We start from the raw sequence: 284,716 nt of genomic DNA on the forward strand, positions 1-284,716 counted from the left end.
GCGAAGTACAGTAATTTGACTCATCTCGTGCATTCGTTTTACATTAAAATTTGGTGCAATAACTAATCAGCTGTTTTTTTGCAATACTTTGTGCGCAGCTCATTAATTACTCTCGCAAATTCAGTCACAAATGAAAATGAAAATTCACTCATACGTTTCAGTCTGATGCTGGATGGAGGTTGAAAAGAGAAAAATGCTGAAAAATGACCATGACTGTTAAATAAATGATGATGAAAAGACACGGACCCACAAAAAATAGCCAATCTTATCAATTAATTCCACCGCCGAGGTAAGCGCCTTCATATTTACCGTATCCGAGGAATTCCGAGGGTAAAGTTATGTTTTGGCCTCACTGCTTCATGATGAAATGAAGTTACCTTTAAAGCAGAAACCTGGTTTATATTCTGTGCAATAATAAAACAGCTGACAACTGAAATAGTTTTTCTATTGTTCTTATGACGCAACCCTTTCCTGGACAACAGGGCGACGAGCGGGAAATGTCGCAATGTGAGTACAGTCGTCGGTAAAGACAGTGCTGGAAACTCTCTTCAGTTGCGGTGTCAACAAATCCTTAACCGCACACTAAACCCCAACAGCATTCTGGACTTCATGCATGGAACCAAATGCATTTTGCATTACCGAACCCTTATTGTTTCAGGTAATGAGTTTTGATTATGGATTCACACATTCGCTGCTTGTTCTGTTGCCCGGTCTCCGTACGCTCCTGCGGCACCTGACAGAGGTCATTAATGTCTTTCGCACGTGTGCTGCTTTCCCATTTGTTTTGCAGGATGGATCCCCTGGTAAACAGGAGCTGACAGTCTCCAACATCCTCCAGGCTCGGTGGTGTGAATGATGAGAAGCGCAAAGAAGGGCCAGATAGCAGACGCATCTCTAATGCGGCGCCGCAGCCCCCCGCTCGAGCCCTGCTGAGTTTCATTAATGATTAACCGAACCCCGCTTCGTCCGGAACGCGTGAGTCCGAATGACGGCAACCCCAGCGAAGCGGAGCCCGTGTGAAAATGCAGCAGTGCTGAGTCGCGGCGGTCATGCACGCTCGCAACTTTTGTGTCAAGGACACCCCGAAGAGGGCGCTGTCCTCGTCTCTCCCCAGGTAAGTTTCGCGATCAGCCTCGTGCAATGTCCAAACAGGCCTCCCAGGTGAGGAGTCAAGGTAGAATCAACGTCGGCGAACAAAATGTTACTTGTCTGTTACCTACTCGCCGAATGGGCACCGGGTAGGAGGTGGACGCATTTGTCTGTTGGGTGCGGTTCAGAAAATTTCGCAAAATTCCTCTTCAGGACTTGATCGTCAATGAGATCGCAAATGTCTGGCTGGATAGGAGGCACTAGTCGATCGGGGTAAGCCGAACAGAATAAGAAGCCTACCAAAGGAAACCGCCCTTCAGATCGCGTTTTAGCATCATTACGGGGCTGGAAAGCGTGTCATTATCCAAAATACGTTCATTTCCCATATTCTGTTTGGAATCCTCTCCTGCGGTCATTTCCTGTCATATCGACCGAGGCCTGTATTCAAACTAATGGCTGTTAGCATGGAACAAGATGCTGCCTCGGTAATGGGCTCATTCCTGTAAACTGTCCCTTGGGACCATGAAGCATGTCAAGCGTTGGCACAGGATGCAGCGGTGCTCATCGTGCAGATTAACAGGAGAGCGAGTCGCGTGATGCAGCGGTTCGGACGCATCGGTGTCGCCAACAGACGCGTAACGCGAAAGACATCGGCGGAGGGGTGCTCGACATCTCTCGTCTTCATCGGCGTCTCATCCCGCAGATAACGTCAAATTAAATCGAGAACTCTCGGCGATAGTCTCGCTTGCCATTGTTGAGCTGTCACGACTTGCCGCGGGATTATCGGTTAAATGAGACCGTTCAAATTGATTAAATTTCGAAAGATCAAAATCCGCACTCGTTCTGATTAAGCTGTACAGGGATTTGCGTTGACTCACCGACGGCTGCGGCTGGAATTAGGCCAGTCCTACAGTAAGCATTCTTTGCGCTCCTATGTGGGGTAAGCGCGACGGAGGCGGCGACTACCTCATTTCCACATGGCCTCCTTGTTCACTCGCCTCGCCGCTGCTCCTCCTTCCTACGCGTGCTGCTCGACCGGGGTTTAACACGCTAATGCGTTCCCCTTGTGCTCGTTGCGATGAGTCGGGCGTCCTCAATGTGTCGCCAAGACGGACCGTGCGGCGAGGGGTGAGCTTGCGAGGGATAACGTGCCGTCGGACTCCGCATCCCGGAGGGACGCTCTACCCTGGCCTGCTTCTGAACACCGTTGGCTGAGGGTGGGGGGGGGGGGGGAGCGAAACCTTGCCCGTTAACCAGGATTCACTCGTGTTCACTGAGCCTCGAGAGCACGACTAGCCGTAGGGCTTCGCTCCAATGCAAAACGTCGCTCTCCGACACGCTGTACCGCCGAGTTCTTCACCTTCTGCTGTCCGCATGTGTGCTTATTCGAATTCATTGTCTTAATGGGCTTCTCTTTTATATTTGATGATGGTCTTCCATCCAAAAGAAGGAATATTTAAAGCGTGGCACATAAGCAAACAAATGCTTATGCATTCCCCCAGTTGCTAATTAAGATTAAGCAGTGGAAAACACAGTTGGCCAATGGCTGATGGATAATTGTCGGTGGACTGTGCTGCTCTGCTGTGCATCCTAATGAAGTGGCTGCCGAACACGTTGAGTCGCAGCGCTTCCTTTCCGTTTCACGCACAACGATATTTAATTTGGGCGTCGCTAAGGCTTCGGAAGGTTACCATTAGCGGCCACGTACGGGAGACGTTGCCCGTGCGTTCCTTGCTCACCGCGCCGGTGTTGTCGCATCTCTGTCTGAGCTCACTTCCTTTGTATTCCTTTATCTTGGTTCCTTCGGCTTTATTTTGATCGTACGCAGTTTCAATTAAGGGCAGCCCCCCCCCCCCCCCCTTTACGTGCGCTGATTACTTTTGCGAGCGAGATCAGATGCCGTCGACTATGTGCTGTTTTTCAAGGCACCACAAAGTGACACTGGGAAGAGAGGGGAGATGACATCAGTTAATCCCGCATTTCAATTAAAGGCCTTCTTCCGCCGCGTACCTCGGAGACAGGCATGCCGGGGAACGCTGGTGCGATGAAACTGCTCGTGACAGCGTGTCAGCTCTGATGCGCGTTCTGCCTCGGAATATCGTAGGTGGGGGGAAAAAAAGAAAATAAAGGCTTTCCTGTGTCTGCATGCGAAATACATCCTTCTTGGAATAATTCTCCTTGCCATGCCTTTGTGCCGCTGCTGTGTGCGGTTTACACGGTGCACGGGCGTGTGTGTGCAAGAGGGGTGTGACAGACAGCAGAAGCGGGATGATCGCAGCATTGGCCCGTCACGTGTTAATGATGCTCTTACATCGCAATGTTCCGCACTGTGTGCTGCCACATAAGTGACACCCAGAGCTCTTTGTGCTCGTGGTACATCCCCATCCACCGATGCCCAGCTAGTTAGCTGCGGATTAGGCCTCCCCGGGGTCTCCAGTCACACAAGAACCCCTGAGGATTTCACGGAACTTTCAGCCTCCCGTCGAAGGGTGTGAGCTGAGGCTCATCCAAGCGAAACACAGAAGATGAGTGAGCAGCTGATCTATGGTGGGGCGGCAGGCTAAGGACCCTCCCCCCCACCGGTCCACGGTCCCGCTCATCATGCCGTAAGGTTCCCATTATCCACTGGAAGCTCTTTAACACACCCGAGTTCACTTCTTTTTCAACTCAAGACTCCAGATTTCAGAATCCGTGGTAGTGCTGGATGAACTGGACATGTCTCTTCTCTATGTGAGAGAAAATGTGTGTTTAAAAAAAGAAGAAACAGCAATTGCGCTGGAGGTCTGCTGTTCTCCCGAAATACTCTTTGGTGAGCCTCCAAATGATTACACCCTTTTTATCCACCTTGGTTGGGCTCCACATACAGCCGCTTCCACCAGAATTCAATCAGTTCAACGCTGTGCCAGTGACATGATGGATGATGACCATTAATTACTACATCTTGTCAACTGCTGCATTATGTTGACAGACACAGCTGGCATTCCTGGCAGGGCTGCCCCCCCTTCCCCTCCCCAAACCCCACCCGCAAACACAGGAATCCCGCAGATTCAGCCAATCCTGTGGACACTCCGATCATCGCCATCTCTAGTCCGAGAGATTAACCCAAGAGAAACGTTTGTGGAATGTTAGCCAGGGGATTACATTTACTTCACTTGCCGCTAACAGGAAGCGCTGGGGATGATCATGGCTATAAGATGAGCAATAGACAGAGAGAAGGAGATGTATATCTCGAGATAAACTGTCTGCTTCTTTCGGTCGGAATCGGTATCTTTTATTTCTTGACTCTTGAGAAGCCCGTGACAAGGAGAAGCTGAATGATCAATGGAGAAGAAAAACATATGTCCTTGTGGTCCAGACTGTGCACCGACAAACCCGAAAAATGGGAATTATTGATTCTGGCCTTGTTATGTGGAGGCTTCACTCGATTAGAGAGACGAAAACGTTTGCAGTCATTGAAGAAGAAACCGCACCTACTGTCAAGGTACAGCGCGCCTTGCTGAGAATGAAGGAATTGAGCACAGATCCCACAGAGACGGAAGATTAGATCTCACCATTTAACCTGAAAAGCAGTCAGTTTACTTTCAGTGAACCAATCCGAGGCCAGTGTTGCCAGAACGTTTTCCAACTGATTTTCATTGTGCGGAAAACGTCCTAGTTCGGTACCATATAAAGCGGTCAAGAAATGACAGCAATAATTAGAATCAAGGGAAATTTGTTTTTTTTTAAACGGAGCAAAGTATATCTGGTTCAACAATAAATAATTAAACGCCGCTTTTAGATCCTGTGAAGTGCAAACATGTCGTATGCATAGTAGATTAATGATACCTGTCGAGTAATTAATTATTCTAGCCAGACATCTTCTGAAGGAAGAATGAACTCCCAGTCTGAGTAATATGTCTCCTGTAGTTACTTGCTTTATGCCTGAATACATTTGTAGGTGGAAATACATAAACTGACTTCATTGTCATTGAAGAAGTATGTATGAGGTGGAAACTTCTTCGGAACATCTACGGTCAACAGCACGGTCCCTCAGCTGTCAGAGCCCAGAATCATGGCACAAATTGTTCCGTGCATCAAAATATATGGTAAAAACACGTAGCTCAGCTCATCATTTGAAATGCAACCAAAAATTTTATTTGCTCAAATGCGGAAATCGAAAATACAAAAACGGATTCTTAAAAAATGTATTTCTTTATTTAGCTGATGCTTTTATCCAAGGTGCACTATATATATATATATATATATATAATATATATATGGTACTTTTCAATGATCTCTTCATATGTGCAGTTGGGTCATTCTGTCAGTTCAGGGTTAAGTGGTTTCAAGGACACTGCATCGGGAAAAGGGTTCAAAGCAACAACCTTCAGGCTGTACGGCTACAGCCGTGAAAACTGCATCGCCTTCTGTGGATGTCGTCGTTTTGTGCACATCTTTTCCCGTTTCACTCCTTGGAAAAAAAAGGTACTGGATTAATTTTTTCCTTTACTGCTTCTTATCTTTATAGCGTCTTCTTTTTGCACCAGTCCCTCAGTACACCAACAAGCAGCTTTGTTAACGTCAGTATTCGGCAGGGATGTAAAGCGCATTCAAGAGGTGCCCAGGTGTATTCCGGGAGCTTGCTTTCATACCTGTGCTCAATTCCATTCCTTTCAGGCATCACACACACACATACGCACACGCACACACACACACACACACACACACACACACACACACACACACACACACTTGTCCTTTAATGCTTACTTGCAGCATGGCCATGTCATTACCTGTCCATACACTGTGTACAGCAGGTGTTACAATTTCATAACCTGACAGTGTGTTATGTTGACGCAGCCTCGAGCCTCCATAGCCCATCATCATCATCATCGCACCCCCCCCCCACTCTCTCTCTCTCTCTCTCTCCTGAGCAGTGTCTCAGTAAGGAGAAATCTCACAATCAGGTCACATTTCAGCGAAGCTCCGCCGTTCCACCGCAGCACGGAGAGGAGAGGAGAGCAGCGCAGCGGAGGGGAGCGGAAAGGAAAGGAAGGGAAGGGAAGGGAAAGGAAGAAGGGACGTGGCTCCAGGTGCCGCGCACGATTTTCGCGATTTTGCTCGACTCCTCCAGCAGAAGCTCAAGTCAAGGCCAGCAGCAGCAGCAGCAGCAGCAACGCAGCAGCCATGGTGACGATGAGAGATGTGGGCTACCTGCTCGTCCCCGTGCTCATCCTCGCGCGCTCCTCCCTGCAAGGGGACCTCAAAAGTGGCAAGGAGGCGGACGGCGCGGGCAATTTCATGGAGGACGAGCAGTGGCTCTCCACCATCTCTCAGTACAGCCGCAAGATCAAGCATTGGAACCGCTTCCGAGACGTGAGTGCGCGCGCCGCGGGAAGCTGTCGGACGCGCGGCAAACCGTTAGTCGCGCATTTTCACTGAGGAGGAGATCCGAGGAGATCCGAGCAGCCTGCCGTGCTAAAGCCGTGTTACCGTGGCACGTCGGTGCGCGCGCGATGCTGTGACAAGCGGCGCTTCGGGTGGCGCGTCGCGAGCGCACGGCGCGCCGACGGGGTAGCGCCGCAATCCGCGCAGCGCGAGCGCACCGAGCGCCTCGAGCGCCGCGACAATTAGCGGACACGTTTGCGCTGCGCTGCGCTTCGCTGTGTTGCGACTCCACGGCTTTGAAAAGTTTGGCAACGTGCGCTGCTCCCGAACTATGAATGGAAATTGAAAATGTTATTAATGGGTCGCCGCGTGCTAGTGTGTGTGTGTGCGTTTGCGGTTTGTCATAATAATAAGACAGCAGGGTGAGGGTGGAAATGGGATCAGAATTAATATGACCGACGGCTGCTAAATGGTAAAGAGACCTTGGTCGTGCTCAGGTTCGAGGCTGTGGGTCCACGGGCTACTCGAGATGTCGTTGCTGAGCCCAGCACATTGAAGGGATGGTTTACCTGCTGCAGAAATGTATTTCAAGGCAGTAGGATCATGTGGTTAAGGGCATGGGCTTGTTAACCTGAAGGTTGTTGGTTCAAGGCTCAGTCCGCATTACGGCTCTAGTGTCCTTGATCAAGGTACCTTTCTGAATTGTTCCGGTTACAGTACCCTGCTGTATCAGTGGGTAAAATACTTTGTGTAAAGGTGTCACCTATGCGATCGATAACTTACAAGTTCACAACAGAGACTTGCTTCCGTTAGCCTGGAAACGTTATGAAAGTGTTCTTCCCGGTGGGGTTCGTCTCCCACGAAGAGGAGCCTATAGAAACAGTATGCCAAGACAAGCCCTGCAGCCCAGGGCGTTCGAGCGTGCATTAATTGGCCAAACCTAATAATTATCATAGACTGTCATACAGGTAACAAGTCACATTTCAGTCCAAATAAATGTTTTTTTTTCTCCATGGATTCTAGTTAAACTAGAGTTAATCCAGAGGGCCCTCGGATGAATTTTTATCTTATAAAATCCCTCGAAGCTGAAAATGGTTGTTTGGGTGAGAACAGCAAATGAATTATGTAACAAAAGTGCTGAGATTAAATGGAATATGATTTCCTGGTTTCGGGGGACAGGTGGCTCCCCTTAACCACTAACCAGTGCCGGGGTGCAGCCGTTTCTCTTGAACAAACAATCCTATTTGTCCAGTCCAGTCAGCATAAATTGTGTGCTGCCATCTATTTGCGTAAAAGTCAAGCTGTTGCCTCTTCAGAAATGTTTAAAATGTGACATTAATGTCTTACTGTCACTCAAAAAACACACTATATAACATTATACAGTCAAGCTTTGCTGGAAACCTTAAATTCAAATGTTTCCATTTCATTGATACATTTCACTCTGCCTTAATATTTGATACTCTGATTTATTTGAAGATCTAAGCATGAAGGTAATATTTTGTTCTCTGCAAAGTAACTTTCTTGTAAATTTCATTGTAGACTTAAAATATTTTATACATATTTATTAATAAAGTTATCGTTTCAGCTATTAGTTTAGCATTTAATTTAGTAAAGCGTGTAAATATGTATATATACATGCATGTCAGCCATTGCTGGCCTGTTACAGATCTGGAAGTAAACATTTTGAATGGCAGGTTCCTTGCAAAAATGTGAACATCCTTTGCTAGTTAATTTATGTTTGACTCTAAATAATAAGACTCCTGTGCTCCTTACAGTCCACGGCTGAATCAATTCGCTCATTGACTGCGACTACAGTAGCCTATAGGCCTGGATCTGGGGAATGAGCTCATGTGTTTTTGGGCAGCACAAAATTACATTATGAACGCTGCAGTATTAATATTAGTTTGGACTGATGAAAATGAATAGCAAAATAAATATCTGCTGGATGGGAATAACAGCTATGTAAACACTCCTCTCTTGTATTCTGTCCGTCAGGATAAGTCATAGACCAGGACGGGAAATCAGATTGTGGTTCCATCACCTGCTGATACATTTAAGTTTATTCATTAAGCTTACAGTTATTTACCCATTTATACAGCTGGGCAATTTTTACCCTGCTCGAGGGTGCTACAGCTGGAGACTGAACCCCCAACCTTCGGATCCAAAGGCAGTAACTCCACCCACTGCGCTACCAGCTGTCCCGTGGTGGTGGGTACAGTTTTTTCTGTGGGCCACAGTATTTTTTTTGAAAAATTAAGGCCAAGAAATGAGCAAGAATGCTTTGGAACGTGCCAGAATCACACCAGAGTTAGTGTGAGCATAATTCGTTGTGCAACAAAGGCAGTTTGAGTTGTGTATCTTCTGCCGGTGGCTCAAATATCAGCCAATGCAGTGTCTTTCCCTTCTGGTTGAATAGCCATTTCTTTTTGATTGCACTCCCTCCATCTTTCCTTTTTCACTCATTTTTTTTTTTTGACGGCCCCTTAAAGCCCACAATGCGACACCACGTTTTGTTTGGCTCGGAAGATTGCCTGTCTCTCTCCAGTGTGTCACTGCTATGTGCGCCTGCTGGTTGTTTATCCTGCTGTTACTAGGTAACGACATTTCAGACGAGTACCATGAATGGCATGTCGTATCGGCGAGAAAATGCTGAAAGCGCGCTTGTTTCGTGGGAGCTCGTCTGTTGGAAGTCGGATTTTAGGGATTTGGAAGAAGCCGGACTCTGCACTTGAGGTTTGTTAATGTTCGCCACTGTGGTTTGGAACCTCCTCCGATTTACCCCCCACAAATTTCCCCAATAATTCCAAAATGTATTTGGTGCGTGGCTGATGGGTGGCCGGTGCTCATTTCGCAGGCTAGTCTCTGCGTTGCCGTGAGACGCTTTCCGAAGGAGAAAACGTGTGGAAATATTGTTTGAGCGCTGACATAAGGGACGTTTCCTCCGCTGATGTTCGGGGCTGACGGGTTGGACCTCTCGGAGCAGGATTACAGCAAATACCTCCCAAGATGTTGATTGAAGATGTATGTTCCGTGGAAGTGTTCGGGGAATTAGTCAAATTGCAGCATAGAAGGATTAAGTGTAAATTAGAACAGGATTATAAATGAGCAAGCGTTGGAGGCCTACATGAGGAACTTTGATATTCAAACTGGGGCCTTCAGCAGTCGCCGTATTTGCAGATCAATACTTATTGATTGTCTCACGCCATCTTCTGCATATAAATGCGTTTTACAGCACGGGATTGCTGCGGGATACGCAAGGAACTTGCCAGCGGAGCGTCTCTCTCCCCCATTTCTCCCTCCAAATAAAAATTTTTAACAGGGAAGAATCTCTGCTCTTTGCTCCCGGTGGAGGAGCGGTCCAGTCCCATTAAAAGTTGTCAGATGTGTTTGGTTTTGATTCTTTTGCCCGTTTCAGGGCTGAAATGTGAGTCACAGGCGGGCTGATCCGCTGCGTGTGCGAAGACTCGGTGTGCCGTGCCGCAGGTGAAGGAGGCCGTGGTGGCGCGGGATCCTCCAGGGGTGGGCGGAGCTCAGCCCTTTGTGTCGGCGCTCACCGTGGCGACGTCGGGCCCACGGTGTTATGGGATTGCTGTGGATCACTTTATCCCCACGGGTTTAGGTGCCGTCCTCTTTCTCCACGGGCTTCAGACAGCAAACGTTGGACTGCGGAATTATTGGTATTATTGACATCACATTTCTGCAGGAAGCCAAGTGTTCTGGGCTCTGTTAAAAACTGCATTGTTCTCAAAAAATTGTAGGTGATGTGGAGTGAATTGTATCCACTTTATTTCTCATTCCATACCCTGAAGAAGAAGAAAAAAAAGAAAAAAAGCTTTAAACATTTTGAAATTTAAGATATACATTGCTGCATTTAGGGTCCTCATCTGGTCGGGCTGCTCTCGGCATTTGTTCAGTTCTGTGGATTTCACTGTAAAAAATAAAAATTAGTCTTTTTATAGACAAATACTTTGCGGAATAATTTCCTGCCGCGCAAATCGAGAAACCTCTTTTAACTGCAGTACCTCTGCCTGTTAGGAGTTTTATCATGGCATCTGGTGGCAGATTTTCAGCAGGGTTAGCACATTTTTTTTTTTCCCCAGAATAAAAAGCTTTAAAGCTCACCTTTAAAAAAAAAAGAAAAAAGTCATGTGCACTGATGTGACCGGTTTTAAAAAATTTAAAAGATTAATGATTGCATATTAATGATTCCTTTAGAGAACCTAAAAGCTGCCTTTGCACTCATTTTTCTCTTTTTTTTTCATGCTTCTGTATTCCGGAGGCAAATTGAAGGAGATTCAGTATTTCCGTAGAATCTTGACAGAGCCGGAGGAGCTGTCCTTTGGACGCACACTTGACGCCCTGGAGACCAAACACTCCAGAGGCCTTTGGAGCCCGGTACGCCTGGGACGGGGTCAGGATGGGGTCAGGGATGGGGACACGGACCACGCGGACGGTGATCCCCTTTTTAGCGCGTGTGGCCAGGCAGCGTCTCACACACACGCACACAGAAGCAAGGCCAGTGCGTTTATGCCCTGGGCCTCCTTTCGTCAGGGCTGACTGACGGGCAGCAGTTCCGCCGCAGAGCTGCTTCTCTGTCGCGTATTTATTGCACTGTCATCCGCCGCCCAGTGCCAGAACCAAGCGATGAGTCACGCGCGGTCCTCATCTGAGCCCACTGTTGGCACGAGACTGAAAGTGAGACCGAGCCACTTCAGCAAACTTGTGTCCTTGGCGACGTGGGACTGGATTCGATCCTGCCGCGAAGCAAGAGAAATGCACATCTTTGAGCTGCATTTATTGATTGATTGATTGATTGATTGATCGATCGATCGGAGCAGCACTGGCTCCGCTGACCCCCGTGCTCTCTAACGTAGGCTCGTACCCCATTGGCCTGAAAGCCCACCTGAAGTTATTTGTGAAGGAAGGTGCACGACGTTCAGCTTTCGGGGATTTTCTGAGGCCCTTTGCGAACCGACCTGCGATGTGAGTGTTTCATTATATACAGTAGTGTGCAAAAGTCTTAGGCACTTTGATGTTTCACAGAAATATTTGTTTTAGATGGTTTTTTGTCTTCTTCATTAGCGTCAATGGGAAAAAGCATATTTTAGATTTCCATGCATTCCTTTTGCAAAAAGTTACAGTATTAAAGTAAGGGTTTTGTATGTCGTTGAAGAAAGAAAGTGCACACGCGCACACACACACACACACACACACACACACAGAAACCGCTTGCCCCAAACGGGGTCGCGGCGAGCCGGCTCCTAACCTGGCAATCCAGGGCGCAAGGCTAGAGGGGGAGGGGATACACCCAGGACGGAACGCCAGTCCATCGCAGGGCACCCCAAGCGAGACTCGAACCCCAGACCCGCCAGAGAGCGGGACCCGGTCGAGCCCACCGCACCAGACAATTGTTGACGATGGATGGTTACTAAGCTTTGTAGGAAGTTTATTAATTAAGAGCATTATTTTTGGAAGCATTCTCACTTTACAGCTTTTTTCCCCAACCAAGTGCCTAAAAGTTTTGCACAGTACTATGTGTGTGTGTGTGTGTGTGTATATATATGTATATATATATTTTTAAAAAAATAATAATTCCCCATCAGTGCAAAACATGAAAAATTAACACGCTTTTGTTCTGCCAAAGGTGGAAAAGACATAACTATAAAAACTAGAATTACTAATTAGAATACTACGTCCTTCGTAAAGGTGAAGTCTATTTATAGCTGCCGTAATATTTCTGTTCCAACTCAGGTGAGCTTAAATATGTTTCTCCTTCAGAAACTATTCTTTTAACTCGGGTATAGTTATTATTGGTGCAGATTGTTTTTTAATAGTGCGAATGTGTCTGTTCTTTATGAAAGTCAGTTTCCTACCCAACAGGCTGTATTATATCAACAGCAAAAATGCCTGTAATTTTTCTTGAAAGCACCAGACACCGAATGTCATGTAAATACCCAACACACACACCGCTGGGATGAGGACTCGTTATTTTTCATGAGTTTTTTCTGCGAGGTTTGGCAGAACTCAACAACTCCTTTGCTTCAGTTGGAAGGTATGATCACGATCATGATCCCGCTGCCAAATTCTTATTAAAATCACAGCAGATTTATTGCAGGAAAGTTCTGAGCTGGAGAAGTGACCCAGCTTCGCTCTTTTAGGCAGGTGTTTTCTTTCCTACATCAAGTTCCTAACAGCTGGCAGCGTTTTTGTGATCTACGTGGATCCTTTTCAAGAGGCGGCCGGTTGTTGCGTCCATGTAAACGATGGGCTGTCCTTCCATCTACATCCTGTGAGAAAAGGTGCGCTTGCTCTTCCGTTCCTTTGTTTCACTTGTATTTTCTGAGCAGATGAAATTTTCACATATAAAATGCACTCGGTCAAAAAACGGGAGGCCGGATGAATAATTTATTTCGTCTTTAAAAAATTAGCGTGCGGCGCGCAACTTAAATGTTGCAAAATTTATGTTAAATTTAGATGAGGTTCTTGGCCGCTAGATGCCAAATAATCATATTTCGCTGAATCATGAACTGAATTGTAATACAGGACTGACGTACCCTGGCAGCTGGGTGCAGAAGAACATTTCATTCCCAATAATGAAATTTCACCTTGTCAGGTTATTGCTCGTACTCCGCTGTTTCTGCGGATAAAATGTTTGAACGCGAATGAATAAACGTACAGCTGTTTTCTGTGCATTTCGGGATGACTTCACCAAAATCCCCTTACTTGAAACACTCACAAGCCCTCAAACATGAGGCTGCATTGTTCACATTCATAACCACGGGCCATGCAAATAGGTCGAAGGCGTTGAGCGACGAGCAGAATTACTGACGAATTTGTGGATCTTAAGCCAAACCGTCATGCCCTCGCGTCTCCCCTGGGGTTCCCGAAGCCAAAAGGCAAACTGCCAGCGCGCTTTTGCAGAGAAAATGCGAAACGAAAATCAATGGGCGTAAATAACAGCTCGACGCAAAATGTATTTATTGGAAAACAATGAAACGACCGTGTCTTTACTGGCAGAAATGACGTCGTCGGTGCTGCAGCTCAGCGCGAATGCCGGGCGGGTCCTGTAGATCAATGTACGATCGGGAAGTACTGACTCATGGTAAATGTCTTTAGTATTTTTCCGTACGAGAAGCAAAGTGCGGAGCTCCAGGTACGCAGAGAACTGAGATGTTCTATTATACCCCAGGTATGCAGAGTTGTGACTCAGACCTGTCTGTGTCATTTTCTTTATTCTCTTACCAAGCGCAGGTGAGATGTAGCAGGTCCGGGAGTCAAGTTCATGCGAACGTTCGTGTTTTCCGATAAGTATCACGGCATTCGTGCACCGGCCCAAAGAGTCAAAGCAGGACGGCGCTCTTCCTTGGCTCTCGGCCACCTTCCGTCCAAAGGGTGTGTTGAGCAGCGACTCCGCCGCCGCAATGAAAGATCTCCACCTGTTTCCAACGGAGCTCCTTAGAAAGCGTGGAAGGTGTCAGAAGTGCCCGAATAGGCCTGTCATGCGGCGAAACGCTGCGAAAGCACAAGTTTCGATCGGACTTACGGCGACCTGCGTGTTTGTGCATCGCTTCACTGAAATGACTTTAAATACCTAAATCATGTACCGAAATCTTTTTCATGTGTCCTAAGAATAGGTTTGCTTTTAAAGAAGCCCGAGAGACAGAATGACATATCATAGAAAAAATGATATAATAGAAAAAGCCAAGCGAGACATGATGGTGCCGCTCTTTTAAACCGCGGCCCATTTGTACCGGAAGAGCGCCGGCACATCGCGGCACTTGGAATTAAAGGGTTGTGGCCCGAATGCTTTATGAATGCTTTATGTCAACGTATGGATTGGCAGTGTACGGAGGCTAAAATTACTTGCGGCACATATAATTTTCGCGTCTTGGCAGCGATGCCTGACAGTTTCACACCTCCTCGTGTAGTCCGTTTCATGAGACGCGCTTTCAAAAACTGCTACCGAAATGTTTAGTAAATATTAACGGTCGTGCACGCACTTTCAGCTTAACCAAAAGGCGAACCAGATCAAACCAAAACGCCGCCTAGTGTGGCGTTCGGAAACTGGCGTACAGGAGACGCGCGGGTTTCGGGTCCTCCGTCGCCGAGGCAAAACCGAGAGCTAAATTAGCCTTCGCCTTCATTCCTCTTTGATTATATGCTGTATATCCTGCTGTATATCGGGTACCGATCGGCGTTACTGTTCACGTCTAAGCGTCGTCATTCATCGTTTATGGGCTGTCGTGCTAATGGCGCACGTCGTGCCCGGGTAAAGGTTTAACCGGGGCCCGGTCTTTGCCGTCGCCATAGTAACGGGGAGCGCAGAGCTGCCGAAAGCTTCCCCTACGGTCTGCTTGTTGACTGACGGCAAATTGTTCCTCGTCGGTCCCGCCGTGCTTCCGTTCCCGGAGCTGTTGTCACGGGGACGGGGCGCAAACAAAATGAAGCTGCTCGCTGGAAGTAAAATTCGGATCGTTTCCCACCGTGGATCCAGGTGAGATCTGACTGTGGGGCCCATCGCCGGCCTCCCCGGCATCCCATCGCAGCTCCGAAAGAAAAGAAACGAAAGGAAAATACTAGCGAGGTGCCGGCAAGTGCTGCTTTCTTATGTTTACGGGGATACGCACCACACGCGGAATCAGGCTGTGATTGTTATAAGTAGCCGTCTGCGAAATGACGCTTCCGGAAGGGCGTGAATGCCTGTTCCTACATACCTTACATAAAAAAAGTCCTTTAATAATCATGTTCATTTACCAGATTCTTTTTGTCCAAACTGACTTTCAGCATTAAGTTACATGCAATTATTTACCCATTTATACAGCTGGGTAACTTTACGGGAGCAATTTAGGGTAAGTACCTTGCTCGAGGGTACTGCAGCCGGAGGTGGGATTCAAACCTGCGACCTTTGGGTCCAAAGGCAGCAGTTCTAACTACTGATTAATAGCGATACTTATGATTAATATGATACTGCTAATACAGGTGGAAATACAAATACGGTGTAATGAAACACAAGCATGGAATATGCAAATACGCAGATGCTATGTTTAATACAACATCATACTATCGTAACAGATAATGTTTCAATGCGACATGATCTGAAAACATATGATAATACGTTTCCTTCATTATTTACGGTGGTGTCTGAGTGGGATGCACTTCCGCAGTGTAATATTCTCTACGCCTGCAGTATTATTCACCTAAAGTGATGTTTTAGTTACGTTTCAGACAGCTTTTGTTCGACTGTTGAGTGAGAGCAGCGCCCAAAACGGGCTTTTTCAGTCCGTAATTAATTGACGGAGGCGGTAACACCTCGTTAGTTCAAAACCTATCACGATGGCTCCCGGAAAAGGGGGTCCTCTCCGCGCCCTCGCTCTGCGCTGCATTCTGGGACCTCCGTTGCATCATTGGCCTTGTTAGAAATAAACACGGCCCTGTTGGGCGGAGGGGGGGGGGGGGAGGGAGCGCTCATTAGCGGAGTGGCGGACAGCCCTGAGACGACGGAACGAGACAAAGAGTAGAGACAGATTATTATTATTTATTCATTTATTCATTTATTTATTTATTTACTTACTCACTCCTTTAACTGACACTTTTCCGCATTGGAAATTGCAACATTTGCATACAGATGTAATTTGTATAATAAGGTATTTTCGGTTATTTACAGCAGGGTGAATTGTACTGGAGCAATTCAAGGCAAGTACCTCGATCGCGGGAACGGAGGGAGGGGCAGGGAGTCGAACCCAGGTCGCCAGGTTGGAAGGAGACGTTTTGGGAACAGCTGGTAGCGCAGTGGTTGGAACCGCTGCCTTCGGACCCCAAAGGTCATGGGTTCGATCCCTCCATCTCTGGCTGTAGTACCTTGAGCAAGGTACTTACCCTCAATTGCTCCAGTAAAATTACCCCGCTGTCTAAATGGGTAAATAATTATAGGTGTCTTAACAGTGTTGCTTTGGAGAAAAGCATCAGCTAAATGAACAAATGTAAGGTTGCAGCGCTGAACGAGGGAGGGGTCCGGGTACCTTTTAGTCTTGAGCCGCTCTGCTCATGAGTAAAAACGGCCGTGTTCTCCTCCGGCGCGACGGGCGAAATGGCTTCTCATTTCCTTCGCCTTCATTATCGTGCGAGAGCAGCGCGTTGGGGGTGGGGGGATTTTGGCTCACGGAAAAGCCGATCATTTCCCGCGTGCGCTCGCCCACCCCCCCGCACCAGAGACGGTTCTGAGGTCACGGCGGACCGTGGCCCCTTTGTTGGGGGTCTCGGCGCCTCTCGATCGCGTTCGCTCGCCCCTGGTCCGGAGGTAAAACGTGAGACGACGCTCACCTTTTCACGGACTTCCCGCAGGCATAAGGAGGTGGCGATAAAAGTGACGGAGTGTGATGAGTGTGGTGCTGCAGTGTGTATTTAATTTCCTTTTTTAACGCAGGAGAAATATTATTGCACTTATAGTAAAGTGGTAACGCTACTGTTTCTACTGTCCGTTTTAAGACATTTTGGAATTGCCTGGATGCAGTTCTTGTGAAAAGGGTGGAATCGCTGCGGTACAGTTACATTCGTTCCTTTACTCTTTTACCTGATTGTTTTCTCCAAAGCAACTGCTTATAATGATTTACTCATTTACACAGCAGGAGATGGCATTCGAACCCAGGTCCTTGGAGTTGAAGACAACAGCTGTATAACACTATGGCACCTGTCACTGCTGGCGTTTACAGGCACAGGGGGCAGCTGGTGGAAGAGGGGTTAAAGACACAAAGGTCGCAGGTTTGAATCCCACCTTCTGCTGTAGTATCTTCAAGCAAGGTTCTTACCCTAAAATTGTCCCAGTAAAACTACCCAGGTGTACAATGAGGTGACATGGTGGCGCAGCGAGTAGCGCTGCTGTCTCACAGTGCCTGGGTGGTGTGAGAGGACATGGGTTCGGACCCCTCAGTCTGTGTGGAGTTTGCATGTTCTCCCTGTGTCTGCGTGGGTTTCCTCCAGGTGCTCTGGTTTCCTCCCACACTCCAAAGACAAGCTGTTCAGGTTCACCCATAATGTGTGAGTGACAGAGAGAAAGAGTGTGTGTGTTCCACTGATGTATGAATGAGTGACAAATTGTAAGTAGTGTATCTAGCAGTGTAAGTCACCACGGTGAATAAGGTGTGTGGGCTGACAACACTATATAGAGTTCGTTGGAAGTCGCTTTGGAGAACCGCATCTGCTCAGTAAATAAATGGATAAATAACTGTAAGTACCTTAACACTGTAATTTGTTTTGGAGAAAAGTGTTCGGAAAATGAATAAAAGTAATATGACGCACATATAGGTGTATGATATAGTATAACTGTGCTTTTAGCACTTTAAATATGAGCTGGAGACATGGAGTCAAAAGTGCAGTCGGTTTTTTATAGACTGGGTGTTGCTGGGCTTTGGGAATAAATTATTTACCGCCGAAGTGCCGGCGCAGGTGAGTTTCATGCCAGCAGTAAAAGTCGCGCTCGATTATGCATTCTGTGGGGGACACGCCCGATCCCCCGACGTCTTGTTTATCGACACGTATTTTTCTTCTCTTAATATTTAATAGGGGATAATATTTAATATTTGCCACAAGCGCACATCCTTTGCTGGAACAGAAGTCATCTCAGCATTGCTGCACTCCCTCACATGTACCTCATACGTACCCTGGTGAGCGCACTGTACCACACCGGCGTCCGGTCCTCCGGTCGGATTGGATCCGTCGGCTTCGGCTCGAGTCCCAGTGTCAGTTATTGCACGGAATTTTCATTTGCTGCCAAGGTAGAGCGCGTGAAAATGGAACGAGTCTCCAAAACGGGGCCTCGGCGAACGAATGCACCGCAGAACCAGGTCCCAATTAAAAGGCACACCCGCCGAAACGCCAAGAAACGGAAGAATAGCCGAACGAGTCCCGCGCGCTTTCGTCCGCCGCGCGCTGGGCGACATCCAGGGTCGCCGAATCAAAGCGTCCATCTGTGTTTCTGTGGTCCAGATAACTAATGAGATCCAAACGGCAAGTGTCGCTGGAGGTGTTTCTTTGTTCCGGGCGCCGGGGAGAAGGCAGAGCCTCGTTGAAGAGCTCCGGAGAACCCGCAGGCCCTTTTTCTGGAGGGGGGTGGGGGGGGGGGTCATGGCTGCGGATATTGACTCGGATAAGATTGGGTGGAGGGACGAGAAAAGGAAACACCGCAGGCCCCTTCGCCTACCCGTGACACGTATAGGTTGGGCTCTATCGAGCCGAGAATCGGCTTCTTTCTTCCCAGCCGCCACAGCGGGGTTCTGCCTCGTCCCACCAAAAACCAATTTCTCGCTCTTACTGGTGGCCAGGGTAAAATGTGCACCCTGACCTCTCGCTTCACCCACACTATGGGTCACGAGGTCTCCGAAGCGCCTTTTCGGCATCATCATCATGAATCTCCCGTGACCATCGACGCGAGCTCAGGACTTCCGAGACTTCACTCTGCCAATAAGACGCGTAATAACGATGAGATGAGGAATTTCGTAATAAACAATCCTAAATACTGTACGACGCTGTAAAATGCAATAATTCAGCAAAGGTGAGGGGGAAAAAAATTGTGCATCTCAACAACGCAGCAAAGATGAACGATTGTGCAGCAGAGGGTGCGGTGTGTAATATCACGAATTCGCACAACAAAAGGTAACCAGTTTTACCGTAGAGGGAACAACATGCAGTACAACAATAAAGATGAGTTGTGGTAGGGAGACCAAGATGTAATAAAACGCGGTAAAAACACTGGGAAATACAGAGGGATACTAGTGTAGTTGTGCTAAAGGACAGTAGGACAGAGGGGCTTTATGACGTGTCCTGGGTAAAAGTGCAATAAAAACCCTTCTCAAAGTGTAGCGCTCAGTGGTGCATCTCAGATGTTTGAAGTAACGATGCTCTGGGTCCCGTTTTAATGTGGTACAATATCGATATTTCGACAGAAATGCAGCAGAGTGAGATGGTCGAGGCAGCGCCTTTGATTTTTCTCATTATAACAAGCAAAACAGTTTTACCGCATTAAAGTCAACAGGGGGCATGTCCAGCGCGGTAAATCTCTGTCAGTCCCACTTGGTGGCCCCTGTGAAAATGAAAAAGACAGATTAAGCAGATTGGGGCAAAGTCACCATCGTGTCGGTCGCTCAGGCCCAGACCGCCAGATGGAAGAGGGCACCACGGCCACGTACCGCGCTCACGTACCGCGCTCACGCACCGCGTGCGCCGCGATGTACCTTCCTAATTACCCGCCCGTCATTTTCCCAAGATTCTCATATCAAATGCTCCGCTCCATTTCCATGCCGTCACATGATTTCTGCGTCCGCTGGAAAAAAATGTCTGGGAATAATTAACGATGCGTAAAAAGTGTGTTGATGTGGAATGTACGTGGTCCTTGAGATGCGCTCGTGGGCCTCCGTGCCGCTCCAGGGCCCTTGCAAGGGACCCACACTGAGAGCGGGGGAGCGCTGGGGATGGACACTAGATTTATCTGCGCACGCAAAGGGATCGTGGAGGGGCCTGGGTTCGAGCGCGGAGGAAACGAAAGCGCTTTCGCAGCCGTGTTCTCTTTCTTCTGTTGCGTGCGGCCGTCTCGCCAAGTGCGCGGAGACGACCGTCCGCTTGTGTCGCGGTGTGTTGTGTGGTGGTGTGTAGGGACAGCTGGTAGTGTAGTGATTAGAGCTGCTGCTTTTGGACCCAAAGGTTGCAGGTTTGATGCCCACCTCTAGCTGTACTACCCTTGAGTAAGGTACTTACCCTAAATTGCTCCAGTGAAAAAAAAAAAAGTACCCAGCTGTATAAAGGGTTAAAAGAACAGACACATTCAATTAAGGTAAAATTTACCATACTTCAAGTGGGAGCCTTTGTGCGGCGAAGGATTAAAGCCTCCCTTCCTTGGGGGTCTTTACCTCCTGCGTTTGGGTGTGCAAGGATGGAGATGCTGGATACTCCGAGGTGGGAACGGTGGAGGCATCAAGGGTGTGGAACCCGAGGCCAGATCCTGACATCCATTAACACTCAACACCAGCAAGGTAATGGTGCACTGTGTAACTTCGAAGTGTGTGCACGTGCACGTGCGCGCTGCCTTTGGATCCAAAGGTCACAGGTTCAGTCCCCACCTCCAGCTGTAGTACCCTTGAGCAAGGTACTTACCCTCAATTACTCTAGTAAAAAAAAAAGTACCCAGCTGAATAAATGGGTGAATAACTGTAATCTTAACACTATAAGTCGCTTTGGATAAAAGCGTCAGCTGAGTGAATAAATGTGAACGTTGTGCCCCCAGCATGCGAGCCAAGAGGAGCTGCGTAATACAGCGTTAATTTGTTGCGACTGTTCATTTATTTGCTACGCTGATATTTTCAGTGGACCTTTTAAGTGCTGTACGTTCACTACGCTTTTTTACAAGCCGTATTGAGGTTCTCTTCCCCCCGTTTCCCTCTTCTACTGCCTATTTCATTAAGAGCGACTCTGGATGGTGTTCTTAACGAATGGTTTTAATACTGTGCATTCCAACCCATCCGTAATATTACATTCACATCCTTGATTATAGTTGGGTGATAAATGAAGCTCATGTGAGGAAATGACAAAATATCTTTCATCGTAGCTTCTAATTCTCTTAGGAGGAAGGGAGTGGAAATGGAAGAATAGACCTGAAGGTGAAATATGTTCACCACTATATGCATTTTTGGCGGCGATCGATAAATGTTTGTCTTTAAAGAACTGATAGGAGGCGTATAAATGGCGGTCGGTGACGTGTTTCGGAGGCACGGTGCAGAAATGCAAGTGCGTTACGGTTTCGTTTATTAACGTCTTCGGGACTAACTGCAAACGACCCAGTAAATGGAAGGAAAATGAGCAGATTGACAAGTAGGGACTCTGGTGTTGCAGAACACAGGAAATAATGGAGCAACACTGAATGTAATGAAAGCAGCACTTGGAAAACTTGGACGTCGACCATTTGCATCATCTAGGTGGGCTTTTCCCCTGCAAATGCGCTGTGCAGGCAAAGATGCAAATTCCCCTCCAGGAGCAAGCCTGTTGCTAGAATAAAAATGCAACTCTCTTATGATTAACCTGCATTTGTTTAGAAGTGTAACACTATGAATATGATGTTGTTCTAACAAAAATGATGAAAGATGAAAGGTATTCCTGAAGAAGACAGTCTCGAAAGTAATCTTACACATCAAGAGCGTAGTGTTATTAGTCTTTAATAATCATTTAACCCCAATCACTAAACTCCTTTTCGGGTCATATGTTATATGAGTTCTCGTCAGAAATGCATGAGCGTTCCAACCTTTTGGAAGATTCCAAACTGGTTTCAGCTGGTTCCTGCCTCGAATGGCATTGAATGGTCACGGTGAATAATTAGTTAATCCAAGATTCCCGTTTTGGCATCCGCTCTCACCTCCTCGATGCATTATTTATTGTTGCATCCGCCTGAAAATTGCTGCGGCTCCGAGTTGTCTCAGTGCTTCAGTGAGATGAAGAAGAAGCCATGCGCCTCTCTCATCATTATTATTATTATTATAATTATTATTATGATGCTTTTTAGCATTTTCTTTCAAAATTATATTGTTATATACATCTGAGTGAGCCACTGTGGCCATTCATGGTAAGAAACCTTATTAAGGGTTCAACAGCAGGGACACCCTCAATAGCTCTAGGTTATGAATCTCCAGATTTGACCACTACGGTACCTACGGTACCCACTGTGTGCTTGCGTTTAGGGTGATTGCTTTGCAGCCTGAGCTCAGGGACATCCTACATTATCATGGGTGCATTGAGGGAGGGGCTGGGCTAAGGTTGGAAAATATGACCCATTTAAAAAAGCCTTTTCCATGCATCAGCAGGAGCAGCAGTGCATTCTATCAACGCAAAGCGTGGCAGAAAAATTCCCTCTCGGTAATGCGGTCACCTTCCCTTCCCTGTGGGGATAATCTGGGAGACTGGAGACAGCTCCGTCTTTGTGGGCTTCTTCTGCTTCCCACCCCCTGTGATGACAGCAGTTACCAGCCCCCAGTATCCGACGGCATGGGGACCGCTTCCTGGATGGAGCGGAAACACGTTGCCACTGGAAACGCACCTAGGAGCGTGGCTCAGCTCGCCGATAAGGACGCCACGAGGCAATCGAGAGCGGCCGCACCCTCGACGCCCGACCGAACCGTCTCGAAGCCACGCACAAATATCTATTTGAGATTAAAGAAGGGAGTTTAAGAGAGTGCTGAGCACAGTCTGGTTTAATATACGGCAGAGTCACTGAGATGCTGCAGGAAAGAAGCTTTTCTTTCTTGGTCGCCTGCCAGTTGTCCCCAGGAGAGCCTCTGTGGGGCTGTTGGTGATTTAATACGCTCACAACACCTGGCCTTTGTGCCACTCCTCCTCCACCTGGCTCAACACACACCGCGCCGGATATCATCTGTGATTCAGACACATGTCCAAGGGTCCTAAATGGAACCCAGAGAGGAGTTCCGTGTGAAGATGCAGAAAATCCTTCTCGGCAGATCTACATTTCAGAAGAGCGGGACAGGACCCATTAGATGTTTGACTGGTGCCACCAAAACATGACTGCCCTGAGTTTAAAGACCTATTTACGGGTGATTTGCATTTTTAGGAAGGATGTGGAGCTGTTGAAGCGGCGCACCGGAGCTCCATAGATGATCCGATTTAAAGTGAAGGGCGTCCCCTACGGCAGCGGAACGCGTCAAAGGCTCTTCCTCGTATCTATGACGGTGCGTGTTGTATGTGTTCGTAGTCTGGCGTGTTCACGGCATCGAAAACCATCAGGCCGACATGGTAATACTTCGAAACGAATGGTTCCGAATTCCCCTTTATGGTTCATAAACTTATTTTTCAGTAGACACAGGGAGCATCAGAGGACAGTCCACGGTTTCAATTTTGGAATTAGATTAATGCTGCAAGAAGGTACATTGAAGCAATTTGTGTCCGTTCCCTGAGCAGATGCGCGCTAAATTAAATTCAGTAGCCAGCATGTTCAGCAGCATCCCTGTGATTTACCTTCCCAATTTTATTTCTAATGCTCTCAACTGCTCAACGCAAAATCTAATTTATTTACCTTACCACAGTTTGTACAGTTGAAATACAATATATTAGTGAAAAAAGAGGTTTCAAAAGATTAACAAGTGACACCACTGTTTCCTAGTTCCTGATAGAATGTGCATATTAACATTTTGTCTCAGAAATTTGTCTACAAAATACAAGAAACAAACTATAATATTAAAGTGAACCTTATTAATGATCTTATTCAAAATAATTCAGTAGAATCATCAGGAGTTTAAATTCAATTACCGAGAAGGACTTTCTGCGAAGGCCTCTGAATACAAGTGTGAATCGAATTCTGCAGGTTTGTGCTCATTTAGCCTGTTTGGGATTGAGAATTAATTGGACTGAAAGGTATTGATTTCAAGGGTGGCCGCATGAAAATCAGAGAATATTTGGAGTTAAATACGTTAAAAACCCAAGCACCTCCCATCGCACAGTGGCAAAGGTTCCTGAGGTTTTTGACTGGATACCCTTCTGGTGTGCCTTTCAGGTGCTTTACCCAAAACGTTTGAGCAAAATATCAAGCTCTCTTGTTGGGTTAAAAAAAAATGTTACTTTGGATGAAAGTTTAGGTTAAGCAACAAAATAATAAATAAAATGTAGCAGTGCCCGGATGACGATTTCAAGGTTCGGTCCTGCTCTTTCACCAAATACGTCTCCTAACTCGGCTGAGCCAGTCCTTCTTTTTTTGCATTTTTTTGACGTTGCAAGGTCAGTCTCCCTCTCCTCCTGCAGTAACGTCTTCCTCTGAATGTCACCACTGCACACCATTTAAAAAAGCAGGGAAACACAGACAGCTAGTGGTGTAACTTTGGACCTTCTTGATCGGTCACTGAGGGAACCTCCCTAACCTTCAGATCCACCTGCAGAAGCTGGTAGCGACAGGACGACAACTCCTAATTAGTGTCTATATTTTCCCTGCATCTTTTAAAATAAAATCCCCTTCAGCAGAATCCCATTAGTTCAGCATAATTGGATTCTTTTGGGTGCTTTATTTTCTTGCAAGAAGAAGGATTTTTTTTTTTGTGCGGGTTTCTATGGGATCTCTTCCTAGGGCGTCGCACTAAACGAGATTATTGTTTCGCAGGTCGAGGTAAACAGACGTTTTGTAGACGTTAGAGAAACGCAGGCGGGGAGAGCACTTTGAAACAGTTGTGCGAGAGGACCGCCTCGCCGTGCTGCACTCTGCACAGCTACGGGGTCGATCTTGGCCACCGCCCGAGTCACCTCCCGGATCCCCGTCCTTCCCTTTGGCTTGAATGGCGCAGCCGGGCTTTCTTGCCCGTGAAAAAGTCCCTCGTGATGAAAGGAGACCTTTGAAGGCCGGATGCTTGGATTTCAAGACGAGGTTTTGTGGGTTCAGCTTTTGATGTGCCGTTTGTGCCGGTGATTAAAATCGTCTTAGCTAGAGGACTCCCACCGTAAAGAACGCGGGACGCACACCTCAGTGATGCAACGCCTTGCAATGTAAGCACGTCAACTCTGTCAGACCCGCGTTGGTGGAAACACGGCTTTGGAACATTCTGGATGTTTGCTGTTCTGCTAGCGAATGAAACGGGAAGCTGCGAATCAAAGGAGGCTTCTGAGCCAGAGCCGAGCGCAACCCTCATTACGTCTCAGCGTGTGGCACGCTTCCTCTCCAGAGAAGAAAGGCAGGCGCGCTCGGGGTGCCTTTTGTAGGCCAGTCTCTGTCTGTTAGAAGCCCGAAGGATGTGTCAGCAAATGAAGTCCATCAGTCTCTTAGCAGGGAGAGGACAGGATGGGCGGAAAAACAAAGCACGGTGGGCCCTGGTTTGACGGTGGATGAAAGGTGATTGGCTGCTGCTGGGGAAAACGGAGACTCATCAGTGTGAACAATTGAAATTACTCCGCTTTCCCGGAGCTGCATGCGCGCGGCGTATTTATCAGCCCGCCGTTTGATTCCCCGAAGGTGACAGAAATGGCCGGCCCTTCCTTCCAACGCACGCGCCGATGACGGAGATGGAGACTCGAGCGTGATGGGAAAGCAGCGCTGCGTTGGAACAATATTTGACAGAATCCAGTTGTCCTCCACAGCGTTGAGTGCTAGTCTTGCGTGGCGATGTAGAAAGGAAAATTCTATCGTAAGCAGCAGGACCAGCGACATCTGGTTCATCTGAGGGGCTTGAACGAGCGCTCTGTTGGCAAGGAACTCGCTGAGGTATTGCTGAAGTAGCCTACTGCTCGCTGGCTGCCTCCTCATCCCCCACACCCTACTGTCTTGCATCCTTTTACAACTTCTGGAAGGAGTCTTTTTCATTTTTCCATTATGTGCGATACAAGATGAATCCCTTTCATTAGCATTCGCAACGTTAGCCCCACTCGATTTCTTCAAGCTGCTCTCGAGCTCAGATGCTGCATGAGGCCAACCCTCCTGTACTTATGCGCAACAGAAGCTAGGAGCACATGAAAGAAATGCCCCACTGCTGTATAACTGCTAAAGACGGTCCACCCAAAGCTGTTTGGCTGAGGGACGAGAGAGCGCTGCTAAATGACACTTCATTAGGCCTAGCTGCATGAAAGCTTGCTTTTATCTCAGTGTGAAATGCAGCGTGCTATTACACCGAACACTCGGTAGCGTCTCGAACGATGTGCTCTAAAATTCTGGAAACGTTGGTCAAAACGCAAAGTGGTCCCTAAGGGCATTTCCTGTGGCATCAGACGCTGACGTGCGCTAAGAGCGCAACAAGGCCGGAGGCTGTGCGCGTGGTGTGTATGGAGGGGAGCGGGTGGTGAGATGGTACGTAACTGGAAGTGTTGCACTACTCGCACTGCTGTGTAAATGTGTTGCGTTGTGAGCTTTGGGACAAGGTGTCTGGTAAACAATTAGTTTGTGTGATTTAGAGATGCACATTAAGGATGAAATTGACAAATGTTTTACTCTTTTAGGTGACTGAGGGTGGTTTGTCCTGACACTGCACCGGCACTTGTGAGGACATATGCTCTTTTCCCAAATTTCTCTCACGGATAGAACTCAAATTACATTTGTGGTCAACACATGACTGCGAAGCAATTTAGAATGCATGGCAGATTCCTAAAACAGAAACCAACAACATCCAAGCGGCAAAAGAGCGGGTGTAAATGACAGCACCGGAATACCAAACGCTGGAGAAACCAAATATGTGGCTATTATAAAAAAAATACTTTAGGCTATAGCAAGACTGTCAGAACGTTGTTAAGCAACTGAACTCATGCGCTGGTATTAAATGAATTAACAGGAGAAGTCTGAGTAGAGGGAATTAATACTGAAATAAAAACACGTTTGCTTTATTTATTATGTTCAGCTAGGCTTTCGTTTTATTTGCGGGTTGTTTTTTCCATTTTACTTTTCTTCTCACGTGTCAAGTTAGCATTGATTTTTTTTGCTTTGGGATCCTACAGTGAAACATTTATGAAGCACCTTTCAGCTGTGCCAGTAAGTGGATGAAAGGGATGTACTGCAGACCTCCTCGATTTATTTTTCTTGAAAATAGAGGAAAAAAGTAAGAGAAAAATGGCACTCGGAGACCCCCGGGTGCTGCAGCTCACAGCAGTAATAACAGTCCATAGGAAAGTGCCCGGCGATTAGCAAACGTACAGCTGTGAAATTTTCTTTATGAGAGGGTATGGGCAGGTCTGCCTTTTCCCGCTGCTTCATCAGCTCCTCGGCAACAGCCGAAGGATGTCACAGGAAATGACCGCTTATGCTTTTTTTATCCAACAAGGTCCCCCGTTGTGCACAAGCAGGCAACAGAGTGGACCTCCACCTCCCTGGGACCTGTTGGGCGAAATGGCCGAATCCCACAACGCTGATGGATCGTGTTTGCTAAATTCCTTCAGGAGAAAAACATCCTGAAAAGGTCACGCTCTCTGCTGGGTACCTCGTGACTTGAAGGGCAGTATGTTCCCGCTAGCCGACATTTGGACTGTCGTGTTGGGTCAACATCACGCTGTCTTGGAGATGAACCCAAGTCTTCACTAGAGCTTAGATATTTGTCAGCATGAAGCCTGCATTTCATTGGTTTTCTGTATAACAAATTTCCCCTGAATGATTCATTTTTGCACTGTTGCCGAAGACAATGTATTGATTTTTTTTTTTCGCATCACGACTTCGCCTGAGCTTTCTATGAAGTTTTAAAAGCGTTCTAAATTAGGAAATTGCTCTGGGTTGGAATCTTTTTCAGCGGTTTTGAGATCCTCGTCGATGAGAAGTAGATTGCGCCTGAATTGTACCGCGCGTATAAATGTTTAATTTCACATTTACGATTGACTTCACTCGGAGAGTCTTCCCGAGCTGATTTTTTCGCTCTCCCTGTTTTTTTTTGGGTTGGTTCTTGAGGTAGCCCACAGAGCCTGATGGAGCATGGTGGCACCCTATTGCCCCCATGGCTGCCATGCCGTAGCAGCTGGACCATTTGTGATGCTTCGCTATTGGAGAGAAAAGCAGATTTAACCCTTCTCGGGTTTCACCTTCCACCTGCCCCCATTCACATTCGAGCCTCTGCCTCTGAGGTCTCCCAGGCACGGCGCCGCAGCACAGGCTGAAACCCATGACGGTTCACAGATGGAGGGTTTTAAAGCCAAGAGTGCATGTGACGTGCCAGCAAGATGGCATCAGAAGCCTTCGAAGGCAGCCTGGGGTAGTTCCAGGGGTAATTCACATCTTACTGAATGGAAGAGACTGCAAACTGACATCAGGCAAAAAAACCATTTGCATGTGTCCTGCTTAGAAAATCTCTTTGCACATGAATGTGAAGCCTCGTATTTCCAACAGCCCGAGTTTCACCATCGATATTTTGAGAGAAGCGTCTCGGCTTGACGAGGCGTCACCGTGGTCGTACGCGGGAGCAAATGCTGCAAGGAAACGGCGAGGCGCTTGATATTTAAGCCGATAACGCAGAGGGGTGGTGTTTGGGCCCGTGGCAGGATCGCCCAGGCCTGCTGCCAAGCGCCGTCGGGCTAATGCAGGAACGGCCCTGGAGGACCGCACTGCGTCTGGGGCCTGCGGATAGTCAAGCTCCATTAGACACCGATCTCCTTTTTACACCGGCTACATTACAGCTCTGTTGACAAATGGCATGGAAGGTGCTTCTCTGATATGAGCTGCGATACCCGAGGGAGCCTCGGGAACATTGTACCCTGCTCACCGACTGGATTATTCTCACTTTTTTACCTCGCTTTGCTTGCTTTTTTCCTGGATTGCCTCCAGGCCCTATGTCGGTTGCAGTCGTAATTTGGAGTCATCCCCATAGCCCGATTGAGGGGGTCTGGCCCGGTGCCCTTGGTAATGAATTTGTGACGTAAGCCCTTGGGAGTAGAGCTCGCTTGATGTATTGGTGACGATAAAACTTTGTCCCTCACGCACTGTAAAATCAACGAGCATCTGTTCCTGTCACATTTTAATGCAGCCATATGCTGTATAGGAATTCGATGAGATGCTTTTCTTGCTCTGTGTCTGAACGGCAGCGAAGATGGGTCACATGACAGTCGGCTGATCACAGAGGTGGGATTGCGCTCCCGATTTTGCAACGGGGAACATTTTTAATGAGATGTAGCCACTGGTTGTTGATGATCCATCTTTTTTAATATTAGCCTAAATCCTGCAAGGGATAGTTGTCGCTCTGTTAAATTGAGGTAAATGATGTTTTGTACACAATTTGGAAGTCGTATGAATACAAAGACCTCTTTGCTTTCATCAGTTTGTGTGTTTTTGAATGTAGCTTTTATGAAAGGATCAATTTAAAATGTCAGTATTATGTTTTTTGCTAAATGAGTTTCTCTGCTGTCTGGCATTAATATAAATTACATGTTAAATTATGCAGAAGCGGCAGCATCAATACTGCACACATCAAAGATTGTGGATGTAGCCTCTGTAAAGTTTTGAAATCCTGGCCTGCTAATGGGGCACTTTAGAGGATTGGACAAGGTTATTCTTTACTAAGAGCTATAATTCCCCCCACCAACATGAGTGGAGAGATGTTTCCTTTTGACCGATGAACAAAACCATGTCTGTGCTTATCGGTTCAAGGGGAACCAGAGAGGCTTTTTCCTCCCTCTCTCTCTCTCTCTCTGTGTGTGTGTGTGTGTGTGTGTGTGTGTGTATACACATATACACAAAGGAATCAGTCAAGTTCTCCATGGTTTCTGCTGAATTGATAATCACGGACACAGCAGTATCCTCCTTACTGTGATCATATTTGTCCCAGTCCTTGTACAATAATTTCTCTCTATGATTGTCTCTATAATTTCTTATGTAACCTCATTTGGAATCCTAAATGTGAAACAGCGAAATGCAACCGGTTCATTTACATTTCACTTACATACCTACGTTCTACCTGCTTTACTTTGCTGTCACAGAAATACAACGAAGGTCTTTGAATTATTACAATATAAATTACCCCGAAAAAATGCATGAAAACTTTCTGATAAATTGCCATCACTTGAATAGCGTGCGGTGTTAAAATGCTTGATAAATCCAGTGTCTGTAGAATTTCCCACCATTCAACTGGCTGAACGTTTTGTGTGTGATTTCTATAATTGTGTTGTTTATTGCTGTTAGTGCCCTTTATTGCTGTGTACGGTGCACAGGCGTACAGGATGTAGTACAGGTGCGCTGGGAAAACATGCACCCAGTTTCCTATCATTTAATGTGGTTATGCTGTGTTGTTCATCGACTGAGATTGGCTTAAGGAGCCGTGTCAATGGATCCATTTTTTGGGCGCGCTTGTGCTTCTCGGTCTTGCAGATGATGAGGTGGGGGGTGGTGCTGGGAGGCAATCTATAAGCAGCATTCCTGGCAGCAAGGAAATCTGCCCGCGATTAGGAGCCGCGCCAGCTCACGAGACGTGGCGGCTCATCATCTTTTGTTAATAGGCCCCGTAATCCGCTCCGAAATGTCTGAGCCCGTTTCCCTGGCGAACAAAGTGCCCCGAGAGCTGACCGTCTGAACTCCTGTCGATTTTGTCAATTTAACGGCAGCGATCGGTTGCGGAAACAACGACCCGCCTTTGGCTACGCACTCTACGAAAATGGAGGCTTTCTGTGAAGTGACTCATGTTGTTTCCTCTAACGGTTTCTCTCTCTCTCCTTCTCTCCTTTTGCTGTCTCGTCCTCCTCTCGTTGCCACAGGAAGTGGAGGTTAGTAACACTTTCTACACCTATTCTGCACTCGTGTACCATCTTTTCAAGCCAGATGGACGGGAGGACTTCCAAAGCTCCCTGGGCTGCAGATGTTCGCTGCCCACTTCAATCAGGGCAACGAACGTCTCCATTAAGCCAAGGCTCTGTAGCTCTGTAGATTCCAGCCACAGAAGCGTCCTATGGTTGTCAAAATGTGAAGGACGGCGCATTTACCTCTGACTTATTGTGAAGTGTTGATGGGGCCAGTATCGTGCGCAAACGCCGAAGTGCTCAGATTGAGTCTTTAGAATGATTTGTCCAAAATACGAAAATAACCCGGAATCTACGCTGCAAAGTGTCCATCTGCAGTCCAGAGAAGACTTTGTGGTCGTGGTGGTTTGAGTTTCACTCATGTTCACATTTTTGCCACTGGAGGAGGTTTATCAGTCTGTATGTATTTATTAATTTGCTTGTTCTTTTTTCGTTTGTTCATTCGTTCATCTGTCTGTCTGTTGGTTGGTTGATGTATTTATTTATTCATCCGTTGATGCATGTATCTATGTATTTGTTGGTTGGTTGGTTGGTTGGTTTATGTATGTATGTATGTATGTGCTGCTTTATTTGTCTATTTGTTGGTGTGCTTATGTGTTTATGTATGTATTTTTTTTTTTTTAAATTTCCAAACAAAAAACAGTCACACAGAACACAGCACAAACAAGAGTACATGTAGACTTCCAGAACCACATGAAAAAGTGGAAAGAACCCCGGCTGGGGTACATATTACGACGAGAATTGAGAATTGCAGTTTGTACCACAGTTTCACTCCGTTATCACTGAGGACACACTTCTGAAAACTCCAGTTGGGGTTGTGTCAAAGCACTCCTAATTCCCCAACAGCAGGCGAGGAAGCCGTATGAGGGACGTTTCTGCTCCACATACCGCACACGCCGTCCCGCTGCATGGCAGGAGCCTCCGGTCCTCGACTGGATTTCGCAGTCCGTGCTGATTGCTGACACAACATCTGTCGAGAGATTACTGGTGTGAGACCGTCAAGCTGTGCGAGTGATGTTTCGTTTCATTTCCAGCAAATGTGTCACACCGTAAATCTTCACTGGCCGTCGGAATATGCTCCGGTAATGTTTCCCAACAGAACTCGTGCCAGTAGCGAAAGGATTGCTTTGGCAGTGTTTACGAAAGTATACACTCCGCTGTTACGTAAGCGGTGGCGCTCGCGCCTTCTGGAGCACGTTCAAGTCTTCCTGCCGGCTGTCAGTCTGTATGGAAAGATCTAATTAATGAGCTGCAGTTTATTCCACATACATTAGTTTTGCTTACTTGGCCAACAGATTTTAGTTGGTTAGCTAGTTCCTCCCACATCGGTTGACGTATTGGGCAATGAGCCTTCTCCAATGGGCTCTGCTGGCAGCAATGATCTCAGCATCTGTCCATTCGACGTTCATAGTCTTGAGGTCTTCTCGAAAGGTGGTCGACCCTGTTTGAGCTTTCCCTTCGGCGGCACCCATCCCATCGCCACCTTTGGAAATCTCTGGTCAGGAAGTCGCAGAATGTGGCCCACTAGTCGCATTTGTTGTTCAGCAACAGTGTCTTCCAGCCACAGTAGAGCACTACCTTGTAACACATCTTCATCTGTGACCCGATCGCGGTAGGAGATACCCAGAATTTGACATAAACTGCGGGCCAACAGATACCGTCATTAAAATCGCACAAACAAAATGGTATTTGCACAGCATTCTGCAACGGGGCCAAAGACTGCAGGACGTGAATGGTATCTGTACAGAGCTGCAACTCGTCGCTGAACAGCGACCAGCCCAATGTGCTGCCTTTCATTTAATTCCGCTCAAAAACTGTATTCCCCACTTTAGAGGTAATGTGCCACTATGATTCATGCACTACGCTGATATCATTATTAAAAACCTTTGTCTCCGTTCCCCCCTAGGATGATTACATTCGAACTCTTGATGAAAACCAAGGCTCAGAGGAAAGTAAGTGAAAATCCTACGATATTAACTGGCATACCATACCTTACTTTGGAACTGATATTCTGCGATGTTATGAATACTGAACGGTAAAACAATGTCCAGGAAACTGTACTGCATTTCTGGAAAAGTACTTATTAACGTTTATTTTGCTGCTAGCTGACAGTGTTTTGTTCCGCATAATGAGGAATAAACACCGGTGTTTCTCAAAGCGTCTCAAAGGGAAGGCTGGTAGCCGAGTGGTTAGAGCTGCTGTTTTGAATCCGAAGGTCACAGGTTTGAAGCTCACGTCCAGGTGTAGTACCCTTGAGCAAGGTACCTGCCTACCTAAACTGCTCCATAAAAAAAAAAATACCCAGCTCTACAAAGGGGTAAATAATTGTAAGTACCTTCACACTGTAAGTTGCTTTGTAGAAAAGTGTCAGATAAGTGAATCCATGTAAATGAGTGTCATCTGTGTCACTGCTGTTGATCAAACAGGTGCCCCCCCCCCCCCCAAATATGTGTTATGAGCACAATAGCTTCTTGCATTTCGTGTCTCGGCATTCGCTTCATTTAGTGTCTCGTGCCTGGGTTGGTGAGGTCACCTGCTCTCTTGGACCACAAGTGACAAAGCCATGGAGAATGTGAAGGTAGTCTTTTAATTCTGGGACAAAATGAAGTCTTCCGAACGGAAGAGCATATTACCGAGAATATTAGCATGTCGCCGAAGTATAATTGCTGTGGCAGAGGCCCCGTGAAAAACCCAAGGGCCTGATTTAGCACACGTCTCCACTGGCTTTGTTCCCGAAGAACGGGAGTCTTCTCCCGTGGAACAGACGAGAAGCGCCGCACACGCCTCATTTTTTTAGCCGCTCGTTTTAGTCGATTTTAGTCGTCGTGCGTTTCTTGATTTAGCACCGATTTCGTATTTACGTCGACGTATCGGTTTCGCGGCTCTCTGTAGGAAAAGTGACATCTGACCTTTTTCAAAGCCTTCTCCGTGTATTGGAAAATCATTTAATGCACAATCCATCCAGTGTTGCTCTCTAATTTTAAGCTTTGGTGCAGTAATGAACACAACTTTGCGGAATTGCATGGTGTGCAGTTTTTTAGAGCATTCGGCCATGAGTTAGGAAGCATATCGAGCATCAGTGCCATATCGTATGACCTACACATAGATATGAGCCTGCCGTGGACACACACTGCAGAGACAGTATGCCCTTTGTAGAACATTCTCCTCCTTATTGCTTGGTGGCATCACTTCTCACGATGTGGTTATTAATGTAGAAAAGGGAGCGGTAAAGGATGGATTCCTGCGTCTCTGTGCTCTCTGGAAAATTTCCTCAGATGGATTCATGTGAAAGCAGGTAATACCGCGGGAACCTCTAAATGGGCACAGAGTCTGTGTGTGACTTGCTCAGAAAGGCCATGAAAAACTCAGGAAGATTTACTGGTCCACATCAGTGAGGCGGATATGATTGGATCGTGAAGTCCTGCACAACTGCCCAGCCTGTGGTCTGAGGCCTCTGTGGACGAGCTTCGTCTTCCACCCAGCCGTCAGTGGAGCGATGAGGGGTGCACGCAGCAGGCCGTGCCAGAAGGGAGCGCCCCCCTCAAACGGAGGTGGATACAACGAGCACGCATCTAAAACATCTCCGCTCACGCCCGCAACACTCATTTTCATCACATTGATCCTCCTCCCAGGAGAGGGGCGGCAATTTAACCGGCCTCATTTATCTGCCTTCTTTTCATCCCTGAGTTGAGATGGATCCCGAAAAGGGGACATGTGAAAGATTTCCTAGACGCCAGCCCAGCCAGTTCAGGCCTCCCTGGGAACGCGTCTACGTCAACACGACTTGACGCGTCATCGAAGTGCTTCCAAGGGTTCGTGCGAAACTCCGGAAGGGTCGAACCCTAGCTGGGTTCGCAGGGTGGAGGCCACGGCCTGGATGCCATCGATGATCCCATACGCATGTCCAGCAAAGGACGGAAGAAAATCAAACCCTGGGTGTTGAGGAAACACTTGCGATCTCCTGCTGGAATCAAGGAGCAAATGGAGCTCCAAGAGTGTGACCTTCACCTGCTTCTCGCCGGTTTCGCTTTGTTAGCCAACACTTTGTCAAACGCAGGTGTGTCTTTTCTTCTTTGACTGTCCAACCCCTGTCTAACTGCATCACTTAGGTCAGCAAACACACTCCAGCATCTCCCTCTGTGCTGCTTGTATCTGTGATCATAAAATTACACATAACTGGCATTAAAACAGACAGTATTAAAAGAGACAGTATGATCAAACAGCACTGTACCCTGGCTTTTCAGGTTTTCATTATTTCATGTTTACACAAAACAGAGTGTGGTACTTTAAAGAACAAAGTACGGTTCAGCAGTGCCAGTTCCTCAACATTTTTTTCTATTATCAGCTTTAATTCTTCTTTTATATTGTTGTTACGAACAGCGCAAAGCATACAGGTAGAGGCGGGACACCGAGACATTGTAAATATGTCCACCTTCATGGAGCGAGGGCTCGGGGTCAAAATGTTACAGTGTGTCACAGGTGTGACCATGCAGCACTTTCTAGTAACTTCTGAAAAGGTGTCCAGATGTTCCAGGATATCAGCCATCCACTTGTTTACGGAGGGAACTTCTGGTGTCGACCGCAACATTGAAAGAGCAGTTAGTCTACATACCGTAAATCATCAAGACTGGAGACGATATGTCGAGAGAGTTGAATTGTGTTTGTAGACAAAGGTATAATACTTTCACGTATTTTAACGGTTTTCCCGCTTTTTTTTTGTACTTTACTGTTTTCCAGCTTCGGACATTTTGGCGTAAAGCGAGTATAAGTAAATAAGGCGCGACTGTGCCGTTCTGGTCCTTTCAGCTCCTCGAGAAACTCGTAGCGTTAGGGTTCACGCAGGTTTAGCTAAGAGCCCCTAATTATTTGCTACAATATGAAATATCCCTCTAAAATGACACTAATTGCGGCAGCGGCAGAAACTGATTCATCTGTCATTCGAAATGAAAATGAGTCTTTGTCCAGATCTTTGTGAGAAGGCTGTCAGATTAATGTAAAATCATTTTAATTTAGTCCCCAAGTTCTGTTTCTCTGCTCTGCAACGGCTCAGCAGTGCGTTTTCCCCGAAGAGGTCAGCTTCTCCGCAGTGTATTTTTGTACGGCGTATCGAATAAATGTTCAGCATCGCTGCAACAGCACAAATAGGCTTTTAGGCTTTTTGAATATTGTCATACTTTTTGAATTCATTCCGGGGGGGGCGATCAGAGCAAGCTGGAGGCTTACGGTTGTATTGATGAATTGTGCTCCGCTGTTGTAAACCTGCGTATAATGTGTTTATTGTGTTTGTGGGTTTCTCTGATTCCACAATAATGAACGGGCCCGCTGAGATTTAGCGTGGGCTCAATGAGGTCTTCCTGCCTTTTGAAGAATCACTCGAGGCTTTAAAATTATGGTGGAATGCAGGGGTCCAGACGTGGATCGCTGTGGAGTGTGGGCAACGGATGAAAGCAGCGACAGGGTGAGATTGTTCTCGCTCTTAACGTTGCTTAAATCTGTCCTCGTTTGCCGTCATCTTCCTCTAAGCTGGATTTGGGTGCGTAATGAATTTTCATGGGAGTAATTTTGTTCTTTTCCCCCCTATCGCGAGCTGCGTGGACAGCATGCCTGGTGACAGACGGGGGAAGGGTTTCTGCTCCTGCATTTCCTCGGAGAAGGGAAAGTGGGCACGGGCTGCGGATCCCAGCCCAGGATTTCTACTATCAACAACGTGCACCCGTTTCTATGGAAACACCATCCTGTTCGAATAAGCTTTAAGCTACAGAAACCTGTCTGGGAAACCGAAACGTCTTAAGCCACCTTCTGCTCATTTGAGTGCAACGTTGTGGGTTTGGAAGAGAACTTGCACCAATTCAGCATCTGAAAAGCTCGAGAACAAGGACCTGTCCGCCTCTCGATACTGGTTTTGAGGGTGTCCAACTCTAAGAAAACCACAGCCCAGCGCTGCCGTCCAACCTGCTCATTTCCATTAGCAGGTGGAGATCTCACGTTGTGTTTCCTCCACCCATAATGACACATGACCGCCAACAGCTTCTCTATAAGGGTTCCTTCTGCAGATCCTCCCTTTCTGGACAACGTCACACCTCCTTTGTATTTGTTCCTGTACTGGTGTGGAGAGAAGAATCAGAAATGGAAAAAAATAACACACACGCACGCGCGCGCGTGCACACACAGACGGGAGTGTCTCGCCATGCTGTCTCCATGGCATCACACACTTTCCCATGAGATGTGCGAGAATGGTCTGCCTTGACACTGTTGACTAAAACAGGACCTGTTTAACAGCGGGCCACGTACAACAGTAACTCCCGTTCCCAACCTCCGACGGCAGCATCGGGTGTCAAAAGCACAAACACCCCGGTCGCCTTCCAAATACCCGCCATGCCGATGTGTGTCCGCAAGGCACAGTTACGGCCCCCGTTATGCCGATCCATCGGTGCAAATTGGTTGAGGGCCGAGCCGCCGACCCTGCTGGGCAGTCAAAGGAAGAGTGAGATGCGAGGGACAGAGAGAGGCGAGCGATCGATGCCGTCAGCATCGCGACCGTGGGGAAGAGGGCCGTCGACGGCTCCGTGAGACGGACGACAGAGCGCGCCAGCCCACGCTGCTCCACTCTGACATTTACATTTCTCTCGCACATCTTATTGAACTAGGTAAGCCCACTTAAGACCCTGCTCTTATTGGGCACTTCTTTGCTGTAAGATTCGGTGCTAATGAGTGAGGGAGTCAACGGCGTCATTAAAAAAGGCTGATCGTCTGTTGAGGGAGGCAGCAACGTGTGTAAAAAGGATTCTCCGCGCGCCGTGATATTTGCACTTTTCTTCCCTCCAGCACAGGTACGTGTTTTAGGGGTGCAGATGCACCGACTGCTGTTGCTTTCTTTTAGTGTTCAGTTGTGTGTTGTGCTACCTGCCGATCAAATTGAAAAATTTCTGTCTTCCCACCTAAACAGCAACTTGGACCTCTGTAAAGGGTTTTTTTTTTGGTTATAAATTAACTTCCAAGTGTGTTCATCAGTGTCGTCTTCTGCGAAGCACACCTATTCGTTTTTAATGCATAGCAAATGGGGCGAACAACTCATAAATCAGCGTGGTACCTGATATATATTCTGCTTCACAGATTAAAGTCCTTTTTGCATTTAAAATTTTCGAAACAAAGTCCATTTTCCCCGTGTTCTTTGTCCCACTTTCTGACACAGTTCTTCTGCGAACCCATTCTGCTTTGTCTGAAGCTCCAGAAAAGGACGCACAGTATTTCTAATATTCATTCGTGTGCCGTAGATTAGTTATGCAGTAAAGTCGTGTAAAATAATAGCTCATTTGTTGTGTTAGTTATCAATTATAACAATTGTGCCGAATAACCGAATAATGGCCTGTTTTTTTACATTGTCCAAGACTTGATAGTATCTTGCACAGTATTGATTCGATTTGCTGTGTAGACTCTCTGATCACGTTGTATGAACGTTGCGCGGTTTTCGTTCGTGTGTCACTAATAACGTTTTTTTAAAATTGCTTGGTTTTGATTCTTCCGGAATTTTCCGTACCCACCCAGCCGCCCCTGCCAGCGGCACACCGCTGATCCGCGTCCTCGTGTTCTCCCTACAGGTGTAGACACGACCAAGGACCCGTGCCAGAAGGTCAAGTGCAGCCGTCACAAGGTGTGCGTAGCCCAGGGGTACCAGCGGGCCATGTGCATCAACCGCAAGAAGCTGGAGCACAGGTGAGGGGCGACCCTGCCGACGACGATGCGCCGCTAATGTGCTCTGCCATTAGCCCTTAATGCGCTGCATTCTGCCAGAATGGCCACCGCTGTCCTTCTGGAGGACGACGTCAGGTAAATGAGTAAAGCAGAAGAAGAGAAAGGTGTAGTGCGGACAGGTCGGCGCGCGTCACCTCGCCGCGGTAAAATCCCTGCAGACAGGCACACAGCCTCAGCAGTGAGTGGTTGCAAAGGCTCTTAGAGACACCGGAATGCTGGGAACTCCAGGACCCCCCGACCCACCCCGAGATGTATACCGTTCTCATTCGGAACACCCAACACACTTCACACACACGTCACAAGCGCACCTCTCGCCTACAACGCCTCCAAAGCGTTGCTCTTTAATTACTTCTCCAGCGGAAAAGAGAGAGAAACCTCCTTGGCTGTTGGATTGAAGTTGGGTCTTATCGTGTCGCACTCATCTGCACAAAGTGTATCCCTTTGTGTGTTCAACACTCTTATCGGTCTTCCATAAAAAGCAGTGTGTAGGCAGCGGTAATCAGGAAAAGTAATGGAGCGAAACGTTATTACCTTGAGCGCACATCTGCGGCGACAGAAATTTATCTTCTTCAATAAAGGAGCTTTATCTGGGACGTTACCCTTTGGATCTGAGCGTCGCACTTTCGATACGCACGCATGGTAAAGTGAGGCGAACGAGCGGCGACGGATCGCGTGAGGGCTCTGGCACCATAAAGAACACGTCTCGGTAACGGAAGGGGTACGGGGACGTTCCTTGGGAAGCAGGGCGGTTTGACAGCGATGAAGCGATGCTATTACATTTATTTTTCTAAATATTATATTTGGCAGATGCTTTTCTCCAATATGATGTATAAATGAGGGTTAACTGAAGCGCGTTGGTAACAGACAAAGAGCTTTAGACAGAAACACGTGATTATGGAAGCACGGACTGTTTGTCCTGTACCTCCATTTGTGCCTTTGGAACCCAGGACTGGATCACTCAGAAGCCCTGACTCTGGGAAGTGTCATTTTTCCCACCCGTTTGCATGGACACCCGCCTCCCTCTTAGGGATGTGGAGCTGCCAATGTTAAGGCTCTCTCACCCCCATCCTCCCATGCCCCCCCCCCCTCCCGGCAGGGTTCGCCAGCCCCTACTGAAGCCACATGAGAGCACCTGCAAGCCATGCCCTGCTTCGGCCTCGGGTCCCGTGTGCGGCTCCGACGGACACAACTACGCCTCTCAGGTAGGGACGAATCCCTCAGGGGGACCAAACGTGGACTCGTTTCCCTCTCCGGACCAACTGTCAGTGAAAAATGACCGTCCTCCCGCTACTCCGCCTTCCCATCTCCCCTCGCCTTTTGTTTTTTCCTTCCATCTTTTTCTCTTTTTTTTTGCAAACGAGGCTGCACATTAATGTGTAAATTATCCGGCGGGGCTCTCGAATCGTCACCGAGAGCAAGGGGACAAGCGCACGGGATTTATGCGGCCCGGTGATTAATGGCGGTGACGGGCATGGACCGCAGCGGAGGAGGGTGACTAGGATCTGGCAGCTTTATTGATTTATGTATTGTTTTTAATTCTGACCTTGTTGAAAAGGCGAAGGAAATGACTGTTCTCTTTGGTCTTACGGCCCCCAACCGTAGTGTCTCATTTGAATGAGCACATTTTTTTTCCCACCACGGTCACCTCTATAAATATTTTATCTGGATCCAGGCTACGCCTCAGTACTCTGCCCCAGGCGGAAAAGCAGGTGGATGTGGTGGCCTGGTGTCACTGCAGTGAGGCGGAGCTGTGTGTCCATCATTGTGTATCTGAGAGTGTGTGTGTGTGTGTGTGTGTGTGTGCTGCAGTGAAATGCAGTGAAAGCAGTCTGTGTGTGTGCAGGTCTGTGTCCTGCAGTGTGATCGCTCCTTTTGAGTGTGTTTGTGCTCTACATTTTACGCGGTGTGTATTCAGCAGTGTGTGTGTCTGCTATAGTGTGAGCTATGTATTGGTGTGTGTTGTAGTGCAAGCAGTGTCTGTGTGTATGGAGCAGTGCAAGCTGTGTGTGTTCTGCAGTGTAATCACTGCGTGTGTGTCTCTGTGTGCTGTATTGTGTGTGCGCTGCAGTTTGAGCTCAGTGTGTGCTTGCAGTGCAGGCTGCACGTGTGTGTGTGTGTGTGTGTGTGTGTGTGCGCTGCAGTAGAAGCCGTGCGTGTATGCTGCAGTTCAAGCGGTCGCAGCGTGTGCTGCAGTGTAAGTGGTCTGTGTGTGTGTGTGTGTGTGTGTGTGTGTGTGTGTGTGCGTGCACGCGCTGCGGTATGAGCTGTGAGTGTGTTCGCAGCATAAGCTGCAAGTGTGTGTGCTGCAGTAGAAGGTGTTTGTGTGAGCTGCAGTTTAGCCAGCTTCTGTGTGCTTATTGCGGAAGGGCCCCTGTGTGTGTGTGCGTGTGTGTGTGTCTGTCTCGGTATGTGTGTGTCTCTGCTGCAGTATAAGCTGTGTCACTGCGCGCGCGTGTATGTGTGTGTTGCAGTGTAAGCTGGAGCAGCAGGCATGCCTGACGGGAAAGGAGCTGGCCGTGAAGTGCTCAGGCCAGTGCCCCTGCGCCACCGAGACTGACCCCACCTCCGATTCCGAGGGCAAGCACGGCAAGTACCGCCCCCCCGCCACCCGCTCCTCTAACCTTGACACCTCCACAGAGCCCTGGTCACACTCTCACGGGCAGAGCCATGTCACGGTGGCCTTGGAGAACATGTGTGTTTTCGCTGTGGAGAGTGGCTCTTGCGAAAGGAGACACACACACACACACACACAGATGGAAAAGTACACAAGTGGCACACAGCGTTGCTACGTGAGCAATTCCCCGTTTATCTCGAATACCAGGAACAGGATGATTCGTGTTGCTTTCCGGCACTTTCTGTGATCCTTTCAATTAATTCAGGTCGATTTATGTAAATCAAGAGATTACAGTACACATTTGTTTGCTGATATTTTAATTGAAAAATGGCATATGCTAAAGAGCCAATAATGCCAATAATGCCAATAATTTATGATGTAGTGTTCGCATTCTCTGTCGCTAACCCTAACCCAATTGATTAGCTCTCAATAACTGCTTTTACATATGTTAGATAATCTAGTCTGTGAAAGGATGTTCTTGCTATTTTTGGAGTATTAATGTTAAGGCTGCATTGCAGCGAATACATGTGAGTGCTAAAAAGTCATAGTCACTTCTTAATTTCCAAGCCCTCACATTGAAATATTCATTCTTGCTCCGTATTATTGGAGCATTAGAACATTCTGGTTGTTGTCATGATCATGCGTGCTTTAGATGCATATTGGCGAAGTACTGATGATGTGAAAAAATTCAGAGACCCATCCCTTTTATTGGCCACACCCCTCTGCTGGCCCTGCCCCTTCTTTGGCCACACCCCTCCAGAGAGCTGCACAGGGCAGGACCTAGCAGATCTGGGCGACCGTCTACGCGACTGGTTCCAGCTGCTGCACGGGAACGCTAAGCAGAACAGCTCTGGCAGGACTGGGGTCGGAGCAACATCAGGTGAGGGCGACACTGGGGGGCGCTAAGCAGATCCATTCGAGACCACCGAGGTGAACGTCTCATTGCCCTGTCCTGAGCAGGTGGGAGGTGGGGGAAAGACTCGCGGTGCTTCTGCGAGATCGGTGCGTCGCCTGCGAGGTTCGTTTTTATCGGGCCGGAACCCGCGTGTAGCAGAGGGCGCCATTGATTTATGGACATTCATGGCTCCTCTGCAGTGCTGGACAAGAGTCTGGTGGCCAGCTGCAAGGACTCCATTGGCTGGATGTTCTCCAAGCTGGATACCAACGGTGACCTCTATCTAGACCAGCCGGAGCTGGCCGCCATCAACCTGGACAAGTACGAGGTCTGCATCCGGCCCTTCTTCAACTCCTGCGACACCTACAAGGACGGGAAGGTGTCCACCGCCGAGTGGTGCCTCTGCTTTTGGAGGGAAAGTGAGTGGGCCCCGCCGCGGGCAGGGAACGTACCGGAGCACAGGACAGGGTGGGCAAAAGGTGCACGCTGGGTAGCGCTGCGGTCTCACAGCACCCGGGCTGCTCAGTTGGATGCGGGATCGACCCCCATCCATTCTATGTGACTGTTGCGTGGGCTGGTTATTAGCGTGTCTCCAGAACAGCCCCAAAGAGCGCAGCAGAACACAGGACTACTGATGGTAGTCGATGCTGAGCAGATGTCCGAGTTGTCTCTGGGCGGTCACCCTGCCCGCAGGTCATTCATTATTCACCTCCTGCAGCCATCCTGGTAATAGTGCTTGTGGTGGACACAGCGCCGGTTGCTATGGGGAGGACGCTTGCTACATGTACTCTGTGTTGCCAGAGCAGGGGACGCGAACCCACAGCCACACAACGGTTTGAGTGAGTCACGGCTTTGGGTAGCATGCACTGCGTTTAGTTCCATGCCGGGATGTCCTCGGACCTTTCGGGCTTTGCTTGGCCAGTACGACGGGGAGAAAGGCCCTCTTGTCCTTGTCAGCAGCCGCCCAGCACTGTAGCCTTCAGCCATATGACAAGGGCGCGGTCGGGTAGGAGTGTGGCACGAAGCCCTTCCACACTGGGGGCCACAAGGGAAGCTTATTAAAGGCGCTGAGGTGCAGAATGGAAAATTCTGGAAGGAAGCCAGATTTGCTGCCTCATTTCCCTGAACTCCAGTGCCTTTTTCGCAGAGCCCCCTTGCCTGGCGGAGCTCGAGAAGATCCAAGTTCAGGAGGTGGCCAAGAAGAAGCCTGGTGAGTTGTGAACCACTCCTGCTCCCTGTGTTTGGGGTGAGATGCTGTGTGCGTGCGCATGTGTCTATATTTTGGGTTTCGAGGGTGTTTGCTTTTTGGGTGCAGATGGCTCTGGGCGTTCGTGTACATGAGTCCGGGGTCTCGTGTTCTGTCCCGACGGTTGGCATTGAGTCTGGTAACAGCCGGCCGCCGTTGAGGAGGCCCATTACGGAGATCACAAGCACGCGGCCAGGATTACCGGCTAATCAGCCAGGGGGATTAGAGAACGACACTGCCAGATCGTGCCCGCTCAGGACATCCCGAGACGTGGCACAGGTGCATTGTGGGTACCTGCTAGCTGGAGACTCCTGCGTTTCGCCACATCCTTGTCACGCTGCATTCTGTCACGGGCTCTTTGCCGGAACAAAACAAGGGCTTCTGCGTGTGCAGGGAGTTCAGCGCGTCATGTCGTGTCTGAGGATGTCCACCTGTTTACTGGGAAGGGCAGCGTGCTCCACGTTGGAGTCGGAAATGGGGGCGTAACACGGCGCACGAGGAGGAAATCGCCAGGCGGCGGAATGAGTCCGCGGGGAGGGGTTCTGTCATAAGGCTGCGTGCGTCGTCGTGTAACGGCCTAAGAGCGGGAAAAGCAAACGCCGCTCCTCGGCCGTTTCTGAGCCCCGAACAGCTGCTTCAACCAGCGCGGCGCATTCGGAAACGAGCATCCGGTTTCACCTACGTGCATGACATCATCGCGAGCGCTCGGAAAGCCATCTGCTTGCTGCTCCTGGTCTGCACTCCAAGAGAGGTTCGTGTAAAAGGGAACGTGTAAATACTTAAAGAGCTTCGTGTGTGTGCGTGTGTGTGTTTGCCAGGGATGTTTATTCCCAGCTGCGACGAGGACGGCTACTACAGGAAGCTGCAGTGCGATCACAGCCGGGCCGAGTGCTGGTGCGTGGACCAGCACGGAGCGGAGCTGTCCGGATCCAGAATCCATGGCAACCCCGAGTGCGGTGAGACGAACGCGGACCTGGCCGCCGCACCCGCAGCCACACAGGGCCCCCATTGTGCGAACGTCCCCCGGCCGGACAAACGTGTGCCTTTGCCTTTCAGCTTTTTTTGTCGTTTGGCTCAGTTAAACCCCCGGCGGCGAGTTGTCCGCTGGAATAAAGGGCCGATTCTGAAATAAAAACGAAACGGTGGACGTAGCGCTGCGAGGATTCGGGTGCTTCGTCGACGTAACTTGTTTCGAGTTTGTCGAAGGGTTGCGATGACTAAGGACGGAAAATGACAAAGACGACGAAGCGTTGAAGAACCTCTCTCTCTACCTCTCGCTTTTTGCCGCAGACGACCTCGTGGGATATTCGGGGGATTTCGGCAGCGGCGTCGGCTGGGAGGACGAAGACGAGCGAGAGGCGGAGGAGACGGCTGAGGAAGAAGAGGGGGAGGAAGAGGGGGAGGCCGGGGAGGCCGACGATGGCGGGTACATCTGGTAGGACGGAACTAGCGGGGAGCCGCGGGGGGGCAGGCTCCCTCTAGGACGGAAGAGGATCATGGGAATCGAGGGGGGGGGCAAACGCTAAACCGCGCTGTGTACAGCATTGACTCTCGGGTGGAGGGACGGAAAGCAGGGGTGGGGGGGGTGGGTCAACCAGATTTTGTCTTAAATATCTGTGACGCTTTGTGTTCTGTTGTGTGCGCAAGAGAGATTTTCGTTGAGCAGCCTTTAGCATCGAGAAGCACCACGACCCGCCGGGCCGGTTAGCAAGCTGCGGGAAACGGCACTCGGCTTTGGAGCGGGATACACTGAGGCGCCGCCGTATGCTTCGGCCCATCAGAGACGCAACGCCTGGTGTGTGAGTGTGTGCGTGTGTGTGTGTGCGTGCGTGCGCGTGTCCCCAACGAGAAGGTGCCCTTTGGCACAACACTCTCAACACTCTCAAAGTCACTCGATTTAGACGTAATGACGATGCAGTACTTTTTGAAGTCACGCGCGGCCCAACCACGTGGTGAGGGGACTGAGCAGAAGGACGGTTTACAGCGTTTTGGGCGTAGGCGAGGAGCCGTGCCTCGCTTCCTATTTCTGCCGCCGCCGTTTCTCGGCTGACATTTAGCCTCGGCTCCGGAGGAGGCGGGGGAGGGTCCGGGGGCCGAGTCCCGCGAGCCGCGTGTCACCGCAGATGGCTTCGCGAACGCCGGCCGTGGCGTTGAGTGCGCGTCACGACGGGCCGGCCCCCGTCTGCGACGGCGCCTCCCCCCCAACCTGCTTTCGCCAGGCCTCTTTGTTTGCTCGCTCGTCACGGACCGACAGATCCGGTGGCGATCAGCGGGCCGTCGAGGTCGGCGTGGCTGCGCCTCGGGGGGCGCGCCCGAGTTGTCAGCTCTGCAGGAGGCGCCGATGGCAGCACGGAAGGAGCGTCGCATGTGACCACCTGGATGTTTCCCAGACTTCTAGAAACTTCCCATTTGCCCCGAAAACAAAAACGAGTCAATAAACCGAATGTGTCGCTCTCTGCGCTCCGAGTCCCTCGAACCGACTGGGGAGGGAAGCGCGGCGTATGTGTGCGGTTCCGTCCGCGTCGAAGGTACCATCTGTTTTCAGAGCGCACGGTGATCACGCTGATCGTCGTGTTTTTTTTTTCTTTTTGCACGTGATAGACCTGCAGCGACGGCGTTTTCGAACACCCACATAATAAGGTTTCGTTGTCCGGGGTGAAATCGCTTACCCGACGGGTGCGCCGGCCCCCCTTGGTCAGTAACCTTGGCTGAAAATGTGGAGCAAAACGCCCGAACCAGGCAGAGTCGAGCGCTCGGGACACATCCGCCAACCCGGTTCTGCCGTGTGCTTTCACAAGATGTCCACTTTGTGCGCAGTTCCTCGCTTCGCTGTACTTTTACACCTTTTACTACATTTGCCCCTCAAAAGCACCGATAAAGGTGAACGGGGTCGTTTAGGGCCGTGCACTTTTATTTTTACTTTTGCATTTATTCGTTCAGCAGACTTTTTCTCCAAAGGCACGCTTTATTCAGAGTAAGCAAGAAGTGCGGTTCACGAGGTGAAAAGATGCCGCGGTGTTTGCTGGCACGCACCACACCACACACACACACACATACACACACACACACACACACACACACACATACACACACACGCGCCGCACCAGCAGCTGCCTGTCGAGCTGAGATAGGAGATACAAGGATCATCAGGCTAGATGGTGTGATGCAAATGTTTGCAGCTGTCAGATGGGGAGAAGAATGGGTCTGAAACGCTGCTTGAATGCAGGAAGGGATTCAGCAGTCCCGAGGGACGGAGGGAGCTTCAGATTCTGGACTTCTCGAGAGTTGGATCGTCAAGAGGCCAGAGGTGGAGGAGCAAAGAGCTCTTGTTGTCGTGGAGGAGGTGATAAGGCACCGCGGAGATCAGGATGCGGCTCCTTTGAGCGTCTCGTAGCCCGTTGTTCTACTCTGTGAACGAAATGGTTCGTCTTTCAGGCTGGATGCAGCACCGCTGAGCCGCTTGCCTGCAGAGGGGTGTCCGAAGCAGACATACCGTAAGGAAAACGAGGTGGGAACGCATTCTTAGGCGCGCGACTTCACGAGCGAACGGCGTTGAAATGTTTCTCTCTGAGCCTGAAGCATACGGCCTGGGTTTGGAGGAGCTCCGTCGGCGCAGGAGACTTAATTTGCAGTTTTCCATGGTAGTGCTTTACATGAATAATAGATAGTTAAGATGCCAGTGTGGTAATAAAAAGCAAAAACCAGTGTGTTTTAGTGCACACACACGTATATAGGTTCTAAGAAACAGGGTCATTTAGTGAGGTTCTGTGTATAATTCTATGCTGAAAATGTACACAAAAATAATGTACAGAACTATGAAATGTTATAAGAGCTAACGAGACAAAACCATTTGTTCACAGTTTTTTTTTTTTTTTTTTCCCTGCTCTGGCTTTTTTTTTTCCCTTTGTTTTATTGTAAAAATAAAATGATCTCAGAGGCTCGTTTGTTTGGATTGCTTTGACGAAAAAAGTCCCCGTCCCCGACGGTTCGGATCGAGGCCGCCGACTCCCAGGTACGTCTCCCTCGCCGGGCGGAGGCGCCGTCTGTCCGGAACATTCCGAGGTTCGCTCTCACAGCTCGTCCGTGCGCCAGAACACAGGAAGCCACAGGTCACTTCCTTTAAAATACCAATTCATCCTCAAATATGACACTTTTAAGAATGTGCCACTCCATGTTCTATTGTCTTTATGCTACTTGGTTTTTTTTTTTCTCCTTTCTTTCAATATGTGTTTGCTACTTGAGCTTCAACGTGTGTACTTGGAAATCACTGTTTTTCTTTTTTTTTTTTTTTTTTTTTTGTTGTTTCATTTGTGACCAGTAAATTGTAACCATTAGTTCTTGCTTGCCATCGGTAAAGTACAAACATTTGGGTGTTTCTAGTATTGCATGTTAGTGAACAAGAATGTACTTTTCTCGGCTGAGCACTTTACCATTAAAGGCGATGGGCCTCATCACATTAGCCGTAGTCCTACGTTATTTCCCACAGGCGGCCCAACGGATCCGAAGCTCTCCGAAAAATTTCAGCGACGGTTTCACGAGCATGCGGTACACGCGTGTAAATGTGCTGCTTTTGCCGGAGAACAGTTGACTTTACTACGTGTAGCACATCAGTGAATTTGGTACAGATTAGCTTTTCTTTTCTCGTTCCGACTGTGGTACAGGCTACGAAATTCTCGATTATTGGCATTTTGAACAATGTGTTGTTGGTGGCATATCATTTCGTCAGTAGAACGTGTGTGCGTTTTAACGATGACACAACATTGAACCTTATACGTTGCTTGTTTCTCCTACGTTTCTATGGATCCGTGGAAATTGTTGGAATGAACGGATTTCTGGGAATTTTACGATAAAAAAGCCACGATGATTTGTACCGCCGACAGCTCGACACTGGGTGGGGTTTCCCAAATGCCAAAGTCATCGAAATGTGTGACAGATTTCACATCTTCCTGAAAGATGAGCGTCGCTCGTGAAATATTTGTTGACGAGACGCAAGTAGCGCAGTGTTAACAGGTCATAAACTTTAAAGTCAATATTATTGGAAGAAATAGCTGTTCTGTGTGTGTGTGTGTGTGTTTAAAAAATATATCTTTAATGACTGTAGCTCTCTGCTCAGTCACAAGCTCTTGTTCCACAGCTGCATGGAATTGTATAGGTTACTTGTACCGTACATGAACACGGAAAAGAAAATTGTGGTCCGAGTTCAGCTGAGAAACATCATGAAATTGGAGTCTCTCGACACGGTGGAATAATTCATAATTCACGCACCTGCCGAAATATTTCCGGTACTGAGTCCACAATTTTTTTTCGTAACCTTTTCAAAACCGACCGTTGTCCTTTAGGCCCCGTTTCTCACAAGCGGTTATTTTTAAATGTTCAGCAGAACTATTTGTGATCATACAGGTTTACCGAGAGCACCGGCCTTCGGACCATTAGATGGGGACGTGGAGTAACGTACCTCCAAACACCCGCTGCATTTCAGGCCTGGGTGTGCTCTGTTCAGACTGTCACATATATAACAATTACCAAAGTTGGGGGGAAAAAAAAAAACTAATGGAAAAATTCATATATTGAATGACTGTATTGATTTAAAAAATAAATATTATTGATCTGAATCATAAATGATTGAACACATGAGCAAAAATATGTTACAAAAGGAATTAACGAAGCATTTGTGGAAGTGTCGGCATCATCTATTTGAGCACCTTGTCATGAACGTAATCAATAAGAAAACGACGGAATCGATGATAAGAAGGGTGAATAATGTCTATGAATGAGCTGTTTTCTACAGTGCAAACCTGCTCAAGTGTCCACCGCTTTACCCAGTCGAATGCATAGAATGTAAACGAAAATGCTGTGTACTTAATGTAACGTCAACATAATGCAGTAAACCACACTTAACATTTACACTGTATTTGATAATAAAATAGTACTGTAACCATGCTTCTTTCTCCAGCGTCTCTTCTCTGAGCTCACAGCTCGTTTCTCAGCATCTGCCCATAATGTCCCAGACTCCTGAACCGCAGCTTATAATATGTACGGTAAATGTTGTTCAAATGTCTGGAACCCAATTTCTCTTTCGGTTCGTGTTGCACCAGACAAAGCTGCACTTGAGTTGTACGAGCTTTTTAATATTATTTAATTTTTAACTATTCTAAGGTTAAAAAAAAAAAAAAAAAAAAATTAAATAACAGTACTTATAAAACAATTTAACAGCTCTAAAAACATGTCCATCCGTGATCAATCAAAGGGTAAATGAACAGATGCATTCAATTAAAGTAACATTTACCATACTTGAAGTGGGAGCCTTTGTGCGGCGAAGGATTAAAGCCTCCCTTCCTTGGGGGTCTTTACCTCCTGCGTTTGGGTGTGCAAGGATGGAGATGCTGGATACTCTGAGGTGGGAACGGTGGAGGCATCAAGGGTGTGGAACCCGAGGCCAGATCCTGACATCCATTAACACTCAACACCAGCAAGGTAATGGTGCACTGTGTAACTTCGAAGTGTGTGTGTGTGTGTGTGGACCACAGAAAGGCAAGACTCGAGCACTGCTTCCTTGCCATTTGAAACGTAAATGATCTGTGTGAAATATGAGGGAATATATGAAATATAAGCCACTCGTGAGTCCAAAGGGAGAATGTGGCCATTGGAATATTGTTTGCAAACGAGTCTTGCAGGGATCCAGCGTCTGTACCGGGGTACGGAGGTACAGGTACACCTGGGACCTCTGTCTACCACCAGACGCTCAGATGGGCGTCACATGGACCGCAGTTTAACCCGACCATGCGTGTAGTGGTGGGAGAGCGCTGGAGCCGCCACTAGCCTGGAAGCCTCCTTCTGGCGGAGGGGCCTGGAGAGAAGTGTGACGCTGAGAGTGCGGAGGGGCTCCTGAGTCATCAGCAATATGGTCTGAGGGGCTCTGAAGGCCCCCGAGTTCCCCGCTGCGCAGCGGTACAAAAATACGAAGTAGACGGTCCTTCTGAGCGCCTTGCTCTCGTTCGGATCCGGTGCCAGGTGAGTGAATGCAAAGGCGCCGAACGATGACAACGGCGGCGCCAGCCCTTCACCCGCGAGATTGGCTGAAACCGTTCGGGCAAGCAAGATTTTGCTTTTAATGTCACGGTCATGTCCATTTTTACCGCGGTTTAGTTCCTGTCCTGCACGGGGAAATAACAGCGAGCGTGGGGGTGGCACAGCGAGTAGCGCTGCTGTCTCATAGCGCCTGGGTGGTGCAAGAGGACGTGGGTTTGATCCCCACTCAGTCTGTGTGGAGTTTGCATGTTCTTGGGGTGCTCTGGTTTCCTCCCACAGTGCAGATATGCTGTTCAGGTTCCCCCATGGTGTGTGAGTGACAGAGAGAGAGTGTGTGTGTTCCACTGATGTATGGATGAGTGAGCCAGTGTAAGTACGGTATCTAGCAGTGTAAGTCACCGCGGTGAATAAGGTGTGTGGGCTGATAACACTACACAGAGTTCATTGGAAGTTTCTGTGGACAAAAGTGTCTGCTAAGTAAATATTTGGAAATCAAAACATCAAATTACATGTGTGGGGGGGGGGGGGAACACACAATAAGAGGCTGCCTTACAGGGGCCCACCGATAAAAGAGATTATTTTGCATTTTAAGAGTTCATTATGTCAATATTTGGAGACATGTCGCAAACTGGAGAACTTCAAAATCAGTTACAGATCCTGACCTGCACACTTATGAAAAGGGTCATTTTTCATGTGTATGATATGCAGACTGTTACGGATGATTGTGCCTGAAAACAGAATAAATCATACAACAATAATCTCAGCCTGGTTCTGAAGTCGAAGGGAATCCAGCTTTCTTGAACAATTAAATCCAGTTTACATTATATATGGATACATGCAGTAGTTAAAATTAGTGTGATAAACAATACCTGCTAAACTGTAAAACCTATTTCTTCCTATTAATTATCATGTTTCTAAATAATTTTCTCCGAAAATTTTGAAATATAATTTTGTCAGTAATGAGAGCATTTTAATCAGATGCCTAAATTATTTTCTCTGCTGTTACAGAAGGGACCTGTTTCCAAAAGAGTGACTGAGCCGAAATCATGACATGATTTTTGTTTATATTAGTTTTCATGAAGAAGCCCTTTAACTGCTCAGCTCAATTAATGTACAGTATAGTTCAGAGGCAATAAATGTGCTTTTTTTGATAAAGGTTAGGGGAACCCAAGATGCAGACTTTGTCGGTCGTTTCACAGCACTAACAGTGTGACTCAAATTGTAAACTTGTTCCCACGTAACACAACCGCAAATATTGGACTATTTACAAATTCTAGGAAGCCTCCATTCATTATTTAAATACATTTGTATTTCAATAATGGGGGGTGCGGTGGCGCAGTGGGTTGGACCGCAGTCCTGCTCTCTGGTGGGTCTGGGGTTCGAGTCCCGCTTGGGGTGCCTTGCGACGGACCGGTGTCCCGTTCTGGGTGCGTCCCCTCCCCCTCCGGCCTTACGCCCTGTGTTGCCGGGTTAGGCTCCGGTTCCCCGCGACCCTGCATGGGACAAGCGGTTCTGAAAATGTGTGTGTGTGTGTGTGTGTGTGTGTGTGTGTGTGTGTGTGTGTGTGTATTTCAATATTGTGATGGACTGGCGTCCCGTCCTGGGTGTGTCCCCTCCCCCTCCGGCCTTACGCCCTGTGTTGCCGGGTAGGCTCCGGTTCCCCGCGACCCCTTATGGGATGAGCGGTTCTGAAAATGTGTGTGTATTTGTTGTATTTTTAATGAACTAACCTCTAAAAGCACAGGTAGATCACAAATATTGTCCACACCAATCTAGAGGCTATAAATCCAAATTTTTTCCTCTAATTTTTCCAAATCAGGAGCTCTCACTTGACCTTCCTCCATTATGGGTTCATTGATCGCATTGGTTGGATTTTATTAGATTGTTTCGAAACGAAATTAAGACAAGTTACTGTGGTGAGTTACTCAGTTGCAAGGAATGATATGCGGGAGAGGCAGAACAGAATGAGATCAGACTCGGTGAACAAAAGAGCTGCCAAGCAGGTCGTTGCCAAGCTCTCTTTCCCCGGTGCTCCTTCGCACCCGGGTCAATGGTTCGGATGGCGGCGACCTGACGGAGAAGGTCACCCGTGACCTGGACACAGCAGCCCCGAGCGGGACAGGACCACCTTTAGACCCCTTTACATCCGATGTGGACAAGTGAATGGTGCATTTACCAAACGTCAGTGAAGACCGAAAAAGTAGGAGAACAATTTAGATCCATCTGAAGCCTTGGGATCTGACATTTGCATTTATTCATTGCAAACAAAACTGCATTTCGAAACAGACAATGAGCTTTGGACACGCAAAGCAGATGAGGATTAAATGTTCTGAGAGCCTTCCAGAACCCCACCACCACTGACCACAGCTGTCTCTGTTCAAGGCCTTCACAGACATTGGCAGCCTGCAGAAAGATATGAGACACAGCAGAGATTCTCAACCTCTTTAGCGGAGATTAAATATTTTGAATTTTATCTTTAGTTCTGCAACTCAAAGATGATTTTTGCTCAAGTAAACAAGAAAGTTTTTCCTCCTGAATATAATCCTGAAATACAGTGTATAATGTGACACTACACTGATGGAGGGAATTTAAAGCCCTTTCAGTGGCGCAGTCCCGCCCCCTAGTGGTCGCACTTGATATTGCTCTAGCAGGTCACGAGATGCCCTCATGAATATTACTTTATTATAATTCTGAAGTTCAAACCTGGTAACTACAGTATGACAACCAGAGGCCAGTAGTGATGAGTTACTTCTAGTCAGTTAATTAAATTAAATAAGTACATTTTGGGAGAAATGGTCCTGTTCAGGATATTTCTAGGGGGATCAACACTTATTGCTTTTACCTGTACTTTGTTAGATTTGGGAAACAGAAGACAGACAGACAGACAGATGTAAATTCTTTGGAAATACCTTACTTTTAATATGTTTAATAATGTAAGAATGACTTTTATTAAAGAACATATTAAAGTAGTAATAGTTTTTCTGTATTGTGACAGTTCAATTTTATAAGAGCTCATTGATTTTCAAACAGGATTGATTATTTTTATGGGGGGTGCAGTGGCGCGGTGGATTGCACCGTGTCCTGCTATCCAGTGGGTCTGGGGTTCAAGTCCCGCTTAGGGTGCCTTGCGGCAGACTGGCGTCTCGTCCGGTTCCCCGCGACCCCGTATGGGACAAGCAGCTCCCAAAGAGAGAGAGAGAGAGTGTGTGTGTGAGATTATTTTATTAAATTTTAGCACATGGACTATGCTGGCATGTTCCTAACACGTGTGTTACCCATCTCCTGCAGTAGTACACTTGATCGAGTTACATATCTTTGATTACTGCAGTAAAAATTACCCAGCTATATAAATTGGTAAATCATTGTAAGCAGCTTAGTGTACAAAGCTGACATTAAGTTGTAAGATAAAAAGTGGTTCGTACTATTTTGAAGGTTGTGGTCTTTTATTTTGTTTTTACTGGATTAGTCTCAGAGCATATGATTTTATTAACGCGCACACACTTTATAGACAGAAGCTGTTGATGTTTCTGAACATTAAATAGCCTAATCTGAAACGAAGAAATTTGACGGAGGTAGTTTTTTTTTCCACTGTTTTCAGGTAGCAAGTGGGGGCACGGTGGCACAGTGGGTTGGACCGGGTCCTGCTCTCCAGTGGGTCTGGGGTTCGAGTGCCACTTGGGGTGCCTTGCGACGGACTGGCGTCCCGTCCTGGGTGTGTTCCCTCCCCCTCCAGCCTTACGCCCGAGTTGCCGGGTTAGGCTCCGGCTCCCCGCGACCCCATATGGGACAAGCAGCTCTAAAAGTGTGTGTTTTCAGGTAAATATTTGAATAGCATCTTTTACTTCAGCATTTAAGTGATTGTAAAGTAACAGTCTTAATCCTTCTGTTGATGTAATGTCCTCTGGAGAAAATGCCTCTGCTAAATGGATCAATGTAAATGAATAAATGTAACACTACTTTCACCAGAGTATGTTTTTGACACTCAGATGACAATACTGCAGTACAGACACATGTATATGTTCAGTGTAAATTAAACTCAGTGACTTTGCTTTTCTTTCACTTTCTGCAGGATTATGACTAAAAAAAACTCAGACGCTTTATATAGCTGTGGGGAAAAAGTGCACAGAAAGGTATGAACCCCCTTCACTAAGTGAGAGTCATCCCTCCGCTGTTTTTCCTGGTCACATCACACACACTCCGTCAGCTGCTGTGGTCACAGAGCAGGCCTGACCTGACAGGAGGCATCTGCAACACATCGCTGTGTTTTACACTCCAAAGGAAAGCGCAGCTGCCTGGAGAAGCTGAGTCTCTAACATGATTAGCGTGTGAACATATTACCAAGCAGGCAGTAAGCAGCGAATGCCCCGTGGGTCCCTCATTTCTGTGGAAATGGCTCCCTATGGACCGTAGTCCTTCGGCAAGGGCACCGGCACAGTCCGCGGGGCGCGTTTGCGAAGCTGCCAACGAGGACCTCTTTCGGGAAAACACGAACCACCAACTCACTGGATACAAATGGAGGGATATGAACAAACAGCCAGTGAATTGCAGCCAGATGCTGCACAGCACAGCACTCCAGGTAAGAAAAATATTTTAAGTAAATTCGCCACCTCATGAAGTTCCATTATTTCCATAAAACAAATGAGAAAATACCAGAAAAACATACAGAACCAGTGAAAATTCTGAGCACACCTGGGCGATACTGTGTAGAATAAACTGCAGAGAAAAGCGAGAGTAAAGTAACTCAAGTTTCCGGCTTCTCTGGGAAGACGTTGGCTCATTTCCTAATGTATTCTTAATTTTTGAGAAGAACTGGGTCACATCGCAGAGACACAAATGTAAAAGCTGTTTAATTACACTTTACAATAACAATCGAAACATCATGAGTATAACTTATACAGTACTCATCCCAAATGAAGATTCTTGGATGTGACACCAATGGCAACACACAGTGTATACTGAGATTAAAATAAAAATAATTTTTTTTTAAAAAAAAAAAAAAAAAAAAAAAGGGCAGGAGCATTTTTGGATACTGACCAGCAAGTCATGTTGACATCCCAGCCATTCTGAGCTGGTATGTGTCAAACGGTCTGTATCACAGCATTTAGTGTATGAAATACCCAAACGAAAAGTGACAATTAGCAAATATTTATGGAGGTTATGAACCCTTCTAATTGTCACAATCAATTTATATTAATGCCTTCGATGAAAGACTCCCACATCATTTTCATCATTTCAAGAAGGTGAACTTACATTTATTTATTTAGGAGACTCTTTTCTCCAAAGCAACTCCCAATGAACTCTATGTAGTGTTATCAGCCCACACACCTTATTCATCAAGGTGACTTACAGGTCAAACCCCGCTCCGTTTTACCTATTTACAAATAGGACAAACGTAATAGGAACATTAATGTTTTTCAAACTGGCAAATTCAAAATGCTACAGTTCGGTGCTGCAAGTACTCTCGTATCAGCATGGCAGAAATCGTATCTGTACGTCTGAGGATGATAGTCAAAAAATACTTACAATAATGCAACAGGTATTCTTAGTCAATGACTGACCACCGACATTATCTACAATTACACGTACAGTGCGTACAATGCTGTCCTTGGGATCGCCCCCGACTACCAGTCTTCATACTTGGACAGAAAAACTTCTAGCTGTGTTCTCACAACAAAAACTTAAAACATTCATTCATTCATTTAAATAAGAGAAAAAAGTGGAAGCTTAATATAAAGTAAAAGCAATAAGACAAACCAATAATGGTCAAAATAAGCCTGTGACCAAATTCCCTTTAGTTGGTTACTGTAAATTTCATTTTTAGTTGAATTAAAACACTGCTCAAACAAAAGTGCTTAAGATTACCTAGGCGGAGGGGGAGTGAGAACAAATAATGTGGACAATACTCACAAGGACTTTTGGAAAAAGCGCTACGGTTTTGCTGAAAATTTCATGTACAAAAGTAGTATGGGTGCAGGCTTAGCAGCAGTGTGAAAACAGTGTAACACTGTGGAAGCTGTTCACTGTTCATCTGCATTGACAGATTCAGACTAAATACACAGGTCAGAAGTCTCACTCATCGGATCAGGTGTCGGTGTTGCTTCTATTTTATCGCACCCCACTAACTTCAGCTTCCTACTACAGTACATCAAAGATGGGTAGAAATGTCTCTGTGGATCCGTCATATTAACAGCAGGTACGACAGACTGTGTGAAGGGAGCTCATGTCTTTGGCTGGGTTTGTGAAAGGCAAAAGCAGCAGAGACTAAAACACCACCAAACTCACTGTCTGTCCCTCATCACAACCTCAAGTTGTTTTGGACAAACTTGGCTTTCACATTATGATTCTTCCGATAGTAAATACATTGACTATCCTAATAAGTTATTTAATTCATACTGAGAATTTTCAAGCTGAAGGTGTGCAACATTAAGTGCAGGAGAACAATTCAGATCCAGTTCAAAAGAACACAATTTGCTGTCAATTATTTTCATATATGAATGTTCCTGGAAATCTATCATACACTGGCTCCTCAACTTATGAACACAACTGGGACTAGAAGTCTGAGCATGAACTTTTTTTGTAACTACAAAGTCACTTTCATACCCAAGTCAGAAACAATATCTTTAATATTATAATAATCAGCATATTACAGAGCTCCCTCCATTTAATTTTGTAAAAACCTTGGCGTTTGCCATAAAAAATTTAACTTTAATACACACACACATTTTCAGAACCGCTTGTCCCATACGGGGTCACGGGGAACCGGAGCCTACCCGGGAACACAGGGGCGTAAGGCCAGAGGGGGAGGGAACACACCCAGGACGGGACGCCAGTCCGTCGCAAGGCACCCCAAGCGGGACTTGAACCCCAGACCCACCGGACAGCAGGACAGTGGTCCAACCCACTGTGCCACCGCACCCCCTTTTTAACTTTAATATTTAATATAAAGTTGAGCTACATTAAAACTAATTTTAAAAGAAATTTAAAACGGTCAGTCTCCAGAAGCTTGTTTTATCTCAATTTTTAACTTTTCAGAACATAGTTGTGCAATGTTTGTCATCTTGTTGCGATCACCTATGGTCAGGAATACCATACACCAACTGTAAACACTGTAAAGTAAGTTGAATTAAGGCAGTCACACACTCAAACACTTTAGTTTCGGTGTGTTTAACCGACACCAATTAACTGGGTGTATAAACGCAGATCATGTGCTGTGCAACACAAATTTTAGAAAATAAGTAACTGATAAAAAGATTAAAAACAAACTGGCAAATGTTTTGAAAATTACTAACTTGACTGTTTGTAACGCGAGGAGCCAGTGTACAAATACTTGAATTTTATAAAAGCTTACCATTAAAAATTCTAGCCTTTTTTCTACACAGCTAGACAAATTTCCTGAAAATGTTGAGAAAACAAACAGTACATCAGTCAAGTCAATTATTGCCTGAGACCATGTAAAAGTCCACAGTTAAGTGGAGAAAAAATGTCTATGACTGGGAAAGTCAAACACTCGATGCAGAGGGAATAAACTGTAGCTTCACTGTTTTCCATAACTCGGGATCCTACCACTGCACATGCTCCATTCCTTTACCCACTGGGCCCCCACCCAAACCCACAATTTCCTCTTGCAAACTCTAGAGTAAGCAAGAAGGCATATCTGCCCCCTGATGGATCAGTCAATGTACTGGGACAGCCATCGGAAGCCTTCCCCGTAACCCTGTTTCTTCAACACACTGCACATGAAAACCTCCACGGGCCTTACATTCAGCTCCTTGAGTGAAACGTTTCCCTGCAGAAACAGGCAGAGAGAAGGGATAGGAAGATTTTTAATAACTGAACTTTCATTAACAGCAATAGGTCTTAAAACTCAACAAATCCCCTTAAACAAAAACAGAGATTCTGAATGCTTTGCATGTGTGTTCCATCCTGACAGGTTACACAACTTGCCGTTTACCTTCTTTGTATTCTGCTGGTATTCCTGTGCCATCTATGTGTCCAACAGATCCATTCGTGTTGGCAAAATAATATAATACATTAAATTATATTATAATAATATTTGTCCCAGGTGTCTGTTTTACCAACTTAATTCCAGTGCTGCTTATAACTGACCAATAATTTTGGCTTAATCTTGGTCCACCTTTACTGGCTGAACCAGTGGGCAGGCAGCAAAACATTCCTTTGCTAAAACTTATTAGTCAGTAATTTCTTGCCTAAATCCAACAGCAATAAATAATGCATAAATATTACAATCATCAGAATACTGCACAGAAAGGAGATTGCTTTCTGACCTTTCCAGTAGTCTGGCCATGAAGACCGAAGATTCCTCGCAGTTGGTCCTCACTGATGGCTTCAGGTCGGTCAATCTTATTCCCCAAAATAAGAACTGGAACATTGGAAATGGTCTCATCCGTTAAGAGTGCCTAAATATGAAAACAGATGATAAAGTAAAAAATAAAGAAAGAAAAAAGCACGATACAAGACAGCATGTCAAAGTAGTACATCCCTGAAAGACATCTTACAAATCTGAATAAATTAAAATTAAAACTCTGATTTTACTATGAAAGCAGGGTTTACTGAATTCAAGGATACATCGTGTGACAGATTTCAGTAACTAGTTTTGACTTTGAATGCAAATCATACCTCAGACTAGCAAAACAGCCAATAACCAATCTATTGATTATAATTAACAAAGGCAATTATATTGAGGATGGTTATAGCCGTTCTTGAAAAATAAAACAATAGCAAAACAAATTTTTACACATATTTGGAATTACTGAGATTACTTTAAACAGATTTACACTAGACACAATGCAGAATTAAATTTAAGCTTGTTTTATGAAACAGAAAACCAAGTAATCTATCAACAGCTTAAAAGAAAAGATATAGACCTTCAAAACTTACATCAAGCTCAACTTTAGATTCATCAAGGCGCTGGTGATCCGCACAGTCCACAAGAAAGACAACACCATTTATAGCTGGCAGGTAATTCTTCCAAACTCTTCTGGCTGAGAAGAAGTAGGAAAAATGAAAAATGCCTTTCAATTCTTAAGCTTTTTGGGTTATCTTGGGAGAGTCCAGTACAGAGGGTTATGCCAGTATAAAAAAGTAAAAGTAAGGATTGCATCTGCAGTTTTTGCACCACTGAGTCAGACTGTACCTTGTGCATGGCCACCAAGATCAAAGGTTGTGAATGTCATTCCAGCAATTGTCAACTCCTCTGATGCTACAAAATGTAAATACAATGTAAGAATGGGACTAAATCTTACTGTTATACATGCTATAGCATCTTTCTGTGTATGACTGGTTATATTTTTTCAAGTTGTTCAGGGCATACCATTTATGTAGGGTATGGTTTATGGCTTCAACCTTGAAACTAGAACAACTTATTCTTCAACTTATCGAGTTATTCTACTCGTTTTAAGATGTGCTGTGTGAACTTATAAGTACAGGCATCTCACACTTTTCAGAAACTCCTTCAGTCTTGATTTGCAAAATGCTAAATTGTCTATAGTAAATATTTCTTTTGTCAATAAGGCAATAAAAGAAAATGTTGCTTACTTGGATGTAACGTGGGAACATGTTGTCCTAGTCTATCATCTTTTAGCATATGCAAGAGCGTAGTTTTTCCAGCATTATCCAACCCGAGAAATACTAGTTTCCCAGATTTTTTATATAAACCTATCGGAAGAAAGAACAGATTCACATTTTACTTGGAAATCCAATAAACAATTTATTTTAGAGCATAAGCTGTGAAAACACGGTCACACATACATTACCTAAAAACTGTAGCACGCTGCTGAACCCTCTATAGATCCAATCAAAAATAAATGACATTTCTGTTGTTCCCTATAAAGGTTAAAAACGGGTGATTAGGCATTTCAGCACGCGACATCACACATCATTGTAAAGTGACACAATTCACGTTAGCCAAAAGAACCATCTCATAGTGTGTAGTGTGTATGTAAATGAAATAACTGAAGCAACAGAGTAAATAAGATCCCAAGTCACTTGGATCTGGATCAGGGGGAAAAAAAAAGCCCAAGGTGCACTGACTGAGGGACAACAAAACAAATCCGCATGATAAGAGGCTCATAGTGAGCTCGTGAACCTCAGTTTTATTCACGTTGCCCTTATTTATTATAATGATGAAGTGGCCACTTGCGGCTAGGCGCGTGCTGCCAGCCACCAGCTGTTGACACGGGACACCGCGGGAGGAGGGGCGGTCGCGGAGGGACCGGCGCGCGGGACGAGCGCGCGATCGGCCTCCTGCTCCTCTAACGGCCATAAACCCTACAGTCAGTGAGTGACCTCCGTGGAATGCAGAAGCCCACTCTCGGGTTTAGTTGCGTGGAAACGCGTAACACTATCCTTGTATGTGGTCGCGCTTCGGCCAGGCGGCTGATGCACACATTGATGAGAGACTAATTTACTTAAGTCGAGAAAGAAAGTAGCTCGTTTGGTTTGCGTTCAGCGCCGGTGAAACAAGAGGAGCGCACTGCTGCTGCCCTGACTCCTCCTTGATTCAAGAAGACTGAGCCAGGCTGAGGAGTCCGAATTAAATGTGCTCATAAATCATCATGTTAAACAGTCCTTTTAAAATCAAAATGTGAACCGCGGGTGTTATCCGGTAACACTCTCACCGCAAATTTCTGGCGATTTCAAAAGCGTACAACACACTGACTGAACACATCCAGGACCAGGCCTGTCCCCGTGTTTTTATTATCATAATTATGAGGCAATATTATTGCCTTTTTGATAAACACGTATTTCGTAACCAGGACAGAGCGACGTCGCGATTGTGAAATAAATTTACCTCAGGTTGTCAGTTTTCCTTAGCCGCGCTCGGCCCGAAACCCTGCCGTTTGCCTTTTTCCCCTACACACGTCTAAGTGTCTCTTTCCCAGCTCACTGAACTTCAGTGACGACACACTAAAACCGGAAACACCCAAAAAAGTGATACACAACGGAACCGGAAATAGTAAAAAAAAAAAAAGTCAACTGAAACCGGAAATTCTGAAGAAAAACGTTTCACTCCCTCTTTCTTTAAAAGGTAAATTATAGGGCTCAGTTTCCGGTTTCTCGCTCATGCGCAGTAAGTAACAGCTCTGCAAGGTCCCAGTGGTGCTGGTTGTAGCTGTGGGCTTATTAGTGTTAGGTTTTTACAGCAAGCTACTTTGTTATATGGATATCTGTTTAAGAGGGCATTGCTGTTCAGAGTAAGTGTTTTGATGGAGGGAGCCGTAGCAGAAAGGAGTGAAATTCGAACCAGGGGCCAACAGCAGCTTGCAAGTGGCAGGTCTCACCACTTCATGAACAGCTCCCCCCAACTGATGCATGACTGCAGAACCAGACAAGGTTGCTGTTCCCCCCCCCACTCTGTATCTCTGTTGTTCATGTTTTAAGTTTATTTGTAATTAAGTCATATTATTCAATATATACTGGTTTCTAGATGAGCAGTCCTTTCCCAGAGCCATAAGTATATAGCAGAATACTGACAAATCATTGACTAAATTGTCTAGTTACATCTGTTTGGTAATTTTGGGTGTCCAAACACACAGCACTTCTACATGCTTCACCAATTCCCAGCTCAGTATTTGAGATTTTTTTTTAAATATTGTGGCGCGCAGCGCCGTGGGTTTGGATGGGGCGAAGGAGGACGCGGAGGCAGCGTTCATAACGAACGGTTTATTTGAACACCAACACACAGGGAATAATGCTCTCGGTCCGGGGACCCCTTTTCCTCCAAGACCAGCGCTTACAGCCAGCCTGACTTAGCGCCCCTACGCTCCCCTTAACACAGTGGCAGCCAGTCAACCCACCATTTCCCCCCGACGTAACCCCAGCGGTTACGGACATTATTTACAGATTTCCCATAATGCAACTATTTACATTAAAGCAGTAACGTGGGTCGTTACATAGCCCCCCATCAAAAAGAATAGCAGCGTCCCCGCTGCTGCCTGCCCCACAATTGTCCCAACGTCCAGCGCTGTTCTCACGTGCATCCGGTCGGGAGTACAGGTCCCAGACGCTCACCGCTGGTGGTTGGGGCGGGGAAACCTGCAAGAGACCCCCATGGCGGCGCGCTTGGGGGTCGGGGTGGCCATCCTCGTCCCCCGTCCGCCCGGCCTCGGCCCCCGCAGGACTCCCTCACTCGCACGTGGCGCGTCCCGAACATGGCGGCGCCCACGTGGCTTTCGCTAACCGGCTTCCGTGGGACCTTCGCGACGGCTCCCCGCAGCCGCTCCGCGTTGTCCCCGCTCCGTTGTCGGGGGCGGACATCTTTCTCGCGCCCCCCGTCGTCTCGCCGCGCGCCTCGCCGCTCGGCCGTCTTTCGGCGAAGGACCTGGCAAGGCCGCCCTGCTTGCCGCTCTCGCCTCCGCCGATTCGCCGCACGCTGAGCCCGCCGCGACGCTCGTAAAACTGGCCGCTTCTTGCTACGCAGCCCTCCTCTTTTTGCGGCGTTTGCTCCGCCGCGCCGCTCTTCGACAACGCTTGCCTGGGCTTCAGGCAGGCTGGGCGCTTTTTCCCCGAAAGTGCCGGACTCCCGTTCCGCGGGAGAATTCGCGTCGGCGGTTCCGCTCCTCTCCGACACGGAGCTCTGCCTGTCCACAGACGAGGCACACTGCTCCGCGTCGCCCAGCACGGCATCCGTCCTGCTTGGGAAAGCGGCGCTCTTCGCGGGGCGACTTTCCTCCGCGGTCGACGGCGGTTCGCTGCCTCTTCCTGCCGCTCTTTCTCTGGGCGCAGGGAGACCCCACTCGACCTGCTCACCCATCTCCAGCGGCACCTCGCAGCTCTCCTCCGCCGTCCTCGCCCTTGCGCACGCTTCCCCAGCGTCCCCCTGGACACCCGTGCTCCGCCACAGCTCGTCCGCCTCGACCTCCACCGTCGTAGGCGCTTCTCCCGCCGGATACTGTTCTTCCGTCTCGGTCTTCTCTCCTTCCCGCTGTTTGGTGGTCAGCTGTTCCCTGATCCAGCCTCTCATCGTCCTGCCCCATCCCACTTCTGACACCAATGTGGCACGCAGCGCCGTGGGTTTGGATGGGGCGAAGGAGGACGCGGAGGCAGCGTTCATAACGAACGGTTTATTTGAACACCAACACACAGGGAATAATGCTCTCGGTCCGGGGACCCCTTTTCCTCCAAGACCAGCGCTTACAGCCAGCCTGACTTAGCGCCCCTACGCTCCCCTTAACACAGTGGCAGCCAGTCAACCCACCATTTCCCCCCGACGTAACCCCAGCGGTTACGGACATTATTTACAGATTTCCCATAATGCAACTATTTACATTAAAGCAGTAACGTGGGTCGTTACAATATACTTCATTGGTTCAGAACAATTGCCTGAAGTTGAGTGTTGCAGGCCACATAATCCTTTAGTAGTAACAGCTACTTGTGTTGAAGTGTTCCCAGGTGAGATGATTTGGATCATATTTCTATTTTCTTACAGCTCATCCCCACCTCAATGTCATGAAGTCTTTGTGTAAAGACAGTGGTGCATGGAAACCTTTTCCATCACACTAGTAAAACTTTGTTAGAGAATTATTTTTTTGTTTTACTTGGTCATTATGGGAGACTCTTTTTTTGGAAAAATCACTGAGGCTCAGTAGTTACACCTCATGGATCTCTTTTTAAAATATCAATTCTTTTGATTATATGGCAGTTACTACTTGAGAAAATTGAGTAGCACCTGATGTTTGTTACACTTAAAGTAGGTAGGTTATATTTTTCATTTCATGTGACTGGTGGTTTTTGAGGTTTGGTTGTCATTAATGGGCTCAGACTGTGCAGTTTATACAAGCTGAATGTTTGTAATGTTGTGCAAGTTTTTGAATGTAAATTTCAATCAAAAACCAGAACTTTTCTCCAGGAAAGTTTTTATTATAGTATATTTCTAAATACCATTGGGCCCTTTGTTTACAAGCTTTAACCAATCTTAACAGAATGCATAATTTAGTCAAATGAATAACTGCAATTAAAATGACACATTTTTCCCCACCATAACTGAATATCTACCACTGTCCTTTTAAATTTCAAAACCTACATCTTCAGACTAAGGAGTGTCTGATGACATGAAACTCCTACATTCTTCATCTTCAGCTAGTTCTTCTGATAGTAGTACCATTTGTCAACTGAAATGGAAAAAAATTGAGTCAAAACTATGATTACTTATAACAGACTTGAATAAGGGGGGGTCCTTTTCCTGAAACTTTTAGCATCTACATCTGTAGTTTGACAAAGTCAGATGAAGACCATCAATGCTATTATGATTTTAGGAAACAAAGTGTTAAATTAAGATGTAACAGGACATATTGTCTAATCCAATCTTTAATTTCCATACAGTTGAGTAACTCTATAGTGGGTCCTCTTTATTCACTGAGTTACTTTCCAACTGATGGAAAAACCGTAAACGATGTCAAAAGTAATCAAAAAGATAACACCGGGCAGTATGAGCATCACATATAGCACCTCAGTTGTCTTTAAACATGGGATTTTCACCACTTTTGCATCACATTGTTTACATTAATACAGAAAGAGTAACAGTGCAGTAACCACACAGTACATGGTACTACACACACATTGACTGAAACCGCTTGTCCCAAGCGGGGTCGCAGCAAACCGGAGCCTAACCTGGCAACACAGGACGCAAGGCTGGAGGAGAAGGGATGCACCCAGGACGGGACACCAGTCCATCGCAAGGCACCCCAAGCGTGACTGGAACCCCAGACCCACCATAGAGCAGGCACAGGCCAAACCCGCTGCACCACCGCACCCCTCTACATGGTACTAATAATACTCTATAGGTAGTCAGACCCATTATAACATTATCCAATCTGGTCTGTGGAATGGTTGGTTGTCAGATAAAGATGACTACTTTCTATCACAGTAATTCTTATTATAAAGAACCTGAAAAATATAAAATTTCCTTACACACCTGCTGATGGAGTAGGCTCTTCTGTACCAAATGGACTTGTCTAAAAAAGCAGGCAGAGACAGTCAAGTTCAAGTAGTTCTCAACCATTAGTCATTCTTTTTTTTTTCTTACTTTCCTTGGCTGGTATGATTTACAAAAAGGAGTGGATCACCATTAAAATAGAAATACACACAGCCGACATCAAAACATCCTTCCAACTACAGAATAGTCCAGACTTCATCTGTTGGAAGAGCAAGAACATCTCACCTTATCAACCACATCTTTTGCATCGATGTCTGAGCAGCAGCAAGGACTGCCAGTCACACAGGTGTTCATGCTGGATTGCGGCAGGACAAAAAAGAAAACTAAGCAATAAACTTAATTACACAGGAGCAGTGGTTTATATGGCCTTTACACAGGTTTAATATCCGATGACAGTAACTTAATCAGATATTCCCACTGTTTTGAACCTGATTTAGGGAGGGGAGGGGGGGAAAAAAAAAAAAAAAAAAAAATCAATGGTGCAGAGCTGATGTGAACAAGCATCCCTTACCAGTTCAGTTCCTTGGGATTACTCTGATGCACGAGTGCCTTCCAGTACTCATGGGTGCTTTTGATTACGTCAATAGCAAAGTCCTGAAAGCAGGAGAGAAATTAAACAGGGACAAGTGTCTACAACGCCGAGCCCCTTGACACTAAATACACACACAGTCCAATAAACACTGAAGATGGGGAACAAAAACAGCCCCAAACTGTCTTCTCCCTTGATGGGTGACAAACTAAATTTTCCACAGTATCTGTTAAAATTCTGTTTTGATTATTTGCACTTTAATTAAAAATTGATTTATGGCAAATGTTAGCTTGATCTATACCAGTTTGCAAAGCCATTAGGTGAACTCACTTTTCGCTTTACCGAAATTTACTGCTGCCAACAAATCATGAATAAGATGAATAAAAAAATGCACATCTTTGCCTAGAACAATTCACACGTGTGACTCTCCTAAAGTTAAACAGATAGTTCAGCAGCCCAAAAGTTGGCCCATCAAAAGTGTACATAAGTGTAATACCTTGTCTTTGAACTCCCCGTTGAAGGCAAACTGATTTTCTTGTTTCCCGTCTGGAACTTTGTATCTTTTGAACCAGTCCACTGTGGCCTCCAGGTAGCCTGGCTTTAGTCTTCTCACATCGTCAATGTCTGCAATACACAACGCATTAAAGGAAAACGTCAAATGTGTCATATTCCTTTGATGCATCATTCAAAATACTGCTGTGGCTGAGCGCCGATCAGTGGCAAAATGTTCGTACTGTTGAAGTTGTCCGCTTCAGGGTCTTCAACATTGACTGCGATGACTTTCCAATCTGTTTCTCCCTCATCAATCAATGCCAAGGTGCCCAAGACCTTTACTTTAATCACCTCTCCACGTGAGCACACCTGAAATTACAGATACTCCGTTTAAATCCCTGCTTCAGGAATGTATGTTAGGTGAAGTGAAAAGTGACTGTAAACTGACCTTACTACCAATGTCACAGACATCAATGGGGTCATTGTCACCACAGCAACCAGTGTCCCCATCCTTGTGGTCTGGGTCTTCCCACGTCTGCAAGGAATAGGGGCAGGAATTTAACTAAACTTTTGTTCCTTTCAAATATTTCCTTATTTCCCTCCAGGATTTATTGGGAGAGCTCCTGAATTTCTTCCTCTATTTTTATTTACCTTGGTTTGATTGTAATCTGAAACAATGGTTTCACCATGGTAATAGTTTCTCTCAACAGCTTCCCTCACTTCCCCACAATTCCCCCATAGCTGCACATCCTACATCTGAGAGTGAAGTTCAAAGCTATTTCATACTATCATATTTCAATAGCAAAAAGAACATAATTCTTTGACCACTGTATGTCGAGTATAGCCTTCAAAAACGAAAGTGAAACTCACTAATGTTTAAATATAGCCCTTCTACTAGGGTAGAAAATAGAAAGTAAACCAACCGTAACCTTATGTGTACAATAGATTCCTGGCATGTTTTCGTCAGATTAAATCACAGGATGTGAAATACAAGTTTAACCAGGATTCTCGTACCTGAACATATGCATTTGCCGATAAAGATCTTCACTCTCTTCTACTATATGTGACTGAGTCACTTGTTTGGATTTTCTAGATGAGCAGATCCTGAAATAGTTTTGGACTGTGCAAACACGTCAGATTTGCAAATGCACAAGAGGAAATAGCAGAATCCCTGTATTTGTGCATCTTTGTAGTTAACAAGGACACCAGTGTGGACGTGTCTAATGTACAAAGGGAGACGTGGGGGACTTTGGACCCGTCACTGCAAGTGGCCACGTTTTCAAATGTCATCGCTGGTTTCATTGCGTTCAGTTTGTAAGGTCATAAAGCGCACCGCTGTTTCCGTACCCATCTCCGCCTGTCGGTTGCCTGGTCTGTCTTTCCAGTCAAAGTTGTAACACCTGAATTTTGCCCCAAACCCGGAAATCCATGAGGCAGATTTATACATTCCATAAATAGTACAAAACTCCAGAGTCGTCACTTTATGGGTAAAAAAAATCCTGAACCTGAGGGATTGCTCCATAGTTCCAGATGTAGCCTTTGTGTGGAAACACATTGGCAACATAGCGCAGCTTTCCTTTCTTCACATCTTGTTTCAGTGGGTTCAGTGGGTCCTTTGTTGCAATCTGGGGGGGGGGGGGGGGGGGGGGAGAATCAGTACTGTAAAGCAACAATTTGAAACTATCTGCAAAATCATCATTTTAAAAGAACTGTTTTGGTAATGTGGGTGATTTAAAACCGTATTTTTTTTTTCCCAGAAGAAAAATCTTTTGCAAACTGCTTGCTCAATGCATTAACTTGTCCACAATTCACAGCAAGTTTGCCTTCACACTCATTTCCGTGAAGCTCACGATCCATACCTCCATCTTGGCGTTTGTCCATCTGGGAACTTCAACAACAGCATGGAAGATGTTCTGAACAGGGAAAAATAATTCCATTTTAGTGATTTTCAATCAGTGATTCAAAACTGTACGAACAAAAAGCCCATAATATAAAGAGTAGACATATCTCCCAGGCCTATATATAAAAATAAATATGGCAGAAGCCTTTCTGACTCAAAGAACATGTGGCATTACTTTTGATTTTTACAGATTAACACCATCATGAGCCAAGGGAAATGAACAGAAAGTAGAAGCTGACGCTGAACTGCAAGTGTATGTGTGTAAGGGGCGGAGGGGAGAAGAAAGAAAAAAAAAAAAGTGTAAATATAAAAATAAAAATAAAAAAACCCACAGTAACAATCTGTAGTACAGATTGTTTAAGCACACATGAGTATGGCAGTGTTGACAGGCCCAGAATACTCCCATGATTCACAGAAGCGCACTACTCCACGCAGAATAATTTACTTTTGCATCAAAAACCCACATCAGTATTGAACTTGTGTTTTTGATAAAGGAGCCCCAGAGACACAAGGACGCGACCATAAAGACTCCTAGAATCCCGTATAAATAAACGTACTGCAGAAATGGACAGATTTGCAGAGCACAGCATCCACGGAAAGGCACTTTGGCTGAAAAAATATAGACGACGGCAGTCCTGATAAGCAAAGCATTCGCCGGCTTTGACCGCCTTTGCTCTGTCCTCACTTCATGTCTCGCACCCTTAATAAGAGATAGTGAAAACGAGCTCCAATTAGCCGCCATAATAAAACACAGCTGTTTGCAATCATGTACAGGTATGACACACCGAGTACCTGTCTTACAATATCTATCTGCACTTTATAATTATCAAAGCAAACAGTTATTAAAGATAATGGTGCAAATTATTAAGTGCGGTAACAGATGATAACTAACACTGAATATAGTGACAGGATGTGGCCCATTCAATACTGTCAGCGCAACCACCAGTTAGTGGAAAAAGTAAAAATGTAAAGTTTCAAACTCTTCTACAGATTGAAATACACAAAAAGGTTGTTATAAGATGTGTGTACTAAGAATTCAAAGAAAAAAAGTGGATGCCTGGATTAATTACTCTTTCTAAAATTGACCATTGTTGTTCAGAGCAGAAAATAAAAATCTAAAAACACATTCCAATCCAAACCCAGGCTTCAAAAAGCAGGTACTATGAATAACCTAAAATCCTCTTTGAAGATTACTACATCACACTTAGAAGCGCTGGACAAACTTGGATTCTCGAGGCCACACTGACAGGACCCAGTGGGACAAGGACAAACTTTAAGTGTCACCATACAATAAATCAATAATGTAATTTATAACGTGTTTCATAATGCATATCACATTTTTGTACGAAAAACTCGGAGAAAGTTAGTTATTTTAGGTGTAACATTTGTGCATCACATACTGTATACCCGGGTCAATTCCTGAATGGGACTTCCTGATACCCATTAGTAAATAACATTTTAATTAAAGTACATGTAAGGATTCCCGTTATCTGCTCTTATTTGGTCACTCTGTGTGTCTCAAGAGTTGCGGCAATCATTGTTACGACATGAGCGCAGTCGACACATTTCCTCCACTTCTGCAAGAGAAATGGTCCTGGGGATGTATGAGTGAGAAGAGAATAGGTACAACAAACTTGTATTTGTAGAAAAGGCAAGGTTAGCATTTTGATAGGAGAACAAAAAACCAGTGGCCATTTAAAATAAGGTGTTGCGACACTTGATAAAAAGCTTGTATGAAAGCCGATGCCTTGGCCAAACTGCCGTGAAGTCCTGATAAGCGAAAGAAGAAAAATCCCCCCAATGAAGGCGGCAGTTAAAGACTCAACTACCCCACCAACTTCATTGGAGGGATTTTTATTCTTCCTACAATTTAACTGTAACTTCAAAACTGTAATGCACCCGTTGTATATTACAATGACTGAAGACACACTGAAATAATGTACACTAAGTAATTATGGAAAAATTCATAGTGAGTCCTCAGCTATTGCTTTGCTTTATATTGCAAACTGTTTTTCCTTCATTCAAGCTTCATTAACACACCAGAACCAGGAACAATATTGTTATTATGGCATAAAGGAGTTTACTTGTTTACAGTTTGTTCCAAATTTGTTTGCAGTTTTATTGATTGAGGCTGAACGTTTTCTGAGAACAATCGGGGTTAAGTGCTTTGTTCAAGGCCACCCAGGAAAATCCCCAGCTTGAGCTGAACCAGCGCCAAATCTATTTCCATACCCACAGTCAGCCATCATTTGCAGGATCTACTACAATATTTATTCCATTCATTTGAATATTCAGAAATGCTTTTTCTATTTAATAATATAAAATTTTGACAGCCATAAAAAATAAATAGTGCCTTATGCAATGCAAAAATGATTCCAGAAGATGGGCATCGCTGGAGTGTGGCCCCCCAGGAAGATATGTATGGCACTGTACAAAACTCCACGTTGTGCTTTTATCGAACAGTTAACTGCGTTCAGAGACTGGAGGAGACGTTTTACCTTTTCTTCATCTGCAAACATGGGTATGTCGTGGAATGGCGAAATGTACTTTCCTTCTGCATTTTCTGCAGGAATAAGATGCATATAGTTAAAACAGCCTGTTATGTATCATAATAATACAGTACTGCTATTTATAATTACATTTAAAATATAATATTATGACACACGAGAGGGTTCTCCGCAAAAAATTCACATTTCCCTTAGCCCCACCTGGATTGTACAGGATTAAATTCACGATTATTATATATCCAAAAGCAAGAAAAAAATATTTATCTGACACTTTTCTCTAAAGCAATTTACAATGTTAATCTAATTACAATTATTTTCTCATTTATACAGCTGTAGTTCTAGTAGAGCAATTTAGTATAAGCACCTTGCTGCTCAAGGCTACCCCAACTGGAAGTGGGATTCGAACCTGGAATCTGCGGGTCCAAAGGCAGCAGCGCTTAGCTGTCCGGAAACTAAGTGCTACGTTGTAAAAGATTAAAATTCACATGTAACATTCCTTCCTTGTAGAGGGCAGAATGAACACAATTTTCAAACTAAACCTGTAGGCAAACACCTGTACTATTGCGCCACGTGCAGAAAGAGGAATCCTCATAATCAATGTGGGTTATGATGTTATGTTAATCGCAGTGTATCATCTGAAATGTGTTAACATACATTGTAACGTGTAAAATACCGTGTTAAACACTAAAGGTCTCCTGTAAGCCAGAGGTCCGACCCGGGACCAGAGCTCCCCCAGACGGGCTCCTCCAGAGGGACGCGGTGTCGCATCCCGGTATGACCGAGCAGCTTCTCCACAAGCCACGTGGTCCCGAAACCCCAGGTAACGGCCGGGTTACCCTGATTTACGCCAGTAAACCATGAAACCGCACGAGGAAGCAGCGCGACTCTTACCAAATGTATACAGTATAATAAGACTTGTATACATCATGTTACATGAGAAGTTACAGTTACAGCAGTAGAACGAGAGACTCGGTCTCTGCCAACGGATCGCTGCTGATTCATGTTTGCTACACTGTATCCGTGCGCGTTTCATCGGGCCGCTTTGCTATGGCTCCACACGACTCGCTGCAACGCGTGTGACTCACACAGGGAAACGCCGGCAGTGAAAATGCACGATCGATCGATCGATCAATGGATCAATCGAAGGAAGAGTACTCACTGAAAAACACCCTGTAGGTCTCCGCGTTCGGATTCCCCCTCTCTTCGATCGTAAAGCTCATGATGATCGGGGATGTTTATTGTACCGCTCGAGTTCCACCCGGCTCGCCGAACCGACAAACACGGATAGTAAGCGCACACGTCGCGAGCGCGCGCACGGCCACACACACATACACATATAGGCACGCACACACAGGCGCGCCCACACGATGCTGTCTGCGCATGCGCACTGCCGCGGCCAGTGGGGAGGAGTCGCGCAAGTGTTAAGTAGTTAAGTGTTTTATCTCATTTATTTTTTTTCCGTTATTTCTGCTCTCTTACTTGTAATATCGCAGCTCCTAAGTCATGTTAAAGCCATTTTTGTACCTTAAGTAAACACAAAATACTTTGTGGTTTACTCATGTTTGTTTGGTTACCATGTTTTCTCTGTCCGTATTTACCACACCTATAACTATAAGCCTATATGCTGTGAGATGTGAAAAAAGTCACAGTGAGTGTAAAATGTTAATTTCCACATTCCCAAACTACACTTCACTTGGTAATGTGGAAATTAACATTTTACATTCTGATTTGTTACCTGAAACAACCCCAGGTCAAGGTTTTAAGCAATGAACACATTTTTTGGTTCAAGAACCTCGGGTGAATAAACTCAGTCTAAAACGGTGTAGCAGAAAGAAAGTGTTAGGAAAAGAATTTCAGAAGGTACAAACAGTAATCCTGTAACATGGAAACCAGACAGATTTAAGGCTTAAAACCCATCTGGTGCCTTCCTAGATTTTTCCTGGCACCAAAGCCTGTGACATTATAAGACTTGAGAGAGACTTATTTTGAGCAAAACTGCTTCCTGGCTCCTTGTTTCATCAGAGTTTGGCGTCAGGGGAAAGCACTTAAGATCAGGATTAAGTGTCACGATGCCCATGTCGTGACCCATCACCACATAATGCTCACGTTACTGCAGCTACCTGACAAATCAGGTATTTACCCTGCGCACTGGGGGAATCACTGGGGAAAATATAGGTGCGTGGCGTTTTTAATTTTTAATCATAATATGATATAAAATATGAAGACATGTTTGTCAAAAAGCAGTGAGACTGGAAACAGGGCAGCAGCGCTCGCGCCTCTTTAAATTCACTGCTTTTCACGGGGTCCTTTCTCAGCCAGAATGCGCATGCGCGGTAGGTTGGGCTCCCTCAACCTTTGCCTGCACCGGACTAGGAGCTTCTAAGTGGCAGTAGTCGCCGTTCATGTGTCATTGGGGATTAAATACTGTAGTCCCCCTTGGGTGGGGAAGCTGGTAGCGTAGTGGTTAGAACTACTGCTTTTGGACCCAAAGGTTGCAGGTTCGATTCCCCCCCTCCGGCTGTAGTAGTACCCTTGGGCCTGGCTTGAAGTTGAGAAGGTACTTAGCGGGCTTCAGTAAAATTACTCAGCTCGGCTGTATAAATGGGTAAATGATTGATAATTCCTTGTGTGTGACTGTTACCTTAACATTGTAAGTCACTTAGTTTGGAGAAAAACATCAACTAAATAAAATTGTTGCATTTCGTTTCAAACAGTTCGCGATGTGATATGGTAAACAGTTACCAAACATGGTCGCTAGGAGCCTACGTCAGTTGTTGTTTTGGAATTGTTCAACCCATATACTTTAAAGAACCAGATAGGCAGGATTAGGATAACGTGAAATACACACACACACACACACACACACACACACACACATTTTCAGAACCGCTAGTCCCTCACGGGGTCACGGGAAACCGGAGCCTACCCGGCAACACAGGGCGTAAGGCCGGAGGGGGAAGGGGACACACCCAGGACGGGACGCCAGTCCGTCGCAAGGCACCCCAAGCGGGACTCGAACCCCAGACCCACCGAAGAGCAGGACTGCGGTCCAACCCACTGCGCCACCGCATAACGTGAAATACTCTCAGGCAAAAAGAAACACTCGTGACAGACGGGAGTGCACGACGCGCTTTTGTGCCACGCTGCCTCTTGCGGGTGCGTTTACATCGCGGTGCTACGCAGGGATATTACTGCGGGTCGAGTTCAACATTATGATTATTTAACTTAGTGCCTCGTTTCCAATAAAAACTAGCACAGTGGAATTGTGGCACTTAATGTGTGGGGCTAACAAGCAAAATGGGGATTAAAACATTTATTATGCCCAACTCGACAGAAGCATTCCATTTAATTGACAGAGGGTCATAGTAAGATTTTCAGGAGAAGAAGGTGCATTGTCATGATGCTTTTTGAGGTTCCCCACTGAATATTAAGATGAAGTGTCAGTATAAATTGATCTGCTCTCGTTCAGACTGTATGAAAATTAAAATATTCCAGGTGAATCTGCACCTCCAGTGAATGTGACAAAACTATGTTATTTCCAAAGGTTGATCTTCCTTTTTCCTGCACCTTCTGATTATGATTTTTATAAAAGCAGTATAAATATTTTAATCATATGCCTCACATTTTAATCATGTGAGAGAATATAAATAACAGCAATAACTTCTTGAGCACTATGCATATCAACCCCCATCTCTTCTGTCTACATTCATTCTGCATATGCATAAAATGCATGTAGGAAATATATTTAAATAGCGTTTCACCTTATTAGCTCACTATTGTTGTGGGAGATCAAGGCTGAAAAGTTTACGATGAAATTGAGACACAAAATTTCATTCTGGTTTGTGTACGGCGTCAGTATGCTTATGTAAATCTGGCTCTGACCAAGTTTAATCCTGGATAACTACATATACGAGTTAAATATTAGAAAATGTTAAAATACTTTATGTATTTCTGTGTGAAAAATGCTCGGACATCACAAGGATATGTTTTTTCCCCATTATGTGGGATATCCACTTCTATTGTTTGGAACATTTTTTTCAGATCTGTTTTTGTATGTGTTGGTAGGTATCAACTATGTGACACAAGAAAGCAAATTAAGAGATACAATGAGTCTGTAAAAGCATCAAGGCCACACTTTTTTTTTAACAGGAACTCAATTATGATGTCACACACCTACGCATCTATTACAGGTTACATAGCCCTTCAGAATAATCCAGAGAGTGTTCAACTGGTAGCAGATTGTCACACTATTTCCCACCATCCATCATGAAAGATAAAGTGAAAATGGAAATTAAGACGTACACACTTTATGAAATAACCGCTCGTTTTACTCCACAGCAAAATAAATACTACATTGCAAAAATTCCCCAAGGCAACCTAAAAATAAGATTCTGGTCACGTAAAAATTGCATAGCCTAAAGCAGAAGGATTTTCTAGACTTCATCAGTCATTAGCAGTTCAAATTTCAAAGAGGACTTAATGGCAGTGAAAAGATCTTTGTTCAGAGGGTTGAACTTCATGTTGACAGAGCGGAGAGCAGGCATGGCAGAGAGCTTCTCCACTGGCAATTCTGCAAAACAAAAATAGGTTAGTATTGGGTATTAAAAAAAAAAACATTTACATGTGTTCATTTATGAGATGCTTTTCTCCAAAGCAAAGTACTTCTCATACAAAATACAATGTGTTCATTGCATTAGGAGAAAGAGACACTTAGATGCAGACATGTGATTCTTAAGTGGAGATAGTTTGTTTCTTTCCACCATATGAACCAACGTTCATCACACGAGCAGATGCATAAAACTTTATCTGAATATCGACGATTCCTGACCACCTTCCTAGTAATATTTTTTGGAGATGCATATAAACATTTACATTACATTTCTAGCATTTGGAGGTATGGGTGTGATATTAAACTAATTCCGCTGTTACTAGTTTGTGTTTCCACTGATTTTCTCTTCGGTCTATTTGTTTTGCCTTGTTCTACTGCAGCTCTGCTCTACTTTATCCGACACTGATAGTTTGGTCCTTCCTTGAAACTCCTTAGACCCATTCACATCTGTCTACTCTAGAGACTATATATTTTTAAGTATCTTCCATACTGTACGCATGACAAAGCAGAGTTCTAATGCACTCTGTGCTTTTTCAAGTGATATCACACTTTGTAGGTGCTGTTTGAATACAACTTCTCATGAATTCTTTACATGCATCCAAAAGCCTTTGTCCTGGGTCTTAGGAGGTAAAGCTTGTTCGCTCCCAGCCCAACGGAAAGGTGTGAATATGTCTTAGGATCACCACGGTTGTCGGCAGGTTTTTCCTACACGTCCTTCTGCCAACCTTTGACCTTGAGTTTCCAGACAAGCTATGACTCAGATTTCTTAGTCCCTTTTAACTCTTGTTCCTGTGCAGATTAACTACCCGCCTTCATATCTTACTCATTTGGTGACAATGCTAGTGATGTCAGGATCACCTCAAAATCTGCCTCAATTCTTTGTGCTAGTGAGTTGCAAGTGAAACTAACCATTACTCTATTTTATCATGGAAATCTTGATGCCTTTGGGTAAATAGATTTGAAATGGCTTAAAATATTTTTAAACACTAACATTTCTGCACATCAGGTTGTAGAACACAAATGTAGATTTTTTTTTTGCCAACTGTTTTGGGATTGTTTGTACACTATGAAACATCTTCCTTATATACATCTGTTAAGATTCTCAATTATCCAGGTCATAGTATGTCTAAAAACAAGGGCAACTGGACGTGAGTTGACTTGGAAAATGTTTCATCACTCATCTAAGTAGCTTCTTCAGTTCTCAAGGAGCGGTGTGGAGTTTAGGTTTTTAATTTAGAACAGCTGTGGGTGGTGCCCATTTGAAACTCACATGACTAGGGTCTCTTAACAATCCAACAATCACCTGCAATTAGATGGATATTGTTCAAATTAACCTAGATGATGTCCTGTTTTTTCCACAATTAGTGGTACTCTAATGGCCCATTAATGGCCAGAAACGCCAGACTCAAGGTGTGAATGAGTATGAAACTTTTTGGGGACAGATGCTAAAACTATGTTATACGTAGCTGATTATGTTTCAGTCCATTTCCCCTGTTCAGAGAGGGGTTTTCCAATTTTACATAGATGGCTTCCTTTACTCCTCTTTCAACCATGTCTTCTCTGGCTAAAATATGTATGTTGTTGTCCTCAAAAGAGTGCTCCTTGTCCTTCAGGTATAGATGGACAGCTGAGTCCTGACCTGAACAATTGCCTCCCCAGATGGCAATTCCGCTCTTCTTACCGGTAATTTCATTGCCTTCTAAACTGATTTTTTCCAATGTCGGGATTTCGGCCAGTCTTTCAGGGAACACCAAAAACTTGTTTCTGGCTAAATTGATACTTTTCAGATTCTCCATCCCCCCCACTGCATCTGGGAGCTTGTTCAGGGCATTTCCTTCTAAGTTCAATTCTGCAATACAAAAAAAGGCAAAGATGATGATGATGACTTTAACCTCAATTATTCACTTAAAGTGAAGGAATCAGGTATACCTTATACAAGATGTAACTGCAGTAAAATTAAGTTAAAAAGCTGGAGGTAATTGTTGTGACTCCATAAGTCACTTAATGGTGATAATGTACATAAAATGGTTTATAGGTAAAGGTGTAATGCGGTCCACACTGCAATTCTTTACATGTAATAGTCATGATTTAATTCTTATGTGTACATAAAGTAAAATATTAATCTCTACTGAAATCTCAATTTTCTCAATCTTGTAACTTCTAACCTGACTTTTGCAGTGTTTCTAACATATATGTATATCTGCACATAACCCTACAACTAGCTTCTCAGTCTCCTGGTGTGTGAAATCAGGTAACGGAAGTTAAAGGCAAGGGCCAATAATGAGTTTTTTAATGGCGTATAATTTCTCATACTTTAGGAGGAAATGTACAGTAAAGCATTATTGGGGTCCCTGGGGCAGGTCATATTTCTCTCTCTGGAAATTCATATTTCCCTTTTTATTGGTGAGCCAAAGAAACGGGAATCGAACTGACAAACATATTTTTACAATATGCATACAGTGAACCATGTGTAGTCCAGTAGTGGCACAGCTCTAAGGATGTGGGTTTAAGTCTGTCCTTGCTGTCCCTTGTGTCTCTGTAGGTTTTTTTCCCCCTCAGGTATGGATGAGGGTGTGTGAACGACCCCACAGTGCACTGATGATGCATTCAAATAAGCCTTCAGATTTTAAACTAACAAAACTATTATTCCCATTAAGATGTGGATTAAATCTTAAAATGTAAGCCATTTTATTATTAATTTTATTACTGACTCATTGGGTCTGTCAGTCATCTGATATGCAATTATTAATCATTTGAGACTAAGTCTTAATATATTAACAAGCGAATGTGTGGGTATATACACTATCTTTTCTGGAGCTGTGTGAGTGACAACAACATGCACTCTGTTCCAAGACTGACACTCAGAGAGCATAACGAGAAACGAGTTCATGTACTTTTGTGTGTATGAGGCCCTTAACCGCCATCCTACAGTCAGCACAGAGAAATAAACACAGCATGCTCACACAATTACATAAAATCCACAACAATCCACCTGGATGCAGAAAACCACCTACCTCTTAATTGAGTAAAGGTGGTGAAAAATTTGCTACTTAGTGCCTTCATTTCATTGTTTGCTAGTGTGATGACATGAATCTTTTCAGTGACACTCCTTAGGACCTTGAACACACCTTCTGGGAAACTAATCAGTTTGCATTCGGAGAGATCTATATTGGAGAGGAGGAGCAGTGGAACAATGAGTGAGTGAGAGGAAGACTGACAATTCAAACAATTTGCGGGAAATACTGACATGTGCGGTTCAACGGTGGAATTGCACAATGCTGGATAATGTACTACTCTACTGACAAAACACACTGAAGGTTGTTGCTAGACTACGACTTAAAAGCGTATGAGTGCATGCGATGGGTAGGGACTTTGCTAGAAGAAATACAATATGTTCCCTTCCCTATGGAGCACTGCCAGTGGTCACTTTCTTCTCAAAGTTGCCCGAAATCCGTGCTTGTCAATTTTCCACCTTAACACCGGTTAAATCTCTCAGCTGCAGTATTTCAACGCTCCCGTGACACACAGCTGATGCCGTAATGTTGAATGCATCTACGTCAAATGTCATTCTTGCTTCTGAGCTTACCAAGCGTGTCTCTCTCCTCTTCCACCGTGGCGTTAATCCGCCGGGCGACGTTAGCCACAGCCTCCCCCATGTTGTCAGACTGTCAATACTAAAAAGTGATTTGTTTATTTTAGTATCAAACACAAACATGTGCCAGGTGAGACAAAGTTCACACACAAAATATGCTTTTCGTTTCTTCGATTGGCAGCCTACAGCATCCAGGCAGCTGTCAGGCCTGGAAAGGACGCTATATATGGTATCGGGCAGACACGCCGCCCTGGACGAGTAGCTCCTGCCTGGGCAGTAAACCAGTTCCACTACCAGCCTGCTGACAACGTGTCTGCAGATGTGCATTTAGGAAAAAGAAGTTCTCCAAGTTCTCCACGACATTACAGAACATCAAAGCCAGTTTGTGAAACCAGTTTCACTGGTGTTCTGTTATTCTTCAGTGTGCAGGAAAAGTGATCCATTCTCCAGGTTCCCTCATAACAGGTTTGTCAGTTTAATCTCTTAAGGTGTCACCAGAGTTCAAACAACCCTCTCTCACTTAAGAGCAGTTTTCATTTTTCTCTGAGATGTACGTCACTTTGGAGAAAAGTGTCTACTAAATGGATAAATGTAAACGCAAAGCATTTCCACCACCGATCTAGGAACCTATAAACAAGGAAACATACATGTTGCACAAACAATGGCATCATTAAGGAGGGAAGTGGATCAATTGAACGGGGTAAATATTTACGGAGCTCAAGTAAAGTACAGCGATACCAGGAGGAGGCACGTGATTCGTACACCGTTTCAGTACTGTGAAAATTACTAGGTCCTGCAATGCTCAGCTCATCTGAGGAAGGAAGGAATAAGACACAGGCTGAACAGAAACATTAGTGACCGAGTACATTGTTACAGCACTTATTGCTACTAACTGGACAGGGCGGAAAAATGGTACAGTATAGAATTGTAGCTGAAATCAGAAAAATTAAACAACTGAGGTATTAATAAACAAGTAAGAAAAGATGAAACAATTGGAGTGATGAAATTGAGTCGACAGAATTGAGCTGGGTAAAAAATTATGAACACATTTGGGGGGGGGAGTGTTAGATTGTGTGTTATATTTCCATACAATTTTTTTGCGAAAATCATCAAAAGCTCTGTGATAATGTTCCAGTGGTTAGCGCTTCTGCCAGATACTCAAAGGACCCGGGTTCAAACAGGTTGGAGCGAAAGGCAGCAAAAGCACGAGAGCCGTTCCCCGATACAGCACAGTACTGAGACGAGCTGCCACCATCCAGGATGTCTGAATCCACCAGGTGTCGTGTTCCAAACGGGCAGCGATCCGCACTCCACCTGCCATCTTGACATTTAACCACCATCCAGAGCTATTACTGGTAAAAGGGCGAGCAGGACAATCTATTGGACTGAAAGCACGGGGTCCGAAGCTGAACAGCCCGGATTAAGACACATGATTCGTGTACGATGAGGATACTGATACAGTTTATCATTTAAGAAACATCGAAAAAAAATAAAAATGCTAAAGGAATTTAAGGAGATCTACTAATGCAACGTTTGACTCATGAAATGACAGTGGCTGCCAGTGATGTCAGTTGTGCAAATAAATAGTCGTACATAGATGTACATGATTATGTTATTTGTGTGTGTGTATATATATAAAATTGTTGTTTTATATTTACCACTATTAGGGCTGGTATTAAATTACCTGGGAACAACTAGTATTGTTCTTCGTATTGACTCCAACCGTTACAATAACTTTGGGATGAAATTAAGTGAAAAAAGTGTTATGAACAGTTAAAAGGCTACAGATACGTGTTCAGAGGGCTGTCACACTGTCACATTATGTCACTTTCCTCAAAATGGGTAAAGATAAGATTCACAGAAAAACAGCATTTTCTCCTCATTCATTGATCGCCGCCCGCTGGATCGGGATCGTATTATAGCAAAAATAACACTAAGCGATCAGTGTGCGAGCCCAACACACACACACACACACACACACACACCGCAGCAGCAGCAGCAGCAGCACAAAACTAAAAGGCCGCCGTTGTCGTTGTTTCTCCGGCTCCTCCGCAACTCGCAGCCTCGACGCAAGAACAACAAGTGCGGGACAAATTAGGATGTCTGGTGTCTATTTTTAGCTCGGGTCCCTCAGGCCGGAGCCGGGACTCTCGGGTCGGAGGAGCCGCGTTCCGGGACCCGCGTTGGGCCGCAGCGCAGGAACCGGAGAGAGAAGGAGCGCCGCCGCCGCCGCCGCCGACCTCATTTCCCCTTAGGCGGCCGCGCGCCATGTGCTTCCGGGCGGAAGGCGGGGAGGACGAGGACGAGGACGAGGACGGGGACAGGGCCGCAGAGCAGCACGGCGCAAAGGGCTGCGAACGTTGGAAAAAATAAGGGGAATCGCGGGAATAAAGGGCTTTGAGATGGCGGCCGGTCGTCAGCACCGCGGTAGCCGAACCGTCCCGGGCAGCGGCTCCGCGCGACCACCTCTGGAGAACTACTGCAGCGCGAGCCCGGGAGGTAAAGAGCTCGTCGCGCCGACCGCCGCGCGCCGCGCGCCCCGCGCTTAACGAGCTGCGCAGCCGCTGCGCTTCCTACCCGTTTACTCTCGTGGTCCGGTCCGATCCGATCCGATTCGAAGTGACTCGCTGTTCTCACTGTAGTACCTGAGGGTAAACGAAGGCTCCGGGTCAAGCCAGGCGGTGCAGCGGCGACTGGGAGTAACTGCAGCCGAGCAGCTGGTGGGATTTAAACGTGGAGCCGCCAACGTGACTGATGATGATGGTGTTGGATCCATTTCTACAGCACGCTGTTTTACTGCAGTAAATTCTACAGCAATCGTGGGCAGTGGGGTTTGAAGTGGATCTTTCGGTTCTCCATCCGATGTGGTGGAACCTGAGCTCCCTCTCGCACTCAGAACTGCTGAATCCCTCTCTCTGTATTCAGGAAGGGTCTCAAATCTTCGCACTCACTTCCCTTGATCTTCTACATGCTCAGTAACTGTGTACTATGTTCTCTGTTTAAACATATACTGTGTGTGCGTGTGTGTGTGCGCGCGCGCGCGCATGTGTGTATGTGTCCGGCCTTCTGCCCTGTGTTACCGGGTAGGTTCCGGTTCCCCGCGACCCCGTATGGGACAAGCGGTTCTGAAAATGTGTGTGTGTGTGTGTGTGTGTGTGTATATATATATATATAATATACTGTATATTTAAATTCTACATGAAGCTACTGGTGTAATGTATACCGGTTATAGTACCGTGGTATGAATCTGCATCCATATCTCTGTCTGCTGGGGGACTTTTGTACCGTTTTTGTATTGTTTTCTGGAATGTGCGTCACTTTGCAGAAAAGCATCTGCTACAGGAATAAACGTCAACAAGCTGCAGGTTTCACTTCTGTGTTCAGAACAACATGCAAAAGCTGCTGCCTTTTGACCCAAAGGTCACAGGTTTGAATCCCACCTCCAGCTGTAGAAAGCCTGAGTAAGGTACTTACCCTAAATTGTTCCAGTAAAATTACCCAGGTGTATAAATGGGTAAATAATTGTAAGTAATTCTAGAGAAAAGTATCAGCTAAATGAGTAAATGCAGTCCCACTGTACCCTGAGAGGAAGGTGGATGTCAATGATATTCCTTATCCAGTGCTGATGGGTGGACCTGATTTAATTAACAATGTTTTCATTAGTTGACACTTTGATGTAAATCGACTTAGTTTATTTATCTTTTTATACCTCTGGGAAGTTCAAGTTGCGTAACACTGCAGCAGTAGTGAGGAGAGGGGTTTGAACCAGCAACCTGCAAGTTATGAATCCCTCTCTGTAACGCCAGTGCTACCCTCTACCTTTTCTACTTTATAAATATTTGTAGTTATTTTAGAAAAGCTACATTTCATCCTTTCTGGCAACATAAGAAATTAAAAGGGATTGTGAAAGGGCACACACACACACACACACACACACACACAGAGTCTCATTTCTAAAGTGAGCTGATATTACAGTCATTATGAACAAACGCAAAGAGCACGAATCGTTATTTTGTATCGCCGACACTTTGCACGATGAATAGCTTCCTGGTTGCTTATAACGACACAGATCTATTTACTGTGGGCTTCTGCCACTATGTGACGTGACGGTTGCGAAATGTACCCATGATGATGACTTTTGTCTCCTGTTCATCCATCAGGTTGTTTGCAGGGGAGCCCAAACCACGTGACGCAGTGTCCTCCTTGACATCTTTGTGTTTTCGATCGTTTTCTGCGCATCTCACGTAAATCAACAGAGTAAACGAAAGTGATAAAATGCTTTCTGTTTTGCTTAGGCGCTCGGATCATCTACGACCGCAAGTTCCTGTTGGATCGCCGCAATTGTCCGGTGGCCCAAACCCCCCCGGCCCGCCTGCCGCTCATCCCGGGGGTCACGAGCCCCGACCTCATCATCGAGAATGGAAAGAATGAGGCCAACTGTGTGAATAACCATAATGGGCATTTCACAGCAGGTACATTTTTCACATTTTTATCGTCGTCACAGCATTTATGATTATGTTGTCTAGTGCTGCAGGTTCTATTTTGTCAATGTATTGTTATGGTTAATTGTAATTTATTACAGTTTAATTTATAAAGGGATAACTGGTAGTGTAGTGGTTAGAGCTGCTGCCTTTGGCCCCAAAGGTTGCAGGTTCTAGCCTCACCTCCAGTTGTAGTACCCTTGAGCATGGTACTTACCCTGAATTGCTCCAGTAAAATTACCCAGCTGCATAAATGGGTAAATAATTGTAACCTTAACAATGTAAGTTGCTTTGGAGAAAAGCGTCAGCTGAATGAATAAATGTAAATAGGCGACTGTATTCGTGACACATTTTGTGTAGCGACAATAGTCTCGCTGTTCTGGAAAATCCAGCAGTTACCGCAGTAATTAGAGCTTCTCTGATTTACCCAAAGGACCCAGTTTCAAACCCTTTGTCCTGCTATTGTACCCTTGAGTGAGGTACTTACCCTGAATTGCTTTGCTAAGATCTGCCCCACAGTATAAATAGGTGAATAATAGCTGAGTGTTGGAAGTTGTTTTGGAGAAAAGCATAATATAGATGAATAAATAACTTTTATTCTGACTGACATCCACCTTCGAAAGAAGACATTTTCTTAGAAATGTATTTTTGTTCCTTTCGTTCAAGGTGCCGGTGCCCAGTTTGAAATGGACATCTGAGAAGCCGGTAGCACGTGGAATCTGTGCTCGAGCGACGGGGCCTCTAGAAAGCGGTACTTGGAGCACCGTCGCCGCCATATCTTCCGTTTACTTTAATCTTTAGTGCCGGGAAATGGGCGAAATCTGTCGGGTCGATGCGGGACCACAGGTCTGACAGAGCAGCAGAGGAGAAATCGAGCGTGAAACGATGGTTCCGTCACCGATCGCATTTCGGGGCCACGTAATGCAACTCGACTGATGTGCGTCCTCATGGTAGAGCCACGCTATGAGAGAAAAGAACCGAATCCAAAACTATTTTAAGATGTAATGCCATAAATGAAGGTATAATTAGTGTTTTTCCAGACCTCTAATTGTTGGTTACAGAGAACTGCGAAGACCTTGTCCAACAACGGTAGCCGTGCCCTTCTGGAAAAATCCCTCAAAGGATTAAAGTTCAATAGCGTTCCCCGAGAAGCGCATCGAAACGTGGATCGACGCGAGTTATCTTCTGTTTCTAGAGCTGCTGCTCTCTTTTTACTCTCTTTTTGATGAGCCCACGCGGTGCAGATGCTTAAGCGAGCGGCCATGCTGTTCCTGGAAATATCCAGGCTGCCGTTTGTTTAGTTTGAGCTTTTAGTTTGGAGCACAGAAACGCTAAACAGTGTTCAAACGTGTCTTACCTGGATCTCTCACTTAAGCCCCTTGGCACAGCAAATACTGGGACTTGGTGCAAAACCTTGCTCTCGTTTTGCTTTTGCTGTCGTCCCAGGTGTGGAAGCTGACCGTCCGTCACCCGTGAAAGCTGGTCCTGCGGTGCAGTTCCGCTTTGCGTTTGAAACGGTACAGGGTTCCTTTCACCGCGTTCCTGGTTTTGTTGTACGGCCACTAATAACAGTGGACAGCTCGCCTCAGAATAAGCCAACAGTAGGGCATGCAGAGTGGTTGAACAGAGAAGGCTCTAGAAGGTCGTTCAAGTGCTGTTCCCCTCGTGCCCATTGTGGTCATATTTCCTGCTTTTACTAGCACAGTCTCACATAGTGGGCAATAATGCTACGAAAATGTTTTTGGAAGCAGACGGGCCATGTGTTATATGTTTTAATGCGCAGTTTTTCCAAGATGTTATACTTTAGATCATTTATATATATGTGAATTGTTTTGAAATTTTTGTGGGATTGGGAGCATAACTGTATCCTCAGGAACATGGTTTGTTATAAATGATTGTGAATAATTTAGAAGTAAAAAATGAAGAAGGCAGTAGAAGAGCTGGTCTCAAGAGGCACAACCTTTAATGTCGTACATTTTTAATGTGTAGCCTGTATTGTTACAGAGTAGGGTATTTGATAAATTAATATACACGGTTCATTATGAACTATGATTCACCTGGAAATAATGTGAACAAAGGAAATATGTATGAATAATAAATTACTGTTACACTGCCCTCAGTATTGATTTTGAAGGACATTTTCATCCTTTCACATATTTTTTGAAGTGTTAAGTGATTACTCAGATTTCCTTTACAAAAAACTCAAACCAGTTGTAGCAAAGATTTTATTCTGAGATGATTAAAGTTAAGATAGTCTAGTCCGCAGTAAATTGGTGCTCTTTGTTTTGTTTATTCTTATACATGCTCAGATCCAAAATATATTGTTGTATTTTGTAATATTTACCAACTACTGGAATATTTTAAAATAATCAAAAGTAAATACAAAAGGGATACATTAATGATACTATAATTTGTAGTACCATGCAATAAAATGCCATGTATACATTTGATTTGTCTCAAATGTCAGGAAAATGATTTCAGAGGAATGCCAGTATCTACTATTAAAGGACCAATAAACGTCAAGTACACACCATCCCCTGTCCATGTGTACAGTATTTGTGAATACAGGAACACGTCACAATAGTGTCACTTAGACTGAGTAAATTTGTACAAGTACATATCAGAAGAACTGCACAAGATGAGGGGGGGGAAAAAAAAAATCGAATATTTTAAAATGCCAGACAAGTCCCAGCACACCTGCCAATTAAATTGCAGGGGCAAAATTATCTTTCCTGTACAATAAGTAGAATGAGGAAAATAGCTCTCTACATAGTAGATGGTAAAGTGCTTAAAGTATGGGATCAGTTAGCTTTTCCTAAATTGACCTTTATTCTAATTGATAAAGATAGACATCTATAAACTTCTTCAATCTCACCCCTGAAAAAACCCAAGTATTACAATCCATTAAATACTTAGTTTAACTATTTACATGAAAATATTTGTACACACTTGGTGTAACTATTTAAGAGCTTGCGTTATCAGAACTCAACTTGATGCAAATGCCTTTCACGTTCACATTGTTATTTTATATACCATTTCAAATAATCTTTCCAGGATAAAAAATACCATGCACAAAATGCAATTTGGTAATGCACCAAAGCATCACCAAATTCATTCCGTAATGTGGGATTTTTCCTCTTCTTTATAAATTGACCATTGGTCAGACATTTCAAGCAGGACATGCCCTTTAAAATATGTACATGGGGAGTCTGATTGTGCTCTTCCCCATGTCCAGGGTATGAGAACCTCGTGTACAACAAGAGTGTCTTGGTTTTACTTGCAGCCACATTCATCTACAATCATGTCCTCGTGGTGCCGGACCATCATCTCCCCTCCTTCAAAGTAGACCATGCTCATGGGGCTCATCTTGGTGGGCACACAGCAGATTGAGGGAACCCGATCAGGATGTAAGGACTTCAGAAGACTCTAAAGTGATGGAAAAATGTTTTACACATTACATTTAGATTTGTACACCAAGCTTGCATTTCCATAGTTTGAGTGCTTCAAGTCCAAATTAAATATATAGAATCCTATACTGCTGGGGTTTTTTTTTTTTTTAAGCCTAAGTACACATATAATCAAAGATTCTTGTAAAGGGTTAAAGTTTTACCAGAAGGGTCAATTTAGCATGTTGTGAGCAAATTCCAAAAACAAGGTATTTCACTAACCTGCATATAGGCGTGATTTGTTGGACGGAACTGCTTTCCAACTGGATTAGAACATGTTCCTTCACAGCGGTAGGCATTGTACCGCTTGGGAGAGATGACCCACGCACCCCAACCGATGTAGTTGAAATCAATGTACAGGTCCACTCGGTGGCATAAAGATGTACCGTCACCTTGGTTGGGCACCATGAATCGATCCAGTGGGTGGTCTGGGGGTCCTTTGTGGCGTTTGTGCCTCTTCGGGCGCCCAATGTTCGTCTTTTCACTGCTGGACAGGAACTTTGATTGTTCGGCCGTGTGGAGCAGGCTGGCTGTGTTCTGGAAGCCTTTCTCTGGATGCACATGAGAGAAGACCAGAATTACTGCCCTGTCATTCATGACTTCAGAGCCCCTTGAGTGGCCAAGATCAAGGTCAGGCAGATCTTCATTTTCCATCACTGGGTTTGTTTCATTGGACTCAAGTTTTCCTTTCAGCCAGAAGAAGAGCAGAGTCGTGATACTGAACACCTTCCACCTTCTAGAAGAGTCAATGATGGATGACCCAGTCAGCAGTCCCAGTGACTGATGATCATGACAGATTGCACTCCTTTGGCAGGGGTACTCATGATGATGAGTGATTTCCACCTTCATGTCTTTTACATCTGTGGTCTGTGGTATCCTTATTCTCAGCTTGGCCATCATAAACTGCTCATCAGACAGCAAGAAGGAGAAGTCAAAGGTAGCAATCCAGTGCTTGCCCCTTTGAAATAAACCTAAAAAAAGTAAAATAGTTGAGATTCTAATAATTGATCAATGACAACTGTAAATATTTAGTATTAAATACTGATAAAGACGGAGCTTAGTAGGCACCATTGCTTAGTGGCTTGCCGGTTATGCATCAGTCAACTTTAGAAGTGTTTTTCTCATCATACTGCAAATGACATTTATTGGACTGGAACTATTCAGCATTTTGTCAGGCTGCATCATAACCTTTGCCATTTTGTTGACGAAAATAGGTGTAATAGAAGTTGACAGTTGGTTTTTATCACATGTATAACCCAACAATAGTGTTACTTTTGTTTTTTGATATAAAGAGGTATGTTGATCCATTGCAACAGAGGCCATTTAAGAGGTGTGCTTAATCCCTTGTATAAAATGTATTTTTGTTCAAAATAGATTCATTACAGGCTGTAGAGAACACTTAATTAAATTTGGACAGGTGTGACAACTGAGATCCATCAAAAACCAACAGCAGATCGAAACCACACATTTAAACATCTTTTGCATTTGCAAACATTGCTTTCCCCCGTGGGTGTGCTTGTTAAATCACGCTTAGCCCAAGTGGGGGTATGGGAGCGAGTTGAAATCCGAGTCATGTTAAACTCCTCCTAGCAATAATGGAGAGAAAATCTAATCAAGGAACGTGTGAAAGCAACCGAGGGGTGGTGTTGGCTTGGGGATAACTGCTTTGCATAGGGATGTCTGGATGGACTTCTAATCAACATCACCTAGTCAAGTTGAAGGAGCACTCTTTGACCACTGGACTGTGAAGGATCCTTCACACACTGAGTCCAGGCTCATGCTTATTCACCCCTGTGAAGGGAATGTGTATTGTGGTCTCCCAGTGCTGTCTGCAGCTGAAACGCCACCACACTGGTCATTATTCATGACTTCTTATGAAGGCCGTTGTCCTGCGACCTGAAGGTTCTGGGTTCGAATTTTTCTCTTCCTGCTGTAGATGTCTTTATCCAAGATGACTTACAGTGTTAGATAAGCAAGTTTACAGTAAGTTACCAGCATATCCAACTGGGTATTCTAAGTTAATGGAGCACTTGTTCAGCCAAGTACTTTAATCAAGGGTACTGCAGCAGGAAGAGTCAAATTTGAACCCAGAACAGCCTCAAACACCACACCACCCTCTGTGCCAACACGATTCTGCTCTCCAGTTTCTTCAGAATACATGAGATCTATGCAGTGCAACTAAACTTAAAGCTGGAGAGCCACGTGAGTACTGCTGTACTGTACCTGTATTTACGCGCAAAATACCGTACTTACTTTTGGCAACTACACTTCTGACTGTGTCCGCGCTCTCCAAGGATCCCTGCTTCAGCAAATACTGGGACCGATCTATCCTGAAGTGTCGGTACAGGTGCATCATATAGGCGGGCAGGTGGTGTTCGGGTGTCCGGCCAGCGGAGGACTGGTTCGGAGCCCTCGTGCCGTTGCCGCCTGCGCTGACGTTGGGCCGCGCGCGCTCGGCCGCGGTCACGAGGCGGGAGCCGCAGAGCAGCAGCGCTATTAGGACCCGGACCGACAGAGCCATGACGCGGCAGCACGCGGTGACAGTTGCGCTCTCCGCGAGGCCACGTCGTGGCCTTTTATACCGCGGGCCCCCCGCGGCGTGTGTTTCACAGGTTTCTAAAGACGATGAAAGTGAGCACCTTTGAGAGCTCGCCGCATATTACATGTCAATAGGCGCCTCGTTAAAAATCTGAGGAAACAAACACCTTATTATAATTATTCAGTCAAACCTATAATCTAGTTACTTCAGTACGTTTGATTCCATTATTTTGATGACCTAAACTCAAAGGCGTTAATTATTTAAAAATAAAGTCCAGTCATGTGCTTTCTAACGTAGTTTTGCGCCCAATACTCCACATTGTGCAGCTACAATTTTAAACAGTAAAAAATATTAATGAAATATAAAAAAGTAATCTAATTGTTTCGCAGTTGTGCATATTGTTTTTAAAGAGGGGTGTAACGAGCAGTAAAACAACTTCATTATAAAAATATAACATCAATAAGGATATAAGCTCAGAGTAAAATCTTTTCGTTGTATTATTATGCATGCCTCGGCAGTGAGTGTGGACGCATCGGATGAACAATTCTCCTTGTGGATATTTTTCTGCGCTGTGGAATACAGTTAAAATTAGGGCATTCGGTTTTATAACTTCTAACAGTTTATACGTCAACAATCTGCGCGCTGGTGTGTATTTCGGAAAGAAATACGGTAAATTTGACAAAACTGAACCCTTGTCGCCGAGATGCTCCAGCCTTGTTCTTAGTGCGCATGCGCACCGCTGCTGCATTTTTTTTTTTTTTTTTTTTTTTTGTGGCGGTTTTTGGGTGAAAATCCGTGCAGATCAAACAGAGGGACGGTTTTCTGAGGAAAAACCGCGCACTTTTTGACGTAAAAGTTGGTAGTCGCGGTGCGTTTTTGGACGTTTTCGGTATGTTCGGGCTGCAGTGAGTGTAAGCGCACGGAGTGGTGTGCCCGGCGGTGAGAAATGGTAAGTTACTTTCCTTGAGTCCTTGCACATCACACATGCTTCCGAGAAATATAGTACTCACTGACATGGATAATAATAGCGCACACATCTGCATATTATTTAGAATTCACCACCGCTTTCAAAATTCCCCTCATCATGATCTTCACTGTGAGTCTTACTGAGGACTAGGCTGCACGCGACGCGTAACTTTAAGTTATTTACACTCACAGCCGCGAATTTCTTCCATGTTTTGCGGCTGCGTTCAACTTGTTTTCGCAGAAGAAGCAGCAGACAGAATTAAATTCGCCGTGAGCACCAGGGGACACGCTTTTCACTCCAACAAAAGCCAGAATGTTCCAAACAGCGATTAAAAAACCAGTAATAATAAACTAGCACAAAAGGCGCTGCGTCCAAACTTGTGTCACGCGCGCCCTGAGGCGAAGCAGTCGCGTGCCGCGCTCCGCGCGTATTAAATATTGTCATTCGCTGTGAATGGCTAAATGAAGCAACTTTGACTATTTCCAGTGAAATGTTTACTCACCACACCGTTGCTTTACAAGGTGATGGTAAGTAGATGTAATTAAGTGTTCATTAGGATATCATATGGTATCGGTAAAATAGGCTATAATAATAGCGGTATTTTTCTGTCAATCACGTGATACTGGCTTGCCTCGAAAGGCTTTCATCTCTAATTTATTAATTTGTCACGATTAGTCAAACACCTTGTTGAGATATGTTGAATGCCGCCGGGTGTCTATTTTAGACCCTGATATTACCCTGTGTAGTGTGTATTATTGAGTGGTAGAAACGCTGCGAGCGAGGAGCGTTTCGACCGCCGCTGCCCCCCTCCCCAGTGAGTGTAAATGAGGGTAAATAGAAACCCGCTTTGATTTACAGGTGCCACAAAGTACCCGTTTGAAGTGAGTGACAGTCTTAGGGCGGATTTTAACACTTTTCAACGGACAAACAAATCGGTCGATATACTTTAATTGTTTTGGGCCAGCAGAGACTGCCGGCCTCTTAAGTAATACAAATGAAGGTGAAACGAGTTGCCTTTACAGTGGAAGCGCAGTCTGACAGTTTCACGTTGGAATTTTATTTATTACCACCTCGTTTTTGTCCAAATGATGGGATGTAAATACCCGAGGTACCGTTGCTTCTATACATAACTGTACGTACATGTGTGTGTTTTATCATTTGATCACCCTTTAGTTTAGTGTAAAATTTAGTGTCATCAGGACTAGGAGTTACTTAATTTGCCTCGATTGCTCGAATATCCCCCAAAACAGAGAAATTTGATTTTTGCTTATGATTAAAGTACCTTAGACAGTTTGAGATTCCCAAAATGTTCACAAGTGTTTTTTTTTTTTTTTTTTTTTTTTAAACTGCAACAGTGCACTATGCTTCATTCCACAAATGCTTTATCTTTCTGATATTTTGGGAGTTTTTTATTTATTTTTTTTTTTTTTACTGAGAGATTAACCCTGGTCTTGGAATAAATTACACAGTCAGCAGGATGTCTTTGTTGAATTTATTTTTATTCCAGACTTGACCTGGAACATTGACCCAGTGTTATAATACAGTTACAGATGTCACAAAATATGAAAATGTGTGTTTTGTGTATGTATTATTTGTCAACAAATAGATGTGAACATCAGTTGTTCACATTAGTCCCCCGAGAAGTGTGTGAAGGCTTTACAGCAGAGAGCAAGACCCAATAACACCTATGTCTCACAGCTCCTTTTGTTGTTTCTATTCCCTGATCTACACTACTTTGTGCTCAGATACAAATGAATGGACGTGGGAAACTGAGAAACCCTGCATAAAGTCAACCATGTAGACAACAGGTAGCACTGAGGTCAAGTATATGGACTTGTCACGTGAATGTTGTTGTTTCAAGCCTCAGCTTCACTACTGCTGCAGTATGCTTTAGAGAGGTATATTACACTGGAACATTACAGGTTATGTACAACTGTATAAATGAGTCAAAACCGTTCACCATTTTGGATAAAAATATCAGCTAAGCAAATATACATATGTATAATTCTGTAACTTGGTGAAATACCCCTGCTAAATATAATGATTGTGTACTTTATGCTTTCCTCAGTTCATATGGAAAGTTCTTCATCTAGAGTCTAAATTAATAAATTGCAAATGCAGCTGGTCCCCCCCCCCCCCAGCTCTAGTAAAATGTTATGTTTTTTGACTTCTACATGTTCAGGCTGTTGTGTGTGTTTGCTGTTATCTTTGTGTGAAAAGGAGATTTGAAAGAAAAAAACACTCACTTAAGGACATTTTTTGCTTTTCGAATGTCGCTTGCTTCCGTACTTGCCTTTTTCTCACCTTGCTATGGATTAATTGTTTTGCCTCTTTGCTCAACATGCTCTTATCAGGTACAGGTGAATGACTCACCCCCCTGAAACTAGAGATTGAACAATGAAGCCTTACAGAGGAGTCATTTCTCATGTGGCTGCTGGGTTTTTTTTTTTTTTTTTTTGTTACTATCCCCTTCAAGCTGATTCCTCCGTTTTGTATGTTCATGTGTGTCGTTCCATGCTGATGTATTTATGTAAACTTGCTTAATTTTCAGTTAAGAAGGATGTCATATTATCTTCTTCCACTAGGCGTCTCTTAAAAGCCTTACTTGAGAGTTGGCATACAGTATAGCTAGGACCCCGCTGTGGAGGTACTAGTCTTATGTGAAATGTGACTCTTGAGCTTCAGTACTGGACTGGATCATTTTCCTTAGCATTGCTCTTTTAGTCTCTCACATTTAATGTTGCAGCCCTTGTTCTACTGCTGTTGGCAGGCTGTTGTTGAGGGCAGCTTGTCTGCACAGGTTCTGTTAGTTAAATGAAACACTTTAACATAACTGGTTGTTATCTGACTATATAGCCGTTGTGTTCCTGAGGGCTTTAGCTCACATTTTAGCAGATTTTTTTTTCAGTCACATGGATCACATGGGTAATTAAGTATCTGAAGTTAAAATAATTTTAAAATATTCACTGAGGGTAAAGGCAGACTGAAAAATTTTATTGTCTTAGAGTGGCATTTGCTTTCCTACTGGAATACTTGTTCTGTGTCTCTTGACACACAAGAATTCATGGTTAATACTTGAAAAAAGGAAGGCTAATAGATTTTTTGGTAGTTTATGTGTCTTCTCATTTAACATTAAATTCTTATACTGCCTCACTATATGATTAACATTCAGAAGTATGCAATTAAATTTACAACGTATAAATATTTAGACTGAGCATTAAGGCAGTTTTTTGTGTCATTTATTTTATATGCTCTATTGTTCAAGAGACTCTTGTTTTGGCTCACTCCATGTCCTCATTGAATTAAAAAGTATTGAATTAAAATGATTTAGATGTAGAGGTTGACTTGTATTAAGTGGACTTGCTTTGTGCACATTTAAGACTGCATTACATGTTCTGTGCAGCATTCTAGTAGGAATTATTTCATGTCATTCTGAGTGAGTGCAATTTTTTTTCTACATTTGCAGTAGTAAATACACAAATTGTATTTTTGCTGAGATGTACTTTGCTTTGGAGAAAAGCGTCTGCTAAATGAATAAATGTACATTTTGTCATATTTCTTAATGTAGTTAAAACTCACCTCTGCTCTGAAACACTTGGTTTAGTATTTCAGATGTCCTTGACTAATCAAAAGTCATGTTATGTGCTGAAGACAATATTGGATTGCAAGCTTTTAAAATTACACAGAGGGCATCTGCTCTGTGTTTACACATGGCCATGAAGGAATGGTCACCAGTCAGAGAACCCCCCCCCCCCCCCCCAAGTGTTGGCAAGAATTAATTGGACTTACAAACTAAAGATTGCTTCTAGCCTTTGAAAACGTGTCATTTGTCGATGTTTCTTGGAGTGTATTTACATTCCCATCTGGCCTTTGAGATACAACTCTGTTCTGCATTTGCTGTGCAGACGGAAACCTGTAAACACAAGTGTCAGTTTGCTGCGATAGGAGAGGATGGAGTGGTCGGCCCAGGAAAAAGGCAAAGGAGAATGGATGGAAAGTAAGATCTCACAGCAGGATAGAGGATGCACGAGGCTGGAATGAAAGATCAGAAGAAAGGCATAAGAGTTGATAACTCTGACTCTGCTTTATATGAAATGGAACTGATTTTGTTGGGGCTGTTCTGTCTGGAGTATGCACCCTCGAGTACCTGTCATAAAGGTCTGATGAGCATTTTTTTTTTTTTTTTACACATGCCACATATTCTCACAGTCCGTAGATAACATGACTTGCAGTGTAGTGCTCTGTGAACATGGAGGAATAACAACGTATCCTTAAAGTGTGTTCCAAGACCAGTCTGTGCAAATCTTATGTAACTGCCTTAAATTTCTTTTTTTTTCTTTCTCCTAAAACAAAGTTTCAACTCTGGCAGTAGGTAGTGCAGTGGTTAAAGTGTCGCCTTTCAGTCTGTCGGTGTCGGGTTCGAATTCCTTCTGCTGCGGTTCATTTGATCATGTCACTTCTCTTGGATTGTGCTGGAAAAAAATCACTCAGCTGTTTAAATGGGGGAAATAATTATGTTAGTATGCAAACCCAATGATTACTTAAATCTCAGACAAAGCAATCAGCCAAATAAATCACTAACTTGCAATGTGGGCCAAAAACAAGCCAATAATATGGAAAAATTTTTTCTAGTACCAAGTTTAGACTTGGACACAAAGAGAGAGGGATCCCAAGTTTTGACTGCCAATTCTTTCTGGTGACAAATGGTGAAATCTGGTGAGCTCGGGTTTTTATTTGGAGGTCTGGAGGATGCAAACACAAATGTACGAACTTGGATGGTTTCATACATGCAGCACAGGCACTTCAAAGACCTGCCTTCGACTGGAAAGGAAGGAAGGAACAGGTGGGGCACTACTAAATATCATGTAAACATCACTGAACTGATGCCAGAGGCTCTTAAGTGGGAAATCTGTGCAGAGATGATTACATCTAGAGGTGTTTTAAAATGTGCTTGGACTAAGAATATACACAAAGTGAAGAGTTTCAGCTGGCAAGTTAAAGTTGAAAATGTGATTGAAAGCTGTCTGTCTTTTTAATTTGAGCTCTGCTTGGTTTTGTGCTCTGTAGCCTAGATGTAAGGTGTAATTTAAGTGGTGCCCATGTAGACTGACCTCGAAGTGCTTGGTGCTATGGGCTGGAATTGCATTTCTCTTTGCGGTGCGTGAAATCCTAAGGACAATTGTGTGCACACACAAGAGTGCGCTTGTCTTTCAGTCAAGAGCAACGTGCTGCTCAAGGGGACGGTTGGAAATCTTGGCTCTTCCAGCTGTGTGGATGCCTGTTGGTCTTACATGGGGTGGATCTTAATGGAAGTCAAGCTCGACGTGTTGCTCTCCAGTCTGTGAGACTCTCCTGTGCTGGAGAATGGCTTTGCCAGGCCATGACAACCCTTGATGATGTGTTTCTTTGTGCTTTACAGTGAGAAATGCTGTGATTGGGCCAACACGTTCAAGACATGGTTCAGTACCAGCCATAAGTGTGAGTACACTTGCTGGGAACTAGTTTGTTTCCCACAAGATATTAGATTTACCAGTTTGGTCAGGAAATGAGCTGATGTGCCATCCCAGTTCTTCTGCAACAGTTCCTAGAGCTGGGAACTAGGGGACAGCTGGTAGTGTAATGGTTAGAGCTGCAGCCTTGGGACCCAGATGTTGCAGGTTTGAATCCTCCCTCTAGCTGTAGTACCATTGAGTGAGGTACTTACCTTAAATTGCCCCAGTAAAATCACCCAGCTATATAAACGGGAAAATAACTAAGCTATTTAACATTGTAAGTTGCTTTGGAGAAAAGTGTCAGATAAATGTAGATGAAAATAACATATTCCTAACACTTTGATTTTGTGGGTGTATTTGTCAATGTATTGTGGAATTACAATTACACTCTACTACCAGATCTGTGTGCACAGTGGCAGCTGTAAGCTTTGGGACAAGAGCTGCTTCCTCGTCTTCAGCAGCCTGTGTAATGATAAGCAGTGAAAATGTTTGCAGGACACGTGTCTCTCTGATCCGTGCCCTGTGTGAATCTGTGAAGAGTGTGACTGCAGCACGACCCTGAACACTTTTTTTTTTTTTTTTTTTTTTCTCCCTGCCTGTGCCTCCTAGTGTGGGCGGCGAGCTGTTGCCGGGAGGATGAGGCGGTGATCAAGAGGGTGGGGAATTAACGTTTCCAGGGCCCGCCCCCACATCCTTCCACACATACAAGCACGCAGTCAGTCACACACACAAACACGCACGCGCTCTTGCGCTGAGCCATCCTGAGGAGCTTGCTCAAGGCACACTGTCCTCTCCTCGGCCTCCCTGGAAGGAAGCGAGACGATGCGAGGTCACTCAAGCGCCCCGGAGCTGGCTGGAGAAGCACACGCTCGCTAGAGGCACGGCGGATATCTGAGCTCAGCTCACACCTCACATTGGACAGCTGTCACTGGCTTTCTCTGTCTGGGTTCTCTTATTTGTCTTACCCGCTCACACACGTGAAAGCAGCTGGATGGTGCTCGGAGAATCAGAAAAGCAGGTGTTTCCAGACTAGGAACCAGCTCTGTGACGGTTACACGGCTCGCGTCCCACCGTAAGTCGCTGGGTGGCATTCGCTCCACGTTTTTCTTGGTATTGATGTTGGAGGGCACACACGTGTGGAGACGGTTTGTGAAACCCCTCTTTATCTGAAAGATTGGGTGTGTGCTGGTGTGTGGTTTCAGTGCTGGGGCACGCTGCTCTTTGCGTGTTTCTTGCATGCAGAGCCTTATATAATTCCGTTATTTTAGGTTTATGCTTCAGAGTTTGGATGTGTGTTATTTTTAAGTTAGTTCTTTTTGGCGTGGTGCTACCAAGTGTTAGAACCTGTCCACTCTCTGTTTCCCAGAATGCAGGACAGCAGCCAGGGTGGAGCTCTCCATCTGCTCTGAAATTAGCCCCAGTCATGTCATTTATGAAATGATGATGATACCAGTGTTAAAAGTATCTTTCAGTCAGTGTTTAAGTGGGTGAGGATGATGTCGGGATATTTTTTTAGTGGTTCTGGGTGGGGTGAGAACTTCAGACAGACTAACCTGGGATCATATCAACATTTATGAAATCTTATTTCATTGTCATTGCATAATGATGAGATCCATTCCTTTAATTAGCACGTTTTCTTCAGAGATTAAATGGACAATCAATGGGTTTATATACGTTTTCCATGTTGCACAGGCACACTTGCTTGCTCGCTCTCTCTCTCTGTCTTCTCTCTCTCGCTCGATTGCTTGCTATTGATAACCACTTATCCTAAGACAGGTTTGCTGTGGTCTGAAGCCTACTCTGGAGGAGTAAAACGTTAGGCTAGTAAGGGTACACTCTGTACTGGATGCCTGTTCATTGTAGGGTTTATGCTATGCAGTGATTTTCTTCAGTTTCTTGTTGTAAGTGTGTCACTGAAACAAGACAAATGTACTTGACATCCTATTTCTATGGTTATGAATGACTTTTCCTGCTTTGTGCCTGTTGCATCTTTTAAGGAACAGTTTCCACCATGAAACAGGGAAATCCATAAATGACTGTTTTTGCTTTGGCTCCTGGATTTCCCCAGACAGAAAATAAAATATTGTCAAGTGGTCTGATGTCGCTGACTGGTGCATTTTGGGAGTTCACTGTGGCCAGACACAGGGCTGTTAAAAATGAAAACCACATTACACAATCCCTTAAATCATAGGGGACTCACAGGCCATCTTAAAAATAAAAAGAAATTATAGGCACAATTTTAAAATAGATTTACAGTTTGGTTTCACTGTACTTGGGACTTTAATGAAAGCGGTGTGATTCTAGACAAAAGTTTTTTTTTTTTTTTTCTCCCCCTTCCCCCTTTGTCATATTCTGTTTGATAACTGATAAATTGGTTGTGTTAGTGCTCACTTTTAGGTGCTCGTGCGAGTGATTCAAATGATGATATTTTTGTCTTATTAAAAACAATTTCTCACTTCTGGAAAGTTTTCTGATTTAAAACTAGAATACAAAAACACAAGACGGCACATGTCTTATTCAGCTGCTAGCAAATCTTATAGGAAATGAATTTGGTAACATTTCCTGTAAGGAGTGCTGAAATATTGATGTAGACCTACATAGTAATGTTGCAACGCGTTGGTTTTTGTTGTCCCACAGTTCAATACTATATTTTAATAGGATGACTGCATTTGGTGTAAGCTGCAAGAATACGTCTAGTAAAACAATTCTCGTCAACTATTAAACAAAGCATGTTTGTTGGAGGTTAGCTGGTAGTGTAGTGGTTAGAGCTGCTGCCTGTGGACCCAAAGGTTGCAGGTTTGAATCCTACCTCCAGCTGTACTACCCTTGAGGTACTTGCCCAGAATTGCTCCTGTAAAATTACCCAGCTATGTAAATGGTTACAAACTGTAAGAAGCTTAAAATGGTAAGTCCTTTTGGAGAAGAATGTCACAAATTAATAAATGTAAATGTTTGTTAATTTCAATAATTGTATGGCATGTCCTTTGTATACAAGGAAAGGACACAGCCTGGTAATTTGAAAGGGAAAAAAGTCTCTCTTTGTTGATTTCCTCTGACCATTTTCAATAGCATGTATTGAACTTATACCACTGGACTGCTGTTAGCTGTGGGATCATTTTTGCCATTTATTAATTTTGTATGAATGGAGACAAAAGTGCATATTTACTTTCGCAAACTTGATTTCACTCAACGTTAGCTTTTTCTTTGTTTTTGACCACAGGGTGGCTGAGAAAGCATCAGGGCATGTATGTGGTTGGTGCAGGAAGAGAGCTGCATGTACAAGGCTGTGCTATTTCTGAGTCCTTGCTGGTGACTACTCCTATCATACTGTAACCAGAGCAGCGATGTGCTGTGTCAGGCAATCGGCCTGCCGCAGGTTCTGCTTCCATGCAGCAGAGGGTTAAAGGTCACGTCTCAGCAGTCAGTACATTGGGGAAATTTCCGGATGCTGGGTATAAACACAAGTTGGCACATTTTTATTTATCTGGATCGCAGAAATGAAATGAAACTTATGTAGCACCTGTTACCATGGTTCTCCTTCGGTTGAACATTGAAGGCCATTGGCTTTATTTCTGCATGCGCAGTACTTCCTATTTAACAAAACCGTGGGTTAACCTGTTACCTTACATTTTGGTAGTAGTGATTTTTTTTTTTTTTTTTAATTACATATACAGTAGCTCTGATGGGTGTGTGACTTTCATTGTGTCCATCCATGTCTAGTCTCATGCTCTCACGTTCACTTTTTCCTGGCGGAAGTTTGTGTGCGCAGGCACCCCCTTCCCCACCCAACCGAGCAGAAGTCTCTGACATGGCTACCATTGCTTTAAGTCTGGAAATGGCATAACAACCTGGAGGAAGTGGCAACTTCCTGGGTTCTGCTTTGACAGCGTTGACTGCATGTCTGTCTCTGTCTATCTCTATTGCCTGTGAGACAGAACAGGACGTGCCGTGGATCTCGGTGACTCAAGGCAGCACGTACACAGAACAAAAAATTGCTCTTTATTCACTGCTGCCATACAGTCCTTCCTTTTTCTCCTTTATATGTCATTCATTTTTGGTGGGGAAAAATGTCTGTGGTGTGCCATTGCTCAGCAGTAAAACCTGGATTGTGGGGCATTATTGTGTCATAATTTTCAGAGTGTGGATTTTAAATCGGGTCTATTACGTTAGTAATCTATAAAGATTTTCAGGTAAATTCCTTTGGGGGGGGAATAAACATAACATGTATATTGTAAATAGTATCTGGATTTGACTGATCACTGTACGGTGTTTGAATGTTGATATATTACACACACACACTGTCAGAACCGCTTGTCCCATACGGGGTCACGGGGAACCGGAGCCTACCCGGCAACACAGGGCGTAAGGCCGGAAGGGGAGGGGGACACACCCAGGACGGGACGCCAGTCCGCCGCAAGGCACCCCAAGCGGGACTCGAACCCCAGACCCACCCGAGAGCAGGACTGTGGCCCAACCCACTGCGCCACCGCGCCCCCTGTGTTGATATATTATTCATTTATAATTAAAATTACTGCAGCACTACAGTGTTTTACTGTTGGGTATTACTGGCTTTTACTTGTTTTACACCTATTAGTCTTTAGTCTTGCTGCTATTTCCATCTCTAGATCCATATTACTTACTTATCGGCTTACGCATCCCTGAAAGACATTGTACAATACTCTTTGCAGAGATAGCATATTGTTCATTTAAGGGGTTACCTTTAAAAAAATCCAGGTAGTGTCACTAATGTAGTGTAGTGTAATCAAGGTAGTGTCAATCAAGGTAGTCCTTCCACTTCTGGTGTTGTGTGGGTTTCAGTGTTCTGTGTGTCGAATTTGTCAAATTCCTTAAGTATTTGGCTGTTAGAAATTCACGACACAGTAAGAACTTTAAGACACACAAGCAATGTTTTGGGAATCCTCGGTGACACTTGTGGTTGCAATTTCCCATTCATTGAATGGGACTGTGTGACGGGACTGTGTGACAAAACTGTGTGACTGGTAGCAGGAAGAGGAAGCACCGGGCCAGTCCTTGTGACAATGAAGTCATTTCCGTGTAGCGTCCCTTCAGTGGGTCTTGACCCAGGCATGATGTTCCGTTTCGTGTGGTGACAGTGTTGTGACCCCTGACCTCATCTAGGAGAGCCGGTGGCGCGTGTGCAGGCTTCTTTGCCCCTGAAACCCACATCCTGTCAAGGTGTTTGCATTCTTCCTGTGTTGAAGAAAGAACGATGAGGCAGCCTACAGGAAGGCTCTTGTCAAGATGTTTATAACAGAACCAAAAAGCTGGGGCAGTGAGATTCACCTTCACATGTTCTTTTCTGTGCTTAAAGTTAGATTTAATTTAAAATTTAAAATTGCAGGTTTTTGGTTTTGTTAAGAAGCTGGCAGAAATTACAGAGAATTCTTTCCTTAGAATAGTGAATGATGATTAACTTGTTGATTGTGCTTTGTTTTTTCAGGAGCCTTCAGTTTGCTCTTCTGAGCTTCCATTTCATTTCACCCTGTCAGTGTTTACACCAGAAATCTGAGAATGTTCGGTGCATGAGGCTGACATCTACTCTAACACTGTGGTCTCAAAAACACCCACCAGACGCTCCACTCTTGACCCTTGCTTACCAGGTGTTGACCTGTGCTCAAGCTGAAATGATTGATTTCTTTTACATTTAGCATTTCTCAAAAGTGATTTATAATGTTCAGGTATTTACAATTGTTTACCAATTTAAACTGCTTTTTTACTGGAGCAAATCAGGTTAAGTATGATGATTAAAATGTGTTTGCACCCTTTCCAATTTATTTATTCATTTATAAGACTCTTCTCTAAAACAGGGTACAGCAATTATTACGTAGCATTTAGCTGATGCCTTTCATCCAGTGTGACATATAGTGGTACATACACACCACTAAACTCCCTATAGTCATCGCCCCACTTATGCAACAGAGCAGTGTAATATATACATATGCGTGCGTGCGTACGCACCTAGACACACACATTTACAGGCATTGTAGAACCAGCAGTTCACCTGAAACACGAATCTTTTGACTGTGGGAGGAAACTGCAACACCCAGAGAAACCCCACACAAACACTGTGAATGTACAAATTCCACATACACTGACTGGGGAAGGATCTCACCTCCAATCCCACAGCCCAGGTGATGTGAGACAAGTTGTACCTGCTGCACCAACATACCCTAGAAATTTTCTGTATTTTTGCAATTTTTTGATGTTAAATTTGATATCTTTTTTCCAGTTCTATGATATGAATGGAGTCTGAAAGGAAAAACGACACCAGCACTTGCAATTTCTTTGGTGTGAAAGCTAATGATATGTGCAGTCATGGGTGGGAAAAAATTAACTGATAGCACCACCTTTAGTTGCAATGACTGCAACTAAATGCTTCCTATAGCTGTTGAGCAGGGTGTTTCATTGCTGTGGAGGAATGGCCCACTCCTCCACTCAGACCTGCTTTAGCTCAGTATTACTTGCAAGTTTTCAAATGTGAAGAGCAGTTCTCATGATCATAGCCCTCTGTGATGGAGCCACTAAGATCTCAGCTGGCTGAAATAGCCAGTATGGCAGGCGACGAGCACACAGGAGTTAAAGGAGCTAATTAGGCAGCTTTGACCTGATGAACAGAAGGCATGATTTTCGACTTCTGCTAGGGAGTTCACAGCCTTGTGATCAGAGTTGTCAACGGATTCCCATTTATGATTCATTAGTTTGTCATGAGTAAAATTAGATTATGTAATGTTGTTTGGCATTTATAACAGTGCAAGATAATACACAGTAAGAAGTTGCTCTTTTACCAGTTGGCTACAGTGGAATGCGTTTTTTATTCAGACCATGTGGTTGTACATTTGCCTTATTCTTCTTCCTGTGATGAAGTTTGTGTGATTTCACAGGGCATATGGAGAGTCTGTTAACCCCCCGCTTCCAAAGAATGAGGAGCATTTCCATCCTTCCTCTTATTAGTCCGTTCACGGACAGGCGCTTCCTGCAGCTGCGGCGCTCTTCCTGTCTGCATTCAGGTCCTTTTGTTTGATGGTCTTTCTACAGCAAAGTTGGGACGCTGGTGGAATTTAAATGGGGAGTGTGAAAGGCATAGTGAAGCGGAGGGGGGGATGCTGGCCATGTAGAGGGGCACTTTGTGTGTGCTCACTATACAAATGATTGCCCTGATGAAAGCATTGCTGTTTTAAGGCTGTTCCTGTCACTGTATAACAGTTTGATCGTTGGAAAAGCAGCAGTGCGTGTGTTCATCATAAAGACAAGTAAAAAATTTTGGAGCTGCGTGATGTCAATTTGCAGAATTAACTTTGGATCTGGACTGGTTCTGAAGTGTTTGTTGGGTTCTGGGACGGGTTGGTTGCCGCTCAGCTGATGTCACGTTTTGTGGGTTAGTCAGCGGGATCTGCACGACTTGCTGTGCTTACACACATCCTCACGTTGTGTGTGTTTATTGTTCAGATGCTCTCATGGACAAATTGTATGCATGTGAGTTACAGTGCTGGGTACTATAGTATCCTACAGTTAATCACTCATCTGTACACCAGGGCAATGTAACACACTTTCTCTCATACACACACCTGCTGTGAGCAGTCTTAGTCACTAATTCATTTGAAACACATTGGAAGAAACCAGAGCACCTGGAGGGAACACACAGCGAAGAAGGAAGAATATGCAAATTCCAAACGGACTGAGAGGGGATCGAACTCACGTCCAGGCACCGAGCGACAGCAGCACTATTGACTGTGTTACCATGCCACCCCATAAGTGGGATTCCATGGCAAACCTTAAGGAAGTGTATTATCCAACATGTCAGTAATAATGAAACAATGTGTATAAAATTCTTCTGTTTCTCAAGTTGTATTAGATGTACTGTATGATTTATCACATTTGACCATTCACAAAGAGGAAGCGAGAGAGGAAGCTAATATGATCTAAATTAGGCTGAACATGCTGTGTAGGCTTGAATCATGTCTCTTATGTCTTTGTCAAGATAATGTGAAAGATACTATTTTAGGCCTTTTTTTAAAAGCTCTTTTGCTTCTTGAATAGCTGTTTTTGTTGTTTGTATATGCAGTACAGTTGACTGAACCTTTAGTTGTAGTTGTTTGTCTCACACGTGGCAGTTTTAAACTGTTCTGGCAGTTTGTTGCCATGGAGAGTGGAATAAACAGCCCCTTCCAATGGTGTGCTTGATTGAGGATGTTTACGAGTGGGCAATTTTTACATGGGCTGACATCCAGGTCTAGACTGGATGGAAATGGGCCTGTGTCCCTTTCAGCTGTTTCCGTGAATTTGCTTAGAACATTTTAGAACGTTCTCCTCTACAGACAATACTACTCATCACAATGCATGTTTTACACCAGTACAAGTACTGTGTGGGTTACAGTAAAAAAGGAAAGAGAAAACACCTGGTAGTGTAGTAGGTTTGAGGTAGTGCCTTTGGATCCAAAGGTCGCAGGTTCAATTTCCAGCTGTAGTACCCTTGAGCAAGACAGGCAGGCACACACACACACACACACACACACACACACACACACACACACACACACACACACACACACACACACACACACAGAGTCTGAAACTGCTTGTCCCAAGCGGGGTTGTGGCGAACCAGAGCCTAACTCGGCAACACAAGGCACGGGGAGGGGGATGCCAGTCTGTCACAAGGCACCCCAAGTAGGACGTGAACCCAAGACCTGCCAGAGAGCAGGCCCCGGCCGAAACCCCTGTGCTGCCGTGCCCCCTTGAACAAGGTACTTACTCTAAATTCTCCAGTAAAATTACCCAGCTGTATAAATGGGCAAATAATTGTAAGCTTGTAATAACTGTAACCTTAACATTGTAAGTTGCTTTGGAGAAAAGTGTCAGCTAAATAAATAAATGTAAAAAGTTGTTCAGTTTTGAAAAAATTAGCATGAAACTCAAGTTGGTAATACCAGGTGAACCATCTTCCAGTCTCTTACATGTGCTCTTTAAATTTTGCTCTCTTCAGTCTCCAGTTTTGAATTAATGTCATAATAACAGGTTGAATAATGCTGGAATAATTACTTGGAGATTGCAAATGTTTTCCTGCTTTTTCTGAGTAATCCAAAGGTTTTAACAGGAGATGCTGTTTTGGGCAATGGCGTTTACCTTCGACATGCTGCTGAGCTGAGGAAAGCGCTTCTCTGACTCTTTGGATTCTGCAATTTTATTTCCCCTCCACCGGTTCAGGCTCATTCAAGTACAGATGCCAGAAATTTAGTGTGGCACAGTCATATTTTGACATCTGTACGTAGGACTTTTCGAGATATGTTTTCTAATAGGGGTAAAGTAAATACTGTTCTTCATTCACAGTAGACTCCAATCCCATGTTTCCTATATTGATAATTGTCTTGATATTTTAGGAAACAATGAGATCTTTCTCCTCTGAAGTTTGAAGTAGAATGTGGCCTTTGTTCAGACTTTGTTCTTGTGAATACATTGTTCTTTTATACTTCTACAGTTATAGTTCTATGATTCTGTTGAAGAAATAAGAAATTAACCTATGCTGGCTGCTGGGGTAAGAGTTTGCCGGGTCTTCATCTGGGATTTTTGACAAAAGTCTGGTGCCTGAAAGCCTTATCGCCTTGACGTAAAAAACAAAAAAGTTTTTCAGAGTGCTGCTGTGGTTCAGCAAAGTGCTTTTAAGCATTTTCCTTTGGTTGCAGAAATTATTTTTTTCAAGCTTCAGATCTTTGAGACATGAAACTTAAAAAGAAAGAAATATTTTGTCCAAGGGGGGCGCGGTGGCGCAGTGGGTTGGACCACAGTCCTGCTCTCCGGTGGGTCTGGGGTTCGAGTCCCGCTTGGGGTGCCTTACGGTGGACTGGCGTCCTGTCCTGGGTGTGTCCCCTCCTCCTCCGGCCTTACGCCCTGTGTTGCCGGGTTGGGCTCCGGTTCCCTGTGACCCCGTATGGGACAAGTGGTTCTGAAAGTGTGTGTGTGTGTGTGTGTGTGTGTGTGTGTGTGTGTGTGTGTGTGTGTGTGTGTGTGTGTGTGTGTGTGTGTGTGTGTGTGTGTGTGTGTATTTTGTCCAAGTTGGTAGGGGGTGTGGTGGTGCAGTGGGTTGGACCACAGTCCTGCTCTCTGGTGGGTCTGGGGTTCGAGTCCCGCTTGGGGTGCCTTACGGCGGACTGGCGTCCCGTCCTGGGTGTGTTCCCTCCCCCTCCGGCCTTACGCCCTGTGTTACCGGGTAGGCTCCGGTTCCCCGTGACCCCGTATGGGACAAGCAGTTCTGAAAGTGTGTGTGTGTGTGTGTTTTGTCCAAGTCTATATAGGTTTTAACAAGGAGGGTAAACAGAAAAAAGTGGATGTGTGAAGTGCCACAAACAGTGTAAAGTATACTTAAGAGAAATTTTAATTTATTTAGCAGACACTTTTCTCCAAAGCAACTTCTAATGGATACTATGTAATGTTATCAGCCCACACACCTTATTCACCAAGGTGACTTACACTGCTAGATACACTACTTACACTGGGTCACTCATCCATACATCAGTGGAACACACTCTCACTGTCACTCACACACTATGGGTGAACCTGAACAGCATGTCTTTGGAATGTGGGAGGAAACCACAGCACCCAGAAGAAGCCCACACAGACATGGGGAGAACAAACTCCACATAGACTGAGCAGGGATTGAACCCATGTCCTCTTGCACCACCCAGGCGTTGTGAGATAGCAGCACTACTCACTGTGCCACCCACATTTTAAAGCTTTTATTTTCTCCTCAACTTCATTTTCATTTCCATTTTAATTGTTTAATATGTGGGCTGATTAAAACTTTCACTGTCAGTTGTATACACAAAATTGGCAAATATTGTTACAAAATCTGTGGTGGGAAAATAAAAATGTGAATGTGCTGAGAATAAAGAATTTTTAATGTTTTCTTGGGAATATGGAATTGTCTGTGCTGATATTCATTCTGTTAATATTTCATACCTACAGTTGGAAAAATAAAGTTAAGGCAACATTGCTTGAGCTGGTGTAGAGCTTCTCTCTTTGGCAATTGAATTTATGAATTCATTCGAATGTCTGGGAAGACTGAAGTGTTTTTATGCATGTTATAGAAGATGCCATAATTGAGCATTAGGCTTTACAGGCTTAATTATGAAGCAAGAAGGCCATCAGAGTAATGTCAACTATTTTAAATTTTGCCAGTCTGGTCTTTAACCCTTTTTTCTCATACTTTAGCATAACTCATTCTATTAGTCAGCCTTGTATGTGTGTTATTTGTAAGTGATGTAAATATTTAAAATACTTTCTCACCCATATTGGAGACAAGGACAGTTTTTAAAGTTCTAGTATGTTCTGCAGGACAGCCTGCAAGTTGACTGGTGTCTTTCTCCAGCCTCCTTGTGAAACTCAGCCCACCAGCCAACCATCTGTGTGCCAGATGTACAGTATTTCTCTTGGCGGTGTCTTCAGCGTCGAGACTTGAGCTCCAGTCCTAATATATGGAGTGAGAGAGAGCTGGACGGAGGGTGAGCGAGAGGGGAGAGCACCGGGGTTTAGGGGAGAGCAACTCCTTACCAGTTCCTAGCCAGGGGCAACCCCGTGTGACCAGGCAGTGGCTCTTCGGACGTGGGAGGAAAGAAGAAGAGAGGGGGGAGGGGGAAATTGGGCACTTTTTCTGCAGGAAGTGATGCCAAGTTTACTCAGACTTGGAACATGGCGGAAAACAAGGAGAGCGGCAGGAGAGAAGGGGGCATGAGCTGCACAGAAACAGATGCGTAAGGAATCGGACGCTTATCCTCCCATGTGATAGTAATTCAGGGATTTGATGGTGTAACATAATGCAGAGTGCGGTGAGGTGCAGGGTACAAAGCGGCGGGACTCTAGTCCCGTGTGGGACATTGCTGCTGTCGTCTTTCACAGACATGATGCTTCTCAGTTTTTGAGAAAACATCTTGAGTTGAATAGTGAGTTTGCTGAAGAACTTCAGCCAATTTTTTTTTATGTGGTTCATCAGAAAAGGAGATGTTTCAAAGATGCTTTTTGTGCTTTAAAAAAAAAGTATGTTTCAGTAGATTTTATTTATTTATTTTTTTTGAAGTAAATATAGAATTAGTGTGTGAATGAGATTTTCGCCAGTGCTCTGAAATGACAGGCCATGTGGAGTAATGCCAGAGGAGGAAGAAGCGACCACTGGTCAAGTAATGGTGATCGCCATTTCCTTCAGAAGGAAGGGTCTCTTGTCCGCCGCTGTGGACGGACATCATCCTCAGAGCTCAGCACTGGAACCCAGTGAAATCCTCCCTGAAAAGCTGGTGGTGGGCGGCGGGGCTCATACTTTTTTGAAATGTAGTTTGTGACAAGACCTCGGTCAGTTCAGAAATGGGAGCCCCAAGGTTCAAGCCGTGGTTTCTCTCCTCCTAAATAGCAGGTTGACCAGTGCAAATGAAACCAATGGGAGAAACCAAAGGGCTCAGCTTCCACCCTATGTATGTTTGCGTTTTTTTTGCCCAAAAGACGTGTCATGACGTGGTAAGGAGTGCAGAGGTGACTTCTGGTACATCTGACAGAACGCTGAAAATTCTCTTATACAGTAGTTCGTCTTTTGAAAAGTGTTTGTTTGGTCAGAATGTGCAACTTGCAGCTTTTTCTAGCTACTGTACAGATAGCAGCAAGCTGTGAATTTCATCTAATTGAAGTATGATAAGGATGTTTGTCTACAGTCTGCCAGTCACCTAACACACCAAAAATAAACTGCTGCTCATCTAGTTGCATTATTGTAAGATTTCCTGATACCTGCTCATTATTAAATGGCACAGGTAGCCTAATACAAAACTGTAAAAATGAGAAATGGTTCTCCTGTTAGATGTGGAAAACTGGTTTTATAAAAACCTACATTTGCACAACACTGGGGTCCTCACCTGCCTGTTTCAGATGTGGACAATTTTCATCAAGTATCATCAAATTCTGTTCTATTAATTATCATTATATCTGCTATAATTAATGTATTTAAACTTACTTGACTAAAACTAAGAGCTGATGCTTTTTAACTCGTGTCTGCATTTTTGACCCCCCACGTCTTGCTCTTGCTGTTTTGTCATTCTCTTGTACCTTTCAGGCCAGTCTATGGTACTACTTTTCTAATTTTGGTAAATCCATATAGAAAAAATCCACTGCAGTCTTTCAGTCTTTGTTCTTTAAATGACCAAGAAGTCGGTTCTTTTGGTCAGTGAGGCAGTGCCCTGTACTTAGACCATTTCTTTGTCAGATCCTGTGGAAGTGATGTGCAATGTGCTTTGAAAACCAACATCTAAGCCAGTCTAATCTTTTTTGGTTTCCTGGTCTCTAATGTACTCTTAGACATTCCTGCTGGAGTCCTGCCTGTAAAATTGTTGAGAAATGACACCTTTATGACAAACAAGCTTGGCAAAGGAAACAAGTGTTTTGCTCTTATTTATCATTGGAATATGTTGAAATATATATATATATATATTGTCTGTGTGGTTTTTTCTTTTTTTTTTCAAAAAGATAAGGAATCTCTTTTGTTGTGCTGTCTGCTTTCTGTCATGCTCAACTAAAAAGTAGCTTTTAAGCCCCGAATTCAAGATCCCTCCCTCCCCCCCCCAGCCCTCTCTTACTGCAGATGAAAGACGGGAGTTGTTCAGAATAACGGGCCATCTTTTTGTCGTTCATAAACCCTGTAATGCTGGCAATGTGTATGTCATTTTCAGTAGACAGGCATAAATATGGGTGCTTCTGTCTCACGGTCACATCACTGGGTGCCCATGCAATGAGAAATGCCTGAAGGTGGTGCACTCATGTGAGGAGTTCATGAGTACTTTGGTTTGGGAAATAACAGCTAGAGTTCACATCCAATACTTTTATTCCTTTATAAGACAGCTGTAACCTTAAAATACCAATCCTTTCATATACTCATTTGACATTATGCTGTAAGAAGTAAAACCTTCGACAAATTCAAACAAGTTACTTTAAATGTTTTATCTCGATTTTGCCACTTAACTCAATTGCCTAGCAAATACAAATAATTATTTAATAAAGTTAGAGCTTCCTAACTATAATTCAATACTTTCATTAGATTTTGATTCAATCTTTAAATGTGAAGCATGTGACAGATAAATCCTTTTAATTGTCCCGCATTGATAATCGAATATAAAGGATTGAATACAGTCTTTACAAAAAACAATGTCCTTGTAATGCAGTCTATATGCATTTGCTTCTTTGCTGGGGCATCTGTTGTTTTCATGTATAGAGGTGGTTAGTTATTTTTGGACGAACACGTGAAGGTTGTGATTATGACACATAGTTTGTAAATAGACACCAAAGACACTACTCAAACAGCTACACAAATGTTAACATGCTACATGGTACTTGATGCTTTATGTTTTATCAGGACTCATATTCTTTAAGAGAGTGACCATTGGAAGAAAAATGCCACCTGAGGGGCATTTGTTTAAAAAGTGGTGAAATTAAACACTTGCTGTACACTGTAAATGCAGTAAATCAGTCTTCCACCTCACGTTTATAGCCGCTCAGTCTAGTTGACAGCTGCTGTTAAGAATAACAATGATCAACAGTGAGTGTAACTTCAATTCCTTCCCCCACATTTCATGTCTGTTTAAACAACAAGGCTGTAGAGGAACCCTCCAAAAGGTTGTGTTGGTTCCTCTCGTCCAGGAGATAACTGGTTGTCATGTGTCTGCAAAGCAATGAATCTCCCCGTGTCCCGTTTCTCCTTCCTGCCGCCAGCATGCACAAGCATATGTGTGTGTCCGCTGGAGACATGGACTCCCAAATTGGACATTGAGCAGGCTGGGATCTTGTGAGAGGAACTGTGTGTCCAACCTGTAAAAAAGATTAATTTTTTTTTTTTTTTTTTTTTGGCTGGGGACTGCAGAAAAGCCTTGTTTACTCTGGCAGATGGGGCAGCTTGGATTGTTTGAAGGTTGACACCTCACATAAAAAAGGTCATTTATGTAAATCCTTATAAGCTTTTAATATTCATTCATTCATTCATTCATTCATTCATTCATTCATGTCTTTTAATATAACACAGCCTATGTGGATTTAATTTTTTTTTTTAAATAAATCTTTCAAAGGTGCACCCTACCTCTTGTCCTTTGCTTCTGGGATAGGCTCCCAATCACTGCAACCCTACACTGGATAAGTGATCAGTAGTAGTAAATGGATGAATGGTTGGATTTTAATGTCTGAGAGCTATTTGTTTCTAATACTGTATTTGAAGTTCTCCTGCCAGTATGTAAACAGTACGTATCATGCTGGAAGTAGGCAGTAAATGAAAGTAAAGTAGTGTATGAAGCTAAAATGTTATTTTCTTGTGAACTGTACAGCAGGTTTGCACTTGTCATGGTACATCAGTACACAACTGTACGCGTCTTCATCTGCCCAACTAAAATGATTTAGAAATTTAAATGGTGTGTTAAACAGTGTACTATGTGTTGTCTAACTCTAACATCTGGTTGTGTTTCCCCTCTTCACTTCTGCCCTGAACTGAACATGCGCTGCAACGGCCTCAGCTGCTTGTGGATTATGGGTACAACTGCCAGTGCAGCACCACAGCCAGTTTCCGCAGCGCCTCCGCTTGAAGGTATCCATGGCAACGAGATGGCCGACAACAGGCGATCGCTGAGCATTAACTCCTTTCAGACAGTCAGCATTCACAACAGCAAGGCCAAGTCCATCATCACCAATAAGGTGGCACCTGTAGTCATTACGTAAGTACAGCCGCAAGACATGGGACAGTTGAGCCACATTCCCCTTAATTGACTTTTTGCTGAGAAGTGCTGCCTGGCAGTTATCCTTTAGTGCCAGTGTTAAGGTAATACACCTTCATCAGCATACTCAAAATTAATACTTTGTAATCATCAGAGTTTTCTTTTTCCTCATGAAGTCAAAACCAGTGGAGATTAATGTAGAAACACATGCTTGTTTTCCAGGTACAACTGTAGACAAGAATTTCAGATTCATGATGATCTTCTCAGAACAAATTACAAAGTTGGGCGAATTTCCAATACGATGCCTGAACATTACCTGGTACAGGTACGGAGCCGGCACTCAACTTTCTGTACTCAGTACCTCTATTCTAAGCCCCTTAAGATCATTAAAATTCTCCTAGTGTCTGTTGAAATCTTTTCCAAAGATATGTCGTGACATTAAGTCACTTTTTCCTGGGCCCCTTGACTATGAACTGATGTTCGGTTCAGCTGCAAACCAGGAAACAAGGGGATCTGCTGTCTTTTTAGGGGGCGTTCTTCATGGTGCAGGATGTGTACAGTAAAGCAGATGTCCTAAATACTACGTGTACGTATGGAGCCCCTAACTTCCGCCAGGCCAAAGGGGGGTATCCCCTGTTTGGGATGGGGCAACCCAGCCTTAATGGCTTCAAACAGGTCCTCCAGAGACTCCAAGGTCAAGGCTACGAGGTCAGTATTCTTTACAGTATTTTTTTCCCCAACTCCAGCACTATGATTGATTTATATTCCCATCTGGCTTTTACATTTGTAGTGATTGGTCACACATCTGGCAGCTCGAATACATGAAAGGTCACAGTGAATATAATACTGTACAATTCCACGAACTAGACAACAGGACATTGAAAATGATCGAACTATGTTCTGCGCAATTTAAAGTGGTCACACAGAAACCTAATTGGTTTAGTAGCCGTGCTAATCCTTCCAGTATGATCTGAATTACAAGATGTCATAAATTTCCATTTCCCTTTTGCAACAGGAGATTCTTTTTTTCTGTGTGAGAGAAGAACCCGTCATCTTCCTGCATTTGGAAAGCGACTTTCTGCCGTACACACCTAGAAGGAAGGAAAACCTCCATGAGAACTTGCATGGGCTAAAGAAGGAGGTCACAGTAGAAAGCCTGGAGCTGACTATTCGAAAGGAGGTGAAGTGTCTTTTGCTGCCTTTCTAGGGAAAAAATCAGGAGTACCAACTGTGGCAGACAAAAGTTTGAGTACACTTGCTGAAAACTTATGGTTCACACAAGACGTCGATTGAATGAGGTGGATTGGGATGTGTGCCACCGTGTCTTCCCAGCTCTTTTGCAGCTGTTCCCGAAGATGGCGGACCCTTGTTTGTTGCTTTGTTTTCTCACTTCTGTCCAGTTCATTCCATATAAAGTACTAACCAGGTTGCCCAGGTGTACTCACACTTTTACTAGTACTGCACTGTTCACTCCTATTTGGTTACTGAGTGTCTGCCTGTCGTTTCTATGCTTGCTGGAAATGTCATTTAACCTTGTGGGGATCAGTAAACTCTGACATCCTGTCTTCCAGAGTCACGAAGGGTAGAGCCTCTTGGATTTCAGTGTTTCCTGATGGATTATGCACATATGCTAACAGGAATGTTCTGAATGCTGTTTTGTTTCTTTCTTTCTTTTTCTTTCTTTCTTTCTCAGCTTCATGACTTTGCCAAGCTTAATGAGAATATTTATTACATCTACAACGACATTGAACATTTTAAGGATGAACCCCAGCACATCACCATCACTTGTGAAGAGGATATACACGTCACTGAGGAGGTTTACAAGAGGCCTGTTTTCACCATGCCTGCATACAGGTTCTTTGCGTAGCTTTTGACCTCTGTTTTTCTTTTTAAAAACTGTGGAAGAAATAATTAATTTCAACTGTCACAGAACTTCTGTCTCACGATTCACATTAGAGCATACATATTTGGCTCGTCATCCTGGACTTATATCAGAGCTGAAGTTTGCTGTGACATCCTTGTGTGTAGCCAGAACCAGAGTCGCATTGAGATTTTATAAATTACTGTGTAGAGCCACACCTCTCGTTGAACATAAACTGTCCTGCTTCTGGCGTGATCCAGCAGTTTGTCAGCAAATCCTTCCAATAAAACAGTAAAAATGAGAGCATTGTTATGCTGTTACTGCTGTGCCACTTAAAAGTTTGACTACGGGACACTAGACAATGTATGCATGAGACAAACTGGACAGAAGAGTGTAAGCGAAGCAGCTCACAAGTATCCTCCATCTCTGGTGTAGAAGAGCTGGGAAGACTTGGCAGCTGACCTTCTGACCAAACTTGTTAATCATATGCCATGGCGGGGGGTAACTAGCTTCCAGGCAGTGTACTGACACTTACTTAGCTGCTATTGTGGGGTTCAATTTTAGCTTCTGTCAAGCATTATCTGCATTTCTACTTTGCTGATCTTAAGGTATTACCGACTACCAGTACCGGTGGAAGGGGCGCCACTAGAAGAGGATTTTGATGCCTTCATCAGCATACTCAGGGTAAGACTGAGGGTCCAACATCCACGCCAGTTCATATGTGAGGCAGTTGCAGAATGAAGCAGGCGTCAAAGACTACAAACACAAACACCAGCCCGCATCTGGATCAGCGAGCAATGGGTGGTGCAGCACAGTGCAGCCTGGATTCCAGTCCCCAGATCTGTTGCCTTCATCTGTTATCTTCGCTGCCGATGCAGTGTCACGTATCTTTATGGAACGTTCTAGGACACCATCTGTAGGTTTTCAGAGAAGAAACTGATGAGCCAAATTGGCCCCACTTTGGCGATAAATCACGCTTCCTGCACTTTGTGTGTTATTAATCACCATTTACCATAATAGTTATGAAAATGGAATAAAACCTAAAATCAATACTCTAGGCTGGAATTGGCCTCTTGGCAGTGAACTACCAGGGCTGGCTGTTCAAAGCATTATCTGCTTTTCATCCCAGCTGCGCAGTGGCACACGCTGCCACATTTTTTTCTCCTTTTTTGGAGTCCTGGTGTCAAGTTGGATGGTGCAACTCTTTGTCTCCGGGACATGGGACAGTTTTTGTGCAGTGCGTGTGAGACATTCTCGAAATTTTGCCACATCCATCCTCTCGCTGAAATGTTTTCATTACAATCCAGGGCCTTGTCCCAGGACCCGCTGCTTGACATTCCGTTGAGCCTCACTCCTGCTGGACTGATAGTACATTTCCAACATGTTTTTCTTCTTACCTCCTGTTTGTGAAGTTGAGATTAGTGTTTAAAATGGAAATTTTGAGCTTCTCTGTCCAACCTGAGTTTTCTTATACGTGTGTCAGGACGATGTCATGATTACATCTTGCACAAATGCATTTACATAACTTCAAATCGGTGACATATTATGTGACTTTATGCTTCATTGTAAAAGTGTGAGTTACTTTCAACTTGTCTGTATATGTTATGATGGTTCATGTTACAAAGGTTTGGGAGAACAAACTTGGTTTTCCATAGGCTTCGGAACCATTCAAAAGTTATATCATGGCTGGGCCTCACATCAGGATAATTATGAAATATCATGAGCAGAAATTTCAGGAAAAGCCACCAAATACACAGGAAAAACGAACAGAGAAGAGACAGCCACAGACCTTAAATCTGGGCCTGGGTGACACAAGCTGGCACAAGATTACTTTATTTACTTTTAATGTGTTAATAAGAGCTGAATTTTGCAGTGATGGTTGTGTTGTAGTTGAAGATTGATTGCAGTGATGTGGATACCCTCTCCTCGCTAACATTCATCACCCCCTCTGCAGGCGAACCCCAACCTGTCACTCATGCGAGACCCGTCCAGGCCTCCACCCGCCCTGCTTTTTAGCTGTCAGGTGGGAGTGGGCCGCACCAATCTGGCCATGATCCTGGGTACCCTTATCATGTTCCACCTGAAGGGAGCTCCTGAGCAACCCAAGTAAGGATTCATTGATCAGTAACATATGAACTCAATGAAGGTATAAGAGGTATTTTCAAAGGTCTGGATTCAAACACTTTATCATGTTCCCCTTGAGAAGCCCAAAGATTTTAGAACCAACGATGATGTAACCTCCATTGGATAAAGGTGTTGGCTGAATTATGTATGTACTCATTTAGCTCACGTTTTTCTCCAAAGCGACTAACAACTGCATAAAAGTGTTTATAAAACTGGGTCATTTTTACTGCACAAATTTATGGTAAGTACTTTGAGCAAGGGCACTGCAATGGGAGTGAAGATCCAAACCTGGGTCTTTGTATTGCAAAGTAACAGCTTTAACCACTGCAGTACCTTTTGCCCCAGACATAGAATAATAATTGTATTGGACCCCCAGCAAATGGGACCCATTGGTTGGCCATATGTTAAATGAAAATTTCTCATATTTCTAATGTTAATGAATATTTAATCAAAATGCTGTTAGGGGTGTTGTAAACGGAATTGTATTTATAAAGGTACTGTTTATGTTTGGTTCCTCACTGGTTTTTGATGAACGTGTTATGGTTGGTTGCAGTTTATGGAATTGCTCTGCATCTTTGCTGAGAGAAGCACGCTTGAAATGTCGAGTTCAGGCATGAACGCCTTTGTGAGGTATGCCTTTTTCCCCGTTTTGCAGGGCAGAGGAGGCTGCGGACTTGGTGTCAGAGCCACGCTTTCAGATCATTCAGAGCCTGATCTGCAAGCTGCCTAAAGGTCAGCAGGTTATGGAGGAGGTAAGAGCTTCTTCAGGCTTCTCAGTGCATGTGTCACCTCTCTCTAGTTTTTTTACTGTGTCAGTGGTCCACATTAGTGCTCTTAAGTCCAATGTTTGCAATATTTGTCAGGAAAACGTACTGCATGTCAATCAAACATCAAGGTACCCCATCAGGGAAATGTATTGTACACCAAGGAGAGCTCACTGCTGTCGTGCACCAGTGCAAGTTCTGCTGCATTGAAGAGTAATAGGGTTAAAAAAGCAATTCCCGCTGCCTTTTAACTCGTGACATCCCCTTGGCAGGTGGACACGGCCATCGCCCTGTGCTCAGAAATGCACAATATCAAGGAAGCAATCTATGAAAACAAAAAAAAACTGGAAGCGATTGGAGAGGATTATCAGATTCAGGTGAGCCACATGTCAGCTATCAGGCTGAGGTTTCCTACATGACATCCCTGCCTTTTGATAGAAATCACCTACAAATTGGGAAACTTGGGATTTTTCTGCCCGAGTGCATCTGGGACACACTAAACTGAGCGATTTGAGAGGGGCACGTAGTTCCTCTGTGCTCCTAGTCTACTATAGCTGGTTAAAGTGGCAATAAACCCCACCAATTTCAGAAGGTCAAAAGCCCCCTTTTCAGCTCTTAAGTCCACTTAACTACCAGTTGGGCTGCACACCTTTCAAAGGAGACAGCTGAGTACGAGGTTCCCAGGCCTGCGATCTTGAATCAGGCGGCAGAAAGTCTCAGATGTAGTGCAAAAAATGTCCCTTTTCTCTTCTTAATGCAGTTGTTGCTCATTCAGTTTGTTTTTAACTAATTGAAATCATTCATAGAGGGTTGTATCCTAAACCAATCACAGATATATCCATTGATATAGCTGAGTAATTTTTACTATATCACTACAGGTTGAGTACCTTGTTCAAGGGTACTGCAGCTGGCATGGGGATTTGCAAGGCAAAAACTCTAACCACTATGCCACCTGCTGCCTCAGGTGGCTTTTGAGTGAATTGCCTGAATTTCAGTCTTTCTCTTTCACAGGGAAGTGGCACCAAAGAATACTTTCTAAGCAGGATGCTGCAGAGCCTAGAGTTGTACTTCTACCTAATAACATTCAACTCCTACCTTCATGAGCAGGTAAGTCTTGCTAGATGCTTTTTTCTTTTTTTTTTTTCTTCTTAATTAAAAAAAACCTTCCTATTATGGGCTAGGATAATTGTCCAAACATTAGTTATCCTATGGATAGCCTGATCTTTCTCTCATCATTGCAGTTCAGATGTCTACCGAACCCCAACCTCAATGAACTCTGATCCATTTTGCACATGTTCCTTGAATGACTAAGCATGGGTTTGGATGCCCATCGTGCCCTCACTAGCTTGTATTACTTACCCCTTTTCCAGTACTCTCTGGCTTTCGCCATCAACTTCAGCCAGTGGATGTGTGCTCACCCTTGGATCTACAGGCTGCTGGCCTGCATGAACCTGTCTGAGCTGTCGGCGCCTGCAGATCTCGTCACTAAGGGGGCCCGAGTGCTGGTGAGGAGAACTACACATTACACAGGAATCTGCCTGCTTCCCATAACAGGTCGTGATGCTAGTGCATTACTAGGAATAGCCTTGCGTGTCTCTTTCCGCTGCTAATAGACTAATTCCAACGTAAACCGTACACCACTGTGGGTTTGGGATGAAACCAGACCGGGTTCGGAATGGCCAACACTGCCAAGACTCTATTTCCAGCTTATGACTACTGATTTAACGTTTTCTTCCATTTTCATGATTGTGCTAGTGGGCAGTGATTAATAAGACACAAAGGGCAGGAAGCATCTCTTATCTGGGAAAGCGTGGCTAATTTGAGCGATATTTACCTATGAGCTGCATTTGTGAAAGGTGTCAGCAGACTTTCACGGGTGGCTCCTGTGTTGCCAGGTGGCAGATGAGTACTTGGCTCCTGATGTGCTTAGCACAGTCAAGGAGATGAAGGTGGCTAACTTTCGAAGGGTCCCAAAGATGCCAGTGTATGGAATGGCCCAGCCAACTTCGGAGGTACTGTTCTCTTCTCCTACTTTTCCTTGTTGTTGCTACTTACTTTCTTAATTCTCAGTTATACCTGTGGTGATCAGCATTTAAGTTTAAAGGACAGTAGGTGGTGTAGTGGTTCGACCCATTGCTCTAATTGAAAGGCTGGGGTTCGAATCCCACCTCCTGTAGTAAAGGTATTTACCCTGAAATGCTAGAGTCATCAAATAACCCAGCTCTCTACATATGTAAATACTTTACAAATATATTGATAGACTGGGGTTTAAATCCCACCTCCTGTTGCAGTACTTCGAGCAAGGTGTTTACTCTTAATTGCTTGAGTAAATATATTACCCCTCTACGTACATGAGTATGTACAATAGTTAGTTTACACACTTCATACTGGTAAGTCACCTTAGGGAAAGCAATTTAGCTATGTGAAGAAATAAATAAAAGTGTCACACGAAATTCCAGGAGAAACTTGAACTGGTGCTTGTGATGAGTTCTTGACTGCTGCTCTACCTACTGTCCTGCGTTGTCCTTGTTTTATCTGCATTTCACTTTTTACATTCACCTGATTAACAGCAGCACAGACACTTTCCGCCGCAATCCCGGGTGTGTACTTCTTGTGGACCTTAGAGGGTGCGGTGTTGTTGCAGGCCACAGGTGCGGTGCTGGCCTACCTGGCAGACGAGAAGCGGAAGCACTCCCACATGCTATGGGTGAACCTGCAGGAGGAGTTCGTGCTGGAGGGGAATGGCCAGGTGTTCTCGCCCCGTGAGCCCAGTTGTCTGGAGCAGCACATCCCTGTGCCAACCGCCGACCCCCATGAAATAGAGGTGAACAGACTCCTTAATTTTACAGCACAGTGACAGGTATATGCCCTGACGACAGATGATAGTAGAACAGCCTCAAACAGAGTAGAAGTGTGGGACAGTGTAATTCAATTCACTTCACTTCCACAGTGTTTATAGCTCATGTTTGGTGTTGGTAAGTGTTGGACTGTAACAAGATGAGCATTACACATAAATAATACATTTCAAATAAATCAGCCCACAACAAAGCTTTGAACTGGAGTATAAAGTGCTGCTTGAAAGTGTGTGAAGCCCTTAGTATCTGTTAGTTTTCCCACAAATTGGTTATTGAATGGGAATCAGTGTTTCTCATGTGACATAATAGCTGTGTAATGATCAATTCCATATGTTGCTTCAGTGGAAATCATGTGTGTAATAGAAACACAGAAGTAGTGCAGTAGCAAAAAATTTGTGTAGCCCAAGTTGCATTGATTAAACCAAGTAGGTAAGTAGAGTCAGGTGTATAAATCAGTCATTTATTCATTTTATGTTTATTTTAAGATTTAGCATTTAGATTCTAAGGGGGGCGTGGTGGGTTTGGGGTTCGAGTGCTGCTTGGGGTGCCCTGCGGCAGACTGGCATCCTGTCCGGGGTGTCTGATCTGATCAGCCTTACGCCCTGTGTTTTCGGGATAGGCTCTGGCTCACCATGACCCCGCTCGAGACAAGCGGTTGTAGATGTTGGCTGATTCTATGTTTGTTTTTAAAATTTTATACAACAAAAATGACCATCTCCATAGGGTTTACGTATTTTCCGAGGAGCGATGTATGAAGCTTTAAATTTGCAAATGAAAAATAATTTTTTCCCCTTTAGAAACTGGAGACTGCTTTGAAGGAAGAAGTCCTGAACTCTCAGAAGTGGCTGGAAGTGACGCTCGAGCAGGAGAAGCAGATGAAGATGTTCAAGACATGTGTGACGGTGCAGGAGATCTTCAACCAGCACAAGAGTTCCCATGAAGGCCTGGTGTACCAACGCATTCCACTGCCGGACTGCTGCGCCCCACGGGAGGAGGTAGCCCTCTGCTCCAGGACACAGTGCACTTTCTGCAGCGCCCGCTGAGGGTGAACCTGGGTCTTCAGACTCATTTGCTCTTCTCCCTCTCCCTAACAGTGGGGAATGTTATAGTGTGTCTTCAACCATAGATTTGTGTGTATCGGTCTTGTGTTGTACTTATTCTTTGAAATGACAAATGTATGAGCATAGACAAGCTTCCCAGGAAATAAGTCACTTGAAGGTATTGCTTTTGTACAGAGATTAAATAAATAAAGTTAAGGTCAGTTTGTACATAATTAATGGTGGTGTAGCAGGTAACATGAGTGCCTCATAGTGCCTGGGTTGTACAAACGGGCCTAGGTTTGAGTCCAGCTCAGTCTTTGAGGAGTTTCCGTGTTCTTCTCATGTTTTCCACCCAATGGTGTGTCTCCCTTGAAGTGGTGGCTCCAACATTATCCATACTGTGTGTGTGTATGTGTGTGTGTGTGTGTGTGTGTGTGTGTGTCTGGCCCTCAGGACTTCGACAGGCTCATCGAGGCTCTGAAGACTGCCCTTGCTGAGGACTCGCGCACGGCCTTTGTCTTCAACTGTCATGATGGCAAGGGCAGGACCACCACGGCTATGGTTGTCGCCACCCTCACCCTCTGGCACTTTAACGTAGGTTACGGTTCCCTTCCTGTCCCCCATTCTCTTAGACCTCTGCTTCACACTTGTGTGTCCTGTTGGGCGTGTTGGGCAGGAATCTCTGACTGTCTGGGTGACCAGCTGCTGTCCCCCCTGCAGGGATTCCCTGACTTCGGCGATGATGAGATTGTCAGTGTCCCCGACGCCAAGTACACAAAGGGGGAATTTGAGGTAATTTGAGAGGGAAACCAGCTTCCCTTTTAACGACTTTAAACACTTACCACACAGTCTTCTCAGTTAAATGTGTAAATAAGGCAAGAAGCTGTGGCCCTTTGACATAAATTCCTCTCCTCAGTTGCACACTCTTACAAAAGCATTTGAAACTCAGCGGGTGTGTACACATCTGCCCTAAAACTCTATTAAAACCTGGGAAAGATTTACCAAAATAAATCTGTACCATTAGAGATGCACCTACAGAAATGGCAGGATCTTACTTAAAGGCTGATTAAGGAAATTAAAAGGCTGCGTTTTGATTCTTGTTGCCTTGGCAGTACAGTGTGGGCACCTGTGAACGATGGGAACAATTAACGCACCATTGCTAGTGGTGCATTAATGAACACCTGCCACTGTGCAATAGCCATGATCCTTGGCTATCGGTCAATCAGCAGGCCCGTTCAGTTCGACCGGCTTTGTGTTCATCATCTTTAACACGTCCTCTCCGAAAGCGAATCGCTTCCTTGGTAGCACCGCAATAGAAGTGTCATTGAGAGTGACTCATTCAGACTTATCGTTGGCTGTGTGTGCTTCGTTGCCACGGCAATTACGGTCCAAATCAAAGAGCTCTTGAGAAGACGTGGTGTGCAGGCTCCTTGATTTCCACCTGTGGTTCAGAAGTATACAGTCCTCCTCTGGGTCTGCAGATGTTTTATGCTGTGTTCTTGTGATGTGGAGCTGCCCTGAACCACTGCTTCCATGGCACAAGATGAAAGGCATCAATCCAGTGGTCATCTCTGGGGACTAGTGTCCTGTCTTTTGGGGTGAGACCCTTTCAGCGAAAACATCATGACTGAGGCCATGTTTGTAGTTCCATCCAGCTGGTAAATGTCACTCACCACTCATTGCATACGTTACTCCTCCAGGGAGCCTGAAGCACGCGGTACTAAATACTGAATGTAGCCTTGGTCGAACCTCCCTGGAGCTCAGTACTTCCAAGCAGGTTCCAGGGGTTTCTTTTATCCCCCTCTGTTCCCTCATCTTGCTGTCTGTCCAGTGACAGTGGTGTGATACTCCTCTGGCGGGCAGCAAACACTGGTGGCACTGCTGTGCGGTATTAGCAAAATTAACCTTAAGAATAAAGTTTCAGGTTTTGTAAGTTTAGTTTATGCATCAATGATGACCATTGCTGTAGAATTAACATTCTTTCAAGCAGCACTGTATGTTTATTTTACATTTTAAATGTGGGGCAGCATGTGGTGCAGTGGTCAGAGCTGCTGCCTGTGAACTCAGAAGGGCCCAGGTTAGAATCCCACCTCCTGCTGTAGTACCCTTATGCAAGGGACCATTTTCTAATTTGCTTTGTTCAAAATAGCTCTTCTGTATAAATGATTAAATGATGGTAAATAGTTTAACATTGCTCAGCAGGAAAGCATCAGCTGAGTGAGTAAGTGTAAATGTAGGCGTTAAAGCTGGTGTAATTACACAACAGTTCACACAACTCGTCATGAAATATCTTGGTGTCTTGTCTGTTTTACCCCAATTCTCTTCGGGTTGGGGTTGTAGGTTGTGATGCAGCTGGTCAGACTCCTTCCTGACGGTCACCGCATGAAGAGGGAGGTGGACATGGCTCTGGACGCCGTCAGCGAGACCATGACCCCCATGCACTACCACCTGAGGGAGATCATCATCTGCACCTACAGACAGGTATGGCTGCTCATCTCCACAGAGAACTGCATTAGAGTTCAAGAGAGGAAGCTGATGGACTTCCTAACCCTATGTCTTCTGTCCTGTTTTTCACATATACTTTTATGGCTGTTAGAGGATTTATGCACCTCTCCAAGCTAACTTAGTAAGAAACATTTGAAAAGGACTGGTGTTACAGTATTTAGTTCCGTAGCAGCATAGTTACAGCTAATTTAAGGTCAGAACTGACATCAGTAGTTCTTCAACCATTAATTGAACTTTTTCACAACATTAATGTAAAATCACATTTACCCAGCTGTGTATCGAATAAAATATATTACATTTGTTTCAGAGCTGCAGATAGCACCTACTACCACTGTAGTACCCTTGAGCAAGGTACTTAGGTACCTGATTACTCCTTTAAAAGCTACCCAGCTCTATAAAGGAGTGAAGCATTGTAAGTACCTTAACTTACAATCTCACTGTAGTAAGTTGATTTAGTGAAGGCTCTCCTTCTCAAGGACAGTCTCCAGATCACTGAGTCCATGGTGGACAAGTTGTATTGAATGCTTGTGACTGAATGATTGAAAACCAGTGAGTGAGTCTCTGGTTCAGGCTGTCAGAATCAGGATGAATGTGTGGCAGTTCTGGGTCCGGCCTCTAGGTGGCACTAACGCACTCTTCAGTGGGCCGTGGTGCCCGTGGTGTGATAATTGAGGATTGCAGTCTAGCAGTACTAACAAACAGACGCAAAGGAGCATTCAGGCTGCATCTTAAATAACTGTTTGAAGATTTATGGAAGTCTTGTGAGTGCGTCTGCAGTGTAATTTTCACTGGGGCTGTAAATCTCTTTACGCAGTGAGAACGAACTCTGCAGCGGGACCCCAGTTGTTTTAATGGAGTGTGTCAGGAAGCTTCTGTTTTAAGAGGGTCTAGAAGAACGGCTGATGCAAACCACACTTGTGGATATTTTGGGCGGAGGGATTCAAAGGCAAAACATTTAATTTGGGATGGATTACCACGGTTTTGTGTGTGTGCTGTGGAGCCGGAAAAGGCAATGACGTTTGACGTCTTGTTTGTGCTCGGTCACACTTGTGTACATTTACTGTCTCTTCTCCTGGCATTTGCAGTGTTTCTGGTAGGCAGCCCCTTCAGGAGTACCTTGCTCCTACACACACGGCGCTCCCACGCACTCGGCACTCTCACGGACTCTGAGTTGGCCCTCGCCCACGCAGCGTATGTCCAGCACACCTCTGTCACACACCTGATGTGACACTGGTAACCCCAACCCCGGAGGGATCCCTTTGAGTGATGTCTTTTAACTATTACTCTAGCTACAGGGGCAACGGGAAGCGTAGCTGTAAGATGTCATCTTACATTTGAAGGTCCAGGGTTTGAATCCCACCTCTTGCCATAGCACCCTTGAGGAAGGTACTTCTGTTGAATGACCCAACTGTAGAATTTAGCTAAATAACGATATGGCTTTGTACACAAACCTAACATTGTAAGTTGCCTTGGAGAAGAGGGTCAAATATGGTATAATAAAGGTAATAATGGTGATTTTGAAGGCAGTGGTAAGACGGGGGGGCCTGGTTCCTCTCACGGCCCATTGCACCTCTACGTCTGGGCTCGATTGAGTGGGGTCTCTGACTTGCACCCCCCCCCCCCCCCCCAAACCCATCACCCTTTGGCCTCCCTACACCAGCGAGGGCACAGTGATAAGGAGTGCCAGATGTGCTGCAGAAGGGGGGAAGGTCTCCCTGACAAAGACAGTGTATCTGGGAATGTGGCTCTTCTATCAAAACATCTTGCGCCGGGAGCAAAAATTGATCAGCACACGTTGTGCCTTCTCATTAAAATTCAAAAAAAGGTTCTTGCCTCCTTCCATCCCCCCCTCCCCTCTGGGGGTGAAATGGTTTGAGGCACAGTGTCAGGTATTCGCCACAGTTTGGTTCTTCTCGTAATTTCCTGCCGCAAGAAAATTTATAGCTTGCCCTTAAAACGTAGTCAAAAACAGAAGTGCACAGCAGGGGGAAAAAACAATATTAATTTGCTGTAAACAACAGAAGCTCAGTTCTCTTTCACAGGCCAGGAGAGGGCAATTACTGTTCATGACATTGATGTAATTCCCCACGGGTCAGAGAAAGGTTAACAGGAAATGTGCTCCATATGCAGTTAATAATAAATAATAATGCTAGTGATGATGGTATTCTTTAGCGCTGTTACTCTTGTAGTACTGCTCGGAAGTTCAGCATTTCTCCTCGATTTCCCCATCGCCACCATATTGATCTGAGGAGGGCAGACCAGCCATCCATCCTCCTCGCAGAGTGTTCCGCAAACCGTCTGCGTCCCGAGCCGCTTGTGGATGCGACTGTTAACATTAGTGTTGTTTGTTGTGGTGCGCGAGCCAGCTGGTCTCCTGCACTGTGATGTTCAGTGGAACGCTGCTCAGTGCTGTAATTGAGCTCTCAGTGCTGACAAACAAAGACATCATCACAGCTCCTGTTGTGTGCAGTTTTGCAGAGCCTCGACATGTCGTTTTCAAAAAAGCATAATTTTATTTGAAACATATGTTTACATGTTTGAAGATGCTGAGGGAAGAACGATCGAGGTCCAAAAATGTTCATTCCAAAATAAATATATTTTAGTTTAAGACTAAAATCTCCCGATTTCATGTGGAGGATGTGCAGGCGGAATGGAAGCATACTTGTTTTTGACGAAGCCATTCGGAGGGTCCTGCTGGCTGTCGCTGCTTACAACGGCTAAGACTGGGCTGCTTTCTGTAGTCCTGTATCTGCACCTTGGATCCGGTGCAACCATCGATCATGAAAAATGCCGGAAGTCATAATGACTGGCTTGAAATAGTACCATATTAGTAATTTATGCCCCAAACATCAATCGGTATGAGCAGCGTTGCTGTCAAATCCACAGAAAACATATCGATGGCTTTGTGGCCCAATTGAGTTGTGGGTTGAGAGACCATGGACAACTGCTTTGGGACAATGTACGTCTAGCTGGGCTGGGGAAGGAAGGGCTTTGTTAAAAATAATTTTGGAAAAACTTTGTGCAGTTTCCATGTGTGTTTTGTCAGTTGCCAGGTATGTGCAGCTCTTTGAACATCCGTAGGTGACTGTGGTCTACAGGTGCTCTATGAGTTTGCCAGGAGCAGATCCTTGATCATATTAGATCATTTCTTGTCCTTCGGATAGACTCATACAGAACTGAACCGAATATGATGTTCTGTTGTTTAGAATTTTGAAATCGGTTGGTATTTTTTGAAGCAGAAAAAAACAATTAAACTCACGGGATTCTCTTGATCTTTTGTTTTCCGTGAACCTTTCACATCAGGCTTATAATAAACTGATGAGTGCTTCAAGCATCCACCTGAGAAAAGGAATTCAATGGAGATCGATGAATATAGTCAGTTGTGTCAGATGGAACGAAGAACGTCCTGGAGCAGGCTGTCCTGTAGTGAGCTCTGTGCTGCACGCTCAGCAGGCTCCACTCCTTCATCTCCAAGCACTTGTGGAAGCCCATCATACAGCTGGATGAACTTTAATATTTTACTGCAGTCCTATCTTTGTTGTCTCCACCACATCGATAGTTGTGGAACGTGAGGTAGAGAAAATGACTGTTGAGTGTAGATTGTGGACTGTGGGAGGCCACCTGTGTGGGGCCTTTTGAAAGCCTAAAGCTACAGAAGTTCAAGTAAATTATTTACATTATTTTATGTCACTGACGCTTTTCTCCAAAACGACTTAAAATATTAAACTACGTACAATTATTTACCCATTTATACAACTGGGTAATTTTACTGGAGCAACTTAGGGTTGACACCTCGGTGTGGGCAAAGCTCAGGGCATCACCTTTTCCCATCAGGACAGATGTACAGTATTCGCAGACGTGTCGGCGTCACCGTCATGAAGAGGAAGTGACTCTGTGAACCTGCATTATCTCTCCAAGTGGGTAACGATGCACTTTCACGGCTGTCCCTTTAGTAGCGGAAACTCATGGGGGGGGGGGGGGGGGCAAGAGAGAAACGGAGCGATGAGAGGGAAGTAATTGTGACCACAGCCAGTTTAAAATGTTAATTTCTTCACATTTTTTAAAGTGAAACTTCAAACGTTCCTCAGCCTCATGTCAGACGATGAAACAAAGAACAAAGTGCTAAATAAAGGTGCTAAATTAATGTGAGATTTATTAAACCCTAGATGTGAGGAAGGTTTCAGACTCTGGTTTCCTCACTGATGCCGAATTCCATGAACATCCAGGTTGATCACTTTGAATCAACATACCTGTTCCCATCTCTCTTTTTTAAACATCTCTCACTGTTGTTATTCTCCTTGTTTTTTCGGAAGCCGCCTTCCTTCCCAGAGGGCACTCTTTAGGACAGCTATCATTTTCTCCCCCACTGAACCTATCATTGACTTGGTCTGGTCACCCAAAATAACGACACGTTTAAAAGCCAGGCCGGGTGTTTTAAGCAAGTCTCTGTAGCTTGTGGTTATGGTGTCTGAGAGATCCAGCAGAACCAAGCGTTGTTTCCAAAAAAGATTTCAACCCTGTGTCCTTAGATGGACTAGTTTGAGAAAGCTGGAGTAGCCCTAGGGTCCGATGGCCCTTCCGGAATCGAGGGCCGGGTTGCGTGGAAATGAGGTTGCGTTCACACATGGCAGGCACAACGTTTCAGGCAGCTCCTTTTTTTAGGAGGACGTGTTTCCTGCTATAGAAAACGCCTCTGCTTGGGAGCACTGAGGATTTTCCATTTGGTTTTTTGTTTCCATCCTCCAGCTGATGGTACAGAACCGGACTAGCAGTTGAAGCTCTGCTTTTCTTTAGAAGGAATTGCCTTGTGAACATACTGTACCAACTACTGTGATACTTCACAGTTGTTAATTGTTGACAGCTTAGTTCTGAAAGCCTGATGCCATCTTAGAGACTCACCAGGAAATGGATTTGTTTTAATTGCTAGTGTTCTAAGCTTTTTCTACAGTACAAGTGAATTCAATTAAATTTGTGCTGTTGCTCTGTTGAGCAGTCACCCCGGAATGCCTGATGCAGAATTTAGCAGACACTGCAAAGAGTCCCAAACCACCACTGGGAGTGTGAAACAAGAGTTAGCTTGAAATATTACTGCTATTTAGAATTAGTTTAATTGCTATGATGGTGTTCTTTGTGCATTGATGGAGCTCTGGGTGCAGTATGAGGTTGCACAGTAAAGTGGGAAAGAGGTGAGGTCCTGGAGCAATGGATGTCAAAAACGTGTATGTCGTGCAAGCAGAAGAGTAGGTTAGAACCGATCAATAATGATGACAGTTGTTAATTAGAATTTTGGCCGATGTCCTTTTGGATCAGTTGTAGAGCTTCAAACTGGATGGTGAGTTATTGCTACTGACTGCTGGATTCCACTCTATTGAATTCTGATACTGTGCATTGTGCTGGTTCCTGGAGTGGGGTGGAGTGCACTACTGCACTGCAGTAAACAGCTGGTACTATAGGAGCTCCACACACTGTGAAAGAATACAACAGAAAGAGAAGTCAGGATTGTGGAAACTGCTGGAAACTAGTTGTTGTTACTTGGCTGTAATTTTCTCTCCAGTTTTTCCCATACAAGTGTTGCCCAGGTTACCCTGGTTTACTGACCAAGAAAATGCAAATACACATACGTGGGTAGTTACAACTCAAGGGCAAAGGGTTACAGTATTAAGCAGGGTTGTCATGTGTAGCACAGTCTATAGTCCTCGGGTACAGTGTGTGTTACACTGGGGGTGTGTCTGATCTGGGCAGTTAATGGACGGGCACAGGTGTTGTTTGCTGAGATGGACATACAGTGCTGCTTGAAAGTATGTGAACCTCTTATGCAACTATAGATTCTGTTTGCTCTCCATCACTATTGATAACAGCGTTTTCAGTTTCTTCAGGATCTCTCCTTTGAGCCAAAAGTACACCTAGAAAGGCCAGACTAATTGATATGAATTCAGTCTGATCAAGTGCATTATTGTTAATTTAATTCAAGCCATATACATTATTTATTACCATAAAATAATTGGAAAATGGAATGGGCATAGTAAATTATTACTGGGCAGTGTGTGTTTCACAGGGCGAAATCGCCAAGATGATACTAAGCAACAAATTTGGTGCAGTATTTGGCTCTCAGGGTTAAGCCCATGTCATTTATCTTATTTGGACCATTATTGAAATCAGTTGTGTTCTGTTCCACGCTATTTGAGTTCCCATGTTTTCTCGAATTTTTGCACGTGCCATTTGCATTTTGGAAATATTCCATCCAGGGGCACTGTGTCATAAAGCACAGTCTCCTTTGAGGTCCTGCAGTGAAATAGAAGTGGATGTGGGCCATGTTGTGTCTTTGGGCCATATACACACAGCAAAGTAATGAGAGGCTCAATGATCAGGTGCATGTTTTTCAGCCTTTACTGAACTGCAACATTTTCATATGATACACACATTCACCTCTTCTCTTGTCGACATGCACATCCGTCCACAGCAGACCACTCAATCAGACCCATCAAACCCAATCAGGCATGACTAATCTATCACAGATCAGCACTTGCTCATACACTCCAGGCTCACACAGATTACATTTAGTAAGAGACATCTTCATGTTTAAGCAGTCTGACCTTTCTGTCTCTCCACAGCTCTGCTAAGAGGCATAATTTCCTTTTATCCCCTTGTTGACACCAAAAGAAAAGCTGAAAGCAACATGAAGAGCATGTCTGTAATAACACTGAACAGTGACGCGAAATGTTAGACACACCCTCATGGCAGGGACACTGAACAGGGCCTTGACATGGAATAGGACAGTGTAATATTTAACGTTCCTCTAGTATTTTTTTTCTATATTTACACACAAAATCTGTGTGTATGTGTCTGCGTACACATTTGAATATACACATTCATGAGAATGAAGTTATTCCACAGGAACTTTCTGGAATGTTCTTTGAAGCAAAATTACATTCTCAGGGGCCTCATTACATTTCGACAGTTAATGTTAGTGCTGTGGTGCCTCGAGGGTTTTTCAGTTTTAAATCTCTGCCTGGCTCACACATGTCTTTTTCTCTCTCATTGGGCTGGAATCTATTAATGCCATTAAGGCGTTGACACTATTACCTTCTAGTATGCTGCACCCTCTCGTATATAGAACCCCCTCGTATACAGTGCCCTCCCTTATATTGTACCCTGTCTCTTGTACTAAAACATCTTTTTTGTTTCCAGACACCTGACTGACACTTGTAGAGCACCTCCTTTACGACAGTTTTGCGTTGGAGCTCACAAAAAAGGGCGCTTATATTTTTCTCCTCACTCCAAAATAGACACAGGGCAAAGGTTTGAGCCGCGTGCACCTTGAGACTCTGAGCCGTCTTAATTTCCACCTCCTGTTCGCAAGTCACGGTTCATTTAGTGCCTGGAATCTTGATTTGACGCAGGGTTTCTGGTCAGTTGCAGTTCCACAGGTCCAGGTATAACTGTTTGAAAGGCAGAATTAACTCATTGGAATATTTTGCTTTCTATTTAGTGTGTGCAAAAAAAAAAAAAAAAAAACAAATCAATATGTTCAGTATTGGTTTTTCCTGTGGTGCTGTTATTGGGCTAAACTCTGATTGTGCCCAGCTTGACCTTTAGAAGGTGTAAATATTGCAGCATGTGTGACTGTAGGGTTAGATGTTTGTACCTTTTGAGACTGTGGGACTGGCTAGCATGTTCCCTTAGAAAGGATGGAGGGATTCAGCCTGTGTATGAATTCATTGTGGAAAACCAGGAAATGGGATATTTGAGGTGGGGGGGGGGGTGTGAGTGACCTTGCCAAAAGGGAAACATTATCTCAAGCCAGTGCAATAATAAAGTGGCACAGTCGGGGTATGGGATTTCATTATTTCTAAGGAGAAACAATTGCAGGTCTTATGAGCTCTGACCACTAGACCTGACACACACACACACACACACACACACACACACACACACACACACACACACACACACACACACACACCACAGTATGGCTTAGAAAATGAGGCCTATGCACTCATCCAAACGGTGGAACCTTGCCAGTATCGATTTTTAAAAAAAATTCTAATTTAATTTAATTATTTATTTAATAAGCCTGAACTCTGGTGAAAATTTGGTAAATTGCAGCTTATGGTTATTTTTGGGCAAAGCCAACATTGCTCATGCAGGCTAATATTACACTGGAGTTATTGCTAGGTGCAGGGAAGCGCTGATGTGGTAATATTTTAAAAATGATATAAGTCTCAAAAATAGGTAGCCACAGCACACGTGCTGCCAACAGCAAGTTTTCACAGGTTAAATGAATGAGCTGCCACTCTAATACTATAGTGTTTGAATGACTTTAATTACCCAAAATGGTTTTGATGGCATAATGCCACGTAAATGGTTAGTCTCGTCAAGTTGTGCTTCTGGCATAATTTAAAACTCGAGGTACCTGTGTACTGGAGTTACTTCATATTGGTTGATAACCTTGAACAGGAAGTAAATTGGACAAGGAATCTCCTGGACTCTGGCATGTTCCCATCTTTCTGCATCATATACATTCCAGGCCAGTATAATGAAGAGACATACAGTAATTCATATTGTTTTTCAATCCTTACTTGCATAGCAGCTGGATTAAATGGCAAAGCTGAGTATAAGATAGAGAATTAGTAAGGAATTAGTTGTGCTGTGTCTACTGCGTTGTTTATTCTTTTATTCTATAAACACAGAAGAGATTGAGAATTGGGCTTTAAGAAGATGGCAGTTTGGAGGTGGTTTCACTTGGTGTTCTCCTGGCAGTGTTTCAAACTGAGCTTTCAAGCACTTTGAAGTTTGTGGCCCCTGAGTTGTTTTTTTTTTTTCTGTAAGATTTGGAATTTCACAGATGGGTATTTTACTTAAACAAATCAGTACAAAAAATAAAATTGACATAACCTTAGCGAGGCAAAATAAAACTGAACACCTGGTAGTTAATACCTGATGTCTGGTAGGCAAATGGCTCATACATTTTTATGTATTGTTAAAAAATAACCTGAGGCTCCAGTCTCCGGTCAGATTGTCTGGGTTCTAATTGGGCAAGTAAAAGGATAAACCTATGCTTTCGTCCATCAGCCAGAAGTCCTTTGTGTTTCTCTGGGTCATGAACCGATGATTTTATATTCACGGTGTGTGAAAGTGTCTGCATTTAGTCTTGCATTCGTCTACTGTCCCAGATTCCAGTTGGCCTTGTACTTTATCACAGACTGTTGTGTTTCTAGTGGAGAAAAGACCAGTTGGGGAGGAGGAATACATCTCTCTTTATATTATGGAACCTCACATGTACAATCAAACCGTGATGTCGGAAGCGGCTCTTCTCTCTCGTTATTGTAATGTTCACATGTATTGTGTGATCTCAGGTCTTTCGGGTCTTATGAGTGCTGTCATTTAGACGTACAGGTTATAGGATTTATACTTCAATTTATACTTTGTCTCCGTATTGTTGAAGTTCAATTCAGCAGAGCCATTGAAGAAAAAATCTCAGTGGACACTTGCAGTTGGTAAAATATGTACAGTTTTTCATACCCCCTAAATGTACGCTCATTCATTTCATTGATTAAAGATCAGGTGTCCTGTATGAAGATTTAGGCATGAATGTCTGTTCAAAGCAAATCTGTGTGCACACCCTGGGGTCAAAGGTCAGAGGTCAGATGCCTGCACTTCGTCCTAGCTCTGGCTTTTTCTCAGGCTTAGTATCAACTGCCTTAGTCACCTCTGTGCCATTAGTGAGATATTTAGGGTGAAGGTGTGGTAAAATGGGTCCCCTGGGAAATGGCATGCCTGCGAAGTTCATCATTCTTCCCTATCGGGGGACAGGAGCGATGCCAGGTTTATATGCTTATTAAATGACAATAATAGTTTTATTTTTACATTGATTGGGATTGTGTTTTATTCACTCTTTGTTTTACTGAGGGGTTCAAAGTGCTTGTTTACTTTTCAGTAAAAGCTGGAACCAGACATCGTCCTACACACACACACACACACACACACACACACAAAACTCCCACACACAGATTACATACACACTGAGGTTCCATGCTGAATTCTCTGAATGCTTCAGTTTCCAACTCTGGAGATGGTGTGTATCTATGTGTACAGGTATTACACATGAAAAGGCCTCCCTCCGAGTGTTTGTGGACCACTCCCTCCTCCTCGTTGAGGGTGGGCATGTAATGCCACTAACCCAGCTTAGGCATCTTCCTTACCAACGGAATGTGCGCTCGGCTGTGGACCCCGGCCCTCGTTTCACACGGCGTCCAGCTGTTAGGGATACATCCATCATCGGGGCTGAAAGGGCAGAGAGTTACAGCCTTCACCTCTGACAGTGAACAAGGCCCCCGGTCGTTGGGCCCTTTGTCCTGCAAGGCCTCAGCCGGCAAGGGGGTTGTGACATGGCAGCCCGGCAAGCCGCAGTAAGCCCCTCTGACATCCAGCGTAAATCATGCAGCCGTTCGATGCCTTTTCCAGACGTCAGGTTGATTGCTGTGGCCCCTTTCCAAGTCGCGAAAATTAAATGGGGGCCCCCTCGGTGACATCAGGCTGCTGAAAATGACGAATTCCCCATCAAGAGATCAGTGGGTGACAAGAATGTGTCCACAGAAATGTGATGTTAATTAACTGATCGGATTAAGCGATACAGCAGAGAGGGTTCGAGATGGAGCACGGAGGTGAATGCTGAGTACTCAATTTTAGGCGGAGCGCTTGGAACGAAGGCTACCGACAATTTCTTTGCGATGTGTTCGGAGGAGATGAACAGGGCGCGTTGATCAGCAGACAGCTGCTGCACTTGGCGTTCCCTTGAGCTGTCGCGTCGACCTCGGTCACATAAAGGTGTTAACCCGGATCACCTGGGGACACTCTCTCGTCGGAAGCTGGAATTCGCAGCGGTGGAGGACAGCGGCTCATAAAACGAGTGGGCTGAGCCCATTTGTCTTGTGGATGGAATGGAAGGAATGTGCTGTTTCCATTCTCTCTGCTCTCCTGTGTGCTCTGCGCTCGACGCGCTCACTCACGTGGAAGAGCCTCTTGCGTCAGGCATCTCACAAGTTCACTATTCAGGTGGAACTTGCAGTAACTTTCCATCCAGAGACAATCTGCTTTCCTTTTAAACCCTCAGCAGAAATTTTGCACTCGGCAACTTTCCCTCAATAAACATTTTTGGAAGATTTTGATCTCAGAAAAACACTACAGTAATATTCCCCGCAAGTGTTTGCATGAGATTACCTGTATTTTGTTTCTCAAAGGGAAATATAAAATTCCACATTAGTGATTCTGCACAGGCATGTTGTTTTCTAAAATAATTTCTTATTTACATTTATTCATCTAGCTGACACAAAGTGACTTGCAGTATTAAGCTATTTACAGTTATATACCCATTTATACAGCTGGGTAATTTTACTGGAGCAATTTAGTCCAAGTACCCTGCTTGAGGATACTACAGCTGGAGGTGGGATTCAAACCTGAAATATTTGGGTCTAAATGCAGCAGCTCTAACCACTGCCCTACCATCTACCCCGTTCTTGTAATAATGATAATTGTTACATTTATTACAATGATATTGTTGTAACTATTATATTTTTATTATTTCTTGTTAAACAGAGCATGTTGAGTCTAAGGGCTCCTGGAGAAGCTTAGTATGTGTGCGGAGCAGTGGGAGTTGGTGGTTGTGTGTGCGTGCGGACATGTACATGCATATTTACATTTACATTAATTTGTTTAGCACATGCTTTTGTCAAAAGCGTCTTACATCTCACAGACTGTGTCTGCAGTGTTTGCATGGCTTGGTGTAGACTCGTGTGTCGCTGTATGCATGTTAATACTGACCTCTGTGTATGGTTGTGTGTGTGTGTGGTTGTCCCTATGTTATGCTGGATGATATCTGCCATGTTGGAGATATGAGGGCAGCAGTCACGGCACCCCATGAGGCCGCTGTCTTCCTGTGGGCCACACACAGATGGCAGCCAGGCGCATGCAGGGTGGTGTGTGTCTGTTCGGAGCCTCTGGGAGCGCAGGGCACAAAGGCTGGTCGGTAAGGGGGCCTGAAGGTCCCAGTGGCAGGTGTGTGTGGGATAGGGAGAGCTTGAGAAAAGGGGAGTTGAGAGCGGAGGGATAAGAACGTCTGTCAAACGTGACCGCAGTGCATTCCAGAGACCGTAGAAGATTGACTGTCCCGCCTGCCCCCTCCTCCGGCACACGGAGAACCCAGCCAAGTCACAGCTCTGCGGCTTTGCTTGGAAGTGAAAGGGGAGCGGTTGACCCAACTTGAAGAGTTGCCTCAACCACTCTGGAATTGTCTATTAGCTGGATGCGGTCATTTCCCCCCCACAGTCCCACACTCACATTCTCACTTTGGACACTCCTGACCTAACTGTGATAAATCGGGTTCCCTGCTCAAAGACACCTTTGCAGATGTTGCTCCTGCTTTCTTGATTTGGAGCAAATGGGATTCTCCGAGGTGACTGGCACTTCCTTCCAGCACACCTTCCTCATAGTCTGCATGCACAAGGCTGCTGATGCTAAGTTGCTAGGTTTTTGCTAGTCGTGCCAATGTCCTCACTCGGCACAGCTGTAAGAGAGCGTGCCACTAAAAACACTCATGAAGCCAACGCAATGGAATCGGTGCCAGGGTCAACCTCGGGCCTGGAGCAAATCAAGACCACACAAAAGAGCTCATTCCTGGCATTGACTCATGGTCCGCTGGGAGCCTTGTCAGCAGATGCCGGAATTGCCCGTGACCAGCTGCAGAAAGGTGACACCATTAACGAGGTTCCTGGGAGCCGAGGGCCGAGACCCCCGCTCCGCTGACGTCACAGCGAATTCCGCTCTCAGCCTGCAGCTGTGCCATTACCAGGCTGCTGCAGGTTCGCTACCTGGTGCCGTTTCCAAAGCGTTACATGTCTGTTTTGTGTGGCGATTACTTCCGTTGCTTTTGAACGTTCCGGCGATTGGAACTGTGCTAGCGGCATGCCCTTAAACACTATTCCACTGTGTACACCGTAAAATTATACCTTTAAATGTCACATTTCAAACTCCTCAGGAGTTTGTTTGTTTTAAAAAGGCGCCGTCATATTATACCAATCTGCATGGACGCGTTCTGCTGGTAAAATTAATGTCTCTAACTTTTCCTCATGCGTATTTTTCCTGTTTGAAGGTTAAATGGTGTAATGCTATGGTCTGGAAATATTTTTATGCACTAAAATGGTACTGTGGTTCTACTGGAGAGAGACCCCGTTGGTGCACTTGACCGTTCACTTCCAGTTCAGAAACACGTTCTTTGTTTTCTGTCATGTATACGTTTTGCTTTCCGAGCAAGAAGAGCGCAGGGCTCAGCTGCACGATGCTTTCTCTGCCTGGGATTTATTGTTGTTTTATTATTAACTTTTTTCTTTTAATTATTGGGTTTTACTGTATATATAGTAATTTTGTGCCTTTCTTTCATTGGACCCTATTCACAGCTGAAAAATCCATTTGTTAGCCATTCCCATGTCTCCAATTCAAATAGTTTTTTCAGCGACTCCCATCGCGCAAGTTTGAGGACCTCTTGTCTTTGGATTCACAGCTGCAAGGAGTGGCATTATGGGCACCTGGAGATGCTGGAAACATCCTGCCTCCAGGGTAGGCTGAGGTACAGAGGAAAGACAGTATCTGTGTGGCTACTGCTGCTTCCTCACTGTGTTCCATCGGCTCAGTAGAGAAAACAAGTAATGTGCAGCCGTGGAGCACCTGACAGCGGTGATGGGCTCTTCAGGAGGTTCTCATACAACCTCCTGCCAGCTTTCTCTAACTGCTGTTTGGAAGTGCTGTGTCTCATAATTATGGTCTGGCTAGGTGTACATATGGTTCCTGTGCAATTATCAAAGGCTGTAAATTTAAAAACAGTATTGTCTCTGTGAGGAGCACAGTGAGGGTGCATCATGTGCTAGAAATTCCTTCGTATCTTTAGATTTAGTTTTCTTTTTATTTTTTTGTCTCTCACTCTCAGGTTAATCACATGCATGCAAGTGATCGGTGAAAACCGAATCTCTGTATGTGGGCCACATTTACTGCGGTATTGTTTTCACATGCAACATGTTAAAAATATTAAAATATAATGGAAGTGTAAATATTTTGGTGTTCACACACACACACACATTTTCAGAACCGCTTGTCCCATACAGGGTCACGGGGACCCGGAGCCTAACCCGGCAACTCAGGGCGTAAGGCTGGAGGGGGAGGGGACACACCCAGGACGGGATGCCAGTCCGTCGCAAGGCACCCCAAGCGGGACTTGAACCCCAGACCCACCGGAGAGCAGGACTGTGGTCCAACCCACTGCGCCACCGCACCCCCCTTATTTTGGTGTTCATTTCTTTTTATTTATTTATTGGGCTTCATTCTTCAAAAAGGCTTACAATATTAGCTTAGTATATCAAGCTACTTAGTTATTTACAGTGCCGGGTTATTTTTTACTGCATTGTTTGAAGATTAGTACTGTATTCAAGGTCCTGCAGCATGACTCTGGATCTTTGCAAGGTGATGGTTTGAGCCACTGTGTCACCTTGTACCCCAAGTTATCCTACTTAGGTGAAGCTGAAGAGCATCATAAGGGCGTTGACATGTCTAGGGTTAACGTTAGTCCAAAGAGGTGGGTTTTCATGTGTTGAATCCTGGACAGAACTGCACCATCGTCATACTGTATATCATGCTGTAAATTTAGCAGTCTAACTAGAGTAAACCAAAGGCCTTTGTCACCCATTGTTTTGTCTTACTGTGCTGCCCAAGATTGAGACACCATCTCAAGTCACATGTTTACGGGAAAGTGAGAAACAGGAACGCACCTTTGAAGTACCTTTTTATCCTGAGTGAATGACAGATGAGCACAAATACACCTGTTGTGTAACACTCATTATTTGGGAGTTGCTAATGGTCGCAATTTGAAGGGCTGCTTCTGTTAAGTCACAATATGCTGGGGCACAGATCTGTAGGATAAATTAAACCCCACGTTAAAAGTGAGCGACACCTACGCAACTGACCTTGAAATGCACCGTGTCATTACTGTTCCCTGACACCTCTCTTTTTGTTTAGTCCAAAGCTCATTATTTCATCTTTTTAGTGTGGGAGCTGTGACTAAAAAGTGCAAGAATTACTGAGGTCTTCATTGCTTTGGTCAGCATGCATTTTCTTAGTCATGTCGGCGCGCAGTTGTAATTTACCCCTCTACCTGTTTTGTCTTTTTTTTTTTTTTTTGAGATCATATGAAAAGTGTGAATTTCACCAGTTGTAGTGTTTGGTTTTAGCATTGATTCTTGATTTTTGTTTTGACTCTAATTGTGCAATGTGTGTCAGACTGAGTTTGGGGGACAAGCCACGATCAGCAGGACTCAGTCTGGCTGAGAGATACTACTGTATGTTCTTAGCCAGGAGGTCAGACTAAACAGCCCTAATCCAGCTGGTAGCTCAGTACATGGTAGCCATTGTCACAGTTGAGATGTTTACATTTATTCATTCATTTGACACTTTCCTCCAAAGCAACTTAGTGTTAAGCTCCTTACAATTTGTAACCTATTTATACAGCTGGGTATATTTACTGAAACAATATATGGTAAGTAGGTTGCTCAAGGGTACTGCAGGTAGAGGTGGAATTTGAACCTGCAGCTTTTGGGTCTAAAAGCAACATCTCTTACTACTATGCTACCAGCTATCCCCTTTTCTGCTGTAGTTTTCAGATTGCACTCATTCATTTCAGGATCAAATGAATAAATGACGCTTGAGATGCGTTTTGTCAGGAGTTGTTGTATGATTAGGACCTGGCTGCCTTCCGCTCCATCTCCACACAAGTGTGAGGTGGTCACCTCAAAACGGCCGGCAGGTGGTGTTTGTTTTCCATTTGCATGCCAGTAAGTAGGGGGTTTAAGAGCCCTTGAGTTCCACTCATATTTTTTCTTAATGTTGGAAATGGGAACTAGTGCCTTGTGGGAGCCTAATGGACTCCTTCTGATGAGGACGGCGGACGTGGAGTCCTCTGTAGAGGCGGCAATCTGCTCTACACAGCAGGTATGTCGGCATACAGCGACTTTTCCTGACCATCATCCTCCTGATCCAGCTGGGCTTCCAGCTGCCGATCCCCTGGGTGGGGGGAGATTGGCAGGCGGCCTGAACCTGACACATGTTGCAGATGGCTGAACACACACCTCAGGTCTTGTCTTTTCCTTTGGTCACATTTTAGTTTTTAACACGAGGTTTTCAGGGAGATATAAATGTTCACTGTTGTGTGGCTCAGCTGAAACGTGACATTTTACTGTGCTGCTGCTGAAGTTGCTGAAGGTACCTCAGTAGTACAGAATGTTAATGGAGCCGACATGGGAGAGACATGCTGGAATTGAGTGTGTCCACAGAAAACGGGCATACGAGTAGATCTTTGACGTTCTTAGATGAGCTTCGTAACACCAACTCCAGCCATTTGTAACAATATATTTTGGCAGTTTAAATGGGGGAAGAGGGATTGCATTTAATATATAATTAAACGGCAGATATTCATACACGCTTAAAGTGGCCAACTTTATAAGTCATTTACTTTTTAAAATAGTGCATGAATCATCATCCTAAGTGTATAAGGAGAAAATCTCGACATTTTTTATGGCGGTCTGCATGCAGTGTGTCATCATCGTGAGCTTTCGGTGAGCTCTTCAAAAACAAGCCCCAGTGACCTACTGTCTCCTCTGATATGGGCTTTCATGCAGTCTCAGTTTTTGCACTCAGACTAAGCCAGGACACATTTAAGCCCGCTGGGTTCGCTCTCCTGACTCTGCGCATTATCTGTGTGTCTTGGTTTCAGTTACACCGTTTTCAGAGATGCAAACCGCTGTCAAAATTCAAAAGGAATGATGGCACTGATGCATCCACACTCCTTTAGATGGGGGTGTTTGAAGACACAGTACAGTATTATGTACTTTCTGTCACCCATCCACCTTCCCTCATCTGTCCTCCCTGCAGTAGTTTAGAGTAATTCAATAAAATATGCCACCCACTCTCAACTGAGAAGATCTTGGAAAATTTTCCTATGTTTTGAGTCTCTTATTATATCATAATTTTTTTTCCCCCCCTTTCCTTCACCACACACTGTTAAGTGCTGATGGCAGCAGTCGTGGAAAGATCCGAGGGGTTTCACTTTGCTGTGCGTCACGTGTGTATTGGATACCACCCTCTGGCTTTGTGATTTACTGTCGTGGTTGCGCCACGCTTTCCAACCACACTGCTCTTCCGTACAGCAGCACCTCCCGTTTAAATATCACAGGCTTGAGGCTCCTGGAAAGGACTGGGTTTTTATTATAGTCCCTTTTCTTTTTTTAAAATGCTGACAAATACAGATTCTCAGCCTGACCCATTCCTATCATAGTGGGGCTGAGCTGTCCTTGCAATACTTTAAATCTCACGTACATGAGGGGTCAGATAAGGATGAGAACTTGGGGGGAGGACCTTAGGAAGATTATGAAATGTAAGCTGTGGAACACCTGCACTTTGTCAGTCTTTAGAAGTTAACGTCAGGATTTGTAGAGTCGAGAATGGGAGTTCTTGCAACTCCGCGCTAATTTCACGACCCCTTTAATGCTAATGATGCCCAGCGGGTCTCCTCTGGAGAGCATTTACTTCTGATGCACCCAGCTGGGCTGAAGCAAGAAGGCAGAGGGAAAGGGAGGGAGAGAGAAACAGGAAAGTCTCCTTCATCAAGGACCCTTGCGTCTGCACGAAACAGTTTTTGGTCTGAGGCAGAGTTCTCTTTTATTCTCTATACTCCTAATGAAAGTTTCTTTTTTATATGTTAAATGTTTTCAAGTTAGTCATCTGTCTGTTTGTCTATCCATCCCTTCATCCGTCCATCTACATAAAATGGAGCTGTTAGTAGGGTAGTGGTTGGAGATGTTGCTTTTGGACCCAATGGTCACAGGTTCAAATCCCACTTCTAGCTGTAGTACCCTTGAGCAAGGTACTTACCCTAAATTGCTCCAGTAAAATTACTTAGCTCCTTAAGTGGGTAGATAACTGTGAGTCCCTTAAAGAAAAGTATATGGGGTGTGGTGGTACAGTGGGTTTAACCAGGTCCTGCTCTCTGGTGGGTCTGGGGTTTGAGTCCCGCTTGGGGTGCCTTACGACGGACTGGTGTCCCATCCTGTTTGTGTCCCTCCAGGCCTATGCCCTGTGTTGTTGGGTTAGGCTCCAGCTCGCCTTGACCCTGCTTGGGATAAGTGTGTGTGTGCGTGTGTGTGTTAAAGAAAAGTGTCAGCTAAATGAATAAATGTAAAATAAAGGTATAAAAACCAAACATCAGGCCAGCTGTTATGTAACTAGTGGATGTTGTTTTATATGTTTTCCTTTTTTTCCCCCCTCATCCCCCAGATTAAGACGGCTAAAACAGAAAAGGACACGCAGTCTTTGTTGCTGAAGAGTTTGCAGTACCTGGAACGCTATATTTACCTCATCCTTTTCAACACATACCTGCATCTGGAGAAGAAGGACTCCTGGCAGCGCTCTTTCAGCATGTGGATGCACCAGGTGAGAACATTCGCCTTCAGCACCTGTGTGAGAGCACATGGTACATGCAGTACAGTTAGGTAGATAGGTCACGGTTAACACTTTGTTATGAAGTGAGAAAAATCAGTTTTCTTCTTGTCCGTTTTGTACTTTTAGTTAGTGCAGGTCTCTCTTCTCCTGGGCGGTGAGTTTGGACATGGGTTTGAATCTGGCTCTGTCTACGTGTATTTTGCGTGTTCTTCCGTTGCTTGCACGGGCATACTCCTGCAGTCCAAGTGCATGTGTGTGCGTGTTTGTGAGTGAGAGAAGTCTGACGCACTCCATCCAGAGCGGACTTGCTTGACACACTCGACTTCCTGGACATGCCCTGGACCACCGCGACCCTGCACTGGGCAAGCGCTTTGTGATACTAGACATGTAGATGAATGGAGTGGTGTCCTCCTGGCACTCTTTTAATGAGACTTGCACTTCATTTTCACCTTTGGATCGCGGTGAATCAAGTGGCTTGTTGTGCTATTCTGCAACATTTGTCAGTTATTTTGTGGTCTCAGTGTTTCCTGCCCTCAGTGCCTTTTTTCATAATTGTTCCTCACCAGTTGTCAGTGAAGTATTCAGATGTGCGTTACACACACTGCTTTATAGCAGTGTGGGCTGAACAGACGCAGTCAGCGCTTTTCTTCCGCTGTGAGGAAACGCGTGCCAGGGCTCCAGCTGAGTCCTCCGGGGATATCGCTGAAGATGTGTTAAAACCTCTTTCTGTGTTCAGGAAGAACTTATGCAGAAGTGGCCGAATTTCAGTGTTCACCTACATATTCACTTCAGGCAAAAGTACCACCTTACAAAATCTTTTAATTTAATAAGTTAGTTCTGTAGTGCGAACCGGGCTGTGAAGCGTAACCAGAGTTTCATTTGGATCACAACCCCGAAATTTACAAGCTTATTTGTGCTCTTTTGAAGCACTCCTCTACACATACTGAACTTGATAAAGTGTGGGTCCTTGGGTTCCTCTTGTTGTGTTTCTCGCTACTCTTGCTTTGGCTGTTCCTACAGTAAAGCTTGCGAGTTTACATGCATTCCAAACAAATGATCCAATCCGTTATTTATCCCTGTCTGGGATATTAACCAGCACACAATGGTCGCTTTGTGTTTCCAGTTTGTTCAATACAGTAGACTTATAGCACTCTGTAGGGTTTGATTAAATTAAATCAGATTTTTAGTGTTACAGCCAGAGATGCACATTAATATGCCGCAGATGCTGCTTACAGTAACTACTGAATACAGTAATTATAATTGAATTGAAACATGCTACATACCTCATTTTTGCTTTACCAGCCACACATTTATCTGGTTTTAGGATAATGTCTGAAAGCCCTCATCATGATATGGGGATCAGCTGGTAGTGTAGTGGTTAGAGCGGCTGCCTTTGCAGGTTCGAATCCCACCTCCAGCTGTAGTACCCTTGACCAAGGTGCTTACATTTATTTATTTATCAGATGCTTTTCTCCAAAGTGACTTCCAATGAACTCTACTTATCAGCCCACACACCTTATTCACCGCAGTGCCTTACACTGCTAGATACACTACTTACAATGGGTCATTCATCCATACATCAGTGGAACACACACTCTCTGTCACTCACACACTATGGGTGAACCTAAACAGCATGTCTTGGGACTGTGGGAGGAAGCCAGAGCACCCGAGAAAAACCACAGAGACATGGGGAGAACATACAAACTCCACACAGAATGAGCGCGTATCGAACCCACATCCTCTCACACCACCCAGGCTCTGTGTCACCATGCCACCCACAGCACCCACACCTACCTCCCCTAAATTTCTCCAGTAAAATTACCCAGCTGAGTAAATAACTGTAAGTAGCTTAACATTGTAAGTCGCTTTGGGGAAGAATTTGAGCTAAATAAATACACATACTTTGAATGTAAAACACGATGATGTAATGTGCCTCTTCCACATGCAGACAGGGGAAAAAATATTTTGTTACACTGTTGCAAGGGCGAGTTAACATTGAAATCTACATCTCTTTGGATGTGTGAGAAGCAGCAGGATGTGCCATAAAAGGCTGATTACATCTCATCCTGAGTGATGAAAAACACACCCCCACACACAGAGACCCAAACAGAATCCTCTGTTTGTAGAAGTTGACCTTAACTGTGCTTCTGGTCCATTTTTGCCATCACTTGAGCAGAGATATTGGACTGCTCTTAAAGCCTGTAAACCTCAGCTTAGACCCCCCTGCCAGCTCCTCAAGCTGAAGAAGAACTCATGTAGACCTGAGGGTTGAAGTCTTGCATGGAGTTGCTAGGTACTAAGAGGCGAAAATATTCTACAAGAGGGAAAAGTTGGTTTACATTAAGAAGTGATTTGATGTGTCTTATTCTGTGTTGCAATTCTAACTGTTGTTGTAGCTGGAGTGTTTACATTTAAAAAAAAAAAAAAAAAAAAAAAACCACTGGCCAATGAGCACACTTTTTGGTATTGTCTTATGGCAGAAGATGATTTTGTGTCTGTTCTGTGTCCTCACAGTCAAGTAAATTGAGGTGAATGGTAGTAAAACAACATCTTTTCATCTCCACACGGTGAAAATGACAGTTGTATTATTTGGCAGTGTTGTGAGTCAGCATGAAGAAAGCTTTTGATGCAGTTACACCGTTTTGGTAAAAATGGAAAAAGCCCCCCCCCCCCCCATGAGTTTTAATGAATTGCCCTGGTGGGACTGATGTTTCGTAAATTTCCGGCCTGCTATAGATGTAAGGCACCGCTTGTCAGCAATTTCTCCTCCTGCTCCCCTTTCTGCTCCTCGTCCTCATCATCATCCTGCACCTCTAAACTCTGGATCACAGTTATGGTTTAGTATTTACTTTAATGTGTCTCACTCACTTGAAATTGAAATGTTCAAAATGCTGTTGTAGGTAGTCTGCAAATTGGAGTGACCTGGTGAAAATAAAACTAAAAACAAAAATTAACAAACAACCCCAGGTGTTCAGACTCTGAGGAGAGAAAACCGTCCCAGCGGAGACTGTTACTCTGGTGTGTTACACGTACACTCATTCCATAGAGGCCTGTATGTCTGCAGGATTTTATTCTTGCCCAATACCATGGTTTAACTGGACTGATTAGTACTTGATGTTATGCACTCTTCTGTTAAAATATTTTAATAGACCTAAAACCTAACGCTGACTTCCCACTATAAATATGTGATTAACATCATTTGATCTGCATGATAAGGCAGATGTTTTCTGGAACACTGGACACTCATTTGGAACTACTTAGTGCTATATGATCACCCTTTTTAAATATTGTGAACTTTAGCTCTTGCATTGCATGATTATGTTTGTGTATGTATGTGCGATATCTCAGTATATTGTTCTTGTCTCTCTTTTACTATAACTCCATTCTGCTCTGTTCTGTTCTTTTTAAAAAGCCACCACAAATGCACACATTTAAAAATACAGTATTAAATTTTGTCTCCAACTGCAAACATTAGGTGGACTATGCATTTCAAAAGCTTATTATTGATTGTATTCGTTGACTAAAAGGAGGAGCTGGAGCAACCAAAAAAAAAAAATCTGCAACCATATGGTCTCTTTGTGGTATGAGTTTGACACCCTTGATCTACAGCATCTTTTGTCATTGAAAGCAAACACCCTGCCGTGGGGAAAATATTGCTCGTGAAAACCGATAGGCTTTCGACGCAAACCCGGACTGACTGAAACTGGAAAGCCCTCAAGGAACTTATGTCATAACTCTAAGAAAAGATGCTGGAGCTCCATCCATCAGACTCGTCTGCAGGGAAAGGAGATGTGATGAAATGCTCTCGACACATGAAATTACAGATTTAACCACATTTCTTTTTTTTAGCTGTCGTCTTAAAATAAATCATTTGTCAGGGTGACATATTGAGTTGGAAATGTTTACTTCAACTCAGCAGTGGCATTTAAGAAACTGCCAGACAACTGTGCATGTGGGAATTCATAAAACCACATAAATTTCTTCTGACACCAATGATCAACTTAGTGTTAAATATCTTTCACCATATTAATTGATTAGTAGTACTGCTGAATACAGCACAAGTGTTGCTGGGATGCTTGTGATTGAAGCACCTCAGACGCTGCAGCTTAATTGTGTGTGGGATGTATATTATACCATATTGTGCCATGTGACATCACTTTTTGGAGCTGAGACAAGAGGCTGAGCCGAGCTGGGTCTTTCGCTCAGCACACGAATGCAAGGCTCTGTGCGAGGCTGCATGCTTTGTGGTTGTTGACAATATGGGTTTAATTCCCATGCTGGCCAAGAATTATTCTATTAGCGAAGCACAGAATTATACACTTTATACGGAATTTTTTTTTGTTTTTTTTTTTTTTTTTTTTTTTTTGCCTGAGCAGTTTGGATGTGATACAACTGCAAAGGCTCAAGAGCAATACCTCTACTTAGACTTGAACATATAAGTTGTGCGAAAATCAGAATGTTATGATTGGAAAGATAATACATTGGGAAGAACTAATATTTATAAAGTTAATGGTGAAAATATTTCAAATGTGTAGCACAATGATTAACAGAAGTAAAATGAGTATAGAAAATGTACATAGTCTGATGCGCAGGAGCATAAGTTGAATCCTCCAGATGTAGTATTATGTTATATGTTATTGTTCCTTTCAGGAAATGTAATAAGCACTAACCTGTTTCTCACAAATCTGTTTGCAATCTTTCTTTTGTGACAGTGTCAGAAAGGTAACTTGGTATTTATATGTGCTCTTGAAACTTAATGACAAGTCCATAAATGGTGCCCTGTCATTGTTCGCTGCTCCATTGTTCTAAGAAAATTCCTAGCATGCCTGCGGGCAGGATCATCGTCTGAATATGACCAGAAACTTGGGTGAAATGGGAAAAATATTGTGCGGTTGAGGTCGTAACTGTAAACTGTTGCATGTGTTCACTTGGGGACTGTTGGAGCTGCATCTGCAGTGTAATATAAACGTTCACTTGCACACACTCTTGCAATCTACATGTTCATGTGTAAGAAACCTTAATGGGTCCAGTTCACTGTATGCTTTACATTTACATTACAGCAGTAAAAAAAATAGTAGAAACGTCAATCATTATACCACTATTTCATTTTATTTTTGACATAACATACTTTTAACCTTCACAAAAACAATACTGAAAATGTGTATATTTTGCAGTATGCTGAAGACCAACAATTAATTAACTTTATACAAAAAGCAATAAGTGCTTTTGATGTTTTTCAGTTTTTTTTTTTTTTTCTTGTTCAGTGAAAAAAATCCAGTCTGTCTTGGGCTTGAACAAGTGCGCTGAAGTCTGTTTGAATGTCTGAGGTGGATATGCGAAGGACAGCTGACAGGTGATCATCAGTGAGAGAGGATCTGTATCTGAATTTGTTGAACTTCATCACTGAGAATGTTTGTTCACATATGTAGGTAGATCCGAAGAGAACTAACATCTTCTGAGCACGACTCCTCACGTGTGGAAAGTTCTCCTCTTTGAGAGAAGAGTAAAAATTCAGTAGTGATACTGACTAAAAGTGCTCTGCCAGTAGTGTATCAGACTGTAGGTCAATGAGTCTGAGCTGAACATTGCTGGGTGTATTACCCACACTGCAGGTGAAGGGAGAAGAAATCGTGTGCATTTCATTCTCAACTATTTTGAAGTCTTGAAACCGCCTTGAAAACTCACCATACAGTGCTCCTAACATGGATGAGTACCTGCGGAGGTGATCAGCTGATGGTGTGGCTTCCTTTAGTGTTGGCAAGTGGGTGAGAATGTTGTCTCCTCCATTTGGCTTAAAAGAAACTGCAGCTTTCTCATGAAAGCCTTCACCAAGCTGTACATTTCATGTACATAAAGGCCCTTGCATTGCAGTTTGGTTCATTTATTATTGCAGTCACATCAACAGCAAATCTAAAATCTGCCATCCAGTCTGCATCTTAGAGCTCTGGGATGAACATGGTTAATTTTTAGCACTGACTTACACACCACCTCTTGATGTATAATACAATGTAAAAATATCAATTTCTGTTCAGGGTTCATTTCAGTCACTTTATCTTTCGTCCGCTTCAAAAGTCCAACATTTTTCCCCGTTAGATTTGGACAACCATCCGTTCTAACACCTGCCAGTTTGTCCCATTTAAGTCCCATCTTGTCCAAGCATGCTTTTATCTCCGTGAACAAATCACTCCCTGTCGTCCCTTTCATTGACCGCATTGCTGCCAGCTCCTCCATAATCTTAAAGTCCTTCGTTATCCCACGTACAAAGACGAGTAACTGGACTGTGTCGCAGACAACGCAGCTCTCATCCAAAGCCAAGCAGAAAAAGTCAAAATTGTCCACTTTGTTTTGCAGCTGAAGCTCCACATTTCCCACAGTGTCCTCTCAATCCTTCTTGTCACGGCACGCACGCACATACGTAAATTGAAGAAAAAAAATAGCCGTCACCTTCAAAATAAAAGTAATACGGTTGTACTGCCTGCATGGCGTACACTTACATTTGATTTCTAATTTCCGATTGATCTCACGAGGGCCAAACGGGCAGCCAAAGGGCCAGATGTGGCCCGAGTGCCGTAAAATGCTCGGGTCTGGTGTAGAGGAACAGGTGCTCTTCCAGGACCAAAAATATATGCCAGCAGACTTACGGAGACTATGGAGAGGATCAAGAAGATGATGGTCAGCGACTATGAAAAGGTCTCTCAGGCCTCGCCATCTTCCTTCATAAGAAATTTATTTTTGCTATGCAAGTTATACTTGATCTGCACACCCTTGACTAGACAAAAAAGTCAGAGGATTGACATGGTGGATCACACAGTGATTGACTGCTGAAAAGACTTATGTCTGTGCTTCTCAAATCCTGAATGGTGAAGCTGAACTTGAAAGAAGTGAATATTTGTATTGTTTTTAGTAAAAAACACACCCCCTGCTGGAATCCCCTTAGGCTGGGCTCGCTTGGGAAAAGACCTCCTGTGGCATGTAAAGAGCAGGCTCTCTAAACTCTGTAAGCTGTGGTCTTCAGCTCCTTCTCCTTGACTCTGGCTTCTCGAGGGTTTGTGACTGGCTTGTTGTCAAGCTTTTGTAGGTGTCCTCAGCAAGGGAGGACCATTGATGCAAGTCGCACGTGACTTTGAAATTGGCAGCACGCGGATTCTGGTCTATGTCCTGGTGCAGTTTGTCACATCATCTTTCATCCTGGAGCAGCCAACCATTAACAGCATTTATACTCATCCTTTTTTTTTTTTTTTTTTAACAGAAATGCTGTACTGGTGTCTGCAAGGGATGGTAACAGTGGTATTTCTATCAGAGATCAGAAGTCATTTCCCTAGTTCTTTGAGTCTTCTGTAGTACTTTCTGTATACTCCGTGAGATGAAGCAGATACATATTTACCATATAGAACTCTATCTCAACATGTACTTGATCTGTTGTCAGCAATCTGGGTTTTTTCATTTCTTGTTAAAGCTTAATCTATCATTTTTACTGTTTCAGTTCTATTTTCCTTTTATTCTTGTCTTGGTGTTATATTTTACTCTGAAGGTCTTTTTCTGTGTTCTTTCACCAGAAGCTATAGGGTCTGTAGTTCACGTGAATCATGTAGTTTTTACTTATGGTGAGTAAACAGGTCTAGGCACACAGCACAGCCTTGCATTAGTTTTTATGTATATCAAGCAAATTGTTGCTTGACACCTGGACACCTCTATTGCAGCTCTCTTTACTAACAACCTCAGTATTAGTGAAGAGGTTCAAATTGAACCAGTTCAGTGCCCAAATGATCTGGTATAATGAAAAGCTGCAGATATTCAGGCCACACAGGATCATGTTTGTCAATCTCACTCGTCAATCCTTCACACAGGTAAATAACTTGTTGGTCCCCATCCGTTCCTATCCACTTTCTTTTCTTAGCAACATGACAATCTGTTGATTCAAGGAAGAATTGTTACCAGTAGTGCTTAATGTTTACTAAATATAGAGTAGTGTGCATTCTGCCTCCAGATTCCATTTTCCATGTTTGTCTTCCCCAGTAAAACTTTGCAATTACATCTCAAATCCATCTCCTTTGATCTGATGGGATTTGCAGGGTTTTCTTTTTGCTCATGTGCATCGGGCATGTTTTCTCTTGCAGGTGGCTGCCCGTGCCGGAGTTTACACCGTTCTCAACCAGCTAGGCTTCTCAGAGTTCGAGAATCCGAGGGACACGCCACTCTCTCGGCTGCGCTGCCGCTGGCAGAGCCAAAACCTCCAGCCGCTGCCCTTCAGGGGCCATTTCGTCTGAGCGAAAGCTGAACGCATCACTGCAGGCTCCTCGGGGGACACTTGACCTCTGCAAGCTTTGCGCCGACCACTTTCCCTACTTTAGGACATCTTATGAAATGCAAAACCATACCTTTTCACCACGAGTCTCACAAAGAATGATGCTGCCCCTAAGAAAAAAGCCAATGTACATTGTTTTTATTGTATTTGTCATTTATCATTAATCACTCTCGAGGGGCATGGAAGATACTGTATTGGGCTTGGCGTGTGTGTTACCTATGTTTGGAGAAGATTTTCAGTGTATGATGCCTTACTTGTCCAGACACACACTTTGGCTTTTTGTCCTCACCGCTTCAGGGTGTGACCCCACTCTCTGGTGTCGTTGACTCCAGATGAGGAGTTTACCTCATTGTGTAGATGCCAAGGTGTGAACAGCACCATAGTTGGAAATAAAAATGCGCAATTTCACTTTTAATTTCTTTGCAACTTTAAAATTAATGCTGTTATTTGGAAATGAGGCATCTACAGTTTTATTCCTGTATCTTATGTCATGGGTCAAAGTAGAAATTTTCTCCTTTTGAAACAAATGGAAATGTGAGTATATCATCTGGCTTCTTTGATTAAATCTGTCCTGTGAATTTCAGATATGAATTTCAGGCTTTCAGTGGTGAACACACTGCTTTTTGGAATATTTACTGTTGATAAATCCTGCCATCACTGCACATGCACACAGTTGTCAGTATTATGTAGGAAAAGTCATTATACATAAATGTTAAAAGTGGCCCCATTCTCACTTACTGTGTACGACGGCTATAGTTTATTTTGATATGTGAAATTTTTCTACTAGCAACAAATTTTTTAGGTTCTGTAATGAACTGATATGAAAATCACTTTGGCCTTGTGTTAGGAGCACATTTTAGCCAATACTATACAATTCATGTAAATGTTGCACAAGAGTAAATTGTTTTCACAGCTTGCAATTATTTTTTTATTTTTTTTTTTTTTACCTGTTTAAGTTTACTGTCAGGCATTAAGTAACATAAATAGAATAACTGGCATGGAAGATTGGTTTATTTTAAAACCATTCTACAACTGAAGCTTGCTTAAAACTATACATGGTATTGCAGTATTTCAGTTTCAGTAATTTGAAAAGAAAGCAGTTTGATGCCAGTAAAATGTTCTCTGGAATTACGAGCCTGTAGGAAAGCAGGATTTTCTTTTAAACAAACATTTTTTCCTCTTAAAAAAAAAAAAATTATTGTAAGTGCAGACAAGCAGTTCCCATTTTGAATGTAGTGAGCTGACTGTGGAAAATGGTATAAAATCCAGACTAGCTATTATAAATTCACAGGTTTGTGTCAGCAAAGGTAACCAGGGAACTCTTTGTGTAAGTTGTAAACACTGGCAATGAAGACTGATGCCAATTAACCAAAACTTTACTACAAATGGCAAAAGTGAATTATAGGTACTTAAAAATAACAAGTGTACTGAATGCCTATACAGTGTTTTAATTCCAGTGTGAGAAGCTATCACTGTTACACTGTTAACTGCCAGCTATGTGTTAGTGTGTTACTTTCTGGCCTTTTTTTTGACATTCCAAATCTGTTTTGCATTCAGACTGGGATTCAGATTTTGTTGAACTGCCTTTAATAGTACGTTTAAAAAAAAAAATCAGGAAGTGACATTATTTGCCCAATCTAAGAGCCATATTTTTCTGATATCATCAGACTTGCTACGCCAATTATAGAGCATACCACTAAACATACCGTTGGAAACTGCTGATGCAGCATAGAGTCATCATGGTGAGACAGGCTATGCAATACACAGACTTCTGGAGACTGATTTCCCTTCATAATTACTATAATGTTTCTGTGATCCGTGCTTAAAGCTGTTTTCAGGCACATCAGTGTAAAGTTACTGTACCACATGCTGTTTATTTCTTGTATGGGGCAAGGTGGATGCACAATGTTTCCTTTTAGTCTGTTTGTTAATTTGCTCAAAGTAACGAACGCGTATTGTAAGCCCTTCATTTGGATCATCGGTCAAGTGGTGTGCTGTTCTTTCAGTACTTCCATGGGCTTTCAAATCTTAAGCGACTAGGAAGAAACTAGGATCACTATGGTTGTACACTTCTCTGACCTTCAGGAACCTTCTGTCCATGCTTACATTTTGCATTTTTGTCTTAGTTGAAAGCCCCTCCTATTTGTTGGGTTTCCTGTTATTTAATTAAAACGCAAACTTTTTAAAATTCACATTTAACGTTGGAAGTCCGATGGGTGTCCGATAAACGTGTGGTTGCTGCGTTGTTCAGGGTGAATGTTTTATAACTCGTATGATTTCCTATGCAAGAGGAAGTCAAATGAAAATGCTAATTTGTCCTGCGTGAGTTTCACACTTACAGAAATGCAGTGCCTTCTTCAGTGCTAATGTTATTATTGATAGAAAAGTATGTACTAAGTATTGGGTTATCATCGTATTACTTGGTTTTCATCTTACACGTTCATATTTTAACATATAATAAAACATGAAAAATAATGTGTTGTATTGCCGGTTATGTATTTGTTATGCTGTTTTTATTTCCAAAATATAACATGGGATAACTTACTTTTTAATTTTTTTTCCAGCAGGTTTTCTGCTTCAGTCACTTCAAAAGAATTGCATGTTTCCAAAGTCAAACCCAGGGCCAAAGTAAAGTTTGGCTAGTCACTCTTTTGGGGGCTCCGTGGAAAGTCGGCCCACGGCTTCAGTTTCCCCAGCAGATGGGTACGATCAAGAGTTTCCAAGGAAGCTGTTTTCCTGCCACACACAAACTCGGAACGTGACCAGTGTGTGCCATCCGGTGTCGGAGGAATTCTATATTTAGATTAGAGGCAGTTGGATAATTGCTGTTTTCCTCTCTGTCCACTCCGATTCCATTTCCTCCCTTTTTTTGTTGAACTGTCCATCATCTCCTGACCTATACGGTGGCACCATCAATTACACATGCATGTGTCCTGTTGACCTCAAAAAAGGGTTTTTGACTTTTTAACGCAAGTTATTGCTCTCGTTAATCCAACAAGTCCATTAATGCACCCAAATTTTCAAGAACGAAATGTGTCAGATTAACGACGATGGACTTGTACGACTGCAAGTTGTGTATCTTTAACTTGGTACTTGGGGGTTTTACTAGCTCTGGGCTGTGTTTGCGTGAATAGCATGTGTTGAGGCCTGTTCAAAACTTGAATGCAAGACGGATAGATTTCTAATACAAGTGTGAGATCGATTTGTTTGTAGACCCTTGCCCTTACCGTATGTTCCTAAATTACCACACAGTCAATCAGTTACCTCTCCCGTCTGGCGCCATCTGCAAATGTCCCATGGAGCAAAGCTGCCTGATCCATTTAGTTTCATGCCTTTCAGATCTCCTGGAAAACATCCCAGTTCAGACTGACTCTGATAGAGACACTTTGATGCGGTTAAACTATTGGCCTTAACTGATTTCTTTGTGTCTCCTCTTCCTCTTGAGCTTTTACGTTGATCAGATTGAGCTCCTGTGGAAGGGCAACCTTGAAATCAAGTAATATTAAGTCTGACATTACTTAAGTGGGATTAAAGTCTGGGAAAATGTAAGTCTGTGCTTGTAGAGTAATATATCCTACCAGTGCATGCGGGGCTGGGCTCACGCGGCCCAGATCTGTCCCAACGGGCTGTGTTTGTTCATCGCTGATGCCGCTGTGCTGGGTAATCGTGATCTGTATGCCTGGCAAGGCAGAGGAGTCTCAGTCCCTTCGCTGTTCCTGTCCACCACTGAAAGGCCGATATCCCAGATCATTTCCCTCCTTCTTAAGCACATAAAGGGGATTTATCTGTAAGCACGGAAGTCGTTGGGATTTTATCAAGTTGGGGGCTATCCTGGATTAATGGAAACGGAAACCAAGTGGTGTAGATTAAAGGGCCTTTGTAGATGACAAAAGCTAATGGGGTTAGTCGTGCCCAACTGACTCTAATATTCATACCATGCCTCGGAGTTTGCTTTGCGCAGAAAATTTATTTCATTTGTCAGTGAATGATTTGGTGACAACCGTAGAGCATCTGGTAGAGAGCCAAAGTTTTTCACGAGAACTGATTTTGCAGATGAGCCGTATCATACAAGCGAAGGGGAGAACGTGCAACACACCTATACTGTGCGTTAGTTGACTTAAAAATGTTTCCATATCCGCTGGGCTATTTTGTCAACTTGACAAAACATTTCGACTTCAATTTTTTTGCTCATGCTAATGGAAAAATAAAGGCAGTCGCTCTTACCGCTATGAAAAAATAACCTTATATAGTTTGCTGAGCGATTCCTCTTTAACAAGTAGCCAACTTGACTCCAGGTAAAGATAAACCAAAGGCACAAATGCCACGCTTGGATAATATGGCGGCTTCGAGCTTTGAAATGCCTTCCAAACTCATGATATCCTAACATGTAACTCAAGCTGCAGATCCCAAGGGATCCAAAGGCTTCGGAAACAAAGGGCCGTATTGAGGGTATCTGGGCAGAGGGGATGTAATGAACTTCATCCGAAAGCTTCCTCTCCAGATGAGAGAAGTGTGGTCAAACGGGAAGATAGTCTGGCTCATGTTTGCCCGCCTCGTGAGAGTAGTCAACTCTCATTTCACCGCTTGTGTAATCTTTTCATTTACTTTCCGCTGTAGCTTTAAAAACACGAGCAGCACGGCCATGGGATTAGTTTCTGGAACAGCCTGTGTAATAAACGGCTGCTCACATCAAGAGTCCCCCCCCTCCACAAAGACATAATTTGTTGCTATTAAGTTCTTGAGATTTATGGGAAAGTGCATGTGAAGTCCGTTGATGAAGGAGTAACGCGTAACCCGCAGAATCAGAAACCTCACATAATTGCGGCGACGTTGCAGGGTCACGCAACACACGTGGTCTCAGGAGCCGCAAGTTGAGGGAGACCTGCTTCGGTTAACGCTAACCTCAGGCCCTTGGTGGATGTGCCTATAGCTTTCCGGTCCTTTCCGTGTCTATTTGACCGCTACTGCATACAGCTGAACAGATGTGATGGGGACTGGAGCTTTAAGCTCAGATGACTGTGCACTTGAAGTTTCATGACCCAAAGAGTTTCCTCCCATCTGTAAAAGTGAACGGATGTGATCAATGCTCGAACTCGAGGCCTCGTCGACCTCACTCAACCGCATCGCTTCATCTATAAATTGCTCTCACTGGAGAAGGGGATCGTCGGGTCAGTGCTAAACCTCCGCGCTCGCTGAAATGACTTTCTGTACACGGTGTACAGAAGGACACACACACACACACACCCTCTCTAAGTTGACCCTAACCCTCTGGACGGTTCCTCGGCAGGGACCTGTCCCTCGAGCCGCTTTGTTTAGCGACAGTTGCCTTGCAGCTCCTGGATTGTGGGAGGTGAGGAGTGACACATTTCCCTCAGTGTCCTGGCACAGCATGGCACATATCCACATTACACACACACACACACACACACACAGGAATTCTAGTGGACTGCCATGTAGGCTGCTGCTGCCTCCTTCCAAACCTCCATGTTCTGTGGCTTCCCCCACAAGGCATTGTGTAATTTCACATCTATATATAGTTGTGAGGCACTGTGTAATTTAGGGAGTTTTTTGTCCAAAGGGATGAGCGCAAGGGAGGGATCGAGGTGATATGAAGACATTTATTGCTATGAATATTTTAGGCCATACTGGACACGAGGGCCACCAGTCACTGGTACGGCGATTACAATACGGAACCCAGGCACCACTACGTCACCCGTTCAGAGCCCTTCTTACACACACTCACGCTCTCTCTCATATATACATATATAAAATCAGAGTGCATTCAGAAAATATTCACACCTCTTCACTGCTTTCACTTGTTTGGGTTGTTGGGTTGCAGCCTTAAAAAAATGACTTGTTAATCTTTTCCCCTCATCAATCTATACTCAATACCCCATAATGCCAATGCGAAAACAGGATTTCAGACATTTTTGGTAATTTGTCAAAAATTAAAAAGCTCAAATATCACATTGACATAAGTCATAGAAACAAAAGTTTAAAAAGTGAAGGTATCTGAATACACTGGGTGTGTGTGTATCCATAAAAATACAGTCACAGACTATTAATCATTTTGAAAGTGGTGCAGGAATTGATGACTAAATCCTGCAATACGTGGATACGGCGATCACGATGGGCACTGCAGCTCCAGGCTGCTCCTCAGCGATCCCTAGGGTGACGGTTCCACTGGACCTTCAATGAATCAGTGGCGTGGAAAGCGTCCCACCTTGCAGGGCGGTGCAGGTGTGGATCGTACAATTAAAATGTCTGATGACACCTCCACAACTCTAGACTTCAAGAACAACTGCTTTTGAGCGCTGGTGCTTTATGTTCTTTTTTAATATTATATATAATATAATATGTGGGGGGGGGTGCAGTGGGTTGGACCGGGTCCTGCTCTCCAGTGGGTCTGGGGTTCGAGTCCCGCTTGGGGTGCCCTGCGTTGGACTGGCGTCCCGTCCTGGGTGTGTCCCCTCCCCCTCTGGCCTCATGTCGTGCTGCCAGGTAGGCTCCGGTTCCCCTTGACCCTGCTTGGGACAAGCGGTTCGGAAAGTGTGTGTGTGTGTAATATGTGTATTATATATACAAGTAGTAGAGAGAAATGATTTCTCTTTTCTATTTCCTATGACTGTGTAGGAATAAAAGAGAAAAATGATATACTACCTTTAGAATCTGACATGTAACGTGTTTGAGGAGGAAAAAATGGCCACTAATGGATGTAAAGGTCCATAAAAATGCTCCGTTGCGTGACTCGCTGCCAAGTGTAAGAGGGGCAATTTGAGAGAGGAGCAAAGAAAGGCTTTTTTGGAGGCGAAATACTGGTAACACATTCTATCTGCAATGTCACTGTGGCCCTCCAGCACAGGCCAAATACTTGTGCAGAAACCCAAAGGCTGAATAAAAAGAACATGAAACATGTTGAGGGAAGCTAATTGTTTCCATCTTTTAATGATGTGGTTGGTTTCCAGTGCTTATTAACATCATGCTTCGGGCTCCACTCAACTGCGTTCGCAGCCCTTGGGGAGGAAAGCGTATAAAAGCACACCTGCTGCACACGGACTGCAGCGAAAGCATGGAGGCAATTACAGCGGGAGGCCCTGAGAATTTCTCCAACCGCAGACACATTCGAGAGCTCCACTTGAAGGGGAAGAAAGTAAAAAAAAAAAAAAAAAAAAAACACAGTCTAGACAAACTTTCTTTTGGAAGCCCCTACCTTTGTGGAGATCAATGCCATTAACACTCCCTTCTGCAAATGCCTCTCATGGAAAATGATGGTAAATGAACATTATTTTGTGAGCTGAGCCTTACATGGCCACATGGAAAGAAGGGAACCCAAGAATATTAATGAGTTACAAGCACCAGATGGCGGCGGCACAGCGGGTCTCTCTCGGCGATGGGCGAGCAAGCGGAAGACTGCTGTCGGGAGCCGACCGAAACGACCGGTCCCCTCGATGGGCAGCGGTATAAAAGCGCTATAACTGAAGCTCGAGGAACCTGGTGAACAAGCCCTGAGCATCATCTGCGATGAGGGCAACGGCTGACGCTCCTCAGGACACCGCTTTTGATTACTAGTCTTGGTCCCATTCGTTGCGGTCGGCCAAAGTGGTCTCTCCGGTGGACGGCGGAAAAGCGGTCGTCTCCCCGCCGAAGGAATGCTTCAGTCGTCCTCGAAGCCGCTGCCTTCACGTTTCACGGTCAACCCGTCATCCATGGGGCAACTGAGATTCTTTGGGCTCTGCTCCAGGTGTCTGGTTGCGTTTGGGGCCGACGCACCTCTGCGCCGCGCGCAAAACATCGAGCTCCTGAGCTGGAAGGGAGACACGTGTGCGCAGAGCGTGAACTCGTCCACCCCGGCTGAAGGTCAGCTTCCACAGTGCGTGTGGCAGCTTTAAATGATCCGAGAGTGGGACTACGCGCCAGTCGAGAAATGTCTGAATCATTACAGACATGTACGCCCCCGCTGTTTTTTTCTTTCTTTCTTTTTTCTTCCACAGGGCAGGAATTGCTCAGTAAATATAACACAGATCTCGCAGGAAAGCGTGGGAAAGCAGTTACTTGACGCCGAGGGCCTGCGTTTCACACTCCTCTTGATTAGACGAGGGACGACGTTCGACGCGGACGGACGCGGCTGCAGGTGGTGCGTTGCCCTTCGGCTCACGTAACGTGCCGTTTCATTAATGCTCAAATGAACAAGTCAGGCGTCCGCTGTAGCGAAGTTCGTGGTTTTATGTGACTGACGATGAGTGACTCGGGTTGCAGCGTTATTTACAGTACTGCTACACACCCAGCAGGGAAATCAGTGTACATAACCTGGATTGCGAGTGGCTGCCGTCCTGTCCAGTGATTCCAGGATAGGCTCCGGCGCACAGCGACCCTGCTCGGAGCAAGTGCTTTTTGCGATTGGATGGATGGATATAGATGCAGCCCCCCCATGTACAACTTTTTATCAGACTTAAACTTTTCAAAAGCTGGAATGTGGAAGCGTAGAGCAAGGTTTTGTGTTCAGTACCTGGAGTTGTTTTATTTACACAAACCTTCAAGATGGGAGAGTCCAAAATATATGAAATGGAAGAAGTTTTTGGTGCACAATGGTGGGGGGGTGTAATCGCTTGCATTGCTGCCTTTGGACCCCAAGGTTGTAGGTTCAAATCCCGTCCTAGCTGTAGCACCACTCGTCGCTGAATCGGACAGAGGCGGCCTTCCCTCTCCCCCAAAAGTGTGTCTGCAGGACCTTCCCAGCAGGGGGTGCTGCTCCTGAACCGTTGCTGTACCTTGAATTACACTGTGGACATTTGTTTTTACATTACTGTGTTAACTGCATTTACACTGTTAACCGAACAGAAACTGAAAGCGAACAAGAATTCTTTTCACCAGCAGACAGAGATACATGACATGACATACAGTTAGTCTGTGCACCAGTGGACTTTTCTCCAAAGAAACTTACAATGATTTACCATTTATACAGCTGGGTAATTTCACTGGAGTAATTAAGGGTAAGTACCTTGCTCAAGGGTACTACAGCTGGGATTTGAACCTGTGACCTTTGGTTTCAAAGGCAGCAGCTCTAACTGCTACATCACCAGCTGTCCCATTATAATGCTTCTAGCTTCATACAGAAAAGGTTTTTTCTTCTTGGGGGGAGGACAAACAGGGTACAGAGGGGGTACGGGGGGTACAATGGGGTACAGGGAGGTACCGATGGGGTACAGAGGGGGTACGTGGGGGTACTGGGGGTACAGTATTTATTTTCTCAGTTCTAACACATGATAGGATGTGTGTGGCGGACTGGAGGTTGGAAAGTAGCTGCTTCCGCACACAGTTTGGAGAAAGTTCTCCAAGTATGAGGGAGGGTTGGTGTACAGGTGAGTGCAGGTGATACAGAGTAGTGGAGTGAGGAGCGACACACACACACACACACACACACACACATCCATCAGCGCCCCTGGCTCTGGAGAACACGACTTACTCTAGTAAGTAGTGAGTACAGTACTTTATACCTTCATTCACATTCTTCTTCTTCCAGCAAAGACACAGGAGCCAAGAGTCTCTTTCCTTTTATTTTCTAATTTACTTCTTTTTATTTCCTTTCCTTTTTTTTTCTTTAATTTATTTCTTTCTATTTCCCTTTCTTTCATTTCCTTTCTTTTTATTTCCTTTCCCGATTTAGTTTCCCTGACTGTGATTATTGAGGGGTCGGTGGCGGGGGGCAGTGTGTGTGTGTCTGTCTGGTGTGTGTGTGTGTGTGTGTGTGTGTGTGTGTGTGTGTGTGTGTGGTGGGGGGGGGGGGGTGTCGTCGTCGTCATCGCTTTTTTTACCCGCACTAAATGGACCGGTCTGTCCCGCTGTACACAGAGCTCCGCGGGGGCCAAAAGCGCTGCGGCTTCTAGCGCGACATGGCGCGTCGGGACGTGTAGGGGCACCGGTACAGAACCGGGTACAGAACCTGGTACAGAACCGGACGGACGGGTACAGAACCAGTGTCCGCAGAGCCGATCCGATCCGATCCGAGCCGAGCCGAGCCGAACCGGGACACGAGCCGCTCCAGTGCGCCGCGCCGCGCCGCGCAGTGAAACTTTGTCCCGGTCCGAACGGCGGCTCCTCCATCTCTCAGTCCCGCTATGGATTGTGTCCATTTACTCCACTTTACCTTGTTCTCCTTCGCCTTTCTGCACAACAGACACGCTGCGCTGTCCCATGGTAAGTTCCACTCTTTCACTTTGTTTGTATGTTTCGTTTTTTCACTTTACTTTTAAAATTAAATGACATTTAATGACACTTCTTGATCCAAGTCGAAAAGTTACTGTTAGGAAAAAAAACAAATAGTTGCACTAAAAAAAAAGTTAATGAATAGAAATCACGGTGCGTAACTTTTTTTTTTTTTTTTTTTTTGCAACATTTTTAGACCAGGGTACAATTTTACTGTGGTACCTGCATGTCGGTGGCATATAGAACCTTCCTTTGACAACAGTTTGCATGGTGCTTCTCAGGCTGGACACAACTTTCCATCATTCAACCCCCAGACAGAGTGTACAGTGATATACCGTGTTTGAAAAGTTGGTGTAAAAATCTGAGCTCTTCACTTTTGTGTCCATCATGCTGTGTATCTATATTGATCTCTATCTCATACGATATATATATATGTGTGTGTATATACTGTATAATAAATAATGTTTCGCATATATTGGCATGATGCGTGTAAAATACTTGAGCTACTTTACGTGTGGTACCGTACCTACATTTACATGTGCTCCACGTGTGTGTTTTGTACTTGACTGTACTCTGATTGTACTCTGATTGTACTCTGATGTTGCTCTTCCCCAGTGACTGTGTTTCTTACTCCAATGTTTGTTCCATCAGCCTATCTCTCTGGACAGTTAAGTGAATATGGTCTTATCGTGCCATTCAGTACAGACTCCCGGGGCCGGTACGTTTCACACGTGGTCTCCTCGGCCCCCGGACACAGACGGGTCGCCCGCAGCGCCCCCGGGAGGCCCCCCGGGACCCTTTCTTTCACCCCGGCCGCTCAGCAACTGTTTTTCAACGTGACCGTTTTTGGGAAGGAGTTGCACTTGCGCCTCCGAGCCAACGGACGGCTCGTCGCACCGGGGGCTTTTGTGGAATGGCAGGAGGACTATGAGGAGAAGGCCAAGGAACGCGTTCATGGTGACTGTGTTTTCACCGGGGATGTGACTCACATGCCCGACGCCTCAGTGGCGTTAAGCAACTGTGACGGACTGGTAAGTTGATCGAACGCACGGTCGATCCGACGAAGGTATGGAAATACGGCGATCGCCTTGGGAACACGAACAGTGTCTTTCTGCTCTTCCTCACATCATGTCGTCACCCTTTGTTTTGTCACACCTTCGTCCAAGGTGAGTTACCCTCTTAGATGATCTACTTTACTGTGGTGTAAGCCCTTGCACAGCAGGGTGTTACTAATGGCTCATTTCAGGGTAAGTGCTGTACACGAGGGCACTACGACAGGGGTGAGTCCTCTCCTGGAATCCGTCAGATTGCAAGGCAGCAGCTCCAACCCTACCTGCTCTCACCAGGTAGCTCAGAAGAACTGTCTGCAAAAGAGTTTTTCTGCAGTAATTACCTGCGATAATCACTCCATTCATTAGAGTGACATCAGAGCTTGCCCTTCTTGTAATGACTTGCCAGCGACAATATGCACATTCATTGCATCATTTATCTGATGCTTCTCTTCAAAGCGCCTTACCGCGTTGAGATTCCTACAGTTATTTACCCGTTTATACGGTTGGGTCATTTTATTGCGGCAATTTAGGGTAAGCACCTTGCTCAGGGGTACCACACTTAGACCTTTGGGTCCAAAGGCAGCAGCTCTAAGCACTACTCTACCAGCTGCCCCATGTGACCTTTCCTGACTGAACTGCCCACAGTTGGGTCAGTAGACATCATGCAGGCTGGCAGCCAGTGAGGTAATAATGTTTTTACCCCCTGAGAGCTGCCATCAGCTTTAACTGGGAGTCAAAGGCAATGAACGGATTGATTATCCCGAGGTTCTCGGCTCCATCAGTCTACGCAGCCAGTATTGGGGAGGACGTTCCAGAATTCATCTGGACGTCCGCCATGTGTCAGATTGGCAAAGCCTTCTTATGTACAGGGAAATGAAAACATTCCCAAAACATGACAGCCTACATGTCGTCATCATCAAGGTAGTGGGATTTCATTTTTTTCCACCTGCAAAACATCACCGAAAGGGCTGCGCGCGTCAGTAGAGGTGCGCCGCTGGTTGCGATGATGAAGAACACGGAACGCGTCCTTTCTCATCACCCAAAGGCGGCGTGCTTGACAAAGCTGCCCACCGGACGATCTGACCACTTTCGCACACATCCCTGCAGTATTCCGTTGTAATCAAAATACCTTCTGCGTGTGCGTGGCCTTTTCAGCTCCTTCCGAGCACCTGGAAGAAACGGTTGTCTTCGTGCCCCTTGTTGCCCGTCACAGCAAACGCTTTTAAAAGCCAGCGACTCATACGTGTTTCGTTTATTTCTTCTCGCTGTACGATCAGAGAAAGGAGAGAAAACACCTGGAATTCTCGTTCGCCTGCTGAATCCAGTGTTTGTATGTATGTTCTTGGCCATGAGGCACCACACAATACACACTCATAATTATTTATTGTGAAATATCGCCGCTGTATACAGAGCCATACGTGTGTGTTCAGCAGGGTACCAGAACATAACAGCAGTTGTTTCCTGTCAATGCAATAAAGCAAAAATGTATTTTACGTGATCAAAAAAAGTGTTTAAAATTTTAAGTGTGAATAGTAATATTTATAGCAATATTTCTCTCCGCTGGAACAGTGACTTTGCTCCACTCTTTCAGCTATATTTAAGAGATTCGCTCTTGACGCCCTTTACTTAAACCATGTGGTTTTTAGCGATGTACATAATGAAATCATTCACGAAAGAGACATTGAAAAGTCTCTCAGGTAATCAGAGCGAGCAGAATAAACACAATACTATTCTGTGTGCCTTGCAGGATGTTTAGTGTCACAGTTTAAAGGGCATAAAGTGGCCTTTTCATTTTGGCTGGACAAGTGCCGTTTTGTTCCTTTTCCACGGGCCAAAGAGATTGTTGTTTTTAAAACAGCTGCAGGCCCTTTTACCAGTGTTTACAAATGGTCGTTTTTAAAAATGTGCCCGGGTGATTAATGTGACGGGGTCTGACCGTCGTGTCAGGGTTACTGACCCATCGGTTTGCGCTCAGGCGATACCAGTTTCCATGGAAGACAGATGTTGAAGGGAGCTGCATGAATGGGACTCTGTATCAACGCAACTGATATTTCTGGGCATGTCCAGGTTCATAAGGTAACGCACAGATCAGCGGCTCGACATGCTGTGACAGGCTTGCGGCAAGTGAAACGCGTGTATTTTTTCGTGCATCTCATGCTGGTGAGCAGCCACGCTTTGTGGAAACCGATGCAGTGCGCTCTGTTTTTTGGGAAACGTCTGTCCCACGTGGGAAGGTGACACACTCAAACGGAAGCACCGTGGCACAACGAGTAGCGCTGTCATCTCACAGCGCCTGGGTGGTGCGAGAGCATGTGGGTTTGATCCCCACTCAGTCTGTGTGGAGTTTGCATGTTCTCCCTGTGTCTCCGTGGTTTCCTTCGGGTGCTCTGGTTTCCTCCCACATGCTGTTCAGATTCCCCCAGTGTGTGAGTGACATGCAGAGAGAGTGTGTTTCACTGATGTATGGATGAGTGACCCAGTGTAAGTAGTGTATCTAGCAGTGTAAGTCACCATGGTGAATAAGATGTGTGGGCTGGTAATGCTACACAGAGTTCATTAGAAGTTGCGTTGGAGAAAAGTGTCTGATAAATAAATATAAATGACTATTGACAGTGAACTCATGTCAAGAATCACTTTAGATCAGTCAATTGTTATCATTTCTCGCTTGTTCCCAGCAGAGACCTGAACACTAGACCTACCTGCCCTTTTGTAGTACAAAACTAGGGATGTCCCACATGGACGTGGCTCTCATAGATGTAGGACACAAGTGGGTTACTTACATTCATACTTATTTATCTGATGCTTTTCTCCAAAGTGACTTACGACATCAGATTACCTACAACAATTTATCCATGTGGGGAATTTTACTGGAGCAATTCAGGGTAAGTACCTTGCTCAGGGGTACTGCAGCTGGAGGTGGGATTCAAACCTACAGCCTTTGGGTCCAAAGACAGCACCTGTGACCACCACACTCCCAGCTGTCCACAGCCTTTGTTTCCATTTGTGTCCAGTCCACCCTCCGCAGCTGTTTCACTCAAACTGTTCCCTGGTACTGTAAATCATGGTTATTCTGTAATATTAGGACATTGGAGGTCCACAATGTCAACGTGTCCCTTCAGTGACCCCGTGACACAGCAGTGCTCCATCGCTTCTCGTCGGTACCTTCAGTCCGGCATCCACCTATACGCGATTGTCTCATGGCAGGGTGTGACCACATACTTTCGCGTCCTGTATTTAAACCAAATATAGTAACCGTGAGTACAACACCGGTGCAAGAGTGTAATAATAGCAAAGGAGAACCAGCAACACAAACATGAATGAATCTAAAGCCACCAGAACTGCCGGATCACACCTTCCTGTCTCTTCTGTCACCTCCCAGTCTGCGCTTTACATCCACTGAACAGTTGGCTGCACCTGGGTCTTCTTGCCGTGTTACAAGGCCATCTCGCAGGGTGGGCGTCGCCAGGCTCGGGCTTCTTTCACCCCGACTGTATATTCCGAAAAGATTTTCCTGCATCCTTTTACTCAATAAATGTGAAGGGTGTTTCGAATGAACTGAAACTATATAAGCAGCCAAAGGATTATTGTTATTGCGCTCAGAAATGCGCGGTGCTGTGAATCTCCCTCATGATGTGGATTTATTGACCATAGGAATCTTTCCAACCCAGAATCAGTGTAACGTGTTTACTGTTTGTTACTGTGCTGCAGCAAATGAATGAGTACAGGGGTGGATATAGATTTTGCCCATGAGGAATTTTTCATTCATCATCGCTTCCTCTTGTAAATCGCATGGTGTTGGAGGTGGTTTTCCATGACTGACTCAATGACACATTTCAGCAGAGTATGGGCGAAAATTACCGCATGTCTGAGCGCATTTAGGGCAAACTGCTGATGACCAACTAGTGACACTCTGTTGTGTGTTCAGAGAGAACCTTATAGTGTGTGTGTGAAATGGTAAGAATGGAAACCGGGCACAAGAGGTGTTGTAGCGGGTAGATTGAGCATCTACTTCTTATGATGAAAGCCATGAACTCGGAATACCCCAGATTGGCCATCGTAAAATAAAGCAGGTACGTTATGAAAATATTTACCTACTTATGCAGAATTCAGCGTGTTATCATTTTTAAAAGCAAATCCCTTCATGCCAGGATGCAATTAGTTGTGTGGGATTTGAACAATTAATTTGTAGTCACCCTACTTACTTTTAATAAGGCCACTCACTTGCAATAGTGGGACAGCTGGTAGGGCTGTGGCTTTTGGACCCAAAGGTTGCAGGTTTGATTCCTATCTCTGGCTGTAGTACCCTTTAGCAAGGTACTTACTGTAAAATTACCTAGCTGTATAAATGGGTAATTATAAATACCTTGACAATCTAAGTTGCTTTGGAGAAAAGCATTGACTGAATGAATAAGTATTTTAAATGCTGGTCCTGCTTAGGGTCACAGTGGTTCAGAGTCTGTCCTGGAGTCAGTGGGCACGAAGACTGAATGAAGCCTTCCCCTCTATCAAAGAAGTTCATCTTCTACGGTGTGACTTGATGTCTGAGTTACACCAACATCAATATGACATGTGTTTGTTGACCAGGGTTTCATGATGTACAGAGCAAACTTAAGAGTTGTGCATTGCAGGCTTGGGCTGCTTTAGCTGTAGGATGAAATCATTAAATAAATTGTGTCTATTATGTAGCATCACAGTTAAGTCACGTAAAGGCATTGAAGGGCAGGGGGCAGCTTAGTACTGAAGGGTATGGACTTTTGCATTTACATTTACATTTATTCATCTAGCAGACGCTTTTGTCCAAAGTGACGTACATCTCAGCAAAAGTACAATTGAAAGTACATTACATTGAAAAAAGGAGACATAGCTGCAGACATGTGACGCAAGCAAACCTAGTTTGTTACCTACCGCTTGCTGCACAGAGGTTCATCGTTCGAGTAGGTGCATAAGAGACAGGATAGACAAATCCCGATACCCACACCATTTTTTTTTTAAATGAAATATTATAAGATGCACAAATGAGCAGTACAATACCAGAGTAACTGCGGAATAAAGGTTGTATCTGGGGATGCTTCTGGAGTTACAATGCCTGAACAGTTACACCGTAGATGAGCTGGAGAGATCTTGGGCGAAGTGGATCTGGGAAAGGTGGGTTTTCAGACCCTTCTTGAAAACAGAGGTTCCGCAGTTCTGAGTGACAGGGGAAGGTCATCCCACCACAGCGGACCCAGAATCGAGAACCTCCGAGCTTTGCCTTCCGTGCGCGGGACCACCAAGCGAGCAGAAGTAGATGAGCGAAGGGGCCTGGCTGAGGTGTAGCAGTTGACTAAGTCCTGTAAATAGCCGGGAGCAGTTCTACTGATGCAATTGTACACAGTAACCAGGGTTTTGAATTTGATTTGGGCAGCTATAGGAAGCCAGTGCAGAGAGATGAGTAGAGGAGATACATGGGAGCGCTTTGGCAAATCAAACACAACTCGTGCAGCAGCATTCTGTAGAAGCTGCAGAGGTTTGATGGCATTAGCAGGAAGGCCACACAGGAGAGAGTTGCAGTAGTCCAGACGGGAAGTCACCATGGCCTGGACAAGTAGTTGGGCGGAGTCAGTAGTGAGGTAGAGACAGATACTGCGAATATTATGCAGGATGAATGTTGCTGGTGTGAATCATATTGCCGGCTCTACTGTTGCATCCCTAGGTGGTATAAAGCTGCCAAAATGTGTAAAAAGTTTTGAGGGAAAGTGATCTCATTCATTCAATAACATTAACTGTTTATGTTGTTGCAGGGTCAAGGTGGTCCAGAGCCTATCCCAGAACTATAGGGCATAAGGGTACAATCTGAACAGGACACCAGTCCAGCACGGGGAACACACACAAACACACACACACACACACACACACACACACACACAGAGACAGACAGACAGACAGACAGACGGACTTATTCACACACACGTCTTTGGAGTGTGGGAGGAAACAGGAGCACCCAGGAGGAAATGTGGAGAGCGTGCGAATGCCGTGAAGACTAAACTAGATTCAAACCCATGTCTGACTGCACTGCCGTACCTCCCTCTAAACAAAACACCATATAAAGTTTTAGTTACTGGACTGGTGGGAAAATTACATTTGTGTATATATGTGTGCTACATGGTAGCTATTCTGAGAATTATTCTTGGAGTGGAGATCGAGTTCCTCAGTTCATGGGCATGGACATTTCCTGTTGCGAATGCAGTTTCGAAGGGCAGACGGGATATAACGCAACGCTGCTTTAGCTGAGTCGACCTGACCTGGCCGACTCTACACTGGTGCCCTTGATAAAGGACATAGTATTTTGAGTGGAATGACGCATGACATCATTGCCCAGGCAGGACGTTATTCCCGCTAGTCTGGATGGCTCTGGAAGCTCATCTCAGATATGTAGCCCAGGCCAGGTTATGATGATAAAGGGCCATTCATGAACCTGAAGGTGGGGGCAGGTGAGGGGTAGGGTGTAGGAAGTGTCCTCAGGTCAAAGGTGAACCCTTAACCCTCAACCCTTACTGGTCCCTGTGGTTCAGTAATGATTGTGAATGCTGTGTGAGCGATGACCAAAAAGTGCCTTCTAAAACACCGGGATGTGCACATGTGTGGTAGTTTAAATCACCGTGGCCATGTGGATATATTACGCATTATCTATTTATTAGAGAAATGTACAGTTTGAAAGTCAAAAATAACTTGAACTACCCATTTATACAGCTGCATAAATATAGTAGAACAATTTAGGGTTAGTGCCTTGCTCAAGGGTACTCTTTCTAGGGGTAGGATTTGAATACGTGGTGTGGAGTCTAAAGGGAGTAGCTCTAACCACTACACTACCAGCTCCTTGTAAACAGTGTGAAACATGTAGGGCGGCAGGTTGTGTGTGTTGTGTCTTCTTGAACCCTTGGCGTTAGTGGTGATGATCCTTGCTGAAGGGTCCCGAGGACTCAGTCCATGGCTCTATCGGGCCGCGCTTAACCCTTGCAAGAAAGATAAACTCCCTCTTATTGGAAACTGCTTTTAAAACATTCATCTGCAGTTGCATTTGTAGAAACCTGTCATGAGAAAGCGATTCAAAAATGCCCATTTATATTTCTAACAATGTTATTTGTACCCAATGGCAACTTGTTGAGGGAACTGGGCACAAGTAATACAAGGGCCAAAATTACAGCAAACAAAGGAAATATCAGTTTTCTTTGAAATGCTAAATATGGCAGTTACCTTTAACAAGTACCTGATGTCTAGATGAGAGGATAAAATAAAGAAGAAAAGCTGTAGCTGGAGACGTTTAAAAAAACGAAAACGTGAGTATGGCACATTGCGAATGTGCGTCATGTACAGTATGCGGAAGACGAACGGCCCTTTGGTCACCACATGTCGCACGTGTTATCGACAAATTCGAAGGCGCTCAAAATGTATTAAAGACGTGCGTTTTTAACGTATCGTCTGCTGAGTGAAGGGTTTCACCGGAACGAGGCGATGTTTTACCGGTACGTACTAATAAGGATCTTTTGGAAGTTTTAATACGGTTCATTACCCGGGACTTCGCCGATATGGCACAGCTCAACCTCAGAAATATGGCTTTAATGAAGGAGGACCACTGGCTTAGAATGTTCGCGTCCAGAACTCGTAAGGGGTAACGGTCGTGTGTCCGATTGCGAACTTTCTTCTATAGCAAACGTGGACCGGAAGGTTTCCCGTCATCAGCAGCAGTGGTGCCCTACTGCCAGCCCCCATGACGACGTTCTCCATCCGCTCAGCTTCCACCGTGGCTTAACCAGCTGACAATAAGTGACCTCGGGGGGGTCACAGTGAGGGCCTGCTCTTGGTCAGTAATATCTGAGCTCAGCCAAGGGCTTGGAAAAACACGTGAAGCGTAAAATGGGGCCGAACGTACTCCGTTACACGCTACAGGTGAAGGGCGTGCAGTGTACAGCCCCGCAGTCCCACACTGTCACCCAGTCGCTGGAGCTCCGTGGCTTTCTGTCCATGTCTGTTCTATTGACCGAGAGAAGGAGAAAATTAGCACTGAGACAAAGTGGACCGAGATAAAAACGATTTTGGTGGAGAGTTCCTACTGACCCCATTTCCCACCAGCAATTTCAAAGATCTGGTCATTCGTTGAGCGTCCTTCTCGTGAACATCTCCTATCGGGGGGAAAAGTCATTGCTTTCTCATCTTGAGTGTAGGTGAGAGTAAGAAAGTCAACGTCCTTCGGTCGTTCGCTCAAAGTCTTGATTTCAGTGCGACTGAACAGTTGCTTGAAGGCTTGAAGGCTCCTGTCCATAAATGAGGCTCTAGCAGGAGTAATGGGCGAAAGTAGAACAAGGTCAGCATACTTTCACACAAAATGTGCATCCATCAGTGTGCAGGTTCACAAAATCACTCGCTTGAGGAATGGCCTAGTCGCCTTTCCACAGTAATGTACACCGCAGCGTGGTAGCAGCACTACGAGACGAGGCTTCGGGTCCCATCATACAGCAAGTCAAGAGATTTGCTTGTTCTTGGATACAAACTATGCATCGCAGATGTTTTCACTGATCGGTGTTCCTACTTGGCACGCAAAGGCCGCTCGCTCTGCATACTAACGTACTTCTTCAACAAAGACAAACAAGCCATCTGTTGCATCTTAACAAATGCTCATTACTTACAATGTTCAGCGGCACCACAGCTACAGTCCTCTTATAGTCTCCATGCCACCTGTGTCTTCCGTTGTGTCTCTTCAGCAGTTAACATATTACAGATCATAATTAGCATGTCACAGCTAACATATTTCAGTCAGCATTACATTTACTCATGCAACTTTTCTCCAGAGCAACTCGCTATGGCAAGTTACTTACAATTTTACAGCTGGGTAATTTTTACTGCTGTAATTTAGGCTAAGTACCTTGCTCAAGAGTACGAAAGCCAGAGGTGGGATTCAAACCTGCGGGTCCAACAGCAGCAGCTCTAACCACTACACTACCAGCTGTCCCCATGTGACCTGTTAGATATTAGAGATACTATATTACAGATGAGATTTTGCACTTATATTACACACACGCTGTCAAAAACCGCTTATTCCAAGTGGGCTCGTAGCTAGCCGCAGCCTAACCCGGCAACACGGGGCACAAGGGGGAGGGGACACACCCCTGATGGGAGCCCAGTCCACCACAGGCACCCCAAGCAGGACTCGAACCCTAGACCCACCACAGAGCAGGCCCTGGCCAAACCCACTGCACCACCATGCCCCTTCTTTGCATGTTACATTTAGCATATCGCAGATAACATTATAGATAACATATGACGCATAATACATTACAGAGTAGTTATCACCTTACAGTTAGCACATTACCTAGTATGACATATTACAGATAATTTTCCACCAAAGATGAGACTTTCTATGAAAATTTCAGCTTTTTTCTACCTCTAAGCACACTTTCCATTCGATGACTTTTCGCCTAAACAGCCCAAAATGTTGCTCATGGAAAGACACGTTGATACACGGACCCCCCGGGGGCAAAACACACAAAGCTCTTACCATGTTCATTTGTCGCTCTGGTTATTGGAGCGCTCATCAGAGTGCATCATTTGTACTGTTTAATCCACACGCTAATCCTGAGCTATGTGCGCCATTTCTGGGACGCCACTGCAGGAGGTGGAAACTGATGAGAGCGTCTCAGCCACTAATCCCCAGCTCCGAAGACCTGTCTCACAGTATTATTTCACTCTGTCGCCCTGCTGAGTCAGCAGCGCTCATCCCTTAAATCATGTTCTACCCCATTGATCCTGTGATTCTTGCACCGCACACGTTCCACCGCCCAGATGTCTTTGTAATGTACACTTTCAGCCATCAGTCAGGTGTGGGACCGTGACTTCTTCACTGACTTCCTGAGCTTTCTTAAAGTCATTTCTGTGAAATTGCTTGGGTCATTTACATTTATTTATTTATCAGACACTTCTGTCCAAAGCGACTTCCAACAAACTCTATGTGGTGTTATCAGCCCACACACCTTATTCACACTACTTACACTGGGTCACTCATCCATACATCAGTGGAACACACACTCTCTCTGTCACTCACACATTATGGGTGAACAGCATGTCTTCGGAGTGTGGGAGGAAACCAGAGCACCCGGAGGAAACCCACGGAGACATGGGGAGGACATGCAAACTCCACACAGACTGAGAGGGGATCGAAGCCACGTCCTCTCTCACTTCCCAGGTGCTGTGTGACATAAGCGTGGTCGTCAGCTTTGGCTTTTCAGCAGTACGGTGACCTTCCAATACAAATGCGCCCTTTATATACAGTATATGAAGGAATTCTGAGTTTATGGCATTGAGAAAAGGTGAAAAGAACCTGAAACAGCATCAACAGTTGGCAATATAGGTGACACTCAAAATAAATCTGTTTTCTTAGAATGCTGCCACTGAATGCATGATACATTTTAAACTTTTATGCATTGCAGTTTTAAACCCTTTCCATTGTCTTTTGACGACAGTGTTATTAAGGGCGATGGAAAACATGTTGGAATTTATGTCAGAATTTTTGCAGTGAGACAAATAGCTTTGCTTTGAGTTCCATCATAAAATAATGTTTTTACCCTGAGATTCGCTCAGCACCGCCGTCGCGGAGCACTGTCAGGTCGGAGGCCTGTGTTACACCCCACGACATAAATCTCAAGGCATTCATGTAATTTCATTCACCATAATGAATACAGATAGGTGTTTTTTTTCCTTTTTTTCCAAGAAATGATAATCATATTCATGGAGTCTCTTCCACTTTATGTGTCTCGGAAAGTGCAGAGGGAGATTTGCTATTGTGAGCTTCGCTCGGTATCTCCTTGGGATCTATTGGTCAATTCCGTGGTGCCTTTTGAGCGAAGCAAAACAGTCCCAGACTGTGTCACCTTCTCATTTCAAACTTTAATCCCAAAGACGATGCAGTCTAGATGTAACTATAGATGTGGCAAATTCCGGGTCTCTGTTCAGATGACGTTTTCACGCCACCTGCCGCAAAATGCAGTGTTTGGAATGACAAAAGCTCTGTACTAGCAAACTCTGGGGCAGAACTTTCTGCGAGATGAACATTGTCATCGTACACGTCAGTCATTCTCAGCAGGATTGTCCTGCTGCTAGTATTTCTGTTCCATCCCTTAGCCCACACCCATAACAGCTGCGATATATTTATTTAGTAGCAGGGGTTCAACGCCCTTCCACAATATCGTCCAAAATTACGCCGACACCTTAGACTTCACAATTTTGATTATTACTACGAGCATTTTGAAGGTACATGTCACACACTGAAATGTGCCATAAGTTCAGTGAATCGTTCGACCAAACGGCATCTACCTGTATTTGAAAACAGAAATTGAATCCACGGATTTTTTTAAAAGGAAGCTCTGCTCCAGGTTTACTGGTTAATGTCCGTGTGCGTGTGGTCTGTGGCTACCCCAAGGATCCCACTACGAATTCCCATCGCTTGTGTGAGAAGAGATTTGCCCCGGAGGTGGGGAAAGAGCCGTAACGCCGGAAGAGTGAAGGAATACAGTAGGTGAGACAGGAGTGAACCTTCTGAGAGATCGATCTTCCCCAAGGGCTACGACCTTCTCCTCCCTCTGGCGCAATCCAGCTCTCCTACGCTGACCCAACACAAGCACTTCCTGTTTAAGCTCGTGAGCGTTTCCTACCCTGGTGGCCAGAGAGTAATTTTTACATTTTAAATGTACATTTATTCATTTAGCTGACACTTCTCTCCACAGCAACTGACACTGTTAAAGTTACAGTTATTACAGTTACGAGCTTACAATTTTTTAGCTGTTTGTACAGCTGGTAGCGTAGTGGTTAGAGCTACTGTCTTTGGATCCAAAGGTCGCAAGTTCGGTCACCACCTCCGGCTGTAGTACCCTTGAGCAAGGTCCTTACCCTAAATTGCTCCCGTAAGATTACCCTGCTGTATAAATGGGTAAGTAATTGTAACCTCAACACTGTAAGTTTCTCTGGAGAAAAGCATCAGCTAAATATGTAAATGGAGCTGGGTATTTTTACTGGAGCAATTTAGGTTAGGTACCTTGCTCAAGGGTACTACAGCCGGGAGGTGGGGATCGAACCTGTTCGTTCAAATGCAGCAGTTCTAACCACTAGGGTACCAGCCGTCCTCGTGCTAAACCGTTCAATTACTGTGTCACCTCTGCTGTAGTTGCTACTCAGGTGATATATGTGATGAGCCCTTCATATTGAAGCTTGGGCTCGATCCTCAGGCGACTAAATGAAAATAAACTGCTTTTGTGTGAGATGTGCAATGAGTGCAGTTTTCTCACTAAGGGTCACGGGAATCCAATTTATTTATCTTGTTTATCTGGAGAGTTGTCTTTTCTTGTACAACACGACAAGGGAACGTTTTGCATGAAAGACTTTGGACGGTCAGGCCCAGCATTGCTCTCAGTGCACTATAAATACACTCTTATGCGACTCAGGGAGCTGTTTTTACCGCTTCTATTACCCACATACTGTATGATCACAGCCGCTGATGGCATCGCCCCTTTATTTATTTATATTGCTCGTCATTTTTGTGAAACTATGAGGTTCACTATAAAAGTCCAGGCAACAGATACAAACCTCTGAGTTATTCCATAGTGTAAGAATCACTTCTTTCTCACACACACACAATCTGAACCGGTTGTCCCATACGGGGTCGCGGGGAACCGGAGCCTACCCGGCAACTCAGGGCGTAAGGCCGGAGGGGGAGGGGACACACCCAGGACAGGACGCCAGCCCACCGCAAGGCACCCCAAGCAGGACTTGAACCCCAGAGCCACCAAAGAGGAGGACCCGGTCCAACCCACTGTGCCGCTGTGCCCCTCTCACTTATTTCAGAACATGAGTTTTGAAGCTTCTATTTATGCATTCGTTATACGATTGCAATCAGACGCACTTCACCAAAACGATTTTTTTTTACAGAACTGCAGCTGTTGCAAAATGATTATGTTAATATGTCTTAATATGCTGTGCTCGCATATATTTTGTTTTGAATTAGTGTGCATGAATGGCCATTATTATTTTGTACGCAGAATGGGCATTTCTATGACCAAAGCAAGATTTAAATAGGAGAAACTTGGCTGTTCTTGGCCATTTGAGAACCCAGTATAATTTAATGAGGATCTCATAAAGTTAAATTTCGACGACATCTTTAATGTTTGAGGTTTGAGGCATTGAAAATGCAACAGGTACAGTTACCTGATCACACCAGTCTGGGCCGTTACATTTGAAGAAGAACATCGGAATGACAGTAAAAGTAATCACATACAGTAGAAGAGGTTGAAGAGGTTTCCTTGCTGCTATTTTGGCAGTATATCTCTGATAATATTTTCCTTTGAATGATGTCAAAACAATCTGTCTAAATGACTTTGGTGATCATTATTGGTGTAATAATCAGCACCGCAGAGCTGTGAACCTATTACTCTAATGCATAAAGTTGGATATTTTGCTGTTACAATTTGCAGTAAGTACCATTTCCTGGCTGTATCTGGGCTCTTGGAGGACTGCGTACCCTTTGAGCTCATGTCCTTCGCACCTTGGCTACCGTTAAAACGTGTTGCCCAGGATGTCACGGCTGCGCTCTGTATGGCTGTCACATATTTTCACAATTCTCAAGCACATTATTGGCCTGAAATCCCCCCTGGGTGTTGGGATAATGAAATCATAATGAGTTCCACAGCATTCTTCATGGCTGCATAATTCTTCCCGGTCCATTGCTATGGCAGCTCACCCAACTTTTGCTGAAAGTGCCGTTGAGGTGGGTACATCTTCTTGCCATTGACCTTGTCATCTCGAAAACTTGCTCGTCTGCCAGTGCTCCTCTCTGCGTACCTGTCTGTCGAAGGTAATGGGCATCCTAGATCAGACCCTTCTGAAAGACCCCAAAGGGATGGTGGCGGCAGCGCCGAAGGGAACGTGAAAAGGAAAACATTTCCATCAGGCAGCTTGTTACCCATAAATCCATCCATCATTTTGAATACATACTCAAGTACCTTAATTGTACGGTACTCATTGAGGCAGTGACTGATCAGTCATACAGCAACTGCTTTTCTCCATGGATGTGACGCCTTCTGTTTAAACTGCAAGTGTGATCGAACATGATGAACTTCTTGAGCTTCGGGCTCTCAGTGGAGCTGCCAAGCAGGTAAAGCACTTCAAACGTGACTAGACAGTACATGGCAGCTATTGCCTAGCTCGTTTCCACTTAAATCACGTTTATGTCGTGACCTGCTGTAAGAAATCATACGTATACCTATACCATCTAAGAATAGTCAACGTCCATTCTGTAGCGTCATCAAGAACAAATCATGTGTTTATCAACATTTATTAGGTATGTGTTCACATGGTGCTGCCAACAGAGGGACTCTTTGGTTCGGCGCCATGATGCTACATTTACCTGACACTTTTCTCCAAAGCAACTTAGAGTTTTAAAGTTACAATTATTCACCCTTTTACACAGCTGGGTAATTTAACTGGAGCAGTTTAGGGTAAGTACCTTGCTCAAGGGCATTAAAGCCAGAGGGGGGATCAAACCCATGACCTTTGGATCCCAAGGCAGTAGCTCTCACCACTAGGGTACCAGCCATCCCTGCTGAACTAACCACTCATAAATTAATACCTACAGCTCCGGACACAGTTAGGGTTAGGATTTTTAAGTGGACTTACAGTACTGGCCCCATGATGTTCTTTATGGGTAAGCTATGCATTCTTCATATCATCCTCCCCAAGTGTATTAACAGCCTTGGAATCCAGCGAAGAGGCTTTTAGTGGGTAGTCTGTTTGTAAAGGCCTGTAATGCTCAGCTTTGCAGCCTTTACCCCACTTACACCAGTGGAATTTTACCAGAACAACAGTGATGGCAGCCTTTGCTCAAGGCAACAGCAGCAGAGCGCAACCCTCTTCTCTAACCCGCGACCCACATTTTCGAGTGTCTGCGCCGCTCCAGGCGGCTGCTGTCGGACTGCTATTCGCTACGGTCGGTGCTTTCTGAACCGTCACAGATGTTCTTGTTGCTTCTCTATATCGGGAACTTGTTTGTGAAAGAGCACCCTCTCCGAAACAGGCGCGGAGGGCTTCTGCGTAACTCAGAGGAAATGGTTTCGCTGGTTGGCATGTCCTTCCTTTTTTAGCTCAAATATATTGCAAAGAAATAGAGGCGGTCGTTCTATTCAAAAACCTGTGGTTGGAAGTGGAGGGAAGTGTAAAAAAAGTGCATAACAGCTTGTAAGGGCTTGTTAGCACTCGGGCAGAAAAGTCATTCTTTAAGGGTTTTTTGTGTCGCGGTTGGATTTAGAAAATGTAGACACTTCCGAAGTGTCATTGAGCACCTTTTCCATAAAAAGGGACAATTTCTGGAGGCAGGCAGCACACTGAAATGCAGTGAATTCCCGCTCGATCTTCCCTGACCTGCCATTACTTTTGCCCGCTCACACACACACTCACACAATCTTTCACCACAACCGCTAAATGGGGTAAATGAGGTAAGTGTCATAAGTTAATACCTACAGCTCTGGACACAGTTAGGATAGAGAGTTTTAAGTGGACTTACAATATTGGCTCTACCTGTGTGAGTGACTCAGTGTCAGTAGTGTATCTAGCAGTGTAAATCACTGCTGTGAATAAGGTGTGTGCGCAGATAACACTACATGGAGTTCATTGGAAGTCACACACACACACACACATTTTCAGAACCGCTTGTCCCATACAGGGTCACGGGGAACCGGAGCCTAACCCGGCAACACAGGGCGTAAGGCTGGAGGGGGAGGGGACACACCCAGGATGGGACGCCGGTCTGTCGCAAGGCACCCCAAACGGGACTCGAACCCCAGACCCACTGGAGAGCAGGACCCGGTCCAACCCACTGCACCACCGCACCCCCCGTCATTGGAAGTCACTTTAGAGAAAAGTGTCTGCTAAGGAAATAAATGTAAATGGAGTTTCTGCAGACTGTTTTTCAGTCCTTGAGTGAAAGGGTTAAATATGGTACAGATGAATTCTGCAGTCGCGGTTCGTCGTCTCCGTGGAGAGCGGAGTCAAATCGTACACTCTGGCAATGACTGCGCCAGATGGACTTGGGCTCAGTGAAACCACCTTTCAAGACTCCGTCCGTTTGTTTCTCAGCTCTTATTGATGGTATTTTCAGTGTCAGCACTGATTGAACTCTGTTCTGAGCAAGAAAAACTGTTCGTTGTCTCTGCCTTTATTTCATTAAAATTTTGCTAACCAGGGCTCGTAATGCCTTTTTCGTACTTAATGTATCTTATTGGAAATTCAGTCCTTGTCTGATTCTGTACACTTGTGCACAATGAACAACATTTGCTGGAGTAAAAGGCTTGGACACCACTTTGGAAACATTTACATTTATTTATTATCAGAAACTTTTGTCCAAAGCGACTTCCAATGAGCTCTACGTAGTGTCATCACCCCACACACCTTATTCACCAGGGTAACTTACATTGCTAGATACACTACTTACACACACACACACACACACACACACACACACACACACACACACACACACACACACACACACTCACTCACTCACTCACTCACTATGGGTGAACCTGAACAGCATGTCTTTGGACTTTTCAGAAGTAACGCTATATAGATGAATTAATATTGTTCTTTCAATATACAGTCTTCGCCCACCCCGAGGTAATGCATTCCTGAAAAATCCTTTGTAAGGTGAATTTCCACAACTCAAAGACTTCATTACCTTAAATTTCAATAGAATTAATTTGTATGTGTCTGAACCCCAGAACTGGCACCTATTTAAACTAAAATATTATCAGGTCCCACTAATAACAAATACTTTAACATGTAACATTAGCTATCATGACAAGGAAGTTCCCCTTAATTATTAATTAATTATAATACCGTTCGGCTGCCTGCCTGTGCTTATTCAGCTCTTTTAAAACTATTACATACTGTTTGCTTAACACAAAGTCTTTCCTCCAGGGGCCCCAATTCCCTCCACAGGCATGACCTTGGGTTGATATGGGGACTCTAAATTTCCCACTGGCTTTCGGGTGTGTGTGTGTGTGTGTGTGTGTGTGTGTGTGTGTGTGTGTGTGTGTGTGAATGACTGTAGGGAGTTTACTGTCGTGCGTCTAACACTGTAAGTGAACTTGGATAAAGGTGCCAGTTAAATACTAGTCAGTGATCACGGTAGTCGCCCAGCCGTTGGGAGGGATGCAAAGTCCAAATTCGCACCTTGTGAACATGAGAAAACAACTGAGTGTAGGCAATTTAAGGAAACCCCTCATAAAGTTGAGTTCTTGTGTCTCAGATGGTTGTGTCTTGGGCTCCGACTGTGTTTCAGTACAGCTCTCATAACATCATCAGCTGATACCGTTAACCGAGGAGGTTCCCTGCCCTGAATGTTCTTACCCTCCTTAAAAATGTAAATAGGACTTTGTCTCTCTGCAACAATGGGATTGTTTCGCGAAAACAAGGTCCCAAACTCCGTGCTGGAAAACCCTTGAACAAAGAGCGGCGTACTCATGTGAAGAACTTGTTTTGCAGGCAGGCCTGATTCGAACCGACAGCGGGGACTTCTTCATCGAGCCTCTGGAGAAGGGACAGCAGGATGTGGAAGAACGGGGCCGCGTACACGTGGTGTACCGCGGGTCTGCCGTTAAGAAGGAGACGAGCCAAGCAAAGGAGGACCTCCACAAGGAAGGTAGGACAGGGCAGACGCTCACCTGGGAATAAGAGACCTTCCATCCCATGTGTTCATGTCCTGTGCATTACAGGCCCTCCACAAACATGACTTTATGGGAATGGCAAATGACAGCAGGAGCCTTTAAAGGCTCTATCCCCTTTAATTAAGCAACGCTTGTTTACAGGAAGCAGAAAACACAAGCTATGAAGCCTTTGAGCGACTGCGGGGTGGCCGCTATAGCAAGACAGTTGACAACTGAGCGCCGTGCCAGGAGATCTGAAACAAATGCGTCTGTTGCTTGGCCTCGGTGTATTTCCGTGCCGGGAGCCTCGCTCCGTGCCAGTCATTGTATGCATTAATCAGGAGTTGGTGCCTGGCAGTCGGAGGCCTGGGTGAGCAGGCACAGCCTGAGCTGTCAGAGCCAGGCGGCCTCGTGAACGAAAGCCCCACTGTTTTATTTCTCTTTTTTTCATCGTGAAACGGTATCCGTGTCCTGCCTCTCGGTAGCCCCTCCAGCGGCTCTGGGAATATTCCCCTCCTCCATCTCCCCGGCAATATCGGCCAGACCGGAGCGCGGCGGCCTGCCGAAGCGAGGAATGCAGGGCTCCCGCGGATGTGCAGGAACGTCGAGGCGCGGAGCCGTCCCAACCGTACCCTGAATGCGGCCCTTTCCCAGTAATAGAGGGAACATCTGGAAGTGGGAGCCGAGGTCCCGCTCGTTGGAACAGTTCATGAGCCTCTTCGGTCTTCAGTCTCTTTAGCCCACGTAATTCTCAGAGCGCTGAGAATCGTGGGCTAACGCTACTTCGGGTCCATTTAGGCCAATAGTAATTTCTCCACATGTACTTTTTGAGACGCGCGGCTGTAACGCGGTAAAAGCTACGGTCGCAGATATGAAATCGTATTTGTTGCGTCGGTTGCGTGACTTTGCTGCTAAAAGAAGTTACAAGTATCATGCTGTTCAGAAGTTACAACTAAGATAACATTTCACTGCACATTTTCATCTTATCCAATTGCCCAACACAGGATTCATTTAATTTTTAAGAATTCATACAGGTGCATAACTTCTGAGATGAAAGATGCTAATATTGTGCTTACACTGTGTTGTCGACCCTTTTCCTCGCACTTGACACATTGCGCAGTGTGGAATGTGCTATAATGAGACACGTATTTTAATATTTAACAGGTTTCAGACCTATATTTTAGAAATTGGCGATACCCGATAATGGCAAGGACAGATGATGTGCAAAAATACATTTATTCCGACAAGTTCAACAGGAGTTAATGCCAAACCCGAGCTTTTCTTGCTCAGTTGATTGTAGACGTGCAGATCTTTACCCTGCAGTCCTTGGGTAGGTATGTGTTCGGCAACTAACCTGTGGCTCATTTGCGGTGTGTATAAATGTGTAGACTCTCAGATCCGAGCGCCGCTATAAACTGACAGCTGTATGGGATGAATGGAATAAATATCATGGAATAACATGGAACGAGTACATGGAAAAATACATAGAATGCATGGAAAAATGCTGATACTCTATAGGGAGCTACCAAGAAACATGTCCCATCTTCACTGCAGGGTACAATAGCAGGTAAAGGCATGTCGACAAAGTGTGATGCGCAGTCATCGTTGTGGTGCTGAGATGAAAACGAAACAACGGAGGAAACTTTGCAGTGCTCAGTGGGCCTCATTAGCACCTCTTTGTCTTCACCACTGGCCTTTGTGTCCAACTTTGAACGACTGCCATGAGCTCCCATGACCACATCCCAAGCCCAAGTTCAGCAGCAGCTAGCAGGTCTGCAGTGGTCTGGAGAAGTTTTCATCTCCTGCCGTTTTAAATTATTTGGGTTATTCCACTGAAAGACAAGTCCAGCATCGCAGTGCCTCCCTGCCGGAGCTCTAGTGGCACAGCTAGTGTTCAGTCCCTTGGACAGTTTCTCCGCTGAAGGTTTTCTGTATGGCGCTGGAGATCTGTATGGATCTCAGAAATTCTGCTTATACGGTATCAGACGGGTGTGAACCCCACGAAGCTCCTTGTGGAGGCCTGGTGCTACATTCCTGCAGGAAAGCACACTTTGACGACCCCCCCGTTCCATACCTCCATGTGTCACTGCTTTCTTCTACGGAGGAGACCCAGATTCACTCTACCTGTAAAAAGTGTTTGTTTAGCCGTGATGGACTCAATTTTTCAGTTCACTGCTACTTATCTCAGCTTATAAATAAAGGCTCTGTGAGCAAATGTTGGGTAATAGTGGTAAGAAGTGTATACAGAGGAGCAAATGCTTTAAAAAATACCACATGGGCTGTATGTATGTCTGTGTCTCCTGTTGATTTAGTTCAAAAGTAACATAAAGACAGGTGTGTTTATGCAAAGGGATGTAGAGGGGAGAGTTTATGGACCTCAGTTTAACCATTTTTGTATAATATGAGTTCAATAGCTGTGATTCAGACACAGATTCCGCTCGTAATCCTGTTGTGTTAATCTGATTATATTTGTGCTTATAACTTCTCTGGGCCCAGAGGTATCAGTGCATAAACACATGCACTGATTTTTAAAAAGACAAAACATGGTATGAACAGCATAGTTCATAGTAATTTCTAGCAGAACCTCTATGCAACTTCTCCCCATTATTAAGCAACGTCCTTTTTTTGGTGAAGATCCATATTTCATTTTGCTGGAAAATCCTTCTGTGTAATCCAGAGCAGAACGACCACCCACTGTGTAATTCCCACAGCGAGTCTCATGTTAAGCTTTTACGCGAAAAAGTGGCGATGCACTAAATTTCAGTGCTTTTTTTGATTCATTGTTAAAATTGTCAGTGGCTTATTTGAGACATAACAAAGGCTCGTTGTGTTTACAGCTGCATCTCCTTTGTCACAGGGACACGCATTGAAAAATCATCTTTGTAACAATATATTCTTACGCGCTTCATCTCTCACTTAAATTCCACATGCTGTATGCTGAAATGTTATAAACCAGACGTTACTGTCGGTGTTTACCAGATGTCTTCCTTGTATGGCTGGCACTTTATTAATGGCATGATTCCTTCGTGTTGGAATGGTTGTTTACAGGTACAGCAGTGTACAAAGCGTAAAAATGCACAATTATAATCCGGAGTGCGGCTCCTTTTCATTTTGTTGCTCATCCGACCTTTTAGTCCAGCATGGATTAAATTTACCCATAGAGCTAGAGAAAGTCTTGAAGGACAGTAGAGTCACTACCTTGTTCCAGGGTATTACAGCAGTGCCCCTCCTGGGACTCGAGCCCGCAACTTTCAGAAGTCTTTACAGAGGTTTGTGTAAACCATCGAGACTCATTTGAGACAGACAGCGACATGACAACAGAATGTTCTTACTGTAGTGTGTTCATGAATATATACAGTATGTATTTGTAATATTTAACTATACCTTGTGGCTATGAACATTTTTAATTTTGTGTTATTTTTTCTGGGTAGTCACTTTTCATGGTAAAGGTAACCTTATGAGTTACCGTTTTTTGTAAATTTCATTACGGCACAAAGTCTCCCTGTATCCCTCCCATTAAGCAAAAAGTTAGTTGAGAGAAATCTTTTATACTTTGCTAGTACACAGAAGAGGATATAAAGACACACACATCAATATTAAAAATATGAGAAAAATGGTTAAGATTGCTGTAACTTAAACTCAGATATAATAGCAAAGAAACGTTTTACATATTTACAGGCAGTCCCTGAGTTACGAACGTCCGATTTACGTACAAACTGTAGTTACGAACCAACCCCACTAAAGCATATTATATAAAAAATGTATACAATGATTCATAATAACAAACGGGTGCTACTTTGCGATGCGCACCAAAACATTGCGCGTTTACAGCAGTTCGTTGGCTTGAGGGCGGGGCACGTGAGCCAGAGGTACGCATGGTGATGCATCAAAGAAAAGGAAAATGATCACAATTTAAATTAAAGTGGAGATAATAAAGCGATCAGAAAAAGGTGAAACGGCATCGAACACTGGAAAAGCGTTTGGCTACAGTCGGTCAACGATCGGTACAATTTTAAAGGACAAAGCGAAAATAATGGAGTGTGTAAAAGGCTCTGTCCCGATGAAATCTACGATTATCCGACTTACGTACAAATTCGACTTAAAGACACGCTTAGAAGCAGAACTTGTTCGTAATCCAGGGACTGCCTCTACTTGCTTACACGAGATCCTTGGTGTTGAGCCCCCTGTCGTACATATTGCTTATTAAGCCCTTTCAGTACCTTACGAACACTTGTTATCAAGGTTTACTTGGTTCTTTTGTTTACGCTTTACTGTGACCACAATGCAGCAGTTTGCTGGGTGCACTTTTTTATTATGAACATTTCTTTCATTGCTTTACTTTAGAGTACATTTCCGGTGGACTCTTTTACTGTGATTGCCCGCTCTCCGTTATAGCGGCACATTTTGGAATCGGTGAGCTTCCCAATGCCGTGGACCTGGTGGGCCGCAAGCTGTCCAAGTCGGAGCGCAAACGCAGGCACGCCGGGAAGGAAGACTACAACATCGAGGTGCTGCTCGCTGTGGATGACTCCGTGGTACGCTTCCACGGGAAGGAGCATGTCCAGAACTACATCCTGACCCTCATGAACATAGTAAGTGTGCCATGGCCTCCCAGCTACCGCCCCCCCGGTGCACAGTGGCTGTTAGTGCCGTTAGGGCTCACTGCAGCCGCAGTGTTACGATCATCTCTTGGTAGTGTGTGCTGAGCGGAGTGTGTGCTCATGATTATGTTTGGTGTGTATGTTACACTGTGTATGTTTCAGACTTTCTCATGAGAACTTTTGTTTGTGTGTGTGGAGGAGAGCATAAAGCACATGGGTTAGGGCTGCTGCCTTTTTAGACCCCAAAGATTGCAGGTTTAAGTCCCACTTTAAACAAGGTACTAACCCCAGATCGCGCTGGTAAAATTGCCCTGCTCTATTAATGGGTAAATAATTTTAAGGTGCTTTGGAAAAAAGTGTCGGCTAAGTGATTAAATGGGCGCCGTCCAAATTCTCTGAATCCATTTGCGTGAACATTTTTCAAATTCAACATTGGCTTTAGCGTTGAATTTAGCATGTGAAGGAAGTAATGAGGAAGCTGCCGTCTGCTGAGGTTTTAATTAGATTTTCTCAAATAAAACCTAGCGATGTACAAAAAAAAGCTGTCTTGTATTTCTCAAGGCCGTGGCTCAGATGTCAGCTCCTTTTAAACAGCCGCATTATTTAAATTCACAAATAACACCCTTAATTTTGAAGGGAACAGCAGTAAAGAACAATTGACTGCAATTACGCGGCGATTTCCCATTAATTCAGATCCACACCTAAGCTGTTTGTTTGCCTGAGCTGCTAATACCGTAATTAGTGCGGCGACGTTGCTCGAATAGAACACGTTTCCTTCAAAGGACCCCGTTTTCACTGTCCCTGATTTGGAAAAACGGTGAGCGAGCAAGTTAAATGACATTTTGTGGAAAAAAAATCACAGATTGGCTGCCAACCTGTGCAAGATCAAGAGCTAAGGCTCCAGGTCCCGAGGGGCGTCTCGGCGTTCGATTCGGAAAAATACTTTGCCTTTTACCGCGAGGACATCAAGGCCGCATCACGAGGACAGATCATTGGTCCCTTATGTTCTTGCAGAAGATCTGCCGTTGGCTGGAAACAGCATGTGTGTAACACGTGTCACTGTGGCCATTAAGTTTTATCGACTTCTCCATTGGCGTAGAGGCCTGAAGTAGAGTAGCCTACGGGAAGCTCACAGCAGATGTAACAGAGTTCCTCCCTCAAGGGTGTTTGAGTTTCACATGATGGCGACGTTCCTCCAGAGATCTTCTCGCCCTTGCAGAGGTCGTTTTGGATCTACCTCAGCTGCACAATTATTACTGTGCTTATTACTGGCATAGGTGGGATTACTCAGGTGGCTGTTGGGCGTTGAGGTCTGCGAAACGTCACAGTGTCGGCGTTCGTGCCCCGAGCACCAGGGTGGACCCCCGTCTAGGAGGTTTATTGGCTTTTTCTTACCGCCGCTATGTGAGCAGCATTAGTGGTTAATTGCTGTCTTATCAAGCAGTTTATTGATTTATCTGAGCAAGTAGGAGCTGAGTGCTGTTCCTCACCTGCGTTGTCAGGGGCTGAACAAGCAAAGCGAATCACACAAGGAGATGTCTAACATTTCCAGTTGCAGTTTTTTTCTTTTGCTGTTCGGGTGTCTCTCTTGCTTCTCTGCCAGACGTTGCCACATCTCGCCTTCTGCCACTTTGTGTTTTTGTAATTGTTTATGGATTAGCTGGTTCATTATGGGTTCCACCAGCTCCTGTCACCTTAATCTGATTAGATGTAGAAAATCCTCCAAGTCAGATTTTCACAGGGCGCTGGTCTCACTCGGTAACAGTTACGATTCGGCCCCTGGCGAGGTGGTCTGATTAGCCACAGGAGGCCAATTACTTGCTTGTGTGGAGTCGGGGGTTGGGGGTGGTCCTCGGGGGGTGTTTGGGGGGTGACCGAGTGAGCCGGGAGGTGAAAGACAACAGAGGTTCGCGCACCGAGTCGTCTGAGCACCCTGCTGCCGAGGAAATCGAAAGCACGTAATGAGAAATGGCATCAAACTCCAGTAACAGGGGTGTCTATTTTTATATATTGTTTAAAAACTGCCCAGAAATGGCCTCTTGGCTTTTATTTTTTCTCACTTTTTTATGGGTGAACAACAGAAGAACACTGGGTCACAGCAGCACGGAGAGGAAAACGTACGCAGAGGAACTGCAAACTCATCCACATTCATCAAATGAGGGCGAAAACTTAGTGTTTCACAGGTGTCCGCAAGGGTGTCCCGACACTGCAGAATTCGTTTCCATTGTCGCTCAGGACATAACTTCATCAACAGCACAATTTGGGTTGTCAGTTAAGAAAATTAGGCTAAAAAGCAACGGCAGCCAGAGAACATAACGCATGAAATGTATTTTCGTTGTACGTGCCTTTCTGTGTTAGAGACGGCGTTCATATCCACTGGTTAGGAGAGCTGGTAGAGTAGTGGTTAGCGCTGCTGCTTCTGGACTTAAAGGTTGGAGGTTTGAATCCCCCCTTGAGCAAGGTACTTACCCTAAGTTGCTTCACTTAAATTACCCAGCTGTGTAAATAACTGTCAGGTTGTAGTAATTCTATCTTGGGAGATGCTTTGGAGAGAAGCTTCAGATAAATGTATAATGAATGGTTATTGCAACAAGAAAGATGAACATTTTGATTAAACAAGCAATGTGATGGCTCCTTATTTATAGCTATTTGTCCATTTATACAGCTGGGTAATTTTACTGGAGTGATTTAGGGTAAGTAACTTGCTCAAGGGTACTACAGCTAAAGGTGGGATTTGAACCTGCGACCCGTGGGTCCAAAGGCAGCAGTCCAAGGCCCAATTGGATGTGTCTTTTAAAAGGACTCTATTTTGTTTGTTGGAGATGCGGTTTATGAAACGTCAAACCAGGAAGCTGGTATCGAAAGAGGTCTCACTGCTGAAGGGGCCCCCATACCTCACACCCACCCCACCGCACCCCACCCAGGAGTGTAGTACCACCAAGAAAACCCCCGCACAGGAGCTGATTACTGCACATCCTGCTGTGCTGAAGGCAAACGGAATGGCCACGTTGGCTTTGTGCACATGTAAACGTGGTAATTTTCTCTGTCCACCTATTCGCGCTTTGAACCAACAAAGTGTTGAGGAAAGGCACAAAATGTGCCCCGGGGAACTCGCTGAGCTTCTAAGCACGCATCCGTTAGGCAGGCGTCCTCTTCTTTGTGGAACATGACAATGACTTTTGGGAAATGTACTCTTTCGTTAGGCACTTTTTACCATAGCAGCTACCCTAACCCAAGTCAAAAGGGTGGAAATAAATTGAACCGCTGCTTAGACAGTTGTTAGGGAGTCTTCGCTTGTTCAAATATGTTTCAATATGTCTTAATGCCCTTCATGCAGGCATAATTCACATGAGGTATGAGTTGCGTTATGATGAATCCGTCATTTAAAATAAAGCTCCTCTCCTTCCAAAACTCACAGTCATCTCAGTCAGTCTTTGCGGCAGTACGTCTCTTGGTGCATTTGTTCATGCGGATCATATCAGTAACGCAATATTTATGACAGTTATAAATACACTGAATAGAAAGGTCAAGAAACTCTCCTGAGTAGAAATGATTTTCAACTGTGTACCATTGTTAAGTTCTCAGTATATTTCGCTTTTTTTCCGACTGTTTGGCGGCGACTGAAAAAGTCACCCTGCTTTCATGCCCTTGACCAAAGTGCCCCAAATTAAATCTGTAAGTAAATAGACATAATGGCAATGAAAACAATAATAACCTTTGCAAATACAACAGGAGTTTATTATTTGCCTGCTTGACTGACTCAGATTTGCCATTATGACACCATATAATAGCTTTTTTCCTTTATTATGCTGTAAAGCCAAATGCAGAAGGGGAAGCAGTGACATTTTGTAGTGTATTAAATCCCTTTATGATGGAATCAAAGTTTTTCTGTAAACACGTTAATAATTTACTAGAGAGAGAGAGAGATTGATGTATTAACCCTTTCATTCCCATTGCACAGTGTCCAGTCATCGCCTACCGACATGCGCTGGAAATATGCATATTGCTCTGGATGAGGCCATCAGCATGACAAAGAAAAAATGAAATGTCCAGATACTCCACGTATGTGTAGAAGAACAGTTCTTTAGCTGTTTAAGTGACGTAACACGTCTTTCTCCTTTGGCTTCATGTAGCCAACTATGGTTTTTCGCCGAGGTTCGGTTCTTCTCGGTTCTCCAGACAGAAGAGAGGACGTGGAGAAGTCCTTCAGGCACCGCGAGGTGGGCCGGTTCCGTTCTGCCCCATAACCTTACTCTGTTTGCATTGAGATCATTCTCTGGACAGGAAGCGATCCACTCAGCAGTGATTATTAGGACACACCTATGTTGGTAAAGGCCGTTGACGTCGTCACTCTGCTCTTTCATTAGTCTGCGGTGTGTTTATAACTATTCAGTCCGAGTGACATCATGAGCTACGGAGGCCTGCGCACAATTTCAGTATGAGTAGAACCGTAGTAGAAAAGGCTCCCATTGCCTCGTAAGTTATAAGAAATAATCAGATTCAAAACCCAGTATATAGAGATATGTAACTTAAACCAACCTTTGCTTTTTAAGTCTATTTTAGAAGAATCACCTCCTATTACACTTTGTCTTTCTTTTGCACAAAGGGTTTTTAACATATTTATTCATGTAGATGACACATTTCTCCAAAGCAACTTCTAACATTATGCTACTTTGGTATTATTTACCTGTTTATATAGCAGGGTAATTTTCTGGAGCAGTTTAGGGTAAGTACCTTACCCAAGGGTACTATAGCAAGAAGTGGGGATCAAACCTGCAACCTTTAGGTTCAAAGGCAGCAGCTCCAGCCACTACACTACCAATGCCCACTCTGTTCTGTTACATATTTTGTAAATGTGTTAATTTACATAATACATGGACTTCCAGAAAATGTGGTGCTGCTGGGAATGTTCACAAGAGTTAATGCAGATGTGTAAAACTTTTGGAAACAGCACATTCGCTGCATGGATTCGCACTGTGAGTTTCAGTTGGGCGTGGATGCGGTGCTCTTTATATATTTGTGTTGTTCTGTCCATCTTTTGCTCTGATTTGTATATTCACATCCACTGCGTCATGAGCTTGCAGATCAACAGCGTGACCAAATGATACATTTATTCGTATCTCGTGGCGTTTGACTGGGGAAAACTATTGGTGTTCAACTCTCCTTCCTGTCGTATTCAATATATGCAAAGATGCACTTGCCAGAGTCCTTTGCATGTATATTTATAAATACAAGCTCTGTGCCACGTCTTCTGCAAGTGATCTCAAGTGGTCTTCATTGTACGTTTACATTTTTACATTTAAATGGAAACAATTTTCTGCTCCGTAACGTGTAATCAACTGCTCGATAAGAGCTGAAGCGAAGTCCTGCAACATGGCAAGGCGCCGGAGCAAGAGCTGCATAAAGTCTTCATTTACTAACACGGCATGGAATCTTGTCAAACGGTGATTTGTCTGTATGCTATAGAGAGGCGAGCGGAAAGTCACAGATGCAACCTGGCCGTCCGAATTGGTCCTGAATCCGAAACAAATTCTGCACGTTATGGCTTTTGGTGTCCACATCAATATCCAAAATCGAAAAGGTTGTTTCTTTTTTTTGCTGTTTAAACACTGTAAGACAAAAAAATTCTATAAAATACGCCAAAAAAATCTGAAGTGGCTCAATGAAAGCTCGTCTCGCCTGGCAGAAACAGTTTCCCTAAAATCTGGCAGCCAAACACTCGGGGCGTGAGTACAAAACGATTATTTGATGACCGGAAAAAAGTAATAAACAGTAAAAATAATTTTGAACAGGAGCTATTGTCTGCTTCTTCATTTTTGGACTGCTTTGCGTTTTTTTCATTTAATATTCAATTTCTGTTTAAATGCCTATGGTGGATTTACACTGAAATTGCACTCAAACCATTCCTGGCTGTTGTTACAAAAACAAAAGTAGCTGCCAGGCTTTATTAGTCAGACCAGTGGTTTGTTTCATAACTTCTGGCTCTAAGAGAGATCTTGGCAATGTCAGAAGGAGATGTGCCGAATAAGTTCGGATGGAATTCCTTAAACCTGACAGGTCGAATATAAATATTCTAACTGGACCTAATTGTACGAAACAGTAATAATTTCAGAGAAATAGTCGTGATAAACTACAATTACCAACGAGGACAGACGTTACATAAAAATAGATGTCTAAAGAAATATTCCAGTATAGAGTAAAACATGGTTAGCTCAGCTCTCCCTGCAACTGATAATGTAACAGAAGCCCAGTGGCTCGGTGCAAGCGACGCCCGGCTCCAGGGCGGAGCGTTCGAACCCGATCCTGGTGCTGACCGTGTGGTCTTGGCATGTTCTCCTCATGTTTGCATGGATTTCATCCCACGGTCCATTGACACCGGCTGTGTGTGAATCGGTCCTTCTAAAGTGCCACGGGTGTGTGCGTGAGCGTTCCAGCCTTCTGTTCGGTGTTTACCCTGCCTTTTACCGCGTGCTACATGCGGTCGGCTCAGGACCACCGTGACCCGGTACTGGTGAAGTAATTTGAGAAAATGGATGAAAATGAGTGGATGTCGGCCACGGAGGAGCACGATCCAGTGGAAACAAGTTTGCTCTCAGCCGTATTCACTTTATTACGTCCACGGCTGTGATGCCAAACACCATCAGGGATTTTATTTTTATTCAGCTTGCACCCAGTCCATCCCACCACTCAGGCCAGACATCTTTTAAATAGCAGTGATAGAAGGGTGTTTTACCTCTTCTTAGAAAAATAGCTGTATGTGTCACTTCTGGACTTCAGCTGGTGTTCTCTGCTGGACCAGTTCCAGAGCATGTGTATTTTAGGTGTGCATTCCAAACATGGTTGTTGGATCTTGCACCATACCACATACTGTGTCATTCAGGGCTGTGTGATGTCACCAAAAAGTGGTTGTTCCCATTCCCCACTGAGCTCACGACGGCCTTCGGTACAACGAAAGGCTGGAGCTGACATCTGTCCAGACCTGCTCTCTATCTATTTCTTTGCAGACCGATGATTCCCCTGACATTGTTCCCTTTGTCTGCATCGCCACAGCTTTCAGGGCCACACGATTTCATTGCTGTGCTTGAATAAAGAGAATCAAAGCTGTATTTGGAGCACGCGCACATTGACATTGTGCTGCGGCACGAGAAGAACCGGGATCGTGCTCAAGTGCTGTGCCTGATAGCATTTTTTTTGCCTTTTCAGGTTGATGAAATCTACCATGATGAATCCTTGGGAACAAATATCAACATTGTCCTTGTCCGCATGATTATGGTCGGGTACCGACAGGTGAGTTGTCGATCCAAAGAAACTCAACGCTCTTACTATGGTTTTTTGTAACACAATTACGGATGGATATGAAAAATATTTACATTATCTTTCATATTTTATGAACGATGTATTTGGATATATTGAGAACTTTTCCTTGCAGGGCTATGGTTATTTATTACTTGTCTGCCAGCTCTTTGTGGTTCTGTGTTGTTTCATGGGTGCATCGTGAATACAGAATAATCCACACCAAAAAGGTCTAAAAAAAGGACTAAAGGGTAAATGATAAATGATCTGCTCTGAAAAGGACAAAAAAGGATAATCCTTTTAGACCTAGCGGCATGGCGGTGCAGCAGGTAGCGCCAATGCCTCATAACTCCTGAGCTGCTCATCTGGGTAGAGGTTCCAGTCCAACTTACCACATGGCGTGTGAAATTGGCATGTTCTCAGCCCAGAAGACGGGTGGAAGAAAGCAGTGGTAAACTACCTCCATACCTTCTCTTACCAAGAGCAGCACACGAGCAGTCGCTCTGAGTTCAACTCAAGCTGATGACCCCCACCTACTACTGTTGTTGTTAGGAGCCGACGACTCATGGCGACTCTATGGATAGTTGTCCTGAAAAGCGTCCGGTCTTCCACCAACCGGCTAAGACTTGAAAGTGGGGCATCCACAGCTGTGGCGATTGTGTCGATCCACCATGTAACAGGCCTTCCTCTTCTATGTTGACCTTCCACTTTGCCCAGCATGACGTCCTTTTCCATTGACTGTTCTCTCTGTGGGATGTGTCCGAAGTAAGAGAGTCGAAGCCGTGTGTTCTGAGCTTTCAATGACATCTTTGGTTTGATCTGCTGCAAAACCCACGCATTTGTTTTCCGGGCCATCCAGGGTAAACACAGGATTCTTTGCCAGCACTATAATTCAAAGGCATCAATTTTCTTCCTGTCCATCTTCTTTACTGTCCAACGCTCGCATCCGTAAGACGTGACTGAGAAGACCCACCGTACTATTAGCAAAACAATGTAATTAAGATTCAACGAATTTTACTTATAAATGTCTCAGTTCCACTTCTTGTTTGTGTTTGCTGTCAAACTCTGTCGGCACAGAGCATGACGTGCTATTTCCTCAGCACTTTGCCGGGAGGTCCTTCACTGCTCCCACGGGAAGTGCCAGCAAACGAGTGCAAGAAAAGCTTGTTACATTTCACCAGTCATACTGAGCTGAGTTAGTCTGCACGATGACTGGATGATGATCTGTCAATGTGACAAACCTCTTGCAGATGACTCCTTCGGTCTGCTGGTGCTTACAAAGCCAAGGTCAAATGAGCTAAAGCGATAAACACATCCCAGCTTAGAATGAAAAGGCAAAGAGGTTGATGTAGTTCATGCGTTTCCAGTATTTACCTCTTTAGCGCCTCCCACTTTAATGTGCTTCCTTAGTATTATGCCAGAAATGAAAGATTACAAACAATTTAGCAAAGGGGGGTTCAAGTTTTATATGTTAGATTCAGCAGATGTCGTCATTCCCATTTGACTTAGGTCCTCTTCAATAGAGAACGATTTAGAGCGACATAGCAGCTTATCCTGGGCAGAACTCGAGTCACCTGGTTTTGGCGGTCAGCTCAAGCCACCGCAGTAGAGGGTCTGCACTAATCCACCTCTGCAGCTGGGGTAACCAAGGCTGTCTGGTCCGTAAGACCACCACATGTGGGAAAATGTCTCTTCCCCAGAGAACTTCAACACCCGGGGATTAGTGTCTCCAAATCACTTCTTGTACTTTCGTTGTACGGAATTTACTGCAACAGCCGTGCCAGGGTGAGGAGGAAAATCTGTCGGCGGGGTTGCGTTTGCGCCGGAGGCTATGTGTGCGCTGGCAAATCGGGAGGAGGGGTCATGTCCACCCCCCGCCATCACTTTTGCAGTTCCGCTGCAACCCATGAATTTCCATTTCCTTGCTTGCCAATCATGTAGTGGCAGCCTACTGAGGTGGGCTGCGCGCTGAAGAGTACTTTACCTGAGTCTTGGTGAAGCTAGCGGTGCTTTTTCAACATTTCAAATCACTGTGGGCGAGAGCACCGGGGAAAGGACTCTTGAGCTTCAGTCAAACATCGCTTTAACTTGTGTAAAATCCATCCACTGTCAAAAACCGCTTGTCCCGAGCAGGGTCGCGGTGAGCCGGAGCCTTACCCGGCAACGCAGGGTGAAAGGCCGAAGGGGGAGGGGACACGAGTCCGTCGCAAGGCGTCCCAAGCAGGACTCGAACCCCAGACTCGCCACATAGCGGGCACCGGCTGAACCCGCCTCGCTACCACTTTTGTAAGATCAAGTGTCACAAAGCAAGTTAAACGAAAGGTAGAATTTCCTTTTGTTTCGTGTCCGCGCTGCTGGCACTCCATCTTTCGTTCTGCGGAGCGACCTTGTCGGGAAGGGTGACAATTGAATCGATGAGATGAAACCAACTCCATCTATTACAACGTCTGCGAAATTTTCAAACCAACTTCATCATACTCGCCTGTGTGTCTGGGCACTTTCGGATCGTTGGCAGATCACTTGATCACATCACTGGCACACTACTCTGCAGTTACAGGATGTGCAGAACCAGCGCTTATGATTATTACCCAGTTCATAAAACGGAGGAGGGAACACGGGAGGAGAGTAAGTTGGCGCTGATTTAAAAACGATCGTTCGGACAAATCGAGAAGTTGCATTTTGTACGGTTGATAGATGTAAACCCACGTGTTCAATGTCGGTATCTCGATGCAAAGAAAATTTGTTCCGCGACTGGTTTGACTCACCCCGGTGCCCTTTGGCCTGCGCTGCTCCTTGTCTGTACCTCGGTGGCCTCCTCACATCGTTGCTGTCCGAAAGTAGGGCTCTCCAGTTGGGGAAGCGCTGCTACGATGTCACTCAACGTCAGAGCTAGGTTGGAAACGCCAGCACGTTAGCGTGTTTTCGGGGCAATGTGTTCGTGTACGTGTATACACACGCGTGCCATTGCGTCCGCAGTCCATCGGCCTGATCGAGCGCGGGAACCCGTCTCGGAGCCTGGAGCAGGTGTGTCGCTGGGCCAACACTCAGCAGCGGCGGGACCCCGACCACGCCGAGTACCACGACCACGCCATCTTCCTCACAAGGCAAGACTTTGGTCCAGCAGGTATGCAAGGTACTGTATTTCTCTCGATCGAGGCCTGTGCAGATTGAGTGCTGATGGGTACCTGCTTCCGTTCAAAGGGTTGCCTTCGAACCCTGTTCAGGTAAGGTTTCTGGAAGCTTAAAAGACGCCGCTGCTGAGCTCATGCTCGTTCCCGCCAGCGGCGGACTTTACCCTGCAGTCGTCGCTGAGCTTTCCAATACCTTGCTGACTGGGCATCGCAGCCAACCTGTAAAAAAACTCGAAAACTAAAACTCTGAGACTTTGCCGTCATTAGTAAACGGAGAATTTTGGCATGTAGAACAAAAAGAAAACCGTTCCACCCATGCTGAAATTAATATTTGGTTGCACCTTAGAATATAGCAGGATCTTCCCTTTTCCAGATGTTTGTCTGCTTTTTCTCTTTGTACCTTTGTTCGTTTTGGAGCTTCTTCCACTTATTAACAATAAAATCAGTTCCTGTGCTTTCGAGCCACGTACCGCCTGCCTGCCCACCGATCCAGCATGAAATATTCACAAGCTGCTGAGATGTTTGCAGGCCCATCTAGTTAATTTAAAGCACAGATATGGCCTCTTCTGTCGTTCTCTTCCTGCCAGATTTAAAGAGCGCATTTCATCTGTGTTCAGTTTTGTTTCAAAACCCGGCATATTTGCGTAATCGCAGAACGCACACACACACGCACACACACTTTAATATGCCACAGCCACAAATACGTCTCATGTGAAGAAATGAATTTATTTGACTATGGTTTAAGTGCTATTTTACTTGAATTAAATGTAATTGGACATTAAGTTGCAGGGTTATTCATGAATGCAAGCTGTACCTAGTTTTATGGTTATTGTTTTTGTACCGGTTCAGATGATGTGTGTGTGTGTGTTTTTGTACCCATCACTTGCACATCCATTAGCAGCAAATTTGAATGTCTCCATAATTTGGGAAGCCCATTGTAATCAGTGGAAGGAAGGACTGAAGGAAACAGACCTTGATAATAGATGAGTTGCAATTGCTTATCGGGTGAAAAAAATGAAGTTGTCCCCAAGTTTCCCGAAGCCGCCAACGTCGATGGCACTGATTTATAACGAAGGGCATCTGGGAAGAACTGATTTTCCCAATGAATCAAGTAATCATACAGTTAATATAATTATGCCTCCGAGAGTCTAAATATCTTTGTTGTTTTGCATGAGGTCACTATCAGTCCGAGTGTATGCTTTTTCCAGAACAGTCAGAAGTTCTGTGCCCGCCTTGTTTTGTTATACTTGGAGTTGCCATAGTTTCAGCCGTATTTTGAGCACAACATCTGTGTCTCCAAGTGCAGTCCAGGCTTGATAGGTCTAATCCTTCTGCTCTGACAGTCATCTTTAAGATAGGAAGGTAAACATTGCGCTCCCCCCCCAAGGAACCGCCTGAAAGAACTAGGTTCAAGTCCTAAATATGGGACAAAAACAATCCTGTTCCTATACAACCTTCAAGAATGTCTGTAGCAATGGCATATGATAATTTTCTCTTTTTCACAAACACAATAATGTGAATACTACCCGTGTCACATGTTAGTTTTTATCCTACTCGATTTTCACTGAAACACTTCTCATATTAACTTATGCTTTTATGACTGACATAGAATATTTCCCACGTAATGACACGGTTAACGTTCAGGGCTGTTTCTGTATTAGAGATGACTTGGATGATGATGTCGTCTGGATGTCTTGTAGACCAACCCTCGGGGCTCCGAGTTCCTCCTTGCGATGCAAAGCTTGCGTTGGCCCCCGGTCAACAATGCACTTCTCATTCTGTGGAATATCACCCCTGTGACCCCTTTGAGTTCATGTTTGTGTTTAGCACACACTGCACACGGGACGGTGGAGTCACTGGCATCAGTGGGCGTACTCGCAGTCACGCGCTCAAAACAATGCCTTTGCTGGGCCTCCATGTGTGTGTGTGTGTGTGTGTGTGTGTGTGTATGTGTGTGTGTGCGCGCGCGCTGGTGATCCCTTAATATGGACAATACCTTTTGCACTGTAATGCTTTGCTGACCAAGACCTCCTGCTGCTTTCGTGGCTGTTTGCTTCGTACTGTATGATTTTGCTGCTTTTTGCCTGCATGCCAAAGGTCTTCAAAAATAGCCGGAATGCACAAAATTTGAAGGAAAAAAAAAATCTGACTGTGCTTTACAAAAAACAACAACAAGAAAAAAAATGCGCTGAGCAGAATCACTGCACACCTCTTGATCGAGCCTTGTTTCCTGTCTTTGTCTGAGAGCTTCGTTTTACCGCCGAGTCGCACGGTTCTGCCTGTTCGACCGTGCCGGTGTTGGACTGCGCTCGCTTTAACCTCAAGCCTTTGGCCTCATTTTTCTTGTTGGAGTTAAGAAGTACATTGTTCACGAAGGTCTGCGCATCGACCGCTTTAGTCCTGCGTGAAGAAGTCAGTGTGTCCGCAAGGTCTGCTTTGTGTATTTCTTTTTCTATAAACCATTACAGACACAAAAAAGACACACATATGTTGCGCCGTGAATTTCACCCTGAATTTAAAATGCCTTTTAAACAGACTTTGAGTTCAGTTTGTCTTGATTTTTGAGTTGCAATACGTGCGCAGCCCTGCTCTTTGGGGTCTGATTCTCTTCCGCTTCACCAGCGTCGTTTGGTCTCCGTTGCCAGGTTACGCCCCGGTAACGGGCATGTGTCATCCTCTGAGGAGCTGCACGTTGAACCACGAGGACGGCTTCTCCTCAGCCTTCGTGGTCGCCCACGAGACCGGTCACGTGTAAGTGTAGCCTTTACGCGGGACGCCAAACCCCAGACCCCAGACCCCAGACCCCAGACCCCCAGCTCAGCTTCCGAGTACCACGTTAGGGTACGGCTGAGTCGAGGTGAAAAGGTCACAGACGTTTACAACATTCTCTTTCTGTGCTATCTAACTAAATCAATTGAATCAATCAATTAGATCAGTTTAATTAAACTCTTATGCTTTCGTCCTCCAAGCGTAATTTGAATATTCCCTGCAGAAAATGCGCGTTCCTGCATATTGCGCTCACGCTCATATGACTCTTATGTTCTGCAACGGGGAGTCGGCACCCTGCCGACGGAAAGGTTGGGTCGAAGCTGCCCGGGGAGTTACAGCAATAGGGTCATCAGTATTTGTGGTCAAGAGGGTGTTGGTTCAAATCCAGAATTTGGAGGACTTCCAGAACCTCTGTTAGTTGAAAGGAGGCGATGGAATCGGCTTGTTCACGTGCAAGAGTTATCGGGAGAGGTGTAGGAAAGGACTTGGGTTCGATGTGGCGGGGAACAAGATACACTTGGGCGGCGAGGTCCTCTGGGCTGAGCGCTCTGACCGGGATATTGCTGCCATTGTGGATGCAGAAGCGCGTTCCTTCTTACCCCGCTCAAGGTCAGTGTCTCGTGAGCAGGCCTTGCAGATGTGCCCGTGTGGGATTGTTTGTCAGCAAAAACACTCGCATTCCGCCGACGTCGCTGGGGGCCGAAGGTTAGCTCAACAGCGCCGCCTGCAGGGGGTCCCTTCTGTGCCCCGGCCTCGATCGTTCCTAATTACATCTCTTTGTTTACCGATTTGCATAGGAACAAACAAACAAACAGAAATCAGTAAATAAATGGATCGATAAAAACACGTAAACACATTTTTATGTTGTACATCAATTGGTTGCTTGCGGGCCTTTGTGTGACCTTCCGTTGTTGCCCGAAAGCCGACCCAAAACTTGCACCGTTTTTTGGGATTTTTGCTCTCTTTCCCTCATCGAGCCCCTTTACTTGGTTTCAATATTTCATTATCTGTGTCAAGGCTGCGTTACAGGTGCATGAACTGCCCCGTTAATATGTTCCGCATGTCGTTTTGCACAGTAACTAATGTACGGTATTAACAGGTTAGGTATGGAACATGACGGCCAAGGGAATCGTTGCGCCGACGAAACCAGTATGGGCAGCATCATGGCGCCGCTGGTGCAGGCTGCCTTCCACCGCTACCACTGGTCCCGCTGCAGCAAGCAGGAACTCAACAGATACATCCAGTATGTCCTCGGTCGCACTTTACATTAATATTTTATTTCTGCAGCTCTTTTCCACCCACAAGTAGCGAGCCGCTGAAGAGGCCGTGAGATCCAAGAGATCCGAGTGCGGGCGGCGGAGCGGAACGGTCACGTTAGCACCGTTTTAAGCTCCGCATTAGGTAACATTTGGTGGGTGTCAAAGCAAAGGTCATCACTTTCTGCAGGTAGCGTGCTTGCGACGGAGAATTTTAATGCATCGCGTTGACTCATTCTGCTGAAAGTAAGAAAGATCTGTTGAGCGGCTCTCTTGAAATGCCCCCTTCCCCCCCGCTCTGCGTTTGTGCTCTCCGTCCAGCTCGTACGACTGCCTGCTGGACGATCCCTTCGAGCGCAAGTGGCCCAAACTTCCAGAGCTGCCCGGCATTAACTACTCCATGGACGAGCAGTGCCGCTTCGACTTTGGAGTCGGGTACAAGATGTGCACCGCGGTGAGTCTGGCCACCCTGCATCTGGCCGGAACGGTAGCTTCCGTCTCCGGTCGGGCTGCGTTCCCCCCAGTCGACAACCCCCTGCCGGAACCTCCGTGGCAGGTCTCACCTCCCAGCTCCTTTGTGCGTCAAGGGTCTCGTCGGACTCTTGTCACGTGCGCCATGCTCCCGCTGAAGTGGGCCGACCCCTCGGTTCGACTCAGCTGCGTGTATCTGCCCTCACCTCAATCTACCGATGTACCGTTCGGGGTCATCGGAAAGCCGTGTCGGAACAAGGATGTCCAACTTTTTTGCAGGTCTTTGCCACCATAATGTGCTCAGCCTTTCCATCCCCTTGATGCTCCACATCTCTCCGTTCCTGCAGTTCCGCACCTACGACCCCTGCAAACAGCTTTGGTGCAGTCACCCCGACAACCAGTACTTCTGCAAAACCAAGAAAGGACCCCCTGTGGACGGTACCGAGTGCGCGCCAGGAAAGGTACTGCATTAGCCTCGGTTATTAACGGTGTCTTGTGTTTGTCTCTGGAGGCAAATTCCACAGTCAGCAGAAACACAGGAGTTCCGTTGACGAGCAGAACGTTGTACTCGAAACGTATTCGTTGCGTTCAGTCGGTCATCGCAGAACAAGCCGTTCCTGTCTGAGTTACTAATATCCTATGGACCGAGATGTGGTTTTCGTGAAACGGGTCATAAGGGCTAAGAAATGTAGAGTGGAGTGTAATAACACCGCAGCGCTTTGCTCGCTGGGATCTCGGGCCGAGGGGAGCCTCCACTCTTTCTATTGTCTGTTCGAGCTCCGAAGGTGAGATGATTCGCTCCAAAGCTGGGGCGCGCTGCCACCGTCTCTCGCTGGACCTTGTACATCAGCTCATCGCTCATCAGAACTCATCACCGTCTCGCGTTTCTGTGCTCTACAGTGGTGCTTCAAGGGCCACTGCATCTGGAGGTCGGCCCACCAGCCCTACGGCCACGATGGCAGCTGGGGGTCCTGGAGCAAGTTTGGCTTTTGCTCCCGGACGTGCGGGGGTGGCGTGAGATCCCGCAGCAGACAGTGCGACAACCCACCGTGAGAGTCGCCGGGGTCGTGGGGGAGGGGGGGCAGGACGCCGCACGGTCCCACGTTGCCTTGCAGACAAGCGATCGATGGATAGCGCTGCTGGGACATTTGACATTCTGCTGGTTGAGCGCAGGTGTCGTTGGATGTAAGCAAACGGAGGGATGTGACGAGACACACACCTTGGCACACTGCCAGACGCGGAACACTGCCGCGTCACAAAAAACGCGAGACGTGTCACGGTTTTGAACAAGCCGAATGAAAGCGGTGAAAATGAATGATCGGCACTTTAATTTTCCTGTCGTAAAAACAATAAGTTCTTTATTTTTAATTAGGCTGAGAAATGTTGCATGAAAAAAGTTACTTTCACCTATAAGCAATTTGTAAGTAGACCTTCACAAACTCATGACACAATGTGATAGGAAATAAACTTATTCCACAGCGTTGGTGACCCGATTTGAAATTGTTCACATTTTTTTTTCCCCGATAATTCAAAGCTGAAATTACTGAACAAGATGTCGATGTTGATGTCCTGGACAAAATGCACTTTGAGCAAACGTTTCGACGTGGAAGCTTTAGACCCTTTTCAAGAAATGCTTGCAGTTTTTAATGTGCATGTCATTGAGGAGGGTGTCCTCTTCATATGTCCTCTTCATTTCTCATTTGTGGGCCTCATTTGCATATCAAAGTGTTGTAATGGGCTTGTATGTCGGATTGGTGTGCTGTAGACCTGCCTATGGCGGAAGGGATTGTCCTGGATCTGCATTTGATTACCAGATGTGCAATTCGGAGGAGTGCCCGGGCCCCTACGAAGACTTCCGCGCTCAGCAGTGCGTCCAGAGGAGCAACAAATACCATCAGAATATGAAACATACCTGGCTCCCGTACGAACACCCGGACGGTGAGCTGCCAGCATAATTTATTTAAACGCCCGTCTGTAATGTTTTATTCAGGGGAGGACACGGAAGTGAAGATTTCTGAAACTGCAGGGCAGGGAGACGCAACGGTCGGGGGAGGGATTGTTATTCTGTCCACGGGACGGTCCGGTCCGAGGGAGCGAGGCCCTCTGGGGGTTTGTCGGGCCCCGCTTGCGCCCGTGACCTCGGGCGTCTCTCTGCTTACAGAGGCCCACAAATGCGAGCTGAGCTGCCGGTCCAAGGAAACGGGGGAGGTGGTGTTCATGAACCAGGTGATGCACGATGGGACGCGCTGCAGCTACTCGGACCCGTTCAGCGTCTGCGCTCGTGGAGAGTGTCTGGTGAGTGGCCCGCGCTCTGTTTCTTCTCCTTAAGGCCGTGAAAGAGCTGGACGTGCAAGAAGGAGACAGCGAAAACACCTTACGAAGACCATTCTTATGCACGGGAACAGCGAAGCATCAATCGCGGATTCATGTATCATAATTTATAACTTGCCAATAATTATAATTATCAATTATAATTTATAATTAATAATGTTACAGTAATAATTGTTACCATTATTATAATTTGTCAAAATTTTAACTATTGCAATAACAGCCATAGGATTTGTGTAGTTTACCTTAAACATTAACTCTTGTTTGTCAGGAGCTGGTAAATTGTTAAGGCTCAGCTGGCATTATCTACCGACATCGACGGTTGCTGCACCTTCTGATGCATAACTTCTTATGAGGAGAGACGGTGCTGATTGTGCGGTGACAGTCTGAGTAAATCAAGCGCGGTACAATTTTGTGACACATCACGGTGGTGAGACATGACATGACTGCACGAGTCGCAGTTGCTCCGTATTAAAGGTCTTTAAAAGCATCTGTTAATAACTCCCACACATCCCTGTTATTCCAATATTGCTTCTCACTCCAAAAGCCCGTTGCGCCCGTATCTTAACCGTTTTTCTCTGTAAATGCATTACAGATATATTGGGTGACGTACATTATTATATTTCACACTCGGAAGAATTATTTAAGTGTGTATTGTTTTTCGGCAATCGGATGAATAAGTTTAAATCAGATTTCTTCATTGCTTTGTAGGGCAGTGCTTGCATAACATTCGCAATTATTTTTTTTTAGAATTTAATAAGCAAAGCATCCATTTCTTTCGCTCTGTTTTAGATGAGCCCCAGGTGTCTTTTATACAAACAGTCATCCACACGTTAGAACTACAGGTACGACAAAATGTACCGGCGACTATTTGAAAAAGAAAAAAAATATTGTCTTGTTTAATACACACTCTCAAATGTTGTTTTCTGGGCAGGCAATAAAGTAACTGTGTCGCCTGCAGCCTCAGAGCATGAGTGTGGTTTGAACACACACCCCAGAAATCAACTGTTCAGAAAGGAGTCATTAGGTGTATTTCGCTTCCGCTGTTGTGCCGCTTCTGAGTTTGCTGGGTTGCGAGCATAAGGAGCACCGGATGAGTTTGGCTTTGCGTTCAGCTCTTGGGTCCATCTTCTCCCCTTCATCTTCCCAGAATGTGGGCTGCGATAAGGAGGTGGGGTCCTACAAGCAGGAGGACAAGTGTGGCGTCTGCGGGGGGGACAACTCCCACTGCCGCACCGTCAAGCTTACGCTCACCAAAACGCCCAAGAAAGCAGGTATCGGACGTGCCCCGAGCGCCGTGGTCATTGTGCCGAATCGTTCTGCTCTGCTTTACCACATTTGCCTGGCAGATCATTGCTACGGCCATTGATACAACTGCTCTTGTTTTTGAAGGCTTCAAATGAAAGGTCAGCGGAGAAAACGCCAATATCTGGCCATGTGTAGCGAATTTGTACATGCGGCGTATAGTATGTCCCCCCCACTGGATCACTGGCATAGATTAGACCCTCAATGGCTGAGGAGTCATTTGAACTGTTTGCTGATGTGTGTGTCTTTTCACACTGTCTGCAGGCATGCTGAAAATTTTTGACATTCCTGTTGGAGCCAGACACATTCTCATAGAGGAAGATGAAACGTCGCCTCATGTTATAGGTTGGTTACCATACTGCCATCATGAGTAACCGAAGCCAGCGTGTGTGATCCGGATCATTGTCGATATTCCAAATGCAGCGTGTTTGTGGTGGGTTTGTTTTCTCCTTTATTGAGGTTCAAAGGCCGGTGCTCTGTAGTCATTTCTTATGAACGTTTTTTCGAGACGTGAGCAAATTCTGTGCTCTTGTGATATTTAAAAACGAGCGGCGCTTTCACAGATGGGTAAAATATACTTTTTTGGTAGTTCAACGCACAAGGTTGATTATTCAAGAAAGTTTAGATTGAATTACTATTCGTTTTTGCTGTATGTATATGAACATACTGTGTTGCTGTAAGTGTAAAGTAATGCTGAGATTGGGAAGATTTGTATTAAGTAAGATGCCAAAGGGTAATAATGGAAAAACTGACACACTCGCTATCCGGAAATGCTTGTCCAGGGCACGGTCACGGCAGTTACAAGACGCTAGGCTAGGCTGGCTACACCCTGGGTGGGACACCAGCACACCGCAGGGTAGTTATAAGCATGCAATCGCACGCATATCACCAGTTCACCCGGTGTACGAGGGAAGCCGAGCACCTGGAGGAAAGCCATGCGAACACGGGGCGGACGTTGAAATTCCCACAGACTGAATCGAGATCAAACCTCCTGGCACGGTCCAGGTGCGTGAGACACCCGTCCCACCTGCTGTGCCATCGTGCCACACGCATTTTTAAACGGCATCCCCAATAATTTTAAAATGTGGACTATGCACTGCATTTTTTATTCCCAGACAAAATTTTCCGGTTTCGTCCGTAAAAAACGAACTTCGATGGACCAAATGTGATGAAAGCGTACGGCACAGGACAACAGGACAACTGCTCACGTGGCTGGTCGGGTCTGAACTCAAGACACAGTTTAATTTTTGACAAGCCCTCTACTGTACTTGTCAAAGTAAGCAGAAAGGAAGGTTTAAAGCAGCTCGAAGGGATGGTGGAAATGCCATGTGGACAGAGACCAGGGAGTCTTTCTCACTCGGGTGGAGTCAGCTACCTTATACCGGCGCGTGTTGCTCGTCTCATCCCGCGAACAATGGCTCTCTGTGCAGCCGTGGCTGCCGGCGAGCCGCTGGCTTAGAGCCCAGCCCTTTTCAGAGGATCTCTGTGAAGCCCGAATGGGGCCTTGAGGAGGGAACACCGACAGCGTACGGGCTGGAATATGTCAGATCCGGAGATAGCTAGGAAGCAAAGAGACTACAGGAAAATAATGTCGCATTATAAAAATGAGAAAATGGCAGGAATGGAACTCTGAAGGGTTGGATCACACACACACACACACACACACACTTTCAGAACCGCTTGTCCCATACGGGGTCACGGGGAACCGGAGCCTACCTGGCAACACAGGGCGTAAGGCCGGAGGGGGAAGGGGACACACCCGGGACGGGACGCCAGTCCGCCGCAAGGCACCCCAAGCAGGACTTGAACCCCAGACCCACCGGAGAGCAGGACTGCAGTCCAACCCACTGCGCCACCGCACCCCCCAGGGTTGGATCATCTGTGCCTTATTCACACCGACAATCAGTCACAACCTGGCAGAGTTTCATGAAGCAAAACTGCTTGGAAAGGTTAAGAATCTGTATTTTCGGTCAGACGTGTGTCAAGTGTTGAATGGAGTACAGAGGGTCCCCGACTTACAGCGGGGTTACGTTCCGCGAAAATATCGTAAGTCGAAAATGCATTTAATACACCTAACCGACCGAACACCATCGCTTCTTATCCTTTCAAATGGCCGAGATCGTCGATTTCGAAGGTCCAAGTTCACGTGCGATGACCATTACGGACTTGCCACCTTCATGCTGGGCAATAATCTTGAGTTTCTCCTCAACGGTAATTTCCCTCCTCTTTTTCTTCCCACCAGTAGCGAGAGACGCAGATGGGCGTTTCTGTGACATGATGGATGCACGGAGCACAATGTAGATACAGGGGTGTATCTGTATAGCGACCGTGTGGCAGACCGGGAGATGCGGATCGCTGCCGCCGCCCAGCATCGCGAGAGAGTATCGCAACGCGTATCAGTTGCCTGGGAAAAAATCAAAATTCGAAATACGGTTTCTACTGAATGTCTATCGCCAGCTCACCATCGTAAAGTCGAAAAATCGTAAGTCGAGCCATCGTAAGTCGAGGAGCATCTGTATGGCAAAATGTTTTAGTTAGTTCCTGCCACATCGGTTCATGTATCGGGCAACGAGTGTTCTCCAATGGGCTCTGTTGGCAGCAGTGATCTCGGCATCTGTCCATTCGACGTGCGTGGGCTTGAGGTCTTCTCGAAAGGTGGAACGCCATGCTTTCGGTGGTCAACCCTGTCTGCAATTTCTGTTTGGCGGCACCCATCGCATCGCCATCTTTGGAAATCTCTGGTCAGGAAGTCACAGAATGTGACCCGCTAGTCACATTCGTCGTTAGCAACGAACAGCACGAATAAATGAAAAAATGTTATTAAAAGAATTTAATTTTAATAATGGTGCATAGTTGTTGCGGTTACCAAAATTCAAAATCTCTAGTTAGGATCTCTAGGTGAGCTGCTTTGGTAACGTGTTTCTTAACAATAACATTTTCCGGTGAAGTACAACATGAAAAAAACAGGCAGTCGTTTTTTCAGGTGTGAAAACGAAATAAGTTTGGTTTGTTTTTTTTTTTCCACTATAATAGCTGTTAAAAATCAAGTCACTGGTCATTTCATACTCAACGAGAAGAGCGAGGATGCTGTGTCGAAAACGTTCATTGAGCATGGCTTGGAGTGGGAGTACACCAACGCAAATGGCAAGGAGTCCCTGAAGACAATAGGGCCGCTTAACGAAGGCATCGTTGTGTTGGTAAGAACATGAGTTTTTCGCTCACTAGTGGGATTTTTATTTTATTAGTAAGGTACAGGCATCTCAAGCAGCAGGAATTCTGTGCCTCCACCCATCCTACCAGGTTGTCCCTCAAGAGGATGACTCCAAGATCAGCCTAACCTATAAGTACATCATTCACGAAGACCTGCTTCCAGTCATCACCAACAACAACGTGCTTCTGGCCGAGCTCGACACCTACGAATGGGCGCTGAAGAACTGGTCGCAGTGCTCCAAGCCTTGTGGGGGAGGTACAGGCCCATTCCCGGGACATAAATTGCCAGTAGCTGGAATTATTGCATGATTATTTAATAATGCTGTTAAGAGCCCGGGCGAAAGTCGATCTTTTGCCACGATGCCAGGATTCATAGGGTTAAGGCTAAAAGTATATCCATTCGCCCGTCGTACCTTTGCGGTGTGGCGCTTTCCCAGGTGTGCAGTACACAAAGTACGGCTGCAGAAGGAGGAGCGACAACCGACTGGTGCATCGGAATTTCTGCGACAGCAGCAAGAAGCCGAAACCCATTCGGAAACGTTGCAACGCGAACAAATGCAGCCAGCCGATGTGAGTATCGCCGGGACCGTTAGAGAATGGCACGCGTCGACGACCACACTTTAATGGTCCCGATAGGGAAACGGAAATGCTTTCATGTAAAATGAAATTTTGGGTAAATTGAAAGACAAAACGTAAGACTGAAGATGACGGGGCACGTTAGCAAACTGACTTGACTACCAATTGACACACCGCTAGTTTCCTGGTTCCGATAAAAAAGTTGGTGTCGTGGTAAATCGCATTACTTCACTTAGCAGACACTTTTGTCCAAAGTGACTTCAAATGAACTCTATTAGTGTTACTACCCCACACACCTTATTCACCGTGGTGACTTACACTGCTAGATACACTACTTACACTGGCTCACTCATCCATACATCAGTGGAACACATACACACTCTCTCTGTCATTCACACACCATGAGTGAACCTGGACAGCATGTCTTTGGAGTGTGCGAGGAAACCAGAGCACCCCGGGAACATGCAGACTCCACAGAGACTGAGTGGGGATCGAACCCACGTCCTCTGGCACCACCAGGCAGCAGTGCTATTCGCTGTGCCGCCCAATTAAAACATTGGTTTTCTCCGTTGCCCCACTTTATTAAATTCTAAATAAAATCAAATTCTTAGGTAACATTATAAAAAAATGGCAGTTTCAGTGGTGTGGAAAAAAAGGAAAACGAAAAGCAAACAATTAAACAGCGAGGTTCTGCAAACACTGGTGTTGTTATGCTTGTAAAACACGCAATGATTGAAGCCCACAGTAATTCATCCAGAGAGCGATCAGGTTAACTTACGCATATTTCAACTTGACTCTGCACATTTGCACGAGAAGACGCAGCTCACTGCTGTCATCCCATGGAAAAAAATCAAACGGTTGATAAAATGTACTGCTTAACTTCATCATGAATTTCCTCCCCAGAGACAATAAATCAGGCGTGCTTTTCCCCGCGCCATGTAGGGTGTTAATAAGTAACAGGAATTAATTTTCCAAGTGTGACACTGGAAAATGGTGAAACAGGACTAAACCACGTGTGCGGATTTTACACCACCGCACCAGCAGGAAATTTTGTGATCTTTTGGCAATTCTGAAAAATGTTCAGTTTTAATCAGGTGATGATAAAAAGAATGAGGTGGGGGGTTCGGGGGGGTAGTCGGAAATTCTCCTTCAACTCCGGTATTTCATATACCGTAGTTTACAGCTTATAACATTTTTCAGTGAAGCAAGAAATGGTCCCACGTTTTCTAATGAATATTTCCATGGACAGCCTTGATTTTCAATACAGATAATATCTCTGAAAGCCACGTGGCCAAATGTGCCCCCTTTTCCATTTTCAGTAAGTGTCACCTGCTTGTAAAGGGACCTTCTGGCTTGAATGAATAGATGGAGTTCATGGTATTTTACGCTGTGTAGTATTTACCTTCCATCCCATTTTTTTTCCAAATTCTTTCTTGGCGATACTTTTATGTTTTCTTAACCAATTGAACTTTTTAAAGTATGCAGTCTATCTACATTTTCATTATCGATTTTCCGGGAGGGCTATTTCGGTTATTTCACAGTGTTATGCGTTTCAATTGCCGTGGGGTCAATTCAATCTGCCCTTCGGCTCTCCTGTCCCCCGAACCTAAAAAAATCACAGTATCTTCAGTGATCATTGTGTATCTTTGTAGCTTCGTTTTGTCTCCACAAATTACTTATGGCGAAGGAGATTGGAAATGAATCCGTAATATTTGTAATTTTCTTTTCAGCAAAGGACCTATGAACTGAGTCTCTCAAGAAGATGCATTTCGTTACTGTGCAATTTTTGATATGAAGCTTTAGTGTAAAACTGCAGGAAGGACAGTAACTCTGGGGTGAAGGGTTGCGTCGCGGAACATTTGTTTTCAGGCAGCAGCTCAGTGAAATGATCGCTGACTCTTTGCAGTAATTAACGTCTTGTTAGGGGGTGCTGTTCCAGTCACTCATGACCCCACTGTACAAGTATTTTAACACGTTCACTGAGTTACACGTCCAGAAACTGGTATAATATCCATCCATCCATCCATCCATCCATTTTCATTAAGCGCTTTGTCCCAAGCAGGGTTGCCCACGGGGGTCCAGAGACTATCCTGTAGTCACTGGGTGTAAGGCTGACAGGATGTACACCCTGGGCAGGACGCCAGTCCGTTGCAGGGTAGCCAGACACACACACAAACACACACACACGTACTGCGGGCAATTTAACATCACCAATCCGCCTGAACTGCATGTCTTTCATCTGTGGGAGGAAACCAGAGCGCCCACGCAGACCCACGCAGACATGGGGAGAACGTGTGAACTCCACACTCCCCGAACCGCATTTGAACATATCTGTCCGATTTCATTAAACAACTGTTTTGAACAATTGAAATGATATTAGCAGGAGTTAACATATTGACTGTTTTCATGCCTTCATAATATCCTCGTCGTGGCTTCGATCTTTTCCCACGTAAAATAACAAGTACTTCAGCCTATATGTAAGCACAGCTCTAGAGGTGGACTTGGAACTGGCCAACATCTCTGCCAGAGGGCAGATCTGCTGCGGCCCTGATGTCTGTCCATTAAAGTCCCCCCCTGCCCTCCCAGGTGGGTGGTGGAGAACTGGACCCCCTGCAGCAGAACGTGTGGCAAGCTGGGCTACCAGACCAGGGTGGTGCAGTGCGTGCAGGCTCTCCAAAACGGGACCAATCGCACCGTCCACGCAAAGTACTGCACAGAAGAGCGGCCGGAATCGCGGCGCACCTGCAACCAGTCTGCCTGCCAGGCTCACTGGAGGACCGGAGCCTGGTCTCAGGTGGGTCCTCAGTCCAACCAGACCTTTACGGCACCATCGTAGAGCAAGTTGTACAACTGGAAGCACTGATTTCCACGTGTGTCCAAACACGACCCGCGTTACCTATGCCCCACTTGGAGAGTTATTCAAGAATCTCAGCTCAAATCCCATTGTTCAGGGCGTCTTGTGCAAGCTCGAGCCAACCACCTTCGGGCGTCTTGTCTGCATCATTTTCCGTCATCCTTCCGTTTCCTCTGCGAAAGGCTTGTGTTCTGTGAATGTGGGTGCGCTCGAAGCCTTTGGCGTTGTGCACATCTGACGTTTCCAACAAGCGAAGGGGAAACGCGCAATACAACGAAACCCGCCGGTCTTCGTGACACAGCAGATCTTGCTGAGAGCAGCTGTCTTCCCCCACCCCCCGCAGTGCTCCGTGACCTGTGGAGAGGGAATCCAGCAGCGGCAGGTGGTGTGCCGGACGGCGGACAACGGCGACGGTCAATGTGACTCCGAGAAGCCAGAGACGATCCTCATCTGCACACTCTCGCCTTGTCCAGGTAACGTCTGCCCACGTACACCCAACTCTCGATGTGAGTGTCTGCTCTCTCCAACCCCCCCAGCCCCGTGCCCCCCCCCCGCTGTCGGAACACGGAGCCTCGGTTGCCTCGGTAGCAGCAAAGCAACTCACCCCCCCCACCCTGCAGCTCTCTGGTCAAGTGGAGTTCAGCTCAGATGACATGTGCCATCACCATGGGAAAAACAAAGTGAGGGGTCAAGGGGCACATTTCCACTTTGAGGGACGCGTGTTTTTTTGACAGACAGCCTAAGGGAAGGTGCCCGAAAGCCAGACTGCGAAACGACAGCTTGCCGTGTACATCGCAGGAAATGGGGGTGGGGGGTCACATAAAAAGGTTTGGAAAGCTGGGACTTCATCCTAAAAACGAGACACTTACAGCGGTTGGTAGGGTTTTCTAGAGGCAACTTTAAGGGCAAAAACAAATCCAGTTTTATTTATTTTATACTTTATTTTATAATAATCTTTTGTAATTGTGTGACACTGTATTTGTGAATTATTGAGTAATTACTGTAAAAAGTTAGGTTTTTGTGCAATCTAGCGCACCGATCACTTATCATAATTAAAATATTTTTCGCAATATTGCTGTAAACTAACACTGCCATGCAGTGCTTTGCTCTCGGGGACATTGCTTTAAAATCTTTACTACCATGTTCTGCTTCTCCAGGGGAGGCAACATTTCCCACTTTGACCACAAGAACGCCGGAGAACGTGACCTTAAGGGATGAAGGTCCTTCTCAAAATGAACCAGAAACTCATGTTACTAAGATATCGTCAAGTAAGTGTTCCTCACCATACAGCATCACATTGCAATCAAAATGACAATGCTGCTGCAGGATCTGTTAAAAATCCTTTTTCATAGGATTCATTTTTGAATAACCCAGTATACATCCATTAATGTTTTAGGAAAACTTCATGAAAAAATATTGGCTGACCTTTAAAACGCGACATAACTTTTATATCTCACCGAGAGGTGCTTTCATGTCTCGTGAAACAATGCAGGTATATTAAAGGACTGTATATATATTACTGCCTCATGTATTATACATGTCTACTTAGACACACCACGCAATATGTGCTGGGAATATGGCTACGTTGAAGGGTATATTCATAGAAAGGGATCAGTCCCGCGAATATCGTTTGAAGGTATTATAACCGGCATTTGAAATTTTGATGAGGACTTTTGAAAAAAGTATGAAATTATATTAAAGTAATAACTGGAGCGCCAGGTAGTGTGGTGGACGGAACTTGCTATCAAAGGACCGAGGTTCGGATCCCACCTCCTGCGGTAGTACTACTTCAGTGAAAATGACCCAGCTGTTAAAATGTGTAAATCATGGCAAGTAGCTTAATGCTGTGAGTTGATCTGGAGGAAGGCCCTAGAGAGAAGGGAATAAAAACACTCATTTCTGTAGACAAAGGCTAAGGCTCTGAATGTATGAAGGTCTTTAAACCAGTGCTGCGGAATTGGAGTCGGAAGCAATTATTGGGTTGACTAAATGTATCGAATATGTCGGCGTTCAAGTTGATCCAGCATATAAATCGACTCCCAAAACTTAGAGGTGTAATATAGGTTTAGGCCTATTTTCGCCGGATAAGTTGACCCCCAAAATGATGTGCAACTTCTGGGCAGTGCTGTGGAGTCGGAGTCGAAGGTTTTTTGTACCGACTCCACAGCCCTGCTTTAAACAGTGCATTCGGTTGACGCTTCAGGAACATGAAGAGCGCAACCAAGATCAAAATGATCCTAATTTAAGTTTATTAATAACAACGATGGATTTCTTTCCATCCACAGATGAGCCTTGTCTCGGTGACAAGTCCATATTCTGCCAGATGGAGGTCTTAGCGCGATACTGCTCCATCCCGGGCTACAGTAAGCTCTGCTGCGACTCCTGCGGTAAGAAGCCGGGCCCTACGACCCAAGCCCCTGCCCTGGACACACCTGGGATCCCGACCCAGATCCTCCCCCAGACCGACTCCACTACGCTCCCTGCATCTACGGTTGTTCCGACCACCCGCAACGCACCACAGATGACTAAAGCCGCTACCAGGAGGCCTCGCACGACCTTGCAAGGCGTGACTCGTACCCCAGGCTTCAAGACCTCCGGCGTCCCGTTGACCGGTGGCCCCCCTCTCACCCGAGCTTCAACGGACAACCCCCTCACCACGCGGAGGGGAGCCTGGAACGCCACATCAAAGGACCGAGGTTCGAATGCCACCTCCTGCTGTAGTACCCTTGACCAAGGTACTTTCCATGAACTACTTCAGCGAAAGTTACCGAGCCGTTTAAATGTGTAAATCATGGCAAGTAGCTTAGTGCTGTGAGCTGATGTGGAGAAAGGCATCAGCTGAAAGAATAAATGCAATAATCTCTGTAGTCAAAGGCTACAACTCAATGTATGAAGGCCTTTAAAAAGTACATTCAGTTAACACTTCAGGACCATGAAGAGCACAACCAAGATCAAAATTTGTTTATTAATAACCAGCATGTAAATGAATTATAAATATGAGGAGCAACAGTTCAGTGCTGGAAATAACAAATAAATATGGTTGTTAGGGAGAGAAACATATGCATGCGTAGGTGTGTCTGGAAATATGTGTCTGTGCGTGTGTGAGAGTGGTGTGTGTAGGTGTGCAGGTGTCCTCAGGGCTGTTTGCTTAGAGAAGGAGTGACATGGCGTGTTTGTACTTTACCCTTGGCTATTGCTATTAGAAATCTGTTACAGAATATTACAGCAAATACAAAATAAGTGTTATGCCATGTTAATATTTCCCTGTTACGCTGTACAATGATCATGCCTTACCCAGCGTGGAATTCTTTGAAAACAACAATGAGCTTTGCAAATAAAATGACAGCGACGGATTTCTTTCCATCCACAGATGAGCCTTGTCTCGGTGACAAGTCCATATTCTGCCAGATGGAGGTCTTAGCGCGATACTGCTCCATCCCGGGCTACAGTAAGCTCTGCTGCGACTCCTGCGGTAAGAAGCCGGGCCCTACGACCCAAGCCCCTGCCCTGGACACACCTGGGATCCCGACCCAGATCCTCCCCCAGACCGACTCCACTACGCTCCCTGCATCTACGGTTGTTCCGACCACCCGCAACGCACCACAGATGACTAAAGCCGCTACCAGGAGGCCTCGCACGACCTTGCAAGGCGTGACTAGTACCCCAGGCCTCAAGACCTCCGGCGTCCCGTTGACCGGTGGCCCCCCTCTCACCCGGGCTCCAACGAACAACTCCCTCACCACGCGGAGGGGAGCCTGGAACGCCACACCAACTCTACCTCCAATGCAGAGTGCTGCTCCACCCCGGCCTACCTCAAAATACAGCCCAAGCAGCACTTTAGGCCCCTCCACCTCTGCCGAGTCAAGACGGGTTCCTTCCCCGCCAGAGAGGGAGGCGACACGCAGGACTTTGCCCGTGGTCACATGAGTGACGACGTCATCTGTGAACAAGCGCCTCGGTAATATTGTCGCATTCATCGGCTCATAACCCAACTACCGCCTGGTGAATCGCTTGGACTATTAACCGTTTGCTGCAAGTTAAACACGATTACCATGCCAGTGGACTTAGACCAGTGATGGTTACCTCAGACACAGCAGAGTAAATGGCACGCGAGAAGTACCGCGTGGCAACACCAGCTCTGCATAAAATAACAAATGGGAAAAACAGGAATTAAGGTGCTGTAAACTTCAAGGACGTACTCGGATGTAACGACCGCATGAGCGCATAACATTTTCACGTTGATCCACGTACAGCTGCGTCGACCTCTTTCTAAGTGCATCGGAACTACTATTATACTCACGGTGTGAATATAGTGTATGTGGTATGTGCACACTACCTTATGGGGGAGCTGTGATCAATAGAGGTGATCGGTATCCCTGACAGGGGGCTGTTTCAACCCCTCACCTTGGTGCTTTAAGATATCGCCCCCAAAGAACAAGGCCAGATTAATAGACGTGTTGCTGAACAGTCGTTTGTGTCACCTTGTCTCCTACTGTAACACGCACAGTGTCTTCGTGGAACTTGCATAGGCTTTAAAAAAGATATGTCTCTGGATATGTTTTCAAACTGTATTTTTAAGGCAGCATTGTACATTGTGTACATTCGACCGCCCTACGAGAAATAAGGCGACAGCAGAGAACGCTGTTGTTTAAAGTGTGATGCGATGGAGAAATACAGAAGGATGCTGTCGGTCTAGCGGATGTGGTTCATCTCCCTTTAGCCGCTCTCAGCTGCTTGTTGTCCTTTTGTTCCCGTTTTGCCTTTAATCACTTCCTTATTTGTTTTGTATAGTTCTTGTATATACATGGATGAGAGCTTTAAATGTTTATATTTATTAAATCTCAGTGTGGTAGGAAAAAGCTGAAGCAGGTAGATAATTTAGCGAAGTAGTGGAACCCTTTTTGGACAACTGCGAGGTCAAGGTGGTGATGACAGGCAGCATGTGACCTGTGAATTAGCGACTGGGGAAGCACACGCGACACCCAAACGCAGACCCTTGGCCTGCTTTAATTTCTCTTGAAAGCAGAGATGCTTGCAGCATCCTTCTGGAAACACGTCATTCGCATCGAAGAACAATACCGCATTTGTCAGCTCGAAGCAAAAGCTGCGGAGGCATGTGAGATAGGAGTTTCTGGACGGCGTCGGACATTGAATTACATTGGACAGCAGTACTGTACAGTTATATGATAGTTATGTGATATTGACGTATGTTATGTGATATTTCCATGCGAGCTACACAACCTTGATACATTTGTCACGGTTAACCCTTAGCAGAGACTTTAGACGCTTTCCTCAATAATCAAACTGTTCTGCGGAACACAGGCAGGATGCAAAACTCTTGAAAAGGAAGGGCCTTGCAAGGAAAACTCAGGGCTGTTTCCACTGACAGGATCCTCATTAGTTGGCCTCCAAACCCCAAATATGATGAAACAGATGCTCATTACGGTACAGCTAAACTAGGGTTGCTGTTGACTACATGTTAAGAGGATACTGAGACAGAACAGGGTTCCAAAGTTGCCCTTAGAATGAAGGCCTTTAATGAATCAGTTAATCAGTAAGTCCTTGCTGAGATTAAAAATGTTCTTATATTAAGGTTGCAGTTAACATGAAATGCGGATCAACTCTTCGCTCTTGGCATTTGTGGCGTGGAACTCCTTGGTGAGGCTGACAAATGAGCCCTCAGCAAAGGCTTAATGACTTGACATGTTTTACAAGTGCATGTGCCCTCAAACCGCCACCCGTAGACAAACGGGAAAAGCACGGTGGTCTGGACGCCGTAGACCACGTTGTACCACACCCTGCCTACTGCTTTTATCCGGTTAACGTGCAAATCCACTCCTGCTTCGGAGAACCGGAGACCACCGGTCATCTCCGAAACAGATTTCTTTGAGAGCAGTGTTTCTGAAATCCCTTGATTAGTAAATTATGTTGAATTTATTAAAGCCCTATTTATGCAAAAGTGCAGTAATGAAACGTGTCTTTATATAATGTTTTATGTGCAATTGTTATGTTCTGTTGCAGATCACTTGTGACCCCTATTAATAAAAGAAAATAATGAGAAACTCTCATGAAAAAAATTAAAACTAGTATCAATACTCTTTTCACCATTCAATAATTTATGAAAGCATTAAAATGATGGTGATGAAAATTGGTCCACTTACTTAATAATTAAATAAAGGTATGACTTCTGCTGGTTTCTGAAGGAACCGAACCAGGACAAAATTCATCCATCAGTAAACTGAAGCACTTCAGAATTTTTTTGGAGACATTTTATGAGGTTGTGTGGCATTGAATACCTTCCTATTCTGAATACAAGCTGTTGGTTGGAACAGTTACATCTGGCGGCAGAGTTCTTGGGCACCCGTGGTTGCGTTCGGCTGGAGGGTCTCCTGGCAGCGGGAGCTTCCGCTCTCCCCAAGTCATCCCAACGGAAGCTATTTCTGACCATTTCAATGCTGCCTGAGTTCAGACCCTGCAGACAGGTGTCTGCGCAGATAGCAAGTGAAGTCTGCCTGAGCTCGTGGCAAAGCTTGATTGACGATAGACTTTGGGAGCCACCCCTGGAAAAATGAACATTTTGCTTTAGAGAAAAAGTCATGCGCAGCTTCTAAAGGTATCCATCAAATTCATCACACTGTATAACACAGCACTTCTCCAACAAGAGCCAAATGTGTCAGAGCCCTTTCAAAGTTCAGAGGCCTTGGCAATGATCCGCTGTGAGGAAGAGGAAGCATGAAGGTCACAGTATCAGATGTTGAAGTTGCATCGGCACCGCTGGGCTATCTGTCGCTGAAGTGTCTATAATGGAATGAAGGCAGCTGTGTTGCATTACATTAGTCATCCCTAGTTGTGGCTAGTTGTCAGCCAGCGTGTGCGTTGATCATGTCCCTCATGCCGCTAGATACACTGCACCAGTGGGAGGATTTCTGCGAGATTTGTGCCAGACTCACATGGTTATTTTGGCCATGGAATTTCTGACAACGACTCCAAATGCTGCAGCCAGTGTCGGGGCCAGAAACACGATTGCGTTCCCATTTGGCTCAATTAAAATCTAGTTTTAAAACCTAAAAATGTCCACCCCACGAACACCAAGCAGAATCGCCTTCCTTTAACTGTTGGAAGGCGGTACCTGTTAACACCTGAGGTCGGATGAGCGTCCGTGTCGGTTACGATTTACTCCTCTGCAGAGTTCATTTACCTTCAGGTCCATGTTGAGAAGCCAGGTGAATCGACTCCTCCCCGTGTCGTCTCCAGTCGGCTGTATGATTATGCAGGTAGGTCCATCTTGGGCCCTGCCCAAAGGAAGCCGCCTCATTAGCAGTGTCAAGAAAAGTAGGCTTGTTCATCTGCATCCCACTTTGTAATGAGCACATCGTATTTCCTATGAGATGTACAGTACATCGCTTTGCAGAAAAGCTACATGAATACATGTGCATGTAAATGTAACTCCATATCATGGTACGGCATGCCTTGGAAACGTTTTACAAGAGCTACTGTGGCATTTATAGGAGGAGAAAAAATGACGTGTCCCTACCTGACGAAGCCCTTCAGGGGAGGGTACGACTCCAGCTCTGTGGCCATTCCAGCTAAGTAAATGCACGACTTCTGTTTAGAGCAATGTCTAACGCTCAGGAAGTCTCTCTGGCCAATCAGATTGCCCGGTGTCTCCGCAGAAACCTCGTGGGTAACCATTGTGCTGTCACCAATTTGTTTCAGCACCTGCAAAACACAAGCGTAGGCTTTCGTAACAAGGCCCTCTTGAGCGGAGTCGCAGCAAACAGCGAGGTCTCTTGATACCTGAGCCAGAGTCACAATGCAAAATTCAAGTTGAATTCATATGCTGCCTAAGCGCTCAAGCCCAGTACATAGTAGGCTATAATAGTAATAATATTACTCTATGTGTTAACCATACCATACATTACTGAATCGATCTATCTATCTATCTATCTATCTATCTATCTATCTATCTATCTATCTATCTATCTATCATATAAAGAAGTTTTCACATACAATTCTGAAATAAGATAATATTTTTCAACTAAAGCAACTGTGCAGAAATTAGTACATTTCCCTAATTTGAATGGTGGATATTATACTAGTTCATAAGTGTTTGTAAAATGACAGTATTTGCAAAAATTTCCAAGCACAATTTCACCTTCCAAAGTTATAAATGAAACACGTAATAACACATTATGCATTATAATAGCAACAATCGATAGTAATTGTTTTTGGAAACATACAGAAGTGGTCTGAAATAAATACTTATGTGGCGTCTAATGGAGTAAATGGACCGATTCAGGGAAGCAGTTCTGGACAAAACCTGTAAACACACTTACCTGTGGTGGACATCCCATTTTTAGGTCCAAATCATCCAGCGTTGCTACAAAAAGGTCCTTTTTCTACCCATCCATTAAAATTGCTCAGTCCCTGCTTTAATTACAAATGAATAAATGAATAAAAGTGAGTGAACGCAACTCACCCTGATGTTCCGGATGTTGGGGTTCCACTGCTTCATCTGTTCCACCCTCACAAAAAGATGGTCATGGAGCTCCTCGGGAGAGGCGTCTAAAACGGCCTCCAGCCGGAAGACCTTTCTTGACCCCGGAAGGGTTTTACTGTAGATAACATCGCCATTCTTCTGCGGGGAAAAGGGAATGTAACATCAGAGCAATTTTTAGCATTTTGTGCAGAGATACAGGAGAAAATATGTATGGCAGTGAAGAAAAATCCTAACGAAAGGAAGAGGCGTAGGGCGGTTTACACCCAGGGCTTTCCGACTACTGGAAATTTCAGTTTCATCGTAAACTCGAGACTGTCGATAGGGTGAGGATTTCCTTTGAACGCTGCCTTATGGGAATTCTATAAGGGTGTCAGGCGGGTGAATTAAGGAAGGCAGATGAAATGCTGAACAGATTCTATATCAGATATACTCAAGAGTCTGATAGGGTTTTAAGTTGAGGAGCACACAGTATGGTCTTAGGTTGAAAACAGTACATTGTGAGAGACTGCCTTAAACGTGGAAAGGGGATTAAAGACGGAGGGGAAGCTCTACCTCGGAAATTTCGATTTTCCACCCAGTTTTGTCTTCGACGATATCCAGGGCCTTCTGCAATGCTTCCTGTCCTTGCTTCACATACGCCAGTTCCTCCTCTCTCAAAGCGACGGGTCTCTTTGTCAGGACTTCACTCTTTTCTCCTGCAAAATTACATTTACATGTATTCATTTAGCAGACACTTTTCTCCAAAGTGACGAACATCTCATAGAAAATACAATGCGTTCATTACCTTAGCAGAAAGAGACACTTAGATGCAGATGCATGATTTTATAGTGCAGCTAGTTTACTTTCCACCATATGAACCAATGCTCATCACACGAGTAGCTGCATAAAACTTCATTCCAATATCCACGATTCCTGATCACCTTCCTAGTAATAATTTTTTTTCAGATATACATAAACAGAGTTATATTTAATTGAGTATAATACTGAAAAATATAGACACTGAGTCCATCACAAAACCTTTGGAGGAAATGTGGCTGAACATTGCAATAGAAGTAGATGATCATGGTCTCATGTGCATGACAATCAGACTGGAGCTGCTGCAGTTTGTCGGACTCACCACTATGTGGCACGCTTCTCAACTGCCCCACAGCGCTCGCCCATCGAGGCACGGTGAGCACACCGCCTTTACTCATGTGTGCTATCTCCTGTCCAATAGCAGCCATGGCTATACGTTCCAGACCTGTGTCATAAAGACGACAAGACTCTCCATGACACGGACATCACCGTTTCCTGTTTGCAGCCAAAGACCACAGATTTCATGTGAAAAAATATGAACAGCAAATACTTTCTCTTTAAACAAAGAAGTTTAGACTAAACTGAAAGCAGATTTCTCCTTTTTACAACACACGTGTTTCTGAGGAGCACAGCATCATGTGGACACCACCCAAAGAACCCCCCTAGACTCCTGCTGTTCGTACCTGTGGCGCTCCGCACGTGAGGGTACGAGATTCCGCAGCAGAGCTTCACCACTGCCGGCAGCATGCTGTCTCTTGCGGGAGCGCAGGGCCGAGAATTCGAGCGCCTTTATAGTGCCTGCGAAGGACAGGCATGGAGATAAGGAGAGCGCTGGAAGATATGACATGACTTCAAGGACATCTGCAGGAAAGGGCCCTCGGACCGCCTGAAAAAGAGAGAGGATGGGAGGATGGTTCACAGGAATGGGTCAGCAGTACACGAAGAAAATTCTAGATGATTCACACCTGTCAGTCCAGCCCTTGGCTTTAAAGCAAAGTGAGAATAATCGAGTTCCGCTGCTGAGTCTTTAGCCAACGCCGCCGTTGTGTTTAAAGAATTAATGTGACGCGCACGTTGGGACAGCACCTCTTCCAAACACCTCTTTGTCAAGAAAGGCTTTCTTGACTGACGTTTACTCACACTAAGAAATTACAACTGGAAATCAAACTGCGTAGCCAATGAAGATCTCACAGTGCCTGGGATGCAAGCTAATTTTGCATCTGACAACTCCCACTTACTTCTTTTTGAAGGGTAATTAGAAGCAGTTTGGGCTCCTTGGAGAGCTTTGAGGCCGAATGCACTCACGCTGAGGGAAAAGTGTTCTGCTGTCAGGAGGCAGGAGATGAAGCTGGAAGATACCTGTCAGCGTCTCCACGGGGACCCACCAGGCCTCTGCGATACTGCTTCAAGGGAGACCGTGAGACTCCCTCGCTCCGTCGGTCCGACCCAAGGACTCGGCCGCAATGTGGTCTATTCCGGTCACCAGGTGCTCTAGGTTGCGGTTGTCACGACACAGGTTTGAGCTGCACTCAGACCAAGAGAGGACTTGAGTCAAAAATGGAAAGAGCTATTTTAATAGAGCTTTTTAAACTCTTAGGAAAGAGCAAAAAGTATCTAAATTATCTACATTATTAGTCTAATATTCTATTTCCAAAGAGATGATGATTTCAATTATATGAATACCATAGACTGTATAACATGGCCCTTGTAAATGGTAACAACTGAAGAGTATGTGGGGGATGCGGGTGCAGCGGGTTTGGCCTGTGGCTGCTCTCTGGTGGGTTGGGATTCGAGTCCTGCTTGGGGTGCCTTGTGATGACTGGCGTCCCGTCCCGGGTGTGTCCCCTCCCTCTCCAGCCTTATAGTGCCCTATATTACCGGGTTAGGCTCCGGTTTGCCGCGACCCTGCTCAGGACAAGAAGTTTCAGACAGTGTGTGTGTATGTGTGTAGTTCATGCCAAACAAAAAGTGAGGGCTTATCTAGCCTAGACAATTTGGAAAGGTTACCCTCAATTATTTCTCTGGCCCGGAGCCAAAAGGCTGGCAGCATTGGAGAAATGTGTTTTGGGTTTTCTTAGACTGTTGAAGATTGCTGAGCTCCTTCCCAGACAAAGGCCTGGAGGTGCTGTTCCACTCTGAATGTGATGATGACTCTTCCCTCATTGGTCCCATTATGCCGATGAGAGGCTTGGAAGTGTGGCGAGACGTGATCCTCGGCGCCATCAAACGCAAATGTTTCACAAATGCTGTGAAGGGCTCTGTGAACAGCCAGTCGCCACAAATCAATCCCACGATTGCTTTTTTCTCATATATTTTCCTTCCCACGTATAGGGAGCGGACTCTTTATTGTGTAACAGTGTATTATCAGTTAGGACTTTTCATTTTTTAACATATGTTTTCTTTAGTTTTTCTTGTATTTAAAGCATTATATTGCATATTTCTTTATCTCAGTATTTCCAAACACACACTGGGAGAATCTGATATAATCATTCTGTTTTTTTCTGTTTTAAGACAAGTAAGGAGATACACATACATACATACATACACACACACACACACACACACACACACACACACACACACACACACATACACTATATGAACCGCTTGTCCCATACAGGGTCACGGGGAGCCAGAGCCTAACCCGGCAATGCAGGGCAGAGGGCTGGAGGGGGAGGGGACACACCCAGGACAGGACGCCAATCCATCACAAGGCACCTCAAGCGGGACTCGAACCCCAGACCCACCAGAGAGCAGGACCCGGTCCAACCCACCGCACCTCCGAAATTTAGAACATACTACAGGAATATGAGGAATATATAATGATGGAAATAGGAAAGAAAAAATAATAACATAAATAATAAAGTAGGATACAAATATGTGTAGATCAATATTAAAGGTTAAATAAAAGTGCAATGTGTGCAATGTTGTGCGGGGGGAATTTCGGCAATATTCGGCTCAATAGTGTTCCTTGTGCATGCAGCCCAGTCTCTACTCCATGGTGTTATCCTGGTTAAGAGCCCAAATGGCCTGCGGGAAGAAGCTCCTCCTCATTCCCTCTGTGTTGGCCTTCAGGGAGCAAAAACGCTTCCCTGACCGCAGCAGGGATAAAAGTGCGTTGTTCGGGTGGCTGAGGTCTTTCACTATCTTCCTGGCCTTGGTCCAGCACCGCTTGCTGTAAATAGACTGCAGGTCAGGGAGCTCAGTGCGGATGATGCGCTCATCTGATCGCACCACCCTCCGGAGAGCCCGCCTGTCCTGCTTGATGCTGTTCCCAAACCAAGCCGCGATGCTTCCGTTCAGGATGCTCTCGATGGTACAGATCATAGCAAAGAGACAGGAATTGATATGCGCATGAAGTTGTGGTTGCTCGAGTGAGGTTCCGCAAGCAGATGTGGAATCCCGGTCCTATTATCCCATGCCGCCTTGATGAGAGGTAGGTAGGGGCCAGGTGCACGTGACAGGTGGGAGAAAGGGACTATTACAATGACGCACCAAAACAACTTTTCCACAGGTCACGGTAGTTTGGAGTCCAAGCTGAAAACACAGAGCACAATAGTGTACCAAGTAGGGTTCACCGTGGACGGTTGTAACAACCGCACCTGCCACCAATCAGAGCCCCTGGAGCTAAAAAAGGCAGCGCTGTCTCGCAAACTCGTGGAATCTCTTCGAGCCCACCGCTCCCCTTGCGATAGCCAAGCCACGACCAATTGCTCCTTGGTTTCCCAGTCCCTCCTCGCCCTTTTCCCTTGGTTCCCTGATTCCTGTCCTCTTGGTTCTGGACCTCCTGATTTACCTCCTACACCCCGATTCTCGTCTCGCCGCATGGATAACGTCTGCACCCCTAGCGACCCTTGCCCGTCCCCTTGTTTGAGTGCTGAAGAACAAACAACCTGCGACTGGGTCCTCACCTTCTCCTCGGTCTCTTGTCCTCGTCATTGACAACGGTATTCCAGTCTATCGCCGAGCAGCCGCACACATTCACTCACATATTCGTGCACCATTAGAGTCATTGTTTTACCTGAATCCCATGTCTTTGGACTGTGGGAGGAAACCCACACAGACATAGGCAGAACATACTAACTCCACACCACACTAACTGAGCTGTATTCGAACCTATGAGTCAACAGTGGAAGTGTGTTCCACCGAAAAGACTATAAATTGATAGGAAACGTGTACACAACTAAACTCTATATGAGCCATTAGATGACGTCTCCTCAGCAAGATCTATTAGAAGAATTTTTTTTAAAGTGATTCAGCTCATCGTCTTCAACCCATTAACTCTGTCCCAGGGCTCTTAGATGCTTAAGAGCAGGAGAAAAACCAAATGGATTGAGGTCTCTAAGATCAAAATTGAACATACCTGCAGCACAGTGAACATAGCTTTGCTTGCCAAACAGATTCTGCTGGTTGATAATTGATTATTAGTTGGGTATGATGCATACATAACATACGTGTGCAACTACAGAATACAGACGATCCCCAAGTTACGATGGTCCGACTTCTGTTTTTTTGACTTTACGATGGTAGTATATCAATACACATTCAGTAGAAACCGTACTTTGAATTTTGATTTTTTTCCCAGAGTAAACGATATGCGGTATGATACTTTCTTGTGATGCTGGACAGTGACAGTAACCCTCATCTCCCAGCCTGTCACACGGTCACTAGTGTATACAACCAATACTCTACAGTGTTCTGTGTTGCCAGCATTTTTTTGGATCCCCCCCCACCCCCCGTATCTACGTTGTGTTTTGTGCATCCATCATGTGTACGAAACGCCCATCTGTGTTTCCTGCTTCTGGTGGGAAGAAGAAGAGGATGCCAACTACTGTTGAGGAGAAACTCAAGATAATTGCCCAGCATGAAGGCAACAAGCCAGTAATGGCCAACGCACGTGAACTTGGACCTTCCCAATCGACCATCTCGACCATCTTAAAGGATAAGAAGAGATGATGTTCGGTAGGTTCAGAGAATTAAATGCATTTTCGACTTATGACGGGTTTATCGGAACGTAACCCCATCGTAGGTCGGGGACCATCTGTAGCTGAATATTGATTGAAAGCATTGATATTGAAACGCATTGCTTTTAATATGTATATGACAGTCAATATAAATGTCAGGTTTAAATTTTAAAATTAGTGTTATAAAGTGGCAGGGGCATGGTGGTGTGGTGGCGTGGTGGGTTTGGCGTGTGCCTGGTCTCTGGTGGGTCTGGGGTTTGAGTCCTGCCTGGGGGGCCTTGTGATGGACTGGCGTCCCGCCCGGGGTGTGCCCCCCACAGCCTTGGGCCCTGTTTTGCCGGGTTAGGCTCCGATTTACTGCGACCCTGCTCGGGACAAGCAGTTTCAGACGCTGTGTGTGTGTGTGTGCGCGCACGTTATAAACTCACTTTAAATGTTCTGTGGAAGACTATTTAAATGATCATTGTTTGTATGTTAACATTGAAATTTACTGTTAGGAGTTTGCATATATCTGTAGCAGACTGAAACATGGCTAAAAGAACCTTTTGAGGGCTTTGGCAAATTTGCAGGTCTTCGGTTTGCTATGCATGGTAGAGGAAACAAATTGCTAGAGCATCTCCATGAGATCTGTAGTCTTTTTTACATGAGATAATGTCATTGATAAACCGCAGGGGAATAAGCAGAAAAATGTGCAGTAAGCAGGTGAATTATTTAATAATGGGTTAAATAATTCACCTGCTCACTGTAATACTTTAATAATTAAGTGACTTAAGGGTGCTTCTGTTTCAGGTTGGGGCCACATGATCTTGTTTTTTTGTTGTCTACATTAGATTTTTTTGTCCAAATTCAGCTTATACAATAGCTGGAGTGCAATCCTCTTTAATTCTCAGTTCTCTCAATCTTTTTGAACCGTCTCTTAATTCCCTCTGTCTTTACGGGGCGGTCAGAGCTCTACATCTTGGATAGGGAGGGCACAGATCAGAAAAACACATTTTGTCCCCAAATAGTGGGCTTTTCTGCTCATAAAATTGGCTCAATGTCCCTTGTGAACATTTACAGAGAATAATAATCACTCCTGTGTCCTTACAATTAAGCCAAGGAATGTGACCTTTAAATGACAGATGAAGATTAATTCATAGCTATTGGTGACAACTGCTTTCAAGATAATAATTTTATTTGTACTTGAAAACTGAGTAATTTGTCTTGCATGAATTGGTTTGAGCTTGGATCATTTTTGCTATAATGAATGGATTTATAAAAGTACAGTTTATATTAGATTATGGGCAATATGGGATACTGAAATTAATCAAGGTTATTCTTCCAAAAGGCTGGCAGAAAAAGGCAGAGACTTACATTAATTAAAGCAAAAACTTCATAATTTAAATTTAAGTGAGTATAGAGGACAAATATGTAAACTATGTACTGCACTCTTGTCCGTTGTTTATCTGCTTCATTCACTGCTTTACACTGGGTCATACTTGTTTTCCCAAAACTTTCCCGATCCATTAATATATTGTTTTATTTGCATGTTGTCGTTACTATATATATATAATGCATATTTAATAGTGATTTGGTCTTTTATCATGCATATAAATAAAGGAAAACAGGACAGAAAGACGTATTATTTGCAGCTTTGCATCTTAAGTCTTTATGTTTTCTTTTGTTATAAACTCTGAGTATTTAAATACTTTAAACATAAGTACATTTTCAGGTGTGTGGAAAAAAATACACAAAGTATGCCATTACATACCTAATGAGAGGAGTATGGAAACAACAGCCCTGAAGCAGATTACATTCCTACCATATCAGACCCTTCCTTTACACCCCCTAATACTGAAAATACTAACAAGGTCTCGGCCTTTCAGAGGTTAACTGCACCACGGTGCAGCACAATAATACCAAGAACCGCACGTCAAAGAGGGCAAATGCGTAAGACGTTTAAAAAGATGGGAAGTGCTACTTCCGAGCGGACGCTGGTGCCCCGACACAGATTTGAGTACATTCTTGTGTCAAATGAACCTGTGAGCAGGGATTCTTTACTGAAAATCCTTTTTATTCTAGGGCCAAGTTTCATGGGAGTGTGAAAACCTGCCCCAGCTGTGTTTATCACAGTAACATCACTGCACGTGTCCTCACCTGGCCTGCATTTCAGTGTCTTCACTTACACTAACGGTTCATCTGTGGCTGAACTCCCCGTTCTACGGATCAGGGAATAATCTAGTTTCTCATTACTTTTGCAGATTCGTATGTCTGCTTATATTTAACCAAGAAAGTCACCTTATGGTGCTGCGTGGAAAAAAAGTAAAAAGGTCATGGTTTCAAAGTTATTTTTACTGTCGTGTAGAGGTTATCAAGACTCCGCCAAGGCTCCAGCCAATCTTAATTATGAGTGACTTTGCTGGTTGCAGTGCACAGGATCTTTGGTACCTGCAGATTCCACACCGACAGTCAACAGAAAGTAGACAGTAACTGTCACAGCATCTGGGACAGAATCTTAGTGACAGATTGAAAATAGAGCTCATGTAGGCAGTCTGTCCCCTGGAGTCATGCAGGATTGAAATATGTGATTATGACAGATCACATTGCTTTACTTCTGCACTTTTTGATAGCGTTCACAGTGGTAGCAATCTATTTAAAATAGACGACACACCTCCTACTATTACGATCACACACGGTAATGACTAATGCAAAGAACTGTTAATTTTTAGGGTAACTAAACCCCTACAACAACCCATTGTAGACACTAGGAAAGCAGAAAGTTCACATATTTCTACATTATTTTTATTTACCTTTTTCAGTTCATTCAAAAGACAAAACTAATCCAAGACATTAACTTGTATTAAATATTTGCAAGATATAACAACATGGAGGGAGGCACTCTTTTTATAATGCATGCATAAAAAAGTGGAAAAATTAATTTATTGCCACTTGTGATAAGAACCTTGACTGAAATGAAAAGAATTCAAAACTTTAGCCTTCAAATCCTCCCCCCCCCCTTGAGAAATGACCTTCATTAAGGACAACTATTCCCAGGCAATAAAAAGATTCAGTATTCATTTTCCAGTGTTTGGAGGATTATTGCCTCTGATGTTAGATTTCAATAATATGCATTATATAGATATTACTGAGAAAATGTAGCCCCAGGTTCAAATAAATGTATTGTTAGGAAGCACTGTTCTCAAAAGAGATGGAAACTAAGAGACAGAAAAATAGTTTGCAATCAAATAAATCCAATTTGCACGTAAGGAAAAGAAAACAAAAAAACCCTGCAAACCAAAGAGATGCTAGAAAAACAAGTAAAGAGAAAGTATAGTGATTTTTGCAAAGGTCACGAGTTCAATTCCCACCTCTGGCTGCAGTACCCTTGACCAGGGTACTTACCCTAAATTGCTCGAGTAAAATTAATTAGCTGTATAAATGGATAAGTACAGTAATCATATAAGTTGCTTAATATTAAAAGTTCCTTTGTTTCAACTAAATGAATAAATGTAATGCAAACTATAAATGTACACATATGAATTGAATGTAATTAATTTCAGTATATTCTCTGCATAAAATAACTTTTTATGTTTTAACCCTAGTCATAGGGTAAAATTAGAGGTATTTTTCTGAGAAAAGGCAGAAGCATTACTCCACTCTTTTGGGCCCAGGTTCTGCTTTCACAAAGTAAATCGCATCGTTATTCCATGGACCCCCCCCATGGACACTTTCCAGCAATGAGACCCTTTTTGTATTTTTTTATTTGTATTTTCTGTTTCTCTGCTGTCATGTCTGATAGTCCACTTTGATTCTTTTTTCAGATCAGCCTCCGTCTATTGAATTTGTTTCTCTACAGTAACAATAACTATGATTATGCAATGCTGACGAACTGGTAACATTTAAGGTTTTCTCGAGGAACTGTTTCATAAAAGACAAAAGAGAATTTTCCAGACAAGTATCAACATGCAAGGTAAGATCCAGTAATTTGTCTCACATGTCAAATTATTACAGAGTAGTTGGCGAAACCTTGTGGTATAACAACAATGGACTAATACGGTGGCTCAGCACCATGGGTACTCAGCGGAATACCGTACCTGTTCACAGTTACCATGGGACATGGTAATACAACACCCAACACACAACAACACAACAGCCATGGGACAAGGGTGTTTGTGTGTATACATTGTTCAGTTTCTCACATTAGTTTTGAAAATTACTCTATAAAACTGCTTTTACTAGCTAGTAAAGAGAACAATTGATATGTATAATTATAATAATAATAACTTACTATTTATTAAGATAATGAAATCTAAATGTTTATTTCTTTGCCAGCACAGCAACATCTATCTTCATTTCTTACTTTGTTCTATAAAGTTTTCCTTATTTCTCTTTATGTTGCTACAAAACAGACACTGTGTCTTATATCTTGCATATTAATATTACAAGACCAAAAAAGACAAGGAGCTTTTTACTGGTGAAACATGTTTGGTTAAAAAGTTTACTTTAATAAACAGGTTGCAATTATAATCTTTTTCATAGGCTGAAGTTATACTCATTGGACAAAGCCTGAATCTTTCTATGACTTCTACAGTGTTACATAAAAATCCAAATGATAGTTAAATTAAAAATAAGAAAAAACCCTTTCACAACATGATTAGAAAATTGTGTAAAAGAGAATATGTTTTTTATACATCAAAAGCAACCCATCCGAACAGTGTAAGCGTCTTTCTTAGGTTGTGTACTTCTGTAATGATAGCAACACCTGCTCTCTATTTTTGCCAAAGGCACACTGACAAAGCTTGTGTTATAATGGTCTGATGTAGAGATTAACTGACAGAACATCTGAATCTGAATTTTCCATTCCAGAACGCTAATTAACATGAGACGTTCATTTGCACATAGACTGAAAATCTCTTGCTGAACTCTAGTTTTCATGAATGATCTGCTGCCACTGATACCTACAGAGGAGAAATATTAGGGAACACTTCTGTGGTCCCAAAAACAAATGAGCGAAACTTATTTGGACTCATCACAAAATGAAAACACCAGTGCTGAAGGTCCTCAAAGGCCATGTTACACATATTCCTTGAGCTGATGCTTTTCTCCAGAGTGAACTCTATCTAGTGTTATCAGGCCACACACCTTATTCACCGCGTTGACTTACACTGCTAGATACACTACTTACACTGGGTCACTCATCCATACATCAGTGGAACACTCTCTCTCTGTCACTCACACACTATGGAGGTACCTGAACAGCATGTCTTTAAACTGTGGGAGGAAACCCACGCAGACACCGGGAAAACATGCAAACTCCCAGGTGGAGGTGAGATTCAGCCCTATGGCCTTTGTGCTCAAAGGCAGCAGCTCTAACCATTACGCTACCAGCTGTCCTAGCTCTTTGTTCAAATACACCTGTGTTGAACTGTGATCCGGTCCAGAATGCATCGTACCCACAAGCCCTGCTTCACAGGGTGGCCTGAAGGTTACAGCGACCCACCTTGAATATACAGCAAGCGAAAGCATACAGACCTTTAGAAGGTTGCTGCGGACAGGGCTATATATTAAACATAAATAGATAAATAGGCTGCACGTGAGAAGACCTCCTAGCGACATTGAGTGCATTCCGAGGATTGATGCCCAACTAGATGATCGCGCAGAGCGTGTCCTCGGTGAAAGGAGCCCTGCGAGGCAACTTTGAGAAGCGGTTAGAGACGCAGTGGAAAGCACGAGCACACCTGGGCTATACCTTCATAGGGTAAAACGTACGGAGGAGCGAAAGCAAAGCAAGTCAAACCAAGTTCGTGAGAAGTGCTGCCGAAAATCTGAGACGAACTGTTAGCCGCTTTCGTGCTCTAACTCGTTAAGCAAATGCTTTCCAAAAGAAGAAGACGCTGATCCCCAGCACGTGGACTCTCACTTTTGAGTGGCATTGTGAACGTGAGACGTGAGTCGCTGACATCTAGGCCCGCAGGACGTGCTTGACTCGCATGGTTTGATTGTACGCAGCTCATGAATCGTTGGCGCTTTACTTTAGCGCTGAAAAGACGCATAATGTGCGTGTGCCTCATGCGGTTTCACTGTAAGCACTGCCGCTCTTTGAGTCGCTCTGCGCTCTGCGAGTTGTCGGCTTCCTTCCGGCAGATGGCTGCGGCTCTGGATCCGCGCCTGGGGCTGAAACCGTGCCAGGGAGTGCAGCGCTCGCTATCAGGGCTCGCTAACAGGTGTCCTTGTGCGAGGCCCTGATGACGCGAATGCTGAACTTCACCTGCAGACCCCTCTGTGCTCCCCAGCGCATGATACGTTCGCTCGCATTCGTGTCTGCGGCACCTGCAAGTCAGCACCAAGCACCACAAAGAGCATGATATTCTCACCGAGAGGCGGCTTGTGCTGTACGAACAGAGAGCTGTCAATACGTGCGGCTTAGCTGATGCTACCCTCCAAAGTCCCTCACGATTTTACCCAAGTTTACCACTGGACAAAGTACCACTCACGAGAGGACAGCAGGAGGGCCCTTCCCAGAGCCGGACGTAACTGCATCAGGTGTCGACAGAACCGCGGCACAACCCAGCGCCCATAATACTGTGGCACGTAGTGCTGTGGGTTTAGATGGGCGCAGAAACAGCGTTCATTAGAAGCGATTTATTTGAACACCAGCACCAAGAGAAGGATAATGCTCTCAGTCTGAGAACCTCATTTCCTTCAGGACCCACACTTGGGTGCACAGGAAAGGAATTCTAGGGGTCTCAAACTGCTCTCATAAGGCCCCTTTCCCCGCACCCGCACCCGCACCCGCACCCGCACCCGCAAGCTCTGACCAACATACTTGCAGACACAGTCATCCCATCATTTTCCCCCCGAGTGCCCCCAGTGGTTGCACACCCACATTTAACATTATTACCCATAATGCAACTATTCACATTTAGGAGTTTCCCTCCTAAAACAGTAATGTGGGGTCATTACAACCCATTTATTCAAATAATTAAGTATTACACACACACATTTTCTGAACTGCTTGTTCCAGACAGGGTCGCGGGGAACCAGAGCCTAACCCGGCAACACAGGGCATAAGGCCGGAGGGGGAGGGGACACACCCAGGACGGGACGCCAGTCCGTCGCACAGCACCCCAAGCAGGACTCGAACCCCAGACCCACTGGAGAGCAGGACCCGGTCCAACCCACTGCGCCACCGCACCCTCCTTAATTAAGTATTATATAAATTTAACAATTAATTCAAATTAAATGAAAAATAATTTATTATTTCTTACATTTATTTCAATATTTATCCTCTGTTACTGAGGACAACAAAGTGTGGAAACGCACTGCAGTAGATACAAGCAGACTGAACATTTGTATTTCACTGAACAACTGGGAAAGTCACAAAAAAGCATCAAGTTTCGTATTTTGAAAATATGTCTGAAATATACCACATTTGCAATAGAGCAAGAGAGAAAAAGTAAAAAATAAAGGCCCGGAAAACCGCATTTATATCGCCTGACATTAAGTACCCCAATTTATTCCATAAATGGCCTTCTTTGCAACATTAGGTACAATTTGTGGCATGTGTATTGAAGTATCAAAAGCACTTTTGCAGAGTATTGGTTTTAAAGGTTGTGTTCCAAGTTGAGTTGATTGATATTCAGAGGGCCAACTAGGGTACCAAATCAGATGTTCCACATGCAATTAAAATTTAATCACAGCCAGATTAAAGTGCTTCCCTTGCTGTGAAATGATTTGTTTGCGCGAGAGAAACGACGGCACGGCGCACCTCGCTTTGTACTCACTATCAAGTTAATATGGAGCAAGAGCTCAACGAGGGGCCTCGAACGCTGAGAGGAGCCGTCGCGGGGGGACGGGAACTGCCATGTGCAGGGTTTCCTTGCGCGCTTCAGACCGGCACCACAGCATGACCCCCTGCCGCTCTTCCAGCGCAAGACCTGCTTACGATCGTGCCGGAGGCCTGGTCCACGAGTCCGTATGCAGAGCGTCAAAGGCAAAGCTCAGAAGTGCACGGCGTGGCTTCAGAACCGCTCGCTTCCCCAAGCCGTACCCCCTGCGTCTTCCACTTCTGTTTGGCAGGTTGAGAAATTGTGTTTAGCTGTTGAATCCGCACTCCGGGGACGTTCACATCCGCTGTCGGCTCTGTGAGGTCAACTGAATAGAAGGGAATAGAAAATTCGCAGTAAGACCTGCGACTACCTCAAGGGCCGGGGGTTTACGGTCTTCGAACAAGTCCTCGTTGGGGAGGGTAAAAACCCCGCGTTTGTTGCAGTCTCTGCGATCTTTACCCCATAGGGGTACTGAGTGCCGCAGCTTCCCGCTGTGAATGGCGGCACGGCAGGAAAGGCCTTCAAAAGGCACCGATCCGTGTGCTAAGCCAGTGACCGAGATGAGGGGCAAACAGGTCAGCTAAACTATGGTTCATCGGGAAGAAAGGAATAATTCCACTTTTTGAGTCCATGAGCATTAGCGCTTTAGAAGTAATTAAACAAGATCGATGCCTGTCTTTCAAAAGCAAATTTGAACATTATTGGTGCATTTTCCGAAGTCAAGTCCAACGTTTTATCACGTTTTATATTCGCATTCGTAATCACGAACGCTTTCCGTAATTTGCTTTCCATGTGAAACTAAAAATCACAGCCAAGACCAATGGCACAACCCAGTGGAAAACAATTCAAAAGCTGTCTTCTTTATTGTGTTTAACAAAAGCAATCATGGAATAAATATGAGCTTTGCACAATGATTTTGTTTTTGCAAAACACTTTCTTGTGAACTGCCCTACCGAACACAACCGGAGTTTAATGAATGCTGTAAGACACATCCTAATACCATATCTTAAATTACCAATGCCTCGGATTTTTCGATTATTTTTAATAAAAAAAATTGAAAATTTCAACCAAATCCCAAGCAATGATCGAGCTCATTCCTCAAGCTCTAAACAGTTATAAACTAGGACTGTTCTCTTGACTAATTACACATGCTGTTTTTCTCAAGAGATGCGGTTCCCTCTGAATGGACCCGAAGGACCTCCGCTGTTCCAATCATCTCTGCAAGAAAAACACAAGAGTCGGAGGACAAACCGTAACACAATTAACAGAAACAAGCTGATTCATATCTCTCATGTCTCATATACTGTCCGGGGCTGTAAATCATACTTAACTAACAGTGGGAGACCAGAACCAGATGGGCTTTGCGGTGGTTGTCATGGTTTCAGAAGAAAATAACTTTCACTTTGCCAGTCCTTACACCGATATAGACCCCCGTGGAGATTTCTCGACCTCCACTCACAGATGGGTTCCCTGAATGTTGCACCGCCGTTGAGTCTGCGTCATTCCGACTGCTTTGCTATGAGAGACAGTCTGGACGAGGACGAATTATGCATGACGGTGAGGTCGGCTCTTATTCGTCATCGACAACATGCAAAGAGGATTTTCTTAAGAAAATTGATCCAAAGTGTCACGTTTTTATGAGAGGCCCTGAAAGCCAGGGCGGGAAATGAGCACAGAAAGGTGCCATTGTGTGTCCTAATGGACGTTGCATTGTGAGCACCGGCCAAGTTGTCATTCCAAATGCGTCTGGGCAGCTGTTGTCGGTACCGCCTACACGTAAGCTCGGCGCTCATCTTTACTGCAGAACGCTCGCGACGGGTATGACAGATAGGGTTTCGTATGGTACCATTAATGAATGTCTCGATTTAGGATGTGGCGGTGAACGTGGCATTCCACACGGGACTACCTTCCATCCGCTGACCTTGCTATGGACTTCGAGGTGGACGTGAGACCCCCTTCAATCTTTCGCTGAAATCCTCTCCTCCAAGTCGCAGGCCTTTCCCGCCACGTAACCCTCGCCTGCTCGACGCTCTTACGTGTAACGGGCCTCTTTGGCTGACTGCGCCGCTCCGAGGTGTAAACCTCAGCGTCACATTTTGTACCCAACAGCCTTCTGTGATTGTGCCACGTGGAAGTGCTCACCTTGGTTTGTGGGGGTGCTTGTTGCCATGACAACAACCGACAATCATTGGAACAGCAGTCATCGGTCACGATGATATTGTTGCATATGTTATTGCCGCACTCTGACAGTAACGAGGTCCGACAATCTTTGCGTAAATGTCATTGAAACCTTCGCCATGTATTTCCTTTGCCCTCCAAAGAGAAGTAAGGCATAATGGAATGGGACTTGAGCTGTTAAAAAATCTTGTACCTCTGCTTGTTTTTAAGTGATGCACTAGAATAGAGCATAATATTTAAATAGCCTCCAGCTTGTTCCACCATGGAGCAAGTGAACAAGTCAGGAATCCTGCAACAAAACACTGACTGCATCTCATGTTAAATCAAATAAAATTAAAATATATGCAAATGGATTATGTTTTGAGTTATTTTTCCATTTCTGCGCATGCAACTCTATACAATCCAGCTCCAATCAATGTTTTATTACAATGTTTTCGAATTATTTATTTTATATGTTTTGAGAATTACATTAGAAATGAAAGCCTTAAAATTACATCAGCGGTCCTAGCGTACATTAAGCGAGCTGTTCTGCATTCTTGAGAAATTGCTGTAAAATGCAAATGAGGTCCACCTCTGTTGACTGGGAATGTAGCTGAGCTCAGATGAATGAGTAACAACAAACATGAACGACTCCGAGTCACGCATCGGAAAGGTCAGTTCTGGTCAGTCGTGTGGCGATGAAGACCACGGAACTGTTTGCGGGACTTTTAAATCGTTGGGGTGGCAGGATGTGACGCGACAAAGCGGGCCGATGGCTCAGAAGGAAACCCGTCAGAAAAGCGGCCAAGAGATGAGCCACAAACAGTGACACGGATGTTCGTTGCTGATCTCGCATAGTATTTTCATCCGTGTAACTGTGTCGCATCTCCGTTCCTGTGTCGCAATTATGCTAAACAGCGTAAATTGTACAGATATCTCCGTAATCAATTAAGTCTGATAGCTTTTAATTACCTGGTTTTTCCACGTCTTTGCTGCTTCCTCGTGCCTTGCAAGAGCTGACAGAAACAAAGGCGGCAAAATTAAAACATTACCTTAGGGTTTCGGCTACGGAACTTGAGATTTACGGAAAACACGTTGATAAGTCTGAAAACTTACTGCAAAATAGAAATATGTTACGTACGGTATTTATCGCTCATTAGAAATGTAAGTTAGCGTTACATTGTTTCTCATCCAGAAGCAACTTAGTTGAAGTATCTCGCAGAGTTCAACGACTTCCATTATGCAGCCTTGCATTTGCGAATTTACATTTGTCGTTCGCATTTACATTGTTTTACTGTATTGGACACACTTTTCTCCAAAGCAATGTGTGATTATTAACTAATATTTCACCTTTGTCCAAGGCAACTTACAGCGCAGGACACACTGCACTCAATTCCCTATCACACATCTATACTGCATTTACGCTCACAGCCCCGGGCCTGTGGGGCACCGGCGCTACCCGCTGTGCCACCTTGCTCCTTCTGGAACCTTCGATGTTCGTGACAATAACTCGACAGCTTTAGTTTCGGCACGTTTTCTCAAACAACAAAACATCTGAATTCTAAGCGAATGGTATTTAGCATTTTAAAAATGCTGATTTATTTTCGAGGAGCGTATCCTGGGATGATTCCCTCCAAAACCGATGCAGCGAAAATATGACCGGATCAAACATCCCTTTCAAACACCAACCGAAATGCTCAGGCCACCTATTGCAAGTTATTACTGATTTATCTGATGCCTTTCTACGTTTGTTGACAGCGTACTTACAATGATTTACCCATTTATACCGCACTGCAGTGCTACTGAAGCAACTGAGGGAAAGTACCTTGCTCAAGGATACTGCAGGTTGGAGCAGGATTCAGACCAAGGTCCTTCGAGAACAAGGTTACACAAGTAATCACTGCACTACCTGCTAGCCCCAAATGATGGAAAAAATCAGTTTTTTGCTCTTTCACACCTGATTCTCTCATTTCTGCCCATGTCTGATGTTCAAAGCGGGGTTTTTCCTCGCCTTATTTCGAGCGTTGCGGCCGTTCCCGTTTAATGCTAAAGAGCCTCTCACCCGCAGGGTGCGTCTTCTCTCCCAGGCGGTCCGGCAGGGAGGGTGTGCGCTCGCGGGGCCACGCTCTCTTTCTGGTCAAGGCCTCGAAGCTCGTGAAACACGCTGGGGTCCAAGGCTTGCTGGAGGAGTCCCATCACAAGGTCTTTCTCTACGAGACAAAGGGAGTCACCGTCCCTCCTTCTCGGATTTCGTGACGGTTAACAGCGAGGTGTACGGCACTTATGATGGTTGAAACTTTTGTCCACTGGAGCAAGTGAGGGGGAGTAAATGGTTTAAAGGTACTATAGCAACAGGTGGGGTCTGAACTGGCAACCTCCCAACGCAAAGGCGGGAGCGTTAACCACTTCCCTGCTATCAATGACTTTTTGGGGCCTCATTTTTCAACCCCACACCAAGTACCACCTCCCTGCTCTGAAACACGGGGGATCGCTATTTCGCAGGGTCTGCGGAAAGCCGCCGGTGCCACAGTACCAGTCCCTGAGGCTCTGAAAGATTAATTATAAACAATGGAATGGCAAATTGAACGTGATCTCTTTATTGCTTAGCACAATGCCATCTCCAAGCTTCAGTTCAACACATCAATTTATGCAGCTGGAAGATGACAAAGCAGCGGCCCGCCATTCGTTTCTCTCCACCGCAGGTTGGGGAACGCGCTGCAGAGGTGCAAGCGGCGCACGGGGGGGCACAAGTCTCACCTCTCGCATCGGCAAACAGGAGCCACTGCTGCACTTGAGATAAGGAGTCCGTCTGCAGCACCTGACACAGGAGCTCCAGCACCTGGAGTCAGACAGAAGCACATCTGCAGGGACAGTTGTGACCATGTTTGGAACACAGGGGACTTCCACACAGGACACATCAGGGGTGCTCTTTAAGGGGGTCCCTTCATCACACTACATTCAACTATTTGGCTGACACTTCTGTCCAAAGTGACTTACAACAGTAAGCTACTTACAATTATTCACCCATTCATACAGCTGGGTAATTTTACTGGAGCAATTTTAGGGTAAGAACCTTGCTTAAGGGCACTGCAGCTGGGGGTGGGAATTAAACCTGTGACCTTTAGGCACAAAGACAGCAGCTCTATCCACTGTACCAGCAGCTGTCCTCCAGCACCACCACATAATATTTCTTTTCACAAGCCTGACTGCCACCAAATACTCCTTAGCAGGGGGTAAAATGCATAGAGGAACTGGTGGTTATTCCAGGATACAGCGAGCCGGTGTTATGATGGAGCTACTCTCTCCTTTCTGCTGTGTAAAAGTGGGTGCAGTCTTAGAAATTTGCTGGGTGGCACAGTGAGTAGTTCTGTTGTCTCACAGCAGCTGAGTGGTGTGAAAGGATGGGGGTTCAATCCCCACTCAGCCTGTGTGAGGTTTGCATGTTCTCCCTGTCTCTGTGTAGGTTTCCTCTGGGTGCTCTGGTTTCCTCCCACACTCCAAACACATGCTGTTCAGGTTTCCCCATAGTGTGTGTGTGTGTGTGTGTGTGTGTGTGTGTGTGTGTGTGTGTGTGTGTGTGTGTGTGTGTTCCACTGATGTATGGATGAGTGACCCAGTGTAAGTAGTGTATCTAGCAGTGTAAGTCACCACGGTGAATAAGGTGTGTGGGCTGATAAGTGGAGTTCATTGGAAGTTGCTTTGGAGGAAAGTGTCTGCTAAATAAATAAATGTTAATGTGGGTTAGCAGCTCTCAATTTTATATCAGTCCCAGTTTGGAGGGTCCAACTATTGTGCAGCGTAACACCCCTCCCAGAACGTTGGCCCACACTGCGGAATCACGAGGACAGGCGTTACCAAGAGCTCCTGGTCGTAAACGAGGCCCTGGGAGGGAGTGCGTCCTCGGGTCCTGCTGTGTCTCAGCGAGGCCTGGCTGCAGCGGCTGCGGGACGTCTGCGAGGAGGGGGGCACGATGCGTCCCGTCCGGGCCGAGTACTGCGTCTCCCTGGCGCTGTCTCTTCGCTCATGTTCCTTCTGGGAAGCGTCACAGAAGCGCGTTCGTCCGGCGAACCGGTGTCCAGCGACACTCTCGCCCACTTCGGAACAGCTCGTCCACTACGCACATTGTAACGTTGCACAACACAAGTCTTTCACAGTATTTATTATTATATTGTAATATGTTGCTTTTTATTGTGTATATTATATTGTAACATAATGTATTGTGATATATTGTTTTTTAATGGAGCACCACTTTCTTTAAGGATGCCTCCTTCCGTCAACAGAGGGTTAAGCTCGACCAGGGTAATGTACCCCATTTTTATCGGCCTGGGTAAACTGTTATTCATTTGCTTTTCTGCAGATGTTGGGAAAATGTATGTAATGTGAGGTTTCCACACCTCAGTTACTTCCATTTTTTTACGGTAATTTCCACTGTATTCACTTAGAGTACGCACCCTTCTTTATCCCGCATACTACAGCGAGAGGTGGGACCTGGTTATTGTCATTGAAAGGCGACACCTGTGCCACCTGCCGGCCCCGAGTCAAACCTCCACAGAACATCAGCCTTAAGTTAAAACTTGCGTTAAGGGAAAAAACTCAGATTCTCCCTATAGTTGTATATGTTGAGCATTTTTAAACTTGGGCAGCTCTGATTGGATGAAAAGCAGGCAGAAGATGATCCAGCCACAGATACCTTTTGATCACAATGAGTGCACGAAAAGCTCTTCAAGGCCTCTCTATGATATTTTGATAGCAAAACCAAAGATTGTTACTGTCATTATGATAACAATCATGCATTGGTCACGGACGCTGGTTCACATCACGTGCTGATCGGTCACCCTGGATAAACAGGTGTGTTCGATGGACGAACCAAACAAAGAGACACAGTTGCCTTGTTGTATTTGTTTGCTACTGTCACTGATCTGAACAATGTGGGGGGCGGGGGTGCAGCGTTGACTTACCCTCACACACTCGCCGCAAAGCGTTAGCTTGTACAGCGAAACACACCGCACACGTCTTTTCACACTCATTCAACCAACGTTTTTCCCCTCGCCATCGTACTTACCGCCTTTTTCTCCTTTCCCCCCGAGGCCGCCAAGCTCACTTTAGCTGCTAGATCTCTGAGTTCTTCCCTCCAGGTTTCTGACAGCGGAGCTGAGAACATTTTCAATCACAGCTCAACACTCACTATTAGAGGCCCAAACGGAAGAACGGCGGATCGGAGGTTTCCAGACTCTCGGCGGCACCTGAAATCAAAGCTCTCCTAAAAAGCACTTAGATCACAGGTCACATGGTGCTGGAGAGGGTCGCCACCCTCCCTTCCACCCCGTTTCCATCTAACATGTGATTTTCAAAACCAAAATGCCACCAGAAGTGGACGGCATGGTGACACAATGTGTAGTGCTGCTGTCTCACAGCACCTGGGTGGTGCAAGAGGACATGGGTTCAATCCCCGCTCAGTCTGTGTGGAGTTTGTGTACTATCTGGGTGCTCTGGTTTCCTCCCACCCTCCAAAGACATGATGCTCAGGTTCCCCCATAGTGTGTGAGTGACAGAGAGAGTGTGTGTTCCACTAATGTATGGATGACTGACCCAATATAAGTAGTGTATCTAGCAGTGTAAGTCACCATGGGGAATAAGGTGTGTGGCCTGATAACACTATTACATAGAGTTCATTGGAAGCGTCTGATAAATACTGATGGTCCCCGAGTTACGATGGTCCAACTTACAATTTTTCGACTTTACGATGGTGCGATATCAATACGCATTCAGTAGACTGTACTTCAAATTCTGAATTTTTTTTTTTTTTTCCCGGGCAAGCAATATGCAGTACGATACTCTCTCGTGATGCCGGACAGCGGCAGTAACCCGCATCTCCAGTCTGACACGCGGTCGCTAGTGTATACAACCGATACTCTATAGTGTTCTGTGTTTCCCATGTTTTTTGGATAGCCCCACGTCTACACTGTTTTGTGCTTCCATCATATGTACGAAACGCCCATTTATGTCTCCAGCTACTGGTGGGAAGAAGAAGAGGAGGGCAGCTACTGTTGAGGAGAAACTCAAGATTAATTGCCCAGGACGAAGGCAACAAGCCAGCGATGGCCATCGCACGTGAACTTGGACCTTCGCAGTCGACCATCTCGACCATCTTAAAGCATAAGAAGAGATGATGTTCGGTAGATTAGGTGTATTAAATGCATTTTCGACTTGGGATATTTTCAACTTACAATGGGTTTATCGGAACGTAACCCCATCGTAAGTCGGGGACCATCTCTAAATAAATGAAAAATAGAGACGGGCCGTTTACCTGCTCTGAAGTTTGTACCGCAGTAAGGTACCGGTATGTAAGTGTCAGATTTTCCACTGAATGTCCAGGGCACTGGGCTCTTTATGAAAGGGTGAGGCGGTAATGGCACAGAACCCCCCCAGTCATCATTTACTGTGCATACGGGGCTTCCGTTGAGACCTGGCAAAAGAAGCGCATCTTCAACACGCTCGGTACCGACAGGTTCGCCGTTTCCAAACGACTGCGGTGACGTTTCCGCGTCGGTTTCTACGAGTGTTTCTGGTGTGCGATTCCTGGAGGCCCTGCGTTCCGCTCCATCGCCGCATTTCCCACGAAGAGCTTCGTCTTGGTGATGGGACTAATGAGAAGTTCTGCTCTAACGGCTGCACTTGCTGCAAGCACATGATTATAAGCCCCCCGCTGAGATCTGAAGCCCACATCTGCCTTTAAACCCCTGAAAAGAAACGCCGCTCGGTTCCTGCAGTAAAACCAAACGAGCAGCGGGCAGCCGGTTCGCACAAGGTCACCACGAAAAGTCATTATACGCGGGAAAAGATAAGGAACCCGGGACTTTCTCGGACACCGCAGCGACTTTCCGTCAATCGATATATAGACACCGACCGAAAAGTGCGTGCAAACAATCACCGAGAGTGGGGTGTGATATTTCAATTTCCACAGCGAACAAAAACCAAATGATTACAAGTTAATTCACATACGGTGAACAACTGGAAATTGTATTTCGCAGATTTATTCACTGAGCTGGTGCTTTTTTCCAAAGCAGCTTACCATGATTTACCCCTTGATAGAACAGGGTCATCTTTACTGCCGGGGTCATTTTTTATTGCAGGTATCTTAATCAAGAGCACTATAGCATTTACAATTACAATAATTATTTATTCATTTATACAGATGGGTAATTTTACTGGCACAGTGCAGGGTAAGTATCTTGCTCGAGGGTACTACAGGTGGGATCTGAACCAGCAACCTTCAGATCTGAAAATGGCAGCTCAAAACTCCCTGCTGCCCCTTCTACTTACTAGTGTAGAGTATAATTTTTTTAAAATTGTTTTATTTCTAGTCAATTACCATATGTCATCTTAAAAGATGTTCTGCTTCTTCAAATGGCCAGATAGACACAGCAATGGTCACACTGTTCATTCATACTTTTACTATTTTCTCTTTCAGTCGACACTTTTCTCCAAAGAAACTTACAAATATTACATATGTTTAGCGAGGTGTCCACAATTATTAACCTTTTATACAGTTGAGCAATTCCTACTGGAGAAATTCAGGGTAAATATTTTACTCAAGGAGAAGGGGGTGCAGTGGTGCAGTGGGTTGGACCACAGTCCTGCTCTCCGGTGGGTCTGGGGTTCAAGTCCCACTTGGAGTGCCTTGTGACGGACTGGCGTCCCGTCCTGGGTGTGTCCCCTCCCCCTCTGGCCTTACGCCCTGTGTTGCCAGGTAGGCTCCGTGACCCTGTATGGGACAAGCGGTTCAGAAAGTGTGTGTGTGTGTGTGTGTATTTTACTCAAAGGAAGTAGAGTGGGAGTACCGTTCAAACCTGGGTTCTTCTTGCAAGGCAACGGCTAGAACTGCTACATCAAGTGCTGCCCTTTTATGACATTCTTCTAATTAGTTCATGAAATGCTGAACGTGTAATTTTCCATAACAATGCTGACCGCAGTGTGGAGGTCAAGTGCAGAACCTGTTGCTGTTCGATTGAGACCGGAAAATGTGGTGTCGGCCAACATGTGGCGCAGATGCAAACTGCTGACAGCAAGGTGGTGAGAACAAATGCTATAGCGAGTAGCGCTGCTGTCTCACAGCAGCTGGGTGGTGTGAGAGGACGTGGGTTCGATCCCCACTCAGTCTGTGTGGAGTTTGTGTTTTCTCTGTGTCTGCATGGGTTTCCTCTGGGTGCTCTGGTTTCCTCCCACACTCCAAAGACATGCTGTTCAAATTCCTCCATAGTGTGTGAGTGACAGAGAGAGAGAGATCCACTGATGTATGGATGATGACCCAGTGTAAGTAGTGTATATAGCAGTGTAAGTCACCGCAGTGAATAAGGTGTGTGGGCTGATAACATTAAATAGTATCCATTAGAAGTTGCTTTGGAGAAAAGTGTCTGCTAAATATATAAAATAAATATAAATGCCACAAAGGACAGCAAATATCAAGAAGTTTACATATCCACGTAAGTATGGCTTCTGTGCAACGAAGGTACGACTCATTGGTGTCTCGTTTCGTATTTATTTTCCCTCTGGTTGCTTTGAAAACGTAGGTGTCTTAATTGATGTCATTTATAGGGGCGTGACTGCATCGCATTTTTACGTGCAAAGGACTGTGAAGGACGCAATTACTCCGAAATACATAAAGCAGCATAAAGAGCGAAGAAGGAGAGTGAGGCTAGAAGAAAGAGTGAGTTTTCAATGATACCCAGTGACCTGTTAGAAGAGCGGCCTCAGACGCTCGATCCTAATCAACACCCATCTACAGAAGATTGGAAGGATCACATACCAGCGCCACCCCCCCCCCACCGGGCTTACCTTGGATGTGTGTCACTCTGTTCGGGTGGGGGTTGTGTCTGGAGAAGAAGGAATGGTGGCTCAATGTGCCAAATCGAAGACCCCCCCTTGTGGGCAGTCTTGCCCCCCCCACAATGAATGGCAAAGGGTTACGGAACAATGCGTCTTCTGAGCCCTTCTTGTTTTTAAGGGGATCCCGGAAGCGAAAGGTCGAAAGGGCGAGATCTTCAGGAGCCTTCGTGTCTTTTTTCTCCGACTGCTCCATGGCTCCTGAAAAGATGACGTTTTCAATACGGCATTAAGGGCAAAGCTCTTATTACAGAATTAAAGACAATGTTTTCAACAGAGGGGCGCAGAGAACTCGTCGAATTTCCACTAAACGCCTTTACGCTTCCAGGCTTCCGAAGTTCCACAAAAATATATGTCGAGGTCCTGCATGTGAAAGTCACTTTTTGCAAAGGCTTATTGTTACACGAACATGAGGCTGTGGAAGTGTTTCAGTTTTGAGCGAGTACGTTTCCATGTTGAAACGCGCACACACACGCACACACACACACGCACACACACACACACACACACACACACGTTATTCACGATTTTATACATACACTTTTACACAGCAAGGGTTTGGAATAACAAAGCCCTGAGTGGCCTCCTGTCTCCTGTTACACATTCCATTAGATGTTGTATGAATGCAGGCACAGCAGCAAAGGAAATTTTTGAAAGGAGAATATTTTCTAAGTGCGACAACTTTCCATACTGTACTTCAAGTAACGAGCGTGAAACAAGAGTCCGCTGCACAACTTTTTCTGCAGATATGTAATGTTTATGAATATCCACAAAATCTTACCTTACTCTCAAAGCTTCAATGAGTGGTGAGACTTTGAGCAGTTCTTCGGATCCAGTGTTTTCGGAGTTGCTAGGATACCGAACACACACACACACAGAAAAGCATCTTTGTACAATGGACTCAGTGTTATAATTCCTTTATTTAATGCAGTGTGGCTGTGTCAAAAGTTAGTGATTAAGACTAGATTTCATTCAGTAAACAACCTATAATTTCAAATGATATTTGTTATCTTTAATCTGAATTGGAACTTTGAAAATGTAGCATTAAAGCCACATTGTTGCAATTTCTAATTTAAATACACGGTCACCTTTTTTTGAGATGAGGCAGCTCTAATGTCTGAATACCATTAAAACCTCAAATCATAAAAGACATAATATGACTTTTTATAACGGAAGCACCTTACCAAAAATGAGCAAAGTACCACATTATTGAAACTGCATAAAATACATAAAATGTAAGTCATGGGAAACATGCAAAAGTTTTTTCTTTTCCAGATCACTGTATTTCATTGATACTTAGCCACACCTGCAATGCAAATTAAAAACTCTGTGTGTGTGTGTGTGTGTGTGTGTGGAGCAACCCTTCGATGCACTGGTGTCCCGTCCTGGGTGCATCCTTACTACCCTAGCACCCTGTGCTTCTGGGATAAGCTCCACACCACAGCGACCCTGATTGGACGAGCGCTTAAGGGAAGCGAGCGAGGAAAGGACAGTAATCATAATGACCTTTATTACGGTAATGTCACAGGGCAACTTTCACAAGAACTGGCAAAACTGCAGAACTCAGCAAAATGGGAAATAAAAGCAGAAAAAAAGAGCGTGTATCTTTTTCTGTGCTGGGTTAGGCTCCGGTTCACCACGACCCTGCTTGGGACAAGTGGTTTCAGCCAGTGTGTGTGTGTGTGTGTGTGTGTGTGTGTGTGTGTGTGTGTGTGTGTGTGTGTGTGTGTGTATCTTGTTCTGGTTCATGGTATCGCCGTACTACTGAATCCCCACCACGGCAGAGCAGAAGTTCAACCCTAAGAATAACTATGGGACTCAAGCTAATGAGGATGTCATGATTCCGAGGAAGTTCTGCTACAGGAGCTGTGAGAGACCTGCTCGGGTCTCTAAGGCAAAGCGCAGCATTTTACTGTGGTTCAGACGCACGGGGGCCTTCACCTTGGCCCCACGTGCCCCCCGTAACCCCGGAGGGGCCCCTCCCCGCCTCCCTGCCTCACTCCACCGCGCGCCTCCGCGTGAGCGCGCACCCACCTCCCCGCGCTCCCTGGTCACCGGGCGCCGGCGGCAGCCCGCGCTCGGGACGCGCTTTATAAGGGCGTCGCGACGCGGACGGGGCGCACGTGCGCGCGCGCGCAGCCACACGGCGCAAGAACCGCGCGCGGCGCAGCGTAGCGTCCTGCGGAGGAGCCGCGACTGCGACGCATCTGGGCGCAGCTGGGCGCAGCTGGAGCCTGGGGCGGAAACTTGGGGGTTTAAAGAAAGAAGGCAAAAAAAGAAAAAAAAAAAAAAAAAAAAGAAAGCAAAATCATGGCAACGTCGGAGGAGCAGATGCGCGCCGGGAACGTGATCACCCCCGAGGTGCTCAAGCAGCTCCTGCAGGTGCACAACCTGTCTCGGCAGGACTTCATCGAGACGTACAGCGTGCAGCCGCTCGTCTACATCCCCGAGCTGCCCGCGGGGGCCAAGACCACCTTCGTGGTCATGTATGCCATCATCTTCGTGCTGGCGCTGGTGGGCAACAGCCTCGTGGTGTACATCGTGCTGAGGAAGCGCGCCGTGCAGACGGCCACCAACATCTTCATCTGCTCGCTGGCCGTGAGCGACCTGCTCATCACCTTCTTCTGCATCCCCTTCACGCTGCTGCAGAACATCTCCTCCGAGTGGCTGGGCGGTAAGTGCGCGCACCCGACCGCGGCTTCCCTCCCCCAGCAGCAGCAGGCTTTTACTTCCTAACAACTTTGCCCTCGCGTGACAAAAGCAGTTGTGAGTGGAGTGAGTGGAGTGAGTGGAGTGAAGTGAACGAACACACACGCGCACACGCGCACACGACGCTCCACGCGGAGGACACTTGGCTCTTACGCGCGTCCCTCGCAGCAGTTCCTTTGTGCAGCGCTGTGTGGCGTGTGATGTGATTGTGAACCTACGGGGATGTCATTTTCATTGTATAAAATGTTGCAAAATAAACTTAGAGAATGTAATTCTTAAACTTAGAAAATGAATAAAGGACTGTGATTTACACAACGGATTCTACTTGGCTACTCGGTGTAACCAGTTCAACTTGGGCTTCACTTATTTTTACACCTGCACTACTTGTGTGTTTCTACCACACACACGATTCCCTCCCTCTAAGGAAACACATGGAATTGGTCATAACACACCTATTGTGTCACATGAGACACACCGATCCTCAATAAATAACATTTCATGGTGAAACTAAGGGACACGGGCATCACACACTTTCAAGCAAGATTTGACAGATTTTTAAAATAATACTTGGTCCTGGTAGGTTACAATGCTGTGCCTTCCAGAAATTACTATTATTACCGTTAATAAGTTCTCATTAATACTTTGTTTCTACTTACATTAATGTATTTATTTATCAGATGCTTTTCTCCAAAGGGGCTTCCAATGGACTCTGCAGTGTTACCAGTGATCATCACTCCATTATCAGTCATTGCTTCAGGAATTCCTTCGAGCAGGACACACACAGTCACTGAAAGTGTTTCAAATGTACTGCTCATTATTGGCCTAAAAATCCAATTTTGACTGAAGTGTCACAGAACAGATTTAACAATGTTCTGACAGCCCTACTTAATTGTTACTTAGTTACTTATAACCTTTTCTACCTCTAAATATATCCATAAATCCAGACTGGTCTTATCAGAAGATAAGGAGATATTAAGAGATATACAGAGTTCTTGCTATTTTCATTCTGTTGTTGTTGTTAATTATCATGTTTGTGTGTGTGTGTGTTTAATGCTGTGTGCCTAATGATACATTTAATTATAGTGTTTTCAGTGATAAATTTGGTGTGATGAAATATTACATTCTGTATTTGTTTGTGTTGCGTCAAAAACATATTGATAAACTCCTCCCGTTGTGAGAACTGACAGCAGCAGTTTTTCTGGAAACTCTCAAAGTTTTCCCGGAGTCATGTTGGAAAACTCACCTTGAGCACCACACACACACACACACACACACACACACAGATCTCTGCAGAATGTGAACTGTGGATTAATCATGGCCTTCATAAAATCACTGAAAATGTCCCTGGGTAAAACCCTGTTTTGCAATGATGTACTGAGCCCCGTGATCCTGCAACGTGGAATACTGGTGATGTGACAAATATTTTCTGACTTGATTTACACTTCCATTTACATGCTTTAGAAGTGTTTCACTTAATCTTACACCCCTTCTCCTGTGAGCCACATGATGGTGTGAGACATGTTCGGAATACAGATGTTCTAGGCTTAGGCTTGACCCGTTCAAGGTTGAACGAGCGACCGTCTTTACACCGGTGCTTAACAAAACCCAGCCGGGCTCAGAAAACCCGTCGGGCTTCTCTCCGACGTTTGGGACAGGTTCTCCTGCAGGAAGGGCAACATTCGCCTTCAGGAGGAGGCGAATCAGTCTATTCTATAAGAAGCACTAAATGCCTCTGTCCTGTATTATAGCGTCTGCTGTGGCTCGACCCGAAAATGTCTCCAAGAGGCAAACTGGTTATATGTCACAGTGACAGCAACATTTTTAAACTGTTTTACCGAATTCCATCCGTTCGGGGTGAACGGCCTTTGAAAACACAAATGTCATTTTGCTTTGGCTTAAATTTAATTAGTTTAATGTAAAAAAGCTATTCGACTTTAACCTACCATATGAAGGAGTTCAAATGAGAACAAAACAACATTTTTTTCCTAAATGTTTATCTTTTCCGATTATAAATTATGTATTTTATTTGTGACGTATTCATTCGTTCATTTTCACTAATCACTTGTCCCGGTCGGGGTTTTGGAGGTCTGGAGCCTATCCTAGAATCACCTGGCACAAGACTGAGAGGGTTAACCCCTGGGCGATCCGCCATCCATCGCAGGGTAGCCACACACACGCACGCACGCACACACACACACACACACATATGTTCACACACAAAGAGCAATTTAGCATCCCCAACTGCCTGAATTGCATGAATGAATGAAACAAAACTATTAATCCCAGAGAGGAATTCACTTTGGCTGCAGCAGCGTACAATGTACAACACACCTACGTACAGCACACGCCTGTGACATATATGTGCATACGTACACAGATAAGTTACCAAGCATAAATGAGCAGAAAAATAAGTTATCAGGTGAAATAAGTAGAAAAATAAATAGATGATAAATAGAATTGCAGCTACATGGGGAAAAAGTGATGCTGTATCAGTTACTGTGGCGGGCAGTTTCTACTATTGCAGCTTCGTGGGTGGTCTGTCGTTCAAAAGGTTTTGCTCTAAGTAGATGAGCACAGAAATGTGTTCTGTGGTCATAATGGACTCGAGTCTCTGGGTGATGCACACTTATTGTCACACACTGATTTGTGGAGTTTGATTAAAAGCTGGATCCAGTTTCAATAAGCAGCCGTGGTAAAAACTAGTTGCACGTTAGAGGACCTTCAAGGCTAAAATGACGTCCTACCTCATATCGCAGTTCCTCCATTAGCGACTCCCCGCCGAGTCGCGACACTCCTCATCGAATGAGTCCCACTCCTAACCTTCGGCACTGTGTTCTTCTCCCAGGTGTCTTGGTGTGTAAGACTGTCCCCTTTGTGCAGACAATGGCCATAGTGACGTGCATTCTCACCATGACCTGCATCGCTGTGGAGAGGTACCAGGGCATCGTGTATCCCCTAAAGATGAAGAGGCAGTACACGCCGCAAAGAGCTTACAAAATGTTGGGTGCGCAAGTGCTGATGGGCACATTCACTACTTTGCATGCCTTATTAATCAGACGGCGGGGGGGTTAAGAAGTATCAGCAATAACGTCCTGGATGCAGTGTAGATTTCATGCATTTCATTTTATGAAATGTTAAAGTAGGAAGTATTATTGCGGGCACTTTTTGACTTCCCCCTCGTACTGTTTTTAACTTATGATTATCGAACTTAATATAACTTACATTGAACTTATGTCCACCCTGTTCTCATCTCACTTTCATAAGCCTCAGGTTACTGCCGTAGGTATCGAAAGCTGCCGACAGTCGGCTCATTTATACAGCAGGACATTCGTGGTCTTTGTCCTTAATCTGTGTCCTTAACTGCTGTGCCCCGTGCTGCCTGTCAGTGCCAACTCGCATCGGTCGTCCTTAGAGCCGGCCTCCCCGCTTCGTGTCTGATAGTACGATTCGCTCTCCACCAGTGCCCTCTATTTACATGTCAGTGACACGCCCTTCCACCCAAACCTCACCATTTACCGCATGTACAGCAGCTTACTGAAGCAATTCGGCTCAAATTCTCTTTGGTTCCTCCAGGGAAGTGTTGGGGGGCCCCTCTTACACCACTCAAGCTTGCACCCTTAACCAGTATGCCACCTAGTGGTAGGAAGAGTGCAAGTCCACCGGTGCTGTGCAGGATAAGTCAGCTGTCACTGCTTTCCAACCACACACGCGGAGGCACCCGACAGACATCCGTGCCCCAACCAGCCGACACACTGACTAGTTTACACCCTCCGCCTCTCAGGCACTCCCGCTTACGCTTACCTGACACTTTTCTGCAAAGCTCCTGACAATTGTTTACCCGTTTACACAGCTGGGTAACTTTACTGGAGCAACTTAGGATAAGTGCCTTACTCAAGGGTACTGCAGTCACAAGAGGGATTTAAAGCTGCAATGTTTGGATCCAAAGGCAACAGCTCTAACCACAACGCTACCAGCTGTCCCCGTGCTTATTATCGACCGTCCAGCTCTCTACCGTGTTCTTCACTGGGGCTATGAGCCAGCAATCCATCAGAGCCCTTTAAACCTGGGGCACATGTTTTTTTTTTTAAATTTAAATACACCGCTCAGCTGTTTAACACCTACACCTGTTTCTATAAGCTGGATGTTGACTGAGGTCATTTTCTTCACATCTCTTGCATCGCCTGAACGTACGCGATACACGCTAGTGCCCGTGTAACCTGCCCTGGTCGTCGTTCAGTTCCGGGAAGTTTATTAGGCCCCGTATTCAATGTTGGGTTTATTATTCAGCGCATTGACTTTATGTGTCGTATGTCTAGGATTCGTCTGGGCTGCGGCTGTGATCGTCGGGTCCCCGATGCTGTTTGTGCAGCAGCTAGAGGTATGTGCCATACCGCAAATGTGTTCTTTTCGCAAATTTTTGCTTTATTTACTTGCTTCTTGATCATGTATTATAGGAGCAATAGTCCAGTGTACTTACTGTTACTATTCAGCAGCAGTTATTACATTAAACTGTCTTGCATTTTTTTTATAGAAATGTACAACGGGAAATACCAACAGAGTTTTTTTTTTTTTTTTTACAGTTAATACATTTCTTTGCATAACGACACATACACTCTTAGACTGGGATATTAGCTTTAAAGTTTGGAAAAGGAGGAAATTCATGGTGATTTCCCTTGGAGAGAACGATGGTATTTTGTTGACCTTTTGAGCATTGCATGTAATGCTGTTTAAATCTTGTAAGGGAAAAAAATGTCATTGACTGCCTTGAAAAAAGGAGCACAAACTCGGCGAGATGCTGAAAACAGCTGCTGATTATGTGTGTAAAATACATCAAAAACAGCACTTTGTTCTGAGCCTTATCTTCAACAGCCATCATATGAGCTCCTCTGTCTTCCTCATCTCTGTGGTCGTCCGAGATGAGAAATGTTCAGCAGTGACATCTGAAAGATGCGTCTTTCGCACTCTTCTCAATGGCAGAGATAATAGCTTTAAATACACACACACACACACACACACACACACACACACACATTTTCAGAACCGCTTGTCCCATATGGGGTCACGGGGAACCGGAGCCTAACCCGGCAACTCAGGGCGTAAGGCTGGAGGGGGAGGGGACACACCCAGGACGGGACGCCAGTCCATCGCAAGGCACCCCAAGCGGGACTTGAACCCCAGACCCACTGGAGAGCAGGACTGTGGTCCAACCCAAATACAATACAAAAAAAAAAAAAAAAAAAAAATTCACTTCTTTTTCAAATGCACTTTAAAGGAATTAGCAAACATGAGATACTGTATCTAAAAAAGTCCTAAAGCCGTTTGCATAGTGATCCAAAGTCAACAGCCTCACATTACACGTTGTGAGGGTAAACAAAATTAATGTAGATTAGAACTACACTTACTTTATAGGGGTGTCCTGGTCCCCTAAAACATGAACGAACAACAGTTGAGGGCTTAAAGAAGTCATCCCAAGTGCCCCTTCTGCATATTTTAAAGTCAGCTGTGTAGGAGGTAGAGAAACAAGTATACAGATGAAAAGATAAAAAAAAAAAAAAGAATTTTAAAACAGAGAAAACGGGGGGCTTCCAGCAGCCTTTCTGCATGGTGCCCTGTCTAACCAACAAAGGTTGTGAGGTTTATTTACTTTTCCAAGACATTTTGATCAGTTTGAAACAAGGGAGAACCTCTTCAAAGCAGACTTCTTTTTGTGTTAGAATGAGTTTGACAGTAAATATTTGGATTTTCCGTAACCACAGAGATACCACTAGTTTTAATGTATACAAGTACATGTATAGAAATATACTGTATATATGTGTGCGTAACGTAATTCACAAGTACTACTACTGTTACATGGTTACACGTTGCACATCCAAGGGAAAAGAACGCATTTAAAAGCGATCAGAACATCTCTATTTAGATTTCAAAAAAAAAGAATCATTGTTATAATTTTTCTTTAGCTTTTTGATAGGACACAGCAAACAAAATCAGAAATTTTCACTAATCTTTTATTAAGCAAGGCATGTACTTTTATATAAAAAAATATTTTTATATTTTACTTATTTCATGTAAGTAAAACACCGTTTTTGAATGAATGACAGCTCATCCTGTACCGGAGGTATTAAGACATAAAATTATAACTTTGATTCTGGAGTATTTTATATGCTTTATGGGGGAAAGAAACACTTTTCATTTCAAGTTGCTGAAAGACCGAATGAGACAACTTGCTGCCTGGGGACCGTAAAAATTCACGGATGTGTGTCCTCAGAGCGTCGTTCGGAAAATAAACAGCACACAGACGGAAATGTGACTGAACAAGTACAGCTATTTTCATCTGTAGTTATTTCACGCTTTGTCACGCCAGGCGTTTGCACCATCACGCACTTTGAGTCACTTTCCCGCTTCTCTCCTGCTCCCAGGTGAAGTACGACTTCCTGTACGACCGCCACCACGTCTGCTGCCAAGAGTGCTGGCAGTCGCTCGCCCATCGCCAGGTGTACGCCACCTTCATCCTCGTGGCCCTCTTCCTCCTGCCTCTGGCAGCTATGCTCATCCTCTACACCAGGATCGGAATCGAGCTGTGGATTCGCAAGCGGGTTGGCGACTCCTCCGTCTTGAACGCCATGAACCATCGAGAAATAAGTAAGATCTCAAGGTAGGCGTGAGCCCCAAGCGAAACCTTCGACGCGAATCATTTAAAACACCTAACGGGGCACAGAACCTGAATACCTTGAACCTATAATGAAGGTAAATATACACTTTGTTGCAGAAACATCGACTCGCACGCGTGGCAGCCAGTGCCGCGTTTTGGTGTCCGCGGGCCTTAGGTGTTCTCAGTCACAAATTGCGCAAAAAAGGAGGGTAAACGGCAACTGATTTCCGGTAACTGATCTGGCGCACTTTAAACCCTTGTACTGGCTAGTGACAGAGAAGCTGAAGAAAGAAGCCTTTCCTACAAGCTCTGTGGTTTTTTTTTTTTTTTTTTTGTAAATTCCCCCCCTGCTTCCCTGGCCCTAAAAATCGCGTAGGACCTCGACGCTCTGCCTGCTCTCCCCAGTCGGAAACCCGATCACAGCATCGCCAGCTCTGTTTACTTTTCTTTATCGCATTGTCATTTGCAGGCGTTTCATTCCTTTCAAGACACGTAGCAGCGAGGGCTATTGATCAGACACACATGCCTCACTAGGTGCGGCCTCAACAAGCTCTGGGAAGTACGGTGTGAGCTCTGCTGAAGGACGTTGTTTCTGTCCCTCCGGCAGAAAGAAGAAGAGGGCTGTTAAAATGATGATCACCATTGTGTTGCTCTTCACAGTCTGCTGGGCTCCTTTTCATATTGTTCACATGCTCTTTGAATACAGTAAGTTTCCCGCCGCAAACTGACCTTCTCGGACTGAACGAGGTGGAGTTCCGGCGACGTAAGCATGCGTTAACGCCAATCTCCGCTCTGTCCAGATGACCTGGAGAAGAATTACGACGAGGTCACCGTGAACACGATCATCGCCATCGTGCAGGCCATCGGGTTCTTCAACTCCTTCAACAACCCCGTGGTGTACGCCTTCATGAACGAGAACTTCAAGAAGCACTGCATGTCGGCCCTCTCCTGTTGCCTCGTGCAGGCCAGGCGTCCGGCTCAGGAGGGGCCCAAGATGAGCGTGCACTTCGCCAAGCGGGACGCCTTCCTGGACGACCCGCCCAAACCCTGCACCAAGCCTCACGGGTCCCAGCACCCGGCCTTGGGAACGCTGCGCCCCGACACCTCCATGGTGTTTGTGGAGGAGAAAATATCCACCGTCCATTCGGAGCTCCCTGCAAGCAGCTATTCCTCATCGCAATAAATATGTGGCATTTTGTCCAAGAATTTATTTTCCTAACATTGAAAAAGGAAAGCGCTGCACTGCGCGGAAATGAAAACCAGTGCTGTCCGATGTTATGTAAAAATATAACATTAGCGATGTATAATATTTAAGTTATTCGATGCTGCGAAGGACATTGCTTGTACTACTACTTATGTCGAGTGAAGCTGTCGATATTCACAGAGGCTAAGCATGTTGACCATGCATCCGATAAATACGATACTACAGTATTTTCTAAAAATATTTTGCTACTATGTATTTTGCTCCACAATTAATAGTGTTTGTGGTAGGAATAGTTGTGTTGCAAAAATAAGTTGTATTGTGATGATTCCATGCATTAGCATATTCATAATGTCATTGTTATGGATATCAAATACGAAAAAAGGCTTATTACGAACCGAGGAAGAGGAGCTGCTCAAGTTCAGACAGCGAACAATTACTGCAGACCGTAGAGCGGAGTAAGTTTACGGCTCAAACATTACTGCGCAGTAAATGTAAGACAGGAAGAAACGAGTGTACTTGTGCTGCAGTCTGAGATCTTTCGGCCAGTCGTAGGACGTTGAAGCTCAAGGGTGCAGTTCACTTTGAGACAGAGGGGTGTCCACGAGGGCAACTTTTGAAATGCAAACTCAGGTATGTTGATCTGATGAAGTCTTCAGCCAACAGGTCGCTAAAGTCATATATTCATCACCTGTCGAAAGTTTGAGAACGTTGCTGGAAACAAATCGTTGTCATAATTGACAGCATTTTAAGAGCTGTCCTTCATTTTCCTTCCTCAGACAGTTTTTGAACTTTAAGGTGTCTTTCAGGTTGGTATCAATCCTGACGGAACAGCATGACTCCGGTACATGCTTGAGGCCACAACTGACTTAGTGAAGACCGCCAACTCTATGAACAGCATAGCAACCTGAAACCATGACACTTGTCTCCTCCATGCTGGACAGCAGGAGACCCACAATCAGAGCTCATGCATTCACTCTTTCTGCATCCTGAAAATACTCAGTAGTGGTACTCAGATTTTTCAAATTGACTATGACTGGTCCATGGACTGAGTTTCACTCCTCAACTATCCAGTTTTTGGGGTTTTTTTGGCCCAGGAAAGTGTGGCTTCAAGGAAGCGTGTTCAGAATTTTGACTGGTACTTCATAAAAACACAGAAGAGAAAAAGACAGGCGACCCACAGACATAGTGAGTCATGGAAGCAGAATAAGGACATGTTGGAGAAGCTGTCGTTGATAATGAATAACTGCATTAATGAAGGAAGGAGAGTTTTTCCTATAGGGCTTTCTAGAAACATGGAAAATCCTGGTGAGGATCCAGACTTTCCTGCAAAAGGTTATCAGGCAAATCGATGCAGGAGAACAAAACAACAGACCTACACAGCATTCCCAAGAGACTGGTAGGAGAACTGACAAAGATCAATTTCTTTTCACCACGAAGAACACTTTCACCACCATTATTTATTTGCTTAGTAAGTTCAAAGTGACTTGCTTAACATACAATTTCACCCAATTATACAGCTGCACGCACCCCAAAGGAACGCGTTTCAAGCACCGCTCTACGGTTCTACCGCCACTCTTCCCCCCTGCTGGGATAAGAACTAGCAACATCTTGGTTGCAAAGCTCTTTTCTTTAGTACTCCGCCAGCTGCCGCCTCATCAAAAGACTCCACTTTTTGGAACTCGGATTACGTGCGAGACACAAAGGCCAAAACGGTGAGCTGCTACTCTTCTATCTCGAAACACTGCAAAGCCTCTCATGGGACTTTCCAAATCTCAAAAAGTCTGGGAACTACAGCACAGAATGTCTGATTTAAGTCAGTCACAAAGTAATGAGTAGGCCAACTCAGCATAAAAAAACTGGAAGATATCATCTAAAAATAAGTAAAGAGGAGAAAAGGCTACCTGTTTGCAGTGTGGGAGCTTGAGGATCCCTCATGGTAAAGACTGAGTGCAGTCTCAGCTGGGGATGTGAGGTCAAGAAGACTGACAAGCGGTGACTAAAAAACACCAAAATTACATAAAAGAAAAACGAGGAGCACTATGAATGAAATTGCTCTCATTTAACAAGATTCAGCACACAGTCCATTATCAGAACGGAACATGTAGTAAAAGCAAAATTCGTCCAAGAGTCCATTAAGCCTCGACAGCTGATGGCACCAGTTGAGCCAAAAGATGAAAGAAACAGCTGGACATGGTTAGTGTCCTAGACACCGACGGGACACAAATAAGGACAGAGCACATACTTGAAAAAATTGGTAGAGTTGGGATAAAAAAAAAAATGTGTAGGGGGGAAAAAAATATGACAAGACTGATGTTGCACAGAGTATTGCGGTTGTGCGAAACAAATCCTATCCGAGTTTGCAGCTCCGGCGGCCTGTCAGAGTGGAGAATGCATCCTGACGTGCTGAAATCTGCCAAGTTAAGACTAAAGCAAAGACAGGCCTCACGTTAATGACCACCACAACATATCACAAACCGTCACCATTCTGACATGCCCTCCAAACCGGTTCCCTTGATACCATCACGGAGAACGTACCGTTCAATCACAAAACACTGCTACGCTGCACATTTCGGCAGATGACGGCTACACTGGCTACACTCCAGGGGCTTGCCGAAAGCAGATTATATTTAATGCTACAAATAAATATGTTCACTTCCAAAATGCTGTTTACAAGGTATTTAAGAAATATAGATGGTAGCTGTGACACACGCAGCTTTAATTGGTGGACCGTTTTAACAGCAAGGAATAACAGCTATGACTCCATGCAGGCAACTCACAGGGAGTAGATGGCTCGGATTTTCACGTGATCACTACAGATTTTTCACTTGGTGATGAGTGGAGGAGGGTGTATTATAAGGTATCTGGAGGAGGACCTTCCCTGTACACTCACATTCATCCATCATGATGCTCATTACAGAACCACACTCTCCTTATGAAGTTATTTCCTCATTGTTCGGAGATTAACCATCACTATGGTACGATATAAAAAAGTAACTATAAGATCTGTCAACCCAAAAGAAACAGTACAGCTACATCTCCTCATTTTACACTTTATTCACATCATCCATAAACATTTGAAAATATATCTACAGAGAAAAATAACAGTTAACATGATGCCAGGGGCTCTGTGCATTATGCATTTTTACAGAAAGCCTCATTCCGTATGCAATTTCTAAATGTGTGTTCATTAGAGGAAAAACAAACGGGATATAAATAATTTGTGCGTATGAATTTAGCAGCGCACAAAAGGGTGGGGGAGGGCAACAGTGTGGTCCAGTGGATAATAATCCACATCCTGCACTAAACTCAGGTACTCAGCACAAGATGCAAAGAGCATCTTAACTTTGCTGAAATAAAACCCACTAATGAACACGTGGAGAGTATTCATTGTACTCATGTTGAAAACCCCAGCAGCGAGAGTGTCGAAGGCACACTACAGCAGTGGCATCAAAAAACAAGGACAAATAAGTTAGTTATTCAACATATAATTTAAGGTTCACGTTAAACCCTAAACTCAAATCATTATTTGACTTCAAAAAAGTTCACTCAAAGCAGTGATTGTTTATCTTATAGCTGCTGTGTGCAATTCTTTGTTTCGCTTTGAAAATGGTAAGTAAAATGAAAAACTGATGCAATGAAATGCACATGCATTAAAAATCTTTCCTTGCTGTATAATAACAGCTATACCGCGTTAATAAATGTTAATGAAGCGGGGGCTCTATGTGACCAGGGAAATGTGGAATTCGCCGTTGTCGAAGAGCAGCGGCCTTTTGGGTGGCGCCGGGTCTTTGTCAGCTCTGTGTAAGAGTTTGAACAGGCCTGTTCCAATGTTCATTGGGATCCCCATGATAATGCACTCCGATACACCTGGGCAGAAGGAAAAGCTTTTAGGTTAGCTGTTACTAAAGATGTGCTGATGGACATGTTCATTAAACAGCTCCCACAGTTCAAATTATGTTTACCCAACTACCATACTTTTCAGTTATTAAATGCCATTCGTTTTGGGGAAAATGTGTTATAATTAACATGTATTACAGTATATAGCTGTAAAAAAAAAAAAAGTTTTTCATCTGTAAAATTTGATAAAAAAATAAATTAATACTGTAACAAGGAGTAAATCCTCTAAATCATACAGGGTGGCCACAAAGTCCCTATGCACGACAGTTAAAATTTATTACAAATCGCCTGTATGCTCCCCTGCATTTTCTGCACAGATCTTTTTTCCATGTTCTCTAAGCATCTTCCAGGAAAGAAATAAAAGATAAAAAATAAACAAATGATGAACAAAGGACACAATCACATGCGTTGAGACTTTGTGGCCAGTCTGCATCACTGCCCACAGGCAAAGAATCATGCTGTAGGTACACCCCGTCACCAGGGATTGACTGAAATAAGGAATATTTTTTTTTTTTTTTTTTTTTTAAACTTTTTCGCCGCTCATGAGGCAAGTATTAATTACCTGTCCTTTTGGACTTTAGTCTGTGCTTAACTAAATCTTATCTAACTATTTCAGTCTTGCCAGTCATTCAGTAAAATGCTTGCTCAGGGCTAATTAAATAGAGCCATGTTCTGGAACACTCTGGAGGAGGGGGGGCGGCACAGAGACTGGGAAATGCTGGATGAAATTCAAGACAGCCATAGTATTCATATGCAAATTCACAATGAGATTTGTCAAAATACAAGACTGGTGGAGTGGTTAATAAAATGCGCCGTCACATTAGCAGGATGATGTGCCTCTTCCAATCCGAGGGACGGTTCAAAGCGAAAGCTGTTCCACACAAACACATTATCAGATGAAGTCGGTACACATGGGATTCTGTTCAAGCGTGAAATAAATTATACTTATTCACTTGACCTCTTAGCACTCTGTCTGCTTGACACAAAATGCATGAATACATTGAAGAATAAAAAGCAAGAGTACACCAGTTTACTGCGATGAAAGGTTAAGGATGTTTACTGACCACAGACAGAGTCTTTCTGTCCAAAGTATGAGGCGTCGAAAAGGTGGTCAGCGGTTTTCTCGAATGACGCCAGCATCAGGACGCTTTCCTTCATTTTGGCCAGTCCAAACCTGGTAATTCCAAGGATTTCACCCTGTCGATGCCATTATGCAGTAGCGATTAAAACTGAATGAGAACATGGTCAAAAGACATCATGCAAACGTTCATGTCAACAGCCACATGTAGATGATCTGCAGAGGGTTTCAGAAAAGAACTTCAAGAGCATCAGTGGAATTCCAGACAAACAAATTAAATACATTAATAAATACGCATAGCAAACAAATATACAGACCTTATATGACATGAGATCAGCGAGCAGCATGACATGTCTTCTGTCTATGCTCATGCCGTGGTTCACCATTGTGTATTGGATCTCATTGATTATAGTTGTTCTTGCAGCCTCGATGCCCAGGGTCTTCTCAACCTTGAGAAAATGGGTTTCAGAATCGCAAATCAGACATGCAATGCAAACTCTTGCACTCTATGTGATTTAGAACATGAGTAGGCTGCACGAATGTTACAAGGTCACTGAAAGCTTCTGGAGGAACGCCTACCTCGTAGGTATTATTTGAAGAAGTTCTGCTGCCGTTGACGCCGTGAGTTGCCATGACGGCACGAAGGTTATCGCCTTCCACTAAAAGCTTGTACTTCTCTTTGCCGCTCTGCTCATCAATGTGGATGACTGCTCTCGACACCTCTGGAATGCCCTGCACCACAATCTGACACAGGTGATGCCGTTAATGAGATTGTATATGTATGTATGGAAATGGCTTTTTCTAGGAGAAGACTGGCATCTTTAGAAATAAAGAAGAGGCTGATTAAGTTTTTAAGCCTCTTGATTCTACATGGCAAAATATATTCGCTATGGTAATTTCTTCAAGTAATTTATACCTTGATTAATCCTCCCCTCATTATACCCATTAGCAAACAGATAAAGCTAAAACAAAATGAACTCAAAATTAAACAAAATCATTGTTTCATTATTCCCTTATCTTCCAGCCGTCAGTGAAACATTTTATATCAGTTTTACAGCACGGAGTTTCATAAATCTTAGGCTGCATCTTTTAACATTAAGAGCTTTTTTAAACATAAAGATATGCAATGTCTAAGGTGAGCAGGATTTCTGCTCTAAGAAAGTGCCTGGGGGGATGCGCAGGGTCACGAGACCTTGTGAGGCTGAGCAGGGTTGGGGGCGGTAAACACTATTAGCACTACAGTCCATCAGCCATGCACTGTTACCCACTTGTGTGTTATGTTGAGTTTGCTGCCTGTTCATTTCGTACGTTGTCCTTCTAAACAACGTGCCTCTGCTTGTGGACACTGCAGGCCTACAGCAAGGTCTTCAAGGATTTTATCAATATCAACCGTTTCAAATCAAACTAAACATTTAGCTGCATATTTTATTATGGACATTTCTGCAAGAGCGAGACAATGCTTTGATTGCACCTTCTGTTTGCAGACACACACACACACACACGTCACACAGCACGTCTTACTTTGGGAAGCTCCTCCTTCAAAGACTGCAGTACGTAGTACATGGAGCTCTTGCTGTTCTCCCGAGGGGACACGCAGACCACCGCCTCCCCGTGCACGGCGATGTCGCCCGGCTTCACCCTCAGCTTCGACATGCAGATGGAGTAGCGCACAGTCTCTGCGTTAACCTGAAATTAAACAGGATTCTTCTCTTTATGATACACTCTTAGCTTAAACACCAAGACGAGCAGAAAAAAAATCTAGCGTCTCTTCCTGCCATTTAACAGTCAACGTTGCTTGGCTGTTTAAAGTTTGCGCAAACATTTGGCACGGACAAAATGTCAAGAAAGCTAAAGCTGTGTAAATTGAAAGAACAACTTCTCACAAGCTAAGGGCAACTTGGAGTCACCGATTCACCTCTAACACATCTTTTGGACTGCGAGCAAACTGGAGCACCTAAATGAAGCCCAGGCAAACATGGGGAAAATGTACATCCTACAGACAGACTGAGCTGGATTCGAACCCATGCCAAACCCACAGCCCAGGAACTGTACGCTAGCAGCACAACCTGTTGCACCACCACGTCACTCAAATATATAAGTTTCCTGATACCATGAGCTCTGAAACACCCATTAAAAAGTTAACTATATAAAAGCAATGCTACACCCCAGATACAAACCCCAATCTGTTGAATGCTCACCATGACACCCTCAATACTGCCACTTGTACAGACTTCATTTCCAAATGTGTCTAGAGAACGCAGTTACAAAATGTGTCATTTCTTTGAATAGATTATTAAAATACCTAAAAAGATCCGCATCTTTGCAACACAAAAACACGTGTAGAAGAGTCTGGAAATATTCTGTTTTACATCATCGGAATGAAACAAAGAAAAAAAATAAGAATGTCTTTGCAAACGTTTAAAGTGATGTACCTCCAATCGAAGAAGCCGAATTCTTTCCAGTGACAGTTTCACGAGAATGAAGCAGTCATCTGGTAGAAAAACCTCTTCAATGTACTCCGAAATCTGAAGGAGAAAGCAAAGAACTCAAAGTGCTTATAACCGACATGAATCACAGCATCAGCAAAGCTGGGACAGAAAATGAAATTTTGAAACAAGAAAAACCTGCCACTTGAAGGCACAGCAAATGGTTTTTCTGTCTTCAAACTAGTCAAAAGTGAATGCTGTCTATAGGAAAGTTGTGCACACATCACATAAAGGCTGCCCCACTATCACATGCTTACCTCCCCAAGAAGCGTCTTTTCAATCCTTCCTTTCACAAGTCGTGCAAAGTCGGCATCATCCTCAATATCCAAGTGTGCGCTGATTATCGGGGTACTTTGTAGTGGTGGGGGTGCAAAAAACAGCAATTTCCGGTCATTGCGAAGAAACCAAGGCTGTTGCTACATTTCAAGGACCTACCTCATGAAATTGAGACACCGTGCAGAATAATGTATGCTTATTATAAGGGCACGATTATGGCGAGTCATTCACACCGGACTAATTACACCCCATAGCACCGTGGCCACAAGAGTGTCTAGAAACTTTCGCACAGAGATGCATGTAATAAAAGGGAAGACTTCTTCCACAATGACAACCTTTTCAAATGATCCAAACAAATGGGAAACAGTGGTACGAAACCATATTTCAGAAGCACCAGTTGATGTGACGGAGTCAACAGTGCAGCTCCTCCGCTCAGCTCCATGCTTAGAGCCTGGTGGGCTTTGCTTTAGAGAAGGGACCAGAACCTTTTCAGCAAACACTTGAACTTGAGCTTCTCGGAAGGCCCACCTGATGTTCTTGGAGGCGTTGATAATCTCTTTAATTCGGGGGACCCCCAGGGTGATGTTCATGGAAGCGACACCAGCAAAGTGGAACGTCTTGAGGGTCATCTGTGTGCCAGGCTCCCCTATGCTCTGGGCGCAGAGAGCACCCACTGCTGAGCCTGGCTCCATCTGGGCCCTTCACAAAAGGGGAGAGAAAAGCCAGACACACACACACACACACACACACACACACACACACACACACACACAAAATGAAGTACCAGCAGCACTAGACTGCCCCTGCACACAGATCTCTAGAACTGTGTTCCTCAGCACGTAAAGTTTATGGAAGAAATGTGCTGCCCATTACAATACTAGCAGTGAAAGTATTTTAAACCGCAGTGTCTGAGATTCTGAAACACAGAAATGTAGTTTGAGAAAAATAACTGCGACACCGAAAAGCAGAAAATGCAACAACCTTCCTTGCACTGATGCACTGAAAGTGCAATTTCATTATTCACCCAAAGTTTATCGCAAAGCTTGAACTTAATGCTCAAATGGAGCAGAAATAGGCCAGAATGGGAGCAGCAAGAAACCACTCGGTGCATGAAACGTGTGAAACATCCATCTATCCAATTTCAATAACTGAGCGGGGTCACTGTCATCTGGAGCCAGTCACAAAATCACTGGTTCAAAGGCTGAATGGGGGGAAGGATGGGATGTCAGTCCATGACAGGTAAGGTACACACACGCACACACTCAAGCTTGTAGGGCAGTTTGGCATCACCAATTCACCCGAACCACATGCATTAAGGCTGTGGGAGGAAACCAGAGCACAAAATGGCAAACAATGCAGGCATGGCTCGAACCCACATTCTCTCCCCATACAACTACTGTGAGACAGCAACGCTACTCGCTATGCCACTCGTATAACATGAACAGCTGATATGTGTATTTAAGTGTTTATCTGTTCATTAAAAAAATGATAATTGGCAAATTGTGCACATAAATATGTGTCTGCATCCAGATCTCTCTACTGGTGAACCGTTTTCTGAGATGTATGTCCACTCAACATGCTGTCATTGTGTTTAAAGATGTGCAAAGTATTGGATGCACTTGATGGAAAGCAGCCATTCCCACACCGATCACGTACAGCAGAGCTAGAAGAGACCAAGATTTCCATACTATGGCTTTGTTTATATCAGTTTTAGTGAAACAACATTTAAATCTTTCTGTCAAATTAAACTAAAAGTCATCACCGAAAGCTAAAGTGACATTAGTAGCACTTTTGAACTGAAGATTAAAGGAAATATTTGCATTTATTTTTATATTCATCGCAACAGAATGACAGGAGTTTAGTCATACAGATGTGCTATTTAGATACGCTTGCTACCTCATATACTTGTCTCTGCACGTCTCTAGAAACTTCTCCAGCTGGGTGGGAGTGATCCTGTCCAGCTGGTACAGAACTCGAGGCTGGAACATAAGACACAATCAGTGAAACAGGAATGCAGGCAGTGGTGCCGTGGACAGTTCGATCCCGGGGCACTAGTACCTCTGTTGTGCCGTTATCGTTGATGCCATATTTGTCTCGGGTCTTCTTTATTTTTTCTGATATTGTCTTTATGAACTTCCTGATCTCCTTTGGGAAGTGAGAAAAACATGGTTAAGTTGCACTGTCACCAGGGCAACTGTACACCATCATAGCACAAGGTATGTTTAAAAGTTACATACGAGGCACACATTCCACGTACAGCGTACTGTTAATTATTTAGTAGCGCATATTACAGCATCAAAACATTATTTTGTGAATTTTAAGAACATGAAAACTTTATCTCAAAATACCACACAAGCTGGTGAGGACATTTTATTACAGTTCAATTCATTTTGTATTGCTCTGCAGTGAAGGTTGTTGTAAAGCAGCCAAAAACACACACGTGCAGAGGTAATACCCAGTTTCAAAGAGCACTCACTTTCACAGCGAAGGAATGGCATTTTCATAACTATGACTTCAGAGAGCAAATTTCATTAAATTAGTTGCACACAAACAGCAGCCCCAAGAGTGTAACACACACTCCGAGCGGGGAATTGAGTCGCGGCATGCATAAGACAGCTGCCTGTGGGGTTGTTTTTTTTTTTTTTTTTTAAATAAATATATTTAAAAGAGATGGGAAAACAACCCAGCTCAGTGAACCACCTCCACATGCAAGAACCACGGTACCTGTACCTCAAAGTACTTTTCAGAACCTGTGTCAGTTAATGCCTTTCACGGGAAAGAACAAGAACGGGGAGAAGGGATGACGACAAAAAAAAAAAAATAAATAAATTTGAGAAACTAATTTCGCTTTGGTAATGTAATTCATATTTTAAGACCACTGTAAGTACAATAAATAAATAGCTGTATGTGCTGTACAACAAAACAAACCTAAAAAAAACAGTTGAGAAGGCAGTGCTTCGATTGAATATGTTCCTGTTGTTTTTCTCCCATATTATTTCCAGGCATCGAACCCAGACCTCACTTAGCACAGGTGTCAACACACGCAACTTCGTTGTTGATACCATATTTTATTTTGAACTTGTAAAAGCGATCTACTCGGGTTACTTTGTTGGATTACATCTCTAAAGAATGACATTTGTAATGTTTTCATTTCCGGGAACCTTTTAAAGGTGCTTCGGCCTCCACACATTGATTCATTTCACCCTGAACCGAAAGCACCGTTTGTTGCAGAACAGAAACATGCACTGCTTTCAAAGTATTTAAGTGTTCGTCGTTATTTTATTTCTCAAGAGGACAATTTGCAAAAATTCTGACTGAACGTATAATGTACCCAGTCTAGAGTGCGAGTCAACTGGATAATGTTGAATTAGGGGAAAAAATGTAAAGTACAATTAAAGCAGCAGTAAAAATGTGAAATTTTACTGAAGAATCCTTCAGGAGCCTTTTACTGACTTTCTGAGTGACAATTACCAGCCCCACCTTGCCAGGAACGGCCCTATCGAACATTTCTCTTTTCGTGGCCTTTAACTGCCTTTGATATATAAATCAAACGGTCCAAATATCTTGAAAAATGACACACGCACCCATTTGACACCAGTCCTGTTGAGAAATCCTCCATGGGGTCACATCAGACGTTAAAAATAGTCCCGTTAACGGTTCTCAAAGAGCCCATGACCGAATTCAAATATTTCACTTGTGTGTTTGAAAGTGGCTCTGCTGAAACACTCCCCCGACACACTGAGCTCTCACACACCTCCAGGAAGCTGTCTCTGCAGCACAGGAAATCATTCCTCTTCATGATGGACTCTGCCGTGAGCTCCAGCTCGTTCTTGCTGAGCGCTGGCTGCTCTGGACATGTATACACAGCCTGAAACGAGGAAGAAAACCGGCGTTTCACTCAACCACGTCTACAAACATTTACACGCATTTCATACACACACACACCCTTCTCCTTTAACCAAAGTCTTCGAGAGCATCGGTGTAATTTAGGAGGCAAACACAGAGGAGCAACCATGAGGATCTTCATGTTTTTACTGGTGTAAAAACGAGTGTTACGCAGTTCTTTGCACAAACGATAACCCACAAAGCTACCTGAGTGCTGTTCTCACTGAAACACACTTTCACACTCATGTTCACCTACAGTTTTAAGGATCCAGTACTACTGAAATCTGATCTCTGAATGTAATGCCTCCATCTCCATAGCTTCTGCTTATTATATTTTATTGAATTGAACACAGACATAATGCTCCAAGTGAGCTCTCTTATTGCCTGTATACAGTCACCACCGTTCGCCACACATTTCTGCCAGTGATGGACAGGAAAGTGGTGCATGCTGCACGGGGGATGGGTAAGATGGGGGGACCAAAGTTGGCAATCGTTCATGCAGTGTGAAGCCTCGCATCACAGCAAAATTTCCTTCTTATGCTTCTGAACTCTTCGTATTCATCCTTTCAAAGCTCTAAGAGCAGCAGCGTGATGTTCTCAGTGGATAGTGGCATCAGGTTCTTGGAAAGACCGAGTACGGAGGCCTCAGTTCTGACTAGAACACCGGCAAAAACCCTTAGCGGGACTATTTTCTTTGCTCTCCATCTATTCATTGTAGAGCATAAAAGGGGCATGAAAAAGGCTTTCACACAGCCTACATGAGCTATTTACTCCAGTACGATGAGAGAAATCAAACAGCTTGCCATACCCTAACGTTGTCCAGCACCCTTTTGAATTCCAGAGGCTCGTCCTTGCCCTCCATGGCAGCTGGATCCAGGCCGTCACCTCCGTATATGAACTGCACAATGTCACCGGTGGAGCTGCGCACCGTGAGGTCATACTGGGAGCAGAGATCTTCCAGAGACTTGACCAGACGCCTCTGCCAACGCAAGGGTTCATTCATGAGAAGCAATGCCTTCATATACCAGTTGTAATAAAACAAATAAAATACATGAAACCGATGAAGTATCAGAGGAAAAGCATGAAGAACAGATACGGTCTATAACGATTTCGTCTTTTAACTTTGGTACCATTCTTTCCTTTTGCAACAAATGAGCATTACTGCACACCCATATTTACTCTTCTGCACCATGCCAAGTGTTGCAAGCGTAGTGACACTCCATGGATTGTGTTTTTCTGGATCTCCACAGCTACCTTTCATTCAAAGTTACAAACAGGAAACTGTGTGACTGCAACTTTCTGTGGCTGACAATCGTGAAGAAAGCTAAAAATCCCCTCTCTGCCACGCCTCATTGTTCAGCCCCACAATGTCTCGACATTACAAGCGAGACGATGAAGCCAAAGCCACTCTGATCCACGGTGGCACCGTTACCTGCATGTATCCTGTTTCAGCCGTTTTCACAGCCGTGTCCACCAGACCCTCTCGACCGGCCATGGTATGGAAGAAAAACTCAGTGGGAGTCAAGCCTGAATAGAAGCTGTCCGCCACAAAGCCCTTAGCTGCTGGAAGCTGCAGGGGGTACAGTGACATTGTTCTTAGGCTCAGTGCCTGAGCGTCACACTAAACCTACAGCAGAAAGGACATAACGTCTAAATAAAACCGGTAAAAACTTTTCATACGAATTAGTCACGTGATTGAGCCGAATTAGAAACAAACTGATCGAGACTAAATTGATAATAAAGTCCCGTGTCTCTTTCCAACATCGGATTTCTGCTATTTTAAGGGGAAAACACTGCGCCTAATATGCTGGTTTAATATGACAGGTGAAAAGTTCCAAAAATGTTTAATGGTGGAAACACTGAACAACTTTTAATACAAGAATGATTCACAAAGTAATGCCAAGCATGTAGGGGATGCCAAGAAAATGTGACACGGTCGCTTTAAGGAAAGCCAGCATCGTCCAGGGATTGCCTTACTTTGGAGTGCTTCTCGAAATGGGGCAGGGAGCGGTTCTCAAAGCCGTCGGGCACACGGGAGCCGCTGATGGCTTGCTGGCCCACGCAGGCGATCATCTGCGAGATGTTAATGAAGGACCCTTGAAGGAACAAACAGCAGAGCTCCTTAGTATAAAACAGCATGAATCATCAGCAGTACATCTAGGTTCCAGTACAGACAGTTGTGAGCCGGTCTAAATCAAACTACTGGCTATGACTAAATATGAGTTAAGGACTGACATGAGTTCACTGCTAACACAAGCAACTGAAGTGTCAGAATTTTCGGTGCTGCGCGCTTGCTGACCCACCTTTAGAGCCGCACAGTGCCATAATTAGGGGGCTATTGCTTTTGTCCAGCTCAGTCAAGCAAGCGCTGCCTGCGTGGTCTCTGATCACAGAGAGCTCCTTTAGAATGAGGGCCTGAAGGTAGAACATGGGGGGGCCTCGTGTTAGACCCCGCACACACAAACAGAGCACTAGAAGAGCCAGAGCTGTTGGGCCCTGCTCTCAGATACAGTTGCTTTAACAGGGTACGAGTTATTATTCATGTTTTTCCAATATTTGCCATTGCTCGTTGGGATGAGCAACACAGGACAGTTGCAGAGGGAAACTGGTGTGTGAAAGCTGTCCGAGAGGAACCGCCCCACCTCCAGGGTCTCCTCTGCTGTGCAGCCTGGCTGCTGCTGCAGTTTCCCCGTCTTTAGTGCCTCGATGTACTCGTCGCATTTCTTGTAGCCGGCGTCCAGGAGGTCCTGCTTGGCCTTCAGCAGTCCCTGACCTGGAGTAACGTCCCCGATGCCGATGGAGAACCCTCGGTTGGCTGCGGACCCATCAGAAACAGTTCAAACACATGAGTGACACTGGCAGATCACTGCAGAAATCACAGCTGAAGGCACTACAGAGAGCAGGACTTTGACACATCTTCACGAGGTGCTGCGACTCACAGAGGTAGACAGGTGCCAGCCTGGCCAGGCGGGACATGGCGTTGGCCGCTTCCAGCTGACCCCAGTCCCTCAGCAGGATGTAGAAGATGTTGTTCTTGGAGCCAGAACCCAAGGTGCCCTTGTCCATACTGCCACACATGAGCTCACTGTTCTGGATCACAACAACTAGATGGGATGAAGTGCAGAGAGATGAGGGCGGTTGATCAGCATGTGGTGTGTGCATGTGTGTGAGGACACATGGGAGAGGGGGGACACTCACAGGAGTCATTGGGGCACAAGTCCTCGCCACGGCCACAGTACTGCTTTCCCTTGGTCCTCAGGTTGGCCTTTACGGGACACAACTTGCTGGGCTTAAGGATGAGACTGAAGACCTGCTTCCCAGTCCAGAGTCTGATGGGCTGCCAGCACAAATGTGTTATATTCACCTCGGGGAGTAAAGCCTCTGAGACAGCAGGATGGGTTTCAACAGGACAAAAAGTAAGTAATACCTTCAAAATAGCAGGGGGTGGAAGGGCAATCTTGACCTTTTCGTCTTTCCCAACGAGAATAGAGGCTACTATCTGACATACTTTCGCTCTATCGAAGAAAGTGTCTTTCAGAGTGAGAAGGTAGGCGCCTGTGAAAGAAGAACACAGAAAAACCACAAATGGGCAAACCATCGTGGTGAAGCTGGTGTGCTCCCCCCTGCTGAGGGAAAACATCAAACCTCTGAGCGGTAGAAAGAATTGTCACACATGGTGCCACTTGGTCATACTTGCTAAATATTAAATAACCGCTTGCCCTTGTGCCACATTACCATATTAAATGTTTGTATGCATTTGCTCACTTTCACTGATTCTGTTTCTCTGTTATGACCAGTTACAATGACATTACACTACATTTACTCATTTAGCTGATGCTTTTCTCCAAAGCAACTTACAATGTTAATCTACTTATTTAGCTATTTATAGAGCTGGGTAATTTTACCATCAATTTAGGGTAAGTACCTTGCTCAAGGGTACTACAGCTGGAGATGAGATTCAAACCTGTGACCTGAGTCCAAAAACAGCAGTTCTAACAACTATGCTACCAGCTGCCCCCACATTGTTGTCTTCATTACTCAGTTCTCTTCTATTTTGATGAAAAAACTAAAGAATGCTCATAGTGCACTTTAATTCAGTGGTACAAAAATGTGTTAAAACTGCTATGTAACGAAAAGAACATCAATGCATTTTAAAAATATCAATAAATCATTGTAATCACTGTGAGGCGCAGAGGAAAACAAATGAAATTTCAATGTATTCAGTGCAACAAGATAAAAGGTGTAGCCAATTGTAAACTGAGGAAAAAAAGATGGCACTTTAAACAAACACAAAGACAAAAAAGAAACCCAGAACATTCCCCCGTTCTGCAGTCACAGCCATCAATGTCTCTAATTGAAACGTGAGTAAAGATTCATCCGAACGGCCGCCGTGTGACACAGACAGAGACGGAGAGACGTTCACACCTGTCAGGAAGTCCTGGATAGCAGCAATGAGGGGCTCTCCATTCCGGGGTGTTACCAGATTGGCTTTGGTCTTGAAGGGAATAAAACTATTATGAGGACTGAACGCACCAAGGACCCGTGCAATTTACACTGTAGGAATGTCTAACGGGACAAGGATCCCATCACACAACCCCCCCCAAGGGAATGCCATGACAACGCGTCGATTGAGGCTCTTACTCCCATCAGCACCAGGGCCTCCGCTTTGGCTTCCTCTGTCTGCGGAAGGTGCAGGTTCATTTCATCCCCATCAAAGTCTGCGTTGTAGGGCGTGCACACACACTCATTGAAGCGGAAAGTTCTATGGGGCTTCACCCGGGCCTGGACAGGAGGAGAGAAGGTCTGTCAGAACCTTACGCTGGGGTTATATTGGTTCCAGTGTGACCACTGCTCATTTACCATGTTTAAATATGGACTTCTACTTTGGGTCCAAATTCTACTGGCGCCCCACAGCACATGTACTGTACACCGAAATGTGGGTTTGAATCGAGCTGAGTCTGAGTGGAGTTTACATAGTTTCCTCTGGTTTCCTCTCACAGTCCAAAGACGTGTTTCACATCAACTGTTGACTCTAAATTGCCTGCAGTGTGTGAGTGTCATATTGCTGTGACAGCTAAATGGGTATATGACAGATATAGTACTTAAACTACTTGAAAGTCACCTGGGTATCAGCTAAACATTAGTTAACAGTGTTAAAGGAATATGTGTAAATGTAATGTCAACAGCACCACTGTACCGTCAACTCTGCAATGAGAAAATAAAAATGCACATATTTCAGCTGGATTTGAATCTTTAAATCCGGTCTGCATTTCTAATTGTTGCCGTGTTCTCTGTACAACACAGCGACACGAGTGCATCCCAGTGCAAGGAGCAGAAACGCGTTCGTCGCTCTGTGCACGCAAATCATTCGCATAAACTCACTATGTGTGCCATGATGCTGAGTTTGTGCAGGGAGGGCTGCCGGTTGAATAGCACAATGTCCCCATCAATCATATGCCTCTCCACAATGTCTCCAAACTTCAACTCCTGGGCCATCTTCTCCCGGTTGCCATACTTCAGAAATCTATCAAAAACACACAGGAAAAGTTACAACGGATAACAGAAGTCGGCCGCACACTGTTTCTGAGCATCATCTAAAAATAAGGATGGAAAATCAAGCATTTGGATCACCTTTTCATCTGAGTATGCCTCTGCTGAATGAAATTGGCTCCAGGGTGAAGGTCGGGCCCATTGCGAACAAGCTTCCGCATGAGCTCTATATTGGCCTTATTCACCTACGTCAAGTAAGGACACAACATGAGTAAAGCATGAGGATTAACAAGCATTTTGGACGAGACCTTGAGGCCGGATGCACGGAGCCCACCTTCTCTGGGTACGTCAGAATTTTGGCCACGTGAACTGGCACAGCGACTTCGTCGATCCGCAAGTTAGGGTCTGGGGAGATGACTGTACGTCCAGAGAAATCCACTCTCTTTCCAGAAAGGTTCCCCCTGAACCGTCCTGTGAAGTGTCACAACAAATCAGTGGAATGTGGCAGAGTCCCTTTTCAAAAACTATTTAAAAAATCTCAGATTTTCCTGTTAGCCTGACTGACTTCAAAGGGCTGGCTGTGACCACTGAGTGAGCATTTACTTAAATTTCAGAAAAGTATTAACAACAGACTTGCCCACACAACAGTGTGGTTGTGCAGTGGTCATTGTAAAACTCCTGCTGGCAGAAACTTTATTAAGTTTCTCACATGGATGACGGCAACGCTGTGAAACCACATTGTAAGTTCAAGATCAATCAAAAGACAGTCCCTGTCTGGAACTGTCTGCAATTCCATGCAAAGTTGTCATTTTGAACCGACATTTAATATTCTTTTTCTATTACTGCTTAACCTTTAGCCAACTGGCAAACCTTGATATATGTTCTGTTGGATTCTGTTAAGGAGAATATCACTGTCCATCAAATCAACGTTAAAAGCTGCCCTGGTAAATCACTAATAATTCAAAGATATCAATGACACTGCGCTGCCCTTTCGCAACCTGAAAATCAAGTGATTTTGCTTTAATCTCACATTAATGGTGCATTAAGTACAGGTGCTGGACGCTGCACTTAATTTCAACATATTGAAGAAAAAAAAAAAAAAGTGTGCAAAAACACTGTTCCTTTTCTGTACCATAACCCTCGACTGCACAACCACATCTGAAAAACATATGAATGAAAGGGGAGGCAGACACATATACAGGCAGGTGGAGAGATGTTTGAAGGGACAGACAAAAGGGTAGGTGGATCTGTTCCGGAAACAAGAGTGTGTGGCACCTTGTTTCCCCTTGAGCCTCTGCACAAAGCCCCTGGTCCACTTCTTGGGCGCCATGTTGAGAGGGATGCCCGACAGCTCGCTGTTGATGTAAAGGGCACATTGTAGCTGCAGAAAGTCCCAGTCCTCCATGATCATCTGGGTCTTCGCTCCAGACATGCGGTGCTGGGTAGGAGGAGGAGACTCAGCGTCAGAGTTGTAAACAACTCCTTTTCTGACTGGCAAGTTTCTTAAATGTACAAACTGCAGTGACCTTTAAACACCATTTTAGTCTGACTAAAAAAGAATTGCTAACACATAAATTGTGGTACTTTGAGGAATCATTTTCACATCTTCACACATTACGTATCATTCATTCCTCCACAGTGTGAGCCCAGCAGACTGATGCTGAGTGCTTGTGCTCGTGGTTAAGCACGTAGCATGGCTGCACACCAAAATTCAAATCTGTAAAAATGGGTAAATAATTCTAAGCAGCTTAACACCAAGCTGTTTTGAAGTGAAACATCTGCAACGTAAATAAATAATAATAAGCGATGAGCAAGTGAACCAGTGGCATAAACGGAATTGGTCTGCCTAGAACTGAAATAAGAATGATCACACGTGAACTGACACCTTTTTGATGACATCGTTGAGAAAGATGATCTCTGTGAGTTTCATGGTGAGGTCATCTTCGTTGGTGCCGGACTTGAGGTCGCTGACGACTGAGGGCCGGATGCAGAGCGGGGGGACTAGGAGTCGGGTGAGGATGAGATCGGCTGGCTTGCCTGCCTCAGGGTTCATCAGCAGCAGCGGGACATCCTCTGAAGGGATCCTCTTGAACAAGTTCAGCACCAGCAGTGGATTCAGATTTTCCTGCCAAACACAACCTAAATATTTACCAAGACCTGACACGCTCACAACCCAACACACTCACTTGTGCGTGCAAATTCTGTGCCTCACCTGGGCCCTGTTCAGTAATGATTCCACTTCTTTGTTATGTTCTATCGCAGTGTCAAAGGACTGAAGAAATTCAGACACCAATGTATCCACAACCTTCTTGTTCGTCTTGTACTTTTCATGGATAATCTTCAGCAACCCACATTTTTTCACTGGACCTATAAAAACAGGGTATGATAAATGTGAAAGATGTATTTCCTGTAATCGTGTCACACTGAACTATGAAAAAACATCTGGGCTTAAGCAGAGTGAAAAGACTAATTTAATAGATTTTCATGAGAGGGCATGGTTTAAGCTCTTCAAATAGAGCTAATTTCCTAAGGGAACAAGTTCAATACACTATTTCATTCTCACTATCAAAGTGAACCAAGCTAAAGGTTAAAAAAGTAAAATTTTCTTGATGCTGATCACAACAATGCAATTGGCCTGCTACAGACAGCAAAAAAGACCCAATGCTATTAACAATTACCGTTAAAGGCAGAGCAGTTGAGACAAACTGTTCTTTTCCGGCACTTGTCTGAGATCTTCTTTTTCAGGCCTCGCTTCTGCAGATACGTTAAACCAGGCCTCTTCAGATAATCCAAAAACTGCTGCTTTTCCTCTTTCGAGAGCATGATGTGCGAACAGGTTTTGCAGATCATCTGTGGCCAATCACAACCAAACAATAAAAAATTAAACATAACAGCAGAAAAAGGCAAGCCTTCCATAGCGTAAAAGTGTCTTCTGCACCAGTGTAACCTGCAAAATACAAAACTTTGGGTCTTCTTGCACTGCGCGTGGCATGTGTGGGCGGCATGGAGATGCAAGTAAGTCGTCTTACCTGCAATATGCCGATGATGGCCTTAAAATAGCCCACGTGGAAACACGGCAGTTCCAGGTCAAGGTAGCCATAATGCCCGAGGCAGTCCGCCAGGTTCTTGCCGCAGGTTTCACACGGTCGATCTTTCTCACTCGTGCCCTGCATAAAAAGCAACGTGGCTGCAGTGTGTCTGTAACACAAAAGATTCCACATTCCCAATTCCCAAAGCTCCAGCCTCCTATTAAACAACTGCCAAGATAAGGGAATTTAATACTGATTTTAAATATTTGCGTTCATGTGCAGAGTGTCCCTGCTATCTAGCTTATTCGCAGACGACGGAAAGGCCGTCCCACAGCACACATTAACGCGGTGTTAACTCCAGTGAAACACGATGAGCTCTGCTCGCTCACCATGCGGTGGTCCAGGACTCCATAAGGCAGAGGCGTGTGACTCGTATCCTGGCTGTACAGATTCTTGCTCACCACCTGGATGTGAGCCTGCTGTCGCATCTGTTCAGCAGACTTCATTCCAAAGCAGATGTGGCTTCTGAACGACAGCAAAGAGAAACATGGGTTACAGGGCAAAGCAGACTTGCTCAAAAACACGTAGCTACTGTCACACTTACTCCAGTGTGACGCCTTTAGGTGCTTTGCAACCATCAACATCACACAACAGACAGTTATGTTGGTCAGGTCAATATCCAACACACCTTCAGATAAATTATTCTATTTGCTCTGATTCTACTTGATTGGCAGGCATTATTATAATGTCCTAGTGAGATTCAATTAACTGTAGCTACACTAGTACAGCACTGAAAGTTACCCTGATTTTAAACTGACTCGTGTTTTGAGGATTCAGCTGCTGAACACCTATACTTTGAACTCACTTTAATATGAACCATTGCTGATGCCTTTTTTTCCCCAAAGGTGAATTACAGGGTGAGAAAGCAGCTCTATAATTATTTACCCATTTACACAGGAACGTATTTTTAATCTATCAATTGAGCACAAGTACCGTGATCAATGGTACTAGAGCAGGGGTGGGATTCAAATTGGGAACTTTTACACTGCAAGACAACAGTGCTAAACAGTACAAAGCCTGCTAACCAAATTCATTTTTAGAAGGTTACTAAATGTAATATCTAAATGAATATTCTTTCTAGACTACAAATGTTTCCTCTTGGGTTTACTGTGGTGAAAGCACCGATGGCCCTTTCTGAATTTAACGGTTCATTCATGGAATTTCATATGGAGCTGCTTTAAAATATGTGAACCCTATAGAGATGGTCATTATTAGTGAATAAACCATATTTATAGATGAGTCCTTAAGTCTTAAACTTATACAATTAATAAATGACTATCATTAACACCCCTGACTCTACTTACCTACTGTAACCAGTTCAACTTGGACTGCACTACTTATGTGTTTCTACTACACACATGATTTCCTCTAAAGCAACGTATGGAATTGGTCAATTCACACCTATTATGTCACATGAGACACACTGATCCTCATTGGTTTGTTCTTTGTTAAACTGGCTAAAAACAAAAATAACACTTCAACAGGTGCAGGGAGTAAATGGATTAAAAAATACACGATTTGCAGTCTGAAGCCCAGAACTCGTAACATCTTGGATGGCATTAATGTAATTGAACCGGGCAGAGTCATGGTTACCAGCCTTTTCTCCCAGTGCACCCCGGTACTTTTCACTGTGTTCTTTCTCTCTTTACTCTGTTTGCTGGACTTTTATAAACCTTTTACCCAGTAACTGAAGAAGTGTATTTGAATTGTGCCTCTTTCTTTCATTTTCTTTTTTTTAAAAAAGTGCCCTGTGTGAAAGGTGTGAATCACTTGTTCAAAGTCTGCACTGGACACAAAATGATGAACTGGTTCAGTGAAAATGTCACAGGATAAAGAGTTTAAATTCCCCCCCTCCTCCTCCTGCTGGAGTCTGGAAATACTGAAGTGCAGCTACAGCTCCACACGTTCCTGTGTTTTCATGAAACTGCTCACATGTGTCTCCCCCCGGCAGGACACAGAAACCTGTGAGTATCGGGCTGTTTACGGGAACAATGAATCATCATGGTTTATTATTATCCACTCACTGTCACTCATCATGCTGCTACTTCCCTGACACAGAGCATGTATGTGAAGGTAAACATTTTTATCCACAAATCATATTACTGCAACAAATACATATGCATACACTATTACACCTCTATTACCAGCAGAAACACACCGTATAGCTGCATCAAGTAAAACACTAGGAAACTTGATGGTGAGAGAACTGTTTGCACTTACATCTTTTTAGCCACATCTGTCTCTCTGAACTGCTCTTTAACCATGATGACGAGCCCTCCTCGGCGACACCGACGCCCTGATGCGAAGAAATGTGACGAAAGAAAAAACGTCGAATCAAGAGTATTTCTTTTTTTCTGAGCTCACTTCACAACCTGAAAACACACGCGTCCATTCGACTAATGCTGAACGCCACCATGTTTTTCAGCCCCGGAAACTGTCGCGATTTGACCTCTGACCTTTGACCCCCAACCCGGACCTATCAAGATTTCTGTAAATAACTACGTCCTTCGACGACTACTGCCATCTAGTGGCCAATGCGCATCCAGATTCACTCTGATTTACCAAGCAGAGTGTTTCACTGTAATATTTCACGGTAATGTGGTGCTTACAACAGATGGAGGTGGGATTGGAAGCAAAAATCTTTATATCGCAAGGCAACAGCTCTGTCCACTGCTGGGAATGGGATAACGAGTCGTGAAATTATGTGTAGCTGTGAAAATTGTTTAGCCTAACCCGCTAAGTCAAATGTGTAGTTTTATCTTGTAACGTTTAATAACTTTCAGTTATGGAACTTCAATGTGTTGAATTTAAGTTGTTTTTTTTTTTTTTTATACGGTTGAATTTTGAGTCACGCGTGAAGTGAAGCATAATAGCCAATGTAACTGGACATTTTAATATACAGTATTTAGATTTGACAAACTGCAGAATTGCAGCTTCGAGTGATCAGTTTGTGACTCCGTTGCGGTAGATGGCAGCAAATCATTCATGAACGTATCTGTCTCCGTTTCCAATCAGGCAGGTCCTCGGCCACCTCAGACCGGGTCCTCTGCAGGCATATCATTGGCCACCAAAGAGGTCGTCTTCCTTTTACGCGTTCCTGAAAGAGCGTTGCAAATATGGTGAGTTTAGTCCCCGAATAATCGAAAGAAAAATCTTGAATAATCTTTGCAATCTCTTATGTAGTGCGAATTAAAACCACCTTAAACCTATCGTGACAATAGTACATGGATATTATGCCTAATATCGTCTGCGATTTTGATGAAATAATTTATTTTCTCCGTATAATATACACCGTCTATTTTCTTCACTCAAATATGATCTACGACTAGTAGGCCTTAAAGATGGTTTACTGTCAGAAAAGTTAATTTTTATACCCCACACCATTTTCCCCGCGTTCTGTTTCATTCGTACGTGTTAAACGGAATCTTTAGAAAAACATTTTAGGTTGTTGTTTGTAGAAAATCGAGGTTTCCACAAGTTGTTGTAGAGAGGAGGAGATCAGTGTTTGCAATTTTCATAAGTTCCCGAAACGTGATGGGGCTGTAATGTGGAAAATAAATATTTTACGAAATCAATTTTATTATATTTTTGAAAGTCCAGCATAGTTGTGCTAAAAATAACATCCAAAGTATTAGTTTACAGCTTGGTAACGTTTCACGTCAACACGAGTGTAGTACTATTACTGTAGTAAAAACCTGTTTTGACCCAGCAAAAGGGAAGGAGCAGTTTTAATGCCGTTTTTAACAAAAATTGTTGTTTTTCAGAACGATACAGTCACCATTAGGACGAGGAAGTTCATGACCAACCGTTTGCTTCAGAGAAAGCAAATGGTAAGTAAGGTTTCCATTCCATAATATGTCCATTAATATGGACACCTACATTGCCACAAGTTTGCTTTTATTAAAATAAACTTGCGGCAATTTAGGTGTCCACCGTTAACTCATGCTTTTTAATAATGTTCCCATGGAACGAGGCCCTTGTGTAAGGAGGAGGTGTGTGTTTTCAAAGGTCGTCGATGTCCTGCACCCTGGCAAGGCCACTGTGCCCAAGACGGAGATCAGGGAGAAACTGGCCAAAATGTACAAAACCACCCCGGATGTGGTGTTTGCCTTTGGCTTCAGGACCCAGTTTGGAGGAGGCAAGACAACAGGCTTCGCCATGGTCTACGACTCCTTGGACTACGCCAAGAAGAACGAGCCCAAGCACAGGCTGGCCAGGGTGAGTTGGCGTCGCGTGTCCGTTGGCGTGCAGCGGTCCTCCGATGACTGCAGGATGCTCGGTGCTTATTTGTGCAGTCGGTTGTTCCACTTTATATTCCAGGTTTAAATTGGCCGTTAATCGAAAGACTAACGCAGTGTGTGCATTGTGGTGGCGGTCTGTGATTTACTCACCTTAGTTTCCTAAAGCACATTTCCCTGTTGTACTGACTGTGTAGCTGAGTATTTAAGTACTAATATGTGTGTATTACTCATATTTGAAAAGCAAGATTAGCTATCTGACTTGGTTATTTTGTTTTGCTACGTGTATTCAAAGCAATATTTTTCTTAGTATGTGGCCTTGTGTGGTCCTGCATGGAATTCAACCTTATTGCTCTTGCCTCTCGGGGTAGTTAATGTGTGCTTTCCTCATGTTTTGTGCATTTTCATTTCAAGTCGAGCGTCGGTGTTCATTTGCATCAGCTTCTTTGTCACATATTTGCGGAAGGCTGAGGACCAATTTGGCAAGTGTTGTTGTATTCCAACAGCACGGTCTGTATGAGAAAAAGAAGTCCTCCAGGAAACAGCGCAAGGAACGGAAGAACAGAATGAAGAAAGTTCGGGGAACTGCTAAAGCGAACGTTGGAGCTGCTGGCAAAAAGGTAATGTTTGTTAGGCTCTCCTTTTAAAATACATGATTTAAACAGCTTATAGAATACTATTTAGTGTGTAAAGAGCAAATCATTCATCCACTCTTGTTATTTATGTTGTGATATGAAGTTTAAGTATTAAATGTTGGCTGGCAGCTGACACAATTGATGGATATACTACTTGTGTTTTTGATTTATGTTCTTGCAATATGTTGTCACATTAATGCACTTTTTCTTTTTTTAAAAAAAACCGTTTCTTTGGGATAATAGAAGGTAAAGAGTTGTCCAAGTAACTCCTTTTGCACATAACATGTGAAGGAGTGATTATAATGACTTGACAACTGTTTTGTATTTTGAGTAGTATTTAGAAACCCTGTCTGCTTTAACCCTGTTGGTTTGTTAGGACTAAGAACTAATAGCAGTTATTGTTAAAACATGAACATTCGTATGCACAAAGCAAGTTCTTAAACTCATTTTGTTTTTTCTTTCTTTACTTTCCATGCGTATTTCCAGAAATGAAGTTTCTGTTGCAGGTATTAGAGAATGAGCATGGTGTGTTATTGCACAGCATATTTTAGATTTTCACTTGATCCTGTAGTACTTTGTTTCCCTGTTCTTCACCTGCCCAACACCATTGTCTGCTGTCTTGTAATGCCCCCTAAGTAATGTTGATTTGTGTAAGTAATGGTTTAGTTTTTTAGGCTGCCAAAACAAATGTAATTTTTTAGCCATGTTCTTTAAATGACTTTTGGCAATAATTAATCTTTTGGGGTTATCCTTAAGTTTGTCAGCCCCTTAACTTTTTTTCTGATTCCACATAATTCCATACCCTCTATTTAGAAGTGCTTTTTGCTTTTAAGGATTGACATAACTGCTTTTATTTAAAATTGACAATGAAGTGCATGGTTTTCTTAGTCTGTTGCACTTAAGATGTATAGATTTTTTTTCCCAAAATAGTTCAGTTTTGTAGGATTAACGTTGGCTAAAATCTAAAAGTCTTTTAGATGTGAATATGGTGAGTATACTTTTTAAAGGAAATGTGGAAACGTGCTCGGAAGGACAGTTGCGACATTCAAACTTTTGTTGCATTGGGAAAACTAAAACTGCATTTTCTTTTTTCTACAGTGAGCCTGGACATGTGGAAGATCTCATCTTAATTTGTCAAATAAACTTGAAAAACCAAATTTTGTCTTTTTTTACCATTAATGGATATGTTGTGTTTTTGATTGTGCAGGTTTGTCAGAGGGAAGTCTAGGTATAACCGCTAAATATTTTTACTGATTCCTTTGTTCAAGGTGACTCTTAATTTGCACTTAGTGTGAAAAGGATGAAATATTGTGCTACATCTACGATGTGATCAGCTTACAGTAAGATATAATTGTCAGGATGAAATAAAATCAGAAGATGGCATGGCAAACATGTTTAGTGAGAAGGACATTGTTGCACAAATTGAGGCAGATTGATCACTTGAGTTTTTAACCTTCAGTAAAGACACTAGAAGGACTGTGCTAGCCCTGTGCTTTGCACATTTCTTGCTTTACAACTTTCTTTTGAACATTACCATGGTATTTTGGCCTTGTCCGCTAGGTGGCACCAGTTCACTGCAGCAACCTAAATTATTGTTCTTGAGACTACAGAAAATCTTCACCCTTAATGTTAAAGAAAACTGTCATCTGCCCTTAACCTGGTGTAGCTTCTCAATTCAGAATGTTTCTCGTGAAGAGTTGAGCGAAATCTTTGCACGCATCAGCTGGAGAGCCTGATGCTGTTGTGCCATCTGTGATGTATTGCATCTTTAATAAGGTTGAAGGCAAAATCCAGAAGTCCGATAAAAGAACAGTTGAAAATGTTCGGGCTGATGGCAGTTTTATTTAAATGAAACGTAATTCGTATGCAAGGTTTTTCTCCGACCAGAACGCATTATGGAAGACAGTCCGTATTTCTTGGCTTGCTCCTACAGTCAAACTAATTAGTCCCAGTGAGCTGTCGGACAAGGGTACAGCTGTCTCTTTGTATGCAAACCTCAGGACCTCATCCAGACAGCAGCTGTGTTTCCTTAATTACTATGCATGTGCACTTTATTCCTCCTTTTCTAATAAGAATGTAGTGGGAAATGGCCTGGCCACTGTTTATATTACCTGTTCTTTAGGCCTTTATTGAGGGGTTATATTGTGGGGTTTTTTTTTCTTTTTTTTTTTTTTAAACGCTGGAGGTTCAAGAACAGTTCAGCTTAAATAGGAAGACGTTTCAATAAAGAACAGTCATGTATACAATGCAAAGCTAAATGGCATTGAAAGATTAGTTGGGGAATTAATTTCAGCATGTAAATAAGGTCAGATGTGTGTGATAACTCGAAGCTGAATTTGTAGAATGTTTGCTTTCAGTTACAAGAATTTTTTTTTTAAATCTTAGTTTTGCAATAGAACCTGGTAACCTTTGAATCATTGCTGTTGGGTAACCCTTGCAACACTTTCAAATTATGAGGTGAGAGTATTTTGATGCAGTCTAAGAAATGAGACACGAAACGTTCATTTTTTGCTCTTATCCAGGAGCAATAGATGTTGGTTTGTGCCACATGGCCTCAAAGTTTGACCCTTTGCAAATGATTTTTTACTATTGTTTCATGAATTTTTTTTTTTTTTTTTTTTTTTATAAAAGATCTTAGCTGGAAGGGGGTTCCTTTGGCTGTGCGCACACATACACAGCAGGTACTCGTATCTTTAAGTCTGAGCCCTAATTAAAGAGCAGTGGGAAAGCAATAAAAAATTTGAATAATACTATCCTTATGCCCCGTGTGCACAGCCCCAAATTCGGAGACGATGGCAGTCCGTTCGTTTTTCGGTCAGAAGGGAACAGCACGTTCAAATTGCCTCTTTAAACCGGCACTTGCCTGCTGCTTTGCAAACTGAAGCAGACCTCCCACCACCCAAGCAAAATAATTTCCCATCCTGTGCCAAGGGACTCATTGAAAACCAGAAAGAAAATAGAATAAATAGCATATCATTTATGAAGCATTAACTAAAATGTGATGCATCTGCCAAAATGGACAACCACAGTATGTTTTATTATGATTACTATTGTTGTAGATTTTGCTTTTGTTTTCAAATCATTGTTACACATTTTAACCTACATTTTGTTCATTTATCTGACTTTTTTTTTTTGAAAAAGTGACTTAATCTGTTTACAGTTATTTACATATTTATACAGCTGGGTGCTTTAACTGGAGCATCTGATGGTAAGTACCTTGCTCAAGAGTACTACAGCTGGAGGTGGGATTTGAACTGGCAACCTTCACATCCAACAGCAGTAGCACTACTAGTTATCCATTATTAGTATTAGTATTATTATTATTATTATTATCATCATCTTATGGGGGGCGTGGTGGCACAGCGGGTTTGGCCTGGCCCTCTATGTGGCGGATCTGGGTTTGAGTCCTGCTTGGGGTGCCTTGTGATGGACTGGCGTCTCGGCCTGGGTGTGTCCCTACTCCCTTCAGCCCTTTGCCCTGTGTTGCCGGGTTGGGCTCTGGCTCGCTGCGACCCCGATTGGGATAAGCGGTTGTAGGCATTGTGTGTGATTATTATAATAATAATTATTGTATGCATTGGTCTGTAGTCCATGTTCTGTTTCTGATGTTGCTGATTCCACATAACACACCGTCAGCATCGCAATATTTACAGAGTTGAGTGTTTCTTCAAAGTTCTGTCCATTGATGGCCCAAGCTGCAGTAAGTGTGTGTGTGTGTGTGTGTGTGTGTGTGTGTGTGTGTGTGTGTGTGTGATTGTGGGCGTTTCACGTTCCAAATCGGCGCAGTGGCACCTGTGCGTCTGTTTATTTGGGGCAAACACCTTGAAAAAAAAGATTACTGTGGTATTTTAAGAGGGTGATCCTGTGATGTTTTTCTATCAGCAACGTCTGCTGTGAGTGTGTTTCCGTACAGCACTTTAATGAAGGTTAAAAAAAAAAAAAAAAAAATCAGCGTAAGTTTTAATGTAAAGTTTAGTTTGCGGAAGACATTTAATTCTGGGGCTTATAAAACCCCATGTCCCGACGCCCGACAAACCTTGCACCTTGGCTGTTTTGGGTGTAGGTTCAAATCCGGATCAGTCTGTGTGGAGTTTGCACGTTCTCCTGTTGTCTGCGTGGGTTTCCTCCGGGTGCTCTGGTTTCCTCCCACAGTCCAAAGGCATGCAGTTCGAGTGGACTGGTGATGTTAAATTGCCCTTAATGCATGTGTTTGTTGCTACCCTGCAATGGACTGGCATCCTTTCCAGGGTCTACCCACCCAGTGATTATGGGATGGGTGCCGGACCCCTGCGACCCTGCTCAGGGTAGGTGGTTAGTGAGAATAAACAATTACCAATTACAATGACCAGTTACTAGCAATGAGCACATGAAAGGCCTATACTTTCCTGGCCAAGTAGCTGTAGTGAGAAAAAAACTTTGATTCCCTTATCGGATCCCTTGTGGTAAGCCATCGTTAGAGTACCACGGTACAGATACTGCAGAACAGGCTTTGCAGTCACCTTTTGATCAATGAAATCCTACTTAGAGAAGCTCTGTGATCCAGTGATTCGGTACACAGCGGCGGAAAGTCGTTCCACATCTCGCGCAGCTAAACGTGCTCTTATTCTAATATGGAAAATCCCTCATAAATGAAGCAGAAAAGCTGAGCGAACGATGGGAGAAGGGCACAGGCTCAGCAGCGTGAGAGTAAAGGTGTTTGATGGAGGAAAAGTGAGTCCAAGTGAGACAGAGGCGCTTAAGGAGTTTGTGTGTGTGTGTGTGTGTGTGTGTGTGTACCTACACAACATCTAAATAAAAAGAGCGGATGAAAAGGACCACAGGAGTCATGCAAGAGCCCTCAAGCCCACATGTGCACCGTGACTCATCTACCAGCTGATATGGGCTTTGCTTCCAGGGGTGTTTTACACTCCTCGGTGAAGCTCATTCATGTTTGGATCATGTTTACATGCATATTTACTCTGTTTACATGAATATTTGTGTTCCCATTGGCTTCACGCATGTCTTATGGGTTCAGGACACCTTATGGGTTTTGACTCACCCTGAAGCCGTGTGTCTGTGTAAATGTTGGGGTTTCGATAACGTCTCTCTCAGACATAGGAGGGTTAGGGGGTAAAGAGTTGCCATAATCCGCAATGCCACTATGAACTGTCCTCTTAATGGGCTTTATTTTCTAAGAGGACTTAATTCCAGGTGGAGTAGTGGCACAGCGAGTAGCGCTGCTGTCTCACCACACCTGGGTGGTGCGAGAAGAAGTGGGTTCAGCTCCCTGCTCAGTCTGTCTGGAGTTTGCATGTTTCCTCCAGGTGCTCTGGTTTCCTCCCACACTCCAAAGACAAGCTGTTCAGGTTCACCCATAGTGTGTGAGTGACGAGAGAGAGAGAGCATCTTCCACTGATGTATGGATGAGTGACCCATTGGAAGTAGTGTATCTAGCAGTGTAAGTCACCTTGGTGAATAAGGTGTGTGGGCTGATAACATTACATAGTATCCATTAGAAGTTGCTTTGGAGAAAAGTGTCTTGATAGATAAATGTAAGAGTAGATGACATGTTTCTTTTTTACAGATGAACCCATTTTCATTTCTCAGGCGCAGTCACGTCGACCCCGTGCAGAAGGACACGAAGGTCCCTCACACACAAACATACTTCACTTTGGGTCGAATGTGTCCTAAAATACAAACCCCTTGTTCTCACCCAAAAAGCACACAGGTGTTTAACTCGGTTAATTTTTTTTCATGTTTAGCAGACAGCAGACTCTTTACTCTAAAGCAACTTCCAATGAACTCTGTGTAGTGTTACCAGCCCACACACCTTATTCACCGTGGTGATTTACACTGCTAGATACACTACTTACACTGGGTCACTCTCACACTATGGGTGAACATGAACAGCATGTCTTTGGACTGTGGGTGGAAACCAGAGCACCCAGAAGAAACCCACGCAGACACGGGGAGAACATGCAAACCCCACACAGAGCAAATGGAGATCGAACCCACGTCCTCTGGCATCACCCAGGCGCTATGAGACAGCAGTGCTACTCGCTGTGCCGCCGTGCCACCCTGCCGCAGCCAGGTGGCGCCATAGAGCTCAGCGTGTTCTTATAGGGCTTTGACGAAGGATTATGCTAATTAGGCAGCGTCCGCCTCTCGTTCTCTCTCGAAAAAGACACCTTTGCTGGGGAGACGTTTAAACGTCTCCTGCTATAAACGATTCTAGATTGTGTGATTGATGTTTCCGAAAAACAGGTTCTCTCTGGGTGTTTGCCGCTCTTCATATTCAATATTCCTTTTGATAATTTTGCCAGCCAGAATCGTTTGAAGCGAACAAGTCGCAGGAAACGAGGCCTTTCGCTCTGATCGAATCTGTCAGGAAGAGGCCTCTTTTTACCTCAGTTTTTACCTGTGTTATTTTTTTGGGAGCGAGGAAGGTCGTTTCTTCAGGGACTAACCTAGCAGTGATGTGGCGAAGAGTCAAAATGAAAAATGACGAGAAGCAGGAAAGAGAACCAATTGTTACATGAACAAAACATCGATGACAGCTGCCCGAAAACGTCATTTCCGGGCGCTCTTAGTTTCGCCATCGAGCTGCCCGTACCTTCGTTCACGTTCGCCACGACGTGAGTTTTCATGGCGTTCGACACTCCGGCTTCGTAGCTAAAAAAGTGATTTCCTGGCAACACGGATACCCGAGAAGTGCAGCGGACGCGGTTTGTGCCGATCGGTGCTATGGGGAAAAAACGGTCGATTTGGCATCAAAAAACGTACGGCTGCAATCCATTCCACGCAGGGAACTTCTTAGCAGAGTTATTGACATTTATTTATTCATCATATTATTTTTTAAATTAATTTATGTACGTTCATCGTTCAAAATTATGGCGCGAACGGCGGCCCTCTCCATGACGAAACGCCACCGACTCCCGCTGTTTCGCTTGCGGCTCTCTTCAGGCACAAAGAACTTTGAATAAAGAAGCGAGACGCACCGTAGATGAGCGAGACGATCGTCGCCCGAGACGGGCATTAAGGCGCATTTCCCATGTTCTGTTTGAGCTCATAAGATAATGGCGCATCTGAGCTCATAAGCAAGTAAATTCAATAATCGGTAAAAGGCGTTCGTAAGCCTTTGTGTCGGGAAGGATAAAGTACACTTTGCACAGCCTGTTTCTCTCTAACAGGAACCCAGTGTAACTGAAGGTTGCCTTAAGTGCTTATCTAGCAAGAGAGGAAAGGAACCGTACGAAAATCCACAATATCGAACGTGTAGATATTGTAACGACCCGCGTTACTTGTATTTAGGAGGGAAACCTGTCTAATGTAAATAGTTGCATTGTGGGAAATAATGTTAAATGTGGGTGCGCAACCACTGGGGGCACTTATGGGGAAAATGATGGGATGACCATGTTTCGCAGCATGTTAAGAGAAAGCCTGGGGGTGCAAAGCCAAGATAAGGTAGTTAAGGAAACTGAAGCATAAGAATAAATATAAAAATATATTTTGAGATGCGTCAGGGTGGAAGTTGCTTGTTTGAAGTAATTCCTAGCATGTCTTTTTTTTTAACTATATATCTATAATTCAAGAGGTACTTCGATGTCAGAGGTGACATGTAAAATGATTGTGCGACGATTTGTGTCGATCAAAACATCTGCCACCGTATAATAAAAGGAACGTTCCGAAGCAATTTATTGCGCGTGCTTAATTGTTAATTTATGAACCTTGGAGTAGATATAAGATGACATGGGATTCATCAGTGGCAGCGGCTGTGTGAAAGTA

At 44.7% G+C, this 284,716-nt stretch overlaps 13 protein-coding genes across 27 annotated transcripts; 6 read left to right on the plus strand and 7 right to left on the minus strand.

Annotated features, from left to right (window-relative positions):
• Window positions 1–5,851: 5,851 nt before the first annotated feature.
• LOC108939706 (SPARC (osteonectin), cwcv and kazal like domains proteoglycan 2) lies at window positions 5,852–49,176 on the plus strand. The gene is made up of 11 exons (XM_029248761.1): window positions 5,852–6,444; window positions 30,631–30,639; window positions 32,579–32,624; window positions 38,271–38,385; window positions 39,521–39,626; window positions 40,896–41,010; window positions 41,799–41,918; window positions 42,134–42,352; window positions 43,081–43,143; window positions 43,998–44,135; window positions 44,470–49,176. Exons 1-11 carry the CDS (start codon window positions 5,917–5,919, stop codon window positions 44,616–44,618), a joined length of 1,608 nt encoding a protein of 535 aa, XP_029104594.1. The 5' UTR covers window positions 5,852–5,916; the 3' UTR covers window positions 44,619–49,176.
• Window positions 49,177–51,897: 2,721 nt separating this feature from the next.
• On the minus strand, window positions 51,898–61,138 carry LOC108939728 (GTP-binding protein SAR1a-like). Of its 4 annotated transcripts, XM_018761306.1 has the most exons (9): window positions 61,019–61,138; window positions 59,982–60,051; window positions 59,764–59,883; window positions 59,363–59,428; window positions 59,107–59,210; window positions 58,494–58,625; window positions 57,968–57,994; window positions 57,557–57,600; window positions 51,898–52,611 (listed from the first exon to the last, which is right to left on the minus strand). In XM_018761306.1, the coding sequence occupies exons 2-8, from the start codon at window positions 60,037–60,039 to the stop codon at window positions 57,580–57,582; spliced, it is 528 nt and encodes a 175-aa protein (XP_018616822.1). In that variant the 5' UTR covers window positions 60,040–60,051; window positions 61,019–61,138; the 3' UTR covers window positions 51,898–52,611; window positions 57,557–57,579. The 4 variants fall into 4 exon arrangements, 3 of the variants coding, with proteins under 3 accessions (XP_018616822.1, XP_018616821.1, XP_018616820.1); XR_003797308.1 differs by having other exon boundaries at window positions 51,900–52,611; window positions 57,557–57,994; XM_018761305.1 differs by lacking the exon at window positions 51,898–52,611 and having other exon boundaries at window positions 57,127–57,994.
• A 2,937-nt stretch (window positions 61,139–64,075) lies between these two features.
• On the minus strand, window positions 64,076–71,942 carry LOC108939480 (inorganic pyrophosphatase-like). The gene is made up of 11 exons (XM_018760856.1): window positions 71,749–71,942; window positions 70,581–70,645; window positions 68,042–68,095; window positions 67,688–67,807; window positions 66,631–66,717; window positions 66,425–66,551; window positions 66,187–66,314; window positions 65,673–65,755; window positions 65,387–65,456; window positions 65,141–65,180; window positions 64,076–64,337 (listed from the first exon to the last, which is right to left on the minus strand). The coding sequence occupies exons 1-11, from the start codon at window positions 71,807–71,809 to the stop codon at window positions 64,306–64,308; spliced, it is 867 nt and encodes a 288-aa protein (XP_018616372.1). The 5' UTR covers window positions 71,810–71,942; the 3' UTR covers window positions 64,076–64,305.
• A 2,957-nt stretch (window positions 71,943–74,899) lies between these two features.
• lrrc20 (leucine rich repeat containing 20) lies at window positions 74,900–81,770 on the minus strand. The gene is made up of 5 exons (XM_018761276.2): window positions 81,368–81,770; window positions 78,785–78,872; window positions 78,213–78,362; window positions 76,880–77,047; window positions 74,900–75,159 (listed from the first exon to the last, which is right to left on the minus strand). The coding sequence occupies exons 2-5, from the start codon at window positions 78,852–78,854 to the stop codon at window positions 75,023–75,025; spliced, it is 525 nt and encodes a 174-aa protein (XP_018616792.1). The 5' UTR covers window positions 78,855–78,872; window positions 81,368–81,770; the 3' UTR covers window positions 74,900–75,022.
• On the plus strand, window positions 78,889–85,797 carry eif4ebp2 (eukaryotic translation initiation factor 4E binding protein 2). The gene is made up of 3 exons (XM_029248854.1): window positions 78,889–81,289; window positions 83,086–83,262; window positions 83,938–85,797. The coding sequence occupies exons 1-3, from the start codon at window positions 81,193–81,195 to the stop codon at window positions 83,967–83,969; spliced, it is 306 nt and encodes a 101-aa protein (XP_029104687.1). The 5' UTR covers window positions 78,889–81,192; the 3' UTR covers window positions 83,970–85,797.
• A 747-nt stretch (window positions 85,798–86,544) lies between these two features.
• ndr2 (nodal-related 2) lies at window positions 86,545–89,238 on the minus strand. The gene is made up of 3 exons (XM_018760918.2): window positions 88,971–89,238; window positions 86,940–87,688; window positions 86,545–86,697 (listed from the first exon to the last, which is right to left on the minus strand). The coding sequence occupies exons 1-3, from the start codon at window positions 89,236–89,238 to the stop codon at window positions 86,545–86,547; spliced, it is 1,170 nt and encodes a 389-aa protein (XP_018616434.2).
• An 802-nt stretch (window positions 89,239–90,040) lies between these two features.
• Window positions 90,041–151,927, plus strand: pald1a (phosphatase domain containing paladin 1a). 6 transcript variants are annotated; one of them, XM_018761239.2, is made up of 21 exons: window positions 90,041–90,205; window positions 95,643–95,701; window positions 111,258–111,455; window positions 111,678–111,780; window positions 111,984–112,163; window positions 112,471–112,635; window positions 113,149–113,309; window positions 113,925–114,000; window positions 115,271–115,422; window positions 116,096–116,192; window positions 116,477–116,581; window positions 117,216–117,311; window positions 117,575–117,709; window positions 118,100–118,216; window positions 118,849–119,028; window positions 119,857–120,054; window positions 120,553–120,693; window positions 120,820–120,891; window positions 122,440–122,580; window positions 140,974–141,129; window positions 149,256–151,927. In XM_018761239.2, the coding sequence occupies exons 3-21, from the start codon at window positions 111,271–111,273 to the stop codon at window positions 149,403–149,405; spliced, it is 2,610 nt and encodes an 869-aa protein (XP_018616755.2). In that variant the 5' UTR covers window positions 90,041–90,205; window positions 95,643–95,701; window positions 111,258–111,270; the 3' UTR covers window positions 149,406–151,927. The 6 variants fall into 6 exon arrangements, with proteins under 6 accessions (XP_018616755.2, XP_018616757.2, XP_018616758.2 ...); XM_018761241.2 differs by lacking the exon at window positions 95,643–95,701; XM_018761242.2 differs by lacking the exons at window positions 90,041–90,205; window positions 95,643–95,701 and adding an exon at window positions 96,476–96,787.
• Window positions 151,928–159,478: 7,551 nt separating this feature from the next.
• adamts14 (ADAM metallopeptidase with thrombospondin type 1 motif, 14) lies at window positions 159,479–214,239 on the plus strand. Its single transcript, XM_029248818.1, has 23 exons — window positions 159,479–159,637; window positions 160,298–160,677; window positions 178,255–178,411; window positions 182,811–183,007; window positions 190,220–190,303; window positions 193,286–193,433; window positions 196,086–196,191; window positions 197,309–197,452; window positions 197,787–197,919; window positions 198,284–198,397; window positions 198,837–198,985; window positions 199,702–199,874; window positions 200,098–200,231; window positions 201,415–201,538; window positions 201,834–201,914; window positions 204,603–204,766; window positions 204,870–205,035; window positions 205,217–205,349; window positions 207,942–208,149; window positions 208,553–208,682; window positions 209,367–209,477; window positions 210,495–210,944; window positions 211,580–214,239. The coding sequence occupies exons 1-23, from the start codon at window positions 159,559–159,561 to the stop codon at window positions 212,134–212,136; spliced, it is 4,122 nt and encodes a 1,373-aa protein (XP_029104651.1). The 5' UTR covers window positions 159,479–159,558; the 3' UTR covers window positions 212,137–214,239.
• A 126-nt stretch (window positions 214,240–214,365) lies between these two features.
• star2 (steroidogenic acute regulatory protein 2) lies at window positions 214,366–218,253 on the minus strand. Its single transcript, XM_018761013.1, has 7 exons — window positions 218,188–218,253; window positions 217,827–217,949; window positions 217,262–217,404; window positions 216,689–216,847; window positions 215,744–215,928; window positions 215,408–215,501; window positions 214,366–214,769 (listed from the first exon to the last, which is right to left on the minus strand). The coding sequence occupies exons 1-7, from the start codon at window positions 218,249–218,251 to the stop codon at window positions 214,659–214,661; spliced, it is 879 nt and encodes a 292-aa protein (XP_018616529.1). The 5' UTR covers window positions 218,252–218,253; the 3' UTR covers window positions 214,366–214,658.
• Window positions 218,254–231,133: 12,880 nt separating this feature from the next.
• tbata (thymus, brain and testes associated) lies at window positions 231,134–243,425 on the minus strand. 4 transcript variants are annotated; one of them, XM_029248874.1, is made up of 10 exons: window positions 243,351–243,425; window positions 242,098–242,166; window positions 241,269–241,517; window positions 238,741–238,899; window positions 237,496–237,584; window positions 236,289–236,465; window positions 235,191–235,272; window positions 234,496–234,643; window positions 233,406–233,449; window positions 231,134–231,494 (listed from the first exon to the last, which is right to left on the minus strand). In XM_029248874.1, the coding sequence occupies exons 3-10, from the start codon at window positions 241,510–241,512 to the stop codon at window positions 231,415–231,417; spliced, it is 1,023 nt and encodes a 340-aa protein (XP_029104707.1). In that variant the 5' UTR covers window positions 241,513–241,517; window positions 242,098–242,166; window positions 243,351–243,425; the 3' UTR covers window positions 231,134–231,414. The 4 variants fall into 4 exon arrangements, 3 of the variants coding, with proteins under 3 accessions (XP_029104707.1, XP_029104708.1, XP_018616393.1); XM_029248875.1 differs by lacking the exon at window positions 233,406–233,449; XM_018760877.2 differs by lacking the exon at window positions 243,351–243,425 and having other exon boundaries at window positions 242,098–242,393.
• A 21-nt stretch (window positions 243,426–243,446) lies between these two features.
• Window positions 243,447–254,456, plus strand: qrfprb (pyroglutamylated RFamide peptide receptor b). 2 transcript variants are annotated; one of them, XM_018760875.2, is made up of 6 exons: window positions 243,447–243,990; window positions 246,871–247,029; window positions 248,342–248,403; window positions 250,442–250,677; window positions 251,282–251,379; window positions 251,475–254,456. In XM_018760875.2, exons 1-6 carry the CDS (start codon window positions 243,627–243,629, stop codon window positions 251,855–251,857), a joined length of 1,302 nt encoding a protein of 433 aa, XP_018616391.2. In that variant the 5' UTR covers window positions 243,447–243,626; the 3' UTR covers window positions 251,858–254,456. The 2 variants fall into 2 exon arrangements, with proteins under 2 accessions (XP_018616391.2, XP_018616392.2); XM_018760876.2 differs by lacking the exon at window positions 246,871–247,029 and having other exon boundaries at window positions 243,448–243,990.
• A 515-nt stretch (window positions 254,457–254,971) lies between these two features.
• polr3a (polymerase (RNA) III (DNA directed) polypeptide A) lies at window positions 254,972–274,496 on the minus strand. 2 transcript variants are annotated; one of them, XM_018761337.2, is made up of 31 exons: window positions 274,300–274,496; window positions 272,409–272,544; window positions 272,020–272,157; window positions 271,669–271,840; window positions 271,203–271,357; window positions 270,876–271,115; window positions 270,266–270,428; window positions 269,325–269,461; window positions 269,132–269,235; window positions 268,883–269,024; window positions 268,142–268,282; window positions 267,926–267,995; window positions 266,928–267,055; window positions 266,699–266,837; window positions 266,440–266,604; window positions 266,143–266,315; window positions 265,804–265,915; window positions 265,478–265,596; window positions 264,933–265,070; window positions 264,309–264,479; window positions 263,370–263,483; window positions 261,674–261,760; window positions 261,512–261,594; window positions 260,144–260,314; window positions 259,597–259,690; window positions 259,286–259,378; window positions 258,375–258,539; window positions 257,433–257,597; window positions 257,171–257,302; window positions 256,840–256,972; window positions 254,972–255,745 (listed from the first exon to the last, which is right to left on the minus strand). In XM_018761337.2, the coding sequence occupies exons 1-31, from the start codon at window positions 274,341–274,343 to the stop codon at window positions 255,597–255,599; spliced, it is 4,173 nt and encodes a 1,390-aa protein (XP_018616853.1). In that variant the 5' UTR covers window positions 274,344–274,496; the 3' UTR covers window positions 254,972–255,596. The 2 variants fall into 2 exon arrangements, with proteins under 2 accessions (XP_018616853.1, XP_029104760.1); XM_029248927.1 differs by lacking the exon at window positions 269,132–269,235 and having other exon boundaries at window positions 269,299–269,461.
• A 660-nt stretch (window positions 274,497–275,156) lies between these two features.
• On the plus strand, window positions 275,157–278,109 carry rps24 (ribosomal protein S24). 2 transcript variants are annotated; one of them, XM_018760855.1, is made up of 5 exons: window positions 275,157–275,198; window positions 275,844–275,909; window positions 276,088–276,297; window positions 276,824–276,937; window positions 278,051–278,109. In XM_018760855.1, exons 1-5 carry the CDS (start codon window positions 275,196–275,198, stop codon window positions 278,051–278,053), a joined length of 396 nt encoding a protein of 131 aa, XP_018616371.1. In that variant the 5' UTR covers window positions 275,157–275,195; the 3' UTR covers window positions 278,054–278,109. The 2 variants fall into 2 exon arrangements, with proteins under 2 accessions (XP_018616371.1, XP_018616369.1); XM_018760853.1 differs by lacking the exon at window positions 278,051–278,109 and adding an exon at window positions 277,439–277,459.
• Window positions 278,110–284,716: the final 6,607 nt, after the last annotated feature.

This window comes from Scleropages formosus, chromosome 24 (genome assembly GCF_900964775.1).
Source record: "Scleropages formosus chromosome 24, fSclFor1.1, whole genome shotgun sequence".
NCBI classification, from domain to species: Eukaryota; Metazoa; Chordata; class Actinopteri; order Osteoglossiformes; family Osteoglossidae; genus Scleropages; species Scleropages formosus.

Bases quoted from the DNA above. Each gene is read 5' to 3' on its own strand.
- LOC108939706 (XM_029248761.1), top strand. From the start codon at position 5,917: ATGTTGACGCAGCCTCGAGCCTCCATAGCCCATCATCATCATCATCGC. The intron at 32,625-38,270 runs GTAAGTGAAAAT...TTCTCCCTACAG, and splicing joins AAACCAAGGCTCAGAGGAAA to GTGTAGACACGACCAAGGAC. The intron at 42,353-43,080 runs GTGAGTGGGCCC...CCTTTTTCGCAG, and splicing joins CCTCTGCTTTTGGAGGGAAA to AGCCCCCTTGCCTGGCGGAG.
- LOC108939728 (XM_018761304.1), bottom strand. From the start codon at position 60,039: ATGTCATTTATTTTTGATTGGATCTATAGAGGGTTCAGCAGCGTGCTA. The intron at 59,211-59,362 runs GTACAGTCTGAC...ACTTCTTCTCAG, and splicing joins TCTTGGTGGCCATGCACAAG to CCAGAAGAGTTTGGAAGAAT. The intron at 58,626-59,106 runs GTAAGTTTTGAA...TTTCATATTTAG, and splicing joins AATCTAAAGTTGAGCTTGAT to GCACTCTTAACGGATGAGAC.
- LOC108939480 (XM_018760856.1), bottom strand. From the start codon at position 71,809: ATGAGCTTTACGATCGAAGAGAGGGGGAATCCGAACGCGGAGACCTAC. The intron at 66,718-67,687 runs GTTCAGGATTTT...TATTCCTTGCAG, and splicing joins ACTATGGAGCAATCCCTCAG to ACGTGGGAAGACCCAGACCA. The intron at 66,552-66,630 runs GTCAGTTTACAG...CTGTAATTTCAG, and splicing joins TCTGTGACATTGGTAGTAAG to GTGTGCTCACGTGGAGAGGT.
- lrrc20 (XM_018761276.2), bottom strand. From the start codon at position 78,854: ATGGGGGAGGCTGTGGCTAACGTCGCCCGGCGGATTAACGCCACGGTG. The intron at 77,048-78,212 runs GTAGGTGGTTTT...TTTGTATTGCAG, and splicing joins CACCTTTACTCAATTAAGAG to AATTGAACTTAGAAGGAAAT. The intron at 75,160-76,879 runs GTAAGAAGAGCG...TTTGTTTTGCAG, and splicing joins AGAAGGCAATGAAATTACCG to AATTGCCAGTGGAGAAGCTC.
- eif4ebp2 (XM_029248854.1), top strand. From the start codon at position 81,193: ATGGCGGCCGGTCGTCAGCACCGCGGTAGCCGAACCGTCCCGGGCAGC. The intron at 81,290-83,085 runs GTAAAGAGCTCG...TGTTTTGCTTAG, and splicing joins CTGCAGCGCGAGCCCGGGAG to GCGCTCGGATCATCTACGAC. The intron at 83,263-83,937 runs GTACATTTTTCA...CTTTCGTTCAAG, and splicing joins TAATGGGCATTTCACAGCAG to GTGCCGGTGCCCAGTTTGAA.
- ndr2 (XM_018760918.2), bottom strand. From the start codon at position 89,238: ATGGCTCTGTCGGTCCGGGTCCTAATAGCGCTGCTGCTCTGCGGCTCC. The intron at 87,689-88,970 runs GTAAGTACGGTA...TACTTTTTTTAG, and splicing joins CAGAAGTGTAGTTGCCAAAA to GTTTATTTCAAAGGGGCAAG. The intron at 86,698-86,939 runs GTTAGTGAAATA...CCATCACTTTAG, and splicing joins CAAATCACGCCTATATGCAG to AGTCTTCTGAAGTCCTTACA.
- pald1a (XM_018761238.2), top strand. From the start codon at position 107,419: ATGGCGGAAAACAAGGAGAGCGGCAGGAGAGAAGGGGGCATGAGCTGC. The intron at 107,481-111,257 runs GTAAGGAATCGG...CAACGGCCTCAG, and splicing joins AGCTGCACAGAAACAGATGC to CTGCTTGTGGATTATGGGTA. The intron at 119,029-119,856 runs GTGAACAGACTC...TTTCCCCTTTAG, and splicing joins CCGACCCCCATGAAATAGAG to AAACTGGAGACTGCTTTGAA.
- adamts14 (XM_029248818.1), top strand. From the start codon at position 159,559: ATGGATTGTGTCCATTTACTCCACTTTACCTTGTTCTCCTTCGCCTTT. The intron at 183,008-190,219 runs GTAAGTGTGCCA...TTGCCTTTTCAG, and splicing joins TCCTGACCCTCATGAACATA to GTTGATGAAATCTACCATGA. The intron at 204,767-204,869 runs GTAAGAACATGA...CCATCCTACCAG, and splicing joins ACGAAGGCATCGTTGTGTTG to GTTGTCCCTCAAGAGGATGA.
- star2 (XM_018761013.1), bottom strand. From the start codon at position 218,251: ATGCTGCCGGCAGTGGTGAAGCTCTGCTGCGGAATCTCGTACCCTCAC. The intron at 217,405-217,826 runs GTGAGTCCGACA...GTAATTTTGCAG, and splicing joins GAGAAGCGTGCCACATAGTG to GAGAAAAGAGTGAAGTCCTG. The intron at 216,848-217,261 runs GTAGAGCTTCCC...TTTTCCCCGCAG, and splicing joins GGAAAATCGAAATTTCCGAG to AAGAATGGCGATGTTATCTA.
- tbata (XM_029248874.1), bottom strand. From the start codon at position 241,512: ATGGAGCAGTCGGAGAAAAAAGACACGAAGGCTCCTGAAGATCTCGCC. The intron at 236,466-237,495 runs GTAAGTACGATG...GACGCTTCCCAG, and splicing joins GGGGAAAGGAGAAAAAGGCG to AAGGAACATGAGCGAAGAGA. The intron at 231,495-233,405 runs GTAATTAAAAGC...TTTTTCTTGCAG, and splicing joins CAAAGACGTGGAAAAACCAG to AGATGATTGGAACAGCGGAG.
- qrfprb (XM_018760875.2), top strand. From the start codon at position 243,627: ATGGCAACGTCGGAGGAGCAGATGCGCGCCGGGAACGTGATCACCCCC. The intron at 247,030-248,341 runs GTGCGCAAGTGC...TCGTATGTCTAG, and splicing joins AAGAGCTTACAAAATGTTGG to GATTCGTCTGGGCTGCGGCT. The intron at 250,678-251,281 runs GTAGGCGTGAGC...TCCCTCCGGCAG, and splicing joins GAAATAAGTAAGATCTCAAG to AAAGAAGAAGAGGGCTGTTA.
- polr3a (XM_018761337.2), bottom strand. From the start codon at position 274,343: ATGGTTAAAGAGCAGTTCAGAGAGACAGATGTGGCTAAAAAGAT. The intron at 268,283-268,882 runs GTGAGTTTATGC...CCTCCTGTCCAG, and splicing joins TCAGCATCATGGCACACATA to GCCCGGGTGAAGCCCCATAG. The intron at 260,315-261,511 runs GTAGCAAGCGTA...CCTTTTGTGAAG, and splicing joins TGCAGAGACAAGTATATGAG to GGCCCAGATGGAGCCAGGCT.
- rps24 (XM_018760853.1), top strand. The intron at 275,910-276,087 runs GTAAGTAAGGTT...GTGTTTTCAAAG, and splicing joins TGCTTCAGAGAAAGCAAATG to GTCGTCGATGTCCTGCACCC. The intron at 276,298-276,823 runs GTGAGTTGGCGT...GTATTCCAACAG, and splicing joins CCAAGCACAGGCTGGCCAGG to CACGGTCTGTATGAGAAAAA.